Source organism: Lineus longissimus, chromosome 8 (assembly GCF_910592395.1).
Source record: "Lineus longissimus chromosome 8, tnLinLong1.2, whole genome shotgun sequence".
NCBI lineage: Eukaryota > Metazoa > Nemertea > Pilidiophora > Heteronemertea > Lineidae > Lineus > Lineus longissimus.
The window spans coordinates 18,281,403-18,569,760 of record NC_088315.1 but is presented as its reverse complement, the minus strand read 5'-3'; the positions used below and the strand labels follow the sequence as shown (position 1 = coordinate 18,569,760).

General features: G+C 42.4%; 14 protein-coding genes and 6 long non-coding RNA genes across 28 annotated transcripts in view; 5 read left to right on the top strand and 15 right to left on the bottom strand.

The window, feature by feature from the left end:
* Positions 1-7,226, bottom strand: part of LOC135492242 (rab11 family-interacting protein 1-like) — an 18,298-nt gene extending 11,072 nt beyond the window's left edge. Inside the window, exons 1-4 of one of the 2 annotated variants that reach the window (XM_064778575.1) lie at positions 7,153-7,226; positions 5,876-6,070; positions 2,025-2,066; positions 797-899 (exon numbers count right to left, since the gene is read on the bottom strand). In XM_064778575.1, the coding sequence (XP_064634645.1) occupies positions 797-899; positions 2,025-2,066; positions 5,876-5,906 (176 nt within the window). In that variant the 5' untranslated portion in view covers positions 5,907-6,070; positions 7,153-7,226. Of the gene's footprint in view, positions 1-796; positions 900-2,024; positions 2,067-5,875; positions 6,071-6,747; positions 6,871-7,152 lie in introns of those variants that run through there. The other variant, XM_064778576.1, reaches the window with a different exon arrangement.
* A 2,189-nt stretch (positions 7,227-9,415) lies between these two features.
* On the top strand, positions 9,416-38,819 carry LOC135493006 (condensin-2 complex subunit D3-L-like). Its single transcript, XM_064779755.1, has 32 exons — positions 9,416-9,657; positions 10,042-10,265; positions 10,454-10,496; positions 17,887-17,943; positions 18,587-18,705; positions 19,207-19,405; positions 19,796-19,953; positions 20,484-20,650; positions 21,281-21,442; positions 22,024-22,157; positions 22,693-22,808; positions 23,071-23,259; positions 23,896-23,998; positions 24,327-24,426; positions 24,899-25,065; positions 25,569-25,830; positions 26,472-26,681; positions 27,507-27,636; positions 28,047-28,155; positions 29,413-29,497; positions 30,337-30,441; positions 30,726-30,795; positions 31,119-31,293; positions 33,434-33,601; positions 34,458-34,542; positions 35,213-35,328; positions 35,804-36,027; positions 36,547-36,700; positions 36,988-37,060; positions 37,860-38,006; positions 38,138-38,234; positions 38,621-38,819. Exons 1-32 carry the CDS (start codon positions 9,505-9,507, stop codon positions 38,817-38,819), a joined length of 4,500 nt encoding a protein of 1,499 aa, XP_064635825.1. The 5' UTR covers positions 9,416-9,504.
* A 2,057-nt stretch (positions 38,820-40,876) lies between these two features.
* LOC135492552 (uncharacterized) lies at positions 40,877-42,159 on the bottom strand. The gene is made up of 3 exons (XR_010448088.1): positions 42,013-42,159; positions 41,657-41,788; positions 40,877-41,149 (listed from the first exon to the last, which is right to left on the bottom strand). It is a non-coding gene; the product is annotated as an uncharacterized LOC135492552 (long non-coding RNA).
* Positions 42,160-43,833: 1,674 nt separating this feature from the next.
* LOC135493005 (uncharacterized) lies at positions 43,834-47,417 on the bottom strand. Its single transcript, XM_064779754.1, has 5 exons — positions 47,300-47,417; positions 46,750-46,846; positions 45,506-45,733; positions 44,553-44,774; positions 43,834-44,066 (listed from the first exon to the last, which is right to left on the bottom strand). The coding sequence occupies exons 1-5, from the start codon at positions 47,327-47,329 to the stop codon at positions 43,834-43,836; spliced, it is 810 nt and encodes a 269-aa protein (XP_064635824.1). The 5' UTR covers positions 47,330-47,417.
* A 392-nt stretch (positions 47,418-47,809) lies between these two features.
* Positions 47,810-49,583, bottom strand: LOC135492152 (uncharacterized). Its single transcript, XR_010448033.1, has 3 exons — positions 49,475-49,583; positions 49,185-49,310; positions 47,810-47,973 (listed from the first exon to the last, which is right to left on the bottom strand). It is a non-coding gene; the product is annotated as an uncharacterized LOC135492152 (long non-coding RNA).
* Positions 49,584-49,952: 369 nt separating this feature from the next.
* Positions 49,953-51,825, bottom strand: LOC135492099 (uncharacterized). Its single transcript, XR_010448026.1, has 3 exons — positions 51,734-51,825; positions 51,065-51,253; positions 49,953-50,093 (listed from the first exon to the last, which is right to left on the bottom strand). It is a non-coding gene; the product is annotated as an uncharacterized LOC135492099 (long non-coding RNA).
* Positions 51,826-61,069: 9,244 nt separating this feature from the next.
* LOC135492206 (microfibrillar-associated protein 1-like) lies at positions 61,070-67,344 on the top strand. The gene is made up of 9 exons (XM_064778498.1): positions 61,070-61,226; positions 61,928-62,141; positions 62,640-62,907; positions 63,283-63,407; positions 63,670-63,778; positions 64,657-64,817; positions 65,639-65,798; positions 66,085-66,174; positions 66,489-67,344. The coding sequence occupies exons 1-9, from the start codon at positions 61,157-61,159 to the stop codon at positions 66,663-66,665; spliced, it is 1,374 nt and encodes a 457-aa protein (XP_064634568.1). The 5' UTR covers positions 61,070-61,156; the 3' UTR covers positions 66,666-67,344.
* Positions 67,345-68,468: 1,124 nt separating this feature from the next.
* On the bottom strand, positions 68,469-79,022 carry LOC135492097 (peptidyl-prolyl cis-trans isomerase FKBP3-like). The gene is made up of 8 exons (XM_064778273.1): positions 78,927-79,022; positions 77,859-77,968; positions 76,884-76,985; positions 76,105-76,200; positions 75,237-75,381; positions 72,684-72,745; positions 71,081-71,175; positions 68,469-70,280 (listed from the first exon to the last, which is right to left on the bottom strand). Exons 2-8 carry the CDS (start codon positions 77,964-77,966, stop codon positions 70,220-70,222), a joined length of 669 nt encoding a protein of 222 aa, XP_064634343.1. The 5' UTR covers positions 77,967-77,968; positions 78,927-79,022; the 3' UTR covers positions 68,469-70,219.
* A 218-nt stretch (positions 79,023-79,240) lies between these two features.
* LOC135492709 (uncharacterized) lies at positions 79,241-81,150 on the top strand. Its single transcript, XR_010448104.1, has 2 exons — positions 79,241-80,247; positions 80,564-81,150. It is a non-coding gene; the product is annotated as an uncharacterized LOC135492709 (long non-coding RNA).
* Positions 81,151-82,219: 1,069 nt separating this feature from the next.
* On the bottom strand, positions 82,220-103,339 carry LOC135492096 (transcription factor SPT20 homolog). 2 transcript variants are annotated; one of them, XM_064778271.1, is made up of 23 exons: positions 103,207-103,339; positions 102,563-102,598; positions 101,444-101,514; positions 99,895-99,961; positions 99,338-99,493; positions 98,719-98,754; positions 97,713-97,751; positions 96,959-97,066; positions 96,142-96,335; positions 95,411-95,564; positions 94,662-94,718; positions 91,483-91,539; positions 90,838-91,031; positions 90,063-90,264; positions 89,362-89,461; positions 88,711-88,863; positions 88,089-88,268; positions 86,370-86,603; positions 85,478-85,626; positions 84,751-84,853; positions 84,204-84,358; positions 83,726-83,861; positions 82,220-83,358 (listed from the first exon to the last, which is right to left on the bottom strand). In XM_064778271.1, the coding sequence occupies exons 2-23, from the start codon at positions 102,596-102,598 to the stop codon at positions 83,153-83,155; spliced, it is 2,787 nt and encodes a 928-aa protein (XP_064634341.1). In that variant the 5' UTR covers positions 103,207-103,339; the 3' UTR covers positions 82,220-83,152. The 2 variants fall into 2 exon arrangements, with proteins under 2 accessions (XP_064634341.1, XP_064634340.1); XM_064778270.1 differs by lacking the exons at positions 99,338-99,493; positions 99,895-99,961; positions 101,444-101,514; positions 102,563-102,598; positions 103,207-103,339 and adding an exon at positions 99,032-99,193.
* Positions 103,340-111,925: 8,586 nt separating this feature from the next.
* LOC135492142 (uncharacterized) lies at positions 111,926-149,279 on the bottom strand. The gene is made up of 8 exons (XM_064778350.1): positions 149,228-149,279; positions 129,969-133,958; positions 129,506-129,693; positions 127,689-127,764; positions 127,222-127,350; positions 116,898-117,008; positions 115,566-115,688; positions 111,926-114,386 (listed from the first exon to the last, which is right to left on the bottom strand). Exons 2-8 carry the CDS (start codon positions 133,930-133,932, stop codon positions 114,187-114,189), a joined length of 4,791 nt encoding a protein of 1,596 aa, XP_064634420.1. The 5' UTR covers positions 133,933-133,958; positions 149,228-149,279; the 3' UTR covers positions 111,926-114,186.
* LOC135492143 (serine/arginine-rich splicing factor 7-like) lies at positions 124,870-212,808 on the top strand. 2 transcript variants are annotated; one of them, XM_064778352.1, is made up of 5 exons: positions 124,870-124,994; positions 207,229-207,545; positions 208,137-208,313; positions 210,173-210,421; positions 210,980-212,808. In XM_064778352.1, exons 2-5 carry the CDS (start codon positions 207,244-207,246, stop codon positions 211,164-211,166), a joined length of 915 nt encoding a protein of 304 aa, XP_064634422.1. In that variant the 5' UTR covers positions 124,870-124,994; positions 207,229-207,243; the 3' UTR covers positions 211,167-212,808. The 2 variants fall into 2 exon arrangements, with proteins under 2 accessions (XP_064634422.1, XP_064634421.1); XM_064778351.1 differs by lacking the exon at positions 124,870-124,994 and adding an exon at positions 206,111-206,184.
* LOC135492356 (uncharacterized) lies at positions 160,952-162,944 on the bottom strand. 2 transcript variants are annotated; one of them, XR_010448065.1, is made up of 3 exons: positions 162,906-162,944; positions 162,479-162,554; positions 160,952-162,265 (listed from the first exon to the last, which is right to left on the bottom strand). It is a non-coding gene; the product is annotated as an uncharacterized LOC135492356 (long non-coding RNA). The 2 variants fall into 2 exon arrangements; XR_010448064.1 differs by lacking the exon at positions 162,906-162,944 and having other exon boundaries at positions 162,479-162,897.
* Positions 179,327-185,029, bottom strand: LOC135493004 (uncharacterized). Its single transcript, XM_064779752.1, has one exon. It carries the CDS (start codon positions 185,027-185,029, stop codon positions 179,327-179,329), a length of 5,703 nt encoding a protein of 1,900 aa, XP_064635822.1.
* Positions 194,037-195,134, bottom strand: LOC135493003 (putative nuclease HARBI1). The gene is made up of 2 exons (XM_064779751.1): positions 194,285-195,134; positions 194,037-194,155 (listed from the first exon to the last, which is right to left on the bottom strand). Exons 1-2 carry the CDS (start codon positions 195,132-195,134, stop codon positions 194,037-194,039), a joined length of 969 nt encoding a protein of 322 aa, XP_064635821.1.
* Positions 212,809-218,397: 5,589 nt separating the features above from the next.
* On the bottom strand, positions 218,398-222,186 carry LOC135492778 (uncharacterized). The gene is made up of 3 exons (XR_010448120.1): positions 222,123-222,186; positions 221,939-222,016; positions 218,398-219,362 (listed from the first exon to the last, which is right to left on the bottom strand). It is a non-coding gene; the product is annotated as an uncharacterized LOC135492778 (long non-coding RNA).
* Positions 222,187-224,901: 2,715 nt separating this feature from the next.
* On the bottom strand, positions 224,902-246,392 carry LOC135492076 (UDP-N-acetylhexosamine pyrophosphorylase-like). 4 transcript variants are annotated; one of them, XM_064778226.1, is made up of 11 exons: positions 246,269-246,392; positions 240,915-241,261; positions 240,493-240,697; positions 239,017-239,192; positions 237,864-238,036; positions 235,714-235,907; positions 234,874-235,014; positions 234,173-234,358; positions 232,382-232,420; positions 229,608-229,680; positions 224,902-228,331 (listed from the first exon to the last, which is right to left on the bottom strand). In XM_064778226.1, the coding sequence occupies exons 2-11, from the start codon at positions 241,186-241,188 to the stop codon at positions 228,230-228,232; spliced, it is 1,563 nt and encodes a 520-aa protein (XP_064634296.1). In that variant the 5' UTR covers positions 241,189-241,261; positions 246,269-246,392; the 3' UTR covers positions 224,902-228,229. The 4 variants fall into 4 exon arrangements, with proteins under 4 accessions (XP_064634296.1, XP_064634294.1, XP_064634295.1 ...); XM_064778224.1 differs by lacking the exon at positions 246,269-246,392 and adding an exon at positions 243,427-243,482; XM_064778225.1 differs by lacking the exons at positions 232,382-232,420; positions 246,269-246,392 and adding an exon at positions 243,427-243,482.
* An 855-nt stretch (positions 246,393-247,247) lies between these two features.
* LOC135492154 (serine/arginine-rich splicing factor 7-like) lies at positions 247,248-255,728 on the bottom strand. Its single transcript, XM_064778375.1, has 7 exons — positions 255,641-255,728; positions 254,954-255,045; positions 254,199-254,411; positions 250,043-250,231; positions 249,731-249,820; positions 249,094-249,138; positions 247,248-248,442 (listed from the first exon to the last, which is right to left on the bottom strand). The coding sequence occupies exons 2-7, from the start codon at positions 255,037-255,039 to the stop codon at positions 248,376-248,378; spliced, it is 690 nt and encodes a 229-aa protein (XP_064634445.1). The 5' UTR covers positions 255,040-255,045; positions 255,641-255,728; the 3' UTR covers positions 247,248-248,375.
* A 5,594-nt stretch (positions 255,729-261,322) lies between these two features.
* On the top strand, positions 261,323-276,132 carry LOC135493001 (cysteine-rich secretory protein 2-like). Its single transcript, XM_064779750.1, has 11 exons — positions 261,323-261,551; positions 266,809-266,867; positions 268,651-268,738; positions 270,056-270,144; positions 270,430-270,520; positions 270,965-271,095; positions 272,710-272,798; positions 272,967-273,055; positions 273,438-273,557; positions 274,678-274,779; positions 275,864-276,132. Coding segments are annotated over exons 1-11 (1,128 nt in total). The 5' UTR covers positions 261,323-261,550.
* A 1,483-nt stretch (positions 276,133-277,615) lies between these two features.
* LOC135492750 (kelch-like protein 3) lies at positions 277,616-282,514 on the bottom strand. Of its 2 annotated transcripts, none has more exons than XM_064779385.1 (2): positions 282,433-282,514; positions 277,616-280,601 (listed from the first exon to the last, which is right to left on the bottom strand). In XM_064779385.1, the coding sequence occupies exon 2, from the start codon at positions 280,563-280,565 to the stop codon at positions 278,559-278,561; it is 2,007 nt and encodes a 668-aa protein (XP_064635455.1). In that variant the 5' UTR covers positions 280,566-280,601; positions 282,433-282,514; the 3' UTR covers positions 277,616-278,558. The 2 variants fall into 2 exon arrangements, with proteins under 2 accessions (XP_064635455.1, XP_064635454.1); XM_064779384.1 differs by lacking the exon at positions 282,433-282,514 and adding an exon at positions 281,934-282,062.
* Positions 282,515-288,358: the final 5,844 nt, after the last annotated feature.

The window sequence follows — 288,358 nt, the reverse complement described above, 5'->3', positions numbered from 1 at the left end:
AATAGATAACATTTGTACACATCAGTGAAGTTACTGTAAAATCGTCAGCTTTTTCACAAGCATTGGGAATTACTGTAAAATCGTCAGCTTTTTCACAGGTATTGGGAATTACTGTAAAATTGTCAGCTTTTTCACAGGCATTGGGAATTACTGTAAAATTGTCAGCTTTTTCACAGGCATTGGGAATTACTGTAAAATCGTCAGCTTTTTCACAGGTATTGGGAATTACTGTAAAATCATCAGCTTTTTCACAGGCATTGGGAATTACTGTAAAATCGTCAGCTTTTTCACAGGCATTGGGAATTACTTAATGGTTGACCATAGGCATCACCCTTTCGGCTAGAACTTTAAATATGACGGCAATTTGAACTCTCAAAATCATAAAAATTATGACATTTCGTAGCTACAGTAGAACCTCTCTATTAAGGACACCCTCGGGACTGACAAGTGCTGTCCTTAATAAGAGGTGTCCTGATTAGAGAGGTCAAATTGAATGGAAACAACCAATTTGGGACCAAAACTAGTGTCCTTAATACAGTAGTTGTCCTTATTAGAGAGGTGTCCGCTAAGAGAGGTTCTACTGGACATTGGATTAGGTCGGGTTCAGGGTCTGTTCCTTCCTTTATAGGCTTATAACGAGATTATTCAACTCAACCATGGCAATTAGCTTTCCTTCATATAGACTCATACGTTATTCCACCTGGAGACACATTTGAAGAAAAAAACAAGGAGAAATGTCGTGGACAAGAGGTGTCCGCTAAGGGAGGTTCCACTGTTTGTAATTTATTTGACTTACAAGTCGCACTCCTCGTCCCATACTGGTGATTCCGACTTGTCAACCACGGACGTCTGGTACTTCTCCTTGCCGAGTTGGATGGTCACGTAAGCATCAATCGCACCTGAAACAAGACCAAACGCTTATTTAAAGTGACTTTTCCAAATCTCTGTGAAAACATTAAACCTCAACTTTTTTAACGGATCGGGGGAGAGGCAGATATCGCTTGCCATCGATCAGTCGAATAAATGCAAATGATTTCTGCAATCTGCCACCATGATTTATGACTTCTAATCCACGTCTTCTGACATTAGGCCCTATGAAAAATTGTTAGTTTATCATCCCAGCCCGCATCACATTTTCCAATTTTTTCCAATTTTCAAATTCAATCACTAAATTTGTGTCTGGTAGAGATTAGAACTGTTTACTTAAATATTTGGTTGGATTCTGGATGAAATTGCCTTTACAATGATACCCATAGCTGCCTACCCTTAAAAGTTTGGTAATGTGTGAAATACTTGGCAAAAACGGGTAAAATGGCCTAAGCAGGCCTAGCAATGTGAAGCAACCACCCATAAAGTATAGCAGTAGGCCACTCTAGAGACCAACTATGTCCATTCTGGTTCATTTAATCAACAGTTGTACCCTTAAAGTGATACTATGATGTGATTTACAACTTTGCGGAAATACGTCCGTTTTTAATTGCTGATCACAAATGTAAAGTTCAAATTTTCCATTTTTGATTAGATTTATTATAAAATCGCTGAATGTAAACCACCACGACCGCGAAAATGTTATGTTGTGACGTCATCAACGAAAACGGCATCGAAGCGAGCCGTCCGGGCGGGATTAAACCATCAATTTCTAGAAAATGTACCATTTCGATTCGAAAACCTTACCGATTTATGAGAAAGTGACGTAGTCATTTGTCAAAAACAGCTAAAACATTATATGGTGAAATTTGACACGAGTTACCCTTTAAGCTAGGAGCACACCACCGGCAAAGTGACAATGAAAACAAATATGTGATCCATTGCATCGAATCAGGTACCAAACCACTACCAGTATTTTTGGTAATTACTGAGAAACAACAATGGATGAAACAGCTCGTCCAACTTAGGCACACTGGCACATGGCATAAGCACATGTGATACATGTATATCTAAAAAACTTAGCTTGGTAACTTTTGTTTGTTTTCGGAAAACCCTGTGGTAGCAAACGGGTTGAAAGATATACACATGTCTATTACCTTTTCCACCTCTTGAGCTAACTAGATTCTTAGCCTTATGTACTGAAACAAAAGAACAAAAGAAATAAGAACTTTCAATTCATGACAAATCATGCATCCTATACATGTCATTGGGTGATATGAATAGAGTAGTAAATGCTTTTATCTAAACCTGGAAGATATGCATAGTTCACCAAATCTAATATATTTTGAAGGCCCGTCAAAAAAATCTATGATGGATTCCATCCATGGATCAATGATGGGGATTCTCCATCATCTATCCATGGATGGGCCCATGGATAGAATGTTGATGATTCGTTACCGTCACAGAGCCTTGCATGGACACTTTTGCCTGTGATTGTGGGACATTTTCAGCTTATCAGTTTATTCACTAGCGACTGGAGAAATAGACTTTTAGGTCACAATGAGTACGACATCATTAGACATGTTAGATTTATGATAAATTTTCTGGACACAGTTTCCAGACCGCTCAAAAATCAACTTGAACCTATTTGATTTACAGGATACACAAAATGGGCCAAGTGTTTTACAGTACACACGGGACCAAATTCATTTTTGAAATCAACATCCCATATTGCTCAAAAAGAACTGTTTTCTCATTGCCCGCTTATTTGTCAAATGTTTATGGAGAGCTCTTCTTGGCCCTTGGCCTAAAACATCATACTCGATACATTGAATGATCATACAATTTTGGTTTCTTTGCAATTTTGTTTCCATTTCATCCAACAGTGTCCTATTTTAAAACCTGCTATGAGAGGTCAAAGAAAGAGAACAACAGGACATTATATATCCATGTATTTGATGATACTCTTCAATTAGGCCACGATAAGACTAGTCTACACAACTTGAATCGGAATGTGGAGCACAGGTGACAACAAGTGGACCACCATGGAAAAATACCCATAGTTCATTCCAAGACAAAAAATCAAAGATTTTTTTTGAGAACATTTATTGTGAACAATCTGGGCCAACTGGTAGCAATACAGAAATATTACGATCAGTACTTTTAGTTGGAATTGGTAAATCATTCATTCTTATCTTAAAGGCTTGATGCCGATCGTTCTAAATTTGAAACAGAATTTGAAAATGTGACTCGCTCTACCAAAACTAGGCGCTTGTCGTATCTGAACTCGACAGGTTGATACGGACTTGTTGTTCATTTCCCTATTGTAGACCTTTTGTGAAATCTATTACAAACTGATTTGGTCACATTTCACAAAAGGTCTACAATAGGGAAATGAACAACAAGTCCGTTATCAACCTGTCAAGTTCAGATGCGACAAGCGCCTAGTTTTGGTAGAGCGGGTCACAAATTTCAAATTGTTTAGATACATACTGAATGGTTACAGGAAAATTCGTCCCCGGATAATTCGTCCCCGGAAAATTCGTCCCTGCAAATTCGTCCCCGGAAAATTCGTCCCCGAGGATAATTCGTCCCCAAGGATAATTCGTCCCCGGAAAATTTGTCCCCGAGGATAATTCGTCCCCAGAATATTTTACAAAGTTGAAAGTTTCTGACTTTACTTTCTAAGACTCTTAAGTCTTGTCGAATGGACTGTAGTAATAACTAATACTTTCGATTTTTCTCATTCAGTGTAACATCCCTCTTTACTACCATACTAGCCAGTTACCTACCCCACTATTTTTATAGTAGGTGGAAGTAGGCAGGCGAAATATTTTATTGAAGAATTTAGAGCTTTTCTTTCATTCTGACCAGTAAAAATACTTATTCGAAAAAAAAAATTATTTCGCCTGCCTACCTCTACCTACTATGAAAAGAGTGGAGTAGGTAACTAGCTAGTAGGGTAGTAAAGAGAGATATAATAAATGAGAAAAGTCGAAAGTAGTAAGTAGTAGTTATTACTAGAAACTAATGTCAGAAACTTTCAACTTTTGTTTAATTTTCCGGGGACGAATTATCTTCGAGGACGAATTTCCCAGGGATGAATTATCCTAGTGGACATATTTTCCGGGGATGAAATTTTCCTCGGGGACGAATTTTCCAGGGACGAATTATCCTCGGGGACGAATTCTCCAGGGACGAATTATCCTCGGGGACGAATTATCCGGGGACGAATTTTCCTTGGGGACGAATTTTCCGCTGACGAATTTTCCTAGGGGACGAATTTTCCGGGGACGAGTTTTCCGGGGACGAATTTTCCGGGGACGAATTTTCCTAGAGCCATACTGAATACAACTTTCAACTATGGTGTGTTGTGGACTGATCTACAAATTCTATACATGCCAAGTTTCTGCAAATTTACATGCACAATACCTTATAATAATTGCACTATGGCACTGTTAATAATCTACATAAATTTTCTGAGCGACATAAAAAGGAAGTGACTACTTGGCAAGCCCGGCTTACCAAACAGCGTTTTTTTCTTGTCCTGAATGGAGAGCCGAACTCATTAATATTAAAGTAAAGTCTCCAGCTCGCCAAACAGGGTAGATTTTTTACCTGTTTGGCAAGCCCGGCTGGCCGAACAGGGTGGCTTTTAAGTGCTGTTTGGCAAGCGGCTCTCCAAACAGGACATAAAAAGATGCCTGTTCGGCGAGCGGCTTGCCAAATAGACCCGGCCAAAAATATAATGAACAGGAATGGTTGCCCTTTAAAGTGAAAGCCAGCTGATAACCTCTCCAATTGTTGATGTCAGACTTTATACTTAAACTTTGTTTTGTTATTGTAAGCTTTATATTTCAACTTTTTTAAACTGTAAACAGACAGGCATGACAGCCACACTTAATGCTTGGTTTTGCTCAAGGTCATTGTTAACGTTTGGGGATTGTAGTACGCTATCAACAATGGTATTACTAAACAATACATGTGGAGTGAGCAAGTCAGACAAAGTGACCAGATCAATAATAATAATAAAATTGTTATTTATATGGCGCAACTTTCCAGAATTAGTTCTGTTCAAGTGCGCCCTCCCGTCTAGTTGTAGAATTGACTATAGAGTTCTGTTTTTATCTGTCCCCTGAATGCATTGTAAGTATTGTTTCTAATGTTACTGTTTAGGCTATTCCATAGCCTAGGGGCACTCCTGGAGAAAGCTCGGCCTCCAAACTTATCAGCGTTGAACCGTGGTTCAATGAGGAGAGCCTGTGCTTCTGATCTCAGGGGCCTGGCTGGTGAGTACAGTTTTAGCAGTTCTGTCAAGTATGCTGGCGCACTGCCATTGATACATTTGTGGACGAGTGTTAGAATCTTAAACTCTATTCGTGCCAACTGCAGGGTGTGAGATCTCTAGATGTTAGCCTAGCCCCTAGACCACAGCAACACCTCTGCAGATACTGTTGAACTGTGGACTGGTTACTCGGGACTCTAATAATGGTACAGTAGAACCTCACTATTAAGGACACCCTCGGGACTGACAAGTGCTGTCCTTAATAGAGAGGTGTCCAGATAAGAGAGGTCAAATTGAATGGAAACAACCAAACTGGGACCAAAACTAGTGTTCTTGATAGAGAGGTTGTCCTTTTTAGAGAGGTCAAATTGAATGGAAACAACCAAATTAAGACCAAAACTAATGTCCTTAATAGAGAGGTTGTCCTTGATAGAGAGGTGTCTGCTCAGAGAGGTTCTACTGTAATTGCTAGGTCCCTGATTCAAACCCCATGTACAGTCGACTTGAGACTTCAGGCAAGTCTACGAGCATTGTCTGAATTGCTTCACTCTGTCCATCCAGGTTTATAAATCAACACCACTTAGATATGCTGAGTCAGCAGCTCATCCGAGTTCTACTGAAAGGTTTCAGGATAGATCAGGGTAAAAATTGCAAATCCGAATAACATTGACCCTGGTTGACATCAGACTAAAAAACAAAATCTTTTAACTTTTTTTGACTTACTGGTAACTTTACAGTGTGTCGGGGTCCACATTCTTGTTGGTCCTATAGATGATATGCCGTGAAACAGTCACAAATAAATAAATCCACTAAGATGAGGTCTAAGTCCACCTGACTCTCTACCATAAACCCATTGAGTTTCTTCTGTGAGTGTCCTTTCAAGCTTAGAACAAGTTCAATCTAAGAAATCCATGAACCCTGCAATAAGAAACAAATGATATGTTAGTTTTTCAGTCAGCTGCTTTAAACAGGACCATATGTTTTTCCTATGGTGTAGTACATTGCATTTCTGCTTGTAAAATGTTTATGAGCGCCATCAGTGGCTATTCTAGGGCATTGTTGTGAAAGCTGTGAATTTGACATGAAGTGTAAAATAAGTGCCAGTTTAAAAAGGCCTCAGGATATGCAAAATACGGAACTCCTTGATGACGTCATTTTGTCCACTGCAAAACCCAACACCAAATATTCAGACCTCCTATTAGTCCTGACAGTTCATGAGTTCATTATCATGAATTTAAGCATAAGAAAGCAACGAAAATTGCTCAGACACCCCTAACCTATTATTGATCAACCAACAGCATCCCCCCCTCGGCTAAATATTGATATACAACTCTATTCAAACATCTTCCCACGACTTTGAGAACAGGTCACAAAAAATACCTAAACTCGCATGCCACCAAACGATGTACAGTTCTACTCACAATTGACCTCCATCCTGCTTCGCGTCAGTGACGCGCAACGTAAGTGCGCCAGTGACACATTTATCCCTACAATACATGCTGGGTAGCGCGTCAATGACGGGAATTTATTTTAGGGATGACAATTGTGATTTGGACTGCAGCCCACGCCAATGCTAACTGTGTACATCCCCTTACCTTTACAATACAGTTGGTTAGGCCAGAAATGTATGTAGCCTATAGTTGTACTTCTGCCTTGCCTAACCTTGAATGATGATCAAGTATACTGTAGGCTGTACATTTCTTCCACAGCAACCATACTACATCTGCTAATCCTCCATAATCCCCAAAGGTAATAAAGCTGGCTGACCCAGTTACGCACCCCCAGTCACCGCTTAGCCTAGGGTACATAGGTAGGTACATACAATGTATGCATGACACATATATATGGATTACAACAATACAATTACAATAGCATAGGCCTACAATCACAAATGGGAGACACATCTGATCTATCAACGCTATACGAAGAGTCACTTTATCAAGAGATTAAAAGGAAGCGTTTATTCATACGAGTTATAACATCTATCACACCATACATACCAGGGTTAATTTGCAGTCCTGAAAGCGACGAAAAAACGGGAAGAGCAACTGCAAGTGTCAAAACTTAACGAAATCAGCGCCTCTAGTGTGAAGATTGAAAACTGACCGACTGATATCCATAGGCGGCCCTAGAGGGCACCACCTTACGGCCTACATTCCTTGTGACTGCGAACTGTCCAGTTACAACACCTACCGATAGTAGCGCTTCATATCATTTCGCACCATAAAGGAAGTCATCTCTTGTCCTGATTCCGAAAGGTATTGAGCCACTTCTTTTGCCAAATAGGCGTAGTGCACCCCTTATTTAAAAGCAACAAATCCTACGGAGTGGGGCATCCATTCGTAAATTACCTCCGTTGACACGTGCGCATTCGTATTTCCCGCGTTATTGTACTAATGGTGACGTCACCTGTTAATACTAAATTAGAACTCCGACATCCTTCATTGTCTACATCGAAGATGTAACAAATCGCGCACTTAGGCGGCGATTTCCAAAATGGTCGACGTTCGAAACACCGTCGATTTCCTCAATAAATTAAACCTAAATAACTATGAAAATGGTGCGCAATAAATAACAGTTCGCTCCTCACAATAGAATTCGATATTGCCCTCACAAAAAAGCCTTTGTTTATTGTTCTTGCGCCTTGTAAAAGTGAACAAATAAAGTGTTTCTGTTATTAATTTTTTCACTTGACGTTGTGTATGCATGTATGGGGCGCCATTTGTAAAAAAATAATTGCATATTTGTATGGATCTGCTCAAAAGTTTGTGTTGAGAAAGGCAGAGCTTGGCTAAAATTTACAATCCCCGATCAGAAATGACGTAGTTTGATCGCATTCAACTATAAATCCATTGAACAGTGGTGCTTCGTTAGTCAACTGATGACCTTTTTTTGGGGTGTGATCGGGGATTGTAACTCGTTCCCAGAGGCAGAGCTTACAATGTATTACAGGTTTTTAAACTGCTTACTTTTGTGTGCTTTTTAGAATGGGTGAAGGAGATCTGGGAACAGGACTTCACAGAGGTGGCAGCGTTACAACAAGATGTTGAAGACGATATTAAGCAGAATGGCCATTACTGTAAGGAGCTAAAGTCTCTTGCTAAGGTCCTCAAGACGTGGGCTGTCGATGGAGATGGTGAGACCGGTAGGTGTCCTGTTCAGTTAGATTCTGCAGGCGTCATGACGTCAAGGCAGGGATGTCGAATTTCCGATTCGGGCTGATTTAGGACATAACTGTTACAAGAAAAGATGAGACTTTTTGCCTTGGGACATTGGCATCACTGTGTTCGCATGTTTAAGTGATATTTATTAGGTTTTGCTAGGTGAATAAATGGATTGTAAACTAGGTAGCCCAGAGCTACTGGAGGAGCTAATTACCCTGTACTTCAGGGGTACAAATTGCCTAGCTTTACAGTCCACTTTACCAGTAGAGTTTCCCCCAGGATTTTCTTTGAGGTAACATTTTTGACAGGACAAATTTAACTTTCTTTTTGCTTCATTTCAGGGTTTTGGACAGTGATGGTGGAAAATGATTTTTCTTACCGTGCTCTCATTGCCTTTCTCTTCTATCTCATGGAGACTGGACAAAAGGTACAGTTGTTTATTTTCTTCCCTTTGACTTTAATGCCAGTCCTCTTCTTTTTTCAAGCAGCACTCCAAGCTGCGTCTCTGTGACTTCCCTTGCTTTTGATTTTACTGTGCACCTTAGAGTTAGACCTTCCGACACACCATTATAATGGTTTTCACACAGCTGCCAATTTTATTGTTTGATACTTTTAAAAAGATTTCTTGTGTCATTTGGTTAAAATGGCTCGGGAGGTCTTCAGATTTCAAATCCTATCAAAAGAAAAATTTCAAACAAAATTCTCTACCTTGAAACACCTTTTTAAATGACATCTTGCTAAGTTGATTTCATGAATGCGCAAAAAAATACCGATTTTTAGTGGAATTGTAATCATGATAAAATCACTAAAATAGGTCCAAGATAATCACGGTGTGTCCAAAATCATGTAGTTGAGATGAGAGGCCTGCGTGTTTTTAAAATCCTTCAAATATCCACATTTTAATCGTCCTTTGCCTGCGCCTTAAAATCACTTTTAATTTTCCAGAAAATTGCCTCGGCGGAACAGAAACAGGCTGGTATCCTAGCAACCAGGGTGTATCTCAATTTGCTTGCTATTCCTGGTAAGTGCAAGTCATTTAGAGTCGCACTTCATGATACTGAAGCACACTGGTGACAAACAGCTTTTATCGCAGCGATGTGATGAAAATAATGACGCAAAAAAAAATACCGTCCTCACGGGATTAACCCTTTCATTTTAGGAAGTGGCGCCTTCAAGCTGTTTCATCCAATGTTGTTCCACAAAGGCATCAGAACTCTAAAATCTTGGTCACAGTTGGGCACAAAGAGGAAGAGGAAGAAATCTCCCGTCAAATCATCGCAGGGACGGAAGGGAGGCAGGGCAAGAAAGAGGGCAAAGGAGGTCACTCCGACATTCGATGAGGTATGAACACCCTTTGAAATCGGTAGAGAATCTCCCAACGCAGTCAGGGCCAACAAACTCTCCAAGTGGATACTGCCTCAGACTGAAGGCCTCCCTGTGTGGAACATACAAGCTATCAGGTCCAGATCTGATGCATATTATCTCAACGTAGATCTACGTCATTGGGCACCAAATGGTTGGGCGTTAATGACGTATATCTACGTCATTGGGCATAGGACACAAATTGATTCATTACCCCTGAGTAGTTGTACCGCTGATAACTTCCAGAAAGACATCAGAAAGAGCACTCTGGCAGAATGTCACCAGCTTAGTTTTGGGTCGACGTATAGTTCTAGTCAACATATACAGATCATGACCTTGTTATCGAAATATTTTTACCTCCAGGAAGATGAAGAAGATGATGATGATGATGAAGGTGATGACCTGTCACCGCAGGAGGTCGCTACTATCCGCCGATCACTCCTCCAACTCCTCCAGGACTTCCTCCAGGTCCTCCAACGCTATTCCCTCCGAACATGTGGCGAGTCTTGTCTGCTTGCTTTACAAGTATTGGTCGACTTATCGAAGCAAGACCCGGAAGTTTTTGAACCCGATTTTGATCATTATGAGTACGTCTGTTTTGTTTTGGTAGAAAGATTCATCTGCAGTTCCTTAGAGGCAGTATCTAACTGACATGTTTTAGCAACGAAATCGTACCAATTCTTCTACAAAATTGATCTTAACTCAGTGGATAGAACGTATCACTATCAGGTCTTGATACAGTGTTTTGACTTATTTCTCCTCTCTGATTTTTCAGTGATTTTGAATCGGACGCCAGCATGCCTGCTCTGGCTTTCAAGGTAGGTCACTCGTACTGTAAACTATCAAATTTGTATGAGGGTATTATTTTGCAGATCAAGCAATCGAGATAATTACCTTGGGCGATTGAGATAATTATCTTGATTGCCCGAGGTAAGATCTCGACCATTTGAGATAATATGTCAATCGATCAAGATAATATCTCGAGCAATCGAGATGATAAGTCCATGGATCAAGGGATTTTAGGAAGTGTTTTTTAATGTTAAGACAATAATCATGTCATGTTCTTCCCAGTGACTGATTGTAGAAAACCGCCGAATTTTTGTGGACTTAATTTTCATGGGTTTTGTAAATAACTTTGATTCACGAAAATAAAAATAGCAAAATAATTTTATGGTAGGAAAAATCTGAAGAAATTTCGTGATCCTCCAAAATAAACTTCGTGAAATTATTTGTTTTTTTAGAAATTTTCGCAAAAATGAAAGGGCATGAATATTTTGCGGTTTAAAGTATCCTTGTATTCGTCCAAGCATTCTTTTGAAAAAACAGCTATTAGTATTAAACAGCAATTTTTTAATAAAAATATTATAAATGATAACTCCTTGAATTTCATTACATTGTGTGGCTAAGCTCATTATTCTAAACAAAGTTAAACCTGTTAGTCTTCATACAAAGAAAGTATTTTTGGCAAGAGAAATTTACCCAAAGCTTTTGTGATACATGTATTTGGTACTGAAAAAATGATCTTGTTCTGGTGCTGCACCCCAGGGGGCATTCCCATAAAAAGGGGTGTGCACAACCGTGTCCCGGAAAAAGCCGGCAAAGGGTGGTTATTTCTTTCAAAGCGGCGTGTTCGCATGGGAGATCTTTAGCCCCCATTCAGTGGCGCTTTGCCTGCAGAAGGCCATGGGATTGCTGAACCAATCTTCTGCTGCATTAATCCTTACTGAGTGAAAATGCCGGCACCTAGGAAAAGTGGGGAAGCCTTATTTTAAAACAAAAACCACCTGGCCGACTTGTAACTATCGCCGTGCAGATTATATTTCCCAACCTGCTGAAATGGGTATAAATTGAAGCTGTTCCTGGCGGCGTAAGGGGCTTTAAAAGATTTCCATGGGCAGGGACGTGCTTACCAGTTCTTTGGGATGACTTCCCCCCCCCAGGTGCTGGGCCTGGATGAAATGTATCGCGGAGAAGCCTCATCCGTCACAATCCCAGTCAAACCATACAGAGCCATCTCAACTCAGTCTCGCGCAATTCTTTGAGCAGTTCGTTCTCATTCGTTGCAACAAACGCCACTGCCAGTTTCTCGATCAGCGTCTCGAGTGATGCATCCTGGGAATTTTTCCAGAGAACCAGCATATTATAGGCCTGTGTCTGCTGCGTGTCGTAAGCCTGCGCTAAATTCTGAATTTGCAAATCCGTGTAATCCAACTGTTTGGCCAAGTCGTTCCAGTCTCGTACTTTCTGCGATATTTCTCGCATGTGTTTATCCGAAAGAGGTTTCGTGTTATAAATGGTGTTATATTTCCATTTCGACGTCATGTTCTTGGCAAACCTGGCCCGGTTGACCACATTTGCCATCCCCCCATTCCCGGCTCTTGTACCTTCTTGAGAAGTTTTGTCATTGACGGGCGTGACTGCGGCACCTGCCCTGCTGCCCTGCTGTGATCCCTGATCCCTGGTCCCCTGGGGAGCTCCTTCCTTTCCTTTCTGCGAACCCTCACCTTCGGCCCCTTTGGGCGTTGCTGGTCCTGGCGAACTCATTCTGAAGAATTGACTCCAGTTTTACTCATTTGATAGTTCTTACGTTCTGTGGGTAAAAAGTAAAGTAACAGAATAGTATGTTGTCACTTTGCATGTGGACACAGGACACTATTATTTTGATAAAATTCAAAATTTGGGAGTTCTTTTCAATAAAAAGGTTATAAATACACGTCAAGCAACTTTGATGTTCAGTGAGACTCGCATGTCATGTATACTGAAAATGGGGAAATATTCACAGCCATTTTATTTTGTGGTTTTGTAAAATAGTAACTTACAATGTAAGCTTACTGTACCTTTAATTTAATGTTTTGACAATAAAAATAAGTAATTTCAATTAGATGGGATGACTTTTTTTCTGGCCTTCACTTTTGCAGTCAGACCATCCCCCATTCCAAACTAAGAAAATTGGTTTCAACGAGACTGGTTCATTTCCTTTATTTCCCTGAAGGTGGCGCTTGTGTCGTTTAAGGCTTAGAGCAGTGCTTCCCTGCTGGAACAGTAGAAGGGGGTCTGCATATACATGTGCTAAAATGATTTCAGGTTATTTAATACCTTACTGCTGAATAATTTCAATTTTAGTTCAGTAAATTGTCAGACTAAGTGTGTATTGAAGACCAAAAAACCCTGAATAACTAAAAACTTAGGATACTCACACTTTTCACTGATCCCTTTGGTGGTTCTTGCTCAATTATCATGACAGTTGCGAATTTTCATATCGAGTTTATATCAACATTGGTTAAGCCTTGCAATCCAAACATACACTACACTAAGGCTGTAATGCGTCACGCTGCATCGGTTGAGCTTCTATTGGTAGGAGAATCGGATTGGTACTGAATGAATAGACTGATCTATCCGCTATTCATCGATGATGATTGTCAGTCAATTATTCAACGCTAGCCGTGCTATTCATCATGTTAGCCTGAGCGCGACCGGAGATTTATGATCAATGAGAGCTGTTTTGATAGCATGCAGTGTTCTTCAAGATCTATTTGGGTAGGAGGGGTGGATACTAAAATGATAACAGGGTTTTAAATCTCCCAGGTTTTGAGGTGGGACAAAAAAAGTTTGGCGATTTTTTTTTTCTAAAAAAACAGTATACCCAGAGATGCCTTTTTTGCACCTAAAAACTTTGATATCAGTAAAACAAACTGTTATGATACAGTGGAACCTCCCTTAGCAGACACCTCTCTACTAAGGACACTCTCTCTATTAAGGACACTAGTTTCGGTCCCAAATAGGTCATTTACATTCATTTTGACCTCTCTAATCAGGACACCTCTCTATTAAGGATGGCACTTGTCAGTCCCGAGGGTGTCCTTAATAGAGAGGTTCGACTGTATCTCTAAATATCCTCTTAAATCATTTTTTGGGGGAGGGGTACTGGCTTCCCCACCCCTCACTCCCCCTGTGTTGTTGTCCCCATAGTTAGCATGAGACAGCAGGCTGGTCTCTCTGTCATACTCGCCTCTCTGCACCCAGGTGTATAAATGGGTACCGGTCAGAAATGCACAGATTATAGCGCTGGTTGAGCAGCTCATCTGTGGTCTACTGAAAGGTTTCAGGACAGACCGAGCTAAAGTGTAAAGTCGGATGATAGCCTATATCAGATATCAGACTCTTAAGCCAAAAACTCTTTAACTTTAAACTATTGTTGATTTGCTGGTTGAGAAGCTCAGCTGATGTCTACTGATTACTGAAGGGTTTCAGGACAGACCCGAGCTAAAGTGTAAAGTCGGATGATAACCTGTCATAGTTGATATCAGACTCTTAACCTAAAACTTCAACTTTTAACTTTTGTTGATTTATTATTCTTATGGAATATTCTCTAAAATTCTTTCAGCTCTTTTTTGCCAGGTCTTTGAATATTTGTTCAGGTTATTCCTCATGTATAATGTAACCACAGCCTCTCCATCCGTCGTAAATCATCCAATTGAGACTGCATCCCAAGATCGCGATATGCCTCGGCCAAGATGGCCAACTTTTCATCCAAACACATGTGCAGACTTTTCCGCCATTCTATAAACATGAGTACCTTCTGCAACTCAATGTTATTGTTGACGTTACTGATTCCTTTTATCGCCTCTTCATTCATTCCCAGTTGTCTCGCTAGTGCCACCCAACAAGGTAACGTTCTCGCCATTCTCTTGATGTGGCGATCGCCGAGAGGTGTGACGTACACTAGCGCCCTCTTTCTCCATTGGTGTCCAATGGTGCCAACGTTATATGCCTGGTGTATGTTGAAGTGTTGTTTTGACTTTCCTTGACTTTTGATCATCTTTTTTATGGCCGAGGCTTTTCAGATCTCTGTACAAAATGAATAAAAGTTGCAGATGATTAAAAAAATGTATCCAAGTTGAAAAAAAAAGATTCAAAGTTTATGAAGTATAACGTTTCTAAATCTTACCTCAATATACTGTCCTGTCTCTCATTGAGCTAGCATAACCTACACCAGTTTCTGCTATAATTCCTGCCGAAAGGTGGTCTCAAGTTTCAATCGGCACCACAAAAAATGTGTCTTAAAAACGTATAATTTCTTGCACTCAGTGGTAGGATGCCTCATTTACAGTTACTCCTTTGTAGAAAGACAACACTCATGAAACCTTGCCTTACTCAAGTTTATTCACTCATAAAATTGATTTGATATTCCGAGAGACATTTTTGTGTTTGTCCACAATCAGTTCTTGTGTGCCAATACTGGTACATAATGTCCAGCACCAGTGGCCTTCCTCGTTCAAAGCCGTGTTGCCCTGTGGCCAAAGTGTCAATACAGTTGAACCTCTCTATCAAGGACACCCTCGGGACTGGCAAATGCTGTCCTTAATAGAGAGGTGTCCTGATTAGAGAGGTCAAATTGAATGAAAACAACCGATTTGGGACCAAACCTAGTGTGCTTAATAGAGAGGTTGTCCTTAATAGAAAGGTGTCCAGTAAGGGAGGTTCTACTGTATATTTCTTCAAATAAAAATTCAGCAGGCAATATTTATGAAAATAATCATGGGCTGTCCCAAACCTGTAGATTGATTTGGTCTGGCATTGCAACAGGCATAGCTTGCTCCGAATGGGAAGCGTAATTTTATCAGGTAATAACCATATTTTGACACATTTTTCATCCTACAGTACAAATTCCTCAGATGTTGTCTAAAGAGCCAATAATGAACTTAGCTATTTACTCAATATTTGGTTGTAAAATTCCTGTCCTAGATTTAAAGGAAACCTATCACGAAACGATTATAAAAATGGGGAGTTTTGAACGGCCCGGTTAAAACCTAAGGCGGGAATAAGCTTCCATTGTTAAATCTTAGCAGTTTCGAGTTCCCCTCAGGTAGTTGATTATGTAAGCTGGGCACCTTGGTAACATTGCATAACATTACTGACTCCAGTCAATGAAATGCATAAGAAGTAATCGCCTATTAAGGTATTACTACTACATGTATGTTCAGCTAGTCTAAATAAAGATTTCATGCCACGACTGGATCTCTTTAATCAGATCATATCAGATCCAGCCACAGTTTCTCTTTCTCCTTACAGTCCTGGAATAATTTCATATTCTGTGTCTGTTTTAAACATTTTGCTAAATGTTCAACGTTATGTTCGATCGATATTTCATTGTTGTTTCTCCATGTCTTTAATAGGTGGAGACACTGTAGGCTCGTACGATTTTTCCTCTTTTTGTGAAGGTCGGCGATCTTGGCTTGGCTGTCTTGGTCAAATCCAAGTGCTGTTGCCAGGGGGCGCCAGTCTGGAAGTAGCTTGGCGATGTACCTGCGTAAAAAAATAGAAAATTTAGTGTCGTTTTTCTCCCAAGATACTTTGCTATTAACCCCTTAGCACCCCAAACGCCTGTGGACGCCCCACAGCCTTCTCCTCTAAACGCCTTTGGACGCATAAAAATTGCGTGCTCTGCTTTGAAGCGATTTGATCATTATGAAGCGATTTGGTGATACTGAAACCATGTTACTCCAAGTGGAGCATAGGTTGCCAATAAGATTTTTCCACTTCCTCCTGCCCTGGGCTGATCTGGTGATAAGGCGAGACTTTTTTTAAACATTGGTTGGCGTGCATTTTCATCCAAGGACAAGCTGAGGATGGTGGAATAAAAATGAAAATAAATTTTTTTTGTCGAGGCAGCTCAGAGGAGGAAGTAATAAAAACAAAATTTCATTTCAAAATGAAAGTTTCTGTTTTCATCTTTGCGTGGCATTGTGGGTAGATCACGCAACTCTAGTTTGGTCTCACTCCACAGTGCGGTGGTTGTCAAATTTTGAACTCGGGCTTTGTGGACCTGAACGGGGGCAGTCGGGATATAAATAGAAATAAAATTTTTTCTCTTCTCGGTTTTTGAGTGCGGCGGGCTTGCTAAATGACAAAAAAATCCAGAATAAACTTTCACCTTTTCAGTTAATCGCCTCGCGGCAGGCACGCTAACCAAGATATAAAAAAGTCTCGCCTAACTTACTGGAAATGTTGGTCGCTTAGTATGTCGCTGTTGTCGTCCATTCTGTCTGCCTTCTCCATCAGTTCCGTCAGGATGCCCATCTCACCTTTCGCTCTGAACACCTCAGCCAGTCGGGACACCCTTGCCTCCTGAGTCCACCCGCTAGTATTATTACGATAAAGAACCAGCATGTAGAACGACTGCATCTCGTGATTTCGAGGATATCGGTCCTCGATTTGTTTAAGCGAGTCGTCGGTGACGCCAAGATCCCTGGCAACACGTCGCCAGTTCCTCATCTTCTTTGCCATCAAGGTCAGGTGACCTTCGCTGAACAGGAGATAATCCTCCGTCATGAGAGGACTTGGCTTTTTAGCGGCCATTTTGATTCAGTCTCGTATTCTAATCTTGTAGTAGTGAAAGCGTGTAATCATTGACAATAGGCCTGATATTGTGCACTGTTAAAGACCTACTCCGTTCAATCAAAAATTCCTAATTCTGAAATTCCAATTTCAGCAGAAAAATCCTATTTTGAATTGTGAAACACAAAACTTGGCAAAAACACTGCAAATGCAACCATTAAGGTTAACTGTGACAAGTATATGACCTGCCTGTGATTTTATCTCGGTGAATGTTAAAAATAATATGCATGCACTTAGGCCCTTCATACTTCTCTATTGTGTGTTTGACGACTTAGGCCCTTCAGCATGCCCAAGCGAATGTATACTCCTGTGAAACTGTGTAGACGCTTCTAAGCCAAATAGGCCTATTGCACATAATTTACACCTTTTGTAAAAGCGGCCTTCAAATGGCTTAACAGCATCTACACAGTACTACTTAGTAGGATTACAGTAGAACCTCTCTATCAAGGACACCCTCGAGACTGACAAGTGCTGTCCTTGATAGAGAGGTGTCCTGATTAGAGAGGTCAAATTGAATGGAAACAACAAATTTCGGACCAAAACTAGTGTCCTTAACAGAGAGGTGTCCTGTTTAGAGAGGTCAAATTGAATGGAAACAACCAATTTGGGACCAAAACTAGTGTCCTTAACAGAGAGGTGTCCTGATTAGAGAGGTCAAATTGAATGGAAACAACCAATTTGGGACCGAAGGTACTGTCCTTATCATAGAGGTTGTCCTTAATAGTGAGGTGTCCACTAGAGAGGTTCCACTGTACATGTGTTTTCGTTATGTCTCCACTAATGTCACTGTTGATTTGTTTTCCTTTGCAGGGCCTTAGCCGTCTGTGTAATGAGATGCATGGAGATGTTTCCACGACTGTCACTACTGTAAGTTTAGTTGCAGTTGTAGTGCTTGGTTATGTTAGTATAGTAGAACCTCTCTATTAAGGACACCCTCGGGACTGACCAGTGCTGCCCTTAATAGAGAGGTGTCCTGATTAGAGAGGTCAAATTGAATGGAAACACCCAATTTGGGACCAAAACTAGTGTCCTTAATAGAGGTGTCCTTAATAGAGAGGTGTCTGCTAAGAGAGGTTCTACTCTGTGTCTGCATCAGGTGGTGAAAAAAATATTTGAAAATATTTCGGACAACATTTCTAATCTCATTTATCATGAGAAAATGATCCTTTAATGATTCTTGTTGAAGTTGTAAAATGTAAACTTGTTGGACTTTAAATACACCGTTTGTTGATTATTTGAAATTTGTAAATGAATTTGAAAATTTCCCATTCCGTAGATATTTACTGAAATATAAATTTCAGCATTTCCGTGGGGTAGACAGATGAATAGCTGGTTTCAGCAAATTCATATGAATAATAACTGAACTATGGCATTGTGTTTAGCTGCATTTCTATTAAGTAATTGCGAGTAATTTCTATCAAGTAATTACAAAGGGTGTACAGCTTCTAAGTTCTGCCGATTCTGTCAAAGGGCGCTTTCTTGGGCCTGATCGATATTTTGGTCATTTCAGATCTTCAAGCACCTGATGCCATCGCTGCTCATGTTGGTGGGAGACAATAAAGGTGTGGCCGCACAGACCATCCCCAGAGCTGTCGTCGTCATCAAAGACCATGCCTTAGCATACGTATGGTTAGTTGGATTTTCTCGGTTTTAAAAGCGCGGCGCAAAGCTTGAGTTAAATCGGTGCAGGATGCGATCATGAATTGAATGACGGCCTGAATTGATAGTGCCAACCTCCGGATAAGGTTACCGTTCTTCTATACAACATGCACTGAGCATTTGGGTCAGGTCCGCATCCCTGGAATCGTTACTCATTGAACACCTGGTCTTCAATTATGATGGCTTTCAGTGCGTGTCTCGTGCGACAACCACGAGTGAGTGTAATGTTAGTGTTGTCGCGACATAGGACATGTGGGAAGGAAGGGAATGCAGGGAGTCTACCGATAAAGTAACAGCCCTTCTGACAGCCAATCAGGGGAGAATTATCGGCGCTGAAGGATGGATATACGCAAAGCGACAATGGATCGGCATGAATCATCACTCATGTCTCACTTTCCCTTCCAACTCCATGATCCAGGAAGCAAAAGAAAATCAAATTATCACTGATGTTTCACATTCTCACTGTTCCAGCCATTTGATACAGAGATTCGGAGAGGCGGCCCACACTCCTGCTAGAACCCTCGTCCAGCACCTGTGCATCAAAGTGCCTGACAAGGCTGACTATAGGAGCCGCGTTGCCCTGGTGGTCGTCACATTGCTTAAGCAGCTTCCCCCTCTACCGTATGCCAAGCTCATCGAATGGTTCTACAAGTTCTCGAGGAACGAGAAGGTACGCACCATGCAGTATAGAACCTCTTTGCTGAGGACACCTATGCTGAGCTCAATTCAGAGGTGTCCTAATTACAGAGGACACTCGTTTTGGTCCCAAATTGTTTGTTTCCAATCAATTTGAACTCTCTAATCAGGACACCTCCCTATTAAGGCCAGGACTTGTCAGTCCCAAGGGTATCCTTAATAGAGATGTTGCACTGTAATGTGGAACCTCACAGCCAAGTTAAAAAATAGTTTCTGGTTTGTTTTTAATTTTAGCCAAGTTTGTTCTGATTTGCTTTAAATTCTCATGGTAAAAGTGTAAGATTTGGCTCAGTTCATGAAAAACTAAAAAGCTTGTAATTTTTCCCCAAGTGCTGAATACAGTTTTACCTGACTTATGTTTCAGACAAGCTATCGTGGTTTTGCTGTCGACATTGTTGCCATGCTGCTGAACGAGAAGGAGAAGGACCTGGATGAGACCGTACCCCCCGAGATATCTGGCTTCACCTCGCATGTCTTCCTCATCAAGATGATCCTCATGAGATGTTCAGATGTTGCACCAACGTAAGTTTAGACCCTTCAACCAATTTTGTTGTGAGAATGCGTGTCATTTCTGTCTTCCCAAACTGTATATTCTTGAACCTATTTCATTGTGAGAACGCGTGTCATTTCTGTCTTCCCTAACTGTTTATTCTTGAACCTATTTCATTGTGAGAACACGTGTCGTTTCTGTCTTCCCTAACTGTATATTCTTGAACCTATTTCATTGTGAGAACACGTGTCATTTCTGTCTTCCCTAACTGCATATTCTTGAACCTTTTCAGCATGAGAACACGTGCTATTTTTGCCTTCCCAAATATATTCTTGAACCTTTTCAATGTTTGAACACGTGCTATTTCTGCTTCCCTAACTATATTCTTGAACCTTTTCAGCGTTTGAACACGTGCTATTTCTGCTTCCCTAACTATATTCTTGAACCTTTTCAGCATGAGAACACATGCTATTTCTGCTTCCCTAACTATATTCTTGAACCTTTTCAGCGTTTGAACACGTGCTATTTCTGCTTCCCTAACTATATTCTTGAACCTTTTCAGTGTGAGAACACGTGCTATTTCGGCGTTCGCTAACTGCGTACAGTCTGAGGACACGGGAATCACCGCGGCAATACGTGATACGGTTACACCAAGAATTGTCGGCAAGCAGCCACTCAGTCGAGTCATACCAACACCAGATGCTGCAGACAGGCAGAAAATGACTACAGGTCTGTCGTTTGTGTTCTATTTCATACTAATCAATACTCGTCCAACTCGAATATTAAAATGGTCTGTGGCCAACTATGATGAGATAAGTGGACGTCAAAATCTCAGTTGGCCCTAAAATGGTATCACGCTGTATAGAAATTTCGAGGAACCTTGATAGCTCAATTGGTAGAGCAGTGGGCTGACAATCCCAAGGTCTGTGGTTCAAATCCCAGTCAAGGCCACTTGGTTTTACTGCAATAATTTCTTTCCTTCCTTATATATATGGCCCATCAGTAGCAACCTGTATTTATTATTTCATACTGTGAAATTTTTCACGAGCGTGTTTTTTTCCGCAAAAAGCACAGTGAAACGAAAGCTTGAAAAGTGTGAAAATTTCATTTGTGATGTATTAACCATCAAATTTCGGCAGCAGACGTGAAATTTTTTCCCCGCCAATTTAAAATGAGCAAATTTGCCAAGTTTTTGCTTCACAAACATTTCGCGGTTTGCGGTGCATCTTGAAGTACTGTTACTGTCAATTTTTGTGAGTTTTTACTTTCACTTCCAGAACCCGGTACCACAACATGAAATAATCTACAGTAATTGTAATTTGATCTCAAAATCAATATAATTCTATCGTGATATTCTAGATGTTGATGAAAGTGACAAAGCTGAGGACCCAAACAATAATGCTGACAAAGCTGCAATAGACAAGGCTATGAATGGTGGTGGAAACGTTACGCCTGTCGCGTCTGCTCCTATCTCTGGTGACACGCCCGGAGCCGTCCAACTTTTGTCAGCCATGGACATCTGTAAGTAGAAAAACGTGACTTGCTATTCTATTTGAACAACAGCATCCGTCTCAAACGTATGACTTTCAAACATGACCTGTTTGCGCGCTTATGTAACGTTAGGCGAGACTTTTTTTATGCCTTAACTGAAAATGTGAAAATATTTATTTTAATTTTTTCATTTAGCACGCCCGCCGCACTCAAAATCGCCGAAAACCGAGAAAATTAAAAAAAAATTTATCCCACTGTTCAGGTCCACAAAGCCCGAGTCAAAAATTTGACAACCACCGCACTGTGGAGTGAGACCAAACTAGAGTTGCGCGAGATCTACCCACAATGCCACGCAAAGATGAAAACAGAAACTTTTATTTTGAAATCAAATTTTATTTTTTATTCCTTCCTCCTCTGAGCTGCCTCTACAGAAGTCTTCCGTGAGAGCAAAAAAAAATTTTTAATTTTTATTCCACCCTCCTCAGCTTGTCCTTGGATGAAAATGCATGCTAACCAAGCTATAAAAAAAGTTTCGCCATACTGGTGTGAAAACCATTAGTGACGCCACTGTATCAGCAGTCTGACTCGATTGTGTCTTGTCCTGTCTTCAGCGCTTTACGACGGCCAGGGTGTGACCTCCATGATACGGCGTAGGGCCTTGGATGAGAAGGTTGGAGTGAGGAAAGCTGCAGTCCAGGCATTGGAGAGTATCATCGTGTTAGACCCACTCAACTTCAACCTAGAGGCAAGTTGTTATTCAGGAACGAGACTTTTTTTAATTTTTGGAGGCGTTCCGTTTTTTCTCCCCCTGGAGGATTTGATTTGACTGCAGAATAGAAGGACCTCTACCTCAGTTGTCCGCAAAACTTTGAATTTCGAAATCTGACAAAATATATGCATTTTAGAGGAAGGTTTTGCAAGTCATGGCAGTTCTAATGAGAACAATTTCACATGGGGACATATTCAGTTTTTTGCCTAAGGAGCCCTTTGCCCTGATTTTTCAAACCTGCGTAGTGAGAAAAATCACCGGTTGAGACAGGTTCAAATGAGAAGGTCTTTGTCCTGATAAGTGCCCCGTCACAGCAAAACTCTGAGCTTGGCAGGTTGAGACGGACTGGTTGTTCATTTCACTGTTGTCTGCCATTTGTGAAATCTCAGTACATCAATTCTACTCTCATCTCCTGGTGTCATTAGGCTCATCTTCTGTGCAACATGCACCTTGTTATGCCGTGACGGGTCAAAATGATCTCTTTCATTACATTCTTTTCACCCCCTTCTAGGACCTTGAGACTATTCACAATCGCTGCCGTGACCCAGCCCTATCAGTTCGTAAGCAAGCCATGCTGTCGTTGACTGATCTTCTCCAGGCAATACCACTCAACAGCAAGATACAATGGTAACATTTCAGGGAATTTCGAATTCAGAAACTTACGTCCCTTTGCTACCAAAAGTCCATGGTAACATTTCAGGGAATTTCGAATTCAGAAACTTACATCCCTTTGCTACCAATAGTCAATTCGTAAAGGTTAAGTCCCCATCTTTTGGGCCTCTGAAGGGCAAACTACTGGTCCGATTTCTTTGAAGTTTGTTTTTTATTGATCAAAACACGAACTTATGGGTCTGTTAACGATGATACGACGGTCTTTCTCATCTTGTAGGGCATGGCTCGATGGTGTGCTGCCCCTCGTCCTTGACCGCGAGAGTTCCATCTCGACCAAGTGCATCGACATCCTTGAAGATAACATCCTGGGAAACGTCACGCCTTACACGAGGTCGACTGAGGATTGTCATGATATGGTTTGGCAGATGTTGGATGTGTTAGCCAGCGTCAAAGGTGTTGAATTAAGGTCAGAAAATGATACTTTATAGACTTTTGATAAAACTTTATAGACTATTGATAATACTTTATAGACTATTGATAATCCTTTATTGACTTTTGATAAAACTTTATAGACGATTGATATTGCTTTATGGACTATTGATAATACTTTATAGACTGTCAATAAAACTTTATTGACTTTTGATAAAACTTTATAGACTATTGATGATACTTTATGGACTATTGATAATACTTTATAGACTTTCAATAAAACTTTATAGACTTTTGATAAAAATTGATAGACTATTGATATTGCTTTACAGACTTTTGATAAAACTTAATAGACTTTTGATAAAACTTTATAGACTTTTGGTAATACTTTGTAGACCCTTCTATACTTTAACAATCTTTGAATGATTTATTCTTTTGGTGCGAAGTTCAGACTGTCCTGATCTTATTAGAGATTGCTCAAAGCCTTTGATATTGACTTTGGTGGAACGTTTTTGTTTTGGTCTGGTGGTCTTACTTTCTTTTCAAAATGGGCAGCACAGAACACCGACAGGAGAGATGATATTGTCGAATAATTATCTATTCGCTTTCGATGTGGTCCCAGATGAATACGATATCCTCAGATATTTCATTTGTTTACTTCTTGCCATTGCAGACGTTACGTTCAAAAAGCCTTCCAGCATCTCACCAAGGAGAAACGTCTGAAATCGAATTTGATGTCGTCACTGATCACACACATTGCAACAAAGAATAACACAGTATGTACATCTTTGTAACCTCAACTAGGACATTTAAAGCACCCTGCAAACAAGCAATTTTTATTGGTGCAATGAGTGATCAAAAGATTGCCTGTCTGCAGATGTACAGGGTACCCCAGTAATCACTGGGTTTGATTGATTGAAGCTGCCATCGGTTCTTGTTGCAGGCGAGAGAGTCTTTTGTCAAATGCGATCACGGTGTTGCCGTGACAAATGTCACTTGTCTACAGCGTGCTTCAAAAAGAAGCAGCCCTCGTTATTTTTAGGAGAGGGAAAAATTTGTAAAGAAAGACTTGCAAAATAAAATGCATAAATTCTTCCCTTGCAGGCTACATGGATGTTGCTTTCAGAGATGGCACCGTCTGTCAACAAGTTCAAACCAGATATCGTCCTCGATTATTGGCAAGATCACGCTAAACTTGCAGGATGTAAGTAGGCCTTTTGTGTCATAATGTTATTTTTGGCAATTTGAAATTGTGCCAGGGTGCTTATGATTGGTCAACTTGAGCATGCCGAGTCCTTGTGATGGAAGTATCTTTTTGCTGTGTGAACGGGGAACTATCAAAAAAATTCTTGTTTCGACACCATTGGAACATCGATAGATGTGCTTGTGCTGATATCTGGTGCAGTGTTCCCGAACTTGTTTGATTTTGTCCCCTTTTCCGGGCCCCTCCACTCGGGGTCTGGATGAATTGGACCCGCGTTAACACACCAATAGATGTCCCTGCCGGACATCTGGTGTAGCGATCTGGAACTTGTTAGAATTCTTTCATTTCTCTGGCTCCCTTCACTCAGGGTCCAGATGACTGACGCTGCATTTCCAATTTTGACATTATTTGTTTACTTTGAGTTGAATAGAAATATTCACATAAATGAACCCAGCATCTTGATCATTTTCAGCTGAGGAATATATGACGGTGGAGCGGGTTTTGAACGTGATTGGTTGCATTGCTCAACAGTTACCTAGCCAGAAGATAAAGTCGTTGACAGAGGATCTGAAAGAGCGCTTGGTCAAATTTGACTTGCCACCAGAGTTGATATCTGTCACAATCAACACCTTGTCTAAGGTACGGTGGAACCTCCCTCTTCAGACACCTCTTATGAGGACACCCTCTCCATTGAGGACACAAATTTGGTCACAAGTTGTGTACTTCATGGAGAGGTTCTACTGTAGAACTAAATTGTATTTACAGTAGAACCTCCCGTAGCAGACACCTCTCTATTGAGGACACCTCTCTATTAAGGACACCCTCTCTATTAAGGGCACTAGCTTTGGTCCCAAATTGGGTGTTTTCATTCAATTTGACCTCTCTAATCAGGACACCTCCTTTATGCTGGTGCAAAGTGGAATGCTGGCACAAAATAGGATTTTGACCGTACAATTTCAGTTATACCTTGTTCAAAATGTTTTGAAGATTGCTTTTGACAATTTTCAAGAAATATGTTCCACATCATAGCTTCCTGCCGACATTTGCGTTCAAAAACTCAATCGAAATCAGTCTCGAACTTGAGAAATGTGCATTGGGTGATGTAAGCGAATAACGTGGATGTTTTTTAACGATGTTTCCAGCTTCATACGGCAGATGAACAAGCAGTGAGTCAAGGGAGGAAAGACATGACAAAATGGTGCAGTGACTTGCTCAAGGTCTCCGACGTCTATCTCTCACAGATCATCCTCAATGAAACTGCAGACGGTCCCCTCGACGAGAACCTCATCGTCTGCCATTTGTTTACGATCGGCGAGATAGCTCAGCTTTGCCCGAATAGTACGCCCAAACGGGTGTTTATGCTCATTCAGAGTTTGATTGCTGCTCCGTGTATCTCTACCCTTGGTAAGTTAATTGATGCCAGGAACGTGACTTTTACAGTTGAACCTCCCTTAGCGGACACCTCTCTATTAAGGACACCCTCTCTATTAAGGACACCCTCTCTATTAAGGACACCCTCTCTATATTAAGGACACCCTCTCTATAAAGGACATCCTCTCTATTAAGGACACTAGTGTTGGTCCCAAATTGGGTGTTTTCATTCAATTTGACCTCTCTAATCAGGATAACTCTCTATTAAGGACAGCACTTGTCAGTCCCGAGTGTGCCCTTAATAGAGAGGTTCTACTGTAATTATTTTTGGAGGATTTCCCTTGTTTCTCTTTTGAAAAGGGTTAAATTTAACTCTTTCACTGGAGGCAACGTACAAAGAACGTCGTATGAAATCGACATGCTGCATGAACTTATTTCTTAGTTGCTTTCAATAGTCTTGAGGATGCTCATCAAGATTCAAGAGGGTGACTGCTGATATCCCTTGATCATATCTCAAAATATGCAAATTAAGTCCCCCATAGCTGTTATTCCATTGAATCTCTCTTAGTAGAATAATATGCACCATTACAATAAAAAATGTTGTCTTATTCGCAGGTTATCTGGTTCAACAATAATGCCTCTTCAAAAATGTCTCGCAAACTCTTTTTCTCCAGATGGAAGCTCGCAACAAGACACGGACAGTGCCTCTCAAGAAAACCCTGGCTCCCAGAACCGAACATCCCCGGGCACTTCCCAGGGCCAGGCCTCCCAGGGAGACTCTCAGGAACCAGCAACTCAAGGAATCACGGGCACACAAGTTCTCAGCCAGTTCTCTGGGTCCAACATGCCGACAAGAGTCAGGGCTCATGCGTTTATAACTCTTGGTAGGTCATAACTTATTTTGAGTGACACTGGCCAATGCTCTCAACATTCACAAAAATCTTACACAACATAACTGTTAGGATTGCCAATGGATTCTTTGTAGGCGAACTCCAATGTAAATACAGTGAAACCTCCCTTAGCAGACACCTCTCTATTAAGGACAACCTCTCTATTAAGGACAACCTCTCTATTGAGGACAACCTCTCTATTGAGGACACTGGTTTTGGTCCCAAATGGGTTGTTTCCATTCAATTTTACCTCTGTAATCAGGACACTTCTCTGATAAGGACAGCATATGTCAGTCCCTAGGGTGTCCTTAATAGAGAGGTTCTACTGTACTGTGTGACAAGGTGAGGTATACATTTCAAAATGTCTTTAGCTTCATTTCTACTAGAGAGGAAATTGTCAGCAAACGCGGGAAATCATGTGATTTTTTCACAGGTGTTGGATTACTTAGGGCGGTCAATCTTTGTGTCCTTCAGTAAGACGCTTAATCCTAAATTTCTTTCTCCTTCAAATGGAATGTCAAAGCTCCTTACCTGGTGTCTTTGTCATGGCAAGCAAAAGACACCACCAAGTGAGAAACCAGTGTACATGACAATTAAACTATGTACCTCTGGCCCTAGACGGAGTCGCTTTGGCCCGAGACGGAGTCACTAGGCCACTGAAACCCACTGGCACTGAACTGCAGTGGCAGGTAAATATGCTCGTCCAACATTGGAGGAGTACTCGCTGAAGAATGATCCCTCCAAGTGCAGAGCGAAAGCTGAGGAAGAGAAAGATCCAAGATCATGACATAAATACCTGTATGTCTTTTTTGTTTTTAGGGAAACTGTGCTTACAGAATGAGACATTGGCCAAGAAGGTCGTTCCAGCAATGGCACGAGAGCTTGAGACATCAACAGACCCAGCCATTCGTAATAACGTCGTTATCATTATGTGTGACCTCTGCGTCAGGTAAGCGGATGGCCATTGTTATGACTTTCTTGTCTTGTCTGCACTCCTTGTGCTCATCAGTGTCTGTTAGTGTTAAAATTAGGGGGACTCCCTACGTCATGTCACCTCGGACACTGAATTTTGGTCCGATCTAATTCTTAACTTGGCCACCAGGAGGCCAAAACTGAAAAAGGTAAAAAAGTGCAATATCTCGCTCATTAGTGACTTGTTTTCGATGATATTTTAATGGTAGGTACTCCAAGCAAGGATACATCACATGTCGTACCGACTTTGGTTTGACCTATATACTATACATGTAGCATGTTCCTTACCCAGGGTGAATTCCTAACCACCAAATATCTATACGGTGAGCACAATGGCCCCTGGCTGTTTCATTTTATTATTTATAATCCTACCGGGTTTTTTTCCAGATACACAACCCTGATAAACAACTATGTGACTAATATTGCCTGCTGTGTGAAGGATGAGAATGCTCTGGTCAGGAAGCAGACACTCACTCTCATTACACATCTCCTACAGGTAAGGATGAGAATGCTCTGGTCAGGAAGCAGACACTCACCCTCATTACACATCTCCTACAGGTAAGGGTGTGAATACTCTGGTCAGGAAGCAGACACGCACCCTCATTACACATCTCCGACAGGTAAGGATGAGAATGCTCTGGTCAGGAAGCAGACACTCGCCCTCATTACACATCTCCTACAGGTAAGGATGAGAATGCTCTGGTCAGGAAGCAGACACTCACTCTCATTACACATCTCCTACAGGTAAGGATGAGAATGCTCTGGTCAGGAAGCAGACACTCACACTCATTACACATCTCCAACAGGTAAGGGTGAGAATGCTCTGGTCAGGAAGCTGACACGCACACTCATTACACATCTCCTACAGGTAAGGATGAGAATGCTCTGGTCAGGAAGCAGACACTCACTCTCATTACACATCTCCTACAGGTAAGGATGAGAATACTCTGGTCAGGAAGCAGACACTAACCCTCATTACACATCTCCTACAGGTAAGGATGAGAATGCTCTGGTCAGGAAGCAGACACTCACACTCATTACACATCTCCTACAGGTAAGGATGAGAATACTCTGGTCAGGAAGCAGACACTCACACTCATTACACATCTCCTACAGGTAAGGATGAGAATGCTCTGGTCAGGAAGCAGACACTCGCCCTCATTACACATCTCCTACAGGTAAGGATGAGAATACTCTGGTCAGGAAGCAGACACGCACCCTCATTACACATCTCCTACAGGTAAGGATGAGAATACTCTGGTCAGGAAGCAGACACTCACCCTCATTACACATCTCCTACAGGTAAGGATGAGAATGCTCTGGTCAGGAAGCAGACACTCACACTCATTACACATCTCCTACATGTAAGGATGAGAATACTCTGGTCAGGAAGCAGACACTCACCCTCATTACACATCTCCTACAGGTAAGGATGAGAATACTCTGGTCAGGAAGCAGACACTCACTCTCATTACACATCTCCTACAGGTAAGGATGAGAATACTCTGGTCAGGAAGCAGACACTCACCCTCATTACACATCTCCTACAGGTAAGGATGAGAATACTCTGGTCAGGAAGCTGACACACACACTCATTACACATCTCCTACAGGTAAGGATGAGAATGCTCTGGTCAGGAAGCAGACACTCACCCTCATTACACATCTCCTACAGGTAAGGATGAGAATACTCTAGACCTTGCTCTGTACTAGTATTCATGTTTACTATGAAGGCTCCTTATTGTGTATTTCAGGAAGACTATCTGAAGTGGAAAGGGGCCCTCTTCTACAGATTCATTATGGGATTGGTCGATGAAGTCAAAGAAATTAGAGAATTTAGTGAGTTTTCTTGTCGTCATGTGGTCAGAATGTGCACAGCTCATAGATCTAAATCATTGCACTGGCATCTCAGATTGTAGACCCCCGGCAAACGCTGGCAAAAAGAAAATGTTTCTTGTGCCATGCTACAACCTGTTTGTTAAAAGTGATGAATAATTGCAATGTTCTACCTCATTAGTCTAACAGCATTCGACCATAAAGATAGGGGCAGCGGTAGCGCAGTGAAAGAGAGTCGGCCTCATGATCAGGAGGTCGTGGGTTCGACTCCCGGCTGAGTCACTGCTTAGTTCCCCTACTGGTCGAGTTCAAGTGAGCCCCTTCTGGTTGCTCCTTGAAACCCCTGATTGATTTCTGTGGAGACCGGGGTAATAATATGATATCCCAAAGCGCTTTGAGCGAGAACCATAGTGTCACGGAATTACGCTATATAAAAGACTCATTATTATTATTATTATTATTATAAACCCTTTGAGCAATGGCAATTATTTCGTCATGCCGATCCACCGTCGTTGTGCGTATATCAATCCTTCAGGAAAGGAGGAGACTCTAGACCGCCGATAAGTTGCCATGTCATTTCATCAATTGTGACCCACCACGGCAAAATGGGTCACATGTCGCACAGAAGATGAGCCTAAAATGACACCAGGACATAATAGAAGAAATTGATACACTCAGATGTCACAAAAGGCAGACAAGTCAATAGTGAAATGAACAACCAGTCCGTCTCAACCTGTCAAGCTCGAAGCGACATGCGACTCATTTTGCCATGGCGGGTCACAATTAGTGACCCTTTTTGGGCAATAATCACATATTGTAAATTCGTTCCCAATTTTTTTCAGCTGAGTTCTGCTTGGTGCACCTGCTGATTCAGAGGAACCCTGGAATGTTCTTTCAGCACTTCATTGAATGTATCTTCCACTTCAATGCCTATGAGGGACACAATGGTAAGTGTATTGTATGCGCCAGTCACCGATCCAAAGGTTGACCGCACTCAACGTTGCTTAACTTCCACTCTGGGGCCAACGCGCCAACCACTGGGCCATAAAGGAATTCCCTCATGGCCGGCGGGTTGAGCCGTGCCATATACCTTAGGGTACTATACAGTAAGGGCCTGTTCAGGTGGTAATCTGCAGCTCCGTCACATTCTTTCCGTCCCCAGGTATGCTACCGGGGATTTACGATGCTTGAAGTGTAGGCAATACAAGACCACTCATTTATCTGATTGCAGTTTATAACAAGTTTGCTCAGTCTGATAAAGAGAAGAAGATGTTCTCATTGAAGGGGAAGGAGAATGCTGGGTAAGTTAGGCTAAATGTGTTGAAGGGTTTTCACGAGTAGATAAATAGCACCCTGGCACTTTTTCCGAGGCAGGATTTCGCGGGCTTGGATTTATTTACCGTTTTTGTCAATTCTGTCTCGGGCAAGAGGAAGAGTTCATCACAGGGTACTTGTTACTTTGATAGGGCTTTGATTGACCTGGCCTAGGCACCATCTTCAAGGAACCTCACTTTGATGTGCAAACAGAGTAAAGTCTATCCGCTTTAAATTTAGCTTTAGGGGGACGATAGGCAGGAGAAGAGGGGCTAATTTAGCCATCTTCATCTTCTATTTGTATTTTCAGGAAACGTATGACAATCTATCGCTTCTTGTTGGAGCATATGACTGACGAGAATAGGTTCAACCTGAGCGGGAAGCTGGTACAAGATATCCTTGGGACGATGGCAGAAGGTGACTTGGTCGTTGATGTTGATAGCAGCCCGCTATTACAGGATACGCTTGCCATACTAGCCTCCAAAGTAAGTCAAGATGTCCCTCAAATAGCAATTGGCTAAGGAAATGTCCCTCAAATAGCAATTGGCTAAGGAAATGTCCCCCGAAGTAGCAATTGGCTGTGGAAATGTCCTTTGAAATAGCATTTGGCTGAGGAAATGTCCCCAAAGTAGCAATTGGCTGAGGAAATGTCCCTCAAATAGCAATTGGCTGAGGAAATGTCCATTAAGCAATTGGCTGAGGAAATGTCCGTCAAATAGCAATTGGCTGAGGAAATGTCCCCAAAGTAGCAATTGGCTGAGGAAATGTCCCTCAAATAGCAATTGGCTGAGGAAATGTCCCTCAAATAGCAATTGGCTGAGGAAATGTCCCCAAAGTAGCAATTGGCTGAGGAAATGTCCCTCAAATAGCAATTGGCTGAGGAAATGTCCCTCAAATAGCAATTGGCTGAGGAAATGTCCATTAAATAGCAATTGGCTGAGAAATGTCCCTCAAATAGCAATTGGCTGAGGAAATGTCCCTCAAATAGCAATTGGCTGAGGAAATGTCCCTCAAATAGCAATTGGCTGAGGAAATGTCCATTAAGCAATTGGCTGAGGAAATGTCCGTCAAATAGCAATTGGCTGAAGAAATGTCCCTCAAATAGCAATTGGCCAAGGAATTGTCCTGTGAAGAAGCAATTGGCAAAGGAAGTGTCCTCTGAAATAGCATTTGGCTAAGGAAATGTCCTTTGAAGTTGCAATTGGCTCAGGAGATGTCTCCAAGTTGGTACGTCCCTAAATGGTTCATCCCCATTTCGCCTACACCCATTTCGCCTACAAAATTTACCCATTTCGCCTACTCACCATTTCGCCTACTCACCATTTCGCCTACTCACCATTTCGCCTACACCCATTTCGCCTATTCACCATTTCGCATATTACCCATTTCGCCTACTCACCATTTCGCCTACTCACCATTTCGCCAACACCCATTTCGCCTATTCACCATTTCGCCTATTACCCATTTCGCCTACATCATTTCAAATGTTTTATGATAGTGACTTCAAATTCAAAAGATGTAATGACCATTTGTAAAGCCAAGCTCCACAATGAAGATATCCTGTAGGGCAGCGCTTGGTTGTACCAAGATGTAAAAAAACAGGCCAAGACTCTTGGGTTCTTCACTTACAAATATTCATAATTGAAATGATGAAAAGCCCCCCCCCTCGCCTTTATAACCCCTTGAAAATGGAAGTACTAGTATGTCGGCAATTGACCCGAACACATCAATATCTACATGTTGAAGAGTGACCTTCCCTCCCCCCACCCCCAATTAAGTGAAGTGAAGAAAGACAAGACCACCATTGAATATTCATAGGTTGGAGGTTCCAGACCTATAAATTAGACGCGAGTGTGTTTTCAACTGTCAAGTGCTTATTTGGAGAGGTATTGGAAAGATATTTGGTATGGCAAGTCTACAGATAAAAATAATTTTTTTGATGAAAAAATAAATTTTGAGATTTGGCTGAAAACAGTGGAAATATCATGGTCACTCAAATTTGTCCAATTTGAAGAAAAAAAATTCGTGGACAACCACCAGTTCTAATAAAATTTCACCATTTACTCGCCTGACTGTCTGGAATGTCATATCCAAATTTCAGATTCACAACCCGAAGCATTGCGAGGCGGTCGAACTGTGACAATTTAACTGCAAAAAGGCTTAAAAAATCAATGGTGGTCTTGTCTCAAGAGGCCGGGTTGGAATGATAAAGTATGGTAAAGTTTAACTGGGAAATATACTATAATATAAAGGAAAAAAACCAAGCTCAACAATTCGTAAAATTGTTCAAATGTCCAGCGCACACCACTCTTTTCCTTTTGAGTAGGCGAAATGGTGAGTAGGCGAAATGGTGAGTAGGCGAAATGGTGAGTAGGCGAAATGGTGAGTAGGCGAAATGGTGAGTAGGCGAAATGGTGAGTAGGCGAAATGGTGAGTAGGCGAAATGGTGAATAGGTGAAGTGGGTGTAGGCGAAATGGGGGTAGGCGAAATGGGGGTAGGCAAAATGGGTGTAGGCGAAATGGGTATGGGCGAAATGGGTGTAGGCGAAATGGGTGTAGGCGAAATGGGGGTACACCCCCTAAATGGGACAGCCTTTTCTTACCTCTCATTCATGTGCCTTCCAGGAGATCAAGTTGTCATCGATGAAATCAAAGCCCCCAGAGGAGATCTATGATGAACAGGAGGCTGCCACGGCTCTCGTGGAGAAGGCAAAGAAGGCCATCATCACGGAGATCATGAGGAAGAATCTCATTGAGAATATTGTGCCAGTCGTCATTGCTCTCAAACACATGGTAAGCTTCGAACGTCCGGCCTATGGATGATTACCCCAAATAACAATGCTTAACAGTATGTTATCGACTCTGTTTCATATTGTCGGGGTCTAGCGTCGAAAGTAAGGCTTGCGACTGTTTACCAGTGTGTGCACCCAAATTGGGGGGTCTCTGCACTCAAATTGAGGCCAGGAGGGTGGAGCGAGGGCATAGGCCCAAACCTGAGGTGGAGCTCAAATTTGGGGCCCAAACTTGAAGTGGAGCTCAATTTGAGTCACAAACCTGAAGTGGAGCTCAATTTGGGGCCCAAACCTGTGGAGGAGCTCAACTTGGGGCCCAAACTTGAAGTGGAGCTCAAATTCTGCCAATGTTCTAGCACAGAGACCCAACAGTGCAGTGTGAGTTTCAATTCGATCACACCTGAAATTTAACAAGTCGTCAGCACAAAACGTCTTAAAAAGTCTCTTTGGCCCTTGCTCCGTTCTTTCAAATCCAACGCGGCTGGTGCAAATCAATTATGCCACCTACGTATATCTAAATGGAAGAATCGTAACCCAGCCACAAAAATGAGGCAATGGGGATATTACGCACAACAAATGCTATTTTCAATCAAAGTGTGTTAAGAAAGACGTTTTATTTATTCGTCAAGTCAAATATCAACACTGAAGAATCGTGACCAAGCCACAAAAATGCATCCTCGGCACCCAGTGGTTTTCCATATGCTCCAGCTCTCCCTATTACAAACGTAGGAGTATCAAAAACCTGAAGCTCAGGATGCAAAAATGAGGCAATGGGGATATTGCGCACAAACGAATGCTATTTTCAATCAAGTTTTATTTATCCGTCAATACTGAAGCTGTTCGTGTTTACATTTCAGCTGGAAAAGAAATTATCACCGCTTCAGAAAGATCTGATGATGTATCTTAGGGAACTGATGAAAGACTACAAGAGTGAAGTGAAAGGTTGGTTTATACTAAAGATTGTTTTTGTCGCAAAAAAGAAGTCAGCTGGGCGACTGCGTGAGGTGTTGACTGGCGTTGGAGCTTATTGTAAAACGTGGAATTTTCACAAGCGTTTTATTTTCGCAAATGCACCTTAAAGGGACAATATAGGCAGGCAAGATAAAGTTCAAGAAGTCGCCAATAGGGGTCTCTCACATCTCACAGTACGTCAAAATGATTCACGCTTGTACGAGGAATATATTTAGTGCTGAATCTGACATGACCCAGGGCCCTTACTGTATATATTAGTCACCTGAAGATGGCCGAATTAGCCCCTCTGCTACTGCCTAGAGTCCCCCTTTAAAACTTATACAGTAGAACCTCTCTATTAAGGACACCCATGGGACTGACAAGTGCTGTCCTTAATAGAGAGGTGTCCTGATTAGAGAGGTCAAATTGAATGGAAATAATCAATTTGGGACCAAAAAAGTGTCCTTACTGGAGACGTTGTCCTTATTAGGGAGGTGTCCGCTAAGGGAGGTTGCACTGTATTTAAAAAAGGTGAAAATTTCAACTCCAAAGCATCAAGTATTAAATTTCGTCGGCCCATGCAATATTTAGTCTTATCACCAAGACGGAATGAGCAAATTCGCCAAATTCTACTGAAATTTTTTTTCTTCTCGACCGACAGACATCATGGCAGCGGACAAGCAGCTAGCAATGGAGATTGAGTTCGATTTGAGGAAGTTTGAGGAGCAACTTGTGGCAGGGATCGAGGCCCAGAAGCTAGTGACACCTCTAGCTATGGTATGGACAACTTTTGTTGTGTGCTCTTGAAGTAACGCCAGTTAATTGTTGTAAATTTCTGTGCCGCATCAATTGGACCCAGGACTAGGTTATGCAGGGCTGCCTGCTTGTAGTACACTTTGAGTGTACAATGCACACCAGGCCCATTTCTATTGTACACCAGTTATAGAATTGTCAGATTTGTCTTCAAAATACTTGAAAATCATGCAATATTTTCATCAAAAAGTGATGAAATTGTAACTTTTTTAAGCAGGTTTCATTTTGTTTTATTATGCACCTCGACCACATCAGCTAAGCCATTGACTCCATATATACACCAGTATCGATTGACGATCGTTTTGTCTACGTACGCAGGGAATGGTCTGGGCTCTAGCCCACTGAAATGCACAAGGGGAGAGAGTACTGGACATGCAAAATTATACGTACACACTAAATGAACTTATATAGTCATTCTTCTATCTTGATTATTTTGCAGAGGCGTTCTGTAGCAATGACGGGAACTCCTGCCGTGAGAAGAAACCTCCCACGGACACCGAGAGCGCCCGCTACTGGTGAAAGGATGCTGGGTTCAACTGGTCAAACACGTGATGGTGTCCTAACTCCTGGCCCTGGGCAAGCTACAGGAGGCAGGACAGTGGCTACGCCAAAGAATGCCACCCCGGTGATGACATTGACGGGATCAGTTATTCGAACGCCGAGGTAAAAATCGTAAAAAATTTGTTAAGTGGCCACCAGAATTGTGCGAAATCAGAAAAGGATTCGATTTTGATTTATACATGGTCAGGCAGAAATCCTTTTGTTGTGATTTTTGGCAGTGTTGGACTGTGGTGTCTCATGTCTCTTTTGGCACAATTGTAGAATGCTGGCCTTGTGAGCCAGAGGTCATTGGATTGAAGTGAGGTATGTGTTACTTAAAGGGGTACACCGTTCGTAATTACTTGTGGTCCAGTTAAATAGAAATCCACTAATACACAATGCCGCAGTGCAGTTATCGTGAAAGCAAATTTCTTGAAAATTGGTATTTATAGTATTAGTTTATCTGTCTACAGAAAGGCAATGGTGAAAATTATATTCAGTATGTATTTACGCAATTGAAAGTATTCAAATTCAATTACAAATTCAAAATTTTTAACAAATGGCGTAGGCCTTTAAAGATCAAGCAGTGGAGATGTTGATGTTCTAAAAAATTTATTAATCGCATCGATCCGATTTTTCTAGGAATGTGCAGCTGTCTTCTGTGGCCATTATGAACTCGGCAAAGAAGTCAATGGAACGGGCTAGGAGGTTGTCAGCAATCAAGAAGGATCATCTTCCACGAAGGGAAAGTCCGCTGGTCACAAACGTCAGCGCTGCAAATCGACCTTCCCCTATGGTACGTTATGCTTTAATAATTTCCGTGATCGGGCATCAGGATGTCCTATTTTCCCTTCTTTAAAACGGTTTAATACCAAGTTGGTACCAATTGAGGCGGGGGAAGAGCATGGTTTTGCTCGTAAAATTTCGTTTCAATCCGCATCAACTCACCAATGTTCTGTTCTTCTTGATTTTCATGCTTGCATTTTTCTGTTGTCCCTAGCATCGTAGCAAGGAGGTGTTTCTTCTTGGGTAGCATCCTTACCAATTGAGATGTTCAAACTGATGCTCTCATTTCTATTGTAGAGTCCCCAGGGAAGTAATTCCGATGGAAAGTTGAAGTTACTCTCTGTGCAGAGAGCCATCAGCACCCCTGACCGTAAGTAAAACAAATTTCCAATAGCCTAGTTATACCGATAACTATATCATGCATGTATCGAGACTGCACAGTATCCTCAGCCCAGGGTCACTCACAATGACATGTCTAGTCCCAAAAAGTGTGTGACAGGGTTTTTTTTGGTCAATATCAGGCAAATAGAGCCTATCTTTCAGTCAAGCCTGCAATAGGCCCAGAGGATGTTTCAAAAGATACCCACCTCTGACTGTCTGCTCCTTATTTTCAACTCTATTACTTCTATAACAAACTCGAGTCATATCCCAATCTCCAGTTGCGGGAGGTTCATTTATTCCAGTATGGGGTTGTATGTGAAAGTGTATCAGGGGGTTTGGATGAAAAATATGCCAGCAAACGGCTAGGGGGTTTGTGATTGTTGTATCTGCTGGAGTATGGGTAGGAGGGTGCTCTACAAATGTAATTGTAAGTGGACTTTTATCCTCTTACTCTCTCAAAACATCCTTTTATCGGGTTGATGATAAAATCCAGTACCATAGTGTGAAGTGCCAAAGTTTGGCTGCTGTTTAATTCTGTGATTTGCAGAAATATTTGAAAAAAAATCCATGAACAGTTTTCATAATTTTTATTGGCGGATTAAGAAATTTCTCTCAATTTTTTCAACAATCGAAAACATTTTTATTTAATTTTTCAAAATGTTGTTTTTAAAAAAACTGAAATTCACAAAAATTTTTGCTAAATATTTTCGGTTTACAGTAAATCTCTAACACTCGGCGCTGACATGCTGAACCACCGTGTGATTATTGTACCGTACGTCGTTTTCCAGGAACCATAATGAACATAACGTTCAACCCTGGCGAGGTGACGATGGCGCCACCATCTCCCATCCCGCGTCTGACACGGAGCAAGCGAAGAGCCGGCAGCGACGGTGAGTTATCTTTCGTTTTGCAGCAAAAAATCATAGATTCCCAGCGTCATACATGTATTTCAAAACTAAGTTTGAAATAGATTTTATTACTACCCAGTCAGAGTTTTTCACATTTAGAATTTGAGTCTGTTTCCTGAATTTGATAAAATGATGATTTATTTCTGCCATATTTTCAGAAAAAACCAAGAAGTCTCACCATAAAACGCCGCAGGAAGAGATTGGTTCAGATGAGGACCGTCCCATGCTGCTCTGCCTAATGTCTCCGGAAAAACCGTAAGTTAAACACTTACGCCGTTCGTTAAAAATTTGAAATTTGAAATGGAATTGGAATTGGAAGTGTAGAAATGCTCACCATTGAGTGTAAAAAGTTTGAACTCAGTGTGTGGGTGATTTATGACACCATGACTTGACATGCGAAAAATCATCAGTATTCAAGCAGGTGGCAGTCGTGGCCTGGTCACGGGTGAATGGGTATGACCCAATAGGGGGGTCACCTGTAACTTGTACTTATGCATTGCATTACATGCCCCACTTGGAACTCCCCTGGCTGGCAAATGGTTTGTCCCATTCGTAGTTATTTTACGAATGTCGTAGGCTTTTGGTAATGTGACGCCGCTTTTCAATTGGAATGTTCATTTTGTTTTTATCTTTCTTTTCAGTGGACCGAAACCGAGGATGTGGAACCTCAAATCGCCCAGTCAGGCAAGTGGGGCTAGTGATGCTGCACAGGAGAAAATTCAGGCCGGTTCTTCCGAGGATTTGACTGATAAAAACAGTGGCAGTGAGGGGAGTATGGAGACGAGTGGTTCTGGTCGGGCAACTAGGAGAGCCACCAGACGCACGAGCAGGAAGAAATGATGCAATTTTCCAAGATGGATTGGTGACATTCTCAGTGGAAGACATTGGCTTTCTGATATCGGAGAAAATGAAATGGCCAGGGCCATTGTGCTCACCTCATGTGGAGGAAAGATGGATAAAGAGCATGGTATTGTGTCATGTAGTGTTAGGTTTGATGTAGGTCCAAGCAATTACAATTTCCCCAAAATGGCCAATTTACAGTACATTCGACCTCTGTGACCTTGAAAAGTAGGTCAAATCAAAGAAGACCCGGGTGACACATTGAATGGTTGTTAGAATTAGATGTACCTATGATATAAAATTGGTGCCAATCGGGCAAGTCATTACTAGGAATAATGGCATTTTGAAGAATTTAGGATTTGGCCCCCTCCCTGGAGGCCAAACGGCAAATCAGATCGCACCAAACTTCGGTACCTAAGATCACCTGACCAAGGGGTACATGTGTACTTAATTTGTGATCAATAGTCATTGCAGTTAAGAAACGTGCCATAGTTACGGCCTGACGGCGAATTTACGCCATTTGACCTCTGTGACCTTGACAAGAAGGTCAAATTAAAAACCTGTGTGACATATACTGTATGGTGGTTAGATGTACCCATGATATCAAATTGGTGGCAATTGGGCAAGAAGTTAAGGAATAATCACATTTTTAAGGTTTTTGGATTTTGTCCCCTGGTGGTCAAGTGGTGAATCATATTGGACCAAACTTCGGTCCCTGAGATCACCTGACTAAGGGGTAAATGTGTACCAAATTTGGTATCAATAGTCATTGCAGTTTAGAAACGTGCCATCGTTACATCCTAACGGCCAATTTACACCATTTGACCTCTGTGACCTTGAAAAGGAGGTCAAATCAAAAACTCGGAGGATATATGATGCACCTTTGCTAGAAGTACCTACCATATTTTTTTCAAAATTTCCCGACTACTATTAAGGGAGATATTGCATATTTTCACTTTTAACGTTTGGCCCCCTGGTGGCCAAACCATGAAACGAATCGGACCGAAACTTGGTCTCCAAGGTGTCATTACATAAGGGTACATGTGTACCAAGTTTCAACTCAATAGCTCTAACAGTTACGAAACGTGCCCTGCTAACGGACGACGGACGACGACGACGACGACGACGACGACGACGACGACGACGGACGACGGACGCCACGGTATGGGATAAGCTCACCTCTGCTAAGAGGTGAGCTAAAAACCTGTATGGAGTCGAGCGGTACTGGTCGAGCTGCAAGGAGAGCCACTCGACGAATGAATCGGAAGAAATAACACAATTTTCCTGGTGGATTTGGTGACATTCTCAGCAAAAGACATTGGCTTTCCTTTTTAGGAAACAATACCTTTATGTCCCTTACTGCTGCTTTCTTTTCCTGCCCCCACAAAAAAAGTGAATTGGCAAAATTGATCAAAAGAACCCTCACTATTTTCTTGGTTCTCTACATAATCTTTAAAAATTGTTGACTATGAAAGTCCCAAAAGCTAAAAAGAAATTCTCTTCTGCTGAGAAAGTATGTAGGGGACTGCACCAATTTCTTTCTTGCTGATAACTGGAGCAAAAGCTATTCAAGATTTAACCTGACTTAAGATTTTTCTTCTCATTTATCCCGGTCGGTTGTGACCTTGTAATTTAACAATGATTAGACAATCCTTGTTCGCATTTATGTGTACTATGTTGTAAACTGCCTTATATGCATTTTGGCCCGAAAGAGTTTTATGGGTCTGATTTCTTTCACTCAACAAATCAGAAAATCAGTCAACAACTTCATAATTCAGCATCACAATTAATTTTTTTTTTAAATGATGTATTTCTATGAGAACTATGATATTTCTAGTGCAGTTACTTTCTTAAAATTGTAACTGGATTGATTTAAATCATGTGAAAAGTGGAAATTTTCATAGTAAGTGATATTTTATTTACCCCTGCGCCGGACACAAAGCCCTAGCCAGGATGACAAATGTAGAAAAAATCACTTCAACACAGAGCAAAACCGACGAGGGTTATTCCTACTGAATGATCTACTCATGATACTTCGAAAACAACATATTCCTACCTGTATCTAAAAGTTCTGCTGGTCGACAATCATCCGTTTAATGGAGTTCAGTATGAAAAATGTTTTATTTTTGAAGACTTGGGTCACCAATATTTGAGAATGATAGGCCTACTAGTTATGATAATGCTCATACAAATTGTGGGTATTAGTTGAGATCGAGCTTGGGTTGAACCTGATATTCCTTCCACCGGCCGAACTGGGAACAATTTCCTTTTCTGATAGCTTGAGACTTTCCTAACAGGTGCTGGGCTTTTGGTAACAGCAAATTCTCCTTCTGAAAGAAAATGATAAAATGCATACAGTACCTTGCATATATCAGACTCGCGTAAATCGAATCATCACAAGGTTAAAGAAATTTATTCGTCATGTAAATACTCGAAGTAATTGGTAACATTCTTCCAACAGTGACATGGTAAATTTGATGTTGTCTCCAGAGTCTTGAAATAGTGTGTTATCACTAACTCCATCCTGAGGAAATCAGGGGTTAATGTTCACTCTCCGGCCCTGCACACAAACCCCCCGAGACGTTCTCCCTCAGTTGGTGAAAATTCCTATAGACTCAAATGTAAGTGACGCTCGGATTGGGTGCACTTTGCGCTGGCACTTCATCAACTGAGTGCGAATGTCTAAGGGGTTTGTGGGCAGGGCCGGAGCTTTCCTCAGAATGCACTAACTCAAGTTTCGCAGCTAGCAAGCCGCGTTATCATCTCAAGACTTAAATCCGAAGAAAAATTATTTTTGATTCATCCGTATATAGATTCCATCAACCTATAATCAATACCTGGCTTAGTCTTTGTCTCAAATTCCTTTGTTCCCTGCGTCTCAGTGAGAGTGAGCTTGGTTGAGGTAGAGGTTGATGTTTTCATGGTAGAGGATGTCTCAATTGTATCTGTTTGGGTACGGGTAGTCTTATCTGGAAATGGAAAATCGCAACTAAACTCGAGCATTACGCGGTTGGTACCGATGAGCGCACATTTTGGCGGTTTTTCTTGTGAGGAAGCCATTCTCCCAGCGGCGCATGCAGCATTATTCAGGGGAGGCTGCTCGGTATTCATAATAGTTGGAAGGCCTGATGAAATTCTCGGCAATGTAAGGAATTGATTCTCTAGGGTGGATGACAATGTTACCCGTACTAACCTGTCGTGCTGTCAGTTGGTGTAGGTGTTGGCGGTGATTCTGAAGCAAATGACGGAATTACATTTATGTAACCCTTGCACGGCGCATCCCGGTCCCAAGAACTAGGCTGCGGGGCACTTTGTTGGACCCCAAATCAAATTCAAAATTCTCGCATTTAAAAATGAAATAACACGGTTACATGAAAAATCTCTGTTGACATTAACCTTCCTAAGGAGTGTTGCTAATCACAGCACTGCTCCCTTTCCAGGTGAGGTGTTTCAAAAGCTCAGCAATAACCTATTCTTACGGGATGCATATTTGGGGTTTTCAAAGGCACAAACAAACTTTGTTTCTAAGAGTGTGAAGTTTCATTTTATTCATCTTGGTAAATCCTAACAGTGAGTTGATGAAGAATACTATTCAGGAAAATTTAATACTATTCAGAAATTGAATACTATTCAGAAAATTTTGTGATTCCTGAAGTTACAAATTTTTAGAGTCCTTATTATTCTTAGCAATAAAGGTTTGAAATAATGCCATGAAAACCGCGCGCATTGCAAGTGCCTCGCGTCCCACTTACCGGGAGCTTATTATAATTTCAAAAGCTGCATCTGGGGAACACTTTCTTATACCCTTGACCCTCAAAGTATCCCCTTTACAATCCTGGATCCGACCCTGCTGTAGATAGTTAACCTAGAATGAAAACAAAGTTATCGCCGAGAAAAAGTCGGAGTAGTATAGTGCAACTTGTTTTCGTTAGAGATGAGCTACAGAGGCCACAAGAACAGTTCTCAACGAAAAAAATATGCAATTTCCACTAAAATATCTGTGGTGCTCAGGATTACCCGTTATTTTTTTATTCTTATTTGATGATGAAGCATTGAGCAGGTGCCAAAATCGATCCAACATGCATGTTTTGTATCAATCTTCATGTTAGACAATAAAACCCGCCTTGGTTGGCCTGTTTTGGCGACTGAAATTTATTCTCGGTTTTTTTATTTAGAATGAAAGGCATTAAGAGCCAGTGCATATATTTCACTTGAAAAACAGGTTTGGCGAAAGAAAAAAAAACAAGTTCGGGGGCAAAATGGAAATGTGCAAGCTTTGCATTGAATCAAAATCAAAATCACCTGTAGTTTGGGTGCTTCGCCTTTCTGTTCCTCTCACGTGAAGGAAGTTATTTTTCTCCTCAACACCAGTAATCATTTTTAGCGAAACTTGGTTAAAATGTTTTAACAGGCGTTTTGTGATAGGGCAGTCGCCTGTGAACCATCTTTACAGCAGTCGACTGTTCTGCAGGCGGCTGCAAGATTCCTCCAGCCAACCCAGTCACGGGCCATGCAGGTCCTCAATTTGATCCGTCTCCATCTCCTAGCAGTGATTGGGTGCAAGATAGGTAGGACATTTGCTGGCGGCGCCTGGGCATCCTAAAACTAGAGTGAGTCGTATGCTCCTTCGCACCAGGTCACTGACCCAGTCATATTGCCTTTTTTTGACCGAGGGCTCCGCAGGATGCGGCCCGGGCGTCTCCTGGCATGCGTTGCCGTTCGCTGGTTCAGTGAGCACAAATCAGCGCGTTCATTTGAAATATCAGAATATAGATAAGTCTGGTTGGCATCCTCAGGCTGGTTACACTGCTCGTAATGCCCTCATGGTCTCGCCCGTTCCTTATTCAGCTGGGCATGGTATTCAGGCCATCTCGAAAAATCTCCAGTATTCCATGATCGGGCTGAACTCAATAAAACAGGAGAGCGTTAAAGGGACAACTTGGACATGAGATATGTTGGTTTTTCATTCACAAATGGCTACCAGCTGGACCGTCACTTCTCCAAACTGTAAAACTTATAAACTCATGGAACTGCAACAAACAATGCACTGGACTAGGGTGTGTAGTGAAACCAAAGGCCTGTCCATAATTGCCTCGCAACAGTCTCGAAAATCGTAGACATCAGCCTGAAGCAGTGGCGATGCCTGGTGGCAAGCAAGGGTATCCTCCTGGTCAGGTGAATCCCACGCCCATGTTGTCCCTTTAAAGCTGTAGAGAAACGAAGGTTTGTGCAGGCTGTAGGCTATGACTGAGGAGAGATATAGACATTATCAGCAGGGGATGGATCCAGGACCTTTTGGGAGTTGGCGCTTCCGTACGCGTGTTGGTGTCGATAGCGACAGCCCCATTCAAGAGGCAAAGTATAGGAAATGACCACAACATCATTCACAAATGAAACATCACACGTGGCACGAGGATTACTCCCAAAATATACACAGGAAGCACTCGATTACCTACCTTTTCTGATTTTACTGAAATCTTGCTGATCACTTGAGCTCTTCTACACGTACAGGGTGACACAACAAGATTGTCTTGATTTGATTTCGGACAACTCTTCGGACAAATTTCTTTAGGTTTTTTCAAATAAAAACCACTTTTCTCGATTTTCATTTTTGGCAAACCGCAATCTCCGCAAAAAATAAAACGCCGCTGAAAACATGGCTGTTAACAGGACTTGAACATAATGACTTGAAGACTCCTTGAAATGTATAGGTGGCGTTTTGGTTCGACTTACTCTTGGTCCTCATGCACTGGATAGCACCTAAAGACCACGTGTCATCTAAGCCACATCGCTTCTGCTTTGGCCCGGAAATGTAGGTAGTGTTCTCAGTGCATTTGTACTCCACAGTTGTGTATGCATTGTATATGGACGGGTCGGTATTCCCGGAAATATTTGGGTCTGGCATGATGTTAGCGACAGTAGCATTGGGTATCTTTGGAGGGCTACCACACTTGGCTGGAATTTAACGAAAGAGAGTAACCACAAGAGTTATCAACATGATTGATAGGTAAAACCGGTGTGCAAGGGATAGTAGTCCTAGGGCTGATAGTCCGTGTAACAATAGCCCGCATTGCTAAATGTTTTGGTTAGGGTTAGCAGTACAATAGATCATGCTGCTTAATTGGTCAAATACAATGCTACCGGACTATGACTCCAGGGGGACTATATCCGCTGTCACACCGGGAACACTCGGGGTAAACGTCTGCGAGATCAAGTCACAGGTTTCTTTACTACACGTATATATCAACAGGGAAAACCAATGTTTTAATTTGTGATTGTCCATTGTTGACTTGTCAAAGTCTTGTACGACGCAATGCCTAAAAACAAATTACATTCGTTTTTCTATCGATTTTGATAGAATGAGTGATATAAATTTGACCTGCAGGACGTTTCAAAGGCCTTTATAGCGCCCGCAGACGAGTGATTGTTATCGCTGTGACCTGCAACAGTTATCGCTGCGATGAGCCATAAAGGTTCCTCCGTCTGTTTAAAACCTGGCTTGACGTTGATCGCAGGTCGCTGCGCCCATCACTGATTCTTGTTGCAGGTCCTTGCGATGACCACGGATTTTTGTTGCATGCGATTCTGATTGGAGATCGCAGTTCCAAAGAGCGCTCATTGGTTGGGCGCTTTAATGAAGCCTTGATATATCTACATGTATATTGAATTGGATAAAATGTTCTCACCTAAAACGCAGACACCATTGTTGGGAACCCATTTCCCCGTTCTTCCACTTTGTCTCCGGACACAATTTGTCGCCATGCTTCCTGAATTGGTCTTCTTAAACTTGTACCCGCGCATTTTGTCACATCTTAATTGGGCTGTGCTACCCTCCCTTCCCTGGCAGTTACCAGCTAAGACGACACCATTGGCCAAGTATCCCTTAAGTTTCCAGATCTGGGGACAGATGTCTTCTGCGAAAAGATGTATAAGGTCAACTGATATATTCATCCGAAACATTTGCTTCATATTTCAAGTATTGTTTGAAGGGGTATACGCCGCCCGTATTCAAGCGTGGGTCAGGAAAAAAAGAAATGCAGTTAAAAGTAAGCAGGGCCGTCGTGCAGTGACATCATGCATGCAAATTTGCTAAAGTTTGGTTAAGTATTTGCACATCTGTCGACAAAACGGCAATGTTGAAATTCAGTTGATTATGCAATTGGAAATGTTCAAGATTCAATTCCAAATTTCAAATTTCTAACGAACGGCGTATGCCTTTAATTCAAACACGCACCCCAAACCAAAAGCAGTTTCAGTCAATATTTGTTCTCGGACTATAGGCAGGTTTCGCAAGTAAGTAACGAATGACCAAGTACGAAGTTTGCCAATGTACTTCACCAACATGCCGAGTTATCGGCGGTGAATATCAGTCCTAAAGTCTCCTTGATATACGCACAACAACGGTGGATCGGCATGTTCACCAACGACTTTTTTGAAAATTTCCCCGATCCCGAAAGTATTGATGATGATTTACGTGTGTCGCGTGAATTACATTTTTTATATACAGGACGTAATGACACGAAAGCCATGCACTTTTGTTCGTATCTCTTCGTGTTCGTTGCGGAAACGAAACCTACCTAGTGGCATCATACATAGTACAAATAACTATCAAGATCTAGTTATGTTATTGTTGTGGAAATAGTATCTCATATATAATGAATGCTCAAGTTCTCTCTGGGGTTTGCCCAACCGTTGCCAGTCAAGGTAAACAATTACAAAAAAAAATTTCCGTTGAGACCGGGATAATAAATAATCCCAAAGCGCTTGCGAACCAATTCTGAGGTTACCGAAACGAGTGCTAGAGAAAATCCAACATTTATCATCATCCAAATAAAATGTTGCTGCCAAACATCTTTATTCGACATTTAGAGCAAAGAAGAACATGTTTCCGTTTCTCATGGCATCCGACAGTTTTGAGATGATCCCTTACTTGTCTCGGGGAACATCCACGGTCCGTCTGCGACAACGATGTCATCAATTCGGAAGGATGTCCGTATCTTTGCCTCGACGGTCGCTTCAAAGTGCAGCTGCAATAGTAAACTTGATTGTAAACCCGGAAGTGTTGGTGTGCCTTTTATTTTCGCGTTTACATATGACCGCAAAATATATGGCCACGAAGAAGAACATCAACACCAAAATACTGTTACAAGGTTGTCAAAGCGCTGTACATAATTATGTATCAAAGGTATAAAGCCAACATTAACTGCAATTTTACGAGCCAGTCTGCAAAAAAGCGCGCAAATAATTCCAAGTTTACTATATTGAATTTATAGGCAAGATCAACACAGAACACAGGTATCCGGAATTGTCTAACTTTCTAATTCTTCCTGTTCCTTTCAAAGATATGCCAAGATTAGCCCAACTTGGCCATCAAACTCTCTTATATGTACCGTGTTGGCACGCTTTTTCGCATTTCTGCGCAACCGACGGAACTAGATGACGTCATTCCATGTCTGCTCGCTTGGAGAATGCGTTTTTACCTTACTCCCGCTGAATACTTTTGAGCTCATCTTAAAGGAATGCTGTCGCCAACTCTTGTAATTGTAGAAAATATCTTCTGGCTTTAATATTTCATCAAGAATTTTCAGACCATTCCTATCAATCTGAAGAAAAATCAGTGTCATGTACATTTTAATGCCAATACATGTACGCATGTCTGCCTGACATTTTGTTACTACATGTATATAAACATTTACAATTTTTGGGCCACGAAAGTTCGTAGATCATAAAATTTCCGTGTCTATTTTGCCATTTGCTAAAATTCCTAAAATGATTTCCGAACATTCTTTCGCAAATTACGAAATTTCTTTCGATTTATTATAAAATAACCTTTTGCGAATCGAAAATTTGTCAATTTACATGCGAATTATGGTTTTTTGCGCACGGAAATTTGGCAGTTTACACGTGAATCAGTGGTGAATAATCCTATATGAAAATGTGTCTGTTGTACACTACAGTATCATAATGCAACAAAATATTCTCACCCGGCTAACTCTCAACTTCCCTTTGCTGTCATATAATACTCGATAATAGAAACGTATCCAGATGTCTCCTGTAGGTGGCGTTATGATCTTCTTTGTCAGAAACGAGGTCGCAGACTTTGGCCAGTCTGGCACGAGTGTCTTGTTAACCGGGAAGGCATCTAATGATGAACCTAAGGAAGAGAATTAGAATTACAGGTCGGACCATCTGTCGCAAGAGAATCCCCCTTCACCAGAACAGGATGTTTAAAATCTCCACATTGATGTCCATGATCGTGTTATGCTTCTCAAGGTGATTGGCTTCCAAGTATGACTCATCCCTAGAGATTAGGCCCCAAATGATAATGAGAGAATTGCCATCCAACCCAATATCCCTGCATGAAGAACTGAACCCAAAGGTTATTCATGACGAATCATCCCTTGAGAACTTTGCCCCAAATGTTAATTCATATTCAGAGGATTGCCGAGAGAAATAGAAAAAAAATCATCGCACAGAATTATTGGTTTAAAGTTTCTTTGGGGAATTGGCCTCAACGGGCCCAAAATTTATTTCTTATTCAAAACACGTTTTGGCACTCCGTTTTACATTATCTCGCACATGCAAAACCCGTGCTGCACCCCCGTTATACGAGTTTGATTTCTGATTAATATACTACTACTACTAGGATCCATGACCTACGGTCGTAGGGGCACCATGCACCTTGAAGCAGTGATGCGTGCCCAAGTAGATCTGTTTTCGGCCTTCTGGATAAGTTGATTAACACCTTCAGCGCCGAACCACGTAGATCTACGTGGCCCAAATCCCCCCCCCCCCCTTGAGCTGGTTATCGGAGTCTCAGACTTCATGGAAGAACTACGCCATCGCCATCTTCAGGGTAAGGCAGGAACTGAAATGACCGTACGATCTTTTCAGTTCCTACCTTGCCCTGAAGATGGCGATGGCGTAGTTCTTTCATGAAGTCCATGAGACTCCGATAACCAGCTCAAAGGGGAGGGGATTAGGGCCACGGAGATCTACGTGGTTCGGCGCTGAAGGTGTTAAGCTGATTAGTATACACGCAGCGACTCCGGGGATTTCCTTCATTCTTATCTGTGTTGGAAATCGCAACATGATGTCCTTGGTGCTGACGTATTTCCCTTCATGCAATGTGGAGTTTTCGTAAATCCCCCGAAACGCCAGTGTGAACGCCTATCTCGAACAATGGAATAGGCGTTCACGTGGACGTTTCGGGGTCTTGGCGAAAAAACCCTACAACTCCCTAGTCCACCTTGAATTAGAAATAAAAAGTCCCACTCCCTGCCCCGATTTCAAGAAAAGGCTCGGTGAGAATCTTTTTAAATTTTTTTACCTCACCTCATACCGGGAGAAATCTGGGAAACTTACTCATAGAGTATTGCTGCATCTTACATGTGTGGTCTTGGAATGTATACTTCCTCCATTTGAAATAATCTGGTCGTGTAGATTGAAGTAGTATGATCGAATCGTCATATCCCGAGTGATACTCGAAAACTGAGAAAAAAATAGTAACACAGATTATATTCAGGAGTACCAAAAATCGAATAATATATTGTTGAAAGAAAATATTATATAAAAGAATACGCAAAGATGATATTGCCACATTCCTCACTTATATTGACCAGAACGATATAAAAGACACGTGAAAATGAACTTACAACTCGTGTAACAAGCAGGAGGTGAATAATCCCACGCGCTTTTAGTGTCACTTTTCGCCTGACACGTCAAGACCAGAGAACCTGCTTGAAAGGTGGTTCCATTTCGACACTTGAGGATGATGGTGGTGCCTGGTGTCCATGGGCCAACTTGGGGCCCTTCCACAATGGTGGCATTGACGTTGAAATCTGGGCAGTATGCTGTGGACAAAAAGATTATTTGAAGTAAATGCTTAAGACATAGATGTAATCCGTAGATAGATCACAACATTTCGATACAATTCTGCTGATGTAAGCTTCACACTGGTTAATCATAATCTCCCAATCTGAGGCCACCTAGCATTTGCTGCGACATTTCTTCAAAACTCAGCATTCAAAAGCTTGGTGTTCACCACATTTTGGTGCCGACTACTTTTGAAAAACCAACGTCCATTTACTGTTTACCTACCTTGACATTTTGGAGGTTTAGCATCCCATTGGCTTGAATTCGTGCAGCGGAGTGAGAGCCAGCCGTCGGTAGGCACAGTTCCTTCAGGGCAAGTCAGTTTTGCCGACATTCCAGGGAACCATGGACCGGACTTGTTAGCTTTAGCATTGGTGCCACTGATGTCGGGACAGGGAACTTGAATTGAACGAGATGGATTATTAGATCACAGCCGTTTTCACGTAAAAGGCATCAGGTCATTTTGAGCTGCTGTACGTAAAACGATTTCTTCAAACTGGGGTGATTTCTTCAAAGTTAGTTTTTGCTTAAATCAAAGACAAAAACAGCACAGCGGCTCAAAAGGACGGTGACATTTACTTATGAAAAGGCCTCAAGTTTTGAAAATTGGACCTACATGTACGAGCAAGACCATTAATGAAAGGCAATACAGTTTATTAATCTTGGTACGGTGTTATTATAAGTTGTTTGACTACAACTGTAGCGACCAAAGCGCATCATTTGTAGATGGGCCGTACCGCCCTAACGTATTTGTAACAGCCTCCCCTTGCCCAGCTCTACGAAGTCGCTAAAACCCTTTCCGATCGCGAGTAATGCGGCCTCGGATTAAAGAATTTCTAAACTGGGCCTATGTACGGATTGTAAGTCCGGACCTAATTTAGGTTAGGATGTGCTAAGACACCCAAGGGTTAAGGTTTTCAAACTGATGTTGGTTCTCTGGCTTCAGTGTTTGAAGGAAAAACATATTTTTGTTTCAATTTCATTGGAAATACAGTCCATTCAGGGTCCAGTCAGCATGGAATCTGAGGCAGGATTCAATCGGTCAGCCTCGATTGTTGCTGATTCCCTGAGTAGTCAGTAGAGACCTTTGATCCCAAACTTTGTGCGCGTATACCCCATACCTGAAGTCAAACAAAATTTGGTATAATCTGATTCACCACTACTCGGGGTCAAACAAATCGGATAAAATGCGTTTAAATTTACCCGGTACTCAGATTTGTATCGGACATCAAATAGAAAATAGAACGATACTTGCTGTCAGATCCAGCGACATTGACACATCCACCTGATTCCTGGAATTCTGACCTACTTTTCAAGGTCACAGAGGTCAAACTCGGACATTTCCCTGGCGACACGACATTGTTATTCACCTGAACATTTCGGTATTTCGGTATCCCATTTTAAAATACCATAACGCACGCAGCGCAACTGGAGCGACCCTGACTCCAACCATGCTCCATCGGTGCACGCGAACTTCAGCAAAGTCCCGACTGCCCATGGAGGAGACGCAGGTGTTACAAACTTCGTGTTGGCTCCCATTCGTATTGAAGGACAAGTGGCTGGAATGAACAATTAAAGGAGGAGGTGGATCAATACAGTTGGTTCCACGCCTGTCAGTGTCATTCGTAAATTTTTTCACAGTGTTTTTGTTCTTTTCCAGTTTCGTTTCAAAACACACGTAATTTGTTGTTTTAAGCAGGCACAACCTTACCTTGGGGACATTTTGTGCCAAGATTCAGACAAACCTTTTTGCCCCAGAATGTATTTAACAGAAGTGTTCACCAAGCCCCGTACAGAGACTGACAACTTGAGGGTCGGATTTTGGTGGCAAGGAGGATAACCCCTCCCCCAACGCGACACACCCCGCAGTATAGTGTTGTGAGGCGGTTTTGGACATGACTAGCGAATTTCGATGAACCCAAAGGTACATTCCCTTTTTGGTGCACCTCTTATTTCACTTTTGCAGAAACCGCACAGTCCCGCTGTTAGCAATTTTCGTATAAAAGCATGCGTCTCCTTTAAATTCGCCACTGACTTACATATGCAGTGTGCTATTGTAGCATTCCATTCACCTCCAACGCCACATGATAAATACAGCGATCCTCTTCCTACAACTTTTCCCGGCGCACACTCGTAGGTAGCATTAGTCCCTTCAGGCCAGGGCGGGGGCGTGGTGGGGGTTAAACGGACCAGGTTCTCTTCGTCCTGGTGCTTGCAGGGGGCTACAGGCAAAAGATAGCAAGACATTGTTGAAATTAAGATCCACGAGGGAAGCACCCAATGCAAGCTAAAGTACATTAAATGAACCAATTTGACCATTCAAATATAATTGGTAGGATGAGTGTGTGGAGTTTCTGTTCCATCTAATCATGCCAACATTTTAGAGATGGTGAAACTAAATGCTGGGGACGAGGATAAGAGCGTTGCAGATATACATCCAAAAGTGTGCACAATCAGTTAGTATATGTCTTTGTGTAGAGTTTCATTAACTTTGTCCGAGCATTATATATGTCGTGACTGTTTACTGAAAGAAAACGCAGTTCCTCGGTCTAAAAGCGCCTTGCGAAGGAGCGATTCCCTGCGATTATGATCGCATGTGGCTTGCGACAAAAATTGCTCATCTGCATTGGCCATTGCAAGTGCCTGCGCACGAATCGATGATCGCAGTGAAGTTTGATCAATATCATACCCAACGACGACCTGTTTTTCCCGCAGAGGAGAGATCGTTTTCTTGCACATTGCAGCGATAATAATCCCAGGTCGCGGTAACAATAATCACTCGTCAGTTCTAAGTAGAGTAAACTGATGACTGCTTGTTGGAATTATTTATTATCTACTTTGAAGTGGACCTACCTTTACAAGTTGCCAGCGTCCCGTTCCATTTGTTATCGTCTAAGCACTTCAGGATTAATGAACCAGTAGAAAGTAGTTCGCCCCTCTTGCACTCATACGAGACCACGTGACCAGGAAGGTGGGGTGCATTGGGATTTCCGTTGTCTCGATTGAGGTTGTTTTCATTCAGCTTCGGGCAAGCAGCTGAAGTAATGCAATGATTTAGGGTCATTTATATCGCCTCCATCGTTCGTTAACAATATTTGAAATTTGTACTTGTAATTGAATTTGAAAAGTTCAAAAGGTGTGAGTATGTGCTAAACATAATATCAGTCAATATACTGTATAATAATGCAGATATTCCTCATAAGCGGGATTGACTGCACAACGATTCTTCGTAAGGAAGCATGCGATGGCCTAAACTTACCAACGCATTTCGGTAATTCATAAGCCCACTTGTTGTTGGCCGCGCATATCAGTCGTAGATTCCCACTCCGTAAATGAAACGTGTCTTTGCAATCATAGCGAACCTGAGTTCCATAAAGCCAAGGTTTTGGCGGTGGATTCTTCCTTGTAATATTATATTCCTCTTCCATGGCCGCGGTTATATCTGGACAGGGTGCTGAAAGAAGAAAAAAAGTGATTAACACTCGCACAAATTTCTACGCAGCTGCACGCACGCGTAAGAAAAATGGGCCTAGCACTTACAAATGCCCCTTGTTGCTTAATAACCCCTTAACCCAGTGCAACATCGTGGTTTAGGCCATCAAAAGTGCTAAGCATAAAAGTTTCACCCTCCTTCTCCATACATGTTCCCCTCCATTTAAGTCATCGTTTTCATTTCTCAATCTGTATAAGGCTGTGGTAAGATGGCGTGATTAAGGAGTCCCCAATGCATAATCTAGACGCCTCATTTTAGAACACCATCTGTCAGTCCCAGGGGTTTGTTTCATTTATAGAGAGATTCTGCTGACAATGTTTAAGTTATTCTGCGGTTAAATATTTTTGTCCTTAGAAATCGTTTGGTTATACTTACGTACACATGTTGCTACAGTGTCATTCCACCTGCTGATGTTATTGCACTTCAAATACATCGAACCTAAGCGTAAAAACGAACCGCTCTTGCACGCAAGAGAGGGAATTTCACCTGGTAACCATGGTAATGTAGACGATCTATTGACGAGTTTTAGATGTCTTGAATCAAGGTTCAAGAATGGACAGGGAGCTGGAAAAATTAACAGAAAAACTTATTTTTATTGTTTTTCTTCTTCTGTAGCATTTGTTGTTGTAAGAATGTGGTGAGACAATCAATTACTACAGTGAGGTATCAATTTCTATTCTAAAACATCTAAAATTAAACAGCGAATATTGTGGTTTAAAATTTTTTTTGTCTGCTTCCATATTTTGCACCAACCCAGGCGGTTGCCTCGCCATAACCGCTGAATTCGAAACGAGGTTTCGTTGGCGTATAGTGCATTTACACTGTAAAGTTCAGTTCGTTCTAATCCCAAGTGTTATACATGTACATGTAATGGAATTATTGACCCGTAACTCTCCAAGCCAATCGAATGATATTCCTTCTCCCAACATGGATTTCAGTTAGGCCTACAAGTGTGTGGAACGAGGCGAGAGCATCGCAGCCAAAGGCCTGGCGTTATATTGAATTCGCATTGTCACTTGTCAAGAATCAACTGATTTTGGCTTGAAAAAACGACATGAGGTTGAAACGTGTGACATCGCGAATCGTATGTAGCCCGCTCTTTGGAAATGACTAGTGAGTTATCTATTTGACGCTTGTCGATCGGGGGGGGGGGGGGGATATTGAGGTCTTATTTCCACGTGCCTGTACCGCGGGCTATTTCAAGTCCCGAGGTAACACAGCTTGCAAAGTGAACAGTGACACGTTACATGTGAAAACGTGAACTCTATAAAATCGCGGCGTGAGGATTACTTACGAACACAAGTTGCCGCCGTGTCATTCCACGTGCTGTTAGCCCGACACTTGAGGACCAGACTTCCATTAGATGGGTACCAGTTTGTTCGACAGGCATAGATCCGCCCTCCACCTGGCAGTGTTGGCCACGCTGATGTCGATATCAGATTCAAATTGGCTCGCGTGATGGCGGGGCAAGGCTCTGGAAGATATCATGTAATGTATAGAGAGGAGCAGGAAAGTTTAAAGTTTTGTGTATTTATCCACACACATGTATACATCAAAGGGTTAGTGTGCCCCTATTCATTGTTGTCGAGTTATTGATGATGAGACGGGCTTGATATAACTTGTGATGTTTTGCAAATTGCAGTCTCGAACTTAACAAACATTAAATGCAGCTGCGCGATGTTCTTTATAAACGTCTGTCTTTCTCTAGTTGAGACAGAGTCCTTCAAATATTTGAAAGACTCTGGTTGAGATTAATTTGAAAGAAACAGTTCACTCGCCTACGGTTATTGTTTAAAGAACTGTCTTTCTCACAGCGAAGGACTTATTTTAAGACACACATTCCTTGAGAAGTGTCCCAAGAACCGTCTTCTTCACAGCGAAGGACAAACTCAATAACACTCTTCACTCCCGGGTCTTCACTCACCCACACAAACTCCTTGGGTACCGTTCCAGGAACCGTCCTCCCCACAGAGAAGAATTAGCCCGCCACTCTTCAATACTTTTCCGCTCTGACATCTGGTTGTAACCACGACTCCAGGCAGCCAGGGTGGACCAGTGACGCTACTGGCGTTACTATCCACGATTGTGGAATCGGTGGATAGTTGCGGACATGGGACTGAAGAAGAGATTGTTGGAGTCGATTGGCAAGAATCCGGCAGGGCAGACTAAGTTATATGAAGTAGCCAATTATAAAAGTCTCCTGTCATGCAATACACTAAAACTATTCTAAGTGTATGAGAAATCTATAATTGTGTCTACTATTCAAGTAAAAGGGTCGGGAGGGGGCAAAATGTAGTCTTAAAACTTAAGACGATAAAAGAAAAAAATACTTCAAAGAATCGACGTATGTATGGCGTAAATCCGATTGTCTCAGCCAATATACGTCTATGGTTCATTCGACTAGGCAAAATGACCTTTTTGAAAAAATTTGGTCAGCATCATGGTCAAAACCTTTTTTGATATCTGCGGGCATTTCCTCCCCGCTAGCAACGCCCATGTTGTGTGCCGGAAAAGTCCTACCTTTGCAAACCGGAGTCGTAGCGTTCCACACGCTGTTCATTGTGCACGCGAGATCCAAGGAACCCTGAGTCAAATGTCGGCCATCTTTACACTCAAACCGGTACGACTGCCCAGGAATCCAAGGGCTAAGTGGAGCTATCAAACTCGTGCTATCAAAATCTGGACATTCGGCTGGAATATGAATGATAGCAAAACAGTAAATTTTTTATGATAGCCTATAAAGGGACACCTTGGGCGTGGTACTCTGACCCGGCCAGGAAGATGATAACCTCGCTTGCCACTATGCGCCGCCGCTGGTTGTGTAGCACACGATCAATACACCGCCTATTGTCTTTAAACAAACACCCCGCTCGTACTAAAGCCGAAATCCTCTTTGTTTTACAGTCTTATCAAAGGTTAATCAGGGCAAATCTTGATATCATTGACCCCCATGAAACAGCCATCAGGGTGGTCTAAAGGCCGAAACCGGCAAGGTTGAATCATATGTGGCGGGCTGATTCACGGCGAGGATTCCCCCAGGAAATGATTGAGAAAGAAAATAGGACGTGACTGACCTTTGCACTCGCCTAGAGTTGCATTCCATTCGTAATCTGCCTGGCATTGAACAACGAGAGAGCCCGATATGAGGACCGTGCCCGGCAGACACTCGTACTTGACGATGTCTCCTGGAAGCCAGGGGACGCCTTGCCCGGCCAAGAGGGGTGTGAGCTGCTTCATTGTATTCACATCATATTCAGGATTCCGAGGGCAGGGATCTAGAGGAAAAGCACACTGGAGAATCAGCGCCACATTTTCTGAGAGTATCCTTCTTTTCGGGGTAGGATTTTCCGTACCCCGAGGTCATCTCTCGAACCGAGAGAAAATGTTAAAAATCAGGTGTAGTTGGTACGGAGATACTTCTGTTTGGTGATCCAGCTCAAACCGTGGTAAATCACATATGGAGAACGCGAGAAATAGCGTGAACAAAAGGTGCTCTTTGGTGCTTTTGAGTGCAGGAGTACTTGGCTCAATCAGGCCCACGAATCTGCTGTGTTCCCACTATCACTGGCTTAACAGGTTCTTCAAATCTTTATATTTCCTGCTGTTTTTATCTGATCATCAAATGTAAGTAGCGGGTTAGCCAAAATAACTCGGGGATATGGATGGCATTTCCATGATATCCTTCCTCGAACAGAGAAATGCCCCCGTGAAATGTGGTGCGGATTCTCCTGCGAAAAAAATGTTTATCAAAAGTGAAAGAATTAAAAGCGCTAGTATAAGAACAGTCCTAAATTCATTTAATTTTTTTTAAATTCCGGCGATTCTGAAACGTTTTCAAAATCTCCCCACATTTTTCTAAACCATTTAGTTGCAACCGTTGTGCAACATATCGACTGTTTGGTTGCGGAAATGTTTTAGAAGGGTCGCATCAAAAAAGCCGTTCCGCGTTCTTTCAATTCGTTCTTTTTTTTTCATTTCATATATATGATTTGACTGAATATCGAATAAAGTACACTCTCTAAAAATGTTGCTCAATATAGCTCTTCAGAATATGCCAACTCAACAAAACGTGCTTTATCAGAGCAATTGTTAACTTTGGGCAGTCTCACTACATCCGGAACGAAGGCGCCGAACAAATTAAAACGGTACTGCTAAAGGTTGATCAATCCTGACGTTTCCTCTTTGAAGCTTTTAAATGTTTGCTTTGCCCCACTTGCTCTGAAAACTGACGTTTTGCCGTTTTCATTTGCTGAAAACCAATTATTTATCAGTGCACGGATGTGAATTGCACCTTGTTCTCACGAGAGTTCGTGAAATGTAGCGCTGTTTGGCCATTAGCTAAAGGCCGATTTTCCTGTTTTTAGGATGGCGTGACGTGTACACATCCTGAAAGAATGGACTTTAAGCTCTGCATCAAATCAAGTTTGATTAAAATTGACAAGCACCCAGTACAAAGATATAGCAAATTGCTTTTTGCCTGTAACAGCATGCGTGCAGTGAAGTCAGGCGGCGGGTTTACTGACATATATGTTGAACTCCTCACTAAAGTTTGTCTGTATTGCCTTACCTTATAAGCTTCGAACTAGAAATACATTATGATAGTTTAAGTATTGTAAAAAATTGGTGCATTTGATGCAATTTTCTGTTAACATAATCGAAGTTGAAGAAGAAAAAAAATCAAGTTTAATGAATTTGCATACTTAATTGGACCATTGCGGGGCGGTGTCTATGTTGTTATCTGGCATTCAGATAAGGAACGAGTTTACAATTCCCATTCATGGCCCCAAAAATGGTCATCAGTTGGCTAAAGAAGCGCCACTGTTCAATGGATTTATAGTTGAATGCGATGAAAACTGTAATTTCCGATCGGGGATTGTAAATTTTAACCTTAGAGAATTGTCTCATTTAATGCATCAGCTTGAATTGTAAATGCTCTTAAACAAATGTTCAAGTGTGTGTGTGCCTGTGAGTATCGGGCCCAGTTGTGAGATCTACTCACAATCGCAGATGGGTTCGAGCTCTTTCCATGTCCCACGACCCGTGCACTTCAAATCGAGTGACCCATTTATCAGGTATGTCCCTGCAGTACACGTGAAGGTCACGGTCATCCCTGCCCTCCAAGGCTTTTTTTGCTCGGTCACAACATTGACCATCTCGGGACACCCTGAAAGAAGAGCAAATTGGAAAAGAATAGATCAACTTTTTACATGCAGAAAGATCAGGTCAGTCTGATTGGGCTCACTCAGCCTAGGGTTAGAACAAAAAATGAAATTACCAAAACAACTCACTTCAAAAAAAAGTTTTTGAGCTTTTGAAAATTACTATGGGTTTTTTAGCGAACAACACAAAAATATATGCAGCTCATACAATCAAGAATTCATTCAGACTATTGATGTAGTCTACGGCTATATCCTGTTTCCACTCTGTTCTTTGTGCGGATATTAAAGAGACTGAAAAATGAAGATTTCCGGATTCAACACATGACATATAGGGGGCATTGGAGATAAGCATTATTTTGCTTTTTTGTGCCCGCCCCCTTTCCTGAATGTATCTAAAATATCAAAAAATTGCTGAATAAAAAACTCTAGACTACGGTAGCTGGGAAATGACATCATGCAATTTTATTTTTTCAAAATAATCTCGGAATTCCGACTTTTTATATCAATATGCAATTTTATTTTTTCAAAATAAAAGTCGGAATTCCGAGATTATTTTGAAAAAATAAAATTGCATGATGTCCTTTCCCAGCCACCGTAGTGCTTAACTTGGTTTAATTGGCACGAAACGAGAAAAGAAAAGTTGAATGAAAATGTGTGTGTGTTGACGGCACAGCCACTGACAAGACGTGAAGGACGTCAGAAAAAGTCGCAAACAAATTAATCCCAAAAAGAAAACCAGGAGAACCTACGAGCACGAGATGACTTCTTATTTCTCCCGTTGCCCCTAGGTCGGACACTGATTCGGCAGTGATTCCATCCTTTACCGGTGCACCCTGCAGGAATAACGAATTCATTGAAGAGGCTTCTGCCATCAACAGATGAATAACACCGAAGAAACATGCCTAAGGGAAGTCGTGTTGTAGGCCCTGTTGGCAAGAGGATGCTCTAGCCTGGGCTAGACGGAATGATTTCACCACTACAATACACTGGTTTAACCTTAATTAGTAAAAATTACTATTTTACAGTATTTTCTACTACTCTGGTACATGCCTAGTTCCTACTGTGCGCCTGAAATTAGTTTTTGAAATTTTTGAAATGGCGATTCTTAACCATGTCCATGGTTATTTTTTACCAATCAATAGTTTCACTACAATAATTAACATGTGCAATGTATTAATTTCACAGAACTACTGTTTACGCCGTAATGTGAGACAGATTTGCTCCCACACCGGCATTACAGCTGCAACATAGACTTCCTAAGAGTTTAACTTACCAACTGCATCAGTTGTTTGGCCTCCCGTACTCATGAAAGATGTCAAGAGCACAAGCACGAACAGTATCTTGTCCCTCGAGGCACAAACATCATACATAGCAGTCATTTTCGTTTGCTTCCAAGAGGTCGTCCGGTTAAGCACCGAGTGGTTATTCCGTAAAGTACCAAGTGGTTATCCCGCAAAGTACCAAGTGGTTATCCCGCAAAGTGCCAAGTGGTTATCCCGCAAAGTGCCAAGTGGTTATCCCGCAAAGTGCCAAGTGGTTATCCCGCAAAGTGCCAAGTGGTTATGCCGCTCAGTATAGAGTGGTTATGTCATTCAGTACCGAGTGGTTATCTCGTAAAAGCACCGAGCAGTTATCCCGTTTAGCACAGTGGTTTATGCTGTTCGGTATGCCGTGGTTCAGTACCAAGCGGTTATACCCTTCAGTACCGTGCTTTGGTTATCCCGTAAAGTGCAAAGTCAACAGAGTGTCCGTATCAAGTACCAAGTACAGTTTGTTTAAAAGTACCGAGCGCAAGCGGCGGTCGGGCCACTCCCATTCAGGTTGTGGATATTAGTATTGCGCGTCGTCGACTGGCTGATCGTTGGTCAATCTCACTGAGTTATAGCAGTGAGGTGAATGGTGTGCGGCAATTGATAGAGATAGTTTATGATACAGAGTCATCGGAGTCGCTTGTTGATACTTCGACACCCAATTTCGGAGGTGATGTCTTTAGACCACTATTCGTAGCAAAAGGAGCGAACGTAGCTCATCGGAGCCTGTTTTATGGGCTATGATGTTTTGTGCCCGCACATTTCGTTGTTCAGTCAATAGCCTACCGCCTGATGCCATTGGTCCTTTACCGCCTCGTTGAGCGAGGCTCGAGGGGCGGCGCTACTGGAGGAAGGATGAGAGGATGACGAAAGTGAACTGCATGAAACTCTAAAAGTTGCACACCTGAGGACGAACCGAACAGCCATGCAGTAGTTGAAATGTGACAGCTAGGGAAAAGGAAGTTATTACACTCTGTTTCCTTGCCTGAGAAAGGAGGAATCATCAAAATGACGCCATGGACTGCAACGTGGCAGGTATAACTGTTATTTGAGGAGCCAGTTTGAGTAACGACAGAATTATATACACAATTGTACATTTGGTCTCAGCATGTATCTTGGACTGGGTGATGCCGTATTTGTCAAACCAGGCACTGGTTTGACGTCACGACTGATGGATTTAATGAAACTGTGGAGTGAGACCTTTATATAAACCCAAACACAGAAGACGTCGATTCGAATATCTTATCAAATTGTATCAAATATTATTTTGAAAACTTTGCATGCTAGATTGACCAAAATAAAGAATAAAACGTAATACTCAGAGTTATAAGGAAGAAAGCACACTAATTAATTATCTTCTTTGTGATTGAATCGAAGCCTTTGAATATTACAACCAATTACCAAGTGCTGCCACCTAGGACCCGAGTTGTTTCTCTTTTTAGAAAATGTCTCAATAAAGTCCTTATTTTCAGAGAAACTGGGTGTGCGATCACTTTCAAAATGTCTTCTTTACCAAGTCAAGGGCCAGTTCAGTCGACAGCTGGGGCTGTGCCGATGAAAAATGATAAGGGTAGGTGCAATTTGAAGGAAGAAATGTGGAGTGAAATTTGTGATGTGTACAATGTTGAATGTATATAACATTGACATGCAATACATGCGTTTGAGTGTTACAATACAAATACATGATATACATTACATGGTAATGATGGTTAATAGTGTAGCCTTCACTATAATACATGCACTGTGCACTATTCATATATTTATATATTCATACAAGTGAACAAGGCGTCCGCTTGTGAACTGCATCTCGAAGGTTCGAGGCCTGCAGGTTACCTCTTAATTCCGATGCGGCCAGTCGGTTAGCAGCCAGCTACTGTTGTACGATATTGTATCACGATTGCCACTTCTGTGATATTGCCATTTAGATTTACGTCATCACGTTAATTCCCATTTAAAATGGTGAACCAACGCGGACTCTTCTCGCGCCGTGGCGATACAATATCGCGCAACGTTAGTTGAATATAGAGCAATAGCTAGGGTACAAACTGACTTCCCTCCGACAGGCCCAAGCCCTGCTGGCATAGATATCGGACTTTCGAACTAGAAGTAAAGCGCGTAGCCAGCAAGCCAAAGCTGGCTGGCCGGCCCTTTCATTGGGGGTGACACTATCATAAATAATCTTTACTTCATGTGCATGAACCGTGCTCACTGTAATTGAACTTGATTAGTTAGTCAGTTAGTCTCAGAGTGGTTCTTCTTGCTAATTTTCAGGTGACTTTGTGATGCAAAAAGTGAAAGTTCAGCGATATGTCTCGGGAAAGCGACCAGATTATGCGCCACAGGAATCAAGCGACGAGGAAGACTATGAATTTGGATTTGGAAAAAAGAAGCGGACTCTTCCGGAGTTGAAGACAGAGGCTGAGAAAGTTGACAGGAGGTTGAGACGTCTTCAACAGAGGGCAGATAGTGATGATGATGAGGACAGGTGAGAAGTGAAATAGTTAAATTTTTGAAAATTTCCAAAAAAAATAGAAAAAAATAAAAATTTCGTTAATTTCATTTTCGTTGAGTACGAAATTTCTTTCGGTTTTCATTTTTTCATTTTTTGCAAATCTAGGTTATTTGCAATATCCTCAAAAAAATGCCTGCAGGAATTTGGCCTTTTTACAGTACCATACTCCACATTGCATACCAGAACAGACCTTTACAGTTATGATCTAATCAATATCTGTCGTATAAGTCCTTTTAGGAAATTAATATTTTCAGTGATTACACTTGCCTGAAGTGAAAAATCAATTCGAAAGGATTTGAACGAAATCTGCCCTTTTACAATTCTTGATTTTTTTTTCCGGATTGCCCACCATTGGTTGGCGTCATTCTCAGCTCAGCAATATTTCCAGCCACTCTTTAACTAAGAAATAGACTAAGAAAGGATTTGAAACCAAAAAAATATCTGTTTAGCATTCTTGATATTTTCTTACAGGATTGCGCGTCATCGTCGCCTTCGAGAGCCAGAAATCCTGGTGCCTGGCGACTCGGATGACGATGTCGAGATGAAGAAAGTGAGCTCTGACGAGGCTGCTGAAGACTCCGATGACGAATCGGATAGTCAGGATCGCCGAGTGATGAGCAGACGTAAGGAGGAGGTGATGGAGGAAAGCGAGGAGGAAGAAGAGGAGTTGGATGATGAGGAGATCGAGAGGCGGCGTCTGCTGTTGAGACAGAGGGCTCAACAGAGGCTGGAGGAGGAGGTATGGAGGTGTCGCAAAAAAAAATTTTTTTTTTTTTTTTTTTAAATTTTTTTTATTTTCAAGAAACTGTAAACAGGGAAATTTCATTTGCATTTTCACTTCACGTTTTTAGCTACCATCAAAATTAGCCAGAACGAAATCCCACAAAAAACACTTGATTGAAATTGTTGTTACGGTGTTCTTAAAATGCGAAATTAAAAAAATTACACCATAGATGCAATTTTGCCGTGAATATTATCCAATTTACGGTATATGTTTACGATATGACTAGTATTAGTAGGCTTTGTTTTGTCTGCAGGAATGAGTTGCCAAAATTTATAAAAAACCTGGAGTTATATTGGCACTGATATTTGAAAACTAGTTTGTTTTCTTCAGGAGGTTTTAGAGAAGGAAGAGGAAATGTCTGAGGGAGAAAGTGAAGAGGAATCGTCAGAATATGAAGAGTATTCCGAGTCTGATGAAGAGATGGGCCCCAGGTTAAAACCTGTGTTCGTTAGGAAGTAAGTAATTTAAAAAGTAGAGAGATCATCCGTCAAAATATGTTTGTTTGCTGGAGCTGGGATATACAGCTTTCATCCCCTCCTGGGAATTTTGTCTGATGATGATGTCAGGACTATTGATCATGTGCAGGTGTCTCACTTGATCGGATGAGATTGTCCCTAACGGTCGGAAGTAGGTGGGGCCCTGTGTCTTGGTTGAGGTCGGGATTATTGACCCTGGTGGAAATGTTTAACTTATAAACGTGGTATTTCTGTGTTCCAGAAAAGACCGAATAACTATCCAGGAAAAACAACGAGAAGAGGAGAAACAGCATGAACTTGAGGTCGAGGCCAAGAAGATGGCCGAAGAGAGGAGGAGACAGACCTTGAAGGTAATCAGATGTTCTTATTGAGGCCACACCAATTTCATACCTTAGCAAGTCGGCTCACGGACGGTGCCACCGGCTGTAGGTTTCTCAACAACAATATGCAACATTTCTCAACAACAATATGCAAAATTTCTCAACAACAATATGCAAAATTTCTCAACAACAATATGCAACATTTCTCAACAACAATATGCAACATTTCCCAACAACAATATGGAACATTTCTCAACAACAATATGCAACATTTCTCAACAACAATATGCAACATTTCTCAACAACAATATGCAACATTTCTCAACAACAATATGCAACATTTCTCAACAACAATATGCAAAATTTCTCAACAACAATATGCAAAATTTCTCAACAACAATATGCAACATTTCTCAACAACAATATGCAACATTTCTCAACAACAATATGCAACATTTCTCAACAACAATATGCAACATTTCCCAACAACAATATGGAACATTTCTCAACAACAATATGCAACATTTCTCAACAACAATATGCAACATTTCTCAACAACAGTATGCAACATTTCTCAACAACAATATGCAACATTTTTCAACAACAATATGCAACATTTCTCAACAACAATATGCAACATTTTTCAACAACAATATGCAACATTTCTCAACAACAGTATGCAACATTTCTCAACAACAATATGCAACATTTTTCAACAACAATATGCAACATTTCTCAACAACAATATGCAACATTTTTCAACAACAATATGCAACATTTTTCAACAACAATCTGCAACATTTCTCAACAACAATATGCAACATTTCTCAACATCTTGGAGCAAACTATAGTCACTTTAAAAAAGTTTTGAATGAATTAAATAGGTAAATAATTGTTAATTCTTGCAGATGGTGGAAGATGCCACCAGAGCTGAGATGGAGGAGGTAAAAACCGTCAATGATGCCATCGATGCTGTACTCACTGATGAAGAGAATGATGAGGAGGAATATGAGGCATGGAAGGTCCGGGAATTGAAACGTATCAAACGCGACAGAGAAGAAAAGGAAATGTAAGTCTCGACTTTTGAGATCCGAGGGGGGTCGGCCAATCCCCCTTTGGGTGTTTTCCCTCTTGGGGTGTTTTCCCTCTTGGGGTGTTTTCCCTCTTGGGGTGTCTTCCCTCTTGGCGTGTCGTCCCCTTGGGGTGTTACAAAGAGTAGCCCTGCCTTTTCAATTTTCTCACTTTCACAAGTCACTGATGCATTTCCATTCATAGCAGGGCTTTGCATCCTGCCTTTCTGAGGCTGTGCCCTTTTCTGCGCCATCATGGCAGATTTTCTAGCTGAAACACGGTACATGTAACATGATGGCTCAACGGTTGAGTGCCAGCCTTGTGATCAGGATGTCCCGGAAACAGGTTTCAATACTTAGTAACTCTCAACTGGCCTGAAATGTCCTTGTGTGCGCTAGATTGTGGCAGCCCTTGGTTCTTATCAATGGTTTCTGGATAGGCTGGCGATCAGGAGGTCCCAGAAACGGGTTTCGATACTTTGTAACTCTCAACTGGCCTGAAATGTCCTTGTGTGCGCTAAATTGTGGCAGCCCTTGGTTCTTATCAATGGTTTCTGGATAGGCTGGCGATCAGGAGGTCCCAGAAACGGGTTTCGATACTTTGTAACTCTCAACTGGCCTGAAATGTCCTTGTGTGCTATAAATTGTGGCAGCCCTTGGTTCTTATTAATGGTTTCTGGGTGGTTGGGTATGATGTCTGCAATTGAAAAGCGGTTTGAGACAGTAGATAGTACAGTGAAAAGCGCCATATGATAACTCACTATTATTATCATTATCATCATTATTAACACTGTATTGTCTTTTATCTTTGTGTGTTCAGGTCAGAGAAGGAAAGAAGTGAACTCGACGCCATCCACAACATGACTGAGGAAGAACGGCGTAATCTCTTCAAACAGAAACCCAAAGAAATCACAAACAAGGCTTCAAAAGGAAAATACAAATTTTTACAGAAATATTATCACAGAGGTGCATTTTTCTTGGTAAGTTTTGGAGAAGTTGGTGGTATAAGTATTACTTGTATGAACTAATATATTGAGTTGAGAGCTTGGACATTATTAACTCTATAATTAATATTGGGCGATTGGTGATGTTAAGTAGGAGGAAACCTACGCTGTCCAATGCTGGTGTTGCCCTATCTGTCACATGAGTATACCGGGACAGGGAATTGAACCTAGGACATCAGATGTGACAGCCGCTGTGTTCAATCGTTGCGTATATTGCCTCAAAATAGGAGCAGTGACAAATTATCTCAATGGTTTTTTTCAGGACGAAGACAAGGATATATTCAAACGGGACTTTGCGCGTCCAACGCTGGAAGATCACTTTGATAAGACGATTCTTCCCAAAGTTATGCAGGTGAGGATCTCTGTCGGTTTGCTGTGGGTGTGATCAAGACTCGCCTATTCACTCATTCATTTGGGAGACTGGCCTCCTTAGCCCTGATTGGCAACCAATCTAGGAGAAGGAAAACTCTGTTATACATGTAACACCAATCTTCCTGAAGACAGAATTGCTGGGCCATAGAATTATGGCGCCTTACAACAGTTGCTTTGCTTGGAGTGACAAACCAAAGACCAAAGCAGTTTGATATTTACTATACCGCATGAGGTGTAATCCATCAGTGCGTGTTTCATTTCATATCTAATACATTTTTCACCTCAATTTTACAGGTCAAGAACTTTGGACGCTCAGGACGAACTAAATACACCCATCTCGTCGACCAGGACACTACAAACTTTGAATCGCCATGGATCTCGGAAACCGCCCAAAATCTCAAGTTCCAGTCGAACAAAGGTGGAGGAATGAAGCAAATATTTGATCGTCCAAGCAACAATAAGCGTAAATGAGGAGCGTGACATGGCAGAGGACTGTTTATATTTTGACGATACAGATTGCATTTGCTGGGAACAGTGTTGGACTTGTGAAGGACAGGATTATGGCCCTGATCAGCGTTTTGCTGCTGAAGCTATTTATGGCCTGAACGGCCAAGTGCTGAGCAGCAGGGACATTTATTGAGAGCTGAAATATGTTCAAAGTGTTGCCATCTGTAGGATTTGGGCCAAGCTGATGTTTCCCACTGCGTAAAGCATGTTGAGGGATGCCACAGGCCGATCACATGACGTGCTGTGCACGTCATTTGCACTTGAGCGGACTTGGGGCACGACGTTCTCTGCACGTCGCAGTGAAAAGGTCAATGGGGAGGCTGAAGGACATTTTGAACATGTCATGGTAGTCGATCGGTGGAATGTTGAACTCTGAAGGCAGTTTTTGACAGATCATGGTATTGATCAAGTGGACAGTTGTCACAAGCGTGCATTCATGGAATTTCGCAGTTTTGGACAGTAACGAAAGAATTCCTTGATACATATGAGGGAGTTGCTGCTATTGATTGAGATATAACTGCTGACTGGAGCAGTTCCTTGTAGATCCTAGCCAGATGAAGGGGGTGGGGGATTCATCCTTTTGGAATGTCTCTTGTACATACATTCGCTTTAATTTTCAATAAACTTATTGTCTATACATGTACCTGTTGTCTATGTTCTTCTTGTTTCACTATCAAAACAAAAACAAAGATAGATTATTTACTAAACAGCATATGAAGAACCAGACGGACAAAACCATTGGTCAGACAGGGGAGTCCTAGTACTACATGTAGTGCATTGCATTAGTACTACAAGTACAGGTAACCCCCTATTGGGCAGTACCATTCACTCATTCCTGGGAACGGATGTCACCTATTTTAGGACACTAACTTGGCTGGCCTCAAGGGTCTTTATCCCCCCCCTTCAAATATTCCACAAAAAGGCATTTTCGTCGATTGTGGAACAGTATCACTTTCTGTTCTTCAACAAAGGTCCAGCTGATCACATAGGCCTTTGTTGTATTGGGGAGTGTCCTATGGAAAGATATATAAAGCCTTTCTTATTCTTTCTGTGTGCTCGGAGATTCTATGGTGTAACATGTAGCTAGGATTTCAATTCGTCCCAAATATTGGTCTCCTTTGAGGACTAAGTCACAAAAACAACCGAGGTCAGTTTACCCTTGGCCACTTGGAGCAAATGCTAGGTTAATATAAAGTTTTGATAATGGTTACCAACTTGTGCCAAAGGGTATTTGCAGAGATGCACAAATTTCTTTTCTGCATTTGTTTGTGTTCGGGTTCAGTGTCTTGCTCTTTGAGAAAATGATGAAACAGCAGTGATCCTGACAAGAGTAAAACCCACAACCTCCTGATTTTGAGCCCTGCTTTCAAAGCACTGTGCCACTTGTCGATCATCTTATTAACACGGAAGGCAGGACACATCATGTGACCCGTCTCGACAAAACCAGGCACATGTCGCACAGAAGATGAGCCTAGATGACACCCGGAGATAATGGAAGAAATTGGTGTGCTCATATTTCACAAAAGGCAGACAACAGAGAAATGAACAAACAGTCCGTCTCAACCTGCCAAGCTCAGTGCGACATGCGCCTGGTTTTGCTGTGACGGGTCACATATATTCCTGGTGCAAGTGTCGATATACTGTGAGAAAAGAGAGACCCCTATTGGTGATTTGATGTAACTTACTTGTACCTACCTGGCTCCTGCCAACAGAGTCCCTTTACAAGACCAAGGACATGAGATGGACAAAATGAGAGCAAACAAGGTGTGGATTCAATTCATTTATTTAAACATGAATTGAATAACAGGACACAACAAGACTTTTTTATTGCAGTTTTTAATAAAACCCAGCAAACACAAGCACGGCAAACAAAATCATTAGAAAAATGTCTCCAATTTCCCAAAGAGACCAAAATCCAGAGGCAGGACACACCAAAAACTCGAAGAATGTGGAGAAAAGTTATAAACCCAAGGGAAAAAGTTCAAAAGCCCCCAATATTTAAACCCCCGACTAGTTCTAAAGTGACTTTTGAGAAGAGAATGAACTTCTGCACTGTTCTGGGGAAAATCAAGTATTCTTGAAAACGTAATGAGGGTATAAAAATGGCCAAAATATCAATCACAACAGGATCTTTTGCAAGTAAACATAAAAAGTCTGGTTTTCACATAATTGAGGTGTCAACAGCTTTGGGATGAAAACTATCTAGCAGTCGTATCGATTGTGACCAATGAAATATTGAAATAATAGCACATCTGAAAGAACCAAAGTAAGAGGCATACAAATTGTCATCTGCTAACTGAAAACCAGGTAATGTTTGCTAAGCCAAAAGTTCACGATTTTGCTTATTTTTTCATTCGGCGTCGACTGAATTCCACGTTTGATGCCGAAGATTTAATTGTTGATACAATACAGTTGAAATAAATGAGTTTTTAAACTCATTAGCATTCGAATATTTGCGTTTGCCTCCTAAATCGCAAAAATAAAAACAGTTACGAATTTTACCCAGCTTGCAGTATTCTTGGAATGTTTCTACATTTTATGTAGAAAATGTGCAGCACACAGGGGATTATCATCCTCCTGGCCCTCTAAATCCCTCACCCAAGTTGTCCCTACCTCTGCCTAGCACAATATGTGTTGGCGCTTTGATAAAAACAAATTCTTCTTCATCTTTTTCCTTCTCAAGTCCAACAGTCATATGAACACACCAAATAACAAAACCAGGATGACTTACCCCCCCCCCCCCTCCCCGACCAGATTTCAGTATCACATAAACCTCTTCAAATGATGCACTTTCTTATCCGTGCTTCAGTTTAAACCCCTACCGCCCCGCAGCATTTTTAACCCACTCTGATATGGAATTCACCGGATAAAACTCTCCCAAGCCCTTTAACGGCAAACTTGTCCTGCTCCTTGGAAATATGGTACGTAGCATACCACAACAAAACCTGCCGTACCAAATTTTCAAACATCGGAAGTACACTTTTTCTTAACACGTTGCATAGATGCATCTATACAATATAATTACAAAAGATAGTATGAACACAGATTTAACCCACTGACTGGGTGCACTGTAGATTAATGGCGTCATGTGAATTTCAGGCAGCTGTCTTAAATAGTTGGTTGGTAACCGACCTCCTGTATAGACACCCCGGAGAAACCATTCCCCAGACTGCCATGAACCTGGCCAGCCTTCCAGCTCGCCGAGCTGGTCTGTCCCGGGAAAGGAAATAGTTGAGAAAACATTGTTTAAAAAAAAAAAAGATTCATCTTTAAATTCAACAAGATTATTTTTTAACACCCAGTACATGCCTTGCAGGCATTGCTGAATAAAACAACACAAGGGAAGCCTTTGTTTTTTTGCCCTGCAACATGTATGATAATTCGATATAAAAGTAAATAGTTTACAGTGCACCAGCTAGGGTTTTAACCTGTTTATTTTAAAGGAAATTCAAGTAGAAACTGTCCAAAGATAATCCTGACCAACTGTTTTCTTCTCCACCGTGTCACTCCCCGCACTGTTAGCATTGTAATATTGCATAGAGCTCGATCTCGAAAGTCAGGTCTGTGTTTGGTTTGATACTGAGGTAAGGGTTAAGAAATTGTTCAACTGATTTGATTTGCTAGAAGTTGAAGTTAGTCGAACTGAATATGGAATGGTGATCTACAAATATCAGCAGCCACGTCTCTGAGGATCTGCAGCCACGTCTCCGAGGATCTGCAGCCACGTCTCCGAGGATCTGCAGCCACGTCTCCGAGGATCTGCAGCCACGTCTCCGAGGATCTGCAGCCACATCTCCGAGGATCTGCAGCCACGTCTCCGAGGATCTCCCCCCTCTCCGAGTCGAAGCCAACCACCTCTCCACGCAAATCTAACATCCGACTAATTGAAGAGGTTCCTGCTCATTCCATAAGCTGTATCTTGATCAGAATTGATTGCCATGGCCAAAATTGAAAAACTATCAGCAGACCATCAAGTTTGCTTTCAAATGGCCCAGTTGGAACCACATGCCAGCCCAGTTTACACAACATGGATCACTTCTAAAATCCAGGATAGCAGAAATTCCTCTTCACCTGTTGATCTTATGAGGGCCATGTCAGTAGACCTCCAGGCAGCAAGGTGTACTAGGTCATGGCCCTGGCAAATATACATAACAAAGACCCTGCAGGACCCATAACTTACCATGCCCTGGCAAATATACATAACAAAGACCCTGCAGGACCCATAACTTACCATGGCCCTGGCAACTATACATAACAAAGACCCTGCAGGACCCATAACTTACCATGGCCCTGGCAACTATACATAACAAAGACCCTGCAGGACCCATAACTAACCATGGCCCTGAATTCTCATAACAATTTCTTCACAAAAAGGATACCTCCCCTCTAGACCTTTCTTTCCATAACACCACTCGGACTTGATGATAAACTCGGACTTCTCTCCCGAGCTCATCGACTTCACTGCCTCATCCCACTGCAAAGATGAAGAGATACATTTACAGCAATGACCAAGAACTCCCAACTCTTTCACTGCGGGTGACGTGCATGGTACGTCACGTAAGCAGTTCCATTTCGTGCCGGTGACGTGCATTGCACGTCATAACCAATTCACCATCGTTTCGGCCCACCCTCTCTTAACACGCCAAACTGGGCACTCCAGGATTATTAGTTTCATCCGAATAGTACAGATGGCGACATTTTTGAATAGTTTTGACCATTTCGATATAAGTAAGCTTGACTGATCATTATTGGTATCCATTGTCAGCCCACGGCAGCGCGAGGTGAAAAATGGCTGCAGCAGCTAAAGGGTTAAGTTCTTCTGCTGCTTTGATTGTACAGTGGAACCCCGGTCGGCGACCACCTCAGTAACGCAACCACCCCGCGAACACGACCAAAATTCTCCGGTCCCGAATGGTTTTCTCTCTAATTCCCATTAACTGGCCCTCGCTAACACGACCACCCCGGTACCCAGACCGCGACCACCAGCTTGGTCGGTCCCAAACTGCAAATTAACCCCGCTAACGCGACCATGAGGCCTAATTGCCGTAATCAACCATGACCGCATCGTATCAATTGGCACCTTCTCGCAAATCCGTGTTGATAATTAGCACCTCGAACACATGGGAATCCATATGAAAATAAATGATGTGTAAGTGAGTTTGATCAAATGTAAACGCAAATAAAATGAAGAATAAACTTTCTTTTCGACTCACGGTTTGTGTTTTCATCATTTAGTATTAAATGATGTCAAGAGGCATGCACACGTAGTTTTTAGGACAAATCAATTATGTTGATTAGTAAGAGTACCGATACTCAAAGTAAAGAATGCTTACTACGTCGTAATGTTGATAAAATACGTTATTAAAAAGATGATTTAATCAGTACCAGTTCAAATTGGCTGAAGTTAAAGCAGGAAGACATCAGGAAGAATTCTCAACATCTTCTCACATCACCTCTCTCAATGTTAGCGGGAATATTAGCTTGACATCAAGAAGGGCAGCTGCTGATGGTGTGAATTACATGCTTGTTCTAATTAGCATGCTCAAGTTTTAATGTAATGTTTGGTCTAATTAGCTCTCGTCAGTTTATTTACTCATTTACATAAGTTGCAAATTAAACGCAAAACACTCAAGAAAATGATTTTTTATTCGTAATATACACACAAAATTATCGAATCACCCGGTGGCGTAGTCATTCATGCATGTCAATGTACACACAGCAGGACGATGTTTTGGCGGGAAAACCTACTTATGATTCTTAAATTCACTAACGCGACCACCCCGGTAACACGACCACTTCGGCTTAGTCCCTTGGGTGGTCGTGTTACCGGGGTTCCACTGTATTTGTATAGTTGTTGACACGAAATTATCCAAGGATGTCAGTTTCAGCTTGGCGTCAGTGTCGATTTCATAGCAATTATTGAAGCAGTCTTAGATCGGCGAATCTAGAGTATCATTACACTGTATAGATTTCTAATCTTACCCCCTTGATTACTTTACCAGAACCAACTTTGAATCTTAAGGGGATTTTCTTGGTCTTCTTTGCTGAAAATTTAGAGAAAATAAGACTTGAGTAACAAACTACTGGGATTACCTCCCAAACAACTGGCTATCATCTGAAAATTGACTGCAGACACATTGCAAACAACGATACCACCCTTCTATAACTATAAACCAAAAGCCACCTACTGAAATTTCTGGTGAAAATAAGACGTCAAATATGCCTTCAGACTGACGTGTATCTCGTCAAGGTACATCCGATCAAATTTTTCATCATTAGGCAATAGACATCACTAGATTTTTAGCTTGATATTGAGTATTCATGTCCCAGATATTGGGTGATATGAATAAAGACTAGCAAATGCTTTTACTCCGGTTTTGTACAGAAAGGCCTAGTGTAAATGTACATGGAGATTTAGATAAAAGCATTTGCTAGTCTTTATTCATATCACCCATTAAATAGACAAAACCCATCAGCATCAAATAAAAGCCAAGTTTGATATCCCAAAAGTATAAATATGCACAATCTCAATCTGCGCACATTTTTCAAGCTAGGGTCAAGCATTGGTGTGCAAAACAAAAGAGAGAGAAATAATTGTCAGAAATCACGCTAAAATGTGTCAACAGAATAAGAAGATGGCCTCAACTTTAGGCAGAGTTGGTTTCATTACTGTAGGGGAGTAGAGCAGCGGAGTGGCAGGGGTTTTATCGCCAAAGAACACGACCTCACATTGATGTAAGACGCCTTCAAACATAAATTTTGAATTGAATTACGATTGTTGTGAAGCGCGAGCGTTGTTAGTTAGTCTGCGGGGCGAATGGCTCATCCCCACTGCTCCGCGAGCTCCATTGGCTTCCTGTCAAGGCAAGAGTCATTTACAAAATTCTGACTCTTGTACACAAGACAGTAGTGAGCAGTGGGGTCCGATGTACCTGTCAGATTTGCTAGTGGCGACAAGCGGCACGTTCAACGCGCTGAAAATCAGTAGAACTAAGTCCAGGTGTGGTGACTGCAGCTTCTCATGCTGTGGCCCATACCTGTGGAACAAACTTCCTTTTTCCATCAGAGCTCTGCCAGAAACATCATTTAAGAGGCAACTCAAAACCACCTTGTTTGAGGACTATTTGGGGGGGGGGGGGTGGCGCCTTGAGCGTGGTGGACCACGGAAAGGCGCCCTATATAAGTACATGTATTTCTATTCATTCCTTCTATTCTCCTCAGCCCGGAGTTTATCCTGGATTTCATAGTGTTAAGCGACTAGGAGTGTATCCCCCTGAACTGAATCTTGTTATATCATCATGTCAGATTTGCCTTCAGACTGACGTGTATCTCTGCAAGGGATATCAGATCAAGTTTTTTCATCATGAGGCAATAGACATTACTAATACTTGACTTTAACTCTCATGACCCACATATCACTTAGGCAAAACCCTTTAGGATCAGATTCAATAGGCCTAGTTTGATATCAGGCAACATAGTTCGCCACACTAGGCAAAACCCTTTAGGATCAGATTCAACAGGCCCAGTTTGATATCTGGCAACATAGTTCACCACACTAGGCAAATCCCTTTCATGCCTTTAGGATCAGATTCAATAGGCCTAGTTTGATATCTGGCAACATAGTTCGCCACACTAGGCAAATCCCTTTAGGATCAGATTCAATAGGCCTAGTTTGATATCTGGCAACATAGTTCGCCACACTAGGTAAAACCCTTTAGGATCAGATTCAATAGGCCTAGTTTGATATCTGGCAACATAGTTCGCCACACTAGGCAAAACCCTTTAGGATCAGATTCAATAGGCCTCGTTTGATATCTGGCAACATAGTTCGCCACAGAGTTCTGCAATGGACACCACCAGGAACCAAGGGAAATTGAAGGGGAAACCTAGGGGAGGACTGTGGATCTGGAAAGGCAAGCACTAAACAAGACAAGGTAGGACTAGGAGTTGCCAAGGGGTCACAGGGCTAGCTGGTGCGGAGTCGTGGACCCCTTATGCTCTCCATAGAGATATTTGGCAGTTAAAGGGTCAAGATAATGATTCTTTATAACTTTTAGCCTGGCCTTGGCTTCCGACTATAATCCCCATTTCAACCTTTTGCCGAAGATCAGCTGCATTCCAGTGATAATACAGGCAATTTGCATCAGTACTAGAATCTGACTGGACCTGACGATATTGATCTGAGGCAACTCGAGAGCCTGGTAACTTGATATTCTGATATCAAGAATGACTTATTTGAGCTTGCTACCTCTGCATGTCACAGTTGCCTTCAGACTGACGTGTATCTCGACAAGGTACATCAGATAAAATTCTTTCATCATTAGGCAATAGACATCACTAGATTTTAAGCTTATAAATATTTAGGCAAAATACTTCGGAGTCAGACTGCAGCTAAATTCGATATCGCTTGGCAACAGATAGGCTAGCGCCATGGTAACGCTAACTGCACTGCCATATTGCTTGCCAAGGCAGCAACCCGAGTAGACTTGAACCTTGGACCCAACAAACTAGGCCTCGAGGTGTACGTTTACTTACTGCTAGTGACATTGGTATCAAAGACGTCTCCATTTGGTAATTTTCCTGTATACCAGACTTCAATGGTGTCGCCTTTCTTTGGATAATCGCGCTTGTTTCCCTTCTTGAGAATTCGCTTTTCATACTTTGGAGGACCTTCCTCGGGCTGCACGCAGAAAAAAAATCAGAATGACAGGATAACAGAAAAGAGACGTCCTTACCATTCACCAATAGCATATTATCACACACGCTGCACTTCCCAGGATCTCATCCAGTTGCCTTCAGACTGACGTGTATTTCGGCAAGGTACATCAGATAAAATTCTTTCATCATAAGGCAATAGACATCACTAGATTTTAAGCTTGATATCAATTATTCACGACTCGGATATCATTAAATTTAAGCAAAACTGATCAGGAAATCGTGTGTAACATTGTTAGCACTGTTTAGGCAGTTTTCACTGATAAATATTGTGATAACTAAATCAGACACTCCACAAATGATATTGTAATCACATCAGTTCATCAACCCATGTGCCCATGTGCCACGGAACCGATGACCGTGGCACACATCCTGACAAGATGTGCGAGATTGGCAGCTCTGAGAAAAGACATCTGGCCAGAAGGTACCAGCCTACAAGACCAGCTCTATGGAGACCTCCAACAGCTGCGAAACACCATAGAATACATCAGAAGATCGGACTTGACTGTCTAGAGCGAACGAGAAGAAGAAGAAGATCAACCACTTCATTTTCTGATGTCTCAATTTTAGCATATTTCTGTGAAATGACATCATTTTTAGGCGCGACGCGGTATTTACTCCACTGCGAAGGGGTAGGACTGGGCTCATGCAGGGACACTTTTAACAACAACCGATGGTTCAGACTCACCTCTTGCACAGTAAGTTTCTTCGTGTCTTCAGTAATCGTTTTCACATCAGCCGTCTTCTTCTGCGTCGTGTCTTCCTCTCCCTCCTTCCTGAACGCCTGTGGACAAAAAATGGAGAAATCAACGGACGACCTGCGTAAATAAAATTCGGCCATTTTGAAAAGACCTTTTATACCATGGAATAGGAGTACAAATAGACAAGCTTATTCAAGCAATTTACTTGAAGCTGTGCATGTCTTCCAATTTTCATGATATGTGACCCGCTCTACCAAAACTAGGCGCTTGTCGCATCTGAACTTGACAGTTTGATACGGACTTGTTGTTCATTTCCCTATTGTAGACCTTTTGTTGAATGTGACCAAATCAGTTTGTGATAGATTTCACAAAAGGTCTACAATAGGGAAATGAACAACAAGTCCGTATCAACCTGTCAAGTTCAGATACGACAAGCGCCTAGTTTTGGTAGAGCGAGTCACATATTTTGAATGCTTTCGGTGCTGATTGATTTAAAACATGACTTCAATGTCATGGTAAACTTACGCTGCCTATGAAAAGGCCTTTTCAAAATAGCCGAAATTTGTTTTCGCAAGCTGTCTATTAAACTTTTATGTCATGGTAAACTTACGGTGCCTGTGAAAACTCCTTTTCAAAATGGCCGAAATTTGTTTTCAAAAGCGGTCTATTTGAAAGGGGATTTCACATGACCAGTGATTCAGCTTACTTATACATTTTCCCTTTGGGGGGGGGGGGCCTTTGGGTCAAATTCGAAACATATATTTACCTTTTCTTCAAACAATTTATTGTGGTCCTCAATCAGTTGAGTTTTAGATTTCTTCTTGGCAACGTTGGCTAGGGATCCCTTGAGACCATTCGTTTGCATGAACTGAAGCAGAATGAAATTGCATTATTGCAGATCATGCTAGTGTCCGGTTACTTAGTAAGAAAGAGCAATATTTGTACCACCGTTCTAAATTAAATACCACTCAAGGGCGGATCCAAGGGTAGCCCACCCACCTGAACCCCCTATTTTTCGACCACTGAAAAAAGATAGAACGTTTTTTCCGGTTGGACTTTGAGAATGTCCCCACAAGTTTGAAGTCCTGTTGCCACGATGATGGTGTTCAGAGGAATTTTTTGCAAACAGATAATACCATAGAGCAATTGGAAATATATTACACCAAAATTAGCCATCCCAGCTGAACTGAAATGGCCCTGCATACAACAGACTCGCTTGTTGATGATGATCTCAAGTTTTTCATATGCCAGAATACCAATATTTAGCACTTGGAGAATAAATCTTTAAACAGTGTCCGCTTCCTTTGCATTTTTGAGGTGGAAAAAAGAAATCAAGGAGTCTCATTTTTACCCCCCCCAAAAAATATTGGCTAATACATGTATTTATAAAGACTAGTAAATGCTTTTACTACAGTTTTCTACAGAGATGGCTAGTATAAATGTACATGAAGTTTAAAGTAAAAGCATTTATTAGTCTTTTATGAATATCAGCCATTGTGATGGAAGATGTGGAAAAATGAAATTAAGGAGTCTCATTTTTACCCCCCCCCCAAAAAAATATTGCCTAATATTTATAAAGACTAGTAAATGCTTTTACTACAGTTTTCTACAGAGATGGCTAGTGTAAATGTACATGAAGTTTTAAGTAAAAGCATTTACTAGTCTTTTATGAATATCAGCCATTGTGATGGAAGATTGGAAAAAGACATTTTTCCATTAAAAGCCTAATTAAAGAACAAACCTGGAATGAAGCAATTTCCTGCAGATATCCACACAGCTCCTTCTTGCTGACCCCATCGCCTGCCAGCTGCTCGGGAGTGTACTTCGGTGTCACGTCATTGTCTGCCATGGCTGAAATGGACGAAATTTATTCACATTCGATTAAGGGTTGACCAGAGGCACAACCATTTTGGCTAGAACTTGAAAACCTAAAGCAATTAGAACTCTTTCACAACGAAGTGAATGCCAATTTCAAGGGTAGGAAAAGTTGAATAAATCGCTCGGCGGTTCCAGTTCCCTTTAAGAATACAACAGCTGCAGACAAAATTAAAAACTATTATTCAGACTATTATATAAAAATCCTTTCATGATCAATCAGTATCGACAATCACTCAAACCACCCATCAAAATACAATAGGTATTTCGTTCACCTGGTGCAAGTCATTCCAACACTTGAATGACACTTATGCACAGGTGGCGGGTCTTTCTGCACACCTGCAGGGCCCAGTGTTCTCCATGACAGGTTGTAATAAGGATATTGTGATATTATAGAACTCTCCATGACTTAATTTCAATTCTGTCCTAACTGGCAGCAAAATCTTTCCAGGAGCCCCAACAATAAATCAATTACCAACTCTATGAAGCTGTCCGGGTGCTAACTTTTTGTCCGAGTGCTAAAACCGAAAAATGATTTTGTCTGGGTGCAGCACCTGAGAGAGCATAGACGTAGGCGTAGAGTAGGGCAGGGCCAGGGCAAGGGGCCGACTCAACAACTGAAGAATTCACTGCCGCTCTTTTGCTGTATAAATGCCCTTTAGGCCTATTAATTTCGTCACTCTAATTGAGGCTAAGTCGCTCCTAGAATAGAACCATATACCATAGATAAACCGACAGAACACGATAGTGCCGGACACTATTTCCTGGGGGACATTTTCTCTTTCTACACTACACTGAACATTGGAGGTAAATGTTGGGGACTGAAATTGGAAGTGAATTATTTCTTTTTCCATTCATAAATCATCGATAAACAATGAAAATACATATTTCATCTTGACCACAACAATCTACTCTACAACCATGTCTAAGTTACCTTAAGTGTTTTCAACTTCAAAACATGCAAAAAGGTGAAAACAAACAGATCCACGTGCATGCGGTGCGGATTTATAAATTCTCAAACTCGGCAACCCTCGCTGTGTATTCGGCAATGTACAAAATCGTATGGAGGAATGCCGATTCATTTTCTATGGGGCGCCATATGAATATTTTTCCGCGGTCAAAGTGGAAAGAGAACGTTCTCTTTATTCACAACGACAAAGATCGTCTTGTAAAAAAGTTATAAATTTCACCAATTTATCTTAAAAAACTACAGAATGTGACTCCGTTTCAGCCAAGTCAATAAACTATTCCTCAGAAACTCTCCCCTCATCAAATATCCATCCCCCCCCCCCGGCATCTAAGGCATTTTCCATTAGTTGGTGGGGGATGGTTAGGAGATAATTTTTACAGGGCTGGTTTCCTCATGCTGTCGCTGAGACGCTCTTTACTTCCACTCTCCTATCTCTAATACTAGGCGCTTGGTAAGGCAGCAGTTACGCGCTATATCTAGCTAGCTAGCAGCTGGCCAATCAAAATATATTGAAAAGAGTTCCGTGGAGCTCGAACCTTCAACCTTCCCTTCCCTACTGGCTTGCTTTGGCCATCTGGATCGGTATTAACGTATCGGAAGGACAACAAGTTGAAACCATAGGCCTGCCTGAAATTCACAAACCAGGTCCAAAAGTGCCTTGGAACACTGGTGAAAATCATTGGAGATCAGCATAAGTGTGATACTTCAAGTGGTGGAACATAGGGGCAAGCAGGGATGGCAGCGGTATTATAATAATAATAATAATTTATTATATTAAAAGTGCTTTTGAATGAAAATCATTTGCAAAGCACTGTACAATTTAAAAAACAACACATACTCAAAGAGAAAATTGTACATAGAGATTAAAACATTCTTAGAGATTAAAACATTTAGGTGCTGGTGTCGAAGTGTTCAATAAAAAGGTGAGTTTTAAGGTGTTTTTTGAAGGCGCTGTTGCCAATGGGATCACGCATCCAGGCCGGAAGTGAGTTCCACAGCCTGGGTGCCCAGTTCCCCAGGCAAATTCCGAAGACGCCCCTTATCAATCTGACCTGGTAAATCCCACGCCTAAGTTGTTCCTTTAAATGAAATGATGTTGTCCTTCCGAGAGACCATCTCCGTACTATAGTCTCTTATGTCTTCTCTGCAGGCTCAAAGCAAGGTGCTCCCAGATGGTGGCGGTGTTGATATCAAGTTCAATGGAGTCTTCCAGGCCTTCGCCAGATCTGTCCAGCAGAAAGGGATTCTTAGTCTTTGGAATGGTCTCACACCAACACTTATAAGGGTAAGTGTAGAAGTGCCTATAACAACTTTACAAAAAAGAACAGAAAAGGACATGTTGGGCCAAATTCATAGAGGGCGTTTAGCGCAAAACAGCGTTTAACTACTGAATAGACAGGTTCAGGTCCGTCATGTAAATCTTCACAGAATATCAATAGGCCCTGAAACTGATTAGAGAGAAGTTACCCACGTCTAAACCTTAAACGTCCTTGATGAATTTGGCCCGTTATTTTTTTCGACAATTTGGAATAAAAAATAAAGTGATACAGGCCATTTTGACCTTCTTGCTCTTTTTGACGTTGTCCTCATGTTGATTTCAGATTGTCCCTCAAGCGGGCACCATGTTCATGGTGTGGGAGGCGTGTAGAAGACTCTTTATATACAACAACGGCTACACCACCAGTCCGTTCCTCGATGAACCGAGGCCAGGGCTTGACCAGTCTCTCTCCCCGGAGGAGCTGAAGCGAGCGCGGAGGAAACAAAAGGATGTGATGTACTCCAGATGATGCAGGAGAATCCTTGGGAAGGACTGTGGTCCTTATCCAAAGTAAGCCCGGAAATATGTCCGATAAATTTCATTGCTGTTGTCTGTCAGTTTCTGATTTCTGAAGCGATAGGCCAGCAGATATGCCAGACCAGATGGTTTGGAATATAAGACAATTCAATTGAGCTGTGATAGACTATTCTGAGACACACTGTGGTTGTGAATAACTTATGTTAAAACAGGTCGGCGTCTTTGGGGAAGAGCTTTCCCATTGTCTGGTGGTCAGATGGAAAATGACATGTTCAAAGACATACAGTCTTGTTCCTAGCACATGTCCAGATTGAAGCAGGTCTTTCCTGCTATACTCATGTTATGTCACTCTGGTGAAGTTTTACGCAGTGCAATAAATTAATTTTTTGACAACTTCGTATCCTTTTTCCTCTCTACTTTCTTCAAGATACTAGACATCACCCTCATAGCGGGCTCTAGATGGCCAGTGCCTGATTACGGGGAGGTCACTCAACGATTCGTCCCGGCTCATGCTGGGATGAATCGAGGATGTGCTCTCTCTGTCGATAAATAATGATCTAAATGGCCCGCGATCATACAGCCCCTGGCAGGCAAGCTTCCACCCTCCCTACTTGTTTGTAATGGAGAAGTTTTTACGAGGTGTGGTGGTGCTGAAGGAGGCCCTGGGACCTTAAAACCGAAAAACCTCAGGTAGATGGAGCACATCAGCTGTGGCAAGCAGTTCATCTCAAGAGATGGAGAACTGCTAGACAGAAACCCGGGCAGATTGTTGCTCGAATCGCCTCGACAGGCAGGGTATCTTGGAGACAGAAAATTCTGAAATACAAAAGCGGGTAAATTCTGCTTGATCAGCCTTGGAGGCCATGGATCTAGGCCACACTGACCACAATGGCTAATATTTATAGACTAGTAAATGCTTTTACTACGGTTTTCTACAGAGATGGCTTGTGTATGAAGTTTAAAGTAAAAGCATTTACTAGTCTTTTATAAATATCGGCCAATGACTGAAGTTGGAAGCCTCCGGCCTCCAAGGGTCAAACTTGGAGCCTACGCATTTTACTACATATGAAAGCCCACAACCGTTCTCGTGTATGCACATCCTTGTCCTGGTTTTTTGGCAGGGAAAGGGTACCAATTCCTACCACCGTGGCAGACCTGTGCTTGCAGTCATAAGCCCCGATTCATTAGAGCTTACTATGGAAAAGCCCATGGAATTACTAGACCAACTTTTTGCTGCAATAATCTTCTCCAAAAAATAAATACATTGGCTCCCACGAGAAGTGTCAAAAGCCACATTTTAAAACAAAAATGGGCTCACTTGCATTGTCACCAGTGGTGAGGATTGAAGCTGCCTGCAGAAATCTCCATGGACAAGATGTCCATACCCCTTCTTTGGAAGTGGACTTCATGGGGGCCTGATATGGCTTGGGAACATGGGAATTGAAAAACAAGAAGGCAAATATTCAGTATGAATAAAATTCATATTTCATCATTCATGATTTACATAGACAATTTTAGTTCAAGTACGAATCTACAGAATGCCAAGAAAACTTACATCACAACGGATTAAAACATTTATCAATCCATTCAATACCATTTTCTCAAATATTTCACATGATTATGATAAAAAGAATAAATAAATTTGCCAGTGAACTTCCAAATCACTTACAATTTTATTCTTAATCACTGCCCCCCCCCCCCCTTATGAATCCTTATTCCTCCTCAGCCCTAAATGTGAAAGGTTATTGAGAAGGATTTTTGCAACAATTTTGATGAATTTAACAGAATACCTGCCTTTTAAGATGCAACGTCATACAAGATGTCAGATCATAACACAGTCTGGCACTTGTGACGTCAACGTTGTCTCTTGCTCCTGAGCTGGCTGGAAGGGACCTTCTTGCAATGTACTACCACTACATCTTGGACCTGGACTGGGCAAAATATTCATGGCGGAAATTTTCATGGTGGCTAGAATATGGCCAACTCCACCTAAACGTAAGTTGATGTCAAGTTCGGACCAACCAGACCAATGTAATGTACATGTATATCTTTGTCAATTTTTCATTACTTTCGGTAACTTGACCGAGAGCCAAGATATTGCAAAAAGCTGCCATCGATACAAAAAATAACTCTTTCAATGCACCTGGAGCAGTTTAACAAATTCAGACAGACCCAATGGGCAAAATTGAAGCCCTGAATTACCTTGAAATGCATTGAAAAAATACGCTCTTCCAACCAGCCAGAGAGCATGCCCCAACTATAAAGACTGCATCGTGAATCTCATATACATCCAACAATGCGATAACGTACACACTTTACCTGATCAAAACCAGTCTTTCTCAAGCGAATCTGTCTCCTGATGTGAAAGGAAGACATCAAGGCCCAAACTTGTCCCTCAATTGCTCTTTTTCCTGCTTTTTGACTTCGATGAAAGGCTGCGTCCTTGCTTTTGCAGAGCAAGTTGAGCTGCCTGAGTCTGAGCAAGACTCGGTGCAGTGAACTGCATTAGCTGCTGTTGTGTGAGTGTCGTGGGTTGTCCCTGTCCCTTTCCCGAATGCATCTGGGAGAAAAGTGTCACCGGCTGATTTTGCAGCGCAGTCGCTGAAAAATAAGAAAATAAATGAAATAATACATGTATGTTGGATTAACGTAAACGCAAATCGAGACTGACAAGTGCTGTCCTTAATAGAGAGGTGTCCTGGTTAGAGGTCAAATTCAATAAAAACTACTAGTTTGGGACCAAAACTAGTGTCCTTAATAGAGAGGTTGTCCTTAATAGAGAGGTGTCAACTAAGGGAGGTTCCACTGTAGTTTTAGCTCCTGCCCAAAATGCATCGCATTTTACATGCACAAATAAGTTCACCAAAAATGTGCATTTTCTGGCTGCATCTTAAGTTATGTTTTGAACAGCTCATTGCAAATCAGATTTTAAGGATAGATTTCTCTAAAACTGACATGCTACACGTACCCGTGGACACTGGTGACGGTGTCCCCGCAGGGCGTGCTGCCTGGCTTCCCGATGCCTGACTAGTTTGACCAAGCTGTCCCCTCTGCTGCTGGAGATTTGCTGCATTCAAAAGCTGTATAGGTTGCTGGCCTGGTATCTGAAGGCAGAAAACAACGACATACAAGGAAATAGACCACTGTTATCACTGGTCACACGAATACCCACCCAATCAACAAGACTGAACCCCACGAATATATGAAATATTTTGTTACCAGAAAAGGACTGTATTGTGTAATTAACATGTAGCCTTTCATAGTTTGCACATCGCACCAACATCTATATTCCCGCATTGCACCTATTTTTTCTTTCAAATTGTACCTATAATTATATATGAATAAATAAACAAACAAAATTTAAAAAAAAAAAAAAAAAAAAAAAAAAATTTTTTTAAAGTGATAAAGAATACAGTGAATAAGCTACTGAAGTACGATATATTTACCTGTAGGAGTGAAAGTGGTGTTGCACCAGCCCGGATTCCTTGTGACGTGGTCTTGAGCCACTGGGCCATGTTCTGTGCCATGTTGATCGGGACAGACACCATCCCAGAGGGAGTAGCTGCAACAATGGAACTACCAGCTTGGGACGTTAAGACACCTTGGGAGAAAAATTCATAATCATGCAAAACTTTGATCAAAATTATTTTCATAATACATGTAAATTCACAGAAAATATAGGGGGACAACATTTAGACTGACAAATAGCATTCTGATAAACTTTGGATCACTGAAGAAAACAATTAACAAGGCTGTGTCCTTGGAACAAATGCAATTAAAAAGGATATATATCTTGCACCGGAACGGATTCCTGCCATGCATCCCCACTTTGGTCTTCGGTTCTTCTTCTTTAAACTTCTTCACTTCTAATTTTGCCTGGCCGGAGAGCATTCTTGTTAAGGCCTCACTGGGTATGCCCGCAAAGGTACAAAATCCCTGTAGTGTTCACCTAAGTGCAGTCCAAAATATCAAACAAACTCATCATAACCTTACCTGATGCTGATGATACTGTCGTGGTATTCGCGGTCGAACTTGTCGAGGGATTGGCAGTGACCATGGTGACAAAGGTTGGGGCTTGAGATGATGTGCCCTGTCCCTTAAAAGTTAGAAAGGGGGATGTGAGGAAGACCACTGGAGGCAGAGATGGCTACATTGATATTAGGAAGGGAGAACATCCCCTCAAACGCAGACTCTTGATTAACACTTTGCCTGCCAAACATGTTTTGAAATGCCCACCAATGTCCATAGTTTCCTGCCAAACTTGTTGAACTAAACAATTTTCACTTAAACATCAGATGTCCCCGCGGTACTGTTTTAAGAATTCAATAGCTGAGCATGTTTGGCTTAGAAACAGACTGGCTCACCAGTGGACGAATTTTGTGTTGTGGCCATTTTTGGCCCAAAAATTGCTGAATTGCTCTCTTTTAAAGAGAATATACCAAAAATCACAAATGTCTCATCCATGAAAATCTACAAACATGAGGCAAAACCGAAGTCATGACCACCATTTTGATTTTGAGTTCAACTACAGTGGAACCTCCCTTTGCGGACACCTCTCTATTAAGGACACTAGTTTTTGTCCCAAATTGGTACTTTCCATTCAATTTGACCTCTCTAATCAGGACACCTCTCTATTAAGGACAGCATTTGTCAGTCCCGATGTGTCCTTGATAGAGAGGTTCTACTGTATTTGATAGCCGGACTTGAATTCCTATCCTACCTGTGTGGTCGACATTGACGTGTTGGTCGTTGACGCCGACGTCGAGGTCGTCATGACGCCCGGTAACGAGTTGATGATGATGCTAGCAGGCGTATTCATGCTAGGATTCGACGTGTTGATCATGCTTATCGGGACAGGGACAGCAATACCTGAAAACATTCGAGTGCATGTTAGTTCAGTTTAATGCAAGTATCAATTCGTTTCTTGTACCCCCCCTCCTCAAGGGTAGTTAAGCTATCACCACTAATCTTTGCCGATGCTTGAGTAGTATTTATTTTTCCTTTAGTGAAAATTTGGCGAAGCTGGAAAGAATAAGGATGCTAATGTGTCGATATCTTGTCGAACATACAGCCTTACCCAGTAAAATTAGTTCGGTTACTTTATATGACGGTGATAACTGATATATTGTTGATGGTGATGTCTTGACGAAAGAAAAAGTAGCATTGGTGAAAAAAGGGTGATGCTTGAGCCTTAAGATGTCGTTATAGGGTGATAAGGTGTCGTACCCTTGAGGAGGGGGGGTACAAGACACGAATTGATACTTGCATAAGTAATCCGACATGGTAATTTTGACACACTTTTATTTTCTACACTGTCACAAAACTATCCAATCTAAAACCTTGAAATTTTAACCATTGATAGTCAATATCTAGCTACCACTGTGTACAAATTTTCAGTGTGATATCTTTCAATGTAACGGACTTATCAACTTATGAATTTAGTGACGTTTTTTTGGGCCACCCGATATATGGCACACTTTTGAATTATTTAGTTACTGTTCTGATAAAAGTGAGCTCCACTGTTCAATATTGGTATCGCCTGTCGGCACATGGCGGCACTGGCTGAAAAATGGCTGCCTCAGTGAAAGGTTTAAATCATCACAAACACGTACCACCTGGCACAGACACTCCGGTCAGTGAGACTTGGATGTTTTGTAAGTTCTGTAGGCCCTGGAAATTCGTGAGGCCCATTTGTTGCAGACTGGTCAGATTAGGAATGTTGATGTTTTGCGGCATGCTGGCGATGTTGGCGATGTTGATGTTAGGCGGAGCGAGGGAACCCTGCATGGCACGGTCGGAGGTGGAAGGCATCGTCGTGGCAACACTGGGCTGACCTTGAACTTGACCTGAAACAAAAAGTTCTTTTGAAGATATTTGCGGTTTGATGTCCCAAGATGCGATCTTTTCTATATCATAAATCGCTAAGTTTTGCGAGCGTTTCACTTTCTCAGATGGATTTACAAAAATAAAATTTTTAAAAATATCTTTTTTAGTAAAAATATGGAAGGAAATTTCATAATCTACCAAACTAAAAATGGTGAATATTTTTCTTTCCTCAGGAACAGCACGAAACTTTCCCGTTTTACGATAGCTTTAAGAATATTTGAGATGCAAACTTAGACAGTCAACCCATATTTGGTACCGGCAATAACATCAGCATCTGGTGTTAGTGGTACCATAGATGTCTACACGGGCCTTGAAAAGATACATGCCTTGCTGTGCCATCTGAAGAACTTTATCAAAACTTCGTTACAACACACTACTCAATGGCACCTTCTGAAGAGAATGCCACGACAAAGTCGGGATTTTATGCTGATCAATAGGAACGGACATTCATTGTCATGTGAGGCCTCGTAGCCTAGTGGGTAACACTGCTGGCTACCACGCAATAGGGCCCGGGTTCGATCCCGGGGAGAACCCAGGATTGTATTTCTGGATGAACCGGCGTGGCTTTCAAGGAACTAAAATTCCTGGCTCTTCACAACACGTACATTAACGTATGAAATAGTCGAGGGTCTGTCGGATGAGACTAAAAGCCGTGGTCCCTTGTACCTGAGTGTCTATGCCAGGGCAAGTAAAAGATCCCACATAGGTGGACAGTAGCCTATAGTGGACTCCATACCTCCGGCAAAAATCCAATAGGGTTACAACGCCGGTAATGATGATAATAATAATGAGTTAATATCACGTCTTTTATCAGCCATATTCAAATGTGGTTCCTGCTCCGTAAAAATACATCACGAATGCTTCCGAAAACACCCGAGGCCAGCTTCGTGACGCCGGAGTTATCAACAGTGTAGCAATGCATCACAACCAACGGAACGTCGCCACAACAAGCACAGTAGCCAGCGACGTCAGACCTGTCACATGAACAAAAACCATCCGACATTTCACATCGTAACCCCACTGATGAGCCTATGCAATGCAAAACAAATGAGGTGAAACGCGTCTGGTGGTCTATATAAAAGTATCTATGCTTTAAGGAACTGTACACAGTGCTGCCTGTCCCAATATTTTCATACCTTCTGAAGAGAACACAGAGTATCACCACGACATCAGAAAATATACAGACTCTTCACCAAAGCTATGGAATGAGCTTCCAAATAGTGTTCGTGGCCAGAGTACCCTGGGTCATTTTAAAACTGCACTAAAAACTCATATTTTTAAGAAATTCTTTTGAATCCTTTGCACGTTTTCTTTAGTAATGACTTTTATTCTATCATGTATTAATGTTATGTTTTATTATAAATTGTAAAGCGCTTAGAAGTTTTAACAACGTTAAGCGCTAAAAAATGTTTTTAATAATTTAATAATAATAATAATTCACCCACCTGATAGAATGCCCTGCTGCATCGCCTTCATTGCCTCGGCGGAGGCGCGTCTGCTGATTCCAGACCCCATTGAGGGTGTTCTAACCAGCGGTGGGGGTGTTGGGGGTGGATTCGACATCTTGGTCGTGGCCTGATTCGTAACTGGAGCAGACGTGGCCTGGCTATACGTAGGCAGCTGACCTGAAGAGAAGAAAGAGGACGCAAATTTTCGATTTAACTTCAAATGTGGATGGAGTCGAGGTTGAAAATTAACTGGTGGGTCAGGACAATAGAAATGCAGTTATACACAATGCTGTATTGCAGTTATTATGAATACGAATTTGTTGAAACTTGTTATTATTAGTACAGTAGAACCTCTCTATCAAGGACACATCGGGACTGACAAATGCTGTCCTTAATAGAGAGGTGTCTTGATTTGAGAGGTCAAATTGAATGGAAAGTACATGTACCAATTTGGGACCAAAACATAGTGTCCTTAATAGAGAGGTTGTCCTTAATACAGTGGTGTCCGCTAAGGGAGGTTCCACTCTATTTGTATATCTATCTCCACAATGGCAATACGGTAATGCTGAAATTCACACTCATTGCATATCTAAACTATTTGAAATGTACACAGCCTTACCAGGCGTTGTAGGAGTTGTGACCGGACTCGGCGGCTCAACTGAGCGTGCCATGTGCCCATAGACGGAGCCACCTCTTCCTTTCTGGACAAGCTGCTGCGGTGGCTGGATGTTGATCGATAGCTGTGCTTGAGGCGTGAGGGAACCCGACGGGCCTAAAATGAGAATGGCAGAGGTGTCATTTTGTCATTGTTGGGTTTTTAAGAAGGGGTCATCACAAAAATCTGGCCTGAAATTGCATCAATGGGCGAGCACTTTTCAAAGAAGATCCCATACTCTCCAAATGGCTTGCCAATGACTCTAGAATTGGCCTGAGATAGTGAAAAGTGCACAACGACCCCGAACTCAATTTTTTGGGATTGATTGCATGCATTATTTAGCCCTATTAATTAAGAATTTGAAGCTGAAATAGACTTGTTTATACTCATTTGTCATGTGTTTGGTGGTTAAAATGAGATTGGGGAGTAAAAAACCAAAAGAAAAAATTTCGAAGAAAAAATTATTATTTTTTTTTGCAACAGGCTGCTCGGTCCCTGGTTCATCCTGTTGCCCCAACAACCTGCTTATAGTAGTGGGAAAGCCCTGCCTCTTTGCATCAACCTTCACCCACAAGACAGATAACTCAAAACCTACCACTGGTACACGTGACTTACTTTGTGCTGGGGTAGTTTGTGGACTGAAACCCACATTGGACGACAGAGACAATGACAACTTGATAGGCTGGGCCTTTTTACCTGCATTGTTCATGTCCACCTGCAACAGAGAGTGAGTGAGCGGGGGTAAAAATATTCTAGTTTCACCGATCTTCCTGAATTTTCATTTTCTTAATTTGCGACTCTGGATTTAACGTCATTTCTCGCGTTTGAGCCCGATTTTGATATCGTTTCGAAACAAATGAGTGCAGGTAGTGATACTCGACAGATTCCATGTCATTTCCAACAGCAATCTTTGATGGATTTTTTCTCCGGAACTATAACACCAGACAAAGAAAAGTCACTCGGCCCACCTTAATGGTGAATATTCATGATTTTGGCAAAAGCCTATTATAGAGCAAGGCCTATCAGTCTTACCTGGTCAAAAAGCAGAAGATGCGGTTTAGGCCTAGGCTCGTCAGTGTTGATTATGACAGCCTTCTTACTTCTTATTTCATGTCAACCAACCAGAAATAAGCAGGTCATTATTGTCAGTCATGGTGAATATTAAATGACTGGTTCGGGGTGGAGTTATCTGGCGTTATAGTTCCAGAGATAGAGTATATAAATTTTTTTTAAATTAGCCGGCACAGCACGACACGAGTGTGAAATTTGCGGTAGCGAAAGAGGAAGGTCAATTGTCAAAGAGATGTATATTTTACCTGTCCTGCAAGTGAAGCGGTGAGATTAGCTGCCTGCGTGAGGAGGGCCTGGGCCGATGGGTTCAGGTTGACCTGGGGGGTCGAGGATGTGACCGCTGGTGGCGTGAACGAAACCTGGGGCGACTGCCCCGGCACCATATGTGTGATCTTCACGGGTCGCCGTCCCTCTTCTGTAAAGATCTCGGTGAATTGCTGTATATACCTGAAAGAAGAGATAAATAGGGCCTACAGTGAAAATCATAATAGCTCCTTGCATGGAATGTGGAATGGAGAAAATGGAAACGACGCCAGAAGTTAACAAGGGAACTCCCCATTGATAAGGTACGAACATCAGAAATAAATCAAGTGCAAGTGCAACAATACACAGTAGAACCTCTCTTAGCGGACACCTCTCTATTAAGGACACCCTCTCTATTAAGGACACTAGTTTTGGTACCAAATTGGTTTTTGTCATTCAATTTGACCTCTCTTATCAAGACACCTCTCTATTAAGGACACTAGTTTTGGTCCCAAATTGGTTTTTGTCATTCAATTTGACCTCTCTTATCAGGACACCTCTCAATTAAGGACAGCACTTGTCAGTCCCGAGGGTGTCCTTAATAGAGAGGTTTAACTGTACTGTGTAGACAATATTGTTGCATGCGATTTAAATTGCAGGCAGCAGCGATTTTAATCACTCGTTTGTGCTAGACAAATAATGAGTAAACGTCCCACTATCGCTGGCACAAACTGATGACAGAATGATGTGAGATTATAATGATTATATTCAACTTACTTGTCGGCATTTTCCCTTGGACCCAGAGGGAATCTGCAAGTGCTCCCTCGTAGCACACCCTCGACATAATCCCTGTCAACGTAGAGTTCACCGCTGTGGAAATCATCGCTCAACCTCTGCTGTATGACAAGCCGCGTGTAGGACACCTTGCCCTGCGTACGTTCTGCCTCGAGGATAAATTCCTCCACCATCACCTAGCAAATGAAATGCTTGTGTAAAATTCATGAAAATATTCTGCACGCGAAATTTTTCGGTTAAGCATTTAAAGCCACTTTTTCTCAAAACTGCAATCATGGATACATCTCATTGCCCATGTGCCACGGAACCGATGACCGTGGCACACATCCTGACAAGATGTGCGAGATTGGCAGCTCTGAGAAAAGACATCTGGCCAGAAGGTACCAGCCTACAAGACCAGCTCTATGGAGACCTCCAACAGCTGCGAAACACCATAGAATACATCAGAAGATCGGACTTGACTGTCTAGAGCGAACGAGAAGAAGAAGAAGAAGGATACATCTCATTTAGCAGTGAGTCTTCAATTGTGCTCAATTTAACCTCAATAATCAGGACACCTCCCTTTTGGAAAATGCATTTGTCAGTCCTTGGGGAGTTGATATAGCAGTTCTACTCTTAAGTACTTACTGGTGTGAAATCTATCGTCGCTTTGGGCCTTTCTAAAGCTTTGGCATATTGCTCTATCTGAAATGCACAAGAAGTAGCTTTCATTTTCATTGTCAAGCACAGAATCATCAGTATTTAACTCTTTGGAGTTCAAGGACGTATTCATATATACACCCCTTGGAGTTAATATAATGTTTTAGCTGTTTTTGACAAATGACTACGTCACTTTTTCATAAATCGGTAAGGTTTTCGAATCGAAATGCACATTTTCTAGAAATTGATGGTTTAATCCCGCCCGAACGGCTCGCTTCGATGCCGTTTTCGTTGATGACGTCACAACATGAACATTTTTGCGGTCGCGGTGGTTTACATTCAGCGATTTTATAATAAATCTAATCAAAAATGGAAAATTTGAGCTTTACATTTGTGATCAACAATTGAAAATGGACGTATTTCCGCAAAGTTGTAAATCACATCATAGTATCACTTTAAGCATGTTTTAGCATGAGTGCGCCAATGAACTTGCAGAAAGGTTCAGTGCATATTTTGCAAATAAGGTTCAACTGATTAGGGAGTCTTTCCCTGACCAGGACGGTGATGAGCAAGTGCATGAACAGTATCTGTGCTCCTCCAAGCTTGATGAGTTTAAGCCTGTTACTTCCACTGAGTTTGTTAAACTCCTTGGTCAAATGAGAGCTACTAGCTGTTCACTTGACCCCATTCCAACACCTTTGCTGAAAAAGTGTACACCGGGTATAGTTGAGCTTATGATTGCAATCATCAACTCCTCTCTCAGTTGTGGTGTTGTCCCTGATAGTTTCAAGAGGGCTATTCTTAATCCACTTATTAAGAAACCATCATTGGATGCCGATGTACTTAAAAACTATCGCCCGGTGTCCAATCTATGCTTTCTCTCAAAGGTGCTTGAGAGGGTAGTTGCCAATCAATTATCAGTACACTTGGATAGCAACGATCTGCGTGAACCTTTTCAATCAGCCTATCGTCCTATGCACAGCGTTGAAACTGGGCTTACTCGTGTCCATAATGATGTCATTCGTGCGCTCGATGAAAAGAAATGTGTCCTCTTAGTACTTTTGGACATGAGCGCTGCTTTCGATACTGTGGATCATGTGAAGCTGATAAATCGCCTTGGTGCAATGGGAGTCTCAGGGGTGGCATTGAAATGGTTCACGTCCTATCTTAGTGGCAGGTGTCAGGAGGTGTGCGTTGAGGGTAAACTTTCAAAGCCAAGTATGATCAAGTGTGGGGTACCTCAGGGTTCCATACTTGGTCCCCTGTTATTTTCCATCTATACTACACCTATCGGTGCTATCATCATGGCACATAGCATTTCTTACCACTTTTATGCCGATGACAGTCAGTTATACCTGGTTTTCACACTGCCTGAGCTCGGCCCCACATGTGACTTGATGTCAACCGGTGTTTTCGACCTCAACAAATGGTTGGTAAGAAACTTTCTCAAGTGTAATGGTGAAAAGACAGATCTATTGTTCATTGGTCCCAAGAAGCACATCGACGTGCTTAGGCTGCAATCAGTCCGCATCATTGACGCTGATGTGTATGCTTCTCTTTCAGCGAGAAACCTTGGTGTAGTTTTTGACAGTGATTTCACTTTCAAACAGCACATCAGTGCTTGTGTTAGGGCCTCATACTTTCATATCCGCAATATTGGAAAGATCCGCAGATATCTATCGGTCATCACCACCAGGCTCTATATTCAAGCCCTCATCACTTCTAGACTTGACTTCTGCAATTCCCTTCTTCTTGGCTTGCCTAAATCTACTGTCCGTCCACTGCAGTTAGTGCAAAACAACGCGGCTCGTCTTATTACCAAGTCTCGAAAGAGGTCACATATTACCCCAGTCCTCAAGTCTCTACATTGGCTCCCTGTTGAACAGCGTATCGCTTACAAGGTCCTCCTCCTTACTTTCAAATGTCTCCATGGTCTGGCCCCATCCTATCTCTCCGAGCTTATATCAATCTACACACCTAACCGTCCCCTTCGCTCCTCAGCTGAAACTCTCCTTCAACCTCCCAGAGCAAAGGTGCAATCAATAGGAACTAGAGCTTTTTCTATTGGTGCACCAAAAATGTGGAATAAACTTCCAGCAACTATCAGAAACATCCAAGACATTGTTCCTTTCAAACGTTCCTTGAAACATTTCCTCTTTTCTGAAGCCTTCATTAGCAGTGATGCAGCGCTTTGAGCGATCCTAATGGATCGGATACTGCGCTATACAAGACTCGTTATATATATATATATTGTCATTTTTGGTACCTTGTCTTTCACAGCCTGTAGCTCGGAAATCACTGATCTGATAATTTTGGAATAATACAAAAGTTTGTTCAGTATAATACAAAAGTTTGTTCAGTACATTAAGGGCTTTCTAAAGAGTGCAGGTGGAAGTGTATATCATCATCCATTTTTGGATAAAAACACCAAAAATTGTTGAGAAATCAAATTTTTGGCTGAATTCTTGGAAAAATTTATAAAGAGCTCGCGACTCTACCAGGTCCTCTTCTGGACTCACACAGAAGTTGCCTACTTTCAAACTTGACGGAAATAAAGATTTTACACGAAAAATGTACACTATTCGACATTGTTTTCCAAGATCCAGTTAAGAAAACGACAGGACTCCTCAAATTACCACGACATCCCATGCATGAATTAGCAACTCCAAATTCCACAACTTTCCAAGATTTGCATGACTCGTGTGAACGCTGACGGCCTGCTTTCTATATGTGACTCGCTCTACCAAAACTAGGCGCTTGTCGCATCTGAACTCGACAGGTTGACACGGACTTGTTGTTCATTTCCCTATTGTAGACCTTTTGTGAAATCTATTACAAACTGATTTGGTTACATTTCACCAAAGGTCTACAATAGGGAAATGAACAACAAGTCCTTATCAACCTGTCAAGTTCAGATGCGACAAGCGCCTAGTTTTGGTAGAGCGGGTCACATATGACATATGCTTATACACCTTTCCAGAAATGAGGCGCTGAGTGTCCGAAATAGAGATGTCATAAGGGGAAACTGGGCCTTATGGTGGAGGGACAAAGGAGATAGTCATGGTTGACGAACACTTTTGAATGCCTTTAATGACGGACAAGGGGGAAAAAGTTAGTTCCAATGCAAGCCACCAATTTCGGGAAGCATGTTTAATTTGTCAGCTTACCTCTATATTTTCTGGTGGCGTTAGGTGGACATTCCTTTGACGCCACATATCTACACACTGAAACAGGAAACCGGATAAAGGTAAGGTTAGATCTAAACACAATGAAAGAAACACACCTTACAAATACAGTAGAACCTCTCTATTAAGGACACCCACGGGACTGACAACTGCTGTCCTTAATCGAGATGTGTCCTGATTGGAGAGGTGACATTGAATGTAAACAACCCATTTGGGACGAAAACTAGTGTCCTCAATAGAGAGGTTGTCCTTAATAGAGAGGTGTCTGCCAAGGGAGGTTCCACTGTATATAGAAACGAAGCAAATACAGTAGAACCTCTCTATTAAGGACACCCACGGGACTGACAAGTGCTGTCTTAAATAGAGAGGTGTCCTGATTAGAGAGGTCAAATTGAATGGAAAGTACCACTTTGGGACCACATCTAGTGTCCTTAATAGAGAGGGTATCCTTAACAGAGATGATGTCCTTAATAGAGAGGGTGTCCTTAATAGAGAGGATGTCCTTAATAGAGAGGATGTCCTTAATAGAGAGGGTGTCCTTAGTAGAGAGGGTGTCCTTAATAGAGAGGTGTCCGCTAGGGGAGGTTCCACTGTACATGTATATAATGTTTGTAATGAAGGATTTATAAAAACTTCAGATAGTCAATTTGGGGTATTTTGAACCAATTTATTTTTACAATCCTGTGTATGTAAGTACACTCAAACTTCTTCGATTTCAAACCTTTGCTCACCGTTTTTCCGACCTTGAGGTTGACGGGGGGGTGCGTCCGCGCCTTGTCTTTCCGTTTCAGAATGAAGTCGTGAAGTCGCAGATGCTTAGGCGCGGCACTCCGCAACATCTTCATCTTTCTGTTGACAGCGATTTGAGAGAATTTTTTCGCCGATCTGAAATGAAGTTTAAAAGATTGAGAAGAGCACAGTGTATTGTACGCGCCGGTCACCGATCCAAAGGTTGACCGCACTCAACGTTGCTTAACTTCCACTCTGTGGCCAACGCGCCAACCACTGGGCCATAAAGGAATTCCCTCATGGCCGGCGGGTTAAGCCGTGCCATATACCTGGGGGTACTATACACACAGTCGTGATCTTGGCAGGGAGGACAAACAATTACATGCACTTAACGCTTGCAAAAATAAGTTTTCTGTATCTGGTTTTTGTGTGATCCCAGGTTCGATCACCACAGTCAGCGTGAGACTCTGGTCTGTTGAACTACACTAGAACCTCCGTATCAAGGACACCCTCGGCACTGACAAATGCTGTCCATAACAGAGAGATGTCCTGATTAGAGAGGTCAAATTGAATGGAAACAACAAATTTGGGACCAAAACTAGTGCCCTTTATAGAGAGGTTGTCCTTAATAGAGAGGTGTTCTGATTAAGAGGTCAAATATAATGGAAACAACCAATTGGGGATCAAAACTAGTGTCCATAATAGAGAGGTGTCCGCTGAGGGAGGTACCCACCTTTTCAATGACCTTGTATTGAATTTTCTACTCTCGTACTGTAATCTGTTCGCAACTAAAGACACAGCCACCGAGGGATCGAGACAGAGAGGTTCCTCGGTGGCAAGAATCAGCTGACTTTCCAACGTGAACTTGTCTTCTTGGGTCCAGCGATAGCCGTCCCGCGTAATGGAATTGATGTCGCACAGTAGCGACTGAAATGAACAAGGCACTCATCATACACAAATTCAACAGAGACAATTTGTGCCATAAATAAACACTAGGAAATGCTTTCACAGAAAAATGATGTACATTTAACCTAGGCTTGTCTGTACAAAACTGAAGTAACAGCATATACTGTTAACTGCTAAATCTTTACAGGAGTTTCATTTTTGTGGATTTCACGAAGAACCTAGATTTTTATGATGGATGGATATCATTTGTCTTTGTAATAAAACCAATATTGTACAGCAGGCTTATGCAGCGCTAAATGCAAACCCTGAGCCCCCCCCCCCCCCCCCAAGTCAAGGGTCAACACTCAGTTAGAGCAGAGTCCCAAGCAAACAACTTTTTTCCAACAAACGATATCTGTCAATAAGAAGAATAAGAAGTTTCGAATACATTTCAACCTCTTCATTATTTTTAATAAAAAGTACCTATAATCAGGTAAATCTTAAAGGAAAATGTGGTGGGCCCCTGATGATGTCCTAATGAAATCAAATCCAGGCTAAATCAGTGTTAAATCCTGACCCTAGAAAAGAAGCAGTGTTGTCTATGTGTTGATCGCTTGACCAGGGGGGTACAAGGTTTGCGCTGACCGCTACATTATCTCACATACCTCAGAGGTAGGCTTGAGGAGCACATGTTTGCTATCGAAGCTGCCATTGGTACTTCGCCGATAGTCTCGCACCTCCACTATCACACAGCCGTTGTAGAATAGATTTGCCTGCAGAAAAGAGATCACGCTCGAAGATTTTAGAATCAACACAGGGGTCGAAAAATTGAGTAAACATGAAGCAAATGATGTAGTCCAGTCATTTGCCCAAATGACCAGGTACGCATTAGACACCAGTCTTCGTTTGATCACAGTCGCAGTTGACAGTGAAAGGGTTAAAAAATTGTGTTCACACAGCAATTATGATATACAGTTAAACCTCTCTATTAAGGACACCTCGGGACTGACAAGTGCTGTCCTTAATAGAGAGGTGTCCTGATAAGAGAGGTCAAATTGAATGGCAACAACCAATTTGGGACCAAACCTAGTGTCCTTAATAGAGAGGTGTCCGCTAAGAGAGGTTCTCCTGTAACTTTTGGCAGGCTTTCCTCAGGCTTCGAATTAAGAATTATCAGGGCCAGGGAACCCATTTTAGAGCTGTTTTGGCCCTGGGTAGTGGAAATATAAAAGAGAATTTGAAAGGGTACGAAGCCATTTAGGAAGGCACTGATTGCCATGGCAGCAGTGGCCTTGGTTTGATTGGAGCCCTGTTTCATTGTTTATCCTTTTCATTCCCGTTTCCCTCTATAGACTCTTCCAGTAAATGCATTAGAAGAGTCCATTCCAGAAACTGGGGGTGTTAAGGTCAAATGCCTACCTGAGCTTTTTCTAACAGATCAACCAGAATTGGAGGCAACTGAAAGACAACGTAAGAGATCATAAACTCAAGAAAATTGCTCGGGTCTTAAATATTTTTCTTACTCCTCGAGGCGTCATTCTCTGTTTGAAATTCTAACACACTCCGATTACAATACAATGCAGCACTGGTTTGCATTAACATGTAAAGCCCGTTACACACGAGGGACTTCTCACCAACTTAGTTGGAATTTTAATTCATAACAGGAATCCAGACCAGGTAACTGATACTTTGCCCGATTAGTTGGAGTTGCTGGCTGCACTACCGACTTGTTCTATTTCTCGACGACATCTTTTGTTCATATAAGGATTTTTTTGTTTATATAAGGAGTGTGGGGGAGAAATTTCCCGTGTGATTCAGTCAACAACATAGTTGGGCCATATTTTGACTCTTTATCTTTATAGGCGCCAAGGCTGTACCTTCTCATAATCCACGATTTTGCCCAAAACCTCCTATTATCCCATCGATTTCTACTTTTCCTCTTTTCACTGATACTTTTTACAATAATAATAGATAAAATCTCCTTTTTTTCTTCCTCTCATTGTACACAACAAAATCATTGGCAGCCATGTTTCTAGATCTAAGATTTCCCCGCCAGAAATAATAGATATTTGCACTCAGCCTTGACCAAGGTTTTGGCCTAAATATAGTGCAGGACCTAAATATTGCTGGGATTATGTCTTTCGTGTGAGTGGGTGAACGACTCTCAACTTCCAGTCACCTGTGCACCTGTTCTTAATTTTAAAACCAACTAAGTTGGTGAGAAATCCCTCGTGTGTAGGGGGCTTAAAATACACAGTGCCACGTTTTGGCCAGCTAGCCCTCGTCGTTATGAAACATGTTCCGCTAACAGGCAACGGAAGACTGACGTAAAGGTATTGTACACATCGCCACCACAGGTGAGCTCAACATGCTAACAATGGGATGAATTGGAGTCAACATCAAAAGAGAAGATTTAGAAGCTAACCTCTTCGTTATCCACATAATCCAGAAATTCAGATTCCTGAAAAAAGAATAATATTTTATCAATAATCATAAATAATTGATTACATTAATAACATTTGTCAATCTTTCATGTCTTTGGTATTCTTTAGGATTTTGAAAATTTGGAGGACTGATCACTGAATGAAAAAAAAAAAACTTATAAATATTCCTCTGTATACTTGAGCCGATGTCCCATCATAATGCAGAATCCATTTCTCTGCATCAGCACCACTCCTGCCCCGTATCATCAGGGAGTACCCCTCATTGCCTGGGTACAAACTCAGCACTCTACTAACCTCATATGGCAGTTTCATTGTCTCTGCATCAGCACCACTCCTGCCCCGTATCATCAGGGAGTACCCCTCATTGCCTGGGTACAAACTCAGCACTCTACTAACCTCATATGGCAGTTTCATTGTCTCTGCATCAGCACCACTCCTGCCCCGTATCATCAGGGAGTACCCCTCGTTGCCTGGGTACAAACTCAGCACTCTACTAACCTCATATGGCAGTTTCATTGTCTCTGCATCAGCACCACTCCTGCCCCGCATCATCAGGGAGTACCCCTCATTGCCTGGGTACAAACTCAGCACTCTACTAACCTCATATGGCAGTTTCATTGTCTCTGCATCAGCACCACTCCTGCCCCGTATCATCAGGGAGTACCCCTCATTGCCTGGGTACAGGCTGAGCACCAAAGTGTTCAGCTTCTCCTTCCTCACGAGTTTGTCCAATAAGTGTGTGGCCCTGTTCAGCCTCTGTAAAGAAAAATACAACAGGTGTTACTTTGGGGAGAAGGATTTTAATTCGGTTCAAGATCACCACGGAGAATCAAAATCCTTCACTCTGAGCATCACGCGGTCCGAGCATCTGGTTATCTGGAGTTCTGTTCAAAATCAGAACTTTTTTACTTACTTCAGCCTACTGCCTTACTGGATGGTGATTTTATTGTGAAACTTCAACCATCACGTTCCCAAAGAGAGAACCAAACGCCCCAGTAAAACATGAACTGAATTGGGTATTCAAAACATGAACACGATATATCATCAACAAGTGCTTTTTTAGCGCGATTTTCCAACAATCGTTATCGGGAACCAAATATTATAGCCTTTTTAACGGGATGGCGGGTCGGGTAGGCCCAGTCCTTAATAATGCTCACCTTGTGTTGCGCAGGCTTGGAAGACTCTTCCAAATACACCAACAATAATTTTTGCGTCAACGACTTTCTGAAATACCAGGCAAAATCAAGTTACGCATCTGAATGAAACACAAAGGAGACAAAAGGTTGATAGAGACTGTGCCTTCAGTTTAAAATTTGAGGCATTTCTAATTGAATTTAAACACTTCCATTCATGTAAATATGAACTAAATTTCAGCATTGCTGATTTGTTGACAGATTACAGTAGAACCTCTCTATTAAGGACACCCACGGGACTGACAACTGCTGTCCTAAATCGAGAGGTGTCCTGATTAGAGAGGTGATATTGAATGTAAACAACCCATTTGGGACCAAAACTAGTGTCCTTTATAGAGAGGTTGTCCTTTATAGAGAGGTTGTCCTTTATAGAGAGGTTGTCCTTCATAGAGAGGTGTCCGCCAAGGGAGGTTCCACTGTACATGTTTCAGCAAATTTGTGTGCATGACAACTGCACTACAACATAGTGTATACCGAGGCAACTGCTTTTCTATTTTCCTGGACCACCAGTAATTACAAACGGCATGCCCCTTTAAACTTAAAGGTCGTTATGGTTGGCCCTCATTGCCTGGGTGCAGATACAGACTCAGTACCTAAGCAATTTGCTGTCCCCAGGTACAATAGCAGGGAACTACAATGCTTGAATGTACGCAATGTATTCCAAGACCACTCATTAAGTCATTTATGAAGACATTCAGATTTTCACTCCAATCATATAAACAGTGAAACCTCCCTTAGCGGACACCTCTCTATTAAGGAAAAACTCTCTATTAACGACACTAGTTTTGGTCCCAAATTGGTTATTTCCATTCAATTTGACCTCTCTAATCAGGACACTTCTCTATTAAGGACAACACTTGTCAGTCCCGAGGGTGTCCTTAATAGAGAGGTTCTACTGTATATAGTTTATGTATCATATATTCATCTGTGAAAAGTTATAGTCATACTTCCACCTATCAAATCCCCGTGTCTTTTGCGCATACACATATGAATTGCCGCGTCGAAATAGACCCGTGTGTCAAATCCCCGTGTCTATTAGCCCCATCGAGCTCGATTTCAACACGGGTTTTTTTATAGGTGGAATCTGAATAGACACGGCAATTGCAAGTTCTAAGATCCGGCAACAGATGGCGCGGTGTAGTTGCCTCGGTATTGCCCATGCGAAATTCCCCTCCAACGGGAAAGAAACACAGGAGAGCTCCCTACCTACAGCGCACCTGTCGCCGGGGCTATTAACCATTATCTAACACAACTGATAGGTGTAAGTGCGCCGCGGGTTTTTTGACACACGGCGAAGACACGGGTCTTGAAAAAACGCGGGGTTTTATGATAGGTGGAACTACGACTTGAGTCTATCAGTATTAAGTCTCTCGAAAAAAGGGTTTAAATCCACCGAGAAAGAAAGACTGTATGTGAAATTGAACAGAGGAATTTTGTGTCGAGATAATCTGTCTCGGAACGTGAAAAACTAGAGTGACGTAGCTGATGGGTCGGCATCTACAAGTAAACTTACCCCTTAGGATTGAGTGAACTGTTTGGTTCAAGTAGTTTGGCGGGCTTATGGAATGCAGTGTGCAGCAGGTACTGGAACAGTGGAACAAAGACTATGAAACATACGTGTATATACAATTCCTTTGATTCGAATCAATCATCAAAGATTTTCAAAATTGATAATCGAACTTCTTCTGCTGTGGCTATTGAAGGAGCCTCATGGCCTAGTGGTTTACACTGCTGGCCACCACGCAATAGGGCCCGGGTTCGATCCCGGGGAGAACCCATGATCGTATGTCTGGATGAACTGGCGTGGCTTTCAAGGAACGAAAATTCCTGGCTCTTCACAGTCCTTCCAATGAGACTCAAAACCGAGGTTCCTTGTACCTGGTGTCTATGCCAGGGCAAGCGAAGACCCCACCAAGTGAGAAACATGAGTAGCTTGTGTGGACTCTCTCTCTCGCCAAAGTCGGACCACTAGGCCAATAAACCCAATTGGCACCTAACCGTAGTGGCACGCAGGATACGCTCATCCCGCCTTGGAGGAGGATTACTCCTAGGAGAATGACCCCCTCCAAGTGCAGAGCGAACGCTGAAGAAGAAGAAGAAGCTGTGGCTATTGTTTTATTGAACACTGAGGTCTGCGTCGAGTGTGGGTGGGCAGACTATTCTTCAGCATTCGCTCTGCACTTGGACTGGGCAGGAGGTGATTTACACCACAGAGTATTCCTACTCCAAGTTGGGATGAGCATTTTTGCAGGCCACTACGGTTTAGGTGCCAATTGGGTCGATTGGCCCGGTTACTTTGGCTTTGGCCAGGGGTTGTGTCCAGCTGCTTATGTTTCTCACTTGGGGTCTTTGGCTTGCCTTGGCATAGACACAAGATACAAGGAACCTTGGTTTTACGCCTCATTCAGGAATTTCTCCCCCCCGGATCGAACCCGGCCTTTTGCATGGTAGCCAGCAGTGTAAACCACTAGGCTATGAGGCTCTGGATATGAAGATAAAACATGACCTTAGGGTATCGCCAGGACTTTAATCTCCGCGTAATGCACAGCGAACGCCGGAAGGGTTAATAACCGATTAAAACTAAGATACAACTACTCATGCTACAATACAAACAAAGCCTTTAAAAGCCTACCTCTGCATATTCTTCAGCCTTTGCATAGTTCTGCATCTGAAGAAGTGAAAAAGTCGTCAGAAGCCGAGAAGGGCTAACTAAGCAAACTTCAGACAATAGACCCTGGCCTATGTAATGCGTTATGGCGATCAGTCTTTGCTCTTCTGCTTAAAACATATTTCACTTATGTCAATTTTCTTCTACAAGGTAAAGATTCGTACACTGATGGGATGTTACACGTATATTGTGATGAATACACAACACGATAAGCCGGTGGAAATGCTTATCACTCTAAAGGGTGCAGCAAAAAAGTCTTTCTGCAGGCGTATTGATGAAAAATGACGACGTTGTGCCGTGAAGCCGGGCACTTCCGGGTCGGGAGAAAATGGCGTCTACTCCTAGTCAGTCACTCAGTGTTGACAATTATTAAACAAAAAACAACTGTGAGCCTTTGGCTTTTGTTCCAGGTGAAATGCATGACTGTGGTCAGCATCCAAAAAATCGTCCATTTGACACACACCTGTCCCTTTGCTTTATAATGTATAAAATTACACAGACTTTTTTATACCACACCCTGTAGGGTGTTGTACATATTTAGCATCCATATATAGTATGAAAAATGGTACGCAATCGACGATAGGGAAGGTTTATGGTACATTATTTACCTTTGAGTAGTTGACAACCAGCTACATTATGTTGACCCGCTACAATAATTGTAAACAACAATTATAACAAAGGAGAAATAAACGATATTGAAGTGAAAATTTCCGAATTTTTTGGTGGATTTCTTGTTCTTTATTATCATAAACATTGTGAATAATTCCACATCGGCCGTGGCTGTCCCCAAAGACGTCCGAGAGCGGTACACTCCGGACGCAGTAGACCGGTCTCCCTCTCACCCTATGGAGACGACTGCCCTCATCCCTGCTGCCAACGACTGACGGATCAGTGTTAGCTATTGGGGGAAATACCTATCTCATTGGATTCCTAAGTTGTCAGTGCTTGCTCAAGGCGAAGGTGGAATGGGGGCCAGAACAATCCATCCCGAAGACAAGCTTCAGCGCTAGCTCTGGGCGATGGTGTATTAGGGGAACACCCTATCTTGCAGACATGCCCCGGGTTAATGTTCGCTTCTCCGGCCCTGCACACATATTGACAGCTGAGGGCCGAAGAAGCGGTCATTAGGCCCCGATTTCCTCCGGATGGTTGCTAGGTGGATATCTAATAGCGCCTCAAATGCACTAGACTCCCTTACTAAATCCACTAAATTAGAGATTCAGGCTTTTTATACTCCTTTATCATATCGAGAGGGGGAGTAGATTGAAAACCACTGCTGCCAGGATGTTTGAAGGGGATCGCCGTTCGTTCACATATATTTACTGGAGTACCGGTACGCCAGTGAAGTGTGTCATGTTCATTCAAGCGATGACCAATGTAAACGGGAAGATGGCGTGAGCCTTTAAAAAATCCCCAACTGCAATAAATATCTCACCAAAACAGAATGTAACTGTTGGCCTTAGATGTGCAAGGCATATACAAACCACCTCACAACACTTGCAAAATCATTATTAGCGAGAATAATTAGCTACAGAATGAGGAGGTGCACGGAAGGGAATTTGAACACTAGTCATCTTGGTTACCTAGATCCCAAACCTAATTTGTCCCTTCAAATCAGCCGGCACAGTGAGCATCGGCAGAAGAGAATCGACTCGAACTTAAGAACAAATCCGCCATGTCGCTGACATCATTGGCGCCAAAAACTATTTCTTTTGACCCTGTTGACCTCGATTCTAAAAACTTTTTCAAAAGGCCATTCAAACGTAAAACCAACTGCAAGCATTATCTTTTATATCTCTGAGGTATAAAAATACGATATATTGAGAAAAATCTGTACAACTATCGAGATATAAGATTACTTGGAACTATTTCGGTCAATCACTCTGCCACCTGCGCAAACTAGTCACAATTGCGGCGCGTTTTCAATATTGCGACGACTTGAATGATATTAGAGGGATGTCATCTAGTCATGCATCAAATGGCTCGTTGATAACAGGCAAATAAAATCCCCAAGTGAACATGAAAGCCATGACGGTATAGCGCTTAGAGCGTTTGACCGAGGTTCGGCTGGTCACGGGTTCGACTCCCGGTGAATCTCCCACATTTTTTCTCTTTTTTTCTTCATTATCTTGTCATCTGTTCATTCATGTTCATGTTATCATTTTCATTATTGTCATTGTCATTGTTATATCTTGAAGAAAACCACCGAAACAAACCTTTTCAAACTGCAGCACGCACTGATTCCGTGCGTTCGAGTACTTCCGTGGATGATTCGTATCAGCAGCAAGATTTCTTGAGGTTGCATTGGGGTGGAAAAATATTTCTTTCAGACCGGGACTTCTCCAATCAGAATTAGTTAAAGGGCATTCTGAGATTCAGGCTATACTCCTTCGTCATATCGAGAGGGGGAATAGATTAAAAACCACTGCTGCCAGGATGTTTGAAGGGGATCGCCGTTCGTTCACATATATTTACTGGAGTACCGGTACGCCAGTGAAGTGTGTCATGTTCATTCAAGCGATGACCAATGTAAACGGGAAGATGGCGTGAGCCTTTAAAAAATCACCAACTGCAATAAAGATCTCACCAAAACAGAATGTAACTGTTGGCCTTAGATGTGCAAGGCATATACAAACCACCTCACAACACTTGCAAAATCATTATTAGCGAGAATAATTAGCTACAGAATGAGGAGGTGCACGGAAGGGAATTTGAACACTAGTCATCTTGGTTACCTAGATCCCAAACCTAATTTGTCCCTTCAAATCAGCCGGCACAGTGAGCATCGGCAGAAGAGAATCGACTCGAACTTAAGAACAAATCCGCCATGTCGCTGACATCATTGGCGCCAAAAACTATTTCTTTTGACCCTGTTGACCTCGATTCTAAAAACTTTTTCAAAAGGCCATTCAAACGTAAAACCAACTGCAAGCATTATCTTTTATATCTCTGAGGTATAAAAATACGATATATTGAGAAAAATCTGTACAACTATCGAGATATAAGATTACTTGGAACTATTTCGGTCAATCACTCTGCCACCTGCGCAAACTAGTCACAATTGCGGCGCGTTTTCAATATGGCGACGACTTGAATGGTATTAGAGGGATGTCATCTAGTCATGCATCACCTGGCTCGTTGATAACAGGCAAATAAAATCCCCAAGTGAACATGAAAGCCATGACGGTATAGCGCTTAGAGCGTTTGACCGAGGTTCGGCTGGTCACGGGTTCGACTCCCGGTGAATCTCCCACATTTTTTCTCTTTTTTTCTTCATTATCTTGTCATCTATTCATTCATGTTCATGTTATCATTTTCATTATTGTCATTGTCATTGTTATATCTTGAAGAAAACCACCGAAACAAACCTTTTCAAACTGCAGCACGCACTGATTCCGTGCGTTCGAGTACTTCCGTGGATGATTCGTATCAGCAGCAAGATTTCTTGAGGTTGCATTGGGGTGGAAAAGTATTTCTTTCAGACCGGGACTTCTCCAATCAGAATTAGTTAAAGGGCATTCTGAGATTCAGGCTATACTCCTTCGTCATATCGAGAGGGGGAATAGATTAAAAACCACTGCTGCCAGGATGTTTAATGGGGATCGCCGTTCGTTCACATATATTTACTGGAGTACCGGTACGGCAGTGGAGTGCGTCATTTTCATTCATTTTGCAGTAAATGAACGAAAATACGTTCAGTCTGATCTCCACCTGGTTCCTCTCCACTCCGGACGCATTTGACCGGCCTCGTCCTGTCAGGTCGAGGAAAGACGACCAGGATGACGAAATGGACAGCACAGGAGTCTATCCTGCAGAGCGGTACCCTTGACTTACATTGTCGCCACTGGGAAAGAGAGGAGGGAAACATTCGAAACAGCCGAAAAAGGCTTTCCTTTATAATTGGATCCCTCGGTTTTTTCCCCTTTGTCACTTCGTTCATTATCGTCACTCAATGGCCAGGAGGAACAGAATGGGAGAGAGAACAGAACCTTGTCGTACCCCATGCAGTATCACGCAATAGGGCCCGGGTTCGATCCCGGCCGGGAGAACCCAGGATTGTATTTTTGGATTAACCGGCGTGGGTTTCAAGGAACTACACTTCCTGACTCTTCACAACGCACGAAATAGTCGAACAATAGGCTACTGTCGGATGAGAAAGTGTCTAGCCGTGGTCCCGAGTGTCTATGCCAGGGCAAGTAAACCATGCTACATAAGGTGGACAGCGTGCCGACTTATCGGCGGTGAATATCAGTCCTAAAGTCTCCTCCTTTCACCGCCGATAACTCCCGCCAGGTAATCTGTCGGACGCACCATCATAAACCGGTGCCCAATCAAATTGCTCGACACAAAGTAATTGAATGACGGCCTGAATTGATAGTGCCAACCTCCGGATCAGATTACCCTTCTACTATACAACATGCACTGTGCATTTGGGTCAGGTCAGCATCCCTGGAACCGTTACTCACTGAACACCTGGTCTTCAATTATGATGGCTTTCAGTACGTGTCTCGTGCGACAACCACGAGTGAGTGTAATGTTAGTGTTGTCGCGACATAGGACGTGTGGGAAGGAAGGGAATGCAGGGAGACTACCGAAAACAGCCCTTCTGACAGCCGATCAGGGGAGTTATCGGCGGTGAAGGATGGATATACGCACAACGACGGTGGATTGGCACGGGTGCACAGTAGCCCTCCGGCAAAAATTCAAATGGGTTACGACGCCGGTAATGATGATTATATGATGTGATGCTCCTCCAGCCATACAAAGCCTTCATTAGGTGAAGTGCCAGCGCAGAAGTAATTGCGCCCAATCAGAGCGTCGCATACATTTGAGTCTGGGAATGAGACGCCATCCTGAAGAAATCGGTTCTTCTCGGATCTGTAATACTCCCAGAGAGTAGAGCTTGAACCACGAATGGACAGGCCAATAGCTAGGCGCTTTGAGCGACTGAAATCAGTTGGATTTAGCGCTATATAAGTCTCATAATTATTATTTATATTATCATCACACTACTATCACTGCTCAAGGAGTATGGCCAAGACTATGTGGGGGGTCATTACATTGTTGCTCTATTAACAAATGCTTTGCTACATTACATTATACTAGATTACAACATGTAAAAATAAACGATTCTTATTTTGTAATCATTTTTTTTTATTGCGTAATTAAAGCATAATTATGAAAAAACAACAACGTTGTGTCGATTCTAGTGTATATAGGTGCTACGTGCAGAGTACAACCTTTGTAGTCCCTGGTGGGGTCCCTGGTAGCTGCATTTAACTCTGTATATAAATTGTTTTGTTATCAATTTTACAGTATATATATGTTCCAAGACATTACTTTTAGACTGCACCAAGTTTCCTCCATGTCAAATATGAAAAGGCCAGGGGCTACTGTGCTCACCATTTAGATATTTACGGTGACCCAAAAAGCTGAATTGGCATTACTTTTTAGCCGAATACCACATAAGCTGTGCTAAATAATATAGTTATATCGATAAGTAGACTCTATAACTGGGGTAGCTATAAATTTAGAATACAACAATCCAAGGTCACCAGTTTTAATTCCATTGAATAATATTCTTCTTCTCGGCTCAATGGCACAAAACAAAATTACCGGTGCCATCTAAGTATCAGTAGCATTTTCGTTATAAAGTTCACTGAACTTAATGGTTAATGAAGAGTGTACATGTCACATAGAAATTGGTTGACATCTGTTCAACAGTTTAGGAGTAATAGGACTTCGTTGGATTTTCAAGATTGCGGCCTCACGGCCATATTTGTCATTGGATTTAACTGAAAATTAGGGATATTGATAAGAGTACATAGATACATAATCACATGAAGTTTGGCTGTAATCAGATTATCAGTTCTGGAGTAATAGGACTTTTGTTTGTTTTTCACAATGGCCGCCTGGCGGCCATATTGGTCGATGGATTTGACTGAAAATCAGGGATGTTGTAGAGAGTACACAGATATACAATCACATGAAATTTGCTTGCAATCCGGCTTTGTTTAATTTTCAAGATGGCTGCCTGGTGGCCATATCTGAAGTCCAAGTGGGACGATGATGACGACGGACGCCACGGTATAAGCTCCTCAGAGGCGAGCTAAAAACTCGAACACATGAACCAAATTGGAAAATACACGGATATAAAGAAAACAAACAAATCTTAGAACACCACACCATATTTCTACAACATTCACCAAATAAGATCTACTATGAACAGTCTAATGATGAAATTTTTTTGTTTACAATACACCAAATAATACCACTTATTTTCCAATTTAGTAGGTATGCTGATATATGTAAGCAGATGCTAATATAAGTTCAGGGAAATCCACCTAGCATACATATAATTATAGGTTTAGGGTAACTATTATTAAATGTAATTTTTTTGTTTGCAATACACCAAAGAATACCACTTATTTTCTAATTTAGTAGGTATGCAGATGCTAATATAAGTTCAGGGAAATCCACCTAGCATACATATAATTATAGGTTTAGGGTAATTATTATTAAATGTAATTTTTTTGTTTGCAATACACCAAAGAATACCACTTATTTTCTAATTTAGTAGGTATGCAGATGCTAATATAAGTTCAGGGAAATCCACCTGGCATACATATAATTACACACATACACCACATAAGCTGTGCTAAATAATATAGATATATCTATAACCAGATTCTATAACTGGGGTAGCTATGAACAGTCTAATGATGTAATTTTTTTGTTTACAATACACCAAAGAATACAGTGGAACCTCTCTATTAAGGACACCCTCAGGACTGACAAGTGCTGTCCTGAATAGAGAGGTGTCCTGATTAGGGAGGTCAAATTGAATGTAAACAATCAATTTGGGACCAAAACTACTGTCCTTAATAGAGAGGTTGTCCTTTAATAGAGAGGTTGTCCTTAATAGAGAGGTGTCCGCTAAGGGAGGTTCTACTGTACCACTTATTTTCCAATTTAGTAGGTATGCAGATGCTAATATAAGTTCAGGGAAATCCACCTAGCATACATATAATTACACACATACACCACATAAGCTGTGCTAAATAATATAGATATATCTATAACCAGATTCTATAACTGGGGTAGCTATAAATCTAGAATATACAACAATCAAAAGGCTTGTGATTGATGAAAAGCTAGAACACATGAAGACTGCCACACTATATTTCTACAACATTCACTAAATAACTACAAAGTACAACTACTATAACTCTAGAATACAACAATCCAAATAGAATCAAACTGGAAAATACACTCCTCTCAAGAAAACAATCTAATCTCAAAATGCCACACTATACAGAAAAAGAGTAAAAAGCCCAGAAAAAGGCAAAATTTCCAGAAAGGCAAAGCTTTCACTTTACTATGATGCAACGCCAAAAGTGTTAAAATGCATGATCTCATCACATTAACCCTTTTTGCCAGGATTACATTTTTTCTGGGATTCCCTGTATTCCTACAACATTCACGAAATAACTCCAACTAATATAATAACTCTAGAATACAAAAATCCAAATAGAATCAAACAGGAAAATACACTCCTCTCAAGAAAACAATATGATTTTAAAACGCCACACCAAATTTCTATAACATTCACCAAATAACATCTAATTTGAATAGTCAAATATCGCAATTTTTTTGTTGACAAAAAGCCAAAGAATTGTATAAAGAGTACCTAGTACTGTTTGTAATAATATTTACCACTAAAAAAGGAGTCCCAAAATAAAAAAGGATACATGTACATGAAGATCAAATATATAATCATCCTCTTTCAAACAGGGCCTACAACACGACTTGTCCTTCTGTTTTCGACATTTTTTTTTTTTCAAACATACTTTGTTTATTCTATTTTAAAGGAGAAAATACATATTTGATACATAGGGATTCGGCAGAAGGCTCATAGCCTATGTAAAGCCGTCTCCCTGTTTCTGAAATTGAGGGAGTAAGTATGTATGGAGTGAAATGGCCCGATATTGTTGGGATGAAATATGAAAGTAACAATAACTAAAGCAGTATGATCAATTGATCATTGCATACAATAGGCTATCTCATACGTAAATGATAAACAAACAGAGTGAAATGGCCCGATATTGTTAGGATGAAATATGAAAGTAAAAATAACTAAAGCAGTATGATCAATTGATCATTGCATACAATAGGCTAGCTCATAAATGATAAACAAATGGAGTGAAATGGCTCGATATTATCAGGATGAAATATGAAAGTAACAATCACTAAAGCGGTATGATCAATTGATCATTGCATACAATAGGCTATCTCATAAATGATAAACAACGCTAAACTTATTATCTACATAGGCAAAAATGTCTACAAAAAATCTATAGAATCTTTAGAAAATCTGTATAGCACTTTCTTTCCCAAAATTTATACGTAATTTTTATATACAGTAGAACCTCCCTTAGCGGGCACCTCTCTATTAAGGACACCCTCTCTAGGTTTGATCGCAAATTGGTTGTTTACATTCAATTTGACCTCTCTAATCAGGACACCTCTCTATTAAGGAGAGCACGTGCCAGTCCCGAGGGTGTCCTTAGTAGAGAGGTTCTACTGTATATTCTATGTAGAAAATTACCTATTTATAGGTTTTTATTGGAAGTTTTTGCCAGTGTATCAAGGTCACAATATTTCTTGGTCACTGAGGTATAGATATGGGTGTGCTACTAAACTACTAAATTCTTAAAATTGATTAGTGAAAAAAACATTTTCTTCGGTAGATTTCCACCAGTCTGGTAGTTATTATTGCACCAACTATGAAATTAGTCGTTGCAACTATCGAAATAGCATAACATAATGCTTATAGGCTACATACAGGTTTATAGTTGTGATACCATTATATTACAGTAGAACCTCCCTTAGTGGACACCTCTCTATTAAGGACAACCTCTCTAGTAGGGACACTAGTTTTGGTCCCAAATTGGTTATTTCCATTCAATTTGACCTCTCCAATCAGGACACCTCTCTAATAAGGACAGCGCTTGTCAGTACCAAGGGTGTCCTTAATAGAGAGGTTCTACTGTACATTGAAACCCACGCTGTGAATTGGTTCTCAGAATGGGATAGCGAAACCTCACATATAACTCGAGGCACTCTTCATTTTAAAGTTTTTCGTCTCCCGAAATCACTGCATTTCAGATTCATCTGACGTCAGAACCATCATTTAAAATATCTTGTTGTCAAAGAATGATGTTGTCATCATCCAGATATTCATCCAAATTTTAATGGTTATGGGAGAGTTGTTTACAAAATAATTTCCCCTTCAGTTCAAGCCCCCCCCCCTCCCCTGCCCCGTTCTCTTCCCCCAACAATCTTGTTAGATGTTACCAAAAATTCTATAAAATGTGACTATAGCTTTTTTTGAAAGCATTTAAAAATAACACAACTAGGTCTGACACAATACATCTGATGAGGAAGAGAACTTAAACCGAGAAGGAATATTTCTTTCTTTCGGTAACCATGGTATATTTTGGTAAACATATAATAATATATTTTATTTCTTACACGTTGAAAATTAAAAGTAAACAGATATGGTTAAATTGTCCAAAGTAAAGTGTATATTTAAGTCAGGCAGACCAAACGCATTGGAATTATATAATGAATTTGCGGTGATTGATTGTTAAAATTTATGAACATAACAATTGTATAAAAAGCTGGAGGAACTGATTCCTTCGGGGAGTTTGTAGAAGTCATAATCAGAGTCGCAGTCAGAGAGAGTCGCAGTCAGAGAGAGTCGCAGCAGAGAGAGTTAGAGAATGCACAGAAGCATCATGTAGCCTAGTTGAATAAAGGAAAATCGTGTCCACAGAAAACAGGCTTCTGCCTTTGTCTTCCTCCGGAATGTCCTAGACGATCCGAGGAATGGAGCAGAGAGAGCGAGTAAAGTACCCAACCAATGAGGAACCTGCAGAACTAAAAATCCAGATGGCAGCACCAGTACTAAAAGGTACACTTCCCGTGCATTTTCCATTAAAATTTAGTTTTGTAGATTTTCTCACTAAAACTCAACAAAATAGAATTAAGGACCAATGAAACAACACTTTTGGTGCTATTTCTCCATCTAGAGTAATTTAGGGATGAAATATTCAATAATCATTGACCCGGGAAATGGCTTTCTCATTACAACCATGGTCCACTTGCCTGCAGGGCCCTCTATTGGCAGGTTTCGTTGTGCAGGTTCCTCATTAGATAACAAACATGGTAACAAACTGGATTACAATAGTGATGTGCAACAGTAAATGGTCACATAACTCAATTCATGGTCTTGTGGGATCATCAAGAGTTCCTACTTGCTTCCATGTTAACCCCAGTCCCATTGCACTAAAGTTTCAGTGCACAAGGGATATGTCGAAGGTAATGGCAGAGAGAATGACATCACATTTTTTACTTGGGTCAATGACATTTCCTTCATGTATAACCACTCCATGTTGAAAATGACATCATCTCAAACGTGGTCCAAAGATGCTGGTTTTTGGCAAAATCCCTGGATTGGTTATTCCGCCAGGAGGGATAGCAGTGATAGAATCAGAAATCAGGTAACCAGGTCTCTCAGTCCCAGGCCGAAAGTAGATTACGACAGCAAACTCAGCAGGAAGAACATCGGAGATGAAATCTGTTATCCAATTGCTGAAAGTTTCTCTGGCAAAGATTTGTCATTTGGTATGGACAAATACAGCTTCTCACAACATATTTAGAGCACTTGTAAAAATGTATAACTTAAATGGTACTTACCTTTCTCATGAATAGTTAACGCGTCACCTTCTTAGGACTCGAAAAACAGCCAAACAAAAACACCTACCTTGGCCCACAGTACATTTCACTCTTTTCATAGCTCTCAAATAATCTCGTTTCGATTTCAAGGATTGGTAATAATGAAATTGCTCCCATACCACAATAAAAAACATTGCCCTACTTACCAACTGGTACAAGAGTATCACTCCATACTAACTCTCGTTTAGAGTTTTAATGTCCTCATCTATGATAAAATCAGTCACAAGGTCGACCTCTTCAACCCAAGCCTCTTTGCCCAAGGCTTTGCGCTATGGAATGGCAGGTATCGACTTACACTCGGATAACGATTTCAGTCAGTGATTGCTTATGATTGATCCCTTTTGTCAAACGATCATCAGGCTCCTTCACGTAATTCCTACGGACTGGACAAGCTATAACTAATGTACTGCACAGTCTAGCTAGTGTCAGACAGTCCTGAAGGAACAACCTCCACACGACACCCTCTCTGCCATTAAAATACCCAATGATCGTTCAGGGTACTAAGAAACAAGTACGAACAAGTCAGTTCTGTGGAGGCCATCCCACAAAACATATCAACTTATTCTGTGATGAATTAATTCTGGGCTCATTTAACCAGTTTTCACCATCTGATTCAATACTGATTCTGTTGAAGTTGAATCCAGCTTGAACTAAAATTACACATCATACATCGTACTACATCAATACATTTAACAGCATACTGGTCGTCTACTCGATTTTCTTCTTCAAAAACTTTCGTGAGTGGAGGAGCATGTTCATCCTGTTAGATTCCTGATTACACAGTGTTTTTACGACAGGAAGGTCCTGATGGTGCCTGTAATCGGGCGTCTGCATATCGGACACTCCCGGAGGTTAGGCGCACAGTCTGCGCAGGCTACCAGGTGACCGCAGGGGACGAACACCATGCTGACCTCATTATCCATGCAGATTTTACACGTCGTCTGCTCCTTCAGCTGGCGATTTTCTTCCACAAGAGATTTTTCATCACCTGCAACAATACATTTTATGATTAAAGCGTTCAGTTCGGGGTTGAAGTCTCAAAAGTTCGAAAATCAAGTTCTGAAGAAGAGAAACATTCCTACTGGATGGATATCTTTGTTTATAAAATGACGTCATTCTGACGTCATTACCGTTGGCTGCGCGCGTGCATACTCGTATCTCAACAGAAGGGATGGCGGGACGTAACAATATCAATGTTGCACGATCGTTTTTGGTTTCACTTGGATACGAGGAGTGGGCACGAATGATGTTTACAAATTAGCTGTGACGTCAGCAGATATCCATCTATTATGAGATAAATGAGCTTGCATGTGGTTGCAATACCCCTTTGAGGAAAATATAAACAAAATATCCAGATTGTGCATCTAGTTTCGCATGAATTTCATAGCACACCTCTGTTATAGCTTGGCTACCTTGGACAATTATCAATGCGTATGCGTAACAAGACACGAAATCTGGAAATCTCATTGGGACTACTGCCGATTGAGGTATTGATTTAATCAAGGTGAGGCTTGGTAGGAGGCCTACTGGAGAGTGATACTGATAGAACAGCCATGTGACAGTAGAGTTCTGGTTTTCGTTTACTACAAGCACCTCGAAGCTCTGAAGTATGCTGAATATCCTAGTTGGTCAGCAGTACTATTAAAGGCCTCCTGTTGGTTAGATATTTGAGACTAGTAATTGACTTTGAAAGTGTCAACTTGTGTGAATACGTACTGAATAAAAATTTCAACAGCGAAGACAGATATACAAATACATTTGTACTACAAATATCGAATTTCAGCAAATTTGTATGCACGATTACTGCACTACGGCATTGTGTATAACTGCATTTCTGGACCACCAGTAATTAGGAGCGACGTACACCTTTGATGTTCCACCATGAAGAGGCGGCCATAATCTTGGATCCAGTCCAAGCAGTTAAAGTTTAGAGAACCAACTAATGGTTCAATGCACAGGCTGCGTGCTAGACTTTCGTACTCAGGAGTCAGATTTAAGTCCAGACAAAATCTCAGGAGTCCTGTAACAGATTTCTAAGTTAAGAGTTTCAAAATTGAGGGGCCAGTTTCATGCTTCAAAAGATACTTTCCGGGGTTATCTGGAGCCCTGAACACAGTACCATAGATGTAAACGAAAGACATCGTCTGAGCAATAATGCGATACAAACCTGGAATCTCTAGAGAAGCTGATGTCATCTGGGTCATAGGAGGTGCAGGAGATGGCCCTGCTGTATTGTCCAATTGTCCTCCGATGCCTGTCAGTTGAGGGTAAACAATTGTCATCGGCCTCCCTGCAATCATCAATTTGAACATGAGTGTGAACTTTATCACTAGAAATTAGGGAAACCAGCTGCTGCAAGACACATGATTAGCTGTGGCTTCATTTCAAGTTCAAGCTAAAATGTTGGTGCCAGCGGTAAATCTATAAGACAGACAAGTACTGGTTAAACACTTCAGTGGCTTGGAACTTTGGAGTTGAGTTTTATCAACGCATTCTACACATAAGCCAGGAATGCAACCTGACACCAAAAAAGGGGTGTATTCGACTCACCGTTCTCGAACGAGTCGAACACGCGAGAATGCGTTTGGAAACCGTTCATGTTAAAGTTAAAGTTTAGGGTTTATAGTCTGATATCAACTACGATATAGGTTATCATCCGACTTTCAGTTTAACCCCGGTCTGTCCTGAAACCTTTCAGTAGACCACAGATGAGCTGCTCAACCAGCGCTATAATCTGTGCATTTCTGACCGGTACCCATTTATACACCTAGGGTGCAGAGAGGCAAGTAAGACAGAGAGACCAGCCTACAGTCTCACGCCGACAGTGGGGATCGAACCCGGGACCTCTGGACCGCTGGTCGAGAGTCCAAGCCACTACACCACAGCGGCTCCCTGTTGCCAAATCCCTCACCACCTCATTCTGCTGGTGCAGCGGGAACGAACCAAGAACAAAGATGGCGGACAAGGACAGTTCGTCTGCTTTTTGCGTGTACTTTTTGTGCGATTTCAACAAGTAAACAATAACTTGAACCGGCTCTACAACTAAAAAATGTAAATATGCACTTGTACGAATGAAATGTGACCCATCACAGCAAAACCAGGCGCATATCGCACAGAAGATGAGCCTAAATGACACCAGAAGATAATGGAAGAAATTGATGTGCTCATATTTCACAAAAGGCAGACAACAGAGAAATGAACAAACAGTCTGTCTCAACCTGCCAAGCTCAGAGTGCCATGCGCCTGGTTTTGCTGTGACGGGTCACAAATTTTTAACATAGTCGACGAGAAGCAAGACGGGAAATCGATTTTATCGCGCCTTGTTTGTTGACGAAAATAACTTGCTGGCCGGGTTTTCCCATGGTTCCAGTAGGGTAGCTATGACAACAGTACTAACCCGTTCGAGACTCGGGAACGTGTTCGCCTGTTCTCGGTCCATTCCAGAACAGTGGAGAACAGTCGAACACGTTCCCGAGATGTCACTCGCATGGAGACTTACCAAACTCCTGTTGAAGAATGTTTTCATAGTAGGCGATTCCTTTCTCTTCAAGATTGGCATCTTCAGCCAGGACAGATTCAAGCATCTCTTGGGTGCTGGGGAAGTCATCACCTAGAAACACAATTCAAAATTAGACAATGATAACGACCCATCACTTTTGTTGCTATGAAATTTGTGTCTATTCTTGATTGCACAAAAAATGCTCTCTTGCTGAAAAAAAAGTTAACCAGGTTTTTTTTTAATTGATATTTTCCAAGCTATGGTATTACACATGGTGAGGTGCTGCCATCTATTAGAAAATCAGGATGATAGGATATCTGCCGCTCGACTAGTAATAGAAGCAGGAAACGATTAAAAATTGCAAGCGAAGCTTAAAATACATCTGACACAATTTTAAATATTTTTTTAAATCAACCAACATATGCTTTTTTACATAGCTATTGAAATTTAAGGCCCGAGAAAAAAAATGACGTCATCGGAAAATGAAAGGAAGTTACTGCTCGTCACATGTTCTCGGAACCATAATATTTCAACAACAGATGGCATATCAATGTAAGCCAGGTTGGTGATTTTTACTTAATAATGTTATTTGTGAACACCTTAATCGGGATGAATCAATAAGTTAATCACAAAAGGCATGGTTCATGCACAAAATGTGCGAATCAATCAATGCCGGCTTTCAGACCAAATCTGAGTGACCACCATGTACATGTATGTACATGTAATGTACAGGTGAACCAACAAAATGAAAGCAGATAAAAAGCATAATGAAGAAGATGCCTTTCTTATGATTCCTAGATGAGATTTCCAGAAATAGACAAAGATTCTTCAATTAGTAACTACTAGCATTATACCCAAGGCACAGGTAGGTTGAAATGGGATATACCTTGAACTGCATGGGCCGAAAGATTGAATTGCTATTGAAATTTGGCCGGGTCTATTTGGCAACAGGCATCATTTTTTGTCCTGTTTGGAGAGCCGCTTGCCAAACAGCACTAAAAAGCCACCCTGTTCGGCCAGCCGGGCTTGCCAAACAGGTAAAAAATCTAACCTGTTTGGTGAGCTGGAGACTTTACTTTGATATAAATGAGTTCGGCTCTCCATTCAGGACAAGAAAAAGTCGCTGTTTGGTAAGCCGGGCACTTCCTTGAAATTTAAAGCCCGAGAAGAAAAAAAGACGTCATCGGAAAATGAAAGGAAGTTGTTCATCACTCATACTGCTCTTGACATGTTCTTGGAACCATAAGATCATGAGATATCAACAAAAGATGGCATATCAATGCAAGCAAGGTTAGTGATTTTTACTTAAGAGTGGTAGCGACCAAAGAGATAGGATTTAAGATGCGATTTGAAGACCGAGATGCTGGCACATTCTCTCGCACTGCGTGGAAGTTGATTCCAGAGCCTTGGGGGCTGCAGTGGAGAAGGCTCGGTCGCCAAACGTTATCAACCTACTCCTTGGTCGCACCAACACTGGGCCAACAGATGAGGAACGGAGACTGCATCTAGGTTGGTAGACTTCTATGAGGGAGGATATGTAATGTGGGGCTAAATTGTTTAAGCACTTAAATACAAGGAGTAGGATCTTATACTCTATCCTGTCCCGGATATGGAGCCAGTGGAGGTCGTTCAGCACTTGAGTAATATGATCTGACCTGCAAACACCAGTGATGACACGAGCAGCACAATTTTGAACTCTCTGATACCTTGAACTGCATGGGCCGAAAGATTGAATTGCCATGAAAATCTAATGCAATATCGAAGGCTCGGGCGGTATTGGGGAGACAAATTAAACCAACCAATTGTCTACAGACCCGGAGTGTTGCTTGTATATGAAATGGTCCAGGGACCATGTGCTCACCTCGGGTAATGTCTATAAATGCATGCCATTTGCAGTGGATATGGGGAGAACAGTTTCTGGCTAGTTTCACCAGTTTTGATTCCATTGAATAATGTTATTCTTCTTGACTCAATGGCACAAAAGATAATTACCGGTGCCATTTAAGTGTAGCATTTTGGTTATAAAGTTGACTGAATTTCAGCGTTATTGAAGAGTGTACATGTCACATGGAAATTGGTTGACAACTGTTCAACAGTTTATGAGTAATAGGACTTCGTTCGATTTTCAGGATGGCAGCCATATTTGTCATGGGATTTGACTGAAACTAGGGATATTGATAAGAGTACATAGATACATCATCACATGAAGTTTGGTTGCAATCCGATCATTAGTTTCGGAGTAATAGGACTTTGTTATGGCCGCCTGGCGGCCATATTGAAAATTATGGAGAACTCAGATTGGCCTTCATATGTCGGCCTCCAAATGGCTCGCACCAATTGCACGATCACTACTATAACTTGAAAACGTATGCTCCTCTTAGCAAGGTCTTGGGCAAGGCACTTAGTCAACAGGCAAGCTAGAGGTTCAGCACCGTGAGTAGCTCCTTGCTAGGCCATGCCAAGAGTGCCTCTTCAGATACATCAAGTATTGAGAGTTGTTGTAGAGCACTTTAGACAGACCATGGTCACCTTCATTTGAAATTCCCTTCATAATCATGGGCTAGCTCTGGTTAACACAGCACATGTCCCTATGTTGACATCTGTTCACCAGTTTAGGAGTAATAGGACTTCGTTCAAATTTCAAGATGGCAGCCATATTTGTCATGGGACTTGACTGAAAATTAGGGATATTGATAAGAGTACATAGATACATCATCACATGAAGTTTGGTTGCAATCCGATCATTAGTTTCGGAGTAATAGGACTTTGTTATGGCCGCCTGGCGGCCATATTGAAAATTATGGAGAACTCAGATTGGCCTTCATATGTCGGCCTCCAAATGGCTCGCACCAATTGCACGATCACTACTATAACTTGAAAACGTATGCTCCTCTTAGCAAGGTCTTGGGCAAGGCACTTAGTCAACAGGCAAGCTAGAGGTTCAGCACCGTGAGTAGCTCCTTGCTAGGCCATGCCAAGAGTGCCTCTTCAGATACATCAAGTATTGAGAGTTGTTGTAGAGCACTTTAGACAGACCATGGTCACCTTCATTTGAAATTCCCTTCATAATCATGGGCTAGCTCTGGTTAACACAGCACATGTCCCTATGTTGACATCTGTTCACCAGTTTAGGAGTAATAGGACTTCGTTCAAATTTCAAGATGGCAGCCATATTTGTCATGGGACTTGACTGAAAATTAGGGATATTGATAAGAGTACATAGATACATCATCACATGAAGTTTGGTTGCAATCCGATCATTAGTTTCGGTGTAATAGGACTTTGTTATGGCCGCCTGGCGGCCATATTGAAAATTATGGAGAACTCAGATTGGCCTTCATATGTCGGCCTCCAAATGGCTCGCACCAATTGCACGATCACTACTATAACTTGAAAACGTATGCTCCTCTTAGCAAGGTCTTGGGCAAGGCACTTAGTCAACAGGCAAGCTAGAGGTTCAGCACCGTGAGTAGCTCCTTGCTAGGCCATGCCAAGAGTGCCTCTTCAGATACATCAAGTATTGAGAGTTGTTGTAGAGCACTTTAGACAGACCATGGTCACCTTCATTTGAAATTCCCTTCATAATCATGGGCTAGCTCTGGTTAACACAGCACATGTCCCTATGTTGACATCTGTTCACCAGTTTAGGAGTAATAGGACTTCGTTCAAATTTCAAGATGGCAGCCATATTTGTCATGGGACTTGACTGAAAATTAGGGATATTGATAAGAGTACATAGATACATCATCACATGAAGTTTGGTTGCAATCCGATCATTAGTTTCGGAGTAATAGGACTTTGTTATGGCCGCCTGGCGGCCATATTGAAAATTATGGAAAACTCAGATTGGCCTTCACATGTCGGCCTCCAAATGGCTCGGACCAATTGCACTATCACTACTATAACTTGAAAACGTATGCTCCTCCTAGCAAGGTCTTGGGCAAGGCACCTGGTCAACAGGCAAGTTAGAGGTTCAGCACCGTGAGTAGCTCCTTGCTAGGCCATGCCAAGAGTGCCTCTTCAGATACATCGAGTATTGAAAGCTGTTGTAGAGCACTTTAGACAGACCATGGTCACCTTCATTTGAAATTCCCTTCATAATCATGGGCTAACTCTGGCTAATACAGCACCCGTATACAATGCTCCTACCGTGTCCCTCGGAATATTCCATCAACCCTTCTGGCAATGTCAGATTATCCTACTTTGGCAGATCATACCTAGACTTGATGACCCCCAAGCATTTCGGTGACCTACTCCAACAAGTTGTGAACACCACCTACTTTCAGTACAATAAAGTCATCCACAAGCAATCGATAGGATGGCAAATGGGGGGGGGGGAGGGGGGGTGTGTGTCATACCTATGTTTCCCAGTACCTTTGTGTCATGGTACCTATATGTCCCAGTACCAAGGTACTTATGTTTCCCGCTACCCTTGTTTCCCCATATTATAATGAGAGACTATTTAAAGTCATGAGAATAAAACTACGCTGCAGTATGTCTCCCTTAAAATGGGGTTGGTTAAATACCCGGCACTGGCACGCTGGCACTGGCCCGATGATGCATCCCAAAATGGTCTGCAGTTCACTGAAATTCATGTATGAATTCAGACTGTTTGTAGGCTTGTATAGCCTGGCCTATGCATGACCGACATAGTTCATACTGTAGTCTAAATGTAATTGACATGATAGAATATAACTTAGTACAACAGACTAGTACTGGTCAGCATTAGGTGTAGGCTGCAGCCCACAGGCTGTGGTGAGGCTGTATTTGCAGCAGCTAGCCTTAAGCTTTTAGCTCCCTTTATAATTGACGCATAGCCTAGCCGTTTGGTTTTGCACTTTTGTGGAGGAGGCCTTCATGTCTAAATGAGCTAATGAATTATACACGGACTGGTCTGACATTGATTCTAAAATCTCACAATGTCTATAGGTTCATGCAGTTGATTGGGTACAACGTTTACATAGTGTTGGCCGTCGTCACATCAAGATACGTTGCAGCTCTGACAGTTTTACATTACTGAACGTGACGTGTTCGTAAGCGTTGTTCCCAATCAAGTGCATGAAGGGGCAGCGGTAGCGCAGTGGAAGAGAGTCGGCCTCATGATCAGGAGGTCGTGGGTTCGACTCCCGGCCGAGTCACTGCTTAGTTCCCCTACTGGTCGAGTTCAAGTGAGCACCTTCTGGTTCCTCCTTGAAACCCCCGATTGATTTCTGTGGAGACCGGAGTAATAATATGATATCCCAAAGTGCTTTGAGCGAGAACTATAGTGTCACGGAATTACGCTATATAAAAGACTCATTATTATTATTATTATGAATCTATAGTGTTGATGCAAATAACTCAGTTTGAGAGAGAAAGTATTTCTATTGGAAATCTTCGAGGCTTTTTGACATTTTCCTTTTTATTACAGTGTACATGCTGACCGTGTCTGAGCCTTGGTAGAATATCCTTTCAGTACAGGACTCACCTTTTTTTAACACTGACGAAAAAAATTCCGAGTAAATCACATTCATAATGATACAATAAAACATAAAACGTTAGTCGGATGGCAGCACTTCAATGCCCGTGGTATTGGTATCCATGGTCTGAAAAGACCCGATCACCACTGTGTTATGCATGGATTACTACTGAACTAAATAAAAAGCAATATGTGTTCTTTAAGGGACATGCATTGTCGAATTCAGGGAAAATGGATTTCCAGGAATTTGCAGCAAGCATGTTCGAGCTGACATGTAACAGCCTGGGCCTTATCCTGTAATCCAGTGTTTTTGTGTACAAGGAAACAATACTGGGAAACATAGGTACCGGGAAACATGGGTACTAGGAAACATGGGTACCGGGAAATATGGGTACCAGGAAACATGGGTACCGGGAAACATAGGTACCGGGAAACATAGGTACCGGGAAACATAGGTACCGGGAAACATAGGCACCATGAATCACAGGTACCGGAAAACATGTAGGTATGGACCCCAAATGGGTTCCCCTCGTCCCCTGTGCTGGCATACTTCTTCATAGAATAATTCAAATGCATGGTCTTGGACATCGCCTGTGGGGAGATACTTAGATGAAACAGGATTAGTTATCAAACAGGTATATGTGAAAAAAACTCTTTGGACATATTAATCTTTTCGATGTAGCAGCCATTTTATTGGCCGCCATTGCCATCTGCTGGCAGCCGATACCAGCGATGAACAGTGGAGCTTACTTTTAATTATCGCAACAGTCGAAACTATCCAAAAGTGTCGCCATCTATACTATTTAAAAAAAGTTACGGACGGACAGATGGACGACAGACCACCACTAACCACCCTGAGCACAGCATAAGCCCCATTGGTCTATGATTAAGCTGGCTAAAAATGAGTCTCCTGCATTGCTTTCAGGTTCATAAAAACATTGCCCATGTTCTCCCTTTAACAAAAAGATTATTGCCAAATGCAGTGCTGCCATATCTTGCCTGCTTTCAGAATTCTTGTGAAATACCGACACGAAACTGAAAGGAAACAATCAAATGTGTCGAATGCTTTTACTAATTTTAAAATCTGGCACACATCCACACACTATTTCATTGGGCGCATTAGTGACTTCAATTCGTGATATTTGTTGGGGAAACCCAGATGTCCGGATGAACAACGTCCTCTGGCCAAGGTTGTCCACCATTTTGTTGAACTAGAAAGCAGTGAAACACTTCAACGAATTATCCTATTTTGGTGAGTTAATCGACGGATATATTTTTAAGAACCTTACAATCATTTCATCAATAGTTCAGCAATAAATCAACACAATAGTAATGATAAACAACATCATTGTGTGGCCGATGGCATCATAAAAGTGAAGTATGCATACAAGCATACGAGAGTAGGTCTGTGCATTGGTATTGAGTAATCTACATGAGTTTATGTAGAGCAGTACCTGCTCTCCTGTGCGGTCACCATGGTAGTGAAAACCTTTTCACTGGCGATCGTTACTGTAGCGAGGATCCATTCCCAGTATGTGTTCAAATGCCTTGAGAAAATGCAAGATGTCCTCCATGCAAGCATCGACTTAGAAGGGAGTTCCCCAGGTTATTTCCATATGGAAATTCCATTGAAAGTGGAAGTGTTTTTGATGTTGAGGGGTTAAGATGACCTCCCCAAGGTCCCAGATGCACCTGAGGGCCTCAGTCACATAGATGTATTGTTTTGCCTCCTTATACTATTCAGGATGGACCTTCAGCTGAAGTTTTAGCCTTCAAGTATGAAGTTTAAAGGCTTACGTTGTCGGTTTACTTCAGGGGCTTTTTCCATAAAAATGACCCAGGCCACTGCTGTTCCAGCAAAGAGAAAACTTGCAGTTTTGGACAGATTGAAACAATCCACTACCTTGTGGTACACTCATATGACAAATCCAGGGTACACATAGCCTAAATTATCACGCAGCGATCGAAAAACGTCATACCAACACCAATTGTATACAAATAGCAGGCAAGCAGGCAAGCAGGCAAGCAGGCAAGCATGCAAGCAGGCAAGCAGGCAAGCAGGCAAGCATGCAAGCAGGCAAGCAGGCAAGCAGGCAAGCAGGCAAGCAGGCAAGCAGGAACGCAAGCAGGCAAGCAGGTAAGCACGCAAGCATGTATGTGTGATGCATTATGACTGACTACATGTATTGGGGCGTTGCCTGACGTTAGAATTAGAAATAAGATTATGTTGGACCAACTGTAATTGTATGAGGACAGTGAACGAACGACGCAGACCTTTGCCCAGTTGTCTTTTTGAATTACATATCATAAGCTGTGAATGAGGTTTTCAATACTCCCCTAGGGGGGGTCAAGATCGTCAAGACTGGGTAATTTCAGCATGAAAATTTACCAACAAAAGGGTTAATACATCAATCACTTGGCACTAACCCCATTATTTGAAATCACAATGGACTAGAGCTGGAGACAAGTTTGATTACGTCAAACCCTTGGTTTTATGAGTTCAAAGGACTGCACTATCAGAGTTTTATGTTTCAGAACAACCAGAGGTTAGCATACAATATCGGGCCCGCCCGGACACGAGGAAAGACTAGCTATGGAGCAGGGACTTCCATCTGATCAAGAACCGAATATATATCGCGGTGAGTACCCAATTTGTTATGGTAGCACACCGTAGTTTTTCATGGTAGCAGTTAGCGAAAGAGCAGTCGCCGAAAAGAGCAGGACGCAGCGTAGAATGCAATATTCATCAGACTGTACATTGTACATTGGGAGAATACCTGTACGCCTGCAGTGAGCAAGGGGTACAGAAGTCACCCCGTCTATGTCGCTTTAAGCTGATCGGTGACTTCTCCAAACCGATCAAAGAACTTCAATAAACAGTACACAAGAACTGGAACCGTAACCATCCAAACAGCCTTGCATCACGAGCAAAAATCATAAAATTAGATGTCCACTTTCCAATGATGCTACCGTGGCAACAAATGTTGACAATTTCTCTTTCATACTGTAGCCATTTTTGGCTAGCGCCATTTTGTGCCAACAGTGGATATCAATCATAACGAACAGTAGAACTTACTTTTATCATATCTGAATGGTGGGAACTATGCACCCACAGCTAAAGTGCCCATCACCCACCAGTCATAGGCCCATGTACATGCCACGAATGTCACCCACAGCCAAAGTGCCAATCACTCACCAGTCATAGGCCCATGTACATGCCACGAATGTCACCCACAGCCAAAGTGCCAATCACTCACCAGTCATAGGCCCATGTACATGCCACGCATGTCACCCACAGTCAAAGTGCCCATCACTCACCAGTCATGGGCCATGTACATGCCACGAATGTCACCCACAGTCAAAGTGCCCATCACTCACCAGTCATAGGCCATGTACATGCCACGAATGTCACCCACAGTCAAAGTGCCCATCACTCACCAGTCATAGGCCATGTACATGCCACGAATGTCACCCACAGTCAAAGTGCCCATCACTCACCAGTCATGGCCAATGTACATGCCACGAATGTCACCCACAGTCAAAGTGCCCATCACCCACCAGTCATAGGCCATGTACATGCCACGAATGTCACCCACAGCCAAAGTGCCCATCACCCACCAGTCATAGGCCAATGTACATGCCACGAATGTCACTCACAGTCAAAGTGCCCATCACCCACCAGTCATAGGCCAATGTACATGCCACGAATGTCACCCACAGTCAAAGTGCCCATCACCCACCAGTCATAGGCCAATGTACATGCCACGAATGTCACCCACAGCCAAAGTGCCCATCACCCACCAGTCATAGGCCAATGTACATGCCACGAATGTCACCCACAGTCAAAGTGCCCATCACCCACCAGTCATAGGCCAATGTACATGCCACGAATGTCACCCACAGTCAAAGTGCCTATCACTCACGAGTCATAGGCCAATGTACATGCCATGCATTTCACCCATAGTCAAAGATGAGATGACAGCTGACACACTATACTCAGCTCCAAGATGTGGAGAAATGTCGAATATCGCTCTCATTTTCACAATTTCTTTTGGATTTTCATCAAAACATACCTCATCATATGAAACTTTACGTCATATCGTGTCGATTTAATCCAATCAAAACTTCACTCTTTCAACGGCCGCTCCAGAAAATGATGACTTTGTGAAGGATATGTTCCCCATGCTAAATGCATATGGCAAACATGTTGCACGATGATGACGTTACAACAAATCATCTGCAGCTGGTGCTACAGCATTAATCATGACACCTTCGCAAATTTGCAAAGCCTTGTGTGTACAGTGGAACCTCCCTTAGCAGACACCTCTCTATTAAGGACAACCTCTCTATTAAGGACAACCTCTCTATTAAGGACAACCTCTCTATTAAGGACAACCTCTCTATTAAGGACAACCTCTCTATTAAGGACAACCTCTCTATTAAGGACAACCTCTCTATTAAGGACAACCTCTCTATTAAGGACAACCTCTCTATTAAGGACAACCTCTCTATTAAGGACACTAGTTTTGTTCCCAAACTGGTTGTTTCCATTCAATTTGACCTCTCTAATCAGGACACCTCTCTATTAAGGACAGCACCTGTCAGTCCCAAGGGTGTCCTAATAGAGAGGTTCTACTGTAGTAAATTTTCCTGCGCTGCAAACACGGGCCTTTTTCTGGAGCGGTTGTGGCCGGAGTGAATTTTTGAATGAAAACGGCAGGACAGAATGTACAGATCTATTTGAGATAGGTTTAGTGAAAATCCAAGGGCAATTGTGAAAATGCGAGCTGCATGCGACATTTCTCAACATCTTGCCGAAGACTATAGAAGCTCTCATCACTTCGAATCTGTTTTTGTTATGCCTACCAGTGTATCTAAGACGCTCCAAGATGACATATTTCACGACGGCTTCCTTGTATCCCATATCCAGGACCATCTTTACACTGTCGGTGTCGAACCTCGCCCTAACTTCGCGAGCCTCCACCCTTCGGACACCTAAAACAAAACAGAGCCAGAAATATAATGGGAATTGTCACGCCCCCCCCCCCCCCCAACGCCCAAATAATCCCCCCCCGTATGACACACTGTTGGATCCGTAGGCATGATTCATATTTTCTCGTATAAAAACAAAATTCCAAAATCTCCATGCTACAAAAGGATGTGATTTCAGCCCAAACCTGACATTAAATCTATTGAACAAGAGGCCTAAGGGCCTGGCGCTCAACTGAATTTTGTTCAATCCTGACATCTCATATATTGAAAAGTCATTGGTTGCCATGAGCCAAGGAGGTTAGGAACACCGTTGGATCTAGTGTCAGTCTCTCCCATTATACCTGTTGTAGGCCTTTCCACTATTCCTACACCGTGAGTCGTAGTTGTTGTCATTCCAGTAGAACCTCGATTTTGGGCCTGAAAAAGGAAAAAACGAAACTCTTGAATACAAATATGTTATGTCTAACAATACCACCTGCATTCTGCATCCAACAACACAATTTACAATTCGCCAAGTACAGTAGAACCTCTCTATTAAGGACACCTTCGGGACTGGCAAGTGCTGTCCTTAATAGAGAGGTGTCCTGATTAGAGAGGTCAAGTTGAATAGAAACTATCAATTTGGGACCAAAACTAGTGTCCTTAATAGAGAGGTTGTCCTTAATAGAGAGGTGTCTGCTAAGGGAGGTTCCATTGTATAAATCTCAAACTGGTTCTATACTTAGATAAGCAGAAATGTCTCCCCCGAGACCCAATGCTAGAAAGATGTCAAGCAAACCTGAGAATTAAAACATGTTACACTGAGCTTGGTGTGACCACATTCAAACAACTTCCAAGGCCACGATAAAGAAAGTTCAAACAAAAACACAGCATCAAATTTCTGAGGAGCACGAAAGCTTTCAATAGCATTCCACGATAATGAGGTCACTGCAGCTGCTGCCCTTTATTTCCCCATCGCTGAATTACAGGCAATGTCGGACAAACATGCGGTTTCGTAATGGATTCAGGCTTTCTAACTAGTGGTGTGTTCACACTGGATGCGAATTGAAACCGAATTCCGTAGAGCGCTGTCCGGAATACGAATTGGTTAATCCAGTTTCAGAACGGTCGCGTCACACTGGCCCGAATACGCATTCAAATCGGTTTAAACGCGCCACACTCAATGCATACTAACGACGCGCCATCTATTATTATTATTATTATTATTTATAAGCCTCCCATATGGGAGAATAAAATTTACAATTTCAAAACGTATCACACAGTCATTATTAACAAGTTAAAATCGCGTAAGGTGCTTGACCATTTCCATCTCCCGGCCATGCCTATTGCCAAAGTTCGGGTCAAAGAGGAGTGTCCTCAGCGAGTCAACACCACCGTCGCTGAATGCGGAGAATCCCGGCCTCGCCCTCGAAAACGAGGCCAAAACCGGGGAAAACCCCGCCGCGACGATGTTGCTGACCAGCGTACCTTTGACCAACGAACCGGCGGCAACATACCTTGCCAGGAAATGGAAATGCAAGTCACGTGCAAGGGAGTTGATTTTTCCCTATTCTATGGCATAACGAAAAACGATTTGAGTTAATGAGATCATTTAAATACATCAGTTAACTAGTTCGGAGCACTAGTTCCCGCGGTCAAAGGTCACTTTCCATGCGCCGGGCGCATGCGCAGTGCGATCGAAAACCTTAATTCGTATCAAGCGCGTCACACTTGAAATCTCAATACGGTTTCGTTGATTCGGATTAGCTGATTCGCATTCAATTCGGTTTAAGAACCGTGTTGGTTAAAGCGGATTGAGATCGGTATGAACCGAATTGAGTGTGACGCCCCAATACGTATCAACGTTTTAATTCGAATTCAATTCGTGTTAAAACCCCAGTGTGACCACAGCATAGGGCAGTTAGATTCAATCTGGCACATGTCCGAGTGTTTGAAATACTACATAATTGTTCTGAATATTTCTCTCTCTGACTCTATGGTATCATTCATGCTAAAAACAATGCAGGGTCAAAGATAATTGACTTTGAAATAAGCTCAAATGCGTAGAAATAAGTATCGATGTCCGACTGTCACGTGACTAAAACGTCATCAATATCTTATTCAAATGACCTTGTGAGCTATAAATAGTAACGTCGCGTAATGCTATTAGTACACCTACCACGGCAGTTGTAACGTTCTGCTGGTTATGTTTGCGAGTCTCTTCTAATACAAACTCGACTCCCTTCGCTCTCTGCAAGAAGCCGCATCTTGGGAACCACTTGGCATGCTCAATCCAAGGCAAATCCGAGTCGAGCCAGTTACGCAGACCACCATCGCAATGGAAGCATCTCACGTTATCATTGGCGCCTATAAAGAGTGATATATCAGAATGAAACATTTACTACAAAACAGTAAAAGTACCAGGGTTTTGCCAATGGTGGTCGGCAATGGTCGGGCCAGTCCGCTACTCAAAATGTCCACCCACCATAAGGCAAAATAAAGAAAAATCCGTCAACCACATATATCTTTGTTACTTGCGCAAAGAACTGCATTGGAAAATCCCCGGAAACTGAATGTCAAATATTGAATTTTGTGAAATTTTTTACCAAAGATGGCCGAGCCATTTGTAACAAAAGAATTACCTGTGAAGAAGAATCCAGCCTCAGCGAGTTCATTTGGCCTTTGCACATTAGAGGATGGCCAATTATCATATGTCAGCAGACGGGACTCCACAGTTCTGAAGTTAGAGTGCTTTGGCATCAAAATCGTCCCGGGAATAGCCGGAGGGGTAACCCCAGGGCCACTGCTTTGTGCCGATTGCTGTCCTCGGGCTGGGGCAGCTTGTCGTTTTTGTTCAGAGTGATTAGTAGTGGCAGCAGTAGATGTTTGAAGTCCACTCAGATCTTGGGAAGAGGGTACGTTTCCAACATTCAGATTCAATACAAAGGGACAAGTTGGGTAGTGACGCCTATGCTCAGCTGGTGCCCGGTCTCCAACCGCCCAATTGCGCAACACGCCATTACAAAAAGCGCAGCGGACTCGATCACCAGTTCCAGCGTAGTAGAACCCAGACTTGGCCAACTCTTCAGGTGAAATGACATCTCCTTTCTTCCAGACATTGTTGAAGGATTCAAGTCGATCCGCCTCTTTCTTCATGGAGGCATTAGCTTTCTCCTCGGTACTGTTGAATTCCATTTTCTGAGAGGTACTGATTGGGCGTCCACTTTTATCATAGGAATGGACAAAATAGCGCAGTCCACCTCCCCCTTCTTGTTGCTGTTGGGATGAATTCGAATTTGAAGTCGATGGCTGGGGTTCATCTTCCATCGCATCATCTTCCTGTCCTTGACCTTGAGTGACATTTATGCTTAAGGATCCCATTTGGTTCTCAGGTACATTTTGTAGCTGTGGATTCTTGAATGATTCCACAGATCGTGTTGAATTCCTCAGGAGAACTTTGTTTTTGTTCTGAAGTTGTGGAATCTGCAGCTCGTCGAAGGTTGATTGAATTGCAGGCTGGTACGTCCCAATTTCTCTGGATGGTTCCATACGAATATTACCGCAATCATTACCATTCAAGAATGGACAATTAGGTACATGCTTCTGCTTTGGATCCCAACTGTTTTGCCAGGTGTTCATCTTGTTTTTGCAAAAATTGCATACAACAGAAGACTCGGGCTCAAAGTAAAAACCATTCTCTGCCAACGGGACGGCTGGTAACCATCTCTCCTCAGGACATCTACTGAACGACGCAAGTCTTGTGAATTCATCTTCATATCCACGCCTTTCAAAGACGGGACAGACTTCTATAATCTGCAGTGGAAGCTGGATCCAGTCAGGAATATTCAGGACATCTTTCAGAAAATCCTTCTTTCGAAGTTTCCATGGATTTTCCCAGTGAAGGGTGCTCAGCGTTTTTATGTCACCCTCAAGAGGTGCAGCTGCTTTCCTCAAAATTTGGGAAGCTTGGTCGCAGAGAATGTTCTTCAATTCGACCCTCTTGAGACCCAGAAAACCGCCTTTCAAGGATGTAAAATCGATCAGCTCATTCTTCAAAGTATTTGCTGTGTAATTTGGTGAAGATGCAGCAGCAATACTTAAAATAAAGCCTATCAGTAGCCATGCTACAGCCTTCATGGCAATGTCCTTCATTGCCATATGAGGTCTGGAAGTCTTCTCCGGTGGCCATGTACCACTACTTTTCATCATATTCACACCAATGTCGAAGTTTGAAGGGACTTTCTTTTTCATATTCTGCATGAAGGCGACCAGTGCAAGGCAAGACAGGAGAAAACCTGATGAAAAGCTTTGTCTGCCGTCACTTGCTGCAGACGCCTGGACAACATTGATAGAAGTGGTGCCATCTGGTTCTTGGAACAAGTAAACTCTTCGTGGGTCCTGGGTGTCCATACCTGACATCATTGGACAATTGGACTTGTAGGGATCAGTAACTGAGCAACCGTCAACAATGTTACAGTACTCATCCACTTGGCTATACCATTCAACTTCGTCAACATCCTTCCTCAAAACACGGTGGTCATAGTCATCTTTTGGGCAAGTCAACTCCCACGTATCATTCGCCATCATTTCTTTGCACCACGTACTGCAACGTTTGTACATGGTATCATCATAACCCAAGAGGCTATAATCAGGAGGAAGGGTATCTCTTTCATGGTCCTCCTCACCACTAGAGATTTCATCCATCTCTATGCCTTCAGTAGTGGAAGTTTCAGGATTGTCCACCAAGCAATCATCATCATTACATCTCACACTATCTTCTTCATAGTATTCCCCGCCAGAGACTTCATCAAGGGGAACTTCAGTAGGAATAACGTTTGCATCATGTATTTCATCAACAGCTTCCCCATCAGTTGCAGAAGTGTCATGACTGTCCACCAAGCAATCATCATCATTACATCTTACACTATCTTCTTCATAGCATTCCCCGCCAGAGACATCATCAAGGGGAGCTTCAGTAGGAATAACGTTTGCATCATGTATTTCATCAACAGCTTCCCTATCAGTTGAAGAAGTGTCATGACTGTCCACCAAGCAATCATCATCATTACAACTTACACTATATTCTTCATAGTATTCCCCGCCAGAGACATCATCAAGGGGAACTTCAGTAGGAATAACGTTTGCATCATGTATTTCATCAACAGCTTCCCTATCAGTTGCAGAAGTGTCATGACTGTCCACCAAGCAATCATCATCATTACATCTTACACTATCTTCTTCATAGCATTCCCCGCCAGAGACATCATCAAGGGGAGCTTCAGTAGGAATAATGTGTGCATCATGTATTTCATCAACAGCTTCCCCATCAGTTGCAGAAGTGTCACGACTGTCCACCAAGCAATCATCATCAATATATCTTACACTATATTCTTCATAGTATTCCCCGTCAGAGACATCATCAAGGGGAACTTCAGTAGGAATAATGTGTGCATCATGTATTTCATCAACAGCTTCCCCATCAGTTGAAGAAGTGTCATGACTGTCCACCAAGCAATCATCATCATTACATCTTACACTATATTCTTCATAGTATTCCCCGCCAGAGACATCATCAAGGGGAACTTCAGTAGGAATAATGTGTGCATCATGTATTTCATCAACAGCTTCCCTATCAGTTGCAGAAGTGTCATGACTGTCCACCAAGCAATCATTATCATTACAACTTACACTATCTTCTTCATAGTATTCCCCGCCAGAGACATCATCAAGGGGAACTTCAGTAGGAATAACGTTCGCATCATGTATTTCATCAACAGCTTCCCTATCAGTTGCAGAAGTGTCACGACTGTCCACCAAGCAATCATCATCAATATATCTTACACTATCTTCTTCATAGTATTCCCCGCCAGAGACATCATCAAGGGGAACTTCAGTAGGAATAACGTTCGCATCATGTATTTCATCAACAGCTTCCTCATCAGTTGCAGAAGTGTCACGACTGTCCACCAAGCCATCATCATCATTACATCTTACACTATATTCTTCATAGTATTCCCCGCCAGAGACATCATCAAGGGGAACTTCAGTATGAATAACGTTTTCATCATGTATTTCATCATCAAACTCTTTCTCATTTGCTGCAGAAGTGTTACTATTTTCCGGAGAGCCCTTATCATTATCAGGGTAAGTTAGCTGAATCTCAGATTTTTCTTGGTTGACAATGTTTTCATTCTGATTTCCAGTCCAAACTGTCCTTTCTGTAAATTCATAGTTTGGCCAGCCCTTCCACAAATTCGTCTTTTCTTTCTCATACGTAAGGTGTTTTACCGAGTTTATTTTATGCCAACGTTTCAGATCAAACTTAATTTCAGAAAGCTCATCTGAGACTTGTGCATAAACTTGTACGCAAATTTTGAACAAAAAATCGCTGCCGATCAGTGGCATTATCAACTGACGACGTGTCAACCTTTCTAAACGAATACATTGTTCATAGTATTGGCATTTCTCAGCACCCTCCTTATCAATGGTTTCATTAGATGGAGAACAGTCTTTTGCAGTATAACTTGCTGCATCATTTGAAGCATTCTGCTTCGGCTGACATTCAATTTCTGCCTGAACTGGTGTTGTAGCAATTTCAAAATCCATTCTTGTCTTAGTTAACTAGTTGGAGACTGAAATGTAAAGTATTCACAGTTAAAACAGTATTCCCAATAAAACGTTAGAAAAATGAACATCGAAATTTAGTTTATAAAGAAATATAATGATAATCGACCATATCGAGAGTGACTCAAGTTCAAGTCCAAGCAATTTGCTATCATGTACGGTGGCCGATGCGTTTATTTTCAATATATTTTAAAACAATTCTTAACTCTTTCAGCCCTATAACGGTACCGGATATGTCCGGTTCAACAAGTTGTCCCCAGATCCTTTCACCGGACATATTCGGTTTGAGGCCTACCCGATTTTTAAATTGCTATCGATGATCTATTTTGAACGGTATGGCCATCTATCCATTTTGAAACGAACTAGTTTTGACCTGGCTCTCAAGGAAAAATACTAGGCAGACGACATTAGTTTATTTTGAATCCTCAAGGGCGCGAGGCAGTGAAAGAGGCTATTTCGATTTTTACAATGGCGGCTCGGAAAAAATGAAGACTATCACACGTTCATAAACTATACCAAGGTGTAACATTCCAAACCTGCCCTTAGAACTGATTAGTTTGCTTTTGTGAAGTTTCGTCGGGGGTACTTCTCCTTGCTCGGCATTAACTCACGCTAACATACCTTCATGTCTATAAAACTCCTTTATTCCTTCGACACAGAATCCTCACATCTCATCTAAAACCATGCCGTCTTCACCCTCCCCACTCCTACGGTGTCTCATCATGGTCCTGTCACCCGGCAGCCTCCGAAGAGACTGGTGGCGCCATCTGGCCTAAGGCCAACACACCAAGAGCTACCAGATCACCACACCATCCCCACCAAAATTGGTCGAGCCTCAGGATCGAACACTACATAGCACGGTACACAGGCAGTTACAAAACGAAATACACGATTGTCATACAAAACAAAATACATGGTTATCAAATTTCGATACAAAAATAATAAATGATTAAATGCACTTCCGGCACGCCCTCAGCAGTCAGAATCAAGAACTGAGTATGAAAACTACCAAAATCAGCAGTCCTTTACAGTAAACTCCAGTCTCATAATATTTCACTGTACAAGTCTTTCACGTGTCCATTAGCTATGTCTCTAGTATGACACTTCAGAATAAACAAAACATGATAAATACACAAATATCCAAAAATAAATCCGAGTAGAGAACGTCCTTCTAAACACGGTAATTGCACAAGGAAGAATATAAAACAACACTTGGGCTGGGGTCCATATGGGTCAGAGCGATCCCACCACCAATCCTTTGCAGAGCGCTAGGAAAGGGGTCCCCACTTTAATCCTGCCGGCGGATGTACTCGATCAAAAAGAGTCCAACCTCCCTCATCCCCTCCCAGCTGTAGTGTAAACCATCCTTGTCAAAGGCAGGATGGGCCGTCAAAACAGGATGAGGGATGGACCTAAATCCCACCCTCCTCATCATCGCACAGAATTCTGTTAAATTCTCCCTTTGATCCGGCCTCAGCTTTGGGGACATGGGCGGCTCCAGATGGTACAGCCGAGCCATGGGGTATTGATGTTTTAGCCATTTGAAAACTGCTACCATGTCTTCCTCCGGCTCCCCATAGAATCGAGTATGGTTTAGGCCATGGTTTAACACCACATCACTTACCCTGGCCTGGGTCTGCACGACCTCCAGCATCCAACGTAGATCTTCAGCACGCTGACCAGAGTAAGCGATGGGAAACAAATTTGAGGTGGGTTTCAACGAGGTGAACATTGAATCCGCCAAGAGGAGTATTGGACATCTCCGCCTCCCCTCGAAGTCCCGCACCTTGGCTACAAGCTTACAAGTAAACCTCTCGACATCCGATCGTTGCTCCCGGGACGTCCCCCAAAGTCGGAGGAAGGTCGAAAGCTCCTCGATGGTGGCCATTAATTCCTCCCCTCGGACACCCCAACTGGTTCTCATGTTGTTGTCAAACCGCTTAACCGCCTGAATGACGGACGTCGTCAATGCTATGGTGGGGTCAAACATCGCCTCCTGGCAAGCGGTTACCACAGCGGTTCCCAGACGGAGATTAAACCTGGCGTGCACCTTCTCCCTGAGCCTCCTTACCATACCAGCATATACTTCATTGGTCAGTTCCTTCTTTGCTGCTTTCATAGGCTCCGGCATTCCATCAAGCTTCACAATATCCTCTGCCTGTAATTATACAATCAAGAAACAAGGGTGAGTGCCTTACAGCTACAGCTGCAGGTAAAGAGTCAGATTCCTACAGATCCTGCCCTGAAATTATCTTAAAGTAATGAGCAGAAAGTTTGATTATGTAGGTCGACTTCCACGGAGTTCCCGCCCTTTCTTCAACCACAGGGCCTTCCTTCTGGCAATGCGATCCTGCTGGGCCAGATGGTTGACGCAACAACCAATGGACAATCTGTAGCGAGCTGGTTTTCTTAGATCGTCCCTAGGACGAAACTTGCGGCTGGGTGGTGGATCAGTTGTCACGCTTGGCGCAGAATCAGAGCTACTCTCAAGGTTACCTAGAACAGTGACCACCTCTGGTGTGCAGAGCGCTGCACCGGAGGCATTCTCGGAGTCGGAATGGCTGTCATGGTTACCTAGAGCAGTGACCACCTCTGGTGTGCAGAGCGCTGCACCAGAGGCACCAGATACAGGGGAAGATGGTACTGAGTCAAAAACTGGCTGCAGAAGAGTTTCTCTAGTTTGTCCTGCTTTTGGGCTAGTCCCGGTGTTGCTATCTTGTTCAGCCTGTGGGTCCTCAGCACGAGAGTGAAAAACCTTGAGGTTATTGAGGTGTACTACCTTAGGACGCCGGTTACGTCCATTCACTCGTCTTATCCTGTAATTCACCTCAGATATTTTTTTCAGTACCTCAAAAGGTCCCTCCCAGCGTCTGTGGAACTTTGACACTTCCTCTGGCTTCACATGATGGTTACGTAGCAACACCATATCACCCGCACCAAAAGATGTCATCTTAGTCTTCAAGTCATAGTGTGTCCTTTGCCTTCTCTGGGCCAACTTCAAATTCTCTCGAGCTCTCCTGTGGGCAGAGTCAATTCGGTCACGGAGTTTCGCGACATGAGCCGTTGTCTCGATGGAGGGTGTCTCTGGAGCACCAATTACCAGATCCAACGGAACTGTCATCTCCTCCCCAAATGTCATGCAGTATGGAGTCTCTTGAGTGGATGCTTGGATGCTGCTTCGGAAAGCCATAAGCGATGCTGGAAGGTGTTCATCCCAGTCCAATCCCTCTTGGTCAACCATGGTCATCAGCATATCCTTTAGTGTGCCATTGAAGTTTTCCACCTGCCCGTTGCACTGGGGGTGGTATGCTGTGGTACGGCTCTTGTGCACATTCAGCAGCTGGCACATTTCAGCAAACACAGTGGACTCAAAGTTCCTCCCTTGATCACTGTGGAGGTTCTCTGGTGCGCCGAATCGACAAACATAGTCGTTCACCAGAACCTTAGCACAGGTGGTGGCCTTCTGATTTCTCAGAGCCCAGGCTTCTGGCCATTTTGAAAATGCATCCTGTGCCACCAAGATGTAGCGATGGCCTCTCCTGGAAGGTGGATTGATCGGCCCAACGATGTCTATATGCAACCGCTGGTTGCGGCGGCCTGCAGGGATGCTCTTAAGGGGTGCCTTGTTACGCTTACCTCCCTTGCATTTTTGGCAGATTTCACAAGTTCTGACAAAGTCGACCACATTCCTTTTTAAGCCAGGGCGCCAGCAACGCTGTTTTGCCTTCCCAAGGGTCTTGGCCACTCCTAGATGGGCACCAGCAAAACCACTATGGATCTCCTCCAGCACTGGGTTAACAAAAGATGAGGGCAGTACTAGGCGAAGCCTGTCATTATCTGGAGCTCTGCAGTACAGAATGCCATCCTGGATCACCAGATTGGGGTGCTGGGCCCATACAGCCCTCTCCGTCCTACTGCATCCCATCATTACTTCTTCCAGTGGCTTGTCAGTTGTTTCCGACACGTGGAGGTACACTGACCTCAAATCAGGGTCATCCTTTTGCGTTTGCTGGATTTCTTCCCGGTTCCACATGAATTCGGGTGTCTTCAGTCCGGTGGCTTTCCTTGGCGACTGGATTGCACTCACCTGTAAGGTTTGAGATTTGGCCTCCGTGGGACCACACGTAGGGCAGTCCCCATGTCGACGCATCCTTTTGGGTCGCCTTGACAGAGCGTCTGCGTTCCCATGCTTTGTACCAGAGCGGTGTTCTATTTCATAATCAAATTCGGCCAACCTCTCTAACCAGCGAGCAACCTGACCGGACGGCTCCTTGAAATTTAACAGCCATTTGACAGCCATATTGTCAGTCCTCACTCGAAAGCGTTTCCCCAGCAAATAGTACCTGAAGTGCTCCGCAAATGTTACTAGTGCCAGCATTTCTCTACGCGTGGTGCAATAATTGGTTTCCCCACCTTGAAACACCTTGCTTCCGTAAGCAATCACCTTCTCTGATCCGTCTTGCTGTTTCTGTGACAAGACTCCACCCATTGCCCGGTCGCTGGCGTCTGTGTCTAAGACAAACTCCCCTGCCTCTGGACTGAAGTCTGGGTAAGCTAATACCGGGGAAGAGATCAACTTTTCCTTTAATGTCCTGAAAGCAATCTCACATTTCTCGGACCACACGAATGGCACCTCCTTCCTTGTCAGGTTGTGAAGAGGCGCCGCTATGTGGGCAAACTCTGGCACAAACTGTTGGTAATAAGTGGCAAGTCCCATGAACGAACGAACCTCCGACACATTCGCTGGGGTAGGCCATTCAGCTACTTTGGCAATCTTGTCTTCATCGTTGCAGATTCCATCCTTCGTCACTTTGTGGCCGAGGAACTTAACAAGTGGTCGGAATAGCTTGCACTTGGATGGCTTCAGTTTGAGGTTAGCCGATTCCAAACGAGTGAAAACCTCTTCAAGACGGGACAGGTGCTGCTCGAATGTCTCAGAGTGGACGATTATGTCATCCAGGTATACTAGACAATACTCCAAGCCCCCAAGGACGATGTTCATCAGCCTAGTGAAGGTGGCCGGGGCTCCAGTGAGACCAAATGGCATAACACGCCATTCATACTGTTTAACCCCCGAAACAAACGAGGTCTTGGCCCGGTCTCCTGGCGCCATGCCCACTTGCCAGTACCCGCTTGCACAATCGAGGCAAGAGAAGAACTGAGAGCCCGATAGCTTGTTTAGAGTTTCATCTATCCTTGGCAGTGGTTGTGCAGACTTTACTGAGGTGGCATTCAATCGGCGGTAGTCTATACAAAGGCGAAATGACCCATCATGTTTCCGAGCGAGAACAATTGGGGCACTCCAAGGACTCTGTGACTCTTGAATTAAGTTCCGGTCCAGGAGCTCCTTGATGGTCTTGTCTACAAATTCTTGCTGATGAGGTGGCACTCGCCTCGGGCGCTGTTTGATGGGTTGTGCTCCTTCAGTGTCGATCGTGTGTTCGGCTATGTGCGTCTGTCCCAGATCAAAGTCACCCATTGAGAATACCTTTTGATGCCTTCTGACAAGATCTATCACTGCCTCTGTCTGTTGTCCTGAAAGGCCCAACTCAGTCACCTCTAACTTCTCTAGCAAGGCTCCTAACCTGGCCTCATCTTCCAGCGTACTTGGCTGTTCCGGTGTAGTCTCAACCTTGGTTTTACCAGCAGAACAAATATTCAGATTTTGCACCCCTTCCTTATCTACCGGTGGGGATCCATCCATCCCAGGGGACAGAATCCTCTCGGCTGACCCAACCTCTGCCACTGGATGGAACCAACCGATTGTCCTGCAGGCCCTGATAAAAATTGGCTTGTCAGTGAAATTCGCCACTCTCACCGGCATTTTCCCATAGTCGGATGACACCAGGGACCTCCCTGTTGTAAAGCCTATAGTGCCCTTTTGAGCTTCTATCAGACCTGGGGTGAGATGGCTTTCCTTCCTGCTCCTAGACAGTTTCCCGGCCAGGATCATCTCCGTTCCTGCAGGTATTCTTGTATTCCTCCCCATGATCACCCTGCATACCTTGAGGACACCCTGTTGGTTGCGTAGGGGCACCTCATTCCCAGCCACCTCAAGGGTGGCAGTTCTGTAGTCAATACTGCAACCCTGAGCTTGAAGAAAGTCACTTCCCAGTAGACACTCGTGGGCTAGGTTCTCAACGACCACAACTGGGTGGCTAAACTGCGAGGATCCAAGGCCTAATGGTACATCAGCCATCCCAAGAATCTTCAATTCTTCTCCTGTTGCAGACTGTAGGCTTGCATCTACCTCCTGGAGTGGTCGGCCTGAAGAACTTGGACATCTTCTCCAGAGGTCGCCACTCACTAGAGTAAGAGCTGCACCTGTGTCAAGGAGCATTGTGGTTGGTGTACCTTCAATTTCTCCATTTACATACAAGCTGGTGTCTTTAAATGTAATCTGACCAATAGAGAGAGGTCTCCTTTGGTTGGTACCGCCCAATGGCTGAAATTCTACTGCATCTGGGTTTAGGGTCCCTGTCGATGGTAATGGTGTTTCAGTCTTACCCAGAGCGGTGACTGACTCTGTGCTAGAGATACCCAGAGCGGTGTCTCCAGTATGCCGCCCTCCAGAAATGGTGTTGTCATCTGGGACTCTATGGATGGTCTCTTTGGTGGTCATCAGGTGATCCATAGGGACAGATACCCGTACATGCTCAGCATTTGGGGAAATGTAGCCAGAAGGTGGCAAATCTAGAGCAGTGCCATTCTCGGAGGTAGCCAGAACGTTACCTCGGAGAACCAGTGACTCATTCCCACACCAAATGCCAGCTGGAGCTTCTACTGATGTCTGAGGGTCCGTCCGCCCCGTGACGACCCCGACTTGGAGTTTTCCTGATCATTCTGGGGGCAAGACCTGGCCATATGTCCAGTGCCATGACAGTTATAGCACTCTATGGTTGGGCACTGACGGGCCTGGTGACCCCACTCCTTACAACGCCAACAGCGCATGTCCTCAGACGTCCTCTCAGAATTTGTTGTGCCGGTGGATTCCAACTTGCTTATCCTGGATTCCATCTTCTGCAGCAGGTCCAGAACCTTGCTTATGTCCGAATCTGCTTTCGGTGCAGTGGTCCCAGAGGTAGCACTTGCCACCCTGCCTTTCCCGGATGATGCACTACCATCATTCCTATCCTCACGCTGCCTGGTCCCCTGTTTGAGAAGGAGCTGTGCAGCCTCTAGCTGACGCACTTTCCTTATGGCTTCTCCCACGGATTTTGGGGAACTAATGAGAAGTTGTTGCTTAACAGGTTCTGTGGCAGTCACTCCCAACAGAAACTGGTCCTTTGCCATCTCTTGTTGTAGGGAAAACCCACTTTCTGGATAAGCATTTAGGGCCAATTCCAATAAAACGTCAGCAAATGTTTCGTAAGATTCAGAGCTTCCCTGTGTGCCTGCCCTTAATTGTAGTTTATAGTCCTCACGGGTCACATTGTGGAATCTATGCTCAAGTGCACTAGAGAACTCCTCATACGTCAAGGAAGGGGCCAAGTGCAAATTTGCTACAGCCATGTATGCTTGATGGTCAAGACGCGATAGAATTTGCTGCCTCCTCTCCGACACAGGTATTTTTGTCAGGTCAGCATAGGTGTTAAAGCGCTCAAGCCATATCCGAAAGCTCTGATTAACCATAAATGGTTTGGGGGCCTGCACTTTAGCCGAGGAATGTCGGGCCGTCCCCTCCTGTTTCAATCTGCTCTCGACTAAGGATGTAAACGAGTCCAGAAATGATGACATCAATTCTCCCTTGTCTGCACCAGCATCCAAATCTTCCCGTGTCCTCTGTCCAGCAGGGGTCACTGGTGGAAGCGGGGTACTACTGGCTCTCAAAGCGGGTGTACCAGGTGATGCCGGGGACAGGTTCAATGTACGGGGACCACTACGCTGGAAGTCCTCAAATCCCACTCTTCGGTAAGGGTTGTGACCTGGTGGTGCACATATTCCAGCAGCCCTCGGTGGTCCTCGTGGGGTGTCCATGGCCGGGACCACACCCCCCTGCACTATCGGAGTTCTACAATTCTGATCCGTCACCACATCAAAGAATTCAGCCATATTTATGAGTTTCGATAATACTTAATGAATATGCAATAAACAAGTATACTCTCCCACCACAACAAATAGCCGACCAGAATTACCGCAATAGAAACACAATATCATTAACTAATGAACAATACTATAGTGATTGGCACTACAGAGCGTGTACCACTGGTAATGCAGAACAGAGCGTTAGCACACCTAACAGGCCACCATACATTCGCACTTGTGGACTAGCCCAGTACCAGCCATGCAGTGCGCGAGACTGGCAATATAATTATACTAAAAATCCAGGCAGAAAGTTCATGAAAGCCAACCACGGCGCTACAACTCACTAATGCTTGTGTCTAGGCAATGCCTGCAGTGCTCACCCGACACAAAACTCAATTAAATATAGCACAGTAGCACACAAACGAACGGCGTAAAAACAAGAGGCCGTAATACACTGCCGCAGTATATACAACAAGCCCGCACGCAAGCGCGAGTGTCAGATAGGGCCGGCAAAGTTGGGAAATTAACTGCGATCGGGTCCAGAATTCCTGTACAGCTGTCACCAGTGTGAAGTTTCGTAGGGGGTACTTCTCCTTGCTCGGCATTAACTCACGCTAACATACCTTCATGTCTATAAAACTCCTTTATTCCTTCGACACAGAATCCTCACATCTCATCTAAAACCATGCCGTCTTCACCCTCCCCACTCCTACGGTGTCTCATCATGGTCCTGTCACCCGGCAGCCTCCGAAGAGACTGGTGGCGCCATCTGGCCTAAGGCCAACACACCAAGAGCTACCAGATCACCACACTTTGAAACTCCCAGACATTGTTCCTTTATGACTCCTATTCAGTTTATAAAGGATAAGACAACAAAAGTTTATATCATGACTGACTTTATAATTTCAAAAGGGATAAAGTGACTTCCGCCTATTCTTCGGGAACTTTTCGAAGTGCGAAAATTAGTTGAATACTCTGTATTATTGAAAAAACATGACTGTATGGATACATAGGCTTGTAATGAGCCTAGAGGCAAGATCAAGACCTTTCCAATGACATCAAGCAAGTGCAGATAGGGCGAGTAGTTTTTAATAAAAAAATCTTGAAATATTGCTTTTTTCCCAAAAACGCCTTGGATCTAGGACTTACGGCACAATACATGGCTAGGACTGAAAGAGATAATACAATTACAATGCGATTTTTTTAATGAATTACAACCGCTGTCGAATTTATTTATCACCGCCGGAAATATAATCCCCACTGTCGAAAATATATTTCCCACCGCGGTTGAAAATTATTCCCACTGCGGTGGGATGATACACTAGATGCTCTTGCTAAGTTAGAAAGCTGCATCCAAGAGGTGCGGGAATGGATGGCCATCAACTTTCTGAAACTCAACGACGACAAGACAGAATTTATATCCTTGTATCATCTGGCTATCAACGGCAGGAATTAAGCATTGACCATCCCCTGTCCATTAAAATAGGAGATCAGCTTATGTCAGCATTGCCTCATGCACATAACATCGGCGCTATTTTTGACGAACACCTCTCAATGGCCTGACACATAAATTCTATGCAAGTCAGCCTACTTCCAAATTCACAATATTGGTCTTATCAGAAAAATCCTTACACTTGATGCCACAAAAACCCTTGTTCATGCCCTTGTCACCTCCAGATTGGATGGTCTGAACGCACTGCTACTTGGCCTGCCTGCAAATGCCATTGGCAGACTCCAGAGAGTTCAAAATTGTGCTGCTCGTGTCATCACTGGTGTTTTCAGGTCAGATCATATTACTCAAGTGCTGAACGACCTCCACTGGCTCCATATCCGGGACAGGATAGAGTATAAGATCCTACTCCTTGTATTTAAGTGCTTAAACAATTTAGCCCCACATTACATATCCTCCCTCATAGAAGTCTACCAACCTAGACGCAGTCTCCGTTCCTCATCTGTTGGCCCAGTGTTGGTGCGACCAAGGAGTAGGTTGATAACGTTTGGCGACCGAGCCTTCTCCAATGCAGCCCCCAAGGCTCTGGAATCAACTTCCACGCAGTGCGAGAGAATGTGCCAGCATCTCGGTCTTCAAATCGCATCTTAAATCCTATCTCTTTGGTCGCTACCACTCTTAATATGTCTCTCTTTTGTTAAGTGTCAACGATCACTCTGAGCGGATTCTGGCACTATAAATCATTTAAAAATATTATTATCATTATTATTAAAATAATCCCACGGCGGTGGAAATTAATATCCACCAGCGGTGGAAAATGTTTACAACCACGATTGTGAGCAGAGCAATGGGATATGGGTCAACACGTGCACAGGTAGCACGAGGTAGCATAATTTATAGTGGATACATCAAATATACAGCATGGATGACCCCGGGGATGCCCATTATTGCATAGGCTAGTATACAAGGTATAGGTGTAGCATGGACTCGGGAGTTATACTCCAACGACCAAGGGTGTAGTAATGCTTGCACTTCGTAATAAAAAGGGCCTGCTATGCTACGACTTTAGCCGGTAACAGTAGGCCTAACTCATACAATGTCAATGACCCTGGGTAAGACCTACCTCCTCAATCTTTTTCATTGTTACGCTGACAATAGCTCTCCGCACCGGTCCATGGTAGTACCCTCCTTGTCGTCGCTTCATGACCCGATTCCTAGCCCAGCCTGATTGACCAATCAAAATCCTGGTTGTAAACATTTTCCACCGCGGTGGATATTATTTCCCACCGCGGTGGAAATTGTGAATACTATTTTCCACCGCGGTGGTAATTATATTTTCAGCGGTGATAAATAAATTTGACGGCGGTTGTAATTCAAATTTAAAAAAAAATCGCATTGTATTTACGAATTTTTTTCAAATACAGTACAGTGGAACCCCGGTAACACGACCACTCATGGGACCGTGGTCGGAGTGGTCGCGTTACCGGGGTGGTCGTGTTAGCGAGGTTGGGAATCCCCAGACGAAATACATGATTATTTTTCCCGCCAAAATTGCCGACTGCATGGCGTGTGTACGCTGTACTACCATAGCAACGCTGCCTGATTGAGATGATGCACGCTCCAAAGTTTTGTTACCATGCCTCGCAAGAACAGTTCGTCGATAAAATTACATGTTACATTCTCAGAATGAGTTAGAAAAGGTAATTTTGTAACTCATTTTAGCCACAAAGTTTCATTATCTGCCCGACGTGACGCATTTGCGGGCAATTTGGTGAATCATCCTCCATGTACCCGACTGTTTGTGACGATTGAAGTAAACTTGTCGTATGATTCCACGTGAATGATGAGTTGAGTAATGCTACAGTTTTAATCAAATCTATTTTCAGTCAAAATATTTAAAGAAATATAAAATGATACTGTAGTAAATCAACCAAGTTCTCCATATCATAAAACATTCAAACGTCTCGCAAGCTTGTTATTTTCATAAGTGTGGTCTTCAAACTACCCGCCGTTTATTATAAGTTCATATGCAAATCACGCAAATCACATGATTTTGCTGCTGCTGAGTGCGCATGTCTGGTACTGAACTGGCTCATTGATGAAAACAAACCATGAAAACGTTAGACAATGAAATGGCCAGGGCCATTGTGCTCACCTCATGTGGAGGAAAGATGGATAAAGAGCATGGTATTGTGTCATGTAGTGTTAGGTTTGATGTAGATCCAAGCAATTACAATTCCCCCAAAATGGCCAATTTACAGTACATTCGACCTCTGTGACCTTGAACAGTAGGTCAAATCAAAGAAGACCCGGGTGACACATTGAATGGTTGTTAGAATTAGATGTACCTATGATATAAAATTGGTGCCAATCGGGCAAGTCATTACTGGGAATAATGGCATTTTGAAGAATTTAGGATTTGGCCCCCTCCCTGGAGGCCAAACGGCAAATCAGATCGCACCAAACTTCGGTACCTGAGATCACCTGACCAAGGGGTACATGTGTACTTAATTTGTGATCAATAGTCATTGCAGTTAAGAAACGTGCCTGACGGCGAATTTACGCCATTTGACCTCTGTGACCTTGACAAGAAGGTCAAATTAAAAACCTGTGTGACATTTACTGTATGGTGGTTAGATGTACCCATGATATCAAATTGGTGGCAATCGGGCAAGAAGTTAAGGAATAATCACATTTTTAAGGTTTTTGGATTTTGCCCCCTGGTGGTCAAGTGGTGAATCATATTGGACCAAACTTCGGTCCCTGAGATCACCTGACTAAGGGGTAAATGTGTACCAAATTTGGTATCAATAGTCATTGCAGTTTAGAAACGTGCCATCGTTACATCCTAACGGCCAATTTACACCATTTGACCTCTGTGACCTTGAAAAGGAGGTCAAATCAAAAACCCGGAGGATATATGATGCACCTTTGCTAGAAGTACCTACCATATTTTTTTCAAAATTTCCCAACTACTATTAAGGGAGATATTGCATATTTTCACTTTTAACGTTTGGCCCCCTGGTGGCCAAACCATGAAATGAATCGGACCGAAACTTGGTCTCCAAGGTGTCATTACATAAGGGTACATGTGTACCAAGTTTCAACTCAATAGCTCTAACAGTTACGAAACGTGCCCTGCTAACGGACGACGGACGACGACGACGACGACGACGACGACGACGACGACGACGACGACGACGACGACGACGACGACGACGACGACGACGACGACGGACGACGGACGCCACGGTATGGGATAAGCTCACCTCTGCTAAGAGGTGAGCTAAAAAGGAAAGTTTATTTATTCATTTACACTTATACAATTGATCATACCTGCAAAATCACATTGTATTTTTTGTTTTCATATGTATTCCCATGGCCATTGTCCCCGTCTCAACAAAGCTTGGCAGCGAGGTGCTAATTACTATGCCGCGGTCGCGACCGATTACGGCAATTAGGCCTGGTGGTCGGGTTAGCGGGGTTGATTTTCAGTTTGGGACCGGCCAAGCCAGTGGTCGCGGTCGGGGTACCGGGGTGGTCGTCTTAGCGGGGGTCTCTTAATGGTAATTAGAGAGGAAACCATTCGGGACCGGAGAATCGTGGTCGCGTTGGTGGGGTGGTCGCGTTACTGAGGTGGTCGCCAACCGGGGTTCCACTGTATATTGAAAATAAACGCATGTCCTGTATGGGCCACCGTACTTATCTGTACTCGATGTCTGCACCATGGATCATGGGATGCTAAAAGTAGGCGAGACAATACCACCAATTAATATTCATAGGTTGGAGGTTCGAGATCTATCAATAAGACGCGAGTATGTTTTTAACTCTCAAGTACATAGGCCTATTTGGAGAGGTATTGAAAAAATATTTGCTGTGGCAAGTCTACAGATATTATAAAGAAATTGTTTGATGAAAAAATTAATTTTGAATTTAGCTAATTTGGCAATAGGGGGCATGTTTTGAGATTTTTCTGTTAGTTCGCTGAAAAGAGTGGAAATATCAACGTTCGGAATGGGAATATCAATCGAAATTTCAGATTCACAACCCCATGGAGTATTTGATGCGTCGCGGTCAAACACTGACAATTATTGAACTGCTATTAGTAAAAGGCTTAAAAAATCAATGGTGGTCTTGCCGCAGGCTGCTTCTTCTTGCAATTGCATGTATTGGCACTTGGTGATTGTAAACTCGTTCCTTTTTAAATGACAAGGGCAAGATAATCTGATTATCGGATTGCAACCAAACTTCACGTGATGATGTATCTATGTACTCTTTATCAATATCCAAGGAGGATACCGCGGTGACGTCACATCACGTGATCCCGACCCATATTAGTGATCGCTATGGCCAATCAGATTCAGTCTACTGACAGCACCAGCACTGAACACATCTCCACGTCTCACTGTCTGGTGCGCTCCTGTACACAAAAACACCAATAGACATGAAATATTGCAATACCTAGTATGGATTCATCCTGTGTAAAATAAAATTTACAGAGCAGATTAACTTCCACGAATAAAAAAGACGTTTGGCGTGGCCAAAGTGCGGAAATAATGTCTCCGCTAAAATACACTACGAAATACACTAGGCAATGCACTACGCAATATACAGTAGAGATGTAGTTGAGTTTGTTATTGTTTTGACTTAGAAGCCCGCCCATATCATAATATATTCATGTATTCATGAAGTATGAACTCATTTCTGTCCCATACAACTCTAAGAACAGTCAATTTCTCCTTAAATCATCACCGAAACCGCGATATCCGCAGGAAGATTTCGTTCTAGTGTCCGAAAATGCATGATCTTACAGGGGCGCTAACTCGACAAATAGAGGGGATCTATGGGGATCTATGCGAGTTTTAGGTATTACAGGTCTCGAACTTGTAAAATCTGTAAACATGCCTCCAAATCCCATTATGATAATGAAGAGATTGCCCCATATCTGGGAGATTGTTTTGAAACCATCGCTAATTTTGGAAGATCGGTGCCGGCTATTTGGTTTAAAAAACCCTATTTTTCCCCATCAAAACAGCACTTTTCATTATTCAAATGATAGCTTATTGTCTGAAGACTTATTTCATAGCAGAAAAGTACTAATAACTCTGATTTGATGCGAAAAATCTAACTTTTTTGATGACTTGATTTTCCCTTGGCCGTGGATCGAGTTTGTTTACAATATGCAGCGCCATCTTGGAAAAGCCGTGACGTCACCGCGGTATCCTCCTTGATCAATATCCCTAATTTTCAGTCAAGTCCCATGACAAATATGGCTGCCATCTTGAAAATTGAACGAAGTCCTATACTCCTAAACTGTTGAACAGATGTCAACCAATTTCAATGTGACATTTACACTCTTCATTAACATTAAAATTCACTCAACTTTAAACCAAAATGCTATACTTAGATGGCACCGGTAATTATCTTTTGTGCCCTTGAGCCAAGAAGAATAATATTAGTCATTATTCAATGGAATCAAAACTGGTGAAGCTAGCCAGAAACTTCTCCCCATATCCACTGCAAATGACATGCTGGACTATTTCATATATACAAGCAACAGAACATCTAGGAATCATAAGAAAGGCATCTTCTACATTATGCTTTTTATCTACTTTCATTTTGTTGGTTCACCTGTACATTACATGTACATACATGTACATGGTGGTCACTCAGATTTGGTCTGAAAGCCGGCATTGATTGATTCGCATATTTTGTGCATGAACCATGCCATTTGTGATTAACTTATTGATTCATCACGTATAAGGTGTTCACAAATAACATTATTAAGTAAAAATAACCAACCTGGCTTGCATCGATAATGATATGCCATCCGTTGTTGATGGTTCCAAGAACATGTCATGCGCAGTAACTTCCTTTCATTTTTCGATGACGTCATTTTTTTTCTCGGGCCTTAAATTTCAATAATAACATAGCCTACATGTATATAAATGTAAATATGTATTACCTGGTAAGTGGTGGTCAGGTACGGCAGCTACGGCAGCAGATAAGTGCCATAAAAAATAATATGAGGAAGGCTCAACCCTTGATAGGGAGCTCTTCGTTAATAGGGCTGGTGAGCGAGAAGACTCGGGGGGGGGGGGGGGGGGTATATAGTTAGGATGATGCCATCATGGCAGTTGACCGAAGAAGCAGTTGGCTAGCACACAATGTCAATGATTGATGGCGAGTAGTTGGTGGGTGGGAGAGGGGGGATATAGTTAGGATGATGCCATCATGGCAGTTGACCCAATAGACGCTGTCGCAGTATAGAAAATAAGTGGGGAGAATGTGGGAAACTAAACACAACAGGAGAAGGATAGGTATTTTTGCCCGGAGATAAGCATAATGATCCCAAGACCCAAGTGTAATTAAGATTTATATTCTAATTCAAAAAGACCAACGTCGCCTAGACATACAGTCATGCATAGACTGATGAAGCACAATGCATGAGACACCCTGTATAACGCAAATTTGAAAAAATTCACCTCTATGCCTTATAACTTCAAGATTAACACCTGATCACTTGGTCAAACTTGGTCAGATGTATTCTACAATACAAGAGACATGCTATTCAGAAATGTATTGGTTTGTGTGAGAGTAACGTACTGCCAAGTGTACAGCCGCTGGAACAGGGGTATGCATGAAATGACGTCGCGTCATTTTTGGAGGCAGGTAGGCCTGGCCTCCGCACCGGCTTGTGAGACCTGAGGGTAGCGCGTGCGTTTGAGTTAAGTGCGCATGCGCTTTCTACGGAAAATTAAAATGGCCAGTGTTGTGGACGAGTGGTTTCAGGTTTCACGGTAGGATTTTGACATGGAAACGGGGAAATAGACATTGAGACCAATGTACTTTCAAGATTATTGCATTATTAATGGAACCAGACCGTTGACATATTGTCACACCCCATGATATTGACGAAATCGTCGTCGAAACGGGCAGCCCCGGACCGATCATGTTGGTGCACTTGAAACTACGGAAAAGTTAGCAGACGGAAAATCTTTTGCGGAATTTTGCCAGTTCAAAGCACGATTTCTTCGCGGAGAGAGAAAAATGATCTCTGGCAGCGATGCAGATTGTTGTTTAATGCATTTCGATTCGCCCCAGGGTATCGTCACACTTTGATTCGGCCCTGTTTTGACGAAATCTTCAACCGAACAGCGGCTTCTCCGCGTAAACATCGCAGCGTCCCGCTGAATTGTTTGGAAAAAGAAAATCTCTCCCCAGGTAAATTGCTGTGCATTAGCGTATACGATTCGCGTGCAAAAATGTCACCTGGGTGCAGAGGTTTTCTGGTTCCGGTCAAGCGGGTCAAGTTTTTTTCGTTGACGGTATACACGCACACATTCGACCCTTAACCATAAAGCTCGCTTAAGAGCTCCCTAATATGAGGAAGGCTCAGGCCTTGATAGGGAGCTCTTCGTTAATAGGGCTGGTGAGCGAGAAGACTCGATGGGGGGGGGGGGTATATAGTTAGGATGATGCCATCATGGCAGTTGACCGAAGAAGCAGTTGGCTAGCACACAATGTCAATGATTGATGGCGAGTAGTTGGTGGGTGGGAGAGGGGGGATATAGTTAGGATGATGCCATCATGGCAGTTGACCCAATAGACGCTGTCGCAGTATAGAAAATAAGTGGGGAGAATGTGGGAAACTAAACACAACAGGAGAAGGATAGGTATTTTTGCCCGGAGATAAGCATAATGATCCCAAGACCCAAGTGTAATTAAGATTTATATTCTAATTCAAAAAGACCTTAGCTGACCCCCCCCCCCTGTCCTGAATAGTTTGAGGTCTCACTAGCCAGTGGTAATCAGGTGTTAATCTTGAAGTTATAAGGCATAGAGGTGACATTTTTCAAATTTGCGTGAAACAGGGTGTCTCATGCATTGTGCTACATCAGTCTATGCATGACTGTATGTCTAGACGACGTTGAAACTTGGTCAGATGTATTCTACAAGAGACAAGCTATTCAGAAATGTATAGGTTTGTGTGAGAGTAAGGTACTGCCAAGTCTACAGACGCTGGAACAGGGGTATGCATGAAATGACGTCGCGTCATTTTTGGAGGCAGGTAGGCCTGGCTTCCGCACCGGCTTGTGAGACCTGAGGGTAGCGCGAGCGTTTGAGTTAGTGCGCATGCGCTTTCTGAAAATAGAAATGGCTTGTGTTGTGGACGAGTGGTTTCAGGTTTCAAGGTAGGATTTTGTCATGGAAACGGGGAAATAGACATTGAGACCAATGTACTTTCAAGATTATTGCATTATTAATGGAACCAGACCGTCGACATATTGTCACACCCCATGATATTGACGAAATCGTCGTCGAAACGGGCAGCCCCGGACCGATCATGTTGGTGCGCTTGAAACTACGGAAAAGTTAGCAGACGGAAAATCTTTTGCGGAATTTTGCCAGTTCAAAGCACGATTTCTTCGCGGAAAGAGAAAAATAATCTCTGGCAGCGATGCAGCTTGTTGTTTAATGCATTTCGATTCGCCCCAGGGTATCGTTACACTTTGATTCGGCCCTGTTTTGACGAAATCTTCAACCGAACAGCGGCTTCTCTGCGTAAACATCGTAGCGTCCCGCTGAATTGTTTAGAAAAAGGAATCTCTCCCCAGGTAAATTGCTGTGCATTAGCGTATACGATTCGCGTGCAAAAATGTCACCTGGGTGTAGAGGTTTTCTGGTTCCGGTCAACCGGGTCAAGTTTTTTTCGTTGACGGTATACACACACACATTCGACCCTTAACCATAAAGCTCGCTTAAGAGCTCCCTAATATGAGGAAGGCTCAGGCCTTGATAGGGAGCTCTTCATTAATAGGGCTGGTGAGCGAGAAGACTCGGTGGGGGGGGGGGGGTTATATAGTTAGGATGATGCCATCATGGCAGTTTACCGAAGAAGCAGTTGGCTAGCACACAATGTCAATGATTGATGGCGAGTAGTTGGTGGGTGGGAGAGGGGAGATATAGTTAGGATGATGCCATCATGGCAGTTGACCCAATAGACGCTGTCGCAGTATAGAAAATAAGTGGGGAGAATGTGGGAAACTAAACACAACAGGAGAAGGATAGGTATTTTTGCCCGGAGATAAGCATAATGATCCCAAGACCCAAGTGTAATTAAGATTTATATTCTAATTCAAAAAGACCAACGTCGCCTAGACATACAGTCATGCATAGACTGATGTAGCACAATGCATGAGACACCCTGTATAACGCAAATTTGAAAAAAAATCACCTCTATGCCTTATAACTTCAAGATTAACACCTGATCACTTGGTCAAACTTGGTCAGATGTATTCTACAATACAAGAGACATGCTATTCAGAAATGTATTGGTTTGTGTGAGAGTAACGTACTGCCAAGTCTACAGCCGCTGGAACAGGGGTATGCATGAAATGACGTCGCGTCATTTTTGGAGGCAGGTAGGCCTGGCCTCCGCACCGGCTTGTGAGACCTGAGGGTAGCGCGTGCGTTTGAGTTAAGTGCGCATGCGCTTTCTACGGAAAATTAAAATGGCCAGTGTTGTGGACGAGTGGTTTCAGGTTTCACGCTAGGATTTTGACATGGAAACGGGGAAATAGACATTGAGACCAATGTACTTTCAAGAATTTTGCATTATTAATGGAACCAGACCGTTGACATATTGTCACACCCCATGATATTGACGAAATCGTCGTCGAAACGGGCAGCCCCGGATCGATCATGTTGGTGCGCTTGAAACTACGGAAAAGTTAGCAGACGGAAAATTTTTTGCGGAATTTTGCCAGTTCAAAGCACGATTTCGTCGCGGAAAGAGAAAAATAATCTCTGGCAGCGATGCAGCTTGTTGTTTAATGCATTTCGATTCGCCCCAGGGTATCGTTACACTTTGATTCGGCCCTGTTTTGACGAAATCTTCAACCGAACAGCGGCTTCTCTGCGTAAACATCGTAGCGTCCCGCTGAATTGTTTGGAAAAAGAAAATCTCTCCCCAGGTAAATTGCTGTGCATTAGCGTATACGATTCGCGTGCAAAAATGTCACCTGGTTGCAGAGGTTTTCTGGTTCCGGTCAACCGGGTCAAGTTTTTTTCGTTGACGGTATACACGCACACATTCGACCCTTAACCATAAAGCTCGCTCAAGAGCTCCCTAATATGAGGAAGGCTCAGGCCTTGATAGGGAGCTCTTCGTTAATAGGGCTGGTGAGCGAGAAGACTCGGGGGGGGGGGGGGTATAAAGTTAGGATGATGCCATCATGACTGTTGACCGAAGAAGCAGTTGGCTAGCACACAATGTCAATGATTGATGGCGAGTAGTTGGTGGGTGGGAGAGGGGGGATATAGTTAGGATGATGCCATCATGGCAGTTGACCCAATAGACGCTGTCGCAGTATAGAAAATAAGTGGGGAGAATGTGGGAAACTAAACACAACAGGAGAAGGATAGGTATTTTTGCCCGGAGATAAGCATAATGATCCAAAAACCCAAGTGTAGGATTTGAATTCAAAAAGACCTTAGCCGACCCCCTGAATAGTTTGAGGTCTCACTAGCCAGTGGTGATCAGGTGTTAATCTTGAAGTTATAAGGCATAGAGGTGAAATTTTTCAAATTTGCGTTATATATACAGGGTGTCTCATGCATTGTGCTACATCAGTCTATGCATGACTGTAAGTCTAGACGACGTTGAAACTTGGTCAGATGTATTCTTCAAGAGACAAGCTATTCAGAAATGTATAGGTTTGTGTGAGAGTAAGGTACTGTCAAGTCTACAGCCGCTGGAACAGGGGTATGCATGAAATGACGTCGCGTCATTTTTGGAGGCAAGTAGGCCTGGCCTCCGCACCGGCTAGTGAGACCTGAGGTCAGCGCGTGCGTTTGAGTTAGTGCGCATGCGCTTTCTGAAAATAGAAATGGCTTGTGTTGTGGACGAGTGGTTTCAGGTTTCAAGGTAGGATTTTGTCATGGAAACGGAGAAATAGACATTGAGACCAATGTACTTTCAAGATTATTGCATTATTAATGGAACCAGACCGTCGACATATTGTCACACCCCATGATATTGACGAAATCGTCGTCGAAACGGGCAGCCCCGGACCGATCATGTTGGTGCGCTTGAAACTACGGAAAAGTTAGCAGACGGAAAATCTTTTGCGGAATTTTGCCAGTTCAAAGCACGATTTCTTCGCGAAAAGAGAAAAATAATCTCTGGCAGCGATGCAGCTTGTTGTTTAATGCATTTCGATTCGCCCCAGGGTATCGTTACACTTTGATTCGGCCCTGTTTTGACGAAATCTTCAACCGAACAGCAACTTCTGTGCGTAAACATCGTAGCGTCCCGCTGAATTGTTTGGAAAAAGAAAATCTCTCCCCAGGTAAATTGCTGTGCATTAGCGTATACGATTCGCGTGCAAAAATGTCACCTGGGTGTGGAGGTTTTCTGGTTCCGGGTCAAGTTTTTTTCGTTGATGGTATACACACACTCTCTAACCATAAAGCTCGCTAGAGCTCCCTAATATGTAAAGTCAAGGACTTAGTGAGCCCCCCTTTAGGTCGGGGGAGCTCCCCCGAACCCCCCTACGAGCATATGTTAAGTGCAAGCTCTAACAACTACAGCTGTTACAATGGGGGGGGACACCCCCCAAACCCCCCTCCGTCGACATAGGTTTTTACCAGTGCGTTGGGGGGAAGCTCCCCCCAAACCCCCCCGGTGGACAGTCAACTAGCCCTTCTGTGTCATACTGCTGGAGGGGGGGGGGTGCGATGGGACCATCCATATAGTACCTTCCGACACATTTTTGTTTTGGTAATGTAATACATTGTGATTGTCCTTATTCACGGGAATCGGGCGTTTCCAGTGATATACGACACTTAAATGGATTGTCCTCATGCATTCACTTTGGAAACGCATTTTAAAATAGATGTCACGTCCTGTTAATGGGGCACGTCATCATCGCGTACATTTGGGAAAAACTCCCTAACGAGACCGGAGCAGACAGCTGAAAGTAGTTTAATTATTGGCCGCTAGGGTGCAGAATGTACGCCGCTCACCCGAATTTTTCACGCAACTATAGCTGAATAGAGCTAGTTCTAGTTTGTGATTCATTTTGATACTTCAGATTTGGGCAGTAGACCAATATAACTTAGTCGTCAGTGTGGTTTTAAGCAGGGAAAACGTATTTGTTTTTCTTAAAGTGCCTTTTTTTGGACGGGTGTGTGCGATTGTTTTGTTTATGTCACGTGACCTCGACCATGTCGACACAAAATTGATATAAAACCACCTTTTCTGTCATTATTTATGACGGATATTTCTCTAATAAAAATATCAATATAATTGGCCAATTTCTTAGGCATATGTAGCGAATTCCCATGAAGATTTAAATTAGATGTTCTCGTAACCTGTTACAACTGGTCTGATTTATAATTCAGCGCTACAACTGATCTGATTTATTTATTCAGCGCCATTTTGAAAAACCAAAAAAAAATGTTTGTTGGATATACAATAATTACTCTCTTTATTTCTCTTCATTTACAATATATACTCCCGCACACACGTGTATCTTAAGAGCCCCTCCTAAAGGGGGTCTTAATATGTAAAGTCAAGAACTTAGTGAGCCCCCCTTTAGGTCGGGGGAGCTCCCCCGAACCCCCCTACGAGCATATGTTAAGTGCAAGCTCTAACAACTACAGCTGTTACAATGGGGGGACACCCCCCAAACCCCCCTCCGTCTACATAGGTTTTTACCAGTGCGTTGGGGGGAAGCTCCCCCCAACCCCCCCCGGTGGACAGTCAACTAGCCCTTCTGTGTCATACTGCTGGAGGGGGGGTGCGATGGGACCATCCATATAGTTCCTTCCGACACATTTTTGTTTCGGTAATGTAATACATTGTGATTGACCTTATTCACGGGAATCGGGCGTTCCAGTGATATACGACACAAATGGGTTGTCCTCATGCATTCACTTTCGAAACGCATTTTAAAATAGATGTTACGTCCTGTTAATGGGGCACGTCATCATCGCGTACATTTGGGAAAAACTCCCTAACGAGACCGGAGCAGACGGCTGAAAGTAGTTTATTTATTGGCCGCTAGGGTACAGAATGTACGTCGCTCACCCGAATTTTTCACGCAACTATAGCTAAATAGAGCTAGTTCTAGTTTGTTATTCAATTTGATACTTCAGATTTGGGCAGTAGACCAATATAACTTAGTCGTCTGTGTGGTTTTAAGCTGGAAAAACGTATTTGTTTTTCTTAAAGTGCCTTTTTTGGACGGGTGTGTGCGATTGTTTTGTTTTTATGTCACGTGACCTCGATCATGTCGACACAAAATTGAAATAAACCACCCTTTTCTGTCATTATTTAGGACGGATATTTCTCTGATAAAAATATTAATATAATTGGCCAATTTCTTAGGCATATGATGTAGCGAATTCCCATGAAGATTTAAATTAATTTAAATTAATTTCAAGCAATGGGATAGCAACCACCACCGGAAGATCGCGGAGAAATCGGTAAACTTAACGGAGTTAATTCAGAAAAATACCAAAAAAAATTGTTTGTTGGATATACAATATAGTTACTCTCTTTATTTCACTTCATTTACATTATATACTCCCGCACACACGTGTATCTTAAGAGCCCCTCCTAAGAGGGGGGCTTATAAAAAATAAAATGTTATCTCGTTATTACGAGATCTTTTCTCGTTATTACGCGATCTTTTCTCGTTATTACGAGATGTTATCTCGTTAATATGTAAAGTCAAGAACTTAGTGAGCCCCCTTTAGGTCGGGGGAGCTCCCCCGAACCCCCCTACGAGCATATGTTAAGTGCAAGCTCTAACAACTACAGCTGTTACAATGGGGGGACACCCCCCAAACCCCCCTCCGTCGACATAGGTTTTTACCAGTGCGTTGGGGGGGAAGCTCCCCCCAAACCCCCCCCCCCCCCCCGGTGGACAGTCAACTAGCCCTTCTGTGTCATACTGCTGGAGGGGGGGGGGGGTGCGATGGGACCATCCATATAGTTCCTTCCGACACATTTTTGTTTTGGTAGGCCTAATCTAATACATTGTGATTGTCCTTATTCACGGGAATCGGGCGTTTCCAGTGATATACGACACTTAAATGGATTGTCCTCATGCATTCACTTTGGAAACGCATTTTAAAATAGATGTCACGTCCTGTTAATGGGGCACGTCATCATCGCGTACATTTGGGAAAAACTCCCTAACGAGACCGGAGCAGACGGCTGAAAGTAGTTTAATTATTGGCCGCTAGGGTTCAGAATGTCGCTCACCCGAATTTTTCACGCAACTTTTACTAAATAGAGCTAGTTCTAGTTTGTAATTCATTTTGATACTTCAGATTTGGGTAGTAGACTAAAATAACTTAGTCGTCAGTGTGGTTTTAAGCAGGAAAAACGTATTTGTTTTTCTTAAAGTGCCTTTTTTGGACGGGTGTGTGCGATTGTTTTGTTTTTATGTCACGTGACCTCGACCATGTCGACACAAAATTGAAATAAACCACCCTTTTCTGACATTATTTAGGACGGATATTTCTCTAAAAAAAATATTAATATAATTGGCCAATTTCTTAGGCATATGATGTAGCGAATTCCCATGAAGATTTAAATTAATTTCAACCAATGGGATAGCAACCACCACCGGAAGATCGCGGAGATATCGGTAAACTCAACGGAGTTAATTCAGAAAAATACCAAAAAAAATTGTTTGTAGGATATACAATATTTACTCTCTTTATTTGTCATCAAATCAGTATATACTCCCACACACACGTGTATCTTAAGAGCCCCTCCTAAAGGGGGGCTTATTACGAGATCTTTTCTCGTTATTACGAGATGTTATCTCGTTATTACGAGATCTTTTCTCGTTATTACGAGATGCGAAAGTGCACGCAACATCGATGATTAAGGTCTCATTAGGGAGTTTTTTGTTTTATTCATGCGCGGCCAAGCCCTAACCGTAGTTCCTAAAATCATTGATTTCTCGGTCCTTACAGTATGTCAGCGTTGATTCAGCAGTTGTTTTGGCAAAGACATGTTTTTTTTTGGAGTTTCTGAAACCTAGATCGCTACTCAATAGGCCACTAACAAGAAACTACGCATTTATACTGTTGTTGCCGTCGTATTTGTACACTGAACTTGGGATGTGCGTCGGCCCCGTGTTGAAATGCCGTCCAGTACCAGTTGGTGCGTTTTTCGCTGATTTGTGCAAAATTCAACATATCTCAAAAGTTCAATGGTTGACCCTCGATTTTTTTTGGATTTTTGTGTAGCGTAAGCAACTGTCTTTCATGGGAGAATGGTCTCTGTAAGAATTATTCAGGAAGAAATGTATAATATTTGGGGGTTTTCGTGATTGTCCGGCCCAATTGGCAATATTGCCATTTGGGATGGTGAACAGAGCTAGGAGCAAATGCGACGCTTATGATTTATTTAAAGAAATAAAATTCCCGATTTAACATCCTGCAGAATCAGGGGAATCGGGCGTTTCCAGTGATATACGACACAAATGGGTTGTCCTCATGCATTCACTTTGGAAACGCATTTTAAAATAGATGTTACGTCCTGTTAATGGGGCACGTCATCATCGCGTACATTTGGGAAAAACTCCCTAACGAGACCTAAAGCTCAGGATCAAGCGCGGGAAGCGAATTTTTTTTCTGCAGGATACTTCTGCCACAGTGTACATCTGACAGCCAATCACAATTGGCGCGATCTTTGACGTCACACTGTTTATTTATGCATGATAATGCAAATACAATGGACGATACCGAGTCGCATGCCGAGTGCCACTTCAACTGTGAATGTGACAATAATTGTCTGACCCCAAGTATGCTCAACTCAAGGTTTGTGTCGTAGTGTTTAGGAATGAATTGCACAGATTCATTGTAAAATTGATGATATTATGCGTACAAAAGAGGCATCAGCTGATCTGATCCTACATTGCAGTGCATGCATTGATTTGTGAAATTTTAAGGGGCAGTGACACTGACAGTGTTGCCAATGTTGATAATTATTAAAGGGACAGTGTATCCGATGTCTGCTGTTGAAGGTATCAGGCCTATTTTGGTAGTTTGAACATTGTTGAAGGGCCATTGTATAAAACACATTTTGACAAGCAAACAAAATAAAATTGAATGGTGGCGCCACCTATGCATATACAGCAGAACTAGTTACACGGTTGACAGATAAACATTCAACCTCGGCTATTTTGCCGAGCACAGTGCGCCTTAACAGACAAGTCCAATAAATACAGTCCACTCGACAATGAAAATACATGTTAAGATACTGCAAATAAATATATTTTAGCTAATATACTCCTCTAACCATTTGCTAACTTGTTCTTTCCAAGATTATCAGAACACGTGGCATTGTTGACATTATTGCGCCATGTGGAAAGATGATGTCAACAAAGACACGTGCTTGCCTTGAATTCTGATTGGCTGTCAGATGTACACTATGGCAGAAGTATCCTGCAGAAAAAAATATCGCGCGCGGGAAAGGTCCATATACCATCATCGCGTAATAACGAGATAACATCTCGTAATAACGAGAAAAGATCGCGTAATAACGAGAAAAGATCGCGTAATGACGAAAACAAGCCTATCGGCGTCTGATTCACAATGTGGTTTGTGAGGAGTGTCATAGTCGTCAACAGTGTAGCTTACGTATTTCGAAGACCAGTGGAATTGGCGGCGTCAAATTATTAGTGAAATTTATAATTTACAAATTACAAATTACAAATCGTTTATTGAAACCGTGTAAAAAGTTACATTTTACATAAGATGAAAGTACAATGACCATAAGCATGATGAACTAAATAACTGGTGTGACATTGTTGTGGATTTGGTGGTGTGCAGCTGGAGGAGTGGACAATGTCACAACCAGGGTTCCTACATTATGTAGAGTGGAACCTCCGTTAGTAGACACCTCTCTATTAAAGACAACCTTTCCAATAAGGACACTGGTTTTGGTCCCAAATTGGTTGTTTCCATTCAATTTTGACTTCTCTAATCAGTCTTTGGGTGTTCCGAATGCTTGACACATTTCGAACATGTTTTGGTTGGAAACAACCCTACAGTCTTACACTTATGGCTGAATGAATGACAGTGCATTTTCGTGTGAGCTCGGTGACGAAATGCTGCGACACTATTCGTCACCAACATGCTTGATGGGTGGTGCCATCTGCACAAAGGACGATGAATTAAATAACTGATGTGACATTGTCGCTGCATTTGCAGGTGTCCACATCGAGGAGTAGATGATGTCACTACATGTACCAGGGTTTGTACTTTCATATACAGTGGACCTACTTTTTGTGGACACCTTTCTATTGAGGACAACCTCTTTAATAAGGACAGTAGTTTTTGGTTCCAAATTGGTTGTTTCCATTCAACTCGACTTCTCAGTTTAGGACACCTCTCTGTTAAAACAGCACTTTTCAGTCCCTGGGGCATTTCTGGAAATTTCATGCTATAGAGCAATTGGTTCAGCTAAGTGACAAGAACAGTACTATAAGACGGTTTTAAAAAGTTGAAAATTATTTATTTAAATGACATATGAATGGTTCAGCAGTAATTGGCAGTGAGCATTATGTAATGAAATATGATTTATATAATATAACATTTTTGTGACAAATAGTACAGATGATGGATAAATCGATACAGTGGATAGCTGTTAGAATATGCAATACATGCAATAGCATTTGTTTTTATTGAGATTTTGCGAGAACCAAGTGGTATTTTGACAAGATAATAGAAAGCCAATAACACTACAAGAACATGACTTCAATACATTGACATTGTAGTACTTGGTATACTAAAAATATTCAAAGATGGGTATCTTGAGTTAAAGTACAAGATGTATGAATGAAGGAGGCACTCGGGTAAGAAATGGTGTCGCTAATGAAAGATTAGAACAGTCCGTCTCAACCTGCCAAGCTCAGAGCGACATGCGCCTGGTTTTGCTGTGACGGGTCACATATACAAAGTTTACATAAAACAAGATTTGTATGTTTATTTAGGAGGAGTACAAAAGTTGTATATAAAATGCCGACTTCATAATGATTTATAGGACACAAAATTTGACATGACAGCATTTTATAAAACATGAATAATATATAATGAGAATAGTTTTGTAGCACCAATGATTTGAAAATACTGAATTTATTTATTGCATGAATAGAACACAAAAAACAGGATGATTACATGATTGTCACATGCGTGAAATATATTGTCATGGATGGGCATTGGGAACAAAAAGAATTGCTGTTATCAGCTGCATTGGTAGCGATTGCTTTAGCTGATTTTCAGAAACTGACAGGAATGAGAATGTTGATATAGTGTTGAAAAAATATTTTTATGACATACATTGCATTCAAATAACACTAAGAAGTAGACGAGTACTAATTTCGCACACTTGAAAATATATGGACATTGACTGTCACTGGTAGTGGTAGTAGAGTAATTACATGCCATCAGCAGCACTAATTCAGACAGTTTTCGCTGTGCTTCAGTAACTGACTGGAATGACTAAGTTTGATTGTGCTGAAATGATACATAATAACGTACATTGCATAAACAAAATGATTACAAGATTTGTACTGTCTTGAAATATATGGACAGGGACAGTCACTGGAAGTTTGACATGCCATCAGTTGCATTGCTCCCGACAGTTTTCACTGTGCTTCAGTAACTGACTGGAATGACTAAGTTTGATTGTTCTGTATTTGCCTCCATTTGGATTTTGTGAACAAAAGTTACTAACCTTGTGTAACTGAAGTGTCGAATTCGCCTTGGTCGAAATGATAATACAGTAAATAAATCTATTGAATGTTGCTGAAAAGAAAACATTTACTACGTTAGAAGCCATGTACATGATAACACCACCACCACCATTATCAATATCATCACAAGTCAACTGGGGAATATGTGTGATACATGTATTTGTTCAAAACTTGCGTATATGGTATTTGCAGGTCTATTGTATTGTAACATATTTTTCACTTTCAAAATTAACTTTTTTACTCGAAATTATGAATCAATACTAACCGTAAGAAGTGTATGAAATTACAGAAGGCCTTCGTCGAAAAATGTAATGTACTTGTACTCATTCGTGTCATTAAACCTGAAAGCAGCACAGCATAACAGTGAAATTACCGTGACATCAATGGATGTCAAACTAACGTAGTGACGTAAATTTGAATTCGAAGTGCACAATTTCACAATTAAGGTTTTGAACACATTGAGAACTGAAAAACTTCATACAAATGCTTTCACACCAATGATATGATTGTGGCGCTCCTGATGAGGTATCGCCCTCTGCTAAGCAGCTTTGGTCGTAACTAGGGTAAATGTTTTTTTCAAGTGATATGAGCGATGCAATACCTTAGTTACCACCAGCGCCACGTAGCAGTCAATGAAGTTGTGCTGGTACCCCATTAACGTCATGCTTCAAATTTGAAGAAATTGATATTACCTTCATCAAGTATGTAAGATTACACCAGGCCTTTGTCGAAAATGTAGATCTCGAAGTCTAACTGTAATGAAAGAAAACATCAATGTGACAATATGGTCTACTATGTATGAGGGGGAGAACGGGTATTTTCGGGACACTGGGATGGGCCGAAAATAACTGTCGGGATTCGGGATACGATAGACACCCTTATTTTAGCGGGATTCGAGACAAGCCGTGTTTTGCGTCACGATTCGGCTAAAATTGCGTATTGGGAAACGGGATAAGCCTTTTTTCCTAACGGGACGTCGAAACAGTTACCCCCCCTTCCCCGTTCCCACCCTCATGACATGTAGCATTGTTTGTAGGCCTATCAGTATTGTTACTCACAATCTATTTTTTTGTAATTGATACCGGTAGTATCAATGTGAAATATGCCACACGTTGGGAGCATGCAAGGCCTAGTACAATACACCATCATCACAATCAAATATTTCAATAATACACTGTCAACGAGAGTGAATGTTCAACCATCAATCACGTGCATTGTAGTGTACATCCCCCATCCCATGACGGCTTGCGCCCCGCTGACACGACGAGCACATGGCTGAGCCAATCCATCGCCTATACACTACTTTACAAAAATCGACACCTACTGAAACTTTCACTAATTATTCTCGGAAATGTACTTTATCGTTACATTAATAAATGCACATTCGAATTTCAAAACTACCACTTATTTTTGCCGTGAAACTGACCTGAGTTATCGAAACACCGTTACTGCGAAAAGAGGAAGAAGCAGGTCCGCATTTATCGAAATATTGCTAAATATAATTGTCAAAATGTCGACCAAATTACCAATTAAATCACAATAAACTTATCAAATGTTCACTCATGCCTTTGGGTGAAAAAATACTGATTTTTCAATCATTCTCAATTTTACAAATCACCAATCACAAAAAGAAATAATGATGCAATTACCCAAACTAGATGAGATTTGACCACTGGTATAATTCCGCCATCTTGGATATCGGCATCGTCACCACCACTTCAAATTCTAAAGTCTTATTCAGGCCTAATATGTGTCACCTGCTGTGGTAAAATGGCTTGTTTTATCAATGAATAACAAAATATGATCTTTGTAAATAAAATCGGAGATCTTCTGGTGTGTTTTTATGTGAATTTATTACGAACTATCAATGCAGCGTAGGGCAGCCATCGTGTTCTCATGCGTAGTGGCGATGCGATAGCCATCCGCGGCACTGCTTTTCAAGATGGTGGCAATTGCCCAGTGCTAGAGGCATTAAGGAAAATTGAGAGCAGGCCCCTAATGAATGAACTCTCAACGATATCGATATATTTTCGTAATTCCAGCACAACTGTTCAACAATGAACGTCCACCGACAATCCCACTTAACGAATATTAATATCAATTCATATCATGTATCTTAAAACGCTTTTATTTCATTTTAAAAAGAGTTATCGAGTGAACGATGACCTACTACCGTACCCTCGAAATAAACAGCCAAAATGACCACAAAAACACCTTTTTAGAAAAAAACAGCGATTTTTACGAAATAAATGTCATCAGAGACGAAACTAGACACTAATTTAGCTAGGTATGCACAGTAATAGTACCTGAAGTGATCGATTTCAAGGAGAAAATACACTGAAAACAACTTTTCAGGAACAGAAATAAGATCACATCTATATCATAATACTATAAGGCGGCTCGCTAAAGTGCCATTTGGGGGTCGTGTTTCGTCTCGAAATTTTGCACGTTTGCAGGTGATATGTTATCCTGATGCAACGTCATGTTTATTTTCGGAAATTTACTTCAGCGGAGCAGTAATGAGGGATTTTTAATCGGACACGGTCAATTCTCCTTACCACTCACGGAAGCCAAGCCATTGCTGTTTAGTATGCAGGGGATTAATGAATCACCTGCACTCCCTGTGGGGTGACTAACACAACCTGTTGAACGGCTGGCTGTAGGGGGGTGATTGGAACAGCCTGTACACGTGTTGACCTGCTGAACCAAGGTTAATGTTATTTTCAATCCACGATTGTAGGTCACCTGATCTTCGAGATTTCGCGGGGAAAGAAATTGTAAACAAACGTATGTGTGCAGTTCAAATGTAAACAAAAATGTATTTTTGGTACTTTCGGTTGCTGGACTTGGGTTTTCCCGCAGTAAGGAGCTGGGGTCAAATTGGTGGTCTATTGTTTATGGGTGCTGTGTTAGCCAGAGCTAGCCCTTGATAATGAAGGTTACCATGGTCTGTTTATGTGCTCACCACAGCTTTCAATACTTGATCTGAAGAGGTGCGCTGAACCTGAAATGGCCTTATCAGGGAGCTGCTCACGGTGCTGAACTTCTAGCTTGCCTGTCGAGTAAGTGCCTTGCCCGAGACCTGGCTACATGTAGGAGGAGCACGCATTTTAAAGTTATAGTAGTGATAGTGCAATTGGTTCGAGCTATTTGGAGGCCGACATGTGAAGGCCTATCTGCATGGGTACTCCTTCTTCTCTGTATAAAAAGGCGCATATTGCTGACTAAGGAACGAGGCATTGCCTCATCATCTCTATCGGACCAACTGATATACTTTTATATGCACGCATACAGCACCACAGCTAGGTCCGAGTCTGTGGACAAATGGTTGGTTTAATTTGTCTCTTCGATATGGCTCCTTTGATATTGCATTAGATGTTTATTGCAATTAATCTATTCAAGGTATAGCCCATTTGAACCTGCCTGCGCCACGGGTACAATGCTAGTCTATATCATAATACTATAAGGCGGCTCGCTAAAGTGCCATTTTGGGGTCGTGTTTCGTCTCGAAATTTTGCACGTTTGCAGGTGATATGTTATCCTGATGCAACGTCATGTTTATTTTCGGAAATTTACTTCAGCGGAGCAGTAATGAGGGATTTTTAATCGGACACGGTCAATTCTCCTTATCACTCACGGAAGCCAAGCCATTGCTGTTCAGTTATGCAGGGGATTAATGAATCACCTGCACTCCCTGTGGGGTGACTAACACTACCTGTTGAACGGCTGGCTGTAGGGGGATGATTGGAACAGCCTGTACACGTGTTGACCTGCTGAACCAAGGTTAATGTTATTTTCAATCCACGATTGTAGGTCACCTGATCTTCGAGATTTCGCGGGAAAGAAATTGTAAACAAACGCATGTGTGCAGTTCAAATGTAAACAAAAATGTATTTTGATACTTTTGGTTGCTGGACTTGGGTTTTCCCGCAGTAAGGAGCTGGGGTCAAATTGATGGTCTATCGTATATTGGTACTGTATTAGCCAGAGCTAGCCCTTGATTATGAAGGGATTTTCAAATTAAAGGTTACAATGGTATGTTAATGTGCTCACCACAGCTTTCAAAACTTGATGTATCTGAAGAGGCACTCTGAACTTGGCATGGCCTTATCAAGGAGCTGCTCACGGTGCTGAACTTCTAGCTTGCCTGTCGACTAAGTGCCTTGCCCGAGATCATGCTACATGTAGGAGGAGCACGCATTTTAAAGTTTTAGTAGTGATAGTGCAATTGGTCCGAGCCATTTGGAGGCCGACATGTGAAGGCCTATCTGGGTTCTCCTTCATCTCCGTATAAAAAGGGGCATATTGCTGACTAAGGAACGAGGTATATTCACATTGCCTCATCATCTCATTCGGACCAATTGATTTACTTTTATATGCACGCATACAGCACGCCACAGGGTCCGAGTCTGTGGACAAATGGTTGGTTTAATTTGTCTCTTCGATATTGCTCCTTTGATATTGCATTATATTTTCATTGCAATTCAATCTATTCAAGGTATAGCCCATTTGAACCTGCCTGCGCCACGGGTACAATGCTAGTCTATATCATAATACTATAAGGCGGCTCGCTAAAGTGCCATTTGGGGGTCGTGTTTCGTCTCGAAATTTTGCACGTTTGCAGGTGATATGTTATCCTGATGCAACGTCATGTTTATTTTCGGAAATTTACTTCAGCGGAGCAGTAATGAGGGATTTTTAATCGGACACGGTCAATTCTCCTTATCACTCACGGAAGCCAAGCCATTGCTGTTCAGTTATGCAGGGGATTAATGAATCACCTGCACTCCCTGTGGGGTGACTAACACTACCTGTTGAACGGCTGGCTGTAGGGGGATGATTGGAACAGCCTGTACACGTGTTGACCTGCTGAACCAAGGTTAATGTTATTTTCAATCCACGATTGTAGGTCACCTGATCTTCGAGATTTCGCGGGAAAGAAATTGTAAACAAACGCATGTGTGCAGTTCAAATGTAAACAAAAATGTATTTTGATACTTTTGGTTGCTGGACTTGGGTTTTCCCGCAGTAAGGAGCTGGGGTCAAATTGATGGTCTATCGTATATTGGTACTGTATTAGCCAGAGCTAGCCCTTGATTATGAAGGGATTTTCAAATTAAGGTTACAATGGTATGTTTATGTGCTCACCACAGCTTTCAAAACTTGATGTATCTGAAGAGGCACTCTGAACTTGGCATGGCCTTATCAAGGAGCTGCTCACGGTGCTGAACTTCTAGCTTGCCTGTCGACTAAGTGCCTTGCCCGTGATCATGCTACATGTAGGAGGAGCACGCATTTTAAAGTTTTAGTAGTGATAGTGCAATTGGTCCGAGCAATTTGGAGGCCGACATGTGAAGGCCTATCTGGGTTCTCCTTCATCTCCGTATAAAAAGGGGCATATTGCTGACTAAGGAACGAGGTATATTCACATTGCTTCATCATCTCATTCGGACTAATTGATTTACTTTTATATGCACGCATACAGCACGCCACAGGGTCCGAGTCTGTGGACAAATGGTTGGTTTAATTTGTCTCTTCGATATTGCTCCTTTGATATTGCATTATATTTTCATTGCAATTCAATCTATTCAAGGTATAGCCCATTTGAACCTGCCTGCGCCACGGGTACAATGCTAGTTGTGAATAATAGTAGTCAATTGGACTTTTATTTATGAAGAAGCTATATTTTGAGAGCATGTAGTGAACGTCGAGTTCCGCGAAGTTACTATTTATAGCTCACAAGGTCATTTGCATAAGATATTGATGACGTTTTAGTCACGTGACAGTCGGACATCGACACTTATTTCTACGCATTTGAGCTTATTTCAAAGACAATTATCTTTGACCCTGCATTGTTTTTAGCATGAATGATACCATAGAGTCAGAGAGAGAAATATTCAGAACAATTATGTAGTATTTCCAACACTCGGACATGTACCAGAATGTCCAGATTGAATCTAACTGCTCAGTTAGAAAGCCTGAACCCATTACGTAACCGCATGTTTGTCCGACATTGCCTGTAATTCAGCGATGGGGTAATAGAGGGCAGCAGCTGCAGTGACCTCATCTTCGCGGAATGCTATTGTCGATGTACGGTATTGTGTTATAATTCTCGAAATAGTGAACTCCCGCCATTCTTTCAAAAGAGACTTGTGTGCCTTGAATATACACTATATGGGATTGACTGAGTGACATTGCCGTTCAATAACATTGAGTCAAGTTATTATGTATAGGCCTAGTGGCCCCAATACTTTTCCGGCTTATATGTTTAAAGCATTCATCCACTTCCGCTCGCTCGCGGCATTTGTTGTACTAAGTTCGTAACACTCCATTGCCTCTTCACCATTCGCGAAATAGTTCGTCAAAATAAGTCGAGATCACTTTGAAAAGTGGTGGAGTTTGATTTTATTCCCGGTCGTTTTGGCCAAAAACGCGTCTAGAGTGTAAGTAATTTGGAGGAAAATCATCCCTCCAAATCATCATGTTCGATTTGTCATGTTTGTAAACACTTGGGTCGGCGCGGAGTGCTCCACATCACACATCGACCTATTTTACGCAAATCAAAATCAAGACAACATCACAACCCCCAGACATATAATTTCATTTCACCCAAATTGCCCCGGCCCCACAGTAAGCTAACACCCTAAAACAACCCGCGCCACGGGTATTATGCTAGTATTTTGAATAAAGATTTATTCCTCCTAGAGTATACGGAGGTATAATTCCTCGAAGGAGCAAGGTACTCCACCATGGAGAGGTGCTATAAAAAGGATTAATTAATTTATCATTATCATTGATGTCACGGGAAAGGTGACCTCCTCGAATCGAGTCGAGTTTTCTTTAGTAGCTAGCATATGCTACTTGGATCCGACGGTATCTAAGAGACACCCATACAGTGCTGCAAGTGCAAGTCTGAGTCCTCCAACACATCAGAGAGGGATAGCCCAGGGAGACATTATCCATTCCACGTCGCAACCAGCTGAAGACAATCCATAACGAGACAAGTATCTGAAGTAACACAATCACGAACAAGGACTACTCCGTCTGCTACACTGCCTTCGGCTTTAGTATCACACTTTTCTCCCTCTACACAAATTTAATAGTACAAGATCCTAGGTGTAAGACATAGTAAGATCAACATCCGTAACTCCACATGGATGCATTTTAGTACAAGAACCTGGGCAACTTCCGCCCACTTCAAACACGTGCGCTGCACTGTCAAAGGCTCGACTGCGGTCTTTCTTCTGTGAAATTCGGCTTCGGACTCCCCTGCGAGAACCCCGTTGCGCCCTTTTATTGGGACGGGAAAGGAACTTGTGAAAATGTGAATCAATCAGCCAATCACAGTGCTCGCCGGTTTCACATATTTGTAAAAAGAGGCAGCGCCTCTATCCTAAGATTATGGAATTATTTAAAATACGATAGGACCACGTTGACCCAGTTTAAATTGAAACGAGATAAATCTACTCCCCGACAATTCCCCCAGTTTTTGACCGTTACTTGCCCTCAAGTAACCAAAAGAAAGACCAGCATGATACCAAAAGAAAACCGAAAGAACCCTGGGTCCACGTAGTTTACAATTATATAAAACATGGCACCAAGTTAAGTGCAAAGGCCTACTACCTAAACTTAAACTTTATGAGCAGGAGTTATTTACCAACAACAACAAGAAATTATTACAGTATAATCGACTCAGTTACTTTTCAAAAGTTGACAATAAATGAAATACTTTTAGACAGAACAGTTTTGTGTTTCTTAAAAATGACTGGACTATACAATCTACATTGTAGCTGACCTACTTGGCACAGAGCCAACTTCCAGGAAGCCAACAATAACATTAAAATGGGCAGACTGCCAAAACCACTTGAGTGTACACAAATCCAGAAGTATTAAGGTTGCAGGAAGGGTTGGGGGTTTGTGGTTTCTGAGTCTGAGGGGGTTGGTGTCTGTTGACTGTGCTTTAAGAGAGACTGGCATAAGAGAGACTAGGCATGGCGCCAGTCTCTCTTAAAGCACAGTCAACAGGCATTTGGTCTCAGTATTTCGGTAAGTACAGAATCAAGGCAGCTCAGAGAGCAAGGATTGAACGATGCTGTGGACAAGTCCAAGGATACTGCATCAGTCACGACGGGCCAACTTCTCATCAGAAAGCTTCACCACCATGCAGCATATTCAATGTTCAGTTCCAACCTGTACCAGTCCAATGCACGCCTGTCATGGTCAGCAGTGGTCAGCTTAGCGCGATATGGAACATTCTTCCGAAACTCAAGCGAGGGAAGTCTGCTCATTAGCATATCTCGCGCACTGCTCCTTCTTGTCAAACATCGTAGTGAAATCGTATTGGAAAACGTCTGGCTTTGCGCCAGACATTGAGACTAATAAGTGAAGAACTAATAGGTAAAGAACTTCTACTTGCGCGAGACTGCTGTGATAAAATTATCATTGCAGAGACTCCGGTGACGTACACATATATTTTTTACAATCAAAAATGCCCTCTAAAGACGACATAGAATGATTATTTTATTGATATTTCCGACTATATACCTTCCAATTATCACTTTATACAAATAGATCGGCGTTAGGTCGCATGCTTTTCTTTCCTGGTGACACTATAAAGCAAAATAGTTGCAACCCCGTAAATGCGCTATAAGTCCAATAATAAGTGACGGTGACCCGTTATAAATGTTTTGCCAGCTTCGCTTTTTTGCCGCTACGCGGCGCGTTGGGCCCTTGCGTCTAGGTCAGGGTCAGAGAACAGATCCAAGAAGTTACTACAGTGACTTTAACAGTGAAATTGAGCCAAAGTTTCCAAGGAAGAATGAGATCTATCTCTAGAGCAACTACCTGAACAATCAAATTAACACTTTAACAGCCATTTGGCCTGAATACAACAAATATTTCTGTCATTTCCTTAAACTAACTTAAAAATATCACAATGAGATCACTGCCACAAAATTCCAAGTTGAAATGATACAACTTTACATGGATTTTTTCAATGATTTGGTAGCGCGAAGAGTTTGGAAACTGACGATTGTAACAGCGACCTAACTAAGTATTTTGATATCAAAAACCCGAACAACCCTAGCTTCAAAATAAAAGCTATTTGAGTAACAGCGCGAACCAAGAGTTGGTAAATTACCACCTAAATCTTAAAATTAGAGGTTTGTTACAATGAAAGCCGCAAGAACTCCAGTCTTAAAATAAATAATGCTACCGAATAGCACCAGACTTGGGATTTCTGCAACCTTACAGAATTTTAGAATAGTTGTTTCTTTAGTACAAAATGAATTCAATGATTGATTCTAAATACCAGAATATGATGACCATCTATTAATACCACTTGAAGTGCTTACAAACTCTTGCCTGATTAACCCCTTACGATCAGGATTCCTTATCAATCTTGATAACGAATTGCTTTACTCCAAACACTGTCCAATTGGTCCCAGTCTGCACGCCAAAATGGCAATTTTGAACAGTACAAAGAACGCCTGGCTTGCGCCAGACTAATAAGTGAAGAAGGACCGGCTGCGCGAGACTACTGTAATAGGGAGCTCTTAAGCGAGCTTTATGGTTAGAGTGTGCGTGTGTATACCGTCAACGAAAAAAACTTGACCCGGAACCAGAAAACCTCCATACCCAGGTGACATTTTTGCACGCGAATCGTATACGCCAATGCACAGCAATTTACCTGGGGAGAGATTTTCTTTTTCCAAAACAATTCAGCGGGACGCGATGATGTTTACCCAGAGTAGCCGCTGTTCCGTTCGAGATTTCGTCAAAACAGGGTCGAATCAAAGTGTGACGATACCCTGGAGCGAATCGAAATGCATTAAACAACAATCTGCATCGCTGCCAGAGATTATTTTTCTCTTTTCGCGAAAAAATCGTGGTTTGAACTGGCAAAATTCCGCAAAAGATTTTCAGTCTGCTAACTTTTCCGTAGTGCGCATGCGCACCCACATGATCGGTCCGGGACTGCCCGTTTCGACGACGATTTCGTCAATATCATGGGGTGTGGCAAGATGTCGACGGTCTGGTTCCATTTATAATGCAATAATCTTGAAAGTACATTGGTCTCAATGTGTATTTCCCCGTTTCCATGACAAAATCCTACCGTGAAACCTGAAACCACTCGTCCACAACATTTCAATTTTCCGTAGAAAGCGTATGCGCAGAAGAAAAAGATGGCGTCCGCCTCAAGTCTTCTCGGAATGTGCTGATAAACTTTCTCAAAATTTGTGACCGTAATGAACTCTTACAATTCCAATACGATACTAAACGAATTTAAAGTATACCAAGATCCTCTAATATGACTATTTTAAACTATATCTTAAGGTGTTTTACACTACTAATTGGTCGGATTTTATTCTCGGCCTGACTCTTCGTTCCCGCGCTCCCAGCACTGTGATTGCATAGTGCATAGTGCGATGCACTAGGCACCCGTGTACATTCTGTAAACAGCTGAGCAAACATGGCCGACTTCGAAAATCATTTCAAACTTTTGAAAGAGCAAATACGCAGTGTGGATAATACGAAAAAGCCAAACACTAAGACGAGCAGTGGACAATTGAACGCACAACCGGAAACCCTGTTTTATGATTATTCATGGCAACGGGCCGACGGAAATGACGCGTCCAATGATGGAGCTGGAGAAGTAGTCGGAGACGGAGGAGGTGCATATTTCCCGTGTAATGCTAAATTCTATGGTGATCGCCTGACTACATGGCGGAATATGACACTCGCATACTTCAAAGATGCTGAACTCTCCAAATCTATGCAGGTTACAGAATCAAAAATCGCTGGAGGCTCTGCAATCCGCGTGACTATGATTCAGTCGTATTCAAATGATGTAGATACTGCTGATACTGATACTGATTGTAAGTTGTATGTTATTCTGAACTTCTATCAAAAGAACTCTTTTGTGATGATACAAGGAGGTGGTTTCAGTCGCCATTTCACCCGCATAAGGAAATCTCTCTCTCCCTGCGAATCGTTGAGCTGTGTCAAGCTAGCCCCAAATTTCTATACCCAAATCAAGCTAGCCCCATATTTCCAGCACCAAGTTTACTCGGGTTTTACTCGAACTTACTCGGGTGAAGTGTCAAGCTAGCACTAAATTTCCAGCCCCATTTTTGGAGTTTTTGCGTTTACATTTTCGTCGAGTCAAAATGCATCATCGATAGTAACCGACCTGAAAGCCATCTACAGGACGTCTATGTAACTAAAAGTTAACTATAACCTACCGCCCCCTTCGCCGCCGGGCCCGGTGTAAAGGTAATGGAAGTCCTAGGAATGAAGGACCACACACAATAGCCGGGTATTGTCCTCGAATGGTTTGGTTGCGGTTAGCTATAATCTTCAACAAAGGAACTCCGCGACTCTATTCACTCTAACAAAAGGACCGGACCCAGAAGTATTAGGGTAGCAGGAAGGGTTGGGCGTTTGTGGTTTCTGAGTCTGAGGGGGTTGGTGTCTGTTGACTGTGCTTTAAGAGAGACTAGGCATGGCGCCAGTCTCTCTTAAAGCACAGTCAACAGGCATTTGGTCTCAGTATTTGGGTTTTGATTGCCATGACTGTACCCCTGTAAAAGTCAGAGGAGGAGAAGTTTGGAATGATGAAAGCATTGAAGAAGAAGAAATGTTATTATATATTGAGGAAAGCAAAATTTATTATGAGACTAGAAGGCAGTGTCCTGACTTGATTATTTTGAAAATGGCAGTCTGAACACATTAAAAGGTGGAACATGGCATTTTATCGACTTTGAAGTGTTCCGCAGTTAAAGGGAGACTATAGGCAGCAGCTAGGTAGGCAAGATAAAGTCATACAAATTTGCCAATAGGGGTCAGTCATATCTCTAGGCATGGCGCCAGTCTCTCTTAAAGCACAGTCAACAGGCATTTGGTCTTAGTATTTGGGTACAGAATCAAGGCAGCTCAGAGAGCAATGATTGAACGATGCTGTGGACAAGTCCAAGGATACTGCATCAGTCACGACCAACTTCTCATCAGAAAGCGTCACCACCAGCATATTCAATGTTCAGTTCCAACCTGTACCAGTCCAATGCACGCCTGTCATGGTCAGCAGTGGTCAGCTTAGCGCGATATGGAACATTCTTCCGAAACTCAAGCGAGGGAAGTCTGCTCATTAGCCTATCTCGCGCACTGCTCCTTCTTGTCAAACATCGTAGTGAAATCGTGGTACAGTGGGGCGTCCTCGAGGATTGCAGCTGGTCAGACAGACGTGAGGTGGAATGTGGGCGGCTGCACTTCTTCGTTGATGTGCGATGGCAGATAGCACAGTTGTTGTGTTGCATGACAGCTGAAAGTGAATGTGATATCATAGAACTGAGGCGTTTGCAATGAGACTATAGGTGAAGTAGAAGCAAGGAGTGAAATGGGCCATCTTCCAGTGACTAATATACAGAGTAAGGGCACTGGGTGTTGTTAGATTCAGCATTGAATGTATTCCTCGTACAAGCGTGAATAGTGTGGACATACAGTGAGAGGTGAGAGACCCCTATTGACTACTTCTTGTAACTTTATCTTGGATATTATATTAGTATTGAACTTCTAGCCATGGATTATGAAGAAATTGAAGTTGTAGGCATGGAATATGAAAAATTATTCAACGTTGAAAGACATTATTCCATGAGGCTTTGCCGTGATCGCAAAGGACGCGACGCGATTGGTTCACATGCTAATGAGGTATGATAATGATAATTACCTCTATAATGCTACTTGGATAGCGACTGTGTCGTTGATTGCAACAGTGGTCTATGTCAATGTGTGCCTGTAATGTCAATGAAGTATGATGAGGTGATGACGATAGTGCAATTGACTAGGTGGCGCATTTTAGAATCAGCAGTGAGCACTGTGTGTAACATGGTGGAGGCAGCGGAGATAATAACTGTGTCGAAAGTATTGTTATAGGGCCTTCCCTAGGCCCATGGGGTTAAATTTACAATCCACGATTGAAAAGATGTAGTTTGATCGCATTCAACTATAAATCCATTGAACAGTTGTGTTCCTTGGCTTTAGTCAACCGATGACCTTTTGTTGGGCCATGATCGGGGATTGTAAACTGTAAATGTATTATGGACTGGGAGACGGGGGAAACACAAGTGAAATAGACCAAAACAAGTGATTTTGGGGCTTTGGTTTAGACGCATGCCCCACATGCGCCATGCGGGATTATGCGGGATTATACGGTTCATGTGAACTTGTTGACATCTACATGATCTAGTGCCGTTATTGGTCATGGTACATGGTAGGCCTAATCATCATGGCAATATGTTTCAGGAAAAGCTCGGAGTAAAATGAACTGCCGATGAATAATGATGTTGTTCATGTTTACCATGTTTACTATACATAGCCATAGGGTATGCACTGGCCAGTGCACTTTCTGCACGTCGTCATGGTCATGTTACATACGTGATACCTTGCATATTTTGTTTTTTGAATGCGCATGCTTTTTGGGCAAAATCACTTGTACCAACACTAATGAATAATGTCTTCTTATCCCTATGACTCCATACACAGCGAGGGCATTGTCCCATTCTCATCAAATGGTAACTTATTGTGCCGTATTAGGGTGGAAGTTGGGGAGCAGATACCTACCGCTGCACGCCTGTCATAATCAGCAGTGATGAGCTTAGCGCGATATGGAACATTCTTCAGAAACTCAAGCGAGGGAAGTCTGCTCATTAGCATATCTCGCGCACTGCTCCTTATTGTCAAACATCGTAGTGAAATCGTAATGGAAAACGTCTGGCTTTGCGCCAGACGTTGAGACTAATAAGTGAAGAACTAGTAGGTAAAGAACTTCTACTTGCGCGAGACTGCTCTGATAAAATTATCATTGCAGAGACTACGGTGACGTACACATATATTTTTTACAATCAAAAATGCCCTCAAAAGACGACATGGAATGATTATTTTATTGATATTTCCTACTATATACCTTCCAATTATCACTTTATACAAATAGATCGGCGTTAGGTCGCATGCTTTTCTTTCCTGGTGACACTATAAAGCAAAATAGTTGCAACCCCGTAAATGCGCTATAAGTCCAATAATAAGTGACGGTGACCCGTTATAAATGTTTCGCCAGCTTCGCTTTTTTGCCGCTACGCGGCGCGTTGGGCCCTTGCGTCTAGATTCCTAGGAGACTTGCATTTCTTTTACACCGGTTTTTTTTTCGGTAGAGTTAACGCCAACGTAATCGCTAACGCTGAACATTAAATCTCATTTATGTAACAGTTTAATATCATAAATTTGGAAAAAAAATTGTGTCACATGAAGTAATCTTGAACTTAACACCATTTTAACTGATACCAACTCTCATATTAGTGAGATCTTAAAACCAGCGTAAGTGCTAACGTTGGCTTTAAATATAACGCTGATTGAGCAACTGGAGCCAGGTCGTCCAAAACGCTGATTGCCTTTCTACATTATTTACATATGGAACAGTCCGACTACTTTATGCACCAAAAGATTGTAACTATACCTTTATCACGACAAGTAGGCCTACGGTGGCCCGGCTGCGAGATTTTTTTCCCAAACGACATATCCATTGCGCTAACTTTTAATGGCCAAGGATATAAGTTTAAAATGATAAGAACTTATTAGCAGTCTGTTCTTTACACAATAGGCTACTTCTCTCAGAGGTCATGATCAATACCATAGCTAATCACTGTAATGATAAATGTTTCGCTTTTATTAAACGAATTTTAATCAAATTGAATTATAAATTTTGTAATTTCAATTCATTTTTTACTGAGATAGCACAGATTCTAATCTTTAAACGTCCCTCTAAAAACCTGGATGTTCTGTAAAACTTTTTTAATTAAAGAATGTAATTGTTGGTCAATGTCCCATAAATTACGGTATATTTCTCTTCCTCTAATTATTACAATTGATGAATATGTACATTGTAAAACGTAAAATACTGCATGTAGTTATTTGTTTTGAAACTCTTACAATTCATTCATAAAAAGTGTAACATCCGCAGAATGCAAGACGAGAAAATCTCTTTAATGACGGATCTTGAAAACCCATAAATCTGATTAATGGATATGACGTTTGGGTAAAAATTTGTCGCCGCCCGGCTCCTATATTCTATTCGCTATTCTGGCTATGGGCTAATACGGAAAGGCCTTCCCACACGATGGACCTTACATAAATCATTCATAGTTCCCCTCCAAAACATACACCTTGAGGAGGCTTTTTTTACTTCAGAAGTTTTATAACGGGTGTTATTTCGGGTTCATTTTTAGGCAATTCCTCCACCCTACATTTAGGCCTGAACCCACTGACGCGTTTTGCCGCCATGCAAAAAATGCCGCAGTTCCCCTCGACGGCCGCAGCGACACAGATTAGGCAAAGCTGTTCCCACTGGGGCGTTTAATCGCGGGCGGTGTTCATACCTTCAAAATTGATACGCGGCACATAGGCCTGTTTGATTAAGATGTCCGACTCCGAGTCCGATACCGAGGTATGTGCTACGTATCGATTTAAAGGTATGAACATAGCCCGCTATTCACTTATACGCCCCAGTGGGAACAGCTCACCGAATCTGTGCCGCTGCGGCTTGCTCTCGCAGGAAATCGCGGCATTTTTTTTTAGGCGGCAAAACGCGTCAGTGGGTTCAGCTTATTTTCTGTAAGAGTAGGAGAACAACACTTGTTGCAGACAAACTAGGCCCATCACCAATCTGTTTGGTGTACTTCACTCAATTTTGGAGATACACCGTTGTTCCTGTCAACCCTCGATATGATGGGCTGTTAAAGGGACAATATTGGCAGCAGCTAGGCAGGGACGATTAAGTTACACAAAGTCACCAATAGGGGTCACTTGGTACGTTCTCGATCATTTAGGCTTCACAGGAAGACAGCAATCCGAATGGACCTATGGGTTAGGTTAGTGATGGATATATCAAACACCTCCCAATCAGTCCATCAGTTGTCTGCGGCAGGAAACGGAGCAGGGCATCGTCCCCTGGTTATTAGACTCTTAGACGATATAAAACATAACAGTTCTTCCGCTTTATTCAGGAATTCTTTGCTACAAAATTCGATCTCCGTCCTTCTTCTTCAGCGCGCCATTCGACCCCCGCGGACCAAGTCCGCACCAGCCGGATGTGAGCCGAAGACAGTCACATCCTACTGGGAAACTATTAACTCCTATCCATCCTCCCTTCCCCGTTAAAACCTTAACGGTAATCAAATCTATTAAACTTATGTACATGTGTATACTATTGATAATCAATGTCCCAACTGATAGAACCCCAAATTTAACCTATTGAGTACTGGACTCACAGTTGTTCAAAAACTATGCTTAAAAGGCTTATGCCGAGTTTAAAGTGAAATGACGTTTTGTTAACAAATACCAGCTGAACCCGGAATATTCATAAAATGACAGTCCATAACGTATCCTGTAACGTATCCTGACTGACTTTACAGTAGGTTCAGCTTGACTAATGCAGATCAACTGTCTATAGAATATATCCAATAGTGAATCACTATTCCATCTATACTCTTTGAAAATGCCAATTTTTGTCCGTCTGTCCATCTGTTATGGAACACAGAATTCTCAACTTCCACAATTATGCACAAAGAATGAAACGGTTGAAACTCTGAATACTGTCATCCACAAAAAACTGTAACGTGTTGGTTGATATGGTTTAATGAAAAACAAGTAACCCCAAGCAATTTTGCTCCCAATTCTAATTATCAACCCATTTTGATTAAGTCTAAACAAACTGATTGTTAGCATTCAGAATTTCTGTTGTTTCATTAAGTTCACCATTGTCCGGATAGTGACTGATAAGCACTATTTCAAAAAGGTCTCTACACGTATCCAAGTGTCCATTTCACAAAAAGGATATCCATAATGATAAGTCTATTAAATGTCACTGTCCTCGAGCAAGGCACTTCTCGATGATGGTTAACATGGCTTGGGCACCATGCACCACGAACGATCTGCGACCAGCATGGCTTGGGCACCATGCACCAATAAGCGACAGCAAGCGTGGCCTGGGCACCACGCACCAATAAAACAACAGCAAGCGTGGCCTGGGCACCACGCACCAATAAAATGACAGCAAGCAAACATGTCAGCACTGCAGGGGGCACAACCTGACGATTGGCCTTATCATAGTCTTCTCGCCAACCTGGACTTTGACCACTCGACGATGACCATCTCTGCCGGTAAACACTTCTGTTACTCGTCCCATTGGCCAATCTCCTCTCACTGATCCAGGATCTGCCACCAGTACAACGTCTCCTACTTCTAAATCCTTCTTGACATCTCTCCACTTGTGGCGCTGACGCAACAGAGGGAGCCACTCCTTTAACCACCGGGACCAAAATTCCTTCAGTAGCTCCTGAACTCTCCTCCATCGTCGTCTTGGGTTGAAATCTGAGCTATCTATCTCTTCTGGGGCAAACTGTCCGCCGCACTGACCAAATAGAAAGTGGTTAGGTGTTATAGGGGGAGCATCCTTGGAATCTGCTGACTGGTAAGACAACGGCCTGGAATTGAGCAGGGCTTCAGCTCCAGTGAATGCAGTGCTCAGCTCTTCATCTGTGATGTCTGCTTTCTGAAGTACAGCATATATCGCCTTCTTTGCACTCTTCACCAGACTTTCATGAATTCCACCAAAGTGAGGTCCATGTGGCGGATTAAACCTCCATTTTATTCCTCGCGCTGCTCCATCTCTAGTTACTCTCACTTGGTCCAGCTGGGTCACCAATTCCATCAATTCTCGGTTAGCCCCAACGAAGTTCGTGCCATTATCTGAAGTAACTTCTACTGGGACGCCTCTACGGTGAGTAAATCTGTTGAAGGCATTCAGGAACGAGTTGGTATCTAAAGCATATGCCATCTCCAAGTGTACCGCCCTCGAGGCATGGCAAGTAAATAGGCACAGGTATCTCTTAGTTTGTACTCTCCCTCGTCCTTGCTTAGTAAGAAACGGTCCAGCATAGTCGACTGAAGAAACTGAGAAGGCTCTCATTGGTGGACTCACTCTTGTTCTTGGCAGGGGGGCCATCAATTGTGACGTTACTCTTGCCTTCTTACGTTCACAGGCTGCGCACTTAGCCTCCCAATCCCGGATCTCCTCTCGACCTCTAATAATCCAATACTTGGCTGACATCTCTGACAAGATCTTGTTTGTCCCAGCTACATGATTCTCTCTTTCATGGTAGAATCTCACCAGTAACTGGGTCACGTGGTGTTTTCTCGGTAGTATTATCGGGAACTTGGCTTCATAGGACAGATTATCAGCATAAGCTAGACGACTGTTGCTACGAAGTAAGAAGTCGGCATCTAATTTTGGCGTCAGGCCAGCTATTTGACTGGACTTGGGCAGCTCCCTTCCATGGCATAACGCGCTATACTCCTCTGCAAAGGCTTCTTTTTGGCACTGTCTAATCAAGAGTAACTCAGTCGCTTTTACTTCCTCAACTTCTAGTTCTCCTTGTTTCCTCTCAGTGGGGGCTGCCTGACAATTTCCGATAAACCGCTGCACCCATGCATGAACACGTGTCAATCTCTGCCAGCTGGAGAATCGGGAAGGGTCTAGTCTTGTATCTGCAAGGTTCATCACTTGTTTTAGACTGTTCTTTTCTTCCAAGCTGAGGTAACTGCTCTCATTTTTCATTTCATCCTGGACTTCATCTCCCTGTCCAACAACTCTCTCTGGCCACTCTGAAGAATCCCTCTGTAAAAACTCTGGGCCGTCCCACCATAGGCTGGACTCTGCTAGGTCTTTTGCTCTTACACCTCTTGAAGGCAGGTCTGCTGGGTTTTCTTTGGTTGGCACATATCTCCACTGTTGAGGGTCTGTATGTTGCTGTATCAGGCCTACTCGGTTGGCAACGAAAGGTTTCAGTTTTCTGCTAGGTCGCTTTATCCACCAGAGAACGTTTTGACTATCACTCCAAAACACCACCTCCTTGACATTGGTGGCCAATGCTGCTACAATGCTCAGACTGAGTTGAAGTCCTAGGACCGCCGCCATCATCTCTAGTCTCGGGATGCTCACTGAGGTTAACGGTGCAACCTTGGTCTTGGACGCTACAATCCTTGTGGCTACCATTCCACTGGCATAGGTGCTTCTTGCATACACCACAGTCCCATATGCATCTTTTGAGGCATCACCAAAGGTGTGAAGTTGGAAACTTGTCATCTCCTCAGCAAGTTGTAGGCATCTAGGGATCCTGGCTTGGGCCAACCCTGTGATTTCAACTATCCAATCCCAAGCTTTCTTTTCAATCTCCTCTGGCAATTCTTCATCCCATTCCACGCCACACATCCATACATCCTGCATGATGATTTTTCCTTGTATAACATATGGCGACATCAACCCAAGGGGATCAAAAATGGTTGCTATTCTTCGCAGTAGGCTCCTCTTCGTAAGCTTGAGATCAGCAGCAGGGGGTGTCAGCCGATAACAGAACGCGTCTTCTTCCGCCTTCCACAGCACTCCAAGGGCCTTTACTGATGGCAAATATCCCTCCTCCAAATTAATCTCTGAAGCTCTATCTTCATCTGGTATGATGGCTAAAACTTCGGGTGAGTTGGACAACCATTTTCTGGCATGCATCCCAGCTCCTTTCCACAATGCTGATAACTCTCTGTACAGCTTTTTTCCCTGTTCATCATCGTTCACTGAGTCAAGAGTGTCGTCCATGTAAGTTGACTTCAAAATTGCCTCTGCTGCTCTAGGGCACTGTGTCTGGTGGGCTCTTGCATGCTCTTGAGAAACCAACTGTGCCAAAAACGGTGAGCTGTTGATTCCAAAAACAAGTCGCTGGAACTCAAACATCTCTGGATCTCTTGTCCTGTCTTCTAGGTCCCGCCACAGAAATCGGTGATACCTTTTATCTTCTTCTTCTAAGGATATCTGCAGGTACATCTCCGCTATGTCGCAAACAATAGCAACTGGGTACCTCCTAAAGCGCAGTAATACCTCGAACAGCTCGTTTTGGATCTTCGGTCCTGTATTTATATTGTCATTCAAACTGACGCCGTCAACTTTCGCCGAGGCATCGAAAACTATCCTTGTTTTTGTTGTGCTCTTGTCAGGACGGACCACAGGGAAGTGTGGTAGGTACCACTGATGACTATTTCTCTCATCATCCTTGATCTTCTTAATGTAACCCTTTTCTTGGTATTGCTGAATGACTCGGGAGTAACTTTTTCCAAGCTCTGGATTTTTCTGCAGTTTGGTCTCTGTTGATATCAGCCGTTTCTCAGCCATCTCCCGGCTATCTGGCATTGCTGGGTGGTGGTTTCCCTTCCATGGTACGGCCACTTGATATCTGTCCTCTACTATCTTGACTGACGATCTGGCATTCTGCAGCACTTTCCGATCACTCTCATTCAAGGGGGTTTGTCCTTCATTCACTTTGCTGATGCTCTCTATCTCCCAAAATGCTCTCAGGTTATCATTGATTTCATGCAGCAATGGCGACTCCTTGGTGAAGAAGCTGTAAGCCATGTTGGTTGCCTCCCTCTTTTGGCCCGAGGGAGTCCCTACCGGACCGATACACGTCCATCCCAGTCTTGTCTCTCTCGCTGTTGGTTCACCAGGTCGACCAATGACGTCTCGAATGCTTTGATGTAGCTCACTGTAATCTGCACCTATCAGGAGATCCACTGAGGTTCTCTTACCAATCTTTGGAAACTGGATATCTCTCAAATGGCTATATTGATCCTGCTTCAAAGACCAATCTGTTGCTTTTAAATCACCCGTGACTTTATCCACTGTCTTTGCCCAAATCTTCATATCTACTCGTCGATTCAAACTTTCTATTCCCACTTCAACTGGCATGGTGGTGAATGTCTTCAGCTTTCCATTTAGGACGTTAACTGTGGTTTGTTCAATTTTCCCTTGCACTCCGAGTTCTGCAGCTAAGTTTGCATCTATGTAGGTCGATGTACTCGCATCATCTAGCAAGGCGTTAGTCTTTATTCTTTTTCCACCATGCTTTATTATGACTGGAACGGTTCTCAGCGCGATTTCACTCGAGTTCTTTGCAGCCAGTGTCACTGTTGCCATTGTGCTCTCATCTGAGTCTTGGTAGTTACCACTCCCTTCCATGGGTCGACGACTCTCAGCTCTCTTCGCTTTTCCATGCAGCAACCGGTGGTGTGTCTGTTTGCAGCCATCTATCTTGCATTGACGTGTCCTTGGGCACTTTTCTGCTCTGTGACCATTACCGCTAAGACATCTGTAGCAAAGTTTCTTTTCTTTGGCTGTTTTCCACCGCAGGTCCACTGACATCGCCTTGAAGCTGTCACATTCCCATGCTCCATGCTCTGAACCGCATACATTGCATGATCTGGTGTATTTTCCCATGGCTCCGGAGTGTGACTGTGATTGACGGTCTGTGCTACTTTGTGACGTGACAAAGCTCCTATCTTTTCTTGGGTCTTTCTTGGGAAAATCCCTCACACCATTGATGGCTTCCATAGCGTTGACTTGAAACTCTTTTTCTTCATTTACAAATTCTCGAAGGGACATCACAGTTTTCTCTTTTGCTTTATCATAGGCCCATCTGTGGTAGCGTGCAAGGAGAAGCTCACTCAGTTTCCGCTGTATTGACAGAAACAAACTGCCACTGCCCAATTCAGATTCCTGGTGCGCATCCTTCAAATTAACTGTGATGACATCTAATAGTTCTGCCAATTTCTCTAAATCCTTTGCATTCCCATCACGGACTTGCTTGAACTTCTCTAACTCATCCAGTCTCAGGATAAGCTGCCTCCTCTGGCCTCCGTATTTTCTCTCCAGGCGATCCTTAGCAACTTCATATGCAGACGCTGAATACCCCAACCCATCAACAACTTTCAGAGCTTCACCAGTAAGGCATTCTCTAAGTCTCAACAGCTTGTACTCTGCAGTGATAGTGGTTTCATCGACGCAACTAGTGAAGGCAGCCTTCCATGCTGAGTAGTTTCTCTTATCACCACTAAACTTGGGGATAGTAACGCGGGTTAAATGCCTTGTAGGATCAAACTCAACGGCCTGAGAACTGGAACTTCCGGATGAGACTCTACGGGAACTGCTGGTCGTGACCGCTGCAGCAACTGGTCTTGAGCTTGGGCTGGTACTACTGCTGCTAGTAGTGGTAGTACCACGACTGGTGATAGTGTCACTGGTACCACTGGCAGTGGTAACACTAGGGGGCGGCCTTCTTGGACTGCTGGTTACTACTGGCGTTTCCTCAACACGCTTTTTCTTCGTTGATACATAAAACTCCTCGAGTTTCTTGCTTATGTCGTCATACTCTTGCGCAATCTTCTCCATCTCATCAGAGATTTTGTCGAAATCTTCAAGTTTTCCATTGTCTAAATACGCGTAGGTCAGCTTCGACATGGTTCTCATCGCCCTCTCTTGAGCATCATCAACCTTCTTGGCAGCTGCTTCTATTTGATTACGGGCATCTTCACTCAAGGATGTATCCCTATCGGTGTCTAGGCCTAACTCTTCCAACACATCGTCCAGCAACGACGCCAGTTTTCTTCTTGTCTTTGTAAAACCTGCTTTATCTACAGCTTTCTGGGCTTTCCATTCTCTCACCTCTTTCTCAGAACATTTCTCACGCTCATCATCATCATCAGCATGCAATCCATTGAGGTTATACTCATCCTGTTCACAGTCTTCTGTATGCGTGCCTTCGCTACGTACATCGTGTACATCGCTACGTGCATCGTGTACATCAACACGTGCAACTTGCATGTCTTGTTCTGATGGCGCGTCCTGCGAGCAGCCAGGGCGCGGGAGGTCGGCTCGATCTTTACTCATTTTTTCGGAACTCTATGCTTTAAAGTCTCTATACTATATTGATAACTACGCTCTGCTACCACTTGGTTATTAGACTCTTAGACGATATAAAACATAACAGTTCTTCCGCTTTATTCAGGAATTCTTTGCTACAAAATTCGATCTCCGTCCTTCTTCTTCAGCGCGCCATTCGACCCCCGCGGACCAAGTCCGCACCAGCCGGATGTGAGCCGAAGACAGTCACATCCTACTGGGAAACTATTAACTCCTATCCATCCCCAACCCAACCCATGTGGTTTAGTCGAGGAACAATCAGTAAAAGTGCAATCTCCAAGTGGTTTTTGAGCTTGGGGTGGTAAGAAAAAATTAGAAATTTTACTTAACAAAGACTTTAAAAACAATTCTGGTCACACCTAGGAACGAGAGCGGTATGAGGCTATGCAGAGAATCGTCCCCGACCGTACCCATGTGGTTTGGTCGAGGAACAATCAGTAAAAGTGCCATCTCTAAGTGGTTTTTGAGCTTGGGGTGGTAAGAAAAAATTAGAAATTTTACTTAACAAAGACTTTAAAAACAATTCTGGTCACACCTAGGAACGAGAGCGGTATGAGGCTATGCAGGGAATCGTCCCCGACCGTACCCATGTGGTTTGGTCGAGGAACAATCAGTAAAAGTGCAATCTCCAAGTGGTTTTTGAGCTTGGGTCGGTAAGAAAAAATTAGAAAATTTACTTAACAAAGACTTTAAAAACAATTCTGGTCACACCTAGGAACAAGAGCGCTATGAGGCTATGCAGGGAATCGTCCCCGACCGTACCCATGTGGTTTGGTCGAGGAACAATCAGTAAAAGTGCAATCTCCAAGTGGTTTTTGAGGCTGGGTCGGTTAGAAAAAATTAGAAATTTTACTTAACAAAGACTTTAAAAACAATTCTGGTCACACCTAGGAACGAGAGCGGTATGAGGCTATGCAGGGCATCGTCCCCGACCGTACCCATGTGGTTTGGTCGAGGAACAATCAGAAAACGTGCCATCTCCAAGTGGTTTTGAGCTTGGGGTGTTAAGAAAAAAAATGGAAAATTTACTTTAAAAATATTTAAAAAAACATTCTGGTCACACCTAGGAACGAGAGTGGTATGAGGCTATGCAAAGCATCGCCCCCGACCTTACTCATGTAGTTTGGTCGAGGAACAATCAGAAAACGTGCCATCTCCAAGTGGTTTTTGAGCTTGGGGTGTTAAGAAAAAAAATGGAAAATTTACTTTAAAAAAAAATTCTTTTTAAATTCTGGTCACACCTAGGAACGAGAGTGGTATGAGGCTATGCAGGGCATCGTTCCCGACCGTACCCATGTGGTTTGGTCGAGGATCAATCAGAAAACGTGCCATCTCCAAGTGGTTTTGAGCTTGGGGTGTTAAGAAAAAAAATGGAAAATTTTCTTTAAAAATATTTTAAAAATATTCTGGTCACACCTAGGAACGAGCGCGGTATGAGGCTATGCAGGGCCTCGTCCCCAACCGTACCCATGTGGTTTGGTCGAGGAACAATCAGTAAAAGTGCCATCTCCAAGTGGTTTTGAGCTTGGGGTGGTAAGAAAAAATTTGAAATTTTATTAACAAAGATTTTTAAAAAAATTCTGGTCACACCTAGGAACAAGAGCGGTATGAGGCTATGCAGGGCATCGTCCCCGACCGTACCCATGTGGTTTGGTCGAGGAGCAATCAGAAAACGTGACATCTCCAAGTGGCTTTTGAGCTTGGGGTGGTAAGAACAAATTAGAAATTTTACTTAGCAAAGATTTAAAAAAAAATTCTGGTCACACCTAGGAACGAGAGTGGTATGAGGCTATGCAGGGCCTCGTCCCCAACCGTACCCATGTGGTTTGGTCGAGGAACAATCAGTAAAAGTGCCATCTCCAAGTGGTTTTGAGCTTGGGGTGGTAAGAAAAAATTAGAAATTTTACTTAACAAAGATTTTTAAAACAATTCTGGTCACACCTAGGATCGAGATCGTTATGAGGCTATGCAAGGCATCGTCCCAAACCGTACCCATGTGGTTTAGTCGAGGAACATTCAGTAAAAGTACCATCTCCAAGTGGTTTTTGAGCTTGGGGTGGTAAGAAAAAATTAGAAATTTTATTAACAAAGATTTTAAAAAAAATTCTGGTCACACCTAGGAACGAGAGCGGTATGAGGCTATGCAGGGCATCGTCCCGACCGTACCCATGTGGTTTGGTCGAGGAGCAATCAGAAAACGTGCCATCTCCAAGTGGCTTTTGAGCTTGGGGTGGTAAAAAAAAATTAGAAATTTTACTTAGCAAAGATTTCAAAAAAATTTCTGGTCACACCTAGGAACGAGAGCGGTATGAGGCTATGCAGGGCCTCGTCCCCAACCGTACCCATGTGGTTTGGTCGAGGAACAATCAGTAAAAGTGCCATCTCCAAGTGGTTTTGAGCTTGGGGTGGTAAGAAAAAATTAGAAATTTTACTTAAGAAAGATTTTTAAAACAATTCTGGTCACACCTAGGATCGAGATCGTTATGAGGCTATGCAAGGCATCGTCCCCAACCGTACCCATGTGGTTTAGTTGAGGAACAATCAGTAAAAGTGCAATCTCCAAGTGGTTTTTGAGCTTGGAGTGGTAAGAATGAATTAGAAATTTTACTTAACAAAGACTTTAAAAACAATTCTGGTCACACCTAGGAACGAGAGTGGTATGAGGCTATGCAGGGCATCGTCCCCGACCGTACCCATGTGGTTTGGTCGAGGAGCAATCAGTAAAAGTGCCATCTCCAAGTGGTTTTGAGCTTGGGATGGTAAGAAAAAATTAGAAATTTTACTTAACAAAGATTTTTAAAACAATTCTGGTCACACCTAGGAACGAGAGTGGTATGAGGCTATGCAGAGCGTCGCCCCCGACCGTACCCATGTGGTTTGGTCGAGGAACAATCAGAAAACGTGCCATCTCCAAGTGGTTTTTGAGCTTGGGGTGGTAAGAAAAAATTAGAAATTTTACTTTAAAAATATTTAAAAAAACATTCTGGTCACACCTAGGAACGAGAGTGGTATGAGGCTATGCAGAGCGTCGCCCCCGACCGTACCCTTGTGGTTTGGTCGAGGAACAATCAGAAAACGTGCCATCTCCAAGTGGTTTTGAGCTTTGGGTGTGAGGAAAAAAAAATGAAAATTTACTTTAAAAATATTAAAAAAGATTTCTGGTCACACCTAGGAACGAGAGTGGTATGAGGCTATGTGCAGCATCGTCCCCGACCGTACACATGTGGTTTGGCTGAGGAACAATCAGAAAAAGTGCCATCTCCAAGTGGTTTTTGAGCTTGGGGTGGTTAGAAAAAATTAGAAATTTTATTAACAAAGATATTAAAAAAAATTCTGTTCACACCCTGGAACGAGAGCGGTATGAGGCTATGCAGGGCATCGTCCCCAACCGTACCCATGTAGTTTGGTCGAGGAACAATCAGAAAAAGCGCCATCTCCAAGTGATTTTGAGCTTGGGGTGGTAAGAAAAAATTAGAAATTTTACTTAACAAAGATTTAGAAAAAAATTCTGGTCACACCTTGGAACGAGAGCGGTATGAGACTATGCAGGGCATCGTCCCCAACCGTACCCATGTGGTTTGGTCGAGGAACAATCACTAAAAGTACCAACTCCAAGTGGTTTTTGAGCTTGGGGTGTTAAGAAAAAAAATGGAAAATTTACTTTAAAAATATTTAAAAACAATTCTGGTCACACCTAGGAACGAGAGTGGTATGAGGCTATGCAGAGCATCGCCCCCGACCGTACCCATGTGGTTTGGTCGAGGAACAATCAGAAAACGTGCCATCTCCAAGTGGTTTTGTGCTTGGGGTTTGAGGAAAAAAAAGGGAAATTTACTTTAAAAATATTTAAAAAGAATTCTGGTCACACCTAGGAACGAGAGTGGTATGAGGCTATATGCAGCATCGTCCCCGACCGTACACATGTGGTTTGGTCGAGGTACAATCAGAAAAAGTGCCATCTCCAAGTGGTTTTTGAGCTTGGGGTGTTAAGAAAAAATTAGAAATATTACTTAACAAAGATTTAGAAAAAAATTCTGGTCACACCTAGTAACGAGAGTGGTATGAGGCTATGCAGGGCATCGTCCCCACCCGTACCCATGTAGTTTGGTCGAGGAACAATCAGTAAAAGTGCCATCTCCAAGTGGTTTTTGAGCTTGGGATGGTAAGAAAAAATTAGAAATTTTACTTAACAAAGATTTAGAAAAAAATTCTGGTCACACCTAGGAACGAGAGCGGTATGAGGCTATGCAGGGCATCGTCCCCGACCGTACCCGTGTGGTTTGGTCGAGGAACAATCAGTAAAAGTGCCATCTCCAAGTGGTTTTTGAGCTTGGGGTGGTAAGAAAAATTAGAAATTTTACTTAACAAAGACTTTAAAAAAAAATTCTGGTCACACCTAGGAACGAGAGCGGTATGAGGCTATGCAGGGCATCGTCCCCGACCGTACCCATGTGGTTTGGTCGAGGAACAATCAGAAAACGTGCCATCTCCAAGTGGTTTTTGAGCTAGGGGTGGTAAGAAAAAATTAGAAATTTAACTTAGCAAAGATTTAAAAATAAATTCTGGTCACACCTAGGAACGAGAGCGGTATGAGGCTATGCAGGGCATCGTCCCCAACCGTACCCATGTGGTTTGGTCGAGGAACAATCAGTAAAAGTACCATCTCCAAGTGGTTTTTGAGCTTGGGGTGTTAAGAAAAAAATGGAAAATTTACTTTAAAAATATTTAAAAAGAATTCTGGTCACACCTAGGAACGAGAGTGGTATGAGGCTATATGCAGCATCGTCCCCGACCGTACACATGTGGTTTGGTCGAGGTACAATCAGAAAAAGTGCCATCTCCAAGTGGTTTTTGAGCTTGGGGTGTTAAGAAAAAATTAGAAATATTACTTAACAAAGATTTAGAAAAAAATTCTGGTCACACCTAGTAACGAGAGCGGTATGAGGCTATGCAGGGCATCGTCCCCAACCGTACCCATGTGGTTTGGTCGAGGAACAATCAGTAAAAGTACCATCTCCAAGTGGTTTTTGAGCTTGGGGTGTTAAGAAAAAAATGGAAAATTTACTTTAAAAATATTTAAAAAGAATTCTGGTCACACCTAGGAACGAGAGTGGTATGAGGCTATATGCAGCATCGTCCCCGACCGTACACATGTGGTTTGGTCGAGGTACAATCAGAAAAAGTGCCATCTCCAAGTGGTTTTTGAGCTTGGGGTGTTAAGAAAAAATTAGAAATATTACTTAACAAAGATTTAGAAAAAAATTCTGGTCACACCTAGTAACGAGAGCGGTATGAGGCTATGCAGGGCATCGTCCCCACCCGTACCCATGTAGTTTGGTCGAGGAACAATCAGTAAAAGTACCATCTCCAAGTGGTTTTTGAGCTTGGGATGGTAAGAAAAAATTAGAAATTTTACTTAACAAAGATTTAGAAAAAAATTCTGGTCACACCTAGGAACGAGAGCGGTATGAGGCTATGCAGGGCATCGTCCCCGACCGTACCCGTGTGGTTTGGTCGAGGAACAATCAGTAAAAGTGCCATCTCCAAGTGGTTTTTGAGCTTGGGGTGGTAAGAAAAAATTAGAAATTTTACTTAACAAAGACTTTAAAAAAGAATTCTGGTCACACCTAGGAACGAGAGCGGTATGAGGCTATGCAGGGCATCGTCCCCGACCGTACCCATGTGGTTTGGTCGAGGAACAATCAGTAAAAGTACCATCTCCAAGTGGTTTTTGAGCTTGGGGTGTTAAGAAAAAAATGGAAAATTTACTTTAAAAATATTTAAAAAGAATTCTGGTCACACCTAGGAACGAGAGCGGTATGAGGCTATGCAGGGCATCGTCCCCGACCGTACCCATGTGGTTTGGTCGAGGAACAATCAGAAAACGTGCCATCTCCAAGTGGTTTTTGAGCTTGGGGTGTTAAGAAAAAAAATGGAAAATTTACTTTAAAATTTTTTTTTTAAATTCTGGTCACACCTAGGAACGAGCGCGGTATGAGGCTATGCAGGGCATCGCCCCCGACCGTACCCATGTGGTTTGGGTGAGGAACAATTAGAAAAAGTGCCATCTCCAAGTGGTTTTTGAGCTTGGGGTGGTAAGGAAAAATTTGAAATTTTACTTAACAAAGATTTTTTAAAAAATTCTGGTCACCCCTAGGAACGAGAGCGGTATGAGGCTATGTAGGGCATCCTCCCCAACCGTACCCATGTGGATTGGTCGAGGAACAATCTGAAAAAGTGCCATCTCCAAGTGGTTTTTGAGCTTGGGGTGTTAAGAAAAAAAATGGAAAATTTACTTTAAAAAATTTTTAAAAAAAAACGTTCTGGTCACACCTAGGAACGAGAGTGGTATGAGGCTATGCGGGGCATCGCCCCCAACCGTACCCATGTTGTTTTGTCGAGGAACAATCAGAAAAAAATCGTGTCGTCACTGTAATAGACCTATATTCAGGGAGGAAAACTCTCGTCCCGCGAGATGACGAGGATGACACCATTTCTAACAGCCGTCAGCCGAAGTTTTCCCCACCGAAGTTCTAAAGTTAGTTAGTCTTGTGGAAAAGAATTGGAGGTTTATTAATGACAAGTTTTCAGACGTGATTACATTGAAGCGAAAGCAGGATGTGTGGAGTGACATAACGCGAAGAGTGAACAGCGTTGACACAGTACTTAGAACAAACAAAAGCATTCGGCACAAGTGGGAAGATATGAAATCAAAAGTCAAACAAAAGGCCGTCTATGTAAAAAAGATGTTGTCAAAAACTGGCAACGTGCCATTGGAAGATGCCTTTCCTCAGCTAACGGAATTGGAGGAAAGGATTGCAGGACTCATCGGGACTGAAATGATTGAGGGAATCCCTGGCGGCATAGATACAGAAGAGCCTGTCTCCGGCTACCATGACAACCACGAGGACCGCGACTTCGATTTCGAAACGCAGATATCAGAACAAGTAAGTTGTTGGCAACCAGTGTTCAAAGACACATTTCAAAGATGGCCGAGTCTAGAGAATGAGTTAGTAACTCTACCACCCCCATGGCAAGAAAAAAGTGACTGGCATAACGCATACTTCTTTTTGCCACGGGTAAAACTGGTATGCCATGTCGAAAATGGTAAATAAATCTCCCGATGAACTGCATCATACAAAAATCTAGAGTGAGGACCCCTACCCCTCCCCCAACCACTACAACCTGATATTGTAACGATGTTGATTCGATAATATGGCCCAACTATTGACTTCACATATGGCTGTTTCGATCAAATGTAACAAACCCTCCTCTCTTTGATATCCATTTCAACCACTAAAATTGAATTTACAGGAACTTCAAAACGAAATAGATACCATTGCGTCCCCAGACATTGCCGTCTACGATGAAGACGTCCGTTCTCCTTCTCCACCACCAAGGAATCGTGTGCGACCACATAAGGGTCCCGTCTCCCGATCGTTTATGGAGTCCATGGGAGATTCTCCTCTTCCAGCAAAGACGTCCGCTCGTGTAGATTTGTAGAAATCACTGACTGTAAGTATTGTTTACTTCACCCATGTTAAAGACTAATTGCTCGATTTTATGCCTTAAATATTGGTGATATTGTATTAAGCGCTAAATAATTAGCTTTATAATCATAAAAGCCTATAAACTAATGCATGAAGCAAACAATTTGTATTTTTTGCTTGTAATCAGTCACAATGGATCTTATTTTTCAGGCTGCTCGAAATAAGAGAGGTTCATGTACCATGACACGCCGTGATGATGTCAACTCCGATGAAGCCGTCCGTTCTCCTACTCCACCACCACAACGCCGCAGCTTGCAATCTTCAAAGCGTTGTTCTTCTGTCCCAGCAAGAACGTCATCTGTACTTGACTTTCGGGGATCACCAAAGGTAAGACAGAAAAAATTACTAATTTGGCGGGATGGCCCATGAAGTGGTGTTTGTGCATCTACGTATTTAAGGAAGGGGGAAGTGTTCTAATTTCACATCTCCCTTTTCCCCAAATTACTCGGCTAGAACAGGAAACGTACCGACCGACAGACAGACGAACGCTGCAGTTGACAGTACATCCCACACCCCAAAAAGTTTGAGTGGTCAAGAAATGAACTACATAAGAATTTTACTAAAATTAACATGATTTTAATTTCGTCAACATTTCAGACAAATCGTCGAGTTGTAGCGCCATTCATCACTCATCCTGTCGATGACATCTCGGATGGTGACGTTCCTTCAGCTTCATCTTCTTCTGTCCGGCGATCAGGAAAGGCTGGTTCATCCATGGGATCTGCAGCAGAAAGGAAACTTTCCCATGCAGCTGAAGTAGTCGAGGTAGAGAAGGAGCGGGTAGAAGTTGAGAAGAAGCGACTTGATGTTGAAGAAAGAAGGCTTCACCTGGAAGAAACAAAAGTTGATATCTTTAAAAAGGCTGTGCATCTTTTGGAGGTACTAGTCACGAAAGCCAGTGAATGGGAGGATATTGGTCCAAAACGGAAGGAACACAGGTCTAGACCGTCTTCATTTGCTGTACTGGAAAATATGGGCAAAGGAGAGTGATTCCTTCATGGTAAACTTGTTAACACTGCCGAAATATTACGGACAATTGTGCCTGGGTTCTACATCTGCCCTAGGTGACTGAGTTGTAGCCTACTACATGTGTAACCTACTCTGTGAGATATATAATTGCTTATCATAGTTTTTTTCTTCAAAACAATCATGTGTTATGGTAGATATCATAGTTTTTTTCTTCAAAACAATCATGTGTTATGGTAGATCTACAGAATTTTGTTGTTTATCCGTTATTGTGGCCAAACACACATATTTCTCCCAAGCAGTAATTGGTGATGGTTCGGTTGTTTATTTGGCAATAAAATAAGTAAAAAATACGTACATATTCCTAAAATGTTGATCTTTCATTCTTGTCCTTGCGTCCACGCCCGTCTCGTTATCTGCGAAACCAATTAGAGGGTTGTTGTCGACATCGGGATTTTTCACGTTGGCGGGTGGATTACGAGGAACGGGAAGTCCATGGTTTTCACATATGTTATGTAACACGGCAGTCGCAATGATAATTGAGCAACACTTTTCGGGTCGAAATCGGAGGGTTCCACTTGAAAAAATAGCAAACATTTGGAATACATGTGTAAGTATATAATTCCATTGTTTAAGCAACTGGTCCTACATGCAATCTCCGGAATTGCATAATATGATAATGAGTGTACATTATTCAGGGACCTACCTTCTACGTGTAAGCACCTCCATCTGTTTTTCCATCTTCCAAATGTTCGTTCAATGATGCTTCGAACTCTCCGGTGGTGAACGTTATATTGTCTATCTGCAGCATCTTCTGGGTGGGATACAGGGGTCATTAGGTAGGGTCTGAGAGGATAGGCACTGTCACCTAGCAGGTATCCACCATCATCCAGTAGTCCACGTTCCATCTTCGCCTTTAAGCTGCAGTTACACCAGATAAACGCATCGTGTGTGGCACCTGGCCAACAGGCAACGATATTAGTGAATTTCAAGTCATGCGAACAGACTCCTTGCACATTTATGGCATGCTGCTGTTTCCTGCAGACATAAGACGCCTCGTTTACGGAGGGACACTTAATTGGAATAAGTGAATCATCTATACAGCCGACGACATTCGGAATCCGATGGCGTTCAGAGTAGAAACCCTCTTTCTCACGCTCTTGCTCGGCAGCCGTTCGAGGAAACACTATAAACTGCTGTGCTTTGGCTTCTAAAGCAGAGGAAACTCTGGTCACAATCCTTGATATGGTAGGTTGACTCAAGCCACTAGCCATGTTCCCATTAGCAAGTTGAAAACTGCCGGTAGCAAAAAATCTGAGTGCAACACAGACCTGGAGAGTTGCTGGTACTGCACGTGATCGCCTGGTGGCTGGGGAAATCTCACCTGCTAACAGGTCGATGATTTCAAGGAGGACTGGTCGAGTCATCCGGTACCGCTGATATAAATCTACGTCATCGTAGACGTCGAGTGGTTGTAATCTGTCTCTAAACACACGCTGCCGCCGTAAAACCCGTCTGGCCTCAACCTCTTCCAATAAAACCAACGCAGCTGCCATGATTGTAGCGTACAAGTGTTTCAAACTATATACGAAAACTCAACGAAGCCTAAAACACCTCACCTAATTCTAGTAACGCGTTACGAGGTCGATTGATGTAACGAGTGCTTTGTGAATATGACGCAAATCGATAAAAGCACACTACGAGCGGTGTACGAGTTCGTAAACGCTTACTAGGTCTGTCTCATGATAGAACGTTAGGGACAGACGGGAACCTAAGAAGTACCTAATTCAACGTACCATGCTTGTTAACTTTGATGCTATTGGTTACACGAGCATTACCACCAGGGCTGCGCTGCTGTGATGAATACATATGTAAGGTCCTTCTTCTGATTGGTGGTCACCAAAGCACATTAGGAACGCCCACCTATACATACAATAGCTTTTTGACAACGTGCGTTGGTTAACTGTCAATGAAGGAAAATTGATGTTACCGATGTTACCGAATAGGTCTTGTTATAGACAAGCGGTCAATTATTGATAAAAGCCTGGTTGGCTCGTATTAACCAAATTGAGTGTCTTTTTTATCTAAGTAGTTACTATGCAAAAGAAAGCGGTTCATTGTTGGACTGTGGCTGAGTAACAGTAACAAGTTATGACTATGATAAGGTGGGGATCCTCAGTCTTTGGGATCTCGATTGCGTGTATCGTTCCATCTATCGCCCCAACAGCATCTGGAATAGTATCCCAGTTGCCCCGCAGTTGTTCCCACTCTTCATCGGTCGGCCATGTTATACCGTCTTGAAAATAGGTCCACAAAACATCTGTCATAAAATAAAGTTCCCTGCAAACAGATTGCTTGCTGATATCAAACATTGCACTCATCGCAACAATGTCTGGATATTTCTTGATCCAATAGAAAAAAAGTAGTAAACGGTTCTCCACCGACAGCAAATGATCTCGGTACCGTCCTGGCCTGTTTTCCAGAAGGGGCGTAATGTCCTCTACGAGGTGCTGGAAAGAGGCCACTGTCTCACCTGATAGATACCAAAAGTCCATCTGGTGGTTTCTAATCCTGGTAAAGACGTCGTTACCACCGTATGGACCATTTGGTTGATTGGTGAGAACTTCATCAAGTCTTGGAGGCAACGGAGGCGGACGCACTTCTAAATTATGAAATGCTGGTGTAAGCAAAACTGGTGGCGGTGGTATGGGCGGTGGAGCAGCAAACAAAAACATCCTAATTCTCTCCATGGTGAAAGCAGCGTGAGGCCAAGCGACTGCTGGCCAACACAAACCATGGCAATTAAATGTTATCAATAATCAATTCAATTTCGGACAAAGGAATGATATTTTATTGACCATTTTCAATGCGTGTCTAATCATGTCACCACAGGGATAAGGCTAGACGCATAATAAAGGAAAATTACATGAACCTTCCCATATTGCCATTGAATGCAATTATCCAGTGCAAAGATCATTGTTACATGGCCGGCCTCCATTCAGAACTTGGAACGCAAACGTACTCCACGTGACATGTGAAGGCCTATTAGATTAATCCTGCTACGCGTCCATGGACGTTGATTTTGGTTCCCGTCCGTCCCTAACGTTCGGTTATGAGACAGACCTATTAGGTCTGTCTCATTATAGAACGTTAGGGAGGACGGGAACCAAAATCAACGTCCATGGACGCGTGGTAGGATTAGGTCTGTCTCATAACCGAACGTTAGGGACGGACGGGAACCAAAATCAACGTCCATGGACGCGTGGTAGGATTAATCTAATAGGCCTTCACATGTCACGTGGAGCACGTTTGCGTTCCAAGTTCTGAATGGAGGCCGGCCATGTAACAATGATCTTTGCACTGGATAATTGCATTCAATGGCAATAGACCGCCCATATGGGAAGGTTCATGTAATTTTCCTTTATCATGCATCTAGCTTTATCCCTGTGGTGACATGATTAGACACGCATTGAAAATGGTCAATAAAATATCATTCCTTTGTCCGAAATTGAATTGATTATTGATAACATTTAATTGCCATGGTTTGTGTTGGCCAGCAGTCGCTTGGCCTCACGCTACTTTCATCATGGAGAGAATTAGGATGATTTTGTTCGCTGCTCCGCCGCCCATACCACCACCCATACCACCGCCCATACCACCGCCCATACCACCGCCACCAGTTTTGCTTACACCAGCATTTCATAATTTAGAAGTGCGTCCGCCTCCGTTGCCTCAAAGACTTGATGAAGTTCTCACCAATCAACCAAATGGTCCATACGGTGGTAACGACGTCTTTACCAGATTTATAAACCACCAGATGGACTTTTGGTGTCTATCAGGTGAGACAGTGGCCTCTTTCCAGCACCTCGTAGAGGACATTACTCCCCTTCTGGAAAACAGGCCAGGACGGTACCGAGATCATTTGCTGTCGGTGGAGAACCGTTCACTACTTTTTTTCTATTGGATCAAGAAATATCCGGACATTGCTGCGATGAGTGCAATGTTTGATATCAGCAAGCAATCTGTTTGCAGGGAACTTTATTTTATGACAGATGTTTTGTGGACTTATTTTCAAGACGGTATAACATGGCTGACCGATGAAGAGTGGGAACAACTGCGGGGCAACTGGGATACTCTTCCAGATGCTGTTGGGGCGATAGATGGAACGGTACACGCAATCGAGATCCCAGAGACTGAGGATCCCCACCTGTTCTACAGTGGCCATGTCCAGAAATATTGTATCAGCACTCAGGTCATTATCGACAATTGTGGAATGAGTTGTGCTCCCCTTGAATAATCGGTATATGGTAGTGGCCCCTTTGTTACTGTGCTACTGTTGTGTGGGGTGCGGGTGCATTTGTGGAGGGGGGGGGGGGGGGGGTATACGATACATGTACTAACTCAGCAATTTATCTTGCAATAACTTCTCTTATCCTTCGTCGGAGTTGTTTTGCGGTTCGCCTAGCGTATAATGCCCTTGTGCGTTCCGGCAAACGGTTGACATTTTGCCGGATGTGGCCTAGAATGCGAACATAATTATTTCTATGTCGCTGGTACCCTTCCCGGAGAAGGGCCATCTCCTCCATGCGAACGAGCACTCTATCACACATGACTGTTCGTTCACTTCGACAACACTGTACTAAAAATCGCGCTAAAACTAGACCCATATCATAGTCATAACTTGTTACTGTTACTCAGCCACTGTCCAACAATGGACCGGTTTCTTTTGCATAGTAACTGCTTAGATAATAAAAAGGCACTCAATTTGGTTAATACGAGCCAACCAGGCTTTTATCAATAATTTATCGCTTGTCTATAACAAGGCCTATTCGGTAACATCGGTAACATCGATTTCCCTTCATTGACAGTTAACCAACGCTGGTTGTCAAAAAGCTATTGTATGTATAGGTGGGCGTTCCTAGTGTGCTTTGGTGACCACCAATCAGAAGAAGGACCTTACATATGTATTCATCACAGCAGCGCAGCCCTGGTGGTAATGCTCGTGTAACCAATAGCATCAAAGTTAACAAGCATGGTACGTTGAATTAGGTACTTCTTAGGTTCCCGTCTGTCCCTAACGTTCTATCATGAGACAGACCTATTAGGTCTGTCTCATAACAGAACGTAAGGGACGGGCGGGAACCAAAATCAACGTCCATGGACGCGTGGTAGGATTAATCTAATAGGCCTTCACATGTCACGTGGAGTACGTTTGCGTTCCAAGTTCTGAATGGAGGCCGGCCATATAACAATGATCTTTGCACTGAATAATTGCATTCAATGGCAATAGACCGCCCATATGGGAAGGTTCATGTAATTTTCCTTTATTATGCGTCTAGCCTTATCCCTGTGGTGACATGATTAGACACGCATTGAAAATGGTCAATAAAATATCATTCCTTTGTCCAAAATTGAATTGATTATTGATAACATTTAATTGCCATGTGTTGGCCAGCAGTCGCTTGGCCTCACGCTACTTTCACCATGGAGAGAATTAGGATGTTTTTGTTCGCTGCTCCGCCGCCCATACTAACGCCACCAGTTTTGCTTACACCAGCATTTCATAATTTAGAAGTGCGTCCGCCTCCGTTGCCTCAAAGACTTGATGAAGTTCTCACCAATCAACCAAATGGTCCATACGGTGGTAACGACGTCTTTACCAGGATTAGAAACCACCAGATGGACTTTTGGTATCTATCAGGTGAGACAGTGGCCTCTTTCCAGTACCTCGTAGAGGACATTACGCCCCTTCTGGAAAACAGGCCAGGACGGTACCGAGATCATTTGCTGTCGGTGGAGAACCGTTTACTACTTTTTTTCTATTGGATCAAGAAATATCCGGACATTGTTGCGATGAGTGCAATGTTTGATATCAGCAAGCAATCTGCTTGCAGGGAACTTTATTTTATGACAGATGTTTTGTGGACTTATTTTCAAGACGGTATAACATGGCCGACCGATGAAGAGTGGGAACAACTGCGGGGCAACTGGGATACTATTCCAGATGCTGTTGGGGCGATAGATGGAACGGTACACGCAATCGAGATCCCAGAGACTGAGGATCCCCCGCACCTGTTCTGCAGTGGCCATGTCCAGAAATATTGTATCAGCACTCAGGTCATTATCGACAATCGTGGAATGAGTTGTGCTCCCCTTGAATAATCGGTATATGGAAGTGGCCCCTTTGTTACTGTGCTACTGTTGTGTGGGGTGCGGGTGCGTTTGTGGAGGGAGGTATACGATACATGTACTAACTCAGCAATTTCTCTTGCAATAACTTCTCTTATCCTTCGTCGGAGTTGTTTTGCGGTTCGCCTAGCGTATAATGCCCTTGTGCGTTCCGGCAAACGGTTGACATTTTGCCGGATGTGACCTAGAATGCGAACATTATTATTTCTATGTCGCTGGTACCCTTCCCGGAGAAGGGCCATCTCCTCCATGCCAACAAGCACTCTATCACACATGACCGTTCGTTCACTTCGACAACACTGTACTAAAAACCGCGCTAAAACTAGACCAATATCATAGTCATAACTTGTTACTGTTACTCAGCCACAGTCCAACAATGGACCGGTTTCTTTTGCATAGTAACTGCTTAGATAGTAAAAAGACACTCAATTTGGTTAATACGAGCCAACCAGGCTTTTAGCAATAATTGACCGCTTGTCTATAACAAGGCCTATTCGGTAACGTCGGTAACATCGATTTCCCTTCATTGACAGTTAACCAATGCACGTTGTCAAAAAGCTATTGTATGTATAGGTGGGCGTTCCTAATGTGCTTTGGTGACCACCAATCAGAAGAACGACCTTACGTATGTATTCATCACAGCAGCGCAGCCCTGGTGGTAATGCTCGTGTAACCAATAGCATCAAAGTTAACAAGCATGGTACGTTGAATTAGGTACTTCTTAGGTTCCCGTCTGTCCCTAACGTTCTATCATGAGACAGACCTATTAAGCCCTAAGAAGGCTTCATGAATAAGGCCCCTGAATCGGCGTCCGAGGTTCGAAGTTTCTTAGGACTTGTAAACTATAGTGCCCGATTTATACCCAATTTGGCGACGTTAGCTGAACCGTTGCGAGAGTTAACGCGAGCAGAACAGGAGTGGCAGTGGGGTCCAGCCCAAGAGAAGTCATTCGAAAAGCTGAAAAAGGCGCTAACCAGGGCTGAATCGCTTCCGCATTTTAAGCCTGGTGCCGAAACTCGTGTAATCGTCGATGCTAGTCCCTAGGGGCCATCCTGAGTCAAAAACAGGAGTCCGGTTACTTTAGGCCAGTTAGGTATGCTAGTCGGTCGCTTAGCAAGTGTGAAAGACGATATAGTCAAACAGAGAAGGAAGCACTTGGGATTGTCTGGGCCTGCGAACGCTTTCACGCTTTCTTGTACGGGATCAAGTTCGAAATTTCTACGGACCATAAGCCACTGATCTTCATATATTCGCGAAAATCGAAGCCCTGTGCGCGCATCGAAAGATGGGTGCTTCGTTTACAAGCGTATGACTTTACATAAAACATATTCCTGGAAAAGAAATGGTTGCAAACGCGTTGTCTCGCCTCATTGCAGAAGCTAAAAATGAGGAACCTGAAGAGATCAGAAACATTGGGGAGGAATACGTTCAATTTATTGCGAAAATTGCGACACCAAAAGCGCTCTCTACAAGGGAAATCGAAAGAGAATCCGGGTGTGATGAAAAACTTGACCTTGTTAGACAGTGTGTTGTATCAGGCAATTGGAACAATTGTCCTACCGAATACAAACGAGTTCGAAATGAACTGTGTACCGTTGGTAAATTGCTTCTGAGGGGTTGTCGAATCGTCGTAGCAGTTTGAGATCACAAGTGGTAAAGCTTGCTCATGAGGGACACCCCGGCATAGTAAAAACCAAAATGAGACTAAGGACAAAAGTTTGGTGGCCAGGCATCGACAGAGAGGCGGAACGCGAATGTCGTACCTGTCCAGGTTGCCAATTGGTGGCGCAACCCTCATGTCCGGAGCCCATGAAACGTGCCGAAATTCCAACCAGGCCATGGCAAGATACCGTGGCAGATCTTCTTGGCCCGATGCCAGACGGGGATTTTATATTCGCCATTGTCGATTATTATAGTCGTTTCTTCGAAGTTGAGGTTCTGCGAAGTACAACCTCAGCAGACATCATCCGGTGTCTTGACGTAATCTTCTCGCGATACGGATACCCGGTATCACTCAAAACTGATAATGGGGCAAATCTGATCTCAGAACAATTTGAATCGTATCTTGAAGAATGCGGAATCGAGCATAGGGTTAGTCCACCCCTTTGGCCTCAAGCGAATGGCGACATCGAGAGACAGAATAGAACAGTGTTAAAATGGCAAAGACTGGAAAGACGAGTTGCAGAAAGCTCTTCTTTCTTATCACACAACACCACATGGGACAACTGGAGAAAGTCCAGCCAAGCTGATGTTTGGTCGTGAACTTCGGACCAAACTGCCTGAATGGAATGAAACCAGCAATCGTGATAGTGCCGTCCGCGATCGCGATGCTGAGCGCAAGCAGATGGGAAAGGATTATGCTGACCAACGCAGAAACGCAAAGGACAGTCAATTGAATGTTGGTGATCAAGTTCTGATTCAGCAGAAACGTCAGAATAAGCTCAGTACGAGATTCGCTGAAAAACCGCTTGTTGTCGTTGACAAGACTGGCAGCAAGGTCGTCGTTGAAAGTGATAGTGGAAAGCAGTACACTCGAAATTCTGCTCATTTGCGCAAGTTCGAATCCCAGTCACCGCAGACTGGAGATGCAGAAATTGTAATTGATACGGAAATCGAGGACGATAGCGATGTTGAGGACATTACGGAGGATCCGCCTCCAAAGATTACAACGCGATCTGGCAGGGTGGTCAAAATCCCTGCAAAGTTCAAAGACTTCGTCCTGGAGGACAAGTAAACCTATTGTATGTAGTTTTCATGTGTAACTTTCATATGTTTGGTATTTGCCTTTATATTTGGCAGTGTTTTGAATTTCATTGCTACCAGTATCTTCAAGAACTTTCAAATTCTAGTAATTTGATCAGATAAGCAGTACAAGTGGATGATTCTGTGGTTTGGATTCACCAGGATATCATAACTTGAGTTGAGTGGGTTATTCTGTAATTTGGAATTACCCAGGTAGAAAACTTTCATAGGAAAAGGAGAAAGCTCAATCTATTATTTCTTAGCAGTTTTCTGAGTAAGACTTTACATGCTAAAGTGCATATTGGAGTATTTTAGAATTTGGTACTGGTACAATTTTGTACTTGTTTAAACGTTCCTATCTTTTCATATTTGGTAATTTTGTTTATGGTGTAAATAGAAGTTTACCAGAGTTGATGAGTTTGCCAGAGTTAAATAAGTTAGAGTTACTAAGTTACAAGTTTGAATATTTTAAGTCAGAGTTTGACAGCTCCTGAGCTACTTTACAGTAATTGGTTTTTTTACTGTGTACCAGTATTTCAGTCTAAGTGGAGACAGTAATTCTAAGCTTGTCTAAGCGCTGTGTTTAAATAGTGAATAATAACTCACACAACGTAGTGAGTGTAATGGTTACGTGTGTATATAAAGTGTAAACAAAATTCATATATCCATCATGTCCATCGAATCTGAAAAAATTTGTGCAGACCCATGACAGTTCCGGTTCCGGTACAGTTTGTTGCATTCCATACGGGCCGCGCTTGCCGATCCTGCTTTCACGACGCACCGCAACCACAGTTACCATGATTCCCGTTGTTGACGCAATTATTTCATGACGTCATGAGCCATTGACCAATCACGCAAGTAGATTTATTCACACCGGCGCCACTGTCTTGAAGTGTATCTAAAAATCGTCTGCTAGAACATACAGGACAACAACGTCGGCGGAGACAGTTGTGACATTTCATTGCAGACGAAGTAAACGTCCTCTTCTTCTCGATTTACGTACTTTACTTCAAAAAGTCAGTTTTAACACTACTGCACAAATATAGAGTGGTCTTAAAGTTCCATTTGGATAGAGATTTGACGGACTGATTTGGAAATTCATTCCAACCATGCAACTGTTTCAGAAATGAGAAAAAGCTCCAGGGTGTCATGACATGCAAGATGTGTCTTGCCTCTGCATTTTTGTACTCAGACATGTCAGAGGGCTTTCAACTTTCATATCATAGAAGAAATAATTCATTCCAATCTACAAGTATATCAATCACATCACTTATTTCAAAATCGTCTGCTAGGACATACAGGACGACGTCGGTGGAGACAGTTGTGACATTTCAATTTTCATTGCATAGAGATTTGACGGACTGATTTGGAAATTCATTCCAGCCATGCAACTGTTTCAGAAATGAGAAAAATCTCCTGGGTGTCATGACATGCATTCAATTATTAACTCACCACAAAGAGCTGCTTCTGTCAGCAGATATGAGACAGCTACCGGGGCGGGGACTATTTCTTTATGGGGCCTTATTGTTCAGCGTCTCCAAGAAATTCTATTTTTAGAGTCCAATGGGGGGTGGGGGGGGGCCTTCCCCCCCCCCCCCCCCCAATGTACTGACTAAAACCTGTCACTTTCAGAGAACGGGGGAGGGGGTTTGGGGGACTCATCCCCCAGTGTACTGGCTAAATATGTCAGAAGGACGGGGGTTTGGGGGGCTCCCCCATGTCAAACAGTTGTGTGAGTTCACTAGAGATTGCTCTTTACATATTAGTGAAGGACATTATTGTGAAACTGTGTGTTTGAATAGTACAATTTTGTGGTCATAATACTCTGCTGAAGTTTTAAAAAGACATTCGTAATAGACATTTGAAGGACAACTGGACTGATATTTCTGCAGAGCAGAGTTTATTGTTTGATAGTGGTTACTCTTCTAAAAGGGGAGGGGTTGTAGTGTTTAGCGCTCTATATATTTGTCACTGTGTAGTTCATTGAGAGTCCGCTAGGGGCGACCAAATAAAACATGTCATCCGATTTGTTATCATGAATATTCGTCCGAGTTGAATCTGTCGAATCCCGCTTAAATGCAGCACAACCGGAACCAGAAAACCTCCGAGCCCAGGTGACATTTTTGCACGCGAATCGTATACGTCAATGCACAGCAATTTACCTGGGGAGAGATTTTCTTTTTTCAAACAATTCAGCGGGACGCGATGATGTTTACGCAGAGTAGCCACTGTTCGGTTGGAGATTTCGTCAAAACAGGGCCGAATCAAAGTGTAACGATACCCTGGGGCGAATCGAAATGCATTAAACAACAATCTGCATCGCTGCCAGAGATTATTTTTCTCTTTCCGCGAAGAAATCGTGCTTTGAACTGGCAAAATTCCGCAAAAGATTTTCCGTCTGCCAATTTTTCCGTAGTACGCATGCGCACCAACATGATCGGTCCGGGGCTGCCCGTTTCGACGACGATTTCGTCAATATCATGGGGTGTAGGAAGCTGTCGACGGTCTGGTCCCATTTATAATGCAATAATCTTGAAAGTACATTGGTCTCGATGTCTACTTCGCCGTTTCCATGACAAAATCCTACCGTGAAACCTGAAACCACTCGTCCACAACACTAGCCATTTCAATTTTCCGTAGAAAGCGCATGCGCACTAACTCAAACGCACGCGCTACCCTCAGGTCTCACTAGCCGGTGCGGAGGCCAGGCCTACCTGCCTCCAAAAATGACCTGACGTCATTTCATGCATACCCCTGTTCCAGCGGCTGTAGACTTTGCAGTACCTTACTCTCACACAAACCTATACATTTCTGAATAGCTTGTCTCTTGTAGAATACATCTGACCAAGTTTCAACGTCGTCTAGACATACGGTCATGCATAGACTGATGTAGCACAATGCATGAGACACCCTGTATAACGCAAATTTGAAAAAATTCACCTCTATGCCTTATAACTTTAAGATTAACACCTGATCACCACTGGCTAGTGAGACCTCAAACTATTCAGGACAGGGGGGCGGCTAAAAATGCTTATCCCCGGGCAAAAATACCTATCCTTCTCCTGTTGTGTTTCAGTTCAGTTTTCCACATTCTCCCCACCTATTTTCTATACTGCGACAGCGTCTATTGGGTCAACTGCCATGATGGCATCATCCTAACTATATCCCCCCTCTCCCAACCACGGACTAGTCGCCATCATTGACATTGTGTGCTAGCCAACTGCTTCTTCGGTCAACTGCCATGATGGCATCATCCTAACTATATCCCCCTCTCCCAACCACGGACTACTCGCCATCATTGACATTGTGTGCTAGCCAACTGCTTCTTCGGTCAACTGCCATGATGGCATCATCCTACCCCCCCCCCCCCCCACAACCCGAGTCTTGCTCACCAGCCCTATTAACGAAGAGCTTCCTATCAAGGCCCGAGCCTTCCTCATATTAGAAATGACAATTACAGAGACTCTGTGACGTTATATTTCGTTATAGATGTTTCGCCAGTTTCGATATTTTGCCGCTATGCGGCGGGTTGGGTCCTTGCGTCAAGAATGGGGGCGAAACAACTAGCATTTTGAGCGAAACCTCTGGGGCGAAAAGGTCAGGAAGGTCTACACCTTTGCTTTAGGACGGTTCCGATTTTCCTTCTTCAAAACATATTTTTTCGCCTTTTTAGAGGTAATGATATTCAAAATGATGAATTCTTTTAAAAGCTAAGTTCACATAGATCTGTTTTGGGTAATGATATCTCAATTTTTTTGGAGGGCTGCTATTTATTATGTCTGAATCGATTCTTGATGGGTACATAACTGGCAATAGGGAGGCCTACTTGCAATGCATGGGGCGTGCACAGTACATTTGCTACATAATTACAATGTCGATATTTGGACACGCGAAACCGTTCAAGCTGATGCACGCCCCGTATCCGTAACAACTTGTTTCGGGTAGGCCTACTTGTACGAAGATCGCTGTCCTGGTTTAAAGTCGGCCAGTGGTGTGAATACTGAATTTGGTAATAAATCTGCACAGCCACAGGGGCAGGGCGTGCATGATCGATCATCATGATGGTCCTGTGTGCCAACAAAAAACCTTGAGGCAAACGCCGCAAAGACCCGGCCAATTTCTGGGCCACAACATCTAAATGATGATGATGCCATGGAGATGGATGAGACACGGCGGCTGCCCGGCTAGACAATCAACCTTTTTGAAAAGTTTGTTTGGGCGCCGACCAGTCAGATTTTACGCAACTAAGTCCTGCAAATGGCCTAAAAGTTAATACAAGTGTCACCGGCCGAAAAGGGTGTGAATTGCCCAACCAATAGACCGTATGCGAAAATAAATTTCAGCCATTGTCATTTGTGTAAAGACCATTTTCACAGGCAGCGTAAGTTTACCATGACAAAAGTCATGTTTGAAATCAAATCATCATCAAAAAGCAGTCAAAATATCATGAACATTGAAAGGCATGGACAACTTGAAGTAAATACCTTGAATAAGCTTGTATATTTTTACTTTTATGCCATGGTAAACAAACGTCCTTGCCTGTGAAAAGGATCATTTCAGAATGGCCGAAATTTATTTTCGCAGGGTGTCTATTGGAGCTGCTGGCCAAAGTGCTTTTCTCCTCCATTTTGTCAAAATGTCTTATAAATTCATTCATCATCTGTTGGATTACGACAGTATGCCATTCCCTCTGCTATTTATTGATATTTATCTTGACAGCCCTGATCGTCAACGATGGGTCGTCGGAGTAGAAGTAATTCCTATGACAACAGATACAGTCGCAGCAGAAGCCGGAGCAGAGGGCGGAGCGACAACTACAGGCAACGGAGCTTTAGTCGGAGTCCGTCACCCGAGGGCCACCGTGTTCATGTCGCAGATTTGGGCATCGACGCTACAAAGAGAGATATCGAGAAAGCATTTGAGAGGTTTGGGCCCATGTCGGAAGTATGGCTCGCACGGAACCCTCCATGCTTTGCCTTTATTGTATTCAAATATCGAGATGATGCGGATGAGGCGATCCGAGAAATGGATGGGAAGTAAGTAACCTGGTCCCCAAGTACCTAATCATCGAGTTACGAATTGCCAGGAGCCTCATAGCCGAACGGGACTCCCACTGTTGGCTTTTACGCAATAGGGCCTGGTTTTGATCCTGGGGATAAATCAACTCAACTAACACAAAAATGTGCAGCATTATTACTATTAGACTCGAGATTAGTGCATTCGGGCATCTCAAATATAAAATTAGGCAGCTGGCGTGGCATGTGATTGAAATTCCTTTTTACTAAAGACTTCATTTACCTCTTTTCATTGTCACTATATCAGTTTGACGTCTTTACATCTATCTTGATCCATCAATTCAAGACAATTATATACATTAAAGGGAGAATGTAGACAGGAGCAGGGGGTTGAAACGGCCATCTTCAGGTCACTTATTTGCACAGAACATACACTTTTTAAAATGGGTACTGGGTCAGGTCAGATTCTGAACTAAAAATGTTCCTTGTACAAACTTGAATGGATTTGATGTACTGGGAGAGAGTGACCCCTATTGGCAACTTTGTGTTAATTTCAATGACATCCACCTAGCTGCTGCCTAAAGAGTCCCTTTAACTTGTGTTTTCTTGCAGAGTGATTCACAATTCGCGAGTAAAAGTCAGCATAGCCCGACCACGCACCAGGGGTCGTCGTCGTCGAGGTTTCGATCCAAACCTTCGTTGTTACCAGTGCGGTGAAAAGGGGCATTTTTCCCGCGACTGTGATGGCGGAGGTAGAAGGCGTCCGTCGTTTAGTTGGAGGCGATCCAGGTGAGAATTAATCGATCGTTAATTTATGTGTAGAAAATTAAAAAATTGTTAGGGGGCTGTTATGATTTATTAACTAAAGTGATTAAAAAAGATGGGGATGTAAATAATGGCACAAGAGTTAGACAGTTTAAAAAAACTGCCTTGCAATGTAAGAATATGCTGGTCTGAATTGAATACTATATATCTAATTGAATACTTTCATATATCTAATTGAATACTTTCATATATCTGATTGAATACTTTCATATATCTGATTGAATACTTTCACATATCTGATTGAATACTTTCATATATCTGATTGAATACTTTCATATATCTGATTGAATACTTTCATATATCTGATTGAATAGTTTCATTATATCTGATTGAATACTCTCATATTATCTGATTGAATACTTGCATATATATGATTGAATACTTTCATATATCTGATTGAATACTTTCATATATCTGATTGAATACCTTCATATATCTGATTGAATACTTTCATATTTATCTGATTGAATACTTTCATATATCTGATTGAATACTTTCATATTTATCTGATTGAATACTTTCATATATCTGATTGAATACTTTCATATTTATCTGATTGAATACTTTCATATATCTGATTGAATACTTTCATATATCTGATTGATTATTTTCATATATCTGAATGAATACCTTCATATATCTGATTGAATACTGTCATATTTATCTGATTGAATACTTTATATATCTGATTGAATACTTTCATATATCTGATTGAATACTTTCATGTTCATCTGATTGAATACTTTCATATATCTCAGTGAAATGTAAATATGTATGCAGGAGAGGAAGTTACATGTCCAGTTCAGTGTTTCAGTTGAGATTTATTGCCAAGTTTAATCCAGTCCTTTTATCGTCAGCAAGTATAAGGCTTTGTCTTTCATTTGCATGGGCACCTTAACACTTGTTGTAATTTTTTGGCCAGTTTCTGGGTCACGATATTTTGTTCAGGGGATGTTTTGTTGCCAGAACTGTGCACTGCGACAATCTCTTGGAATTTCAGTGTCCAAAATTTGGAAGTATGTCTCTGATATGGTCATATTCACAAGTAAAAGCATATTTTGGGGTTTCATTCAAGCATTTTTGTACTAAATTTTAGCATTTAAGTGTAAAAGCAGAATTGGGCATTTTGAGGTGCAGAAAACTCTCCGGTGGTCAAATTACCCAGGGCTAAATACGAGAGAGAAAAAATAAAAATAAAGTGTTTTCTGTGAAGTTTTGGTGCAAATTCGGAGATATGTAGCGCCCTCTTACGTGTGCATTTGAAAGGCCTAAGAGCTATATTTTTAGGAATTTTTTTGTAGGATTTCATGTTTAGTGTTTTTCATAAGAAAAACCACATTTGTTTACTTGTTGTTCCTTCCTCCAGGCTGAGAAATGGTGGTTAATGGTATGGTTTAATTTGGTATATGGTCTTGATGTATGAGGGGCAGAATGGTGCTGCCCCCTATTGGAATGGAATGGAAATGGTCCGACTGCAATCATGGTCGATAGCTAGATAGTGGTTGTTAGACTTGTCAGAACTTGTGATGTAAGAATTGGATGAGTGAAACAACGGCTTGTGATGTAAAGAGAATTGTTTTTAGTCGCGGTAAGTATGGCCGTTATGCAGTAAAGCCTCCTACGCTTTTGAACATGCTGGACATCTCAAAATGGTATGCGTTGACAAAGTGCTTTTTTTGTAGAAGTTCTGTCTATAAGTTAAGGTGAAACTGTAGTGGCTCCATCTTGCCAATCTAAGAAGCATCAGAACTCATCCAAAATCCTCAAAAATGCACATAGATTTCTACGGTTGTTCACGTATTTGAATAAATTTTCTCTTGCAGGAGTCGTTCTCGCGACAGGGGCGGCTGGAATCGCCGATCGCGCTCAAGATCGCACGACAGAAATCGCCGTTCCCGCTCAAGGGACCGCAGGTCAAGGCGTCGGAGTCACTCGCGCTCCCGTACCCCTGAGAAACGTCATTCGAGGTCAAGGTCTCGGGATAAACGCTCAAGATCTAAATCCCCAAAGTCGAAGAGCAAGAAGTCTAGTTCCAGATCCCCGTCTAAAGCGGCAAAAAGCAGGCACAGCAGGTATGAGTATTTTATATTTGTGTTTTACATTTGTGATCGCCGTTTCACTGACGTCATTTTATTGTTTGGCCATCAACCAAGACGATGTGTTTGCCATCCAATATGGTGCTGCGGTGATGACATCTGCATGTCACGATAGACCCAGTGACTTTGAGAGATAAATTTGCTGCGACGCCCTCGTATTTGATAATTACTAGGCTCATTTGAGAGCAAGAAGAATTGAGAGGGCACGAATGCCAATTTTGAGTGCACCGACTGCCATGGCAGTGGTGGTTTGGTTAAATTCGAGCCCTGGGAGTGAGATTCAAAACACGTCTTCGACAGCTAGATGTAATTGATAATGGCAGTTCATTTTATGGAAGTGAATCTAACTTCTTTTCTCCTTGCTTTGTCAAACTTGTTTTTTTTCTTGGGAGGGGATTGACGGAAATTTTACAATTTCGGCTAGGAAAATTATCTATTTAAGGTCACTGTTTAACCCACTAGAATTTATTTCTCGAGGAGAGACTGAAACTCGTCAATATCAGTGTGTCATTGGGGTGTTTTTTTATTTTTCAGAAGTCGGTCTAAGTCACGATCAAGAAGCCGCGATCGTGCCAGAAGTCGTGACCGTGGTCGCAGTCGGTCACCATCCAAAGGTCGCAGCAAGTCGAGGTCACTTTCGCGCCACCGTAGCAAGTCGAGGTCGCACTCTCGACATGCTTCAAGAGAAGGTCGGAAATCCAATTCGGCCAAACTCGAGTAGAAAATAACGGAGACTTAAGGCAGTCTTTTGAAGGTTTTTTGTTCGATGTGACTTGCTTCTTCAAAACCCCGAAGGTTGAAAATAGATGGCAAATATTTAGCTGTTATCAACAAAGTAACATAAAATTTCCATATCTCCTGTAAGACTCCTCCAAAAAAGAAAAAAATGCTAAAATTTGTGGGAAAAAAATGTTGGACAATTTTTCTTCATGTTATCTTTTGAATGGGTAAGTAGGGGTACATCAAACAAAGAACTTTTTAATAGCGGCCAAAATGTAGTGTTCACCATATGAGCACATTCCAGTGTTAAATGCTATGAAGCAATCATTAGCAGAACAAATCGAATGATATTTTGAGTTCATGTTAGATGGTATAAAGGGCGTCCCAAAGATGTTGCAATCGAAAATACTCGTCCATGCTGTGCTTCATGGACAACAGATGTTGGCATTTCAGTCATGCAGTGTACGTGGTAATTTTGCCTTGGGTGGGCCTGTGTCTTGTTGTTAGGGATAGCGCTTGGTTTTCGTCATGGCGTTCCTTGTGGAAAGGTTTGGCAACGTTGAACAGACTTGCATCAAAACAGGCCTTGCATCGTTATCAAAATACATATGGCACTGAAGAGTTAAATATTGTACTCGACACTAAATTTCTCTTTTGTAATCCTCGTGTATCATTTAGAAGTAGGTCTTCGGTGTATCACGATGTCTGGTCCCTTAATAGTTTGAAATCATGTCAGAAATGGTGACATTTAATCGAATGCATTTTAATTTTGAAGTTGAGGATGAATATTGAACTGTAATAAGCAAAAAGATACAGTGCTCTGATGAGCTTGCAGAAAGAAAGATAGTTCAGTGTTATTTGTGCAGGTTCGTTAAACTTCATTATAGAGATTTTAGAATTTGTCAAGATTACTCATTTTAATCTCGATAAAGGTCTTCAAGGACATCATTTGGAGGTCAGCAATTACATGTTTAGAAAAGTACCCAAGAGTGCAAGCCAATTCACTTTGCTCCAAAACCTCCAGCACTTTTCTATTATTTAGTGATTCTGCATTATGTTGTCAGTATTAGGGACTGTAGCAAATTGAAGAGTGATCGATATATACCCAAAAACAGGAGAATGTTTCGTTCAGGAAGTGGTGGCAGCACGTGCAACTCTAGCATACTATTCTCGATCAAATAAATTGAGACCGCTGCCACTAAAATGTGACCCACTACATCAAAATGAGTCGCATGTCACTTCGAGCTTGACAGGTTGAGATGGACTGGTTGTTCATTTCACTGTTGTCTGCCTTTTGTGACATCTGAGTACATCAATTTCTTCTATAATGTCCTGGTGTCACTTTCGGCTCATCTTCTGTGTGACATGCGACCCATTTTGCCATGGTGGGTCACAAATGAGGTGCTGTATAATACTGTGTGTTAGATGATGTCTCAAGGAAGACTGTATACGTAAGCTCGAAGTTTTGACCTGGAGCGAAACCATTCGTTACCGGTATTTTTTAACTCGTGTAAGTTTGCTACAGTCCATAATTTGTAAATGTGAGGGTCTTGGTAAAGCTGTTGACCTTGTAAAATATGTTGTAATCATTAGTGGTCCTGGTCATGGCATTTGTATCAATAAAGTGTTTTGAGTATCTTAAATTTATTCGTATTGGTGAGTTTGTCGGGTGTGCATACCAGCCCTGAGGCCAGTCTGCAGAGGATTACGACAATGGCCGCTGTGCTCAGCTGGGCCTATTGGTGAAGACGCGGGAAGTAGTCTGTTGCATTTTTACAGCCCACAAAATGCACTTTTGTTGTATATTTGAATGATAGAGACACTTGAATTGAATGGAAATTGCCAAATTGAGACTGAATTCGGTGTCCATAAAATACAGGATGGCCTGCTGACAATGGTATCTGCTGAGGGATGGGATCAAGGTTCCACTGCCATGTCAGACAGTTCCCCAAGATTTTTTGCTCTTGTTATGATTGGCACTTCCACCCCTGCGTCACGGTCCCCAAGAAGGTGGAGTACCTGTCCAAGATTGGCCATGAAGAAACATGCCTCCACAACCCAAAGGACAGCCGACTTGGTCATGAAAACAAGGAGGGACTGTCTACACACTGTATGTCCCAAATCTGGCCAATAGTGCCTAGCCTACATTCGGTTCAGTTCTCTTGAAAGGATGAAGTGATGAAAGTATATCTTTCAGTTTTCATTTCACGAGTGCCTCTGTGACCTGTGGACCTGTCTCTGTGAAGTCAAGTGAGACCTTGGTGTCTATCATGTTTCAAGTGCACATGGTTGCTTGATGGTTGGTCGTTTGTGTTTGCTAACTTGGCCACTAGGGTTCTTATGCATGCACGTTAGCTTTGAGGATACCCTTCAGACTGACAGATAACCCTGTTCCTATTGCAGAGGTTAAAAGTAAAATTGTCCCTGAATTCCGGTTGTGACTTTGTCCTTGAAAGAACACTTTTGGAGTCAGTGAAAGGAATAGTGATGTCTTCCCCAAGCCGGCCTGTCCTCCCAAAATGTTTCCAGGCATGATCAGCAAGGATAGCCGTCCTGACCGGCCATGAAGACTCCTAATATGTAATCAAGGCCCTGATGCCGTGCATAGAATGAGGACAAGTGATTTGGTTACCGATGAAATGGTCCAGGGACCATGTGCTCACCTCGGGTAATGTCATGCATGCCATTTGCATGCGAAAATGATTGAGAGGAAATATCGTTTTCGTGATATTTTGAGAATAACTGCCAAACCAGCATTGATATAAAAATTTCGCTTTAACATCTATCAGATTATGTATCTATCATCAATATCCCGCATTTTCAGCGTTATATCACGCACAGTTTGCGGATGCAGACCACTTTAAAAATACCTTGTACCCAGGTCTTACAGGCTTTTTCAGTCCTATACATTCATGCTCATGGATGGTCATATAAGCCCTGGATCCAAGGCCTCTTTTTGAGTTTGATGCCAGAATTTTGCAAAAATTTACCAAATGTTTGAAAAACCATGAAGTAGTTGGAATTTTGAGCTGATTTTTGCATGCAGAATCTGTACGACATCAACAACTACATTGGCAGTGTTTTATTGGTTCTGACATGTCATGTCTAGATATCAATTATAACTAGCATAATACCACTGGCGCGGTTTGGGTGAAATGAAATGATATGTCTGGGCATAGGCCCCTGAATGCTAATTAGCGGGATTATCGGGTTAAACAATGGGATTAGTCAAGTTCGATGCGGCAAATAGGAGAGGGTCACTGAGTCAACATATTGTAGTCTTTTGTAAGTGTTCTAGTCATCATAAAACTGGTCCTGGATCTAAGTGCTTCAGATGGCTAGAACTCCTCCCTCATGGCTGCTAGTTCAGGGCATTTTGGACACTCTGTCGTATGTCTCATCCTTCGAAGTAGAAGGGACACACGATCTGCACCCTCGCAAGACGAGTTGCCCATACCAGGTAATGCCAAATCCGTTACCTCCAAGACTAACACTGGAGGAACAGTTTTGTCCGCTTCACTGCCCATACTTTTGTAGGGACGCTCCCAGCAGTTTGAAAGTCCTGTGAATGTATAAGTGTCTTTTTCTCTCAAGGAGCTGCATTGGACACTGTGAGGCGTCACATCATTCGAACTAAAGGGACACAGCTCATGTGCCCTTATCAAATAGCACTTCAAATTAGTTATGGCTCAGTTAGTTGTCTCGTATCAGGTACCACCCAAGAAGTTCTCGAGTAGTGTTTGAGGAGATGATATGAATAAACACCAGCAAATGCTTTGTATTCAAATGACGATTGCAGTTTACCAGTTACTCTAAGCACGGGTTACTCTTGGCAGAGATGGGGTGTCAGTGTCTCTCTCAAGAGCGTACAGCGGACTGTCTGCAGGATGCCTCATCCAATACTAAAGAGACAGGGCTTTTAGCACCTCTGTTGGGATAACCATACATCTTAAGGATAGGATACAACACAAGTTTGAATGTCCTGGAATAATCCGCGTCTCTTTACGAGACTAAATCGGACGCTCTGTAATGTCACATCCTTCGAACTCCAGGGACACACAGACACACACATTGAGCGCCAGTTATTTTCCGTGAGTAGTGGAGAAATGGGACTTTGTCAGTAAAAATATTTTATCTAGGCAGATTTCGCAAGCCCTCACGAGCGAAGATGTGTGAAAGATGGTTTGTGATGTCATGAAATCCTGCTTAAGTTCAGTTACGCGATATTCGTAAATCGGCTCAATCATTGATACCATGATGACTATACAGATATTGGAAACCAGACAGAGCTCTTCAGAACTGTCGTCATACATAGACGCTGGTCTCCGCAAGGCTTGGAAAAACTTTCTCTTTTTCTCGATCGTCAACTGCTTACATACAAGTTGGCTATCTCATTCGGGGTTGAAACGGGATGCAAATTAAGTTACGGTACAGACTCGGGCTGTTTCGTCCCTGATCGCAGGCGTGAGGTATTTTTAGTGAAGAAGGTGCATTTGGTAAGTGCATAAATCTCACTTTTCGAGAGTGTCTCCCACGCTGAGAGACCGAAGGACAAGAGACAAAGGCTGGTGATATGTCATCTGGATTGAAATGGGATGCAAATTAAGTTACGGTACAGACTCTGTGCTATTTCGTCCCTGTCCGCAGGCGTGAGGTATTTTGGTGAGGAAGGTGCATTGGTGTCGTTTGATAAGTGCATAAATCTAACTTTTCGAGAGTGTCCCCCACGCTGAGAGACCGAAGGACAAGAGACAAAGCCTGATGATATGGCAACCTTTATTGGGCAAGTATATAATATATACTACAAAACTTAGAATTAGTGCGGAAAAGGCTGACCGTAAAGTGTTGCACGTGAAGATAGTGTAGTGTGTTAATCGAACTTGTTGGGAGTGATCCGCACACTTATTGACCGAAGGACAAGAGACGAAGGTTATGATATGACAAAATTTATTTGGCAAGTACATACATATGAATAATGCAAAACTTGGAATACAATAACACAACGTTGATACTGCTGACGCCGCTTGAGCCGCTTGAGCAAGCGTGTCAAGGGATCAGATGTTGGGTCAGTGCGCATGCGGGGCATGGGATGGAGGGTGGTGCACTGTGAGTGTCGATAAGGATGGGGGGGGGGGGGGGGGGGGGCAAAGGCAAATGACAATAGCATAATAACAATTGAACAATGTACAAGTCGTAAGTAACCGTGACCGCTTTCAAGGTGGCAAGAACTGATTGCTGACCAAAACAATGACATATTCTGTTAACATCAATGGAGCATTCTCTTGTACTGTATAAGCCCAAAACCGCCCAATCAAAATGGTGCAGACTCGATTGACGTTTGTCTTGAAGAGGAAATTGATCTCAAAACTGATATGGGCCTATAGTATAAATAATATCCTACCTAAAATATAGGCCTTCTGTTAAATAAGGCCTGCCTTAAGAAAAAAGAAAGAAAACCTACAACCAATTCCTCTTGAAAACAAATATGTCAATAAGGCTCATCCATGCATCATTTGAGTAAAACAATGTAGAAACACATTTTTGCTGTGATCAAGAAATAGCTCCATTGTTGTAATGTTGCACTTCTTGTGCTGTGAAATAGCTCATATACGGTAAATCGACTGCCACATTGAAAACGGAACAAGAAATAGCAATATTCTGGATCAGCGAGTACATACATGAAGTGCTATTGATTTCAGGAATTAGCACATATTTTGCAAGGTTCACCTTTAACAAAGAGTAACAATGTTCGATGTTTAATTTTCAGGGGACGAAAACAGGTGAGTGTCAACCCATTCTGAGCCAACAGCATGTGAGCAAGAAAAAACAAGAAAAGGGTCAATTCCGTTGGGAATCCTGATCATGGCTCTTGACTACTGGCCTGGAATAGAAAGGGAAGATTTGGATACCAAGAAACATTGAAATATACAATTTAAGAAATTGGAAGTATTTGATCATTTTTCATGACGTTTTTTAAAAAAAACTTCTATTATAGCATATCAGTAGTATGTCTATACACATGTTTATGTCTGTGACAGCCTCATTGGCACTAATAAGATTAATCAATTAAATTGAATTGTCAGGCAATGGTGGTCAACATGCCTCGGGTTTGTCCCAATATCAGTTACATGATGACGGATCTAAAGCCTCATTTCATCAACTGTAGCCAGCTTATCGAATTTTATCTCATTTACCTCAATTGTGTTCCACAAATCTGGCATCCTGAATATTTATCTCTCAGAAGTGGCTTCGGTCGCGTTGGCTCGATTCTTGGGACGGGACAGGGAAACCACGAGATGGAGCAATCCACCTGAAAAAATTGGAGACAATTTGAATGCTGCTTCAGTGAACAATGGGCGATCTGTTCAGGAGACGTCTTTCGAATCGCCCATTGTTTCATAAACGAGAGCTGGACAGACAGTTCCAGCTACTCTGCGCACATTTCCTTCTTCCAATGCATACATCGCGTTTTGTCTCGACCACACTTGCATAGCTATTTACTTTAAGGTCACGTGCAGGTCTTATTGGTAATTGCTGGGGTGAAACTTGGTACTGCGGGACAGACTTACATGTCCACAAAACGCAATGTCACTGCTGGACCGATTTACAAGTCCACAAAACGCAGAATTGGACATGGACACCATTACCCCCAGCAAGAACCCAATGTAACCCCGCAAAATAGGGCCGTTTATAATGTTTAAGACATGTTTATACAATAACAATGCTGAAGCTATTGCCTGCAGTGACCTTGCTAATGATTTTTATGTGGGAGGGGCCAGGGACCGTGACTATTGATAAAGTCCTCACGATATTATATTCGTCAACAATGGGGCACAGACTTTCAGATATTTTCGTGACTGACCTATATTACCAGTACAGTCCAATATATATTTCTTTTTTTTGACTGACCTCTATTACCAGTACCGTCCAATATCATTCTATTTTTCGTGACCGACCTATATTACCAGTGCAGTCCAATATATATTTCATTTTTCGTGACTGACCTATATTACCAGTACAGTCCAATACATATTCTATTCTTCGTGACTGACCTATATTACCAGTACAGTCCAATATATATTTTATTTTTCGTGACTGACCTATATTACCAGTACAGTCCAAAGTATACTATTTAGTCTGTATATTATTCTAGGGCTGGGGTGGGGGTTGGGAAATTCTCCAGTGACAAACTTTTTGATTGTCATTCTGGTAAAAAAAAACACGTCCAAAGAAGAAATTTATTCTCATAACTTTTAACAATGCTCGAAAAAAACCTTTAAAATGTTCATGCGGCGAGTCGCCACATGTACCGACTATACCTGTGGATCTAAATATATATATCATCATTGAAATCCTCAGAGAAATTAAACCAAGACAAAAAAGGGTTCCATGCCCTTGGTTTCCATGTACCGCGAACGATGCTAACGATAGGATTTAGCTGACAGGATTTGGCCACATGAACCCCTCCCTGTCCAGAAGACGCGGGGGTCGTCAGATCAATTTGAAACCGCCATGGACATCACTTCTTCCCCCTCACAAGTCGGTCGCGATGACCTCCATGTGCAAACCATTTTGGCTGTGGATGCCCTGGTAACCCATGTCGCCTAACCAGACATAGCGCGCTGCCTGACTAGAAGTTACCGCCTCTGAGACCCAGGGTTGAGACACTGGGGTCTGCCCCTAGCTGACAGGTGGCTGGAGATCCATATCATAGAGCATACCAACCGTACATAACCGGCTGGACTGGTACACCCTATCAGGCTCAGACTCCCCAACGGAGTCTATTGAGCGCAGCCGCAGCGCCAGTTAATATGGATGGATTTACGTCGTCAAATAACTGTCGACCTGATGAGCATTCGTTCACGGTACATAGAGTTTATCGGGGTTGGGGGCGAAGAGACAAGACCAGGAACTCCTATGGGGTCGCGGGCGCAATGCAACCCGAGGAACGAGATGCACCCAAAGTACAAACTCGAAAATAACTGGCTCATCCTTCGCCATAGGTGTCAAGTATGTACCACTTATACAGACAGGCGTCATTAACGTTGGGTAACACCTCACAAGGAGCAATACCAAGCATTTTCAAGACATCATATTTTGCGAAAAGGTGTGACAACAATGATAATATATCAGATCCAATACCAGTCCCTTGACCAAACCCAACCATTTCTTGAAAGTTCAAAGGACGTCGGGGCTTCTGAAAGAAAAAGTATTGGCAATGACAGCTACGGTAGATAGATCGAAGTGATAGATGGGCTAACTGTCTATCTGAAAAGGGCGGGTAGCGAATGTTTTTTCCTGAACCTTTTGGGCACTATAGTGTACATTTGTACAGGGACTTTCAGCCAATCAGATTTCGACAAATACATGACGTCGGAAGTCTTAGCAGTCGGTAGAGCGCTCGTCAGAAATGGCAGAATACGATGTTCGATCCAAAGATCGCGAGTTCGAATCCGGTTGTGGACAACATTTTTCTTTTTTCTTTTTTACTCTTTATGTTTTATTTTTATAACGCGTTTCTTTTCCCTTGTTATTTAGATTTTAGATATTTCAGTTATTTCTGCTGCCTGCAACATACCTACAGAAAGGACAATAACAATAGCCCATCTCCAAGATCCAAGGGATAGTCCTTCAGATATCATATTGAGCATGAATATACAATGAGACTTGTCTCATGTGAATGGTCTTCCTCCAGTAGGAATATGTTTCTCTGCAATGAAACTTCTCTTTCGATACTGCCTCGTGTGTATGGTCTTCCTCCAGTATGTTTTGATACTGTATGCTTCAAATTTGATTAACAAGCACAAAAAATACAAGCTTACTTCTTAGTTTCATGATGACGCCCCAATGACGACACAGATTTATCGGATTCTGATTGGCTGAGAACCTGTGTAAAAAAATTCGCGGGCGGGGCGATTAAGCAGGCGCATACAGTTAGATATCAAAATGGTAACAAAAATGGCCGAAATTTATCTTCGCACACCATCTTTATACTTGTATAGGAGCTATAGGTAAAACTCAATTGTGACGAGATTATTACTGCTCCCAGCCTAAGTCTTTTGTTTGCTGCTGGTTTGCTGCGGCTTTCCGCAGATTCCTACCAACGGCACAAGGATATCTTTGAAAGCCACCACGTGACCGCAGGGCCAAAGCATTGGTGTCATTATTCACATCTGTCATCTTCGTGACCACGCGAAAACACACTTAAAGCTGACATGCATGCATAAAAACCCAAACGACAAAGATAGAAAACACAAACGCCCGACCACCAAAAGACAACCTGCACTTGAAACATGATAGACACCCAGCGACAGGTCTCACTTGACTGCACAAACACAAGTTCATTGACGAGACAGGTCACAGAGAAAGAAAAAAATTAAAAAATATTCCTCGAGCGGGTTCGAACTCGGAACCCTCGCCACTTCATCCTTTCCGTCTTTTCTAATTTGGCCATTAGGGATTTTATGCATGCATGTCAGCTTTAAAGGGACAACCTGGGCGTGGGATTTCCCTGGCCAGGAGGATAATACCTCTGCTTGTCACCATGCGCCGCCACTTATCTCAAATTACGATTTTCGCCAGTGTGCGAGGCAGTTTTGGACATGACCTGTGAAATTCAGGCAGGCCTAAGGTTACACCCAGTTTTTGTGCACTGTTTATTGCAGTTCAATAATGAATTTCAATTTTCCTGCTTGGACGAGAAGTCAAGGTTCTACTGGAAGCCATTTTTGTAGGAAAACCACCATATCTCATGCCACAGTTGTCCATTTAATACCACTGAATACAAGAGGGGGTAGGCCTATCACTAAACCATGGTCATTCATAACACAAGCCTGGGAACAACTGGCAGGGTTTATCAAAGCTCTGGGATGCTGATCTCCGATTGATCCTCGATCGTCGCACAGTTGGCAGCACAGAGGTGAAATGAGACGATTGGTGATCACTAAATCCTAAAGGCTAGAGGAAGGTAATTATGGTCTCCACCGTCCGACCCGATGACGTCATTACCGGAATTCCGGAAGTACCCAAAGTATTTACATCACAATGGCGGCAACTTCAGTTCTGAAGTAATCGATGAGCTAGAAGTTGCCAGCCGGAATTCCAGTAATGACGTCATCGGGTCGGGCGGTAGAGATCATATTATGATTACCTCCCTCTAGCCTTTAGGATTTTATAGTGATCACCGAGACGATTGGTAATTTCTGCCATGTCTTCATGTAAATGTCTCTGAACTACTTCGATTGTATGCCTTATCTTTCTGATCCGGTCAAGGTCCTCATCATACATATCACATGTCACAGTATCAAGGGCTGATTGGTTCAGAGATAGAATGTGATAGAGCACGTGACACATTGCGCCAAGCACGTGGCGTGTGACGTCATAAAACATGGCAGACGTGACTGATCGTCTCAATTTCTTGCTGCCAGAACGATATAGTACCATAGATAGGGTATGGTCTAACAATGTCCTCCTTTCAAAGGTCAGCTGAGCCGAGTGTGGAAATATTCAGAACAGCAGTGGCGGATTTAGGGGTCCCGCATGAGTCGTCCCTCTTTGATATTTTAGGGCACCTCTCCTCAAGAACCCTCCCCCTCATTTTCAGGATTGCACCTTTGGTTCTATCATGAGTTCTCATTGGTGGGGCAGCGCCCCCCCCCCCCCCCCCACTGCTTTCCCAAATTTCTGGATCCGCCACTGCTGCAGAGATCAGAAGTTTCAAAAGAATACATGTATTTGCGATCAAGGAAGTTTTGATAGAGAAAAATAACTCACCATGGTGTTCACGTCGTATCTTGTGATAAACAGGTTGGGCAGCATTGGGTGTGCTAGACAGGACAACGTGTCTGGCGTCTGCAAGAAATGAAAATGAAAAGATAAGATAAGATTGTACATTGTATCAGACAACAGTCGCAAAATTTGGGGAGAAAAAGTTGTGGAGAAATCAGGCTGAACTCACCAATGTTGAACCAGTGCTTCGACTTGGCGTCGACACAACTGAACGCTTGTGTTCCCAAAACCGGTCTGTCAATACCAGGAGCACAGCCAAATTCAAACATATTGAGTACATTACGTCAGAGAGCTTACCAAACCACTCATCTATTCAAATTGTGATTGTCAAATTCATTGACCCATACACGAAAATGCTCACGATATAAAGCTGATTGGTCAAATACTGAGGTCACGGTCGGATAAATAGGAGTCGGACAACAAGTGACATAACTGCGCGGAAACTTGGCTTTTGTGGTATTTTTAAACGAGTGTACGTGACGTAACATGATTGTTGAAATTTATAGCGAGTGGTATTCACACATGGCAAAAAAAATTTAATTCAAGTTCAAGTTTGCGCACCGAGCGATTGAAAGTGGTCCGTTTTCGCGTTGGTGGGTGCGCTCAGATGAATTGATAGCTTATGCTGCTCCGCCTGTCTAGCTGAGAGTTATGGCTGGTCAAATCGTGTTTTTTTCCCACCACGATCAGCTAGCTAGCAGCCATCAGGCTATATCAATGGCAGGTGTCTCGGCTGTTCAGCGAATGAGAAATGCCGCGAACGAGACGGCGATTGTTCTGGTGACGTCATCGAGTGATGGCAGGTGGAAATGCCGATGGAACGCCATGACACAGATATTGAGGGACTTTATGATTTATGAACATTGGTTATAGGGACGTCATGAGCCACTGACCATTCACACAAGTATATTTATTCACACCGGCGCCACTGAAGTGCGGGTGTTGGACATCATATGTATTTAAAAATCGTCTGCTGGGACATACAGTTGTGTGAGTTCACTAGAGCTTGCTCTTTACATATTATGGGTTGATTGGTCTGAGGGGTTGTGACCGGAAAAATCAAACTTCACTCCATTTTGACGAACTATTTCGCGAATGGTGAAGAGGCAATGGCGTGAAGTTACGAACTTAGTACAACAAATGCCGCGAGCATAGTAGCCTGGTACCACTGGCCACCGTCAGACGACGCTGTTGTGTTTGACCTATTTTGACTTTTGTATTGACTTTTGTATTGTCCGTCCCGTCAATACAAAAGTCAAAATAGGTCAAACACAACAGCGTCGTCTGACGGTGGCCAGTGGTACCAGGCTACGAGCATAGTGGGTGGCAGCACCAGACGGAGGAAGTAGTTCGCCTAGGGTTTTTTCGACACCCTCCGCACGGACTCCACTCGTTCCGGAACACTCACTTACTTGTTAATCTGCAGTGGTTAGCCTGTTTTTATTGCAGTAAAGAAATGTTAATCGGGATTTTATATCATATTTTATATTTGCCCCGGGTATTCATATAGGGAGCTGTGCGCTACTTTGCGCCCAGTGCTTGGGTCGGGTGAGGCGGTTTTGTTATTATGTGACGTGTATCACGTGATGAATATTCCCATACGGTAGGCCTACTTCGAAAAAATTAAGAGCGATTAACAACGTAAGGTGAAAGAATACGACCAAAATAAAGGAGGAAAATTGCGGAGATGGATGAATGCTTTACATATAGTGGCCCCAATACTTTCCCGGCTTATTTTGTATAATCCCACACTTTTGATTTAATAGATGGCCCCATATGCAAATCAGACCTGCTGAAATGGCCCCTTATGTTAATGAGTATGCCCATACATAGAAAGAACAAAAAATGCTATTTCTCCGAGATCGCTGCAAAGTTTACCCATTTAACCCGGCGAGGACCATCTCCATATCAACCACGACTTTCAGGAAAAGTTTCGAGGTCATCCGATCCTAACTGACGGAGGAGATGTGTGACAAACTATTTCAGCTCTGCGTCCATTATAGTAGTGATGAGATGAAGTAGTGATATATCATTTTGTGTCAGTTTTGGATGCATGGATTTTCAGGGCAAACACAAGCGACGCTAAGATATTGAAAATTTTGGAACGTAATGATAGATACATAATCTGATTGATGCTAAAGCGAAATATCGATATCAGTGCTAATTAACCATTTATTCTTCTTGAACAGGGATGTCTCACATCCACTGTAGATTGTTCAATCAAGGGACAATGTAGCCATGTTCTCCCAAGGGACTCCCGAGGCACGTACATCTTGACAGTGCTGATCCATTTGCAGCAGCTGGTGAGGGTCTTAAAGGGAGACTAGAGGCAAGGGCCATATGGGCTAGACCGAGTTACACAAATTTGCCAATAGGTGGCTCTGCTATCTCACAGTAACCCAGCACTCAATTTCAGTTGTACGAGAAGTGGTTATCCAGGTCAGTTACTTTACCTGCTGGTCACTTGGGCCACCAATCATATCCCCCTAGACCCTTCCTGTAGTCCTACTTTAAAGGGACAACTTGGGGCGTGTGATTTACCTGGCCAGGAGGATAATGTGCCAACTTGACACCATGCGCCGCCACTTGTAGTATTACACTGATGCTGTTCTCTGATAGCAATTTTCACCAGTGTTGGAAGGCAGTTTGGGGGTCCGACTTGCAAATTTCTGGCAGGTCTAAGGTTACACTCAGTTCTAGAGCATTGTTTATCTCAGTTGAAAGAGTTTTCAATAATCCTGTTAGGAGAAGTTGTGGTCCTGCTGGAAGCCATATTGCACAAAAATACATCATATCTTGTGCCTAAGTTGGCCCTTTAAGCCAGCTGCAGACTTGCAATTTTTTGGTGCAAGAAAATTTACAAGTCTCTGAGGCCATTGCTGCAGTAACAGTTTAACAAGGGGCACACTTCCAGGGGAAGAATAAGAACAAATAACACAACAAGTATGTCAATAAATATCTTGGTGTTCTGATATTATTATATATTTGGCACCATATCCAAAATAATGACAAGCTAACGCTGTTAAGTCAGAAGATAACTAGCAACCCAAATCACATAGCATAGATACATATTAATGATTGAGACAATCAAGAAAAGGCTCAATTTAGTTAATTATTCAAAAACATCTAGATTTACAATGAACCGCAGTTTACAGTGTAAATGCACTATGTGCCAACAAAGCCTCGTTTTGAATTCAGCGGTTATGGTTAGGCAACCGAAACCGCTTGGGTTGGTGCAAAATATGGAAACAGACAAAAAGCATTTGAAAACACATTATTCGTTACCTTTTTTGAGATGTTTTAGAATAGAATTCGTTACCTTACTGTCAGTATTGATTTGTCTCACCAAAACCGCTCGGGTGGAGCTAAAATGTGCATCGCATCAAAAAAATGCATGACCGAGGTGTAGTTTTTTTCAGTAAATCAAGAACCTTTAACTCAAGCCCTGAGGTGACTTTACAAGCAATGTTGCACCAGCCCGGTCTCAAGTACAAAAACAAATCCATGCAGCCTGGATTTCCATTACAGCAAATCTGCGCTACTTCTGCAAATAACTTCAGACAAAGTTAAATAGAACCAAGAATCAAGAAAGACTAGTCTTTATGAGTCATTGGCAAACCTGATTTTCTCACATCATATCTTTTCTCTCAATAAAACATTTCATACAAACACTAAAACTAAAACTAAAACTAATCAAATTAGTTTTTAATCAAATAATCACATTGTTGCATAATTTAATGGCTAGTATAGCCTGGTATTGTAGTATCATTCATGCTCATTTGTGTCTGACTGAACACAAATTGTATAATTCAAAATAATTCTACGGATAAGCTGGCTAAGTTCAAGACCCTCTAAAAGTCATATATTCAGGCAGTTCTAAAACACTATCTACCAAATTACTCTAAACTGTGAAATTTTTGTGACAATTGCAAATGTTTGCCCAAAATATGCTTTCGTGATTTTCTGTAACATTAGCCCGTAAGGGGAGCACACAAACACAGTCAGAGTCTATAAACGCAATTTTACAACAACGGGATTTAGAACGAACTACGTGTAGTGTTGTACATAAATGAACTATGTGCCAACGAAACCTCATTTTGAGTTCAGCGGTTTGGGTCAGGCAACCATAGCCGCAAGGGTTGGTGCAAAATATGGAAGGAGTCAAAAAGCATTTAAAACCACATTATTCGTTGTTCAATTTGAGATGTTTTAGAATAGAACATGATACCTTACTGTCGGTATTGATCGTCCCGACAAAACCACTCGGGATGTTGGCTAAAACCTCGGCGTAGGTCTACATTTTAGCTCCACCCTTGCGGTTTTGGTGAGACAACAGATATCGACAGTGAGATATCAATTCCTTAAGCCAATGTTTTTAATACTCTCAATGATCTCAATCATTTATCCCCACACCAGAATGATACATGAACCGTCCTTGCCTCCACCAATACTATATTTTGTTCAATTTAAATTTAAGTACGACTCTTTCGACAACTTGAAGGGAGCCCAGAGGGAGAAGCAATTACATTATACAGTGGAACCGTCCTTACCGGACACCTCTCTATTAAGGACAACCTATCTATGAGGGACACCCTCTCTATTAAGGACACCCTCTCTATTAGGGACAACCTCTTGGTCCCAAATTCATTGTTTCCATTCAATTTGACCTCTCTAATCCAGACACCTCTCTATTAAGGACAGTACTTGTCAGTCCAAAGGGTGTCCTTAATAGAGAGGTTCTACTGTATTAAGTCACTATACATCAAACTATTCAAGTTAGTAAGAGGAATATGTTAAAATTTACAAACTCTGATTGGAAATGACGTAGTTTGATCACACTCAACTATTAATCAATTGAACTGTGGCGCAATTGATGACCTTTTGGACGTGATCAGGGATTGTAAACTTAACGGACATACTGTGTTGAGACATTTTAGCTGGTTGAGCGGCATTACACATAGGCCTTTTACATGTAAGATATGCAATTTGTACATGCATCGTTAAACAGACTATATAGCGTTGGCACAGTAAACGATGTATAATTATTGCTGAATCAGTCATTGTCAATTACCCCCAGCATATTCGTCACCAGAAGACCTCCAATTTGACACCAAATTCCTGTCTATAGTTCCCCTTTAAGAGATGCGGAGTCAGCAGGTGTAGGGAGGAATGTACTGAGCACAGCTGCCCAAAAGCGCAGAGAGTGGAGATGTGTCTTTCCACAACTGACGTAAACAAACACGTCATGTTGCCACAGTGAGTGTGTTCCCCTTTAACAAAAACAAGGTTTCTCACAGTACGAGCTCGTCTGTTTGCATATTTGTGACCCGCCATGGCAAAATGAGTCGCATGTCGCTCCGAGCTTGACATGTTGAGACAGACTGGTTGTTCATTTCACTATTGTCTGCTTTTTTGTGAAATCTGAGTATATCAATTTCTTTGATGATGTGCAATGACATCTTAAGTGAGTTCCAAAATGTGTGCCCACACACCAAATTTTTTTGTAAGTAGTACAATTGTTAGTGATATATAATTAAGCAGTGATACCGCAAACAATAAAATAATAAAGTTTGTTGCTAATTGTCTTTGTTTCACCAGCATTACTTGCTCTATAAGGCCAAATAAAAAACACATCAGTATATCATCCCCACCCACATCAAATCACCAATGTTACAAGCTTCCTCAGATGAATCAGAAAACTTTCTCAAACGCAATTCTTGCACTCTGAACTATTTACCTACAGAGTATTACCTTTAAAGAGTACTCAACAGCAATCACATTGGACCCTCTCTTAGCGGACACCTCTCTATTACGGACACCCTCTCTATTTAGGACACTAGTTTTGGTCCCATACTGGTGGTTTCCATTCAATTTGACCTCTCTTATCAGGACACCTCTCAAATAAGGACATCACTTGTCAGTCCTGAGGGTGTCCTTAATAGAGAGGTTCTGCTGTATTTACAACATTGAAAAATCGCGGAATCAATTTCTAATGTTAAATTTGAGCAAGCGGTGCAAGCCTTTAACCCTTTCGCCACCGTAGGGTTTCTGAAGTGTTCCGTACCCCTGGCCCGCATCCGGTATTGACCCGGCAACCTGGATCCCAACTTGGCTTAGGAAAAGATTCATCATAAAATAGCTAGCATTTCCCAATCTTAGGGCCGAGGTGTGCATTGAGTTGAGTGCAGCTCCAACTTTGCTGACATCAGACGCTCCGCATCCAGACCTGAGCTCTTCAAAATGTCCGTCCCGTTTCACACAAAAGTCTTCCTGAACCTAACACAGCTGCCCGCTCCTGATTACAAATCCTCCCTTCTTGTTCGTCGTGATCTCCAGTGGTGGAATGAATTCTTTCTTGGCGACGATATGCTCGAGGTTCTGCAAGACAAGAAAAAGAAACCTTTTGAGATTTTGCGACAAGTGTCAACATTCTATAGAGATTCTTCACTGACGTCACATGATGACGTTACCAATGGTTTAGCATGGCCATTTTGGCTGTCACACGTGGTAACGTAAAGGAAATGCATTGGCAGGTGGCTGTCAAAACGTCACATCGTGACGTCACGTGACGAACCTCTACAGACATCTTGACCTGCAATGTTTTGAGGTCGCTAAATCACTCACCCAAACTCGATAGAGCGGACACAGACGCATGAGCGTCAGGATTTCTAAAGATGGATATTTGATTTGATTTCTGGGTTAACAGAAGTTTGCGCCCAAGAGCCCAAAAAGTTGCAGGCAATGCATTTAGGAATGCGTTACAGTCATCTGTTTGAGCCTTCCCCCATACTCTCTCCTAGACATGGACAGAAAGGAGGTATCTCAAGACAGGCTACGGCACACTTGAAGAGATCCAGTCGTGGCACAAGTCTTTATTTAACCAGCCTCTATACGGTAAAAATAACTGAATTGGTGATTACTTCTTATGCAGCTCATTGGTTACATAATCAACTACCAGAGGGGAACTTGGAACTGCTAACATTTATCAATGGAAGCTTATTCCCGCCTTAGGTTTTAACTGGGCCGCTCAAAACTCCCCATTTTACTAAACGTTTCACTTAAGGTTTTCTTTAAAGCCCACCTAAAGAAGAGGAAAATTGCAGAGTCTGGAAGGTGCCAGGGCAGAACATCTGAGCAGACACCAGAAAATGTACTCCAGAATGTCCACTCTGGTACACCGAGAGACTGGCCGCATGGCCATACGGTGCATCGATGGAGACAAAGCTCTGGGGATCAGGGCAGGAACAAGAGATGACAGGTTTATTAGAGACATGGGCCTGGTTCTTACAGTGCGATCCTCTTGCAATGCTCCAGAACGGCCCACTCTGGGACACCGAGAGACTGGCCACATGGCCACACGGTGCATCAATGGAGACTACGCTCTGGGGGTCAAGGGAGGAACAAGAGATGACAGGTTTATTAGAGACATGGGCCTGGTTCTTACAGTGTGATCCTCTTGCAATGCTCCAGAACGGCCCACTCTGGGACACCGAGAGACTGGCCACATGGTGCATCAATGGAGACAGAGCTCTGGGTATCAAGGGAGGATGGACAAGAGACGACAGCCAGGTTTATTAGAGACATAGGCCTGGTTTTGATGTATAGCCATTAAAGATAATTGAACGCTTAGAAGAAGAAGACGAAAAAGCCTTACCTCTCCTGCAAAGCTGATTAACGGTGAGATCTCACAAACAATTGGATCATCACCGGGTTCACCCGTTCTTTGGCTGCAACAGAAAAAGAGGAAAATCACAATCTTTATTCGAATACACGTACTTACGAGTTACGAATTGCTATTCATCCGAGAAAGAGACCACAAGATCATCGGTTTCTAAGCTGATCAACGTTCGTTTCCCTCAGAAGGGTCACTCGGAATCCAAAGTTCTTTCACCAATCCACTGTAATTTCTTAATCTCTCATGCACTTCGTGACACCTGAGTGCCTTCTGATTGCTCCTTGAAACCCCCGATTGATTTCTATGGTGGCCGGGGTAAAAATATGCTATCCCAAAAGCGCTTTGAGAAGGGAAAAACCTGGAAAAGCACTGTATAAGAACTCAATTATTATAATTATCATCATATTGACAGTAAATTGGTTAACTTTCTCAAATAACCCCAAATCATTTCCAGGTAAACAAATGTTTGAAAGGCTTTGAATGAAATCCAACCAGACACTTATACATTCAGTTGCGGCTGCTCTTAAAACTTTTCCTTTTAACAGCAAGAACTCAAGATCTGCCACCAAATCACGCTTAGTACACAAAATGTGCCCGAAAATCTACACCTCTGAAGAAAACGAGAACTTTCACCAGATCCTTCACCTCCAAGACAATTCCTGCTGGTACAGCAGTGAGAGCATCACCATTTAGCTCTGCTGTTTTTTAAAGGGACACTATAGGCAGGAGCCAGGTAGGTCTGAGAAAGTTACGCATATTCACTGATAGGTGTCTCTCCTATCTCACAATCGGAACTATTCAAGCTTTTATGAGGAATATGATTATCGCTGAATCAAACAAAACCAGACCCTTAAAGGGGTACACCACTCATTATTACTGGAGGTCCAGGAAAATAGAAATGCAGTGTTACACAATGCCGTAGTGCAGTTATTATGCATACAAATTTGCTGAAACTTGGTATACATAGTATTTGTACACCTGACTACACAACGGCAATGTCGAAATTTATATTTATAGTTTTCAAATTTCTCAATTACAAATTTCAAATTTTTACAAACTGTGTATACATTTAACAGTGCTTGATACCAGATGATACTAGTCATGTGAAGACCACCAATTTGGCATCGTAGCACCTGCCAATAGTCCCCCTTTAAGGACTGGAGTATGATAAGTGGTGTACTACCTGAGAAAAACCTGGATGTTAAGCTACCCTCTGAACCAAATGAAGTTATTACCTACTACCAGGCATGCATTGATACTAATTGCGTTGAACCTCAACCTCGTCAGATCACCAGGGAATACTTAGAAGGCCATTTATTCACATTGTTAGCAAAGGCCATTGTCCTAGTGTGTGCTATTCGTGTGTTAAAACCTCTTTCATGCAGAAATTTCTTCGCTTTTGAAAAAAAATTGCTTCCCACGTTTGACAGAATGTTTGATAACACCACGATTTGTCAGAACGTTGAACAAGATTTCTATTTTTTGCATCCGGTTAGGCACCCTCAGGGTAACCAAGGTATTCTTATTCATACGGATGCATAACCGGATGCATAACCGGATGCATAACCAGATGCATAACCGGATGCATAACCAGATGCATAACCGGATGCATAACTGGATGCATAACCGGATGCATAACCGGATGCATAACCGGATGCATAACCGGATGCATAACCGGATGCATAACCGGATGCATAACCGGATGCATAACCGGATGCATAACCGGATGCATAACCGGATGCATAACCGGATGCATAACCGGATGCAAAATCGGAAAATCCTGCACCGGCGGTGTTGATTCAAAGCCCTCAAAGGAGTTTGTTCAGTCGGCGAACATGATTCACCAACCGTATGAGCGAGAGAAAGTTTGGGCGATGTTCGCCAGCTGCATGGAAAGAGTTTTTATTCGATGCAACTACTAGTAGGTGTGAATGCATTTTTCTTTATGTATGTATTTGAGACGATGACAATCAGAGCAGGCCCAGCAAACGAACGACTTAAATCACTGTGGCCCGCGATTACGATTGCTTGCGACAAAAAACGCTTGTTTGTGTTGGTCATTGCAAGTGCCTGCAACAAGAATTTGCGATCACAGCGACTTGAAATCAATATCGAACCCAGTAGTGACTGTACCTGCAGACAAGAGATTTTTGGTCACACATTGCAGCAATTATAATCGCAGGTGTCGATCGCAGTGACAAAACTTTCTCGTTTGCGTGGCGCTTACTGAGCTGCGCAACAAATAAATAGAAATGTTGTGTCTAAAAATGGTTTTCCACGAACGGCCTCAGAATAGGATGTAGGTTTTTTTTTCTTTTACTTGTCAAGACATAAAGCTAAACATCAGTTGGATTACAGATGCTACAACATGTAGTACACATGCAGTACACATGTAGTACGCATGTAGTACACATGTAGTACACATGTACATGTAGTTCACATGCAGTACACATGTAGTGCGCATGTAGTACGCATGTAGTACACATGTAGTACGCATGCAGTACACATGTAGTACACATGTAGTACACATGTAGTACACATGTAGTACACATGTAGTACACATGTAGTACACATGTAGTACACAGGCAAAAATAAAGGCTCTGGCAGTGAAAACAGTCAGTATGAACAGGGGTTGAATCAACCAGACAAAGGATGTGTACACAATTGTAATCCAACCAATGGTGTCCACGTTAGGCCTTTGATGCTACCAAAAAAAGATCCCTTTCCTTAACAATTCCTCCTCAGCCACAAACCTGTGAGTGTAATTAGGCGGAAGACCTCCTTTCACATAGCTGGGGAACGAAAATTATAATATTTTTATTAAAAAGAAAAAGACTAGATGTCAGAAACCCAGTCACAAAGGTCCCCAGACCAGTCTCTCACATTTTCACACCGACTAACGGTTCACATCAAGTTTGACAGCTTAGCTATGGTTTTCATAGAGTTCATGTTCATGATGTAACTTGTAATGAGTCATTTTATGAACTACAAAGTCAATTCTGATGAATGGGCGACATTCGAGTCACTAAGACACTTTTTGGCCTCATTTTCATGTCAAGTTTTTCAGGCTGAGTCTATTGACAAACATTTTCGTGACACGTGATAATGCAAATCCTATGTGAACCAAGCCCAAGTCTATTAATTAAACATGCTCGTGACATGTGACAATATAAATTCTATGTAAACGCAACCAAAAGTCTATTAATGAACATGCTCGTGACACATGGCAATATAAATTCTATGTAAACCTAACCAAAAGTCTATTAATGAACATGCTCGTGACACATGGCAATACAAATTCTATGTAAACCCAACCAAAAGTCTATTAATGAACATGCTCGTGACACATGGCAATATAAATTCTATGTAAACCTAACCGAAAGTCTATTTCAAAATGAACATGCTCGTGACACCTGACAACGTGAATCTTATGTAACCAGAGTCCAAGTCTATAAACAACATGCTCATGACAATGTCAATCCTATGTAAATCCAGCCAAAGAGGTCTGAAGGTTATTAATGCTGTTCTCAAATAATTGGGAACAGATAACTAAGGCATGTCTAACTGAGACTCACACTCAACTGCCGTGGTTAAGAGGTGTCTTCTGAATGCAACAAGACAGCATCCCAAGTGTCACTGTTGCCCTGAAGTGGATGTACTGTAAACTCCACAATTTTCGCGGTGACAAATTTTTTGCAATTTTCAAAAATTTCAGAAAAAATTTTAAATTTTCATGATCTTTACTTTGGCGCATTACAGAGTTTCCATCCACTTTCCTGTCCAACTTCCAGAAATAAAACACTCGCAAAAATTCAGCTGTTTACAGTATCAGGGAAAAGAGGTCGTTGCTTCCAAAGTCAACATAGAAACCGAACACGGCACGATTGGTTGAGCGAGAATATCTCAATTGTAGTCTCAACGATAGTCGATATACTATCGTCATGTTAGTAATAGTATAAAATGCTGTAAGCTCCCAATATGTAGTACATTCTTTGAAAAAGCCGTAGAGCTGAAACGCGTTAAAGGGACGATATAGGCAGGAACTAGGCAGGCAAGATAAAGTTACACAAGTCGCCAATAGGGGTCTCTCACATCTCACAGTACGTCGAAATGATTCACGCTTGTACGAGGATTATATTTAGTGCTGAATCTGAAATGACCAAGGGCCCTTACTGTGTATACTAGTCACTTGAAGATGGCCAAATTAGCCCCTCTCTTCCTGCCTCTATTTCCCCTTTAAGATGTCATGGATTAACATGTATTTCCTACGACAAGTACCATGCCCTTCCCGCACCTCATTTGATATCGAAGCTTCATCAAGTCATACGCAAGTTACTGAATGGAACCCTATTGTCCACATGTTCAGCAGGCCTAATCTAGCTTACTGATCTGCGACAGACTTATGAAAAGGAAACAAGACCGTTAATTTTCACCGCCCGAGAAATGTCAAAACTAGGCTGAATCATTGGTATGCGAAATCCCCTTTATCCTTCACATAGCCAACTCACTGTTTTTTATTCAACAATAGTCGATATTACTCTCACCTTGGAATGTCAGGAATCACAGTGCCATCATCGCGTATGAACTTCCCTCCAGCTCGCAGGACGAATCTCCGGTGTAAGTTCGACACGGATAACCGAGCAGTAGTTGGCGTGTCCTTATCGGCGCCGTCGGCGTTCTTCAAAGGCGAAAACTCATCTTCTCTCAACACCTCCCAAACGGCAAATTTTCTGAAATGGTGACGTTATCGGTTTAAAAAGTGCCAGTGATGTGGATAAAATGGAACCCTTTGTCGTTTGTTTAAGGAATTGATGCCGAACTGGAGGTTTTCTAACCAAAACCGCAAGGGTGGAGCTAAAATGTAGACCAATACCAAGATGGAGTCAAGGTTTTGGTCAGCATTTTAGCTCCACCCAAGCGGTTATGGTGAGAGAATCAATATCAACAGTGAGGTATCAATTCATGCTCTAAAACATCTCAAAGTAACTTGTGAGAAATGGGATTTTTGATTTTTCACTGCTTCCATATTTTGCACCAAAACTAGCAGTTTCAGTTGGCCAACCATAACCACTGAATTCAAAACGAGACTTTGTAGGTGCAGAGTGCATTTACACTGTAAAGCGCAGTTCATTCTTAATCGAGGCAGTTTAGAAGTTTAGGAGTTTAGGACACCTAACCTTTAGGAGGTCACAGGCGAACCGAGCAAGGTTGGGGAAACATGTCAAATATCTCAGATCGAACTTACTTTGAAAACTGGAAGACATCAAACACAAATTTTTCCATCTTGATTCCGTTAGGCTGCGTGGGTTTCTGCTGACACATGTTCTTGTCAACGAAGGGAATTTTCTTCTTGGCAACATGGTGATGTAACTTGTCTTCATACTTACTGCAGAAAAAAAGGAAAATGAAACACATTTCTGGTTGATTAACCCATGCCTAAACTCTGTGTCACATTTTTCGCATGGCTGTGTCTGGTACCCCCAGGTATATGGCACGGCTTAACCTGCAGGCCATGAGGGAATTCCTTTATGGCCCAGTGGTTGGCGCGTTGGCCCCAGAGTGGAAGTTAAGCGACGTTGAGCGCGGTCAACCTTCGGATCGGTGACCGGTGCGTACAATACAGGCTGTAAAAGTAAGGCCCCCCTGAAAATCTCTTAACTTGCTGGAAATATTTTCCCCCAATTGCAAGGTCTAATTCTTATATCATTTCTATAGGAGTATTGTTCTCAGGCCAGGTGGTCAACAGACTGCATCAGAATCAATTTTCCAATACCATGTGTCTCTCAAGTACAGCATGTGCACAGAACCAATTGTCCACAACAAAAAAGCATGCAAATGGATCGATAACACTGGGTTCACAGAGCTAGACTCTATACGGTATTCGGTTCACCTTACATAGGGCATGGGCATAGCAGAAATCTAACGATGTTTTGTCAATTACCCGAATCGTGCTAGTTCGTATACCGTATACTTTATGGGGTATACAGTAGAACCTCTCTATTAAGGACACGTTAATACGTTGCGTGAAGCAGGATGGATGTCATTTGTGACATGGACTGTACACTCGTTCTCTTTTGATACTTACTAGACCATATCCTTGAGGAAATTAATCGAAAAATAATGGTTACAAATGTTGCCCGCGTTGAAGGTCAGTTGGCCGTCTGGGTTTCTCCGCTCGGCCGTCTCCAATGAGATCTCGCTGTATTCGACCACCTTGTATAAACCGTCTACTCGACATACCACCCCGACAGGCTCGGTAGGGAAGGCTTTTTCTGCAACCTATAAGAGAAAGTTAAAAGTTCAAGTCGGCTTGGCTACAGCCCAAGTTGCATACGGCTCATCCGGCTGGAGCTTATTCCGGTTTCTGTAGCATTCAGCGACTAGGAGTATTACTCCCCCTGGATAGGATGCTGGTCTATGCGACAAGGAGTATTACTCCCCCTGGCTAGGATGCTGGTCTAAGCGACTAGGAGTATTACTCCCCTGGATAGGATGCTGGTCTAAGCGCCTAGGAGTATTACTCCCCCTGGATAGGATGCTGGTCTAAGCGCCTAGGAGTATTACTCCCCTGGATAGGATGCTGGTCTATGCGACTAGGAGTATTACTCCCCTGGATAGGATGCTGGTCTATGCAACTAGGAGTATTACTCCCCCTGGATAGGATGCTGGTCTAAGCGACTAGGAGTATTACTCCCCCTGGATAGGATGCTGGTCTAAGCGACTAGGAGTATTACTCCCCTGGATAGGATGCTGGTCTAAGCGACTAGGAGTATTACTCCCCCTGGATAGGATGCTGGTGTAAGCGAATAGGAGTATTACTCCCCCTGGATAGGATGCTGGTCTAAGCGACAAGAAGTATTACTCCCCTGGATAGGATGCTGGTCTAAGCGACTGGGAGTATTACTCCCCCTGGATGGGATGCTGGTCTATGCGACTAGGAGTATTACTCCCCCTGGATAGGATGCTGGTGTAAGCGAATAGGAGTATTACTCCCCCTGGATAGGATGCTGGTCTAAGCGAATAGGAGTATTACTCCCCTGGATAGGATGCTGGTCTAAGCGTCTAGGAGTATTACTCCCCCTGGATAGGATGCTGGTCTAAGCGACTGGGAGTATTACTCCCCCTGGATAGGATGCTGGTCTAAGCGACTGGGAGTATTACTCCCCCTGGATAGGATGCTGGTCTAAGCGACTGGGAGTATTACTCCCCCTGGATAGGATGCTGGTCTAAGCGACAAGGAGCATTACTCCCCCTGGATAGGATGCTGGTCTATGCGACTAGGAGTATTACTCCCCTGGATAGGATGCTGGTCTAAGCGACTAGGAGTATTACTCCCCCTGGATAGGATGCTGGTCTAAGCGACTGGGAGTATTACTCCCCCTGGATAGGATGCTGGTCTAAGCGACAAGAAGTATTACTCCCCCTGGATAGGATGCTGGTTTAAGCGACTAGGAGTATTACTCCCCTGGATAGGATGCTGGTCTATGCGACTAGGAGTATTACTCCCCTGGATAGGATGCTGGTCTAAGCGACTTGGAGTATTACTCCCCCTGGATAGGATGCTGGTCTAAGCGACTAGGAGTATTACTCCCCTGGGTAGGATGCTGGTCTAAGCGACAAGGAGTATTACTCCCCCTGGGTAGGATGTTGGTCTAAACGACAAGGAGTATTACTCCCCCTGGATAGGATGCTGGTCTAAGCGACAAGGAGTATTACTCCCCTGGATAGGATGCCGGTCTATCGCAGGTAAACTTCCCAGGCAAGCCTGGTACACATTTACTCCTTGGTCCAGGAATACAATCTTTAACCAGGGCAGATCTGACAGCCATGTCTGCCATGATGGATATGCACAGAGTAGAAACACACCAGAACATCTCAGCCGACTCGGGTAAAAAACCAAAACGTTTTGGAGGTGGCGGGTGGTACAAAAAATATTTAAAAAATTTTCTTCCATTTTCGGTCATTTGGACGTCGGCGGATCAAAGAATTTTTTTGAATTAAAATTTTTTTTTAAATATTTGATACTAGATGTCGACACAAAGAAAAACCAAGACCTGCAAGGCGGGAACTTCAAATCCACCTATCGGACGATTTGGCATAACCTCTCTATTGCAGACACCTCTCTATTGCGGACACCTGGGCCCAGTCCCATGGGTGTCCGCAATAGTAAGGGTTGCACTGTACAACGTTGGCGAGCATAAAAAAAGGCTGGCCTCAGTTGTGGCCATACTCTACCTTAGCGCCACAGTCTGCTCCAATGGAATGACAAAACCCGGTAAACACCGGATCAGCCATTTTCACCAATATGTTGTCTACACAGTAGACATTTATATGCTCGATGCCCCGGGATTCCATGTCGTCTATTATGCCACAGTCCCCTAATGCGCGATATAACCCACCGTTACCATCTGAAAATATAACAATTTGGATATTATCAAAGCCTGTATTTTTGATAATGGGTGATATGAATAAAGACTAGCAAATACTTTTATCTAAAACTTCATGTATATTTACACGAGGCCTTTCTGTACAAAATTGAAGTAAAAGCATTTGCTAGTCTTTATTCATATCACCCATTATGTGTTAGGTGTTTCGTTCATCCATCCACTGTCTAACTACTCTCGGCGTTACTTAAAAACTTCAGTGAGACGGTGCCAAATGTACCAACCACAATTCCATGATAGGAAAATTCCTCTACCAAGTAGATGGTGATGATAACAACGAATTCTCATAAAGCACTTTTCACCATATTTTCTGCTGTCTCAACTTGCTTTACAAGTGCACACATGATTACCCAGCCGATCCAGAAACCATTCAAGAGAACCAAGGCAGCCACAATCTAGCGCACCCAAGGACGTTTCTGGCCAGTTGAGAGTTACAAAGTCGCACCGGCCAGGTATTGGACCAAGGACCTTCCAATCACAAGGGTGACACTCAACCATTGTGCCACTGTGCCCCACGAGATCTCATATACTTTGGTTGAATACTAATACTTGTACTTTGGACGATAATTGTGACCCGTCACAGCAAAACCAGGCACATGTCGCTCTGAGCTTGGCAGGTTGAGACGGACTGTTTGTTCATTTCTCTATTGTCTGCCTTTTGGGAAATATGAGCACGTCAATTTCTTCCATTATCTCCTGGTGTCATTTAGGCTCATCTCCTGTGCGACATGCGCCTGGTTTTGCTGTGACGGGTCTCAATTATGAAACATCATCCCTCCCTTTTGACAAACCAGGGAGAAGCATAAAAATGTCACAATGCCGATCTTACGATCCTGCAGTAAAGATACAGTCAGACAGTGAGATGCTATAGAAGCTCAGGGACATCTATTGTTTGAGTGGAGGGACAATCATTCATAGGGTGTGTTAAGTCAATCGGTATTTACCTGGTGCCCTTGCCACTTTGTGCGGCTGGTCGAGAATGATTTTCCCATCAAAGGTCAGACATGGCAGCTGGAACTGTTCAAATAAGACCATGTTATCCTTGGACAATCCGAAGTAATCGTGGTTGGCAAAATAATCATGAGTTGGTTCTTTAGTTTTTTCACTGGTCATGATGTACCTGGAAGAAAGTGAAGGGGATTGTCGTAAGTATGGCCAGGGGGAAATAACGTCGGTGGGCAAGACCCCCTGACCAAGTAAAAGCTTGGGATCAGTTGCAGAGTGGTAAGAATGCTGGCGGCTGGGCTTATAACCGGGAGGTTGTAGGTTTGACTCCGAGTGATCAGCACGGTTTCATCTTTATGTCCTTGGGCAAGGCACGTAACCTTACTTGCTTCTTTTCACCCAGGAGTAAAGGGGTACCGGGCTTTCCTGGGAAGTTAACCTGCGATAGACCAGCATCCTATCCAGGCGGAGTGATACTCGGAGTTACTAAATGCTATGGAAACCAGGATAAGCTACCAACCATTGTACAAATACGATTTTGGGGGGGGGGGTTATTTTAAGGTTTTACTGAATACCACTGCGATACATGCACACAGAGTACATGTACTGTCCCCGTACATTATTTCCTTCCATGGCCAAAATGAATCCTGCAAGTCATTAAAAATCTGATTCATTCTCACCATGATGGCCACCATGATGGCCACCCTGCTGGTACCGTAATAATAATATAATGATAACAATAAATAATGGATATTATAGTGCCTTGTACAAGCTAAGCATGCTTCAAGGCACTTAACAATGGAGTTAGAAGCAAATATTTGGATTTAAAACAGTTTGATAGTGGTAAAACAGATTGATTTAAAAAAATTGAGTCTCTAAAACATAGATGGCACATTCGGAATATGAGTCTATGTAGCTACTAACTAAAGGCTTCGCGGAACAAATGGGTTTTAAGTATCAGCATAATTTTAGAAGATATTGGACAAACAGTTATTCGTAGTTAGACTTGCGCGCAGTTGTGTAACTACGTAAATATGTCGTTACGTCACTGCTATCAAAGGCCGCCAATGTATCATCAAGACTAGTCTTTATTACTTCTTGGTATTATGAATGAATATTCAAGACAAGCCTTACATCGGTGAAACTAGAGTATTGAGTCTTCATTTAGTCTTGCCATAATGTAACCCCTATGAAGTATTTACACAAATGTCCTCTTGCATCAACCAAGGTCTTCCCTCCATTGGCTGCCATATGTTTAAAAACGTACAACAATGAATCGTTATTGTGTTGATGAATGCACACACACTAATCAATTCTCCAGCAGGCTGCTCTTTGAGTTGAAAAGCCTGCCTTGAAAATGCAATTACTCTTAAAGGGTAACTCGTGTCAAATTTCACCATATAAAATTTGTCCCTTAATCCGCTGGGGAACTGATCCTCCAGGGTGTAATCTGGGTTAAGCCTGTACCGTCTTACCATGGAATTATCCCCGCCTTTCCCATCTTTTCCTTAGCCATTGTCTGCATCCTGCAGATCCTCTCGGCCTGCAAGTGGTACAGAGTTTTCCCTGACGGCAGACCGACGTCGTACATCCCCTTTGGATAGGGTACGCCAAGTCGAGTCCCTTGACCACCAGCTAAGAGAAGGACTGCAACTTTCCCCTCCGATATCAAGCGGAAACCTATCAAAAAGAGAATAATTGGCAATTAGTGCTTAGTCAAGGCATATTAAGAAGGGCACCAGAGGGGGTGTGCCATTGTGCCCTGGTTACCCGAAAATGCACCCTGCCCCAAAAAACAAAAACATTTTTCAAAAAAATTATTTGATGTTCCAACCCACAGTCAAGGATTTCTATGGGTTGCATTTTTTGGGTCACCCTGTACAACTTGATATCTCACCTTCATTCTCATAGGCCTCGAGTGTCTCCTTCTCCGTCCGCGAAATACTTCCGCACAAATTCTTCGGGACGGGTTCGATATTTTCATCAACCTTCTGCGTCGTATTCAACTGGTTGTTACATCGCTTGAAATAGCGATCCACCTGTGCGAAGTTGATATCACAGAGATCGGCATAGAGTTCCTTTTGTTCACTTTCTGGGAGCGAGCTCCACCACTCGAGCAGGTGCTCCTGGCCGAACGATTTCAATTTCGTCTTGAGCTGCTCGTAATCCATTTTGAAGTTGAGTTTCTTTGCTGGCGGTTCGGACGAATTCTCCAACACTGACGGATGGCAACGGAAGAAGTTCCTACAAGTACAGAAAACCAAAACCATGTGTTATTGAATGTAGTTAGCAATGATGGCAATGAAAGAAGTTCCTACAAATACAGAAACCAAAACCACGTGTTATTGAATGTAGCTAGCAATGATGGCAATGAAAGAAGTTCCTACAAGTACAGAAACCAAAACCATGTGTTATTGAATGTAGTTAGCAATGATGGCAACGAAAGAAGTTCCTACAAGTACAGAAACCAAAACCATTGTGTTATTGAATGTAGTTAGTAATAATGGCAACGAAAGAAGTTCCTACAAGTACAGAAACCAAAACCATGTGTTATTGAATGTAGTTAGCAATGATGGCAATGAAAGAAGTTCCTACAAATACAGAAACCAAAACCATGTGTTATTGAATGTAGTTAGCAATGATGGCAATGAAAGAAGTTCCTACAAATACAGAAACCAAAACCATGTGTTATTGAATGTAGTTAGCAATGATGGCAACGAAAGAAGTTCCTACAAGTACAGAAACAAAAGACCATGTGTTATTGAACGTAGTTAGCAATGATGGCCACGAAAGAAGGTCCTACAAGTACAGAAACCAAAACCATGTGTTATTGAATGTAGTTAGCAATGATGGCAACGAAAGAAGTTCCTGCAAATACAGAAACCAAAACCATGTGTTATTGAATGTAGTTAGCAATGATGGCAACGAAAGAAGTTCCTACAAGTACAGAAAACCAAAACCATGTGTTATTGAATGTAGTTAGTAATAATGGCAACGAAAGAAGTTCCTACAAGTACAGAAACCAAAACCGTGTGTTATTGAATGTAGTAAGCAAAATGATGGCAACGGAAGAAGTTCCTACAAATACAGAAACCAAAACCATGTGTTATTGAATGTAGTTAGCAATGATGGCAATGAAAGAAGTTCCTACAAGTACAGAAACCAAAACCATGTGTTATTGAATGTAGTTAGCAATGATTGCAATGAAAGAAGTTCCTACAAATACAGAAACCAAAACCATGTGTTATTGAATGTAGTTAGCAATGATGGCAATGAAAGAAGTTCCTACAAGTACAGAAACCAAAACCATGTGTTATTGAATGTAGTTAGCAATGATTGCAATGAAAGAAGTTCCTACAAATACAGAAACCAAAACCATGTGTTATTGAATGTAGTTAGCAATGATGGCAATGAAAGAAGTTTCTTCAAGTACAGAAACCAAAACCATGTGTTATTGAATGTAGTTAGCAATAATGGCAATGAAAGAAGTTCCTACAAGTACAGAAACCAAAACCATGTGTTATTGAATGTAGTTAGCAATGATGGCCACGAAAGAAGGTCCTACAACTTATTACAAGTACAGAAACCAAAACCATGTGTTATTGAATGTATTGTTTACAGTAATGAAGGACTCATTAAGTGGTCAATCATGGCAGGTAGGAACCAGGTTCGGTATTTCAGAGTACTTCGAAACTATTCATGCTTGGTCGAGGTATATATTTATCTTTGAATCAAACAGGCCATAGTCCCCCAAGTACACATATTAGACCACCACCAATATGACCACTGAGCTCCAGTCTGTAGTCCCCCTTAAGTTATATGTGTCTTGCCAAATTACTGCCTTTCCTTGGACATATTCAGTGGCACCTCCACAGAGAATGCCACAGAGCCTGCACCTCTCACCAGAGATCCCAACGCCTCCCTTCGGCTGATCAAGATGGACCTCAACCACTACACGTACCAGGGCCAGATATGGAGACCAGTGTTCTCCACCTGTCAGGATGGCCCAACTAAAGAGCCACCCCACCTTGTCCAGAATTTTGTTAAGGGTTCTATAGGGCCACTCAAACTTAAATTGCTAGCCACCCTACCCTGTCTTGCACACTGGCAAAACTTCTTGAATATCAAGGGTAGCACTCTACCGTGAGAACACCATGTGGAGCACTCTTAAGTCTCTGGGACGAGTTCGAACCCCCCTTAATGGGCCTGGTGAACATCTGATCTTGTTCACTTCTTCATTATTATGGTCAAAACATGAATATCTCAGGCACCAAAAAGATTTGTATGTTCTCTGCAGAGGGCAAACAGCTTTAGAATTTGCATCATAGTAGCAGTCCAGTCCCAAATTTAGGAAAAGAAGCATCTTGCAGCCAAGGGCATATAAATCGAAAAACCTTTTTCATACTCACTTGGCCAACATTGCTCCAAAAAACTTGCGAGTTCCTCAATATATGGTGTCTATCACACTACTATAGCAAACAATATGTACAGGCCTACTTTAAGTATCTAGCACAATAAACAATGGGTTTAATCACCAGGCCTAAAGCATGTGACAGCAATTCTCTAGCACATTTCCAAAAAACTCTCCAGGACATGGTTGACCCTGATCTGACACTTATCTCCTGTGACAGTCATTCAAGCAAGGAAGGAAAAAAGATAAGTCAGATGACTTATTCAAATCAAACAAGAATTGGAATGGCGGGCTTATGGGCATGATGGACAGGAATACATTTTTTGTTTTCTTTATAACAAAAGGCCCATACGGGTACCCCATGTGTTTGGCACTGATAGTTTGACATTTGAATAGCTTTGCAAGTGTACAAGACAAGATTTTATCAGTCTCCAAAAATGGTGGTTGAAACAAAACTGATTAGATTTTGTAAGTGATTAGTTGTTATACAGGTTTCCTGGCCTGGCATTTTGCCTGGTGGAGGCCAGTGAAATTGTAATCTGCAACATGCCCGATGCTGGATCCCTGCATGCCCCTAAGCTGCATCCCCCTTTATGCCCTTATACTGCAAACCTGGCTCGATGGCCTTGTGGGGGACAAGCGAGATTGTGATATGCAGCTCCCTTCATGTCCCTATACTGCATGCTCCTTTGCTGCATCCTCTGCTGTCTCCCCAATGATGCTCCCTTCATGTCCCTATACTGCATGCCCCTTCATGTCCCTATGCTGCATGCCCCTTCATGTCCCTATGCTGCATGCCCCTTCATGTCCCTATGCTACATGCCCCTTCATGCCCCCATGCTGCATCCTCTGCTGTCTCCCCTATGATGCTCCCTTCAAGCCCCTATACTGCATGCCCCTTCATGTCCCTATACTGCATGCCCCTTCATTCTCTGCTGTCTCCCCTAAGATGCAACTCCCCACCAGCACCTGCAGTGCGTACCCCAGCATTGGAGATTTGGTCTGAAGTTTCCCATCACTTAAATCACATGTTCTTGGCAACAGTCAGCTGATTTGTAACCAAACAAACTGGATAGACACTGAACTTAGAATTTTTGAATCTCAAGCTACAATAATGGTAAGTTACATGTATTAGTATGGTGGTACCGCCCTTTAGAGGACACCTCTCTGTTAAGGACACCCTCTCTATTAAGGGAAACTAGTTTTGGACCCAAACTGACTGTTTCCATTCGATTTGACCTCTCTAATCAGGACACCTCTCTATTAAGGACAGCACTTGTCACTTGACACTTACTTGCACAGAGGGTAATAGGCCTCTCAACAGTCAGATACACTTACACCAACTTGGGCCGGTTAAAACAATTTTTCAATGCATTTTTATGGTGAAATATGCAAGAAAAAGAATGGCTTGAGACACTATCTGGCATCTTTGATAGTGAAGACCTACATCTATTCTAAAGAAGTTTTATTTTCCTGACCCTATTAAGTGGAGCATGTGCAAAAGGGTTATAGTATTACAAACAATACAGGCCTTTATCCTTTGGTGAACAGCTGAGAAGGCCAACCAGACAATTCAATTCATAGAATGATGCCATCGACCGACCTTTCAACAAATTCTTTTGTTAATGCTGTCTGGCGACCATGGCATAAGTCCATATTAAATGATGAACATTTTATTTAGCTTCTACAGTCCTAATCACAATTGACATCCCTTAATACGCCTCATTGGTGTAATGGTTCCGTGCCCGGGTATACATGCTTCCCGAAATTGGTGGCTTGCATTGGAACAAACTTTTTCCCCCTTGTCCGTCATTAAAGGCATTCAAGTGTGTTGGTCAACCATGACTATCTCCTTTGTCCCTCCACCATAAGGCCTAGTTTCCCCTTATGACATCACTATTTCGGACACTCAGCGCCCCATTTCTGGAAAGGTGTATATCGCGCGTAATAGGCCTACACGTGAAATGTCATAGAGACATGAGTAAGCGCGTCACTGGTGCATCATTGGCACGCAACTTGCGCATATGTTATGCATGCGCCTGGCGCGAAGCAGGAAGGATGTCAACGGTGGCTTGGACTGTATACCTGAAGGCAGTGATTATTTTTACAGCAGTCTCTAATACATTTTACATACAAACAACTGGCTGTTCTTACGGCAATCATTTTTCCTTTTAAGCCCTAACCCTAACCCTACCCAGACACTAATCCTAACCCCCTAATCCTCAGTTTAATCCCTAAAATTGACAAAATTCTTATTGTTAGAGTAATGTAAGAATAGCCACTTTAGTTTGATACCTGAAAGTGAACTTGTCGGTAATGTTGATTGTTATTGTGAAACCTGCGGCATATGGAGGAGGTAGGCGGTTTTTTTCTAGGTTTGCCATTTGAGGAGCCTCATCATAACTTAGTCGGTAATATAACATAGCCTGGATGAACTTGCATGGCTTCAAGGAACTAGAATTCCTGGCTCTTCACGTTCAAGTTTGAGGCTATTTTAGTATCAGTATACCCACGCTGCACCTCATCCTGGCCAAAGGGCCAAGGCCCCATGGCAGTCGAAGACCAGGTCGTGCCGGCTCCTGTAAGGCGTGCCGTAGGTCAACGGAATATAACCGCATATCTATGCACTCAACCTAGTTAAAACTGTCTATACTGAAGTTGAAGACTAGACTTGCTGGACTCGAAGTGAGGTTGTTTACTTAGCATGCACTGACTGACAGTGAGTGACTGGATGCTGGAGACGAGTGAGCGGTGAGCAAATCATGAATTTCTTTTACCCGGTATATCAAAACAAGAATTTTTTGGTTGATAAAATCAGGATATCCATGTTGACAACTTACCAAAACTTGGGCCTGTTATCTCGACAAAGTATATGTGATGATTGTGTAATGACTGACAGGATAATCAAACGTGCGTTGGCAAGTATAAACAGAAAATCTTTGCCAATGCATAAAAACCATTAACGTGGACACACCGGAAGTGCCCAACAACACCCAACATGTAAAGCACCGCCATAAAAATAGATCCCCCTATGTTACCCCTAAAACAAATATGGGACCTCTAAAAGTGCTATTTATGGCATCCAGATGTTCATTATTTAGGTAGTAAGTTATCGAAAGTCAATTATGAAATAAAATGAGTTGTTTTTGAGACTTGAAAATAATGCTACACGACTAGGTCTCACCCAACAGTTTTCATGTGTTTTCCAATACTAGAGTACAGGGCGTTTCAATATAAATAGCTTGGCCAATTCTGTATGGGCTCAACCAGGAGACTGTACACTTTCGTCAGTCTTGATAAGGGCTATCATGTCTCTTTTCAGACCACTTTTTATGCAGTCTTTGATTGCAAAAATTGCCTGGACTTTCATTTTAACTTGGGTTTGGTAGCCCCCTCCGAGGCAAAGGGGGGGGGGTGCCTCCTCCAACACCAGGTTCAGATATAGTGCCACAACTACACTGGAGATGGAGACAACACCAAACACAGGGCGGACAATGTCCAGGGGATCCCCTCATCAAACGACACAACTCAAACAGTGATCCGGGTGAAGAAGTCCCTCCCAGGGCATCTGGTAGCGTTATGTAACTTCGGCATCCAAGCACCCAGCAACTGAGCAATCTGGAAGATTCCATGAACGTGGGCATCTGGAGGCATCCTGTGAACTCAACTACCGGGTACTATAAAATTGCCCACTCCAAGAAGGAATTCAACCTTCCTCACTTTCTTTCTCTCATAAACAGGCTGCTGCAGCTAAGTATGATATCCAAGGGGACTCAACGAACAACAGAGGTGGTTGAACAAAAGAATCAGTCATTTATTTATTTCAATTTGATAAAAATTTTATTCTTCCACTTTTAATCTACCACGACACAAAATGATACATAAATACATATTATAATGAAGTTCTGAGATAAAAGTAAATGGACAAGGATCACGAAGTAATTCTGGACGTGACCATATTACCCTTTTTTCAACAATCATAATGTTGTCAAAACATTTCCTATTTCATGAAGGAGTTCCTGTACAATAACTTAGTTTTACAGAATTTCATACACACCGAAAATATAAAAACGTACCATAATACAAGGACTAAGGGGAAACGATTTCCAAAATGTCTTATCTTGCTTTTCCGGCTTACCGACTTTTTTTAATTTGAGATCTGGCACATGCCAAGTACTTAGGTTTAACAGAATTCCCTTTTCGGTGCTCCGCAAGAAGCTGAAAATCTCTTTATCAGGTCTGCTGAAATATTAGACTCGGACAGGATGCATGAGACAATGTTTTTTTAAAAACTGGACCTCAGTGAAGCAAGCAGGCAGAATAAAAATACTTTTAGGATTTCAAGCTTGAGGGAAAAAGTTCAAACAGACAATTCTATTGCTATTTGGTAAGCCACGTCTCTAATATCTTTGATCGAGTAAATCCACATATTTCATACTTTTAATTACAAAGACACTAGTTTTCCTAGGCAAGTTCCCTCACAATCACGACCGCACAGGAAAATACCAAGTGTCTATTCAGTGTTGGCTGCATCTTTTTGACTTGGCCAGCATCTACATTACCATACATCGAAATTTGAAGTGTTTAATTAGTGCTAGCTGCATCTACATGACCATATACGAAAATATGAAGGGTCTGTCCAGTGCTGGCTGCATCTACTAACTTGACCATACACAATAAAAAAATGTGTCCATTCACTAGTATCGGTCAAATCTATCAGACCAAACAGGAGAATGCAAAGTGTCTATTCAATATTGGTAGCACTGTTGGAGAAACAGGAAAATACGACACGTCCTCTCAATGTTGACTGTATCTGTAAGGCCACATGCTGTACATGTATGAAATATGAGGTGCACAAGTGTACTTCTTGGATATGATAAGCGTGTCTGGCTAGCCATATTTCACCGGCCTATCCTGTATACCGCTCCATTCATGCCCAGATGATAGCTATTTATCATCCTTGTGACTATGATTGCTATGATGGCTGTGGTGACTGGCTGAGCGCGATCGAGACCTAAAAAGTGAACAAAACATATGGATTACTTATAAGTTTAGAAACATTGGTAATCCTCATTCATGCTGTAACCCCAAAACTTTTTCGGGTACTTTATTTCTTGTGATCTTTCGCTCCAACCTCATCCGGAAAGTTAACAACGACAAAACATAACTAAGCATTAAGTTTTACGGCTCCAGTAATCTGCTAAATAAACACACCATGCAAAAGGTAAAGTTTTGCAGTAAAAGATAGGCAACCGCTTCACTGGAATATCGCTGTTCTGTGTTCACTCTCAGGCAGTGGCCAGTGGTGCGGACCTTGGCCGATTTCTCTTTCAATTTTAGTCTAAAGCAGTTAACGTGTCACACCCAGTCCTGACTCATTGGCCTGCCCTGAACTTGAAAATGAAAATGATAATGAAAGGGAAATCTGGCAATTCTTGAATGGATCCAGAAATATTGAAACCAGATTATCCAGAATTGATCTTTCTAAATGCGGGTCCCCAGCTGGCTCAATGACAAGGCTACACACTAAACCGTATATTGGCTAATATTTATAAAGACTAATAAATGCTTTTACTACAGTTTTCTACAGAGATGGCTTGTGTAAATGTACATGAAGTTTAAAGTAAAAGCATTTACTAGCCATTATGTCAAATTCAATACTTGCCTATCTCGCCTGCGACGATCATTTGACCTGGACCTGGACCTGGACCTGAATGACAATTTATCCAAATGTAAGGCTGTGGTTTAGAGCAGACGTCTATCATAAAGGCAGACTAACATTAAGTAACCGCAAAACTATCTATTGTTTTAGTTATTATTCAATCAGGAACCTAACTAAATAGTCCGCTGTCCGGCTGTACACCACTTGACGACTAGGTGTTTAATAGTTTCCTACGTGATTTAGATGAACAGACACAATTTGACAAATGTTAATTTTGACTTGGCTCGCTGAAGGAAAAAGAAAATGTTTGGTTACCGAGTAAAGAAAAGACATATCTGAGAAGGAGAATGACTGCACATTGGAGACAGTGGCCTCGATAAAAAGGAACTTAAGACTCTTCACAATGAATCTGCCAAACATTACCAATCAGTAGAGTAGAACCTCTCTATTAAGGACACCCTCGGGACTGACAAGTGCTGTCCTTTAAAGAGAGGCGTCCTGATGAGAGAGGTCAAAATGAATGGAAACAACCAATTTGGGATCACAACAACTGTCCATAATGGAGAGGTTGTCTTTAATAGAGGTGTCCGCTAAGGGAGGTTCCACTATAGTAAGACTCAGTTTCTTCAAATAAACCCACCTGCTCATGCTACGGCTCCTGCTGCGACTCCTAGAGTAGCTGCGTCTGCCTCGCCCGGAACGTCCCCGTGAAGCTGACCTTGACCGCGACCTGAAATAGGCAGAAAACAAATGCACTTGTATCGTACTTTTAACTCAATCAGCTGCAGACTCCATGAAAATAATTCTCAGAGCTACAAATTGTAAGGCATATCTAAATGCTCTTCAATTATCATTAGGCTGTGTACTGCACTTTTCCCCTTTTGTGTATTTTCAAAGCCCTCGAATTTCTAAGAGACAAACCCTGCCAAAATATGGACAACATGGTACCTACCTTCTACTTGATCCCCTCCTTCCGACATTCGGACAGTCATAGGCATAATGTCCAGTTCTCCGACACTCGAAGCATCTGTCGTCAGGATTGAACGCCCGTCTTGGCCTCGGGGGCCCACGTCTGTTCCAAGATTTTTGCTTCACTTTACCAGTCGAAGCTTCCACACGAATCCTTGATCCATTCATAGAGCTGTACAACAAAACATATACATGAGCATGAGTTACCAAATCAATGAAAAGAAAACTAGCCTGATCAATTTTTTTCCCGAATAATGGTAGTTCTCACTTGATACCGAAAAGCCAAAAAAATATCCAAATAATAAAAGATAAAAATTTTCTTAAGATTTTCCCAAAGTTTGCAATGCTATGGCCTTTATCCCCATTTTTACCATCACTACACCATGGCGTCCAATTGACTCTATTCCTCCATAAGAGTGCAGTCAAACGACATCATACATGTCCCATACCCGCATTTCAAGATAGTGACGCTGATGTGAATGAATTTAACTGCTGAAATGGTCATGCCGTTATGAAATCTTTGTGTCATAATGCACGAGGCATTCAGCTTTTGTTTTTGCATCAGTAATCAGACATCATGACGGAATTTGCTTGACGTCATGACGGAATTTGCTTGACGTCATGACGGAATTTGCTTGACGTCATGACGGAAATTGCTTGACATCACGACGGAATTTGCTTGACGTCATCTCTGTGACACTGCGCAACCCTGTCAAGCGTTCGTTGCACTCTTAGTCTTATGGAGGAATAAGCTATTTGATAAAAGCTATTTAAAACTTTGTTTCCACATTCAAGCTTTGCAGAACTACCTCCCATTCAAGAAAAGAAACTGTCAGGCCTTAGAAAACCTGGAAAAAAATTACTGTTACATCAAGCCACTCAGACTCAGGGAAATATCGCACATCTTTTCTGGAAGTAAAGGAAGAAATTGCCTTGGCCGTAATTTGTGAACCGTTATGATGTAGAACAGTTGGCCAGACCAATGCTGATAATACCACATACTATGATTTTATCATACATTGTAACTGTAGAACATTGGTATGTTTTACCACCGCACAACTCATTTACCGGTACTGTTTTCTGGTTTTAATACCAATTAATATTGTCGTCAAGCTGAATGTAAACAAGTGCAAAAATGTTAAGAAGTTACGTTACTCCCACCAAGGCTCGAAATAAGTTTTTTTCAACGTGAACAAGTAGCAATTTGAAAAAAATCTCCATATTTCTTATTAGTTTTTGGGGGGATACCTTTGAGTAACAAAATTGCCAATTTCGCATAATTGTTTAGCATTCCTGAAACTTTACAATAATATCAACATGATCAAGATTTATTGTCTAATAATGCGTCAGAGAGGAGCCCAAATTCAGCACTGGCGATGCTGGGCGTGAAAAGTCCAAATTCAGGAAAGCAGGTTGTCTCAAATTATGTACAGTGGAACCACCCTTAGCAGACACCTCCTTTCAAGGACAACATCTCGATTAAGGACACTAGTTTTGGTCCCAAATTGGTTGTTTCCATTGAATTTGACCTCTCTAATCAGGACACCTCTCCATTAAGGACAGCACTTGTCAGTCCCGAGGGTGTCCATAATAGAGAGGTTCTACTGTAATCGAGAGGCCTGCTTGAAGCAAATTACGATAAAAAAACACTTATTTCAAGCCTTGGACAGTTCTCAATGGAGATCACGACTACCAAATTTAGAAACACAACATTTTCTACCAAACATTGTACCAAGTTTTAAAAGAAAACAAAACCTGATGTATTCACCTACTGTTTTGTAGAGGTTAGAGCCGAGGTGAATCGGGAAGTGACGCTGAGAACACATAGTCAGGCAAGTGGAGGAAGGCAGTCAAGTTGCTGTCTCCAAATTGTTGCGGCAGAGGGTAGATTTATCAATCAAATCGGCGGCCGATGACTTGAGTGAGAATTTTCTTCCCTTTGCGATGAGGATGACTTTTTTAGCGGTCACTGGTCGTGGAAGTGGGGAAACCGTCTACTGAGATGGACAGGACTTGGCTGTTTTGAGTCGTGCCTGGCACTGGACCCATTAGTGTTGTGGCAGAGGGAAGATCAGAATCCGACCAGACGACTTGAGAGCCATGTGACTTGACTCAACAGACGCACTGCAGACACCAAATAGCCGTGGAAGAAAGGTCTGGGCATTATATGACCGAGAAGGGAGACGTCACGATTCCCAATTCCACATGAAGATGTTGGGCCAACTAAGATTCCTACATTCGGACGTGTCTAAAAGTCGCAGGCACCAGTTGTTCAGGAAGATAACAAGTCGCCTTGTCTGATCACCAAGGGAAGAGACCAGGGCTGTAGAGCGCCGATGTGGACATTTCCAAATTGGTTGATTTGATACCTCAAAGTGCTGTAGATTTTCCAATCCAATGACTTTTTTCACTCCTTCATAATCAAATTTTTAATTCAGACCCTTACCACTGTTTAGTATTTTTCTCCCAAACAACCATTGGTGGTACAACAATGTACTGCGGTAAGGTAAAGTGATACAATTATAGCTCCAGGACGATGGCATATACAGTGTAGAAAACAGATGGCAGTCCTACGATATATAAATGTATCACCTTACCATAATCGTACGCATAGGAACTAGTTTTGAGGAGTAACCCTGAAACTGATTCTATAATAGTATCAAAAGACATTTTTGAAACTTTTGAGTCAAGCCCAAATCAAACAGGCGTTTGTATTCAGTTGATCACTTTTAGTTTTAGGTATGGTACAGTTTATTTTTGTTGCAGATTGATATATAAGACATTTGGAGTCAACTGATTATCATTTCTACATTTGATATCGAAGTCTATATTAGGGTAATGCACTTTTTTAACCATGGGGTATCAATTTGGACATTTCAAGACTTCAAGCCTCACAAGTTTTCGAATGTACAAATGAGTAGTCAATTATATATCACGTCAACTTTAGTCTTGACGACACTTTTTCTGCGGTGAACAGAGGGTCAGCTACTATTCTGGGATCAGATAATGCGTCTTCTGTCGATGAGCGAGGATGATTTTTAAATGCAGGACGACGGCAGTCCTTCCAGTACTCGGTGCTGAAGCGTGTTGACAACTGGAGCGGCGAAGGAGATGATTGTAGGAAGGATTGTCGAGGCAGATGTTGTGTAAGGTGGTAAGATAACGGTGCAGGAAGATCTGATCTTATCGGCCGAACATAAGATGCGAGAGGTTGATTCAGATGACAGATCGGGGCCTCATCATTTGAGTAGCAGGGTGAAGCAGTGAAACCTCTCTAATAGCGGACACATCTGTTATCAGGACACCCTCTCTTAAGGACACTGCTTTTAGTCCCAATTTGGGCATATCCATTGAGTCAGACCGCTGTAATCAGGACAGTTCTCTACTAGGACAGCACGCGTCGTTGATAAGGAGGTTCTACTGTAAATGCAGATCCTTGTATTTTAGCGGTCCACATTCCACCACAGGTAGATCAGACGAGGTTGATGATGATGTTTAGGTGATAAATGTGTCTCGAGAGCAGACTAGTGATGCAGATCGAACCGATGCCGGTCTTAGTTGGGGCAGTACCGATCATTTGTTGGGGAAGTGCCAGTACATTCGGCAAGAGTTCAAGTGACCCTGTGATTACAAAGTACTGGTAAGAATTAAAGTTGACAGAATGGAACATTAAAAAAATTTGTTCAGCAGAGACCTCAAGCGCAATGATCTCTGAACTGCGACTTGCCTAAAAATACTTGAAGACAGGAAAGTTTTCTTTGGGAGACACTAACCAGTTGTGTACATGTATATGTCGACAGCAGAAAAGAAAATACCTTACTTCTTTTTCTTCCAAAAGATATCAGTTGTTTTAATTTCAACTGTACTCGAGTGGGCTCAATGCTACTACTGTATTTCTTCATACTGTAAAACCGTAAAACTTTGACCGATTTCACAAATAAAACATGAATTGCCGGAATAAAAATTGTGAAAAATATTTTTTGATTGGAAAACAAATTTTTTTCTCCAATATTGCGCAAATTACAACAAAAATAATGGCACAAAATTTTTGCGGTTTACAGTACTTTTACTTCATCAGATTTTGCTCGGATTGAAAAATGTCATGATCAACTGCTGGGGGAGCCACCAGCAATACTTACATGCCGTCCAATCGCCTGACCGCATCTTCAGCATCGCGAGGATCGGTGAACTCGACGAACGCAAACCCTGGCGGATTCCTGGCAACCCACACGTTCTTCAAGGCGCCACAGCGCTCAAAGTGTTCATGGATGTCGCGCTCAGTTGTTCGCTCCGGCAGATCACCGACGTAGACCTTGCATTCAAGCGGCATGTCGCGATGCCTTGAGGATGACCTATTGGAGAGATGATGAGAACATGTTATACTCAGAGTTGCCTTCAAGTTGAATGAGTTCGAGTCCAGCAATGTGTAAAATCCTTGGTGAAAAAGTGTAAATCAGCAACAAAAAGTGTAAATCAGCAACAAAAAGTGTAAATCAGCAACAAAAAGTGTAAATCAGCAACAAAAAGTGTAAATCAGCAACAAAAAGTGTAAATCAGCAACAAAAAGTGTAAATCAGCAACAAAAAGAGTAAATCAGCAACAAAAAGTGTAAATCCTGGGTTTTCTCATTATCTAAGGATGATTTTAAACAATTTTCCTTGAGTTAAAGTGTAAAATGGCCCTGACAAAGTGTAAACAGGCCTTGCAATGTGTAAAATTTCCTGCAAATGTGTAACTGTAAGGGCAGGAAGCCCTGTATACCCAACATTTTGCGAAAAAATAACACTTTCAAATGAATTCGCATAAAAAAATAAATTTTCAAACAATGTCAATATGCTCTGGTTTGTTTTTGTCAAAATTGTCCACTGTGACTGAAGATGTAAATGAATCTTACCCTCCTCGATCATAATCACGTTCACGGTCCCCACGATCTCTGTAATCGTCCCTTGATCTAGATGAATATGAATCTCTGTAGGACATGGTTTCCTGAAATTAAACGAATGAGAGAAGCTCTCATTTGGGTTGGTTGGGTTATGAGAAATATGTTATCACCCGTCGTGTGAACTGAAGAGTGTGCGTTATATACCAGGCCTACCCACTTTAAATTGAAATTAATGTCGTGATGTTATTGTTAATATGGTGATATAACGCAGAAGTACCGCACAACGAATGCGATCAAACTATGTCATTTCCAATCGGGGATTGTAAATTTTTACCAATATTTAAATATTGAAATGAATATAGGCCCTTTTCTAGGTACGCCGGTACCACCACCTACTAAGGGAGGGCAAAACAAACTACCTTTACTCTACAGGTTTTAATAATTTTACGGTCAATCGCGCCAGACATTTGCTAGCCAAAATAAAGCCTATCGGAATTGGCATGTTACGAATGCACACAACAGCTAGATGATATGGATCATGGTAGGCGCCACATGCATGCATCATGCAATGCATGGCCGCGTGAAAAAGCAACATCTGATAAACCGTGGTTTTTTGGAGCAAATCGTGACATTTGTGGCGACAAACATTATTCACCCTGTGCCTGATTACAGTGAAATATCTTATACTGAAAGAAATACCTATTTTGTAGCACAGTTATCGATAAAATTTGGATTAACGGCGGAAAATATGAAACAATGTCGGTAAAATTTTCGTAGAAAATGGCTGACACGGATTTATTGGTAATTCTGTCGCTACGTGGCGCTGTACCATTAGACGTCATGGTCTCATAAACCAGTTTTCCCTGAATAAAACATGACATCACCTCGACCCTCAACGCCGCTCATGGTTAGGTTCAAATCTATCAGATCCAACAATCCTTCACTGCCCTAACCTAACCTCAATGCAATATTTCTCAACATCTTTGAACCAAACCATCAGTGTATGATAGTAACCCACATTTGTATAAAAATAATTGAGTTAGACCTTATTCTAAGGTTAGACCAATTTTTGGACTCTGCACTGCAGGGTTTGCTCTGGAGTCTACCCTTTTCCAAGATACCCAGCGGATTCAGGGGGTTTCAAGATAAACATCATATTGATAATAATGACTTGCGACTTTTATTGGTCTAGCTATAGAATTACTGGATAGTATTCCGGTGACTGTGCAATAAATAATTGACTAGTGGTATAAGTGGGATAATTAGCCAGGTACCAGCATTTAATTAGGTACAATGAATATCAACCCTTTTCCACAGACTTTAAAACTTTGATGAAATATGCCCACCTCATGATATACTCTTGAGATCGATCTATACCCATGCGTGGCGCAAAACTGCCCAACTTCAACACGTGATAATTCATTGATAACAATGATTCAAAAAAAATGGTACGGTACGTTACGTTTGAAGCATCTAAGTGAACTTTTCCCCTAAATAACTGGATCGTATTTCTGGATTTCCCAGAAAAATTACGTTTTTTGGGAAGGTCAAAAAATCACCTTGATCAATTCAAAAAATCACCATGTCAACATGCTATGTTACGGCAGCAGATTAGTGCCATAAAAAATATAAAAAATAAAATGTTATCAAAATATATGCACAAATCAGCGGACCATTGAAAACCAAGGCCTATAATTGCTGTCACATCTCAAGGTTGCGGTTTGGCATCAATAAAAGTTCGTCGAGCGTTGACTCTGCCTTAATCGGCGCGCGGAGTCTAGGCAAATATGATTCATTATGTAACACTTTGATGGGTAACTTAATAGATGTACGTTATGTTGAGGTAAATTTTCAACACAAAGCACTTGTTCAAAGCCCATTTCGTAACCATATGGTTGTGTCATTTTCGAGTGGAATGACTGAGCTTACACTGGCATCAGTAGGGGCTTTTCAATCCTGAATTCCAAACCACCGGCATGACGTACCCTGAGCTATGTTATTCATTTTTGAGGAGGGGTTTGGGTATCATATTGACAGTGATATCATCCATTGCATTCGCTTTTTATTTCTTACTCTATAAGCTTAGCCCGTCGAATGGAATGAGCTCACTCGAATTTATCGTTCTACCAGAAATCCCGGGAGTTCTCGTTGCAGCACTGTGTCTATTGTTGAAGAAGGAAAGCCCGTTCCCTCGGAATATCCACGTATGGCTGGTTGCTATCCTTTTTGGGGCGGCTGCATCCCTTACATGCATATGCGTCCTGAGTCTGCCTCTTGGTGACGCGAACGCCATCTATTATTGCAAACCAATCATTGTTGGCATTCTGGCATATATTTTCTTGAAGGAACATTTCGATGTGATCGATGGTTTCATTAGTTTTACTGTCTTCCTTGGAATTCTCTGCATTGTGAAACCGCAATTCCTGTTGCAACTTTTTCACATTGAAAATCCAAACTCTTATGAATACGATCCTAAAGTTCAGTGTGTAATCATAAATATTTACAATGTGACTGAATCCGATTCTAAAATGGAGTGTGTGAACATGACAATAAACAATGTGACTGAATACGATTCTAAAGTGCAGTGTGTGTACATAAACATTAACAATGCGACTACATACGATTCTGAATTACAGTATGTGTACATAAAAAATGACAATGTGACTGAATACGATTCTAAAATGCAGTGTGTGAACATAAAAATAAACAATGTGACCGGATACATGACCGATCCTAAAGTGCAGTGTGCCGACATAGATTTAGGCGTGGCAATAAACGCGACCGATTGCAGTACAACAATGGAGTTTAGAAACATATCATCGTTTGCCATAATATCTAGATATGAAATTCAAACAGAAATATTGAATATGGCGAAAAACCCTTTGTCTATACCGAGATGGCTAGCTTGTTCTCTGTTGGGTTTATCCACAATTCTGATGTCGGTAGCATTTGTACTCCGAAGGAAAATCAAGGAAACATCGTCAGTTTCAATATTGTTCCTAACTGGATTTGCCATCGTGATTGGTGTGTCAGTCGCCACTACAGCGATGAAAATGTGGTCTTTCCCGCTAACACCAAAGCCTTGGCTCATGGTTGCTGGATCAGCTCTAACAAGGAGTTTTGCCCGATTGCTATATATTCTGGCGCTTCAACACGAGTCTGCTGCGATGGTAGCATTGGTTGCTACGATAGAAATTCCAATCTCATACGTTTTGCAGATAGTAGTGTTGAATGATATGCCGGATTCGCTGAGTTCTATCGGAGCAGTCGTCGTCATGTTGTCCGTTCTGGGATATGGGATAAAGAAGTATCTGCATGTGAAAAGATCGGAGGATAGTGAGACTACCCCACTGGTTGGCGATAAAAAAGATGTCGAATAACTTTCGTGATGCAAGGACACATCTTTTCGAGGGACTGACGATAGGCTTAACAAGTGTCTATATTTGTAACAGATCCCATGAAAATCAGGTATTAATCCTTTTAGCTGCTGCCTATACAGTCCCTTGAAAACGTGTTTGGAAAAACTAACTCCCGAATTGGAAGAAAATGAATCCTCACCCATTACAATTAAGATTTCAGCATAACGGTATTGGGGTTATCCTCGTCCGGTAGTCCACACCGCACTAGTGATCTTTAGTCCCTTATAATAGTTAATCAACTAATAGCGATAATTGTCGCATACTCTGCGATAAAAATCGCTAGGCTGCGGCACCTAGCAGGAGATTAACAAAAGGGTAGTCGTACACCGGCTTCCTTTCTTTGACACAATGCACCAGTCAAAAAGAAACAAGATAGGCCTAACAAATAAAATTCTGTACCTGGAGTACAAATATATATACAGTGTTTTATTTATGAAAGGCTTGTTCGCACTTTTAAACACACTGGACATTTAAGTGTATTTAAACACATTAGCGTTGGCATTGAGGTCTCAGGCAATAAAGAAAGTATTAATCTTTGTATGCTGAGAAGTGACCACTATTTAGTACATATTTCTCTTAACCAAAGAAATGACGGCCGCAGTTGAGGTGACTCTCTATATAAAGGTACTCTCAACTCGGCTCTATAAGACCAGATCATACAATTATTGCCCGCCCAATACATGTTAATCATACATGTAGGATTACCCAAAATCATGATTCCAACCAATGAGGTCTCTGACGAGAATTTTTATGGGCCTAACACCCCTAACCTGGATGAATATCCTAATGAATAAACATCAAATGTGGTATTCGGCGGTATTATCAACCTGGTCTTATAGAGTCGAGTTGAGTATAAAGCATATTGCCACGCATACATGCTATGTATACGCTATACATACCGTGCTGTACATCCATGGTATAACACAACATCTGTGATGATAAATAAATTGAAACAAATTTTGCGACAGACGACCTTTCAGAAGAAAGTCATGACGTTTCAGTATGTTTTGAAGTCACTCGTGATGATATCTCCGTTTGGTTAACAAAAGCCATTCATGTATATTTGTATTTGTCATTTCCTTTTGCTTAGTGTATTATCCCTAGTAACGGAATTCGGACCATTGCGATATCATCGAGGGCATTACAGAAGACTTTTTGGAGAAAATGAAATGTCCTGCATGCATACAAAAAAGGCGCTTATATTTCCCCACAAAAAGGACACTCATTTGCCAATCTAAACTCAGAAATCAGGTAAAATTTAGAAAAATTCTGTCGGTACTAAACGTACCTATAAGTGTTGGTCGTTGAGCACCAATTGGTTGAAATTTGATAACTTCAAATGAACCAGCAACTGAGAAAAACGGGGTTTTGCCCTATTTTTACATGGACTGGTTTAATCGATGGTCTTAATCTAAGGAATTGATACCGAACTGGAGGTATTGGTTGTCTCACCCAAACCACGAGGGTGGAGCTAAAAATGTACTGTAGACCAAAACGGGGGCAGAGCCGAGGTTTTGGTCAACATACCAGCTCCATCTGAGAAGGTATTTTAGGATTTATGACCAATGGTTTCAGTCAAATGCGCGGAAAGGGTATAACCGCCAGATTCTGCCGGCAAATGTTAATTCGTATCGGTCTGTAAGTAATTGAACTCTTAAGTTTACAGACGATTCACGATGTCACCTTACACCCTCCCGTCGTATTTGCAAGTCTAAGTCAGTTTACTCGTTACGAGTGAAACATGACAAGTCAGTTAACGCGTTACTAGTGAAATATGACAAGTCAGTTTACTCGTTACGAGGGAAACATGACAAGTCCGTTTACTCGTTACGAGGGAAACATGACAAGTCAGTTTACTCGTTACGAGGGAAACATGACAAGTCAGTTTACTAGTTACGAGTGAAACATGACAAGTCAGTTTACTCGTTACGAGGGAAACATGACAAGTCAGTTTACTCGTTAGGAGGGAAATATGACAAGTCAGTTTACTCGTTACCAGTGAAACATGACAAGTCAGTTTACTCGTTACGAGTGAAACATGACAAGTCAGTTTACTAGTTACGAGTGAAACATGACAAGTCAGTTTACTCGTTATAGTATAACATGACAAGTCAGTTTACTCGTTACGAGTGAAACATGACAAGTCAGTTTACTCGTTACGAGTGAAACATGACAAGTCAGTTTACTCGTTACTTTACTCGTTACGAGTGAAACATGACAAGTCAGTTTGCTCGTTACGAGGGAAACATGATAAGTCAGTTTACTCGTTACTAGTAAAACATGACAAGTGACAACGTGAACCCTATACAACTCCAGCCTCACTATACACCAGTCACACGAGACGATCTGCTATGAGATAGTTGGACATCGGCATTTTTGATAATCGTACGCGATATCCTACGGAATGAAATCAGCGCCTCTAGTGTCAAAATTTTTTTGGCACAACTAGATCATGCTGACCTTCCGGCAGTGAACATCAGTCAGGGCCGGGTTAATAATAAGCAAATCGCTGGCAGATCGGCATGAACTAGATCAACAATTTAGCCCATCCCTCCATACAGGCCCGGATCAGAGCCTATTTCAATGGGCTAAGGGGCCCACCGCCAACAGCACTAGCGCTGACATACTCCGGCGCTGTGATAGCAGTGTGGTGGGGCGGTCGTGATGATTGATTACTTTGTCTGCTTTGGAGAATGTAGCGCTGATTGGTCGGCTTCCTGATAAATATAACGTTGTAAAAAATTCAAGTTTTTGGTGAATATCAAATAAGAAGTAATCGTTTCGTTGCCCATCCTCCACAGCAGGAATCAAATCGTTTCTGAAATACACAAAGATAAAGATTTTTGATTCAGTGTATTAATTTTCGAAATGACACAAAGGCCCGTTGTGGGAGGATGTCATGGCATGGCAATTACAATATATACCCTTGGCATGGGCGGATCAGTTCTTAGCGGGCTGACGTCACATCATCCAGCAAATGATAGGCCAGCACGGGACAAACTAAGACAACCCGCTGACAGTTTGGCCAGGGTGAATAGGAATATCGAACCACTTTCGCTTGCGAGAACAGTTTCAAGTAGGCGCCAAGTATTTTAGACCGGTGCCATCGAGGAGTCGCCCATCGCTCTGGTGGCATCATCAGGAACGGAACGGAAGGCTCTCTACGCGTCCGAGGGACTTGACACGAAAGAGTAAGTGTTTTTTTCTCCATACATGTATAGTAATGTTTGTGCTTTTTCCTGATGGCTTTTAATGATATTTCGTAGAGAAAATACTGGTAACCAATTCCAAATAATAATGATAATGATAACATTTAGTTCTTATAGTGCGTATCCAAGTTTCTCTGCTCAAAGCGCTTTTTGGAATACCATATTATTACCCCGGTCTCCACAGAAATAAATCAGGGGTTTCAAGACGCAACCAGAAGGCGATCACTTGAACTCGACCATTTTGGGAACCAAGCACTGACTTGGCCGAGAGTCGAACCCACGGCCTTTAGATCATGAGGCCGACTCTCTTCCACCACCGCTGCTCCTATGTTATTAGATGTTATTTGGAAAATTGAGAGCTACTTGTATGAGTCGAACACCCAGGCCTAGCTGGGGGTATACAGCCTCGTTTGTCTTTCTACATGCAAGTGCACTTCTACGGATGTACTGTAGCCTGTACGATAGTAGGCAAGTATGCGTGTCCAGAGCTTTTTTCTAAATATTTGATCGAAAATAACAACGATTTGTGCGATATCTTACTCTAAATGCCCGCCGCGCACTAAGCGCACCTTCGTATAGGCCTACCCAGTGGTTGTCAATACACTTCGCCTCTTGATGGAGTAAAAAAAGTAATCTGAGGGTGCAACGAGCGATTTATTGCAACAGGAATGTACATGATTGAAAAGCACTGACTTCTTCGATAAAATGAAACAAAATGTAGTGTAACTTTTTGTATATAGCGCTTTTTATATACAACTGGACTGTTTCAAAGCGCTTTACTTTCAAACCACCTTTCTATTTTTATCCCGAAGAGCGCACATTCTGTGCTGCACACATTTTGGTTCAGCTTAAATTACAAGCTACACTGTACTACATACCCTCAAACCTCCCGATTGCAAATCGGGCACTCTTTACCAGTGACACCGTGCTGATTCCTATACCCTTACGAAAAAGATCACGACATATCCTCAAACCTCCCGATTGCAAATCGGGCGCTCATTCCCTGTGACACCGTGCTGATTCCTATACCCTTACGAAAAAGATCACTACATATCCTCAAACCTCCCGATTGCAAATCGGGCGCTCATTCCCTGTGACACCGTGCTGATTCCTATACCCTTACGAAAAAGATCACTGCATATCCTCAAACCTCCCGATTGCAAATCGGGCACTCTTTCCCAGTGACACCGTGCTGATTCCTATACCCTTACGAAAAAGATCACTGCATATCCTCAAACCTCCCGATTGCAAATCGGGCGCTCATTCCCTGTGACACCGTGCTGATTCCTATACCCTTACGAAAAAGATCTCAGATTCACCACGGTAAAATCGGAGTTTACCATGCTCACCATTGTGAATGTCGATTTTACCATGCTTAACATGGTGAAATATTTCACCGTCCCAATTCACCATGGTGAAGTGCTGTCAGTTTACCATGGTGTTTTGTGGATTTACCATGGCGAAAATGAGACACATTTTCCTAAGGGTAAAAACAACCACCATGTACTATGTACACGTTATGTAAGTACATGTACATGTTTTAAGTGTTGTGCACTGAGGGTGATTCGGTGCACTGTGTTTTCGCGTAATTTTTTCTATTCATCAGTCGTTCAAGACAAATTCTCAACAAAAATGCTGGGATAATATCTCTTTAACCAGAAAAACGCAACACGAGTACATACAAATTATATGTCACCTAAGGACATTACCGCACGCGACATTCATTTAACAGACTCCACGGATCCCATATTGGACCTGCAGGGGGTCAACATCGGTTACAAGAAAACCATACGAGATTTGCGATAAAATCTGTTCGATTGTTATATAGGCCCTTGTGTCTTGTAAATGTAATCAATTAGGAATGTCGTGGCAGACGGTCGATGCAGGAGACAAATTAGCCTATGATACACTTAACCTCTCATACACTAGAATATCCATATTAATCTGAGAGAATGTGTAGGCACTTTCAACGGTTCCTAATAGACGGTTTGCGAAAATAAATTCCGGCCATTTTGAAAGTCTTTTTCTCAGGCAGCGTAAGTTTAACATGACATGAAACCATGTTTAAAATCAAATCATCACCAAAAGCATTCAAAATATCATGAACATTGGAAGACATGGACAATTTAAAGTAAATTGCTTGAATAAGCTTGTCTATTGTTACATTTATTCCATGGTAAACATACGTTGCCTGTGAAAAGGGCTTTTCAAAATGGCCGAAATCTATTTTCGCAGGCTGTCTCATTCGGTTGGCTGCAGAAAATAGCGACGAAGTCCGAAGTCAGTTGTGTCATCACGTCCAGGTAGTCCGGGAGCTGAGTGACTTTTGTTCAACATGCAGGGTACAAATGATTTGAATGTGTTGTGGGGTAGAGTACGCCTACCTGACTATAGAAACCCAATTCTTCAGCTTTCCCAGTGGTGGGTGTCGGAGATAAAGGGGTTAGAATTTGTGTTAATGACTCTTCAATGTAGCTACATATACAGGTGAAAAAGCATCTCTTAAACGGTTGGAAAAACTCAAAAGGGTTCCTTTTACCAGAAAACCATGGGGTGCATAGTGTTGGCTGAAACACCTCAACGGTTTCCCAAAAGCTCCAAAACCTTTATTTTTAAGGGTGCACAGACCTCCCAATTTGCAGACATAAGCGTGGTTTGCATTGTCAGGCCAATCCACTAAATGTTGCTGATGACTTGTTGACAAGCTCCTTCAACACATCAATAAGAGTCATTGTGCAATGAATACGAAAGGAAAGTGCTATTGAAATTTCACGACAAGTTATATTTGACAGCCAAAAATGTCAAGAGTGGACGAGGGAATAGATTTTGCATGAGGTTGGTCTTGAAGTTTTTGTATATGTTATAAGCCAATCCCCGTCACAGAGGTCTGACATTGCTCGTTGCTGTTGATGATTGAGATCGTCGCTGTCGACAACCCTGCAGAAAGTCCAGGTAGCCCATTGAGCCTCGATCCGCTACGCTGTACATCGAGCCCATGTGCGAGCTCGAAAAAAGCCATGAATTCCAGCCCAAACGCATTTAAGCTTAAACCATGATGAAAAACAGGAAACCCCTCGATGTAAAAATAGTTTGACGTCACAAGGCTAGCCAACCAATCAGGCCATTGTTTCGCCAACCAATCATTTTCGCAATAGGCACCTCGCACTTCGTCCCAGTATTGGTCTAAAAGTCCAGAAGGGACCCGCATCACTAATTGGCCAATCAGCGTCAAAAGTACTACTTTTAGAAATCAATGCGTGGTCTCACTTTCCAGTAGGGCCGCTATTTGTGCAATCAGAATGTAGTTCCTCTGATATCATGAGTTAAGAGCTGTTCCTGCCCAACAATCTGAGGGACGTTCATCGGCGTGGATTTGGTGATCCAATAACCCCCGAAAGTAAACATAAACGATCGCAATAACCTCCGCCCCCCCCCCCCCCATCTCAACCATGGTCATGACCAGTCAAAAATTCTATGGATGTATGCCCTGGGTGAGGTTTCCCTGCACTGCAAATATAAGGTCTTCTTCCCCTGCTAAACCGAATCCTCTGTTTGGGTGCCTCGGTTTGCAGTGCAGGGAAAGCCGCAACGCCTATACGTTGTCGCAGTAGCCTTCAGTTGACCCATATCCTTGACCTGCAAAACATTCCAGAAACGACCATCGTCCAAATAAGATATAGGTTAGAATATAAATACTGCTTTACCTGGTTGCTTTGTAAGTATAAATAAAGTACTATACGCTTTAGTCAAAACCGCCTGAAACGATTGGCACTGGCTGAAGTAGGCGTAGATGAAGTCAAGGTTCAAACAGGTCATATCGTACTTGTTGAACTCAAATCGTAATTTGATCAGACGACAAAACTGGAACGCGTACGCAGTATGAAACTAAGACAATAGGGAGGTTGAGACCAGGATATTATCACGGATCCTTACATACGTAACCACGGATAGAAATGTACACAAAATAGGCCTACGTCATCTTTCTACTGAGTTTTGTCCGTAGACGTATGAGCAGCCTTGATACGTCGCTGTTCCCAACCTCCCGGCGAGAAAACAACTTGGTGCGGACGCATATTTTCTTGGAATTATCAAGAATTGATGAAGATTACTTTGCGAATATATGCAGGTATACGCCAGTTTCAATGATTTAGGACAAGTTGATCAAACAAACGCCAAGCCGGAACATGGCCGTCGGCCATCCTGTCATAACCAGTGGTTCCCAATATACTCCGCTTGTCGATTACATATATGATGACGAAGGAGTAAAAAAAGCCTGATCCCAGGATGGGCCGTCGTCATGACCATTGGACAACTTGGTGTCGCCAACCCATTGCCTACAAATTAATCATTTTGAATGACATCAAACGACAATGTGCACAATATCGAACTGAATCGAAACAATGCCAGGCCGGAACATGACGTCATGACCATAGGATAACTTTGTGTGGCCAACCTATTGACTATCCGGATCATTCCTTGATTCGTTTATTTATTTAATCGTGCTGAAACGCATCGAATGATCGAGCTAAACAGGCTTCATTTATACTACAGCCGGTTTTTTTGCAGTGATAGCTCGAGCATGTCTAATATAGATATTTTAATATCTATATCATACATGCTAGACCCGTTGTTTACATTCATGTAGTTTTGTAAAGTTAAAGCTATACAAAGCTAGATGTAGGGCCTATGTAAAAAACGGCAAAAAATAGGCAGTTTTGACAGTTTTGACAGTTTCGATATGTAGGTGCTACTGCCTCTTTCATTTGTGTCACAGGTCGCCCAACTCCCAGTGAAGCAGCACGGTGCATGCCCATGGCGTAACCTAACTCAAAATTAGCAAAACAATATTGTAATTCTTCTGATGGAGTTTATGAGACCATAAGAATCAGTCGCAACAGGAAACCCTCTAATTTTGTTGATTCTCTTGTCGATAACGATCGAAATGACACTTGTTTGCTACGTAGACGCAGACGATTGACTGTCTCGCCCAGCTTGTCGCGGACGGCAATAACAATGCGCCCAGCTTGTCGCTTACAGCAATGAAAGTAACAACGGGGCACCAATTAAGAAGCGATAAATTTGCACTTATATCATTAATGATTTGTAACGCGGTCGTTAATGATTTGTAAGGCACCGTGTCATTAGAGTTCGTGAGAACTTTTCAAGGCTTTCACACATTTGAAATGTAACCCCGCCTACTTTATTTTTCATTCTTTGATACTTGTATTGTGTCTTTCAGTGGTGAAAATAATAGCAATCCCGCTGTTATTCCTCTACAAGGTTCTGCTTGTGGACTCGGTAAGTATTTTCTTCTCATTAGACCAATCTCCAAGTTTGGGACGGCGCCCTGGCGCGTGGGGCCGGGCCAGTATTGCCCCTGAACTCGTGGGCGGGGCGGATAACTGCACGAAGTTCCACAGACGCAGTTAATTTGACGACAAGGTGACGAGAGTGAGATCAACTGCGCTCTGAGCAGGTTCACTCACTCAACAGTTGAAACCGTCAAACTATTTCATGCGAAAATTTGTCAAAATCAATACGATACTTAAAGATGACGGGTCAAATCTGCATTCCCGAGTAAGGCCGAAGCCGAGCACTCGGGAATGTTCGTGATGAGCATTTGGATCTTCTGCTGAATTCACCCATTTATACCACCAGTGCACAACTCGAGAGCGAGGCAATCTCTGCAGACGCCGTAGGGTGCACATCGAATGAAAGCGTCCAGAGATCAGTATATACATGTAATATATTCGGACGAAATAGTCTGAACTGGATTCAATCACAGACCTCCGCGCTCTATCGGTAAGGATTCATTTAAAACATGGTATTGTAAAGATAGATTGACCGAAATATCACTTTAAAAATAATTGACGCCAACATATCAGTTATCACTCTAATTCTTTCAGGTTATTATCAGGTTGGTCTCGAAAAACATTCTAACATATTTGGTTTGCCAATGTTGATGCTATAACATATTTATTCAATAATGTGATACTTTAATATCAATTTCAAATTCGAAATCTCAATTGAAATGTCTTTTGAGAAATTTAAGAATGCTTTTTGAAACCAACCTGATGATAAGGTTATTTATTCATTGCGATATATTGGCGTTGATTATTTTCAATACAAATGGTTTGATCAATTCATCTTTGCATTACCGTATTTTAAATGAACGGGTTTTTTTTATGGTTGACGTCATGTGGTTACAAGATGTAGCTCAACGTTTTGACCACTTTGCACCATTCAATTAGTAGGCCTATACATTTACTGAGCCTCAGGTAATAACAATACAATGTGCACGGAAAGCGTAGGCCTTTAAACGGTCTTTTGTCGCGAAGTGCGACGCCACCCACCGTACGAGACGGCCCCCTTCCTCTGGGTATTCTCTTCGCTGTAAAAACTTGTTTTGAAAACACTATTCAGTTTAGATGAAAGGCTAATAAAGATAATTATTCGTCCACGAATAATAACAGATCGAAATCACACGACTTAAAGGTGTACTTAAAGTGATCCAGTCGTGGCTCAAGTCTTTATTTAGACTAGCTGAACGTAGTAAAAATAACTGAATTGGTGATTACTTCTTATGCAGCCCATTGGCTACATAATCAACTGAGGGAAACTCGAAACTGCTACTATTTATCAATGGAAGATTATTCCCGTCTTGGGTTTTAACCGGGCCGTTCAAAACTCCCAATTTTTACAAGCGTTTCGCTATAGGTTTCCTTTTAACTCGCCGCACTTGGATAAAAAACGAACGCTTGTCGAATGATCCAAGTTTCTGGATATTTGGTATAAAACGAACACTTGTCGAATGATCCAAGTTTCTGGATATTTGGTATAAAACGAACACTTGTCGAATGATCCAAGTTTCTGGATATTTGTCAAAGTGAACACTGATCAGATGGATCTTGCAAGTGTTGACGTCCGTCATGCCGACTTACTGGCAGTGAATATTAATATCAATCCTAAAGTCTCCTCCTTTTACTTTTGTGAAGTAGATATACACACAACGACGGTAGATGGCCATGACTTCGGTTTGCAGGTTTATTAATTTTAGTCTTCAATTCTGTTCATATTGCAGGACTGCTCGCAGTGGACGCTGTTGAGTTCAATGACCAACCCAGCGTCATCTGCCTGTGCCACGAATTCCAGTTCTGTCTTGCAGTCAGGTAAGAGAAGACGCCGTTATACTTGAAGACGTATTGGGTGGCTTTAAAAAAATGACACTACGTTATTTTGCCCTTACCTCGCCGTTTAAAGAATGCCTAGCCCACACCTAGACGGCAATTTCTATTGTTCTACTCATAATAATAATAATAATAATAAATTGTTATTTGTAAAGCGCCTGTATCACTTGAAACGAATGTTCACCGGCGCTGGTGAGCTCTATTGAAAAGAAGGGTCTTGAGTTCTTTGCGAAAGGTTGAGACATCCGATGTAGCTCTCAGGGTGGGGGGAAGAGAGTTCCACAGTCGAGGTGCTAAAGTGGCGAATGCTCGACCTCCAAATGTTTTCAGTCTATATTGCCTGCAAGTGAGAAGGTCCTGAGATTCAGAGCGAAGGTAACGAGGTGGCACGTAATGTTGGATGAGATCGTTCAGGTAAATTGGTACAAGCCGGTGGTATGCTTTGAAGGTCAGGAGGAGTAGTTTGAAAATTATACGCTCGCGCACAGGCAGCCAGTGTAACTTGGCTAGCACCGGAGTAATGTGGGATCGCCGCGGGGTCCTGGTGATAAGACGCGCAGCACGGTTTTGCACAAGCTGCAACTTATGTAGTGATTTCTCGGAAATTTCGGCGTCTCAGTGTCATATCAATGGGTTATCAGGGCAAATCTTGATCACATCGACCTCCACGAAGCAGATTTCGTGGAGTCGATTGGCCTCCATCGGCAAGGGCAACTAAGTGTTATGGAACACACTATGAAATATAGAATTGCGAAGCAAATTATCTCGCCATGCAAGCCCTGAAGGCCGACGGGCGTAACTGAGGCAAAAATTATTTGGTTTATTTAGCGCAAACAGCTATAAAAATGTGTTTTTTATATCGTTCTGGCCAAAGTACTTGGTGGAACTCAGGAATGTGACCAGATCCAATTTACCCAAAGATAGTGGTGTTGCGGGACACTAGATTATCGTTCGGGTAGGCCTAACCAGAGTATAGCTCTTTCATTGTGTCAACTGAAGCCGGCTACCAATGCAGGGCTGTGTAACATTACTAATTGTGTGATCCCATAGGTCAACCAAGTATTATACCTTTGAAAAACACCATACCAGGATCGCTGTGTTTGGTGGAAATGGCAAATATCCTTAAATAAGTGAAAGACTGCTGAGTGTGCCCCCCCCCCCCTCCCCCCAGAAGTCACTAAAAATATGTTTCTGACCAAGATATGTCATCATTTTGCTCCCCCGAGACTAAAAAGTGAGCTACGCCCCCGTACAGGTATTGGTTTGGACGCACAATCTACATTTTATTATTTTCTCTAGGCGTTGATCTGGCTAACAAGAAACTTATCCTTGATTTCCACAATGAGAAGAGACGACTGCTGTCTGACGCTAGCAACATGGCGATGATGGTAAGATATCTCTCCGTCCAAAATCCCTCTCAGAATCCATTTTATGGGCCGTGAAATGCTGCCCCTAAGCAAAATATGCGAAAGTCGGGGCAAAATCATTCGGACCTTTTTAATTCCTCGTCATTCCACGGACATCATTCTGAAGTCAAAAATTTCACCACAGACTGACCCGACTGTCCGGAATATCATAGTCCAAATTTCAGATTTACAACCCCGCGCAGTATTTGATGCGTCGCGATCAAACATTGAAATTTGAACTGCTGGAAAGGTTAACATTTGTTTCAGTATTGGGATGAGGAAGTGGCCGCCATTGCCCAAGGGTGGGCTGATACCTGTCCAACTGGTCACGACACAACGAGAGAAAGGCGAATTCCAGGTAGGCCTATAATTGAACCAAAAACAATATCTTATTTGATTGGTTACAGGAAAATTCGTCCCCGGAAAATTCGTCCCCGGAAAATTCGTCCCCGCAAATTCGTCCCCGGATAATTCGTCCCCAAGGAAAATTCGCAATATGATTGCATCATATTGCGCATTCTCACTCTTCGATTTAACTCTGAAAGTATATAAGCAAAGTTCATAGTTTTTAAGCAAAGCACAGTCGCATTGGTCCGATTGATTTAAATGATTACGCCTGTGCATGTGAACATTCGCTTTTTGTTTATTTTAATTGGTTGCCGTTTCCATGAGAAATGACTCGTTCATCCTCTCCGACAGTGGCGCAGATGGTTGAATTTGGTCTATAACCTGACCGAAGAACGGATTTTCAGGTGAAAGACCTTCGCTTATCCTTGACCTGATCGTGTTTGCTTTCTTTCAGGGCGCTATTTTGTTGGTCAGAACATGGCAACCGATACGTCATGGACCTCCGCCCTACAGGACTGGTATAACGAGCACTCACAGTATATGTACGGGGATACGATCACCGCCAATGTCGGACATTACACGCAGGTAAAGACGATTCACACTATACGAGGGGGGGGGGCATATTTATCTTGGCCAAAAAAGGTTTCGTTGTTGCTAAAAGTGTAGAGTAAGGAGCAGTTCATTTCATGTATACACATCAAGGTGGAGTGCATTTGTTTCAATATTAAATATTAAAAATTTCCCGACGTTTACGAAGACAAGCATGTTATCTGTGTAGCTGTGTAACTGTAACATGCCAAATTGGTTCTTAAAGCCACCGCTATAAACCCGGTTTATTGCGGTGGCGTTGAGAACCGACCAATACTTCGTCCCCAAAAGGGACGAAGTGCGAGGTGCCTATTGCGAAAGTGATTGGCTGACGAAACAATGGCCTGATTGGTTGGCTAGCCTTGTGATGCCAAACTATTTTTACACCGAGGGGTTTTCCTGTTTTTCAGGCTTTTTTCGAGGTAGCACATAGGCTCGATAATGGGCTAGAAACTGCATTGAAACGTTGTGTGTACATGGTTATCAAGTCGTGTGATTAAGATCATTTTAAAGTATGTAATATATTAAATTAAGGGTTGACCACATGTACCACCATTTTGGCTAGACCCTTACACTATAGGCAGCAGCTAAGCAGGCAAGATAAAGTTAGACAAAGTCACCAATAGGGGGCTCTCCAATCTTCAATGATGTCAAAACTATTCGCGCTCATTGAACGAGGGATATGTTTAATGGTGAATTAGACATGACCCAGTGCCCTTACTGTATAGTCACCTGAAAATGGCAAATTTAACCCCCTGCTCCTGCCTATAGTCCCCCTTTAAAGCAATTAGAACTCCTTCAAAATGAAGAGTGCCCTTTTAAAACCTGGGATACTGTTCAGTGGAAAACAAGGAACAGACTCTTACACTTAAATTTGGCATTCAGTTTGTTTTGAACGAGTTTCCGCATCGCTTACGATTACGATTACGATTACGATTTGTGTTTGACGTCATGGATTTTTGGTGCTACGTCATCCCCGGCGAAATCGTCGATGGTACTTTCTCTCGTTCTGACGAGGATTCCGGCTGATCTTCGTAAGTCGAAAAACGATTACATGGATTAGCGAAAAGCCTATTTTCCACGCTACATATCAAATTCAAGGTGAAATATTCATTGAAGAATACTTTAGAACATATCTGTCAAACATAGGAACTTCATTTAATGTGATCAACGGCGATTTTGATCATGTTTTAGCGCCGAGAAAAGTGCACCCAGAGCATGAGAGCAGAGTATAGGGCCTATACTACAGTACACCAAGTCGTTGGAGTGAATGCGGAAACAAAATTTCTGGTTCATGCCGGTGTAATGTTTTTGAGTGTTTCTATTTTTGAGTGTTTCCCCTCATTGTTTGGGAACGCTAAAAGATAGATTGACAAGTTTTTCTGTATTTCCCCCTATTGAAAAGTCATGATCTCTCTAGCTGCCTATTGTTTGGAAACACTGACACATGGGAAACAACCACAGATGTTACACCGGTATTGAGAGTATTACGATTACGACTTTGAAATCGTAATTGTAATCGTAATCGTAAGCGATGCGGAAACTCATCCCTCATTGCTTTAGGGTTACAAGTTTTAGCCTAAGCTCAACTCAAAATATGATTACTTGCAGATGGTGTGGGCAGACTCCACTTTACTCGGCTGCGGGGCCGCAAAGTGTAATGCAAATACCTGGACCTACGTATGCAATTATGGGCCCACGTAAGTATGCTACTTGTACACGTATGATGTGACGCGGAGAAGTCCAAGCAAACACTGTGATTGTCCATCCAACTCGATCAGTACACAATTAAATCTGCTCTACATTCCGTGTACGTACCGTACGGGCCACCCCGATATATATGATACTTTTAAAGGGTTTCGTTTCAGTGGAAATACAGGACCTCTTCCTCAAAACCCCTACGTACAGGGTGCAACATGTGCAAGCTGTTCTGGGAAGTGTAAAGACAAACTCTGTGGTGAGTGACCCGGCCTTTACAGCCCATGTAAACATACATATTTGGTGGGCATAAACGTAATTCTCGAATTTAATCGTTAATAATTCTGTAGGCCTACTTACTTGTGTCTATAATTAGTTAGTTATAACTAATTATAAATAAGTACATAGAGTAAGTGACGGAAAAGAATTATATAAAAAAATTCGGCACACACAATGGTTTATTATGGTTTACTATTACATGTAGTTCGCGCACAAGTGATATCAGTTAAAAAAATTAATTTAATTTCGTTATTTACGTTTAATGATATCAATTTTGCTTCCCGTACTGTGTCCAGAACTGAAGTGATAAGGATTCGAGATAAGATGCGGTTCTCAAACCTGCCTTGTCCGGCTTTTTTCAGATTGTGGTGGCAAATCACGCATCAACGATTGCACTTTTGACCACGCAACATGCGACTGTAGCAAATGTCATTCACCAAATTCGCCATGGCCTCACTTCGATCTGACCAAAAGCTGCATGCGTAAGTATTCTTCGAAAAGCGCGTTTTGGAAGACAGGGTTTCATGAAGAAAGCTAGTTCCGCGAGTACAGCAAGTACAGCAAATCAGACATACAAAATGTGCTGTGGGTGGCGGGTGAAGTATGCAAGTGAAGTGGCGGCGGGTGAAGCTGGCGGGTGAAGTATGCATTCCCGAGTATGACCGAAGCCGAGCTCTGGGGAACGTTCGTGATGTGCATTAGGATCTTCTACTGAATATACCCATTACCCCAAGTGCACGAATCGAAAGCGAGGCATTTTCTGCAGCTACCGTTGAGTGTACTTCGAGTGAAAGCGTACAGAGATCAGTATATAAAATATTAGGTCTCCACACTGTATCGGGTGGTAGGCTTTCACATAAAACATGATATTGCAAAGATAAATTGAAAAAACTATATTTGTGTCTTTGAGATGTTCCCGAAAAATGTCGAATTGGTTGCATCGGAAGAATTATGTAATCGGATTTCTCTCCACTACAATGTAGTCATGTCCATGTACATGTATATGGGTTGATTATTAATGTAATCTGTGGGTACATTCTAAAAGATGATTTCACGGCGCAGAGTAAGAATGCGCACATTGAGCATGATCCCCTTATTTAGCGTGTTCGATTACTCGCGCGGCGCTTGTGCGAGTAAGCGCCAGTGCGTTCTTTTTGGTACTGGCGCCTCATCTCGCGCCAGGCCGAAGTGAGCGACCCAGCGAGCGGGTTACTTCGACATAAAATGGCCGCCGCACGTGACCATTGAGAAAAGATGGCAAACGATCCTGTAAATGCCAGTCTTGCGAAATACACGAAATGTGTTTATTGCATCAGACTGCAGTTTTTTGGCAAAAGTAGAATAGCTGTTGGAAGAAATTGATATTTGGATGTGAAAAAATTGTTCAATAAGGTTAGTGAGTCGTTTTTGTAGTTAACGCAAATCTGGTAGTGTGTCTGGTCATTCTTTTTGACGCTACTTTACCCTGAAGTTACTCGGGCCTGGCGCGAGAGCGTTCGGGCTCGATTCATACTGGGCATGCGCCTCAAGGCGCGAGATCCGATGCTTACCGAAGCGCGGCGCTAGAAATCGAACACGTTAATCTTTTGTCTCTCCTCTCAGTCAATTGCAGCAGGGTATCCGAACAGAACTTCCTTTGCATGGGCGTAACATGCAATGGCAACGATGCGTTCGACTGTCCAACGACTTGCAAGGAATGCAATGGTAAGCTAACTAACTATCTCAAGAACTGAGTCGCCAGTTCCGAGTCTAGTACCATAGCAAAGAGATTCTAAAATTAAAGAATTGGCTAGGCCATCTAATACGAAGACGTCCGGGAAGAACTGACAATGTTAGGTGCCTCCCCCTGGTAGACCTAGACCAGTGGGGAGCTGGACAACTACGTACCAGGTGACCACAGCCGGGACGCTGAACGACAGACACTTTAGGGGCTATCTAGCTTACGACACCTAGATTTCCAGACTTCGAATGCATGACTCTAACTCTTTATTTGAAAGACTCTGATTAGACCAAGGTGAGACTGAAACAATGGCGAAGAGCTTTTCAATTGAGATGAAGCCGGTCCGTTTTACAAATTAACCCTATGAATACCGTGACGCCTATGATTTTAGGGTTTCACGGTTGTCCCAAATGCTTGGGAACACAGGAAAAAGTCTCCCTCCACAAATAGTTGATTGGGATTAATCATGAACGTTCCATCCATCGGCCATTAGCTATCAATGGATGGACCTCCGTGGACGGAACGTCCATGGGCCGTCAACTGTCCATCGACGGAGACTTTTGCCTGTGCATAAATAGTACTGCCTACACAATGGCAACGAAATTCAGTTTTACGCAATTAGAAATTTTCTAATTCAATTCCAAATTTCCAGTTTTTAACGAATGGTGTAAGCTTTTAGGTTTTTTTGCATCATGGGCCTTGATATGACTATAGGGTGTTGATTGATACGTTAATGATTTCATGAAGTGGCCAATCGGCAAATTTTTCATTTTGAGAAAACTCAACTCAAAGTTTCTGTATAAGTTTGAATGACTCTGGATTTGACGCACTGCCTGTATTTAATCATGAAAACTACTTTGAATATCACCATGATTATTGGTGTGTCAGTAAGTAGACAATGGTAGTACTATGTAGCAAATTCGTGTGCATAACAGTAGAAACTGCACTTGGCATTGTGTATAACACTGTATTTCTATTTGCCTGGACCACCATTCATTTCTAACGGCGTACAGCTATAAAACGTATATAATTCTCAAGTTTTGATATTGATGTGCGTGTTATTTTCAGTGGGAAACTTCGACAAGCAAGTCATAGAGAATCCGAAGAACTTCAGCACTACTGATCCTGGTAGCGGTGATACGACTCCTGCCGGCGGTGATACGACTCCTGCCGGCGGTGATACGACTCCTGCCGGCGGTGATACGACTCCTGCCGGCGGCGGCGCGGGCGGTGGCGCGGGCGGTGGCGGGGGGAGCAGTAATGCGGGTTCATCAAGGGTTGGACAACAACCTTTCCAGATAATAACTGTCATCTTCGTAGTATTTATGCTGCGCTAAAATATGGAACAAGGGTCCGGCCTTTATGCTTTCCCAAGAAGGTGCCGGATGGTCTGAGATTATCCAACGAGTAGACCTATTCGGGACCAAGTCGTTTTGCTACCATTTCTTATCAATATAGGCTATTTTTTATAGATTCTGTCGAAATGATAAATTCAAATAATAATATAATGATAATAATAACTAGTGCTCAGTGCAGTTAATGATTTATTTCATAAATTGGGACCCAAAAATAAAGATTTGGCTTTTGTATAATTAGTATGTTGATTTGGTGGCAAATGCAAAAACAATCATGTTTTGAGTAGGACATTCGCACAGCACGCACAGTTAAGGCCATTTCTTATCCCAGGTTTTCCATCCATTTTATAAGCTGTGATTTTAGATGTGTGCACATTTATGCATTTTCCAAGAATAAATAAACAACAAGAATTTGGCCGGGACGTTTTATTCGTGTACATTATAAACGTACATGTAGCCAGTCCGGCAATGATCCCTGGTTTGCGAGTTGTCGGTAATTTGGGAAAGTATAGTCGCCAGTTCGCGTGACAACCCGTTCGTTCCAAACTGCCGTCCGCGATTTGACTTTACCACGACTTAGAATCTACCGCTGCCAACTCGTGGCCGAATATTCAGCGTGTAAGAAATGTGTGATATCTCGCTTGATTTGAGAGGTTGCGCATCATTTACGACTCCCACTCCGACTTCAACTTTGAGAGTGAATTATTGTCATCTAGTGTCAACTTTGATTGAATCGTGCCGACTCACCGGCAGTCACCTCCTTTACGCACAACGGCGGTAGATCGGCATGGATTTAAATTAAGTGACGAACGTTTTCATATTGATAAACTACGTGTACATGTACAGGGATTTTAAAATTCTAGATCGGACCATCAGGAGGAAATTATGAAGTCGTATTAAGTGATTGCCTACGACTTGGATGACGACTTCATTATATCCGTCTTATATCCGTCTTATGCACAGTCCATGTTTTTTTACTCAGATAATGATTTTTATAACTTCACTGCAGAGATGAAACCGACGAACAAATCTGTCACATTTTAGCTCGGAACACCGAAGTGAAAAAGAAATGGATCATTTTGTCACTTGTGCCAGTGCAAAATCCTCTATTTCATAGACCGTGCTGTGGTGTGACGTCGGGCAATCGCATATCTTTGAGGGGTTTTAGAAAAAGACTGCGATAGCCATTGAATCCAAGACGATTTCTTTTAGTTAGTGCCCCTTATTGACAGAAATTTGTTCCTTGTGCGGCTTACGGTTCAATATGCTTTCCCATTCTTCGTCTTTATTTATTCTAATTGCTATTTCACGAATAAACTTTCAATGATGATTAATACTCAGTAATTAGTTGTCCTGCCTTTGACATTTTAAATGATTACATGTATATCGACGTGCATAAAAAACATACATACCCGGTTAATCATGGATATCATCAAAAACAGAAAGTCACTTAAACTTGGAGGAATTGATACCAGAAATCTTATAGATTTTTAATTCATGTTTCACCAGTTGTCACTGGTGAAAATTTGGACTTTACGTTGAAATCAGCAAGGATATGTGCAAAGGTGTGTCTTTTGTGCATTTGTTTAGAAATGAGACAAGCATGTAGCCAAAAGTGCTATCTGGATACCAGACAAGGCGGTAGTAGAACCGGCGAGTGTCAAGGCAAAAAGCTCGTCTTGGCGAGAACTTGGCGTTAGCGGATCCTTGCCCGATAATGATTGTTATGTCACATCGTCAATGAAGCGAAGTCCAAATTCTCATTCGATACCGTACCATTGGAGGACATGCAATTTGGTGAAAGCGCAATCTGCCCTCTTTTTATCGCGCAGCGAGCCTAGCAGCGGCTTTTTGGACACTCGCCAATGCTTCCTTTCGCGAGAGGCTGTAACAGGTACATGTATATGTAGGTCATCTTCAGCGCTACGCCGTCCGTTTACCTCACGCAGATATGGCCCTTGGCGTCTGAAGTTTGTTCCTTCGCCTTTTCATCCTCCTTGGTTGGCAATTATTTCATCCTGGGCTTCCACATATCATGACGGAGGGGTAACTTAAATACCAAATTCGCGAAACTGATATTTCTAAACTTAGGATCAAACATAACGTATGACGTTATTATGATGTCACGTATTCGCTCCGTCACTGATATCGATTATATGACGTGTATTTACTGAGCACGCTTGTATAAAAGGTCGCGTTTGTTCTTCGCTGAGCGCTCCATGACCGCCCTGTGTGAGGGTGGAGCATCGCTCGCTTTACCGATTTGGATGGAGGGATGACCCCACACTCATACCGTCTGCTTAGCCATGCCCACGCACTAGCCTGCCCAGCACGTTCCACCTTTAAATAATGTGAGTACACAAACCCTATAAGTGGGATATCGTTAGTTATTCTGTCTTTCGCTCCTTTCATGACTCGGCGAGCCAAGCAATGGAAGCTTTTGGAATGCTCACCAATGCTTTTAATTCAACATGATCATGCGGAAGGTTGTCTTTCAAAAGCTCAATTGTCCCGGCCGCTTCGTTAAACCTGAATAACGCCGGCGACCTACTCCAATAGCCATGATCAGCAGCATCCTTCTTTGTATACCTTCCTGTGATGTACATATCATCTTTGTGTGATAATACAACGTCAATTCTAAAATCATCGATCGCGTGGTATAAAGTGGAGTATTCCCATTGGTTCGAAGTCTGGTCATAAAACTGGACACCAAGTGCTGGTAAATGGTCGCGATACAAGCATTGCACAGCAGAGACTTGTGTGATTAGGTAGAGACCTTTACCACCAGCCACTAAATGTCCAAATTCGAATGTACATGTACTATAACGGCCAGGATAATCCATGGGGCTTTGTTTCACTGCCCACCTCCCACTTTGGCGGTCGTACATGTACATGTATTTATATGCACTTGAATCCCCGACGCCATGACCGTAGACATAGATACTGTCGTTGAAAGCTGCCGAAGTAAAGAACCGTAAAGAACGGGGCAGTGGAGTTCCAGTCCGCCAATTATCCCGAGTGAAGTCGTAGACATCGACCCTATTTGATTCTTTGTAATGCCCTTTTCCTCCGATAGCGTACACCTCACCATCTGAGGAGACCAATGTATATCCTTCTCGGTGTGAAGGCAAACTAGCGTGTTCCTTCCAGACATTGCGAGCAGGGTCGTAGCTAAAACAGTGGCATTCATATTCGCCGAAAGCTTGGACGGTGGGTTCTCCAATGAGAAAAAGAATATCACTCACTGCTATGACAGACGAACTGCATATCGTAACTTGTCTGAAACGATTTTTGTGGCTTGGTATTTGTAAGACCCTCTTCTTTGTTATAACGGTGTCACTTGCAATGGAATAGAACACGGCATCCAGACCAGAGACTCCGAAAACATATAGATCATCTTCAGTGCTACGTCCTTTTGACTCCAGCAGAAAACGCTTGGCTTCAAAAATTCGCTCCTTTACTTTTTCATCCTCCTTGAAGAATGGCAAGTTGGCAATTTCATCCAAGTTTTCCATTTCGAAACAGAGAAGATTAATCTCTTTAATCACATTTGAGAGGACCGGTAGCCTGTCCTTGGGACTTGTTTCCACCCACTTTAGAATGAAGTTGATCAAGGTCATGTCGGTGGAGATCCCATGCCTATCTGCCTTGACAACTGCGATGAATATCTTCGGATCCATAATGACCAATAATTCATCGGAAAACATCAGATAGTGAAGTTCCTGAGAGATAAAGGCAGTAACTTTCTCGAGCACTGAATCACTGTTACTTGCTATAGCGAAATCAATCATTTCGAAGTAGTTATCCATATTGACCTCATTACATTCGAGAAATCGCTCTATCCTTTTTACGACGCCAGTGAGGCCAAAATCCCTCGCAGTTTCAAACAACCCGACGTAGTTATCCAGTTTGATGGTTATGTCTTCAATGAATTTCTCGCAAGATTTAGTAACGTCTTCCATCAGTAAATGGCGTGCCACCTCCAAAATTTCACGCACGCTACTGTGCGTGATGTCGAAAGACCCCAAATATGCGTATTCTATAATTGCAGAAAGCCCAGTTGATGTGACGGAGGGGTTGTCCTTAAATGAAACGACGCTGTGTAATGCTTCGGAACATGTCGATGAGAACATTGCATTGAAGTAAGCACTGTTTGCAGCCAGAACCACCTTGTGGACCTTGAAGGTAGTTTTACTGGTCACGAGAGTGACATCGCAGTAGTCCGAAGACAAGAACATGTCATGTAGACGCGTTCTGAAGGTGTCCGCATGGTCACCGGAGTGGACACGTCCGTCTTTGATGTACGTCGATCTGGCAAGGCGAATTCCTCGAGGACTTTCGTAATCGTCGGAAGAATAACTGCCACCGTAGTAGGGGTCGTCTGAATCATAAAAGCAGTCTTCACCAAAAAACATATTTTCGATGGAAGATTTCTTTCGAGTGTTGGTTCGCTGTGAATAGAAAGATGAGAGGAATAAAAAATGCATGTACCGTAATAAAAAGGCAGGAAGATACTTTTAAAGTGTCGGTCATCTAGTTTTACATCCACACTGACGATAGTCAGTACTCATATCCTGGCTTGGAAGAGAATATGAGCCGTTAATAAAAGATGAAGGCACTATTTCAACACTTCGGTCGACTAGTTTTACACTCGTCTAAGAGCCGACCTGATACTTGAGTATTCCTCGTCTCCTTAATGAATACATGTTTCCAGAAACTTTGCATAAGGACCATAGTCTCCCTTTACAGGAGTAGTGGCAGGAGACTTGAATTCTGGTACCCTATGTATAATATTTGTCATTGTCAAGTTAGGGATTGCTACGGTGGCTGTAAAAGGCCACGCAAAATCTTTTTTTAGAATGCCCGAATTTATTTTTTATAACTCGAGCGCTCGACTTATATCTCGAGCGCTCGACTTACGTAAAGGTCACGCAAAATCTTTTTTAGTATGCCCGAGTTTATTTTTCATAACTCGAGCGCTCGAGTTATCATAACGACCAGACGGATGATGACGTATTTCAATTAGGTAAGACTATACCACAAACTTCTCTGCTAAAACGCACCGAATTTCAAGTTGGGTGAGACCGAGATTGAAGAGATCAACTACGATGGACTGCATCTTGATACAGCCTCATTATGATAACTCGAGCGCTCGAGTTATGAAAAATAAACTAAAAAAGATTTTGCGTGACCTTTACGTAAGTCGAGCGCTCGAGATATAAGTCGAGCGCTCGAGATATACGTCGAGCGCTCGAGTTATAAAAAATAAATTCGGGCATTCTAAAAGAAGATTTCGCGTGGCCTTTTACAGCCACCGTAGATTGCTGGTAATGTGTTGTAATCTTGAGTAGACATGCACACGACCCTACACATTTATCACAGTGGAACATAAGCTTTTGACATACTGACCCGTCAGATAGGTGATGTGTTGGGCGATGTATTTTCCTGGTCTCAAAGTTCCTATACTCACTTCTGGACCGAATGATTAGTGACACACCCCACTATCATCACTCACATCATTAATTCACAGTATATCCCCCTCACCCCCCCCCCCCCTCACCGATCAAAACAGATTCAAGCGAAGAATTTATTTGATATGTCGATATATCGGATGCAGGTTCATTTGTTTATGCAAGATAGCTCTAGTGACGTCACTTTTTTCAACTGCGACTTTTTTTATGCAAGTCCTGTAATGCGTTTCCTTTATCATAATGGCTATTTTTATAAGAGTCTCATTAATTCAGTCCTAACCCTAACCGGCCCTATTCCCTGTAAGTACTTACCTTGGTTGACTTACGACTTCAGCGATAGATTCAGTTGAGATTTATATTAGTACAACAAGCGCAAAGCTTGGTTTGTTAGGAGACACCTCGAATATGTGATCTTTGACTTAGGCCCACAATGCACTACGTATACGTGTAGTTCGATATTGGAAGATGACCTAGTTTCGCAGTAACGTTTCACCGAATCATCACTTTTTTCAACTGCGACTATTTTTATGCAGGTCCTGTAATGCGTTTCCTTTATCATAATGGCTATTTTCATAAGAGTCTCATTAATTCAGTCCTAACCCTAACCGGCCCTATTCCTACCTCCCCCCCCCCCCCCCCCAATTCTTATCAGTTGCCCGATCCTATCCAAATCGCTAAAAACGAACGACTCAAGTATATATGTAATATTAGAGTCACGCAAGAATAGCCATTTTGTGGGGATTTGTGCCTAGTGACGCCATTCAGCCTTTACCTCTGCGTTTGTTAACCCTCACATGTTGTAAGTACTTACCTTGGTTGACTTACGACTTCAGCGATAGATTCAGTTGAGATTTATATAAGTACAACAAGCGCAAAGCTTGGTTTGCTAGGAGACACCTCGAATATGTAATTTTTGACTTAGGCCCATAATGCACTACGTATACGTGTAGTTCGATATTGGAAGACGACCTAGTTTCGCTGTAACGTTTCACCGAATCTTCACACTAATGGCGTTATGATATTTTCAAAGAAACCATACGATTGTTGGAGACAATGTATTCCTTTGTCATGAGGGACATCAGGATGTTCCTTGCAGTAGGCCTACTTCATACGTTTTCATACACTTTCCATGGAGGGGAAAAGAAAACTGCCTCGTGTTGTACACGCGTAACAGTTTTATTGCCCCCATGCAGGGCCGTATTTAGAGGGGGGGGCAGGGGGGGCAGGGGGGGCAGGGGGGGCAGCTGCCCCCCCCTGTGCAATTAATGTTGAAAAAAAATTTTCAGACAGTAATAAAAAGACAAACTAATCTTAGCCATAGCTTTACCAGCATGATAGCAGCATATGGATAGCAGATGTTATCAACTCAGGTGCAACCCTTATAATCTGACCAGTCCAGTGCCCTGACCCTAGTCTTCATAAAAGTGCCAAGTGGTCCATTTTTAGAGTAAAAATACTATTGATTCACACTTCCAAATGCCAGGAAAATGCCATTTCAGACCTTTTATTTTCAAATTTTTCTGGGGGAGAGCCCCCAGACCCCCCCTTTCGGATGCGCCTGCGGCGCATGCAGATCGCCTTCGGCGATCTATCCCACTGCCCCCCCTGGACAAAAAAGTTAAATACGGCCCTGCCATGGAAAGAGTGTCCTATTGTGTTACATATTGTCGGATAATGGTTCTATGGAGACGCAAGAACTTCAATACAGCAGGAGCCGAGCTACGATTAGGGTTTTAATGATGCAAACCAGTACAAGTTTTTTGCGAGTGGCATCTTACTGTCCTTAATGGTTCAAAAAAGTTCTCGCTCAAATCAAAAATTTGTTAAAGCATGTGAATCGAATTGACATGGGTTCGATTTTGGCGCGTGAATTATTGCTTTACTGTCACCATCACCGGTGTAAAAGGAATAGACGTACTAGGAATGCAGGACCCCCATACAATAGCTGTGTATTGTCGACGAATGTGTTTGGTTAGGGTTAGCTACATAATTTTCAACAAAGGAACTCGGCGACTCTACTCACTTTAACAAAAGGACCGGAGTTAGATTCCGGGGGGACTTGCACCTCTTTTACACCGGTAATAAAGTTCCTCCTTATACCGCCCCTGCTGTAATCAGAGTCTTTCAACGCGTGGTAAACTCTGGGGAATCCCCACCGATACCTGGTATGCCGAATGTACATGTGGCTTTCTGCATGCAGTGCATTCAAAGATGGCGCACATAGCAAAGCGATTCAAACGGACAGAGGAAGCAATTATGCGCCTCCTGCAGACTATGGTTTATGAGAGGCTGGCTTTTCTGGTGGCGAAAAAAGAATGGGCACACTAACTGGTTCCGCTTGAAGCATTGGCATAAAAAAAACATGGCTGAATTTGATCTGTTTTACTTTTACTAAAACATTTGTCCGCCAACCAAGTTAACTAGTAGTTTACAGCTTAGAGATAAAAGTAGACCCTGTACATTTTCCTGTACTAAGATATGCAGGAAACTCAAAAAGCTCAGGTTTACTAAGGGTAAACTTTTCTTTTACTTCACCAAAGTGCGTAAAAGTTGAGTTTACTTGTAGTTAAATTCTGGTTTACTTTACTTTTTGAGAGGTGGACAAATCTTGTAGTAATAGTAAAAGTTAACTATACCATAACTATTACTATTTACATGACTCAAACGCTTGGCCTCACCCAATGTCGTATAGTATAGGTATTAGTATACATGTATACATATGCATACAGTAAGCGGGTGCAAAAATAGCGTCTCTACTCAAACCACCTGTACATAAGTGCTCTCTTTCACCCTTACCAAATACCTTCTACTCAGCTTGAGCAGGCAGGCGCTCCCAGATTGCCGAGAATGAGGCAGGCCTTCCAGTTTTGTCAAGCCTGTTTTGGAACGGTGAGAAATTCTTCAAAAAAGTAGGAAAAACTGTCTGGTTGGAGATTTTCAAAGATACAATGTACATGTATATCGTTGTGTTCATTTGGTAATAGAGTCCTTCAGACATATTTATTTGAAAGACTCTGGTAATAAGGTTCTTCAAGCTTGATTTGCATCAAATATAGATGAAAAAACCATAATCGGTTTGTCCTATAGGCCATCTTGAATTCAAAAGCTTCGAGTGGCTACGGAGGCAATACCGCTGGAAGTTCAGTATTGTCCTATGCATGATAGCAAAAATATATAGGAAGTGACTATTTGGCAAGCCCGGCTTACCAAACAGCGACTTTTTCTTGTCCTGAATGGAGAGCCGAACTCATTAATATTTGTAGTTTTCGAAGAGCTCATTATCATTCAATACAGGAGTTAAAGCGAAGGACCTTAGCCATTTTTTCACCCACTATTAAATGCAAACACCGTATACCCCTTTAAAGGGATACGCCATTCGTTATTACTAGTGGTCCGGGAAAATGGAAATGCAGTAATACACACTGCCGTAGAGTGCAGTTATTATTTATGCGAATTTTAATACACACGCAAATCGACTCAAGAGAAAATGTTAATCTGAGTAGATCAGATTTATGAGCCAAAGCACACCCAATTGTCACTGAACGAAACGCTTGACGTCATTCTGGTTCCGTTTCATGACGTAATTCAAAGTGAGTGTCGTTGTCCTCCATTCATGAACTAAAGTATTATTGTGCCTGGGAGCTCTTTAGCAAAAACGGAGAACATCGATTATTATTGGCTGTCGCCTTTCTCTTTTTCTCTTACCTTGTGACGTCACTAACGAACGAAGGTATCGATCAACGTGTGTCAGATGAGCTGCGTGGGGGTGTTTTTTCAACGATTTGCTTCATTCATGCGATGTTATTGTCTTCCAATTTCGTTTTTCATTCATTATCACTTGCGTAGATTTATTGTGAAAGTTAGCAACGTGAGACGAGACCCAAGGTGTGACACGCCTTTCCCCCAAGGATAGTTCGTTACTTGGGCGGTGATGATAAGTTAGGGTCAATGGAAAATAGAGCGGTTATGTTCCTTCCCAAAGTGCGATGTTCCGGCTGTTCTTAAACTAGGGTTGGCCACGGGCACCATTTGGACTTTAGAACCTGAAATACTTACGCAATTTGAACTCTTTCAAAACGAAGTGCATGCCAATTTCAGGGGTGGGAGTCTGCTCTTTGTGGGAGTCTGCTCTTTGGTTTCAGAGTACAGCATTCAAAACCACATTATTCGTTCTTTAATTTGAGATGTTTTAGGATAGAAATAGATACCTCACTGTCAGTATTGATTGTCTCACCAAAACTGCTCGGGTGAAGCTAAAATCATGTTGGCTCCGCCACGGTTTACGCACATTTTAGCTCCCCCTCGCGGTTTTGGTGAGACAACCATTACCTCCAGTATACGGTATCGATTCCCTATGTCTGACTTCGAGGAAAATCCCAAGATAACCAAGTCGTAATGCGCATGCGTAACCGAGCGTTTGCCGCCTACAGTGCTGATTCAATTGATCTCTGTTACATCCTGTAAAAATTTGGTAAAAACAAACTTCGGGGTCAAGGTCATTAAGTGATTTGAAATTCTGTAGTACAAAAGGTACCGCTTTTCTCTTTTGCGTCCGGACTCTACCTAAAGCCTTGCCGAAAACTGCCTTCCAACACTGATGAAAATCAGAGTACGGCATCAGTGTACTACTGCAAGTGGCGGCGCATGGTGTCTTCTTCTTCTTCAGCGTTCGCTCCGCACTTGGAGAGGTCATTCTCCAAGGCAGGATGAGCGTATCCTGCGTGCCACTACGGTTAGGCACCAATTGGGTTTATTGGCCTAGTGGTCCGACTTTGGCGAGAGAGATAGAGTCCACGCAAGCTACTCATGTTTCTCACTTGGTGGGGTCTTAGCTTGCCCTGGCATAGACACCAGGTACAAGGAACCTCGGTTTTGAGTCTCATTCGAAGGACTGTGATGAACCAGGAATTTTAGTTCCTTGAAAGCCACGCCGGTTCATCCAGACATATGATCATGGGTTCTCCCGGGTTCGAACCCGAACCCGGGCCCTATTTCGTGGTGGCCAGCAGTGTAAACCACTAGGCCACGAGGCTCCTTGGCGCATGGTGTCAAGTTGACACATTATTCTCCTGGCCAGGTAAATCACACGCCCAAGTTGTCCCTTTAAGGTTTTTGAAAGCTCAAAACCCTTTATTTCTAAGAGTGTAATGAAAAATCGGAAAATAGTGCATCCTTGTACTAAAGGCTTGCGTGCATTCTCGTGAAAATTCTGCGAAGAAACTGAATCTACTGAAGAAGTCCTGCGAAGGAATATTTCCTCAGGCAAACAGAAATTATGCAGCAAAATAAGTGGGTTGACAGTTGTCTGATGTCTAACCTTTAACGTGAGCAATGAACTGCTATACAAACAGATAGCACAGGAATTCTACCTCATGACATTTAGAGTTCCATATGTCAAACACTAAATCCAGCCTTAGTCATGCGAATGCTTCATTCCAATAGGCTTGATGAAGCTTATTCTTCACTCGATAAAGAATGTTCCATTTTCATATGAGCCTCTCTATGCTAATCTCTAATCCCTTCCATAGGACAACGCGTTGCTCCTTTTTATAACTTAAGGTATCAACTTGCTTGAAGCAATCTCACATTAAGGAGTGAGTTTAACTGATCTGTATCATGTTGCTTTTAGGGCGCTATTTTGAAAGGTTCTACATGTATATGCTGTTTTGGATGTGTGAGGCTGGGTTCAAGATTCGGATACATGGTGCTTTTTGACTCATAACTAGTTAGGCAAGGATGCCCGAAAGAACTATCATTCCGCCCTCCACACGCGCCTTTTGACTGCACTCAGTCATTTCAAAAAAAAAATTTGCGCCAAAAAAGAGCACATTAGGGCAGAGACCTGTATTCATCCACGAACGGAATTGTGGCACAGTCACATAGAGCTTGGATGGACCAAAGTGGAATTAATTCTCAATCTGTGGTTGATTCTTAATCTACAGAGTCAGGCCATCACAGAAATATGCTTTTTGATAATATATTTAAGAAAATGTGGTCTCACTGGTTAGTTTAGAACTTGTACTTTGACAGGGCCATATCAATGCGCCAGTGACGTTTTGATGGATATGGTGTACGGAAATCTTTTTTTCTCAGGCAATCGGTAATTGGAATTTTTTAAAACTTTATTATGCTATTGGCAAAGGGTTCTTCTTGACACATATAAAATTTTGTGCAGATTGATTGGTCCAATGAGTACTTTTTTTACCAACACCTATGCACAACAATGTACACGTAATGTACACATGTTTTAATAGAGGACTCTGGCCATTACTTATGTCCTTGTTGATATCAATAACAACTTCCCTATTCCCGCTGCCTGTCCTGTGTTGTCATAGAGTTGGGCAGCGCTTAGAATTAGCGAACTATCGCACATTTTCTACGCAAATCTACTCTATGTAAAATGTTGCACATTTTGGATATTCAGCCCAATGCTGGCATTTTTCAGCTTTGAGAAACCTTTAATGCGTTTATTGCAGAAGCTCAGTGAAGAACCTTAGACGGCTTTATAGAGTTTCCGTGGATTCATCCGACATGCAACCCCTTACCGTAGTTCCTTTAAAAAAATTGTCCAGTTTTGTGTGTTTTTCCTGTTTTGGACAAAAATCAAAATATTTCGAAAAAGAGCTGACAAAACTATATTTTTTTCTCGCATTTTGCTCGAGCATTGGCTATGGTACTTCACGTGAAAACCGGTATTTTAGGAATTACCTAGAAGACAATTTTTAAAAATCGCGGTT

What these genes read in the sequence shown, in the direction of transcription:
- LOC135493006 (XM_064779755.1), top strand. Translation starts at nt 9,505, where the DNA reads ATGTTGTTCCACAAAGGCATCAGAACTCTAAAATCTTGGTCACAGTTG. An exon ending in CATGCCTTAGCATACGTATG is followed by an intron (nt 18,706 to 19,206) that starts GTTAGTTGGATT and finishes TCACTGTTCCAG; the next exon opens with CCATTTGATACAGAGATTCG. An exon ending in AGCCATCAGCACCCCTGACC is followed by an intron (nt 37,061 to 37,859) that starts GTAAGTAAAACA and finishes GTCGTTTTCCAG; the next exon opens with GAACCATAATGAACATAACG.
- LOC135493005 (XM_064779754.1), bottom strand. Translation starts at nt 47,329, where the DNA reads ATGAGCTCAAAAGTATTCAGCGGGAGTAAG. An exon ending in GTGGATGTTCCCCGAGACAA is followed by an intron (nt 45,734 to 46,749) that starts GTAAGGGATCAT and finishes ATCTTTTCGCAG; the next exon opens with AAGACATCTGTCCCCAGATC. An exon ending in CAATGGTGTCTGCGTTTTAG is followed by an intron (nt 44,775 to 45,505) that starts GTGAGAACATTT and finishes GTTAAATTCCAG; the next exon opens with CCAAGTGTGGTAGCCCTCCA.
- LOC135492206 (XM_064778498.1), top strand. Translation starts at nt 61,157, where the DNA reads ATGTCTTCTTTACCAAGTCAAGGGCCAGTTCAGTCGACAGCTGGGGCT. An exon ending in AACAGAGGCTGGAGGAGGAG is followed by an intron (nt 62,908 to 63,282) that starts GTATGGAGGTGT and finishes TGTTTTCTTCAG; the next exon opens with GAGGTTTTAGAGAAGGAAGA. An exon ending in ACAGAGGTGCATTTTTCTTG is followed by an intron (nt 65,799 to 66,084) that starts GTAAGTTTTGGA and finishes GGTTTTTTTCAG; the next exon opens with GACGAAGACAAGGATATATT.
- LOC135492097 (XM_064778273.1), bottom strand. Translation starts at nt 77,966, where the DNA reads ATGGCAGACAATGACGTGACACCGAAGTACACTCCCGAGCAGCTGGCA. An exon ending in TGATACCAATGTCACTAGCA is followed by an intron (nt 72,746 to 75,236) that starts GTAAGTAAACGT and finishes CTAAATTTTCAG; the next exon opens with CAAAGAAGACCAAGAAAATC. An exon ending in AAGAAAGGTCTAGAGGGGAG is followed by an intron (nt 70,281 to 71,080) that starts GTATCCTTTTTG and finishes CCCTTACCTCAG; the next exon opens with TATCAAACCAAACACAGACC.
- LOC135492096 (XM_064778271.1), bottom strand. Translation starts at nt 102,598, where the DNA reads ATGCAGAACTATGCAAAGGCTGAAGAATATGCAGAG. An exon ending in ATTATGTGGATAACGAAGAG is followed by an intron (nt 97,752 to 98,718) that starts GTTAGCTTCTAA and finishes GTTGTCTTTCAG; the next exon opens with TTGCCTCCAATTCTGGTTGA. An exon ending in TCCTCAAGCCTACCTCTGAG is followed by an intron (nt 96,336 to 96,958) that starts GTATGTGAGATA and finishes TGTTCATTTCAG; the next exon opens with TCGCTACTGTGCGACATCAA.
- LOC135492142 (XM_064778350.1), bottom strand. Translation starts at nt 133,932, where the DNA reads ATGGATTTTGAAATTGCTACAACACCAGTTCAGGCAGAAATTGAATGT. An exon ending in GGAGCGTCTTAGATACACTG is followed by an intron (nt 117,009 to 127,221) that starts GTAGGCATAACA and finishes TTGTGTTTCTAG; the next exon opens with GTGATGACTTCCCCAGCACC. An exon ending in AGCTTCTCTAGAGATTCCAG is followed by an intron (nt 114,387 to 115,565) that starts GTTTGTATCGCA and finishes GTATTGTTGCAG; the next exon opens with GTGATGAAAAATCTCTTGTG.
- LOC135493004 (XM_064779752.1), bottom strand. Translation starts at nt 185,029, where the DNA reads ATGAGTAAAGATCGAGCCGACCTCCCGCGCCCTGGCTGCTCGCAGGAC.
- LOC135493003 (XM_064779751.1), bottom strand. Translation starts at nt 195,134, where the DNA reads ATGGCAGCTGCGTTGGTTTTATTGGAAGAGGTTGAGGCCAGACGGGTT. An exon ending in GAGGTGCTTACACGTAGAAG is followed by an intron (nt 194,156 to 194,284) that starts GTAGGTCCCTGA and finishes TATTTTTTCAAG; the next exon opens with TGGAACCCTCCGATTTCGAC.
- LOC135492143 (XM_064778352.1), top strand. Translation starts at nt 207,244, where the DNA reads ATGGGTCGTCGGAGTAGAAGTAATTCCTATGACAACAGATACAGTCGC. An exon ending in TTTAGTTGGAGGCGATCCAG is followed by an intron (nt 208,314 to 210,172) that starts GTGAGAATTAAT and finishes TTTCTCTTGCAG; the next exon opens with GAGTCGTTCTCGCGACAGGG. An exon ending in GCAAAAAGCAGGCACAGCAG is followed by an intron (nt 210,422 to 210,979) that starts GTATGAGTATTT and finishes TTTATTTTTCAG; the next exon opens with AAGTCGGTCTAAGTCACGAT.
- LOC135492076 (XM_064778224.1), bottom strand. An exon ending in CGAGGCCTATGAGAATGAAG is followed by an intron (nt 240,698 to 240,914) that starts GTGAGATATCAA and finishes TCTTTTTGATAG; the next exon opens with GTTTCCGCTTGATATCGGAG. An exon ending in TAATCAGCTTTGCAGGAGAG is followed by an intron (nt 228,332 to 229,607) that starts GTAAGGCTTTTT and finishes CTTGTCTTGCAG; the next exon opens with AACCTCGAGCATATCGTCGC.
- LOC135492154 (XM_064778375.1), bottom strand. Translation starts at nt 255,039, where the DNA reads ATGTCCTACAGAGATTCATATTCATCTAGATCAAGGGACGATTACAGA. An exon ending in GTCAGGCGATTGGACGGCAT is followed by an intron (nt 250,232 to 254,198) that starts GTAAGTATTGCT and finishes TTTGTTGTACAG; the next exon opens with CTCTATGAATGGATCAAGGA. An exon ending in AGGAGCCGTAGCATGAGCAG is followed by an intron (nt 249,139 to 249,730) that starts GTGGGTTTATTT and finishes ATTGTCATTCAG; the next exon opens with GTCCAGGTCCAGGTCCAGGT.
- LOC135493001 (XM_064779750.1), top strand. An exon ending in ATGTCGGACATTACACGCAG is followed by an intron (nt 271,096 to 272,709) that starts GTAAAGACGATT and finishes GATTACTTGCAG; the next exon opens with ATGGTGTGGGCAGACTCCAC. An exon ending in TCTGACCAAAAGCTGCATGC is followed by an intron (nt 273,558 to 274,677) that starts GTAAGTATTCTT and finishes CTCTCCTCTCAG; the next exon opens with TCAATTGCAGCAGGGTATCC.
- LOC135492750 (XM_064779385.1), bottom strand. Translation starts at nt 280,565, where the DNA reads ATGTTTTTTGGTGAAGACTGCTTTTATGATTCAGACGACCCCTACTAC.